This window comes from Oncorhynchus nerka, linkage group LG28 (genome assembly GCF_034236695.1).
Source record: "Oncorhynchus nerka isolate Pitt River linkage group LG28, Oner_Uvic_2.0, whole genome shotgun sequence".
NCBI classification, from domain to species: Eukaryota; Metazoa; Chordata; class Actinopteri; order Salmoniformes; family Salmonidae; genus Oncorhynchus; species Oncorhynchus nerka.
The window spans coordinates 78,347,404-78,635,761 of record NC_088423.1 but is presented as its reverse complement, the minus strand read 5'-3'; the positions used below and the strand labels follow the sequence as shown (position 1 = coordinate 78,635,761).

Sequence of the window (288,358 nt, the reverse complement as noted above, 5' to 3'; positions counted from 1 at the left end):
TGTGATAATGGCTTGACTGACAGGCTGGGCAGACAAAGGTAGTAATCACTGCTAAGGCTTTGTTATTCAACCATTCTGTCTACTCACTGGAGCTAAAGACAAGCCCACACTCCCTTCAAAACAAATCAGAAAACCATAAGCCAGTTTGGTTTAGATGGGAGCATTGATCTGCACTGAAGACAACTGTGTTTGAGGAGAAATGGCAGAGATAAACCATCGGTATTAGTAAATGGCCGTGAACTTTGAGATGGGATTGACTCTTATCAGTGCCACAGTTGATTATGCAGGACCAACAAGGACTCCTCAGCCACATTCATATCATTCAGTCCTGCCTCTCCGGAAACCATCTCCAACTGACATTTGAAAAAAGATTAATATCAACTAAACTTTCTCAGCTTTATTTGCTCAAGAAACATTTCCTCAGATACAATTTTATTACAACAGCGGCAGCAGCAGAGAGAGCTCCCATTAAAGGCATATTGTAGCAATATAGTGCAGCCATATACTGGCTGTTCTCGGAAGCGCTGCCTGCGTTTCCTGAAATGGACTCTTTCTTCCCTCTTGTGAATGTTCTTATTGAGATGACACGCAGCCATAAACTACCAATAACAGCAGCCGACATTAGCGTAGAGAATAGAATCAAAAGCACTATACATTCTACTATGGAGGTAGACATGGAAAGTAAGGAAAAGAACCAAGACACCTGGATTTAGTTTTCTAAGGGCCTCAGAAGTTGAGGTAAACTCACAGAGGGTTCACAAGTCTCACAAGGCCTTGACGTCATTAGCTAGCCTGACTATGCATGGACGTGTCCCAGTTCCATGGTCTTCTGTATTCAACCTCTATATACAACTAAAGCTAGAATACAAGAACGTAGGTGTCAGAATGTACTTTAACCTCAGATTATGTGCAGTATTTTTTTTATTACTGGAAATAAAAGCAGAATCTGAAAAAAATACAGATTCAGTACCTGAATAAACAACTCCAAAATAAACTATATATACAAGAGTATGTGGACACCTCTTCAAATTAGAGGATTAGGCTATTTCAGCCACGCCCGTTGCTGACAGGTGTATAAAATCGAGCACACAGCAATGCAATCTCCATAGACAAACATTGGCAGTAGAATGGCCTTACTGAATAGCTCAGTGACTTTCAACGTGGCACCGTCATAGGATGCCACCTTTCCAACAAGTCAGTTCGTCAAATTTCTGCCCTGCTAGAGCTGCCCCGGTCAACAGTAAGTGTTGTTATTGTGGAAACGTCTAGGAGCAATAACGGCTCAGCTGCGAAGTGGTAGGCCACAAAAGCTCACAGAACGAGAACGCCGAGTGCTGAAGCATGTAATGCGTAAAAATTGTCTGTCCTCGATTGCAACACTACCGAGTTCCAAACTGCCTGTGGATGCAACATGAAATTACTTTTCATGGCCGAGCAGTTGCACACAAGCCTAAGTTCACCATGCACAATGCCAAGCGTCGGCTGGAGTGGTATAAAGCTTGTCGCCATTGGACTCTGGAGCAGTGGATACGCGTTCTCTGGAGTGTTGAATCATGCTTCACCATCTGGCAGTCCGACAGACTAATCTGGGTTTGGCGGATGCCAAGAGAATGCTACCTGCCCCAATGCATAGTGCCAACTGTAAAGTTTGGTGGATGAGGAATAATGGTCTGGGACTGTCTTTCATGGTTTGAGGTTTGCCCCTTAGTTCCAGTGGAGGGAAATCTTAATGCTACAGCATACAATAACATTCTAGACTATTCTGTGCTTCCAACTTTGTGGCAACAGTTTGGGGAAGGCCTTTTCCTATCTCAGCATGACAATGCCCCCGTGCACAAAGCGAGGTCCATACAGAAATGGATTGTTGAGATCGGCGTGGAAGAACTTGTCTGGCCTGCACAGAGCCCTGACCTCAACCCCACTGAACACCTTTGGGATGAATTGGAACTCCGACTGTGAGCCAGGTGTAACCGCCCAACATCAGTCCCCGACCTCACGAATGTTCTTGTGGCTGAATGAAAGCAAGTCCCCGCAGCAATGTTCCGACAACTAGTGGAAAGCCTTCCCAGAAGAGTGGAGGATGTTATAGCAGTAAAGGGGGGACCAACTCCATATTAATGCCCATGATTTTGGAATGAGATGTTTGACGAGCAGTTGTCCACATACTTTTGGTCATGTAGTGTAGGTCTAAATTGTAAAAGTGACCATGTGAAGCAACAATATAAGCTTATTCTGTAGCGTCCATTATATTAGAATATATTTGTGCATTTCATTCAATGCAGGTGTTCAATGTGGATGGAAGACTCCAGGGTTAAAAGAGACATCTAACTGATTAGCCTTTAGAAAGAAATCAAAATAGAGGAAAAAGAGTACTTACATGAACAGAAAGATTAAATCCCCAGCACCCAGCAATCACTGGTTAGTTGATTTTGAACTCATGAAAGTGACCTGAAATGATAAAAAAAAATATATATATATATATAAATGTCTCTTTGTCCATCTTTAAAAAACATGTATATTAATTATTTATCCAAACAGTTAAACAATCCACCCCAGGACATTCAATTCAAAACAACATATTTTATGGATACGTTATTAAAAGAAAATCGGTACGATCAGTAAAATAACTTTATTTGCAAATATCAAAACAAGGAGAGAGAGGGAGATAGGAGGGGGGGGTAAGGAGGAGAAGGTGATGCTGGCCCATGGTCAGAACGTCTACAGCTGAGGTAAAACAGCTTTAGTAATGAAAGAGTTCGGGACCACGTCCTAGACAATGTTTAAAATCCACTTCTCTAATACCTCATCAATCTGTCCTACAGCCAGTAGATTCCACTAATACATGGCTTTCATATAAAGTGGTTGTTTTATTTAATTTTGACTTTCTTTCCTCGAGCGCGGCAGGCTAATGATTTATTTAGCAGCATGCTCTGCTAGTGACGGCATGTCTCTCTCCGAGCCCAGCCGCCAGAGCTCTGTTCTGTTAGAGAAAACACAAACAAACCAAAGCCTCTGCAATATGGACATACCAGTTTTAGCCATTATCTAACCCGGAATTTAACATGAATATTTCTACATCCAGGAAGTGGAAAAATAACACACCAAAACAGGAACCACAACAACATCCAAAGTGAGAGAGATGTGGAGTGATCATTGTGCACAGTCACAGCGCGGGCCTGAAACGGCACAAAGCTCATTGATGTTCATTTCCTCACATTATCTTGTTTTTCACAACAAGCTGCGATCTCATTAACAGCTGATTTATACAATTACCCTGCTTCAGCACCGCCAATTAAACCAGGACAGAGGTTTTTAAGGTCACACTTAATTGATCTGCCAGTAATTTGTGCTACTGTACCTTGGTCTCCTGCGGCTAGGCAGGGAATAAAAGATACCAACAGCAGACCAGAGAAATATACCAACACATTTGCAATTGGTGTCAAAGTACAGAAAAGAGATCTCAGTAAGAGAGGATGGAGGGTTAATAGAATAGGCCAGGGAGAAGCAGTAGTCATGAATGGATCTGAATGTGCAGCCTTGAGACTGAAAGTAACAATAGGAGAGAGAAGGCCCACAGACTGGCCCTGACTGAATGGTAATGTGCTGTCATCTTTATAGCACCTATAAGCTGACAGTCAAACCTCTCAAAGGACCCAGCCGTCCTAGCCAGCAGGCTGCCAGTGTCAACACCACACTGTCTCACCTCTCTGCACTGTACTGTACACACACACACACACACACATACACACACCACACTGTCTCACCTCTCTGCACTGTACTGCACACACACACACATACGGACAGACACGCGCACAGGGTCAGAGATGGAAAAACAGACACACACACACACACACGGACAGGCAGATGGACAAAGAGAGAAACAAACAAAGACAGAAAGACGGACAGACATCTACACACACTCACAATTTTACTTTCCAAACCTACTAAGGGCGCTCTCCACCCAGACTATCATAGCCCACTGTATTAAATACATAACCAGGGTAGTAATTCAATAAACAAGTGTTTCTTTATGAAACGTAAACTGAGTTTACAAAACATTAAGAACATCTTCCTAATATTGAATTGCACATATCCATGTCTCAATTGTCTTAAGGCTTAAAATCCTTCTTTAACCTGTCTCCTCCCCTTCATCTACACTAATTGAAGTGGATTTAATAAGTGACATCAATAAGGGATCATAACTTTCACCTGGATTCCCCTGGTCAGTCTATGTCATGGAAGAGTAGCTGTTCATAATGTTTTGTACACTCAGTGTATAATATCTGACTCATTCCCGTTAATAAATGAGAGCTAATAAATGAGAGCTATTTTACTTGCAGGGGGTAGAAATTAAAAAGCCTTTGAATTTATAATGTGATTAATTGTGGTTAATTGTAAAAAATAGGAAAGTAACAGACAAATAGACAATTTGTAATTAATAAGACAATATGTAATGTCTTATTTAAACTAATAATTTGTCTTGAGAAAAAAACATTATGATTATGATGATAAATAATAAGAAAAAACAGAGTGATATTACAAATAATTAAGCAAATGTTGTAATCCCTCTGTGAGTGTCTCAGACAGAGACTATTGTAGTGGTGTGATCCAGTAGAGCAGCTCTTTTCCTGCTCAGAACACAGCCTACGGGCTGCTGGGGAATTAACACAGAGATGGCAACCCTTCCTTTCACTAATTAAACGATCATGGATTCATTAAAACAGAATCCCAATCAACTCCAAATTCAGTTTAATAGTTTCCCCCAACACTTTTATCACCCAATCATTGTGTCCACAATAACCATAGAGCCTTTGAAATGGTTGATTTTTTTACTCAGCTGTTGCAGAGAGGGTGGTGACAACAAACCGCACTGAAACACAACACACATAAACGGAAACTTCACACACGGAATGAACAGTATATTTTGCCCTAACACACAAACATACAATTTCACACACTTTCACTCACACACACACACACACACACACACACACACACACACACACACACACAGACACACACACACACACACACAGACACACACATACATACAAACACACACATACAAACACACACACACACACACAGACAGGCACACAAGGCACACAAGGCACACAAGGCACACAAGGCACACAAGGCACATAGACAACCACCAGCTGTCTGCACTACTGGAGTACCCGAGACATCGGGGGTGGTGAGCTATCAGCCAAATAGATAATTCTCATTACACCACAGGTGGACAGTCAGTCAGGGGGTTGCCACACATTACAGACAGCCCCGCTTTTAAAGAAAAATCAACATTTATCTATGTCCCACACTAGAGACGCAGAGGGATTGATCTGTCAAACAGAAAGCCCTTTAAACAAGCCCAACAGACAGACTAACAGTTCTCACTTCAAAGGCCCCAGGCCAGAGAGCTCAAGGACACCTGTGGTAATTCTGTCAAAGGGTGGCCTTTCCTTTCCTTTGTCTTTGGACAAACCCCTGGACTATATTACAGTTTTTTCCAACTGCTTACACACAAAATCTTTTCATGTCACACGATTTTTGAAACCTCTCACTCAAAGTGCAAAACTACACACCAAATATCTAAAACCATAAGCTATTTCTCAGCCTTTGACTCAGTTGTCAATTGCATAAAACACTTTTTTCAAAACAATACACACAATTCTCTACCTAAAACACAAAAATCTAACAGGAAGTGACTTGCTTTCCTTTTCCAAACACAACCAATCAAAATGCTACACTTATTCACCAGGTCACACACACACTCCTCACATGTGCAAACACTAATAGAGAGGAAGTGGAAGAAGAGGACGAGGGCAAAGAAGAGAAGGAAGGAGAGCCATCTCTGATGAGATTAGGGCAACACTTGTTGATCGTATGATCAACCACGGTTTGACCATGAGAGGCTGAATCGAGAGTCCAGCCCAACTTGAGTCGATTTACAGTGGCGTCCATAATTCGAACCTTCAGACATGAGAACAGGTATGCAACTATCTAATGACTATTTTAGCATTACAGTAATGTACTGTAAAATACTTATGACTCCATAGTATTGCATAAACATTTGTAACTCTAAGCCATCCATTTACTGCACTGCATTGAATGAATGAGGTTGGTTATCATGCTGTACTACATTTTTTTGAACATTGTTGCTGAACACATACTGTGTTTGAATTCTGTACAGAGTGGAAAGGCAAAGACATCATGGAGGACGAGGACACTTGTTTACAGATGTACAAGAGACTGCAATTATCAATATGGTTTTGGCCAACAATGCAATTAGGATTCTAGAGCATATCTTGAATAATGACATCATATTTAACAACATCAATGCTGTAAGCCTGTCGACCATACAACGCATTCTCCAACGGCACCGAGTGACGATGAAACAACTTTACAAGGTGCCATTTGAGAGATACTTTGACAAAGTCAAGAATATGCGACATGACTTTGTAGAGGTATGTATGCAACACTACTTCCAGTACTTCAGACATACCATATTTACTCATCTGTATATTCTTTTGTCTGTTACAGAGAGTATTGGAGCTGGATGCCCATGTAATTCGCCATGAATTTATTTATGTGGATGAGGTTGGCTTCAACCTCACCAAAACCAGGTGCCGCGGAAGAGATGTAATAGGACAGAGGGCAATTACCAATGTCCCTGGACAGCGTGGGGGTAATATAACTATGTGTGCTGCCATCACTCAAAACGGGGTCCTCCATCACAATGCCACACTGGGTCCGTACAACACCGGCCATATGCTCACTTTTCTGGATGCAATTTACACAATGCTTGTCCCTGATCCAGATCAGGAGCCTGCTAGATTTGTGGTTTTATGGGACAATGTTAGTTTTCACCGGGCTGTTCTGGTCCAAAACTGGTTTGCCACCCATCCACAATTTGTAGTTTTGTACCTACCCCCATATTCACCTTTTCAAAATCCCATAAAGGAATTGTTCTCAAAAGTATATTCTTTAGAATAGGATAAAGAACACAATTGTGTGTGAATGGGGTCCCGGGGGGGCAGTCCAGGAATTGGTAGGGCCGCTTCTCTTCTGCGGCCTGGGTCTGGCCACAATACTTCGTCCACATCACATCACGTTTTCTCTTGCCAAACATGGAGGGAAGTATCTCCTAGCATGGTGTATCCAACCTTGGACAGAGGCAACCTCTATGTCCCCACATGCGCCTCCATTGCCTGGAGAAGCGGCATGCGGGCATCATTGCATTGGTGTTTAGTGTACTTATTACCCCTCTCCGCAGATTACTTTCACTGTAGAACATTGTATTGAAATGTGGATATAAGCCTATGAAAGACCAAAGAGCTTTAGATTTAGAACAACAGTGTTTACATGGTATATCCAAAAATGGACTATTATGAAAGCAGTGTTTACCATTTGATGCAAATGCTTCATTCTGACATGTGTTTATGGCATTTTGAATGCAGTGTTACATTTTGAATGAGATGTGAGGCATTTTGCATTTTGTGTGTGCAGTTTTGGGAATTGTGTGTAGAGTTTTGAAAAAAAGGAGACAGTTTTGAAAATGTGTGTAAGCATTTGGAAACAACTGTAAAGGGACCCTCCACTAAAACCTCACCCCAGCCCTGTGTCCGGAAACTTCTCCAACACCCCAGCCCTGTGTCAGGAAACTTCTCCAACACCACAGCCCTGTGTCAGGAAACTTCTCCAACACCCCAGCCCTGTGTCAGGACCCTCCTCCAACACCACAACCCTGTGTCAGGACACTTCTCCAACACCACAGCCCTGTGTCAGGACCCTCCTCCAACACCACAACCCTGTGTCAGGACACTTCTCCAACACCACAGCCCTGTGTCAGGACACTTCTCCAACACCACAGCCCTGTGTCAGGACACTTCTCCAACACCACAGCCATGTGTCAGGACTCTTCTCCAACACCACAGCCCTGTGTCAGGAAACTTCTCCAACACCACAACCCTGTGTCAGGACACTTCTCCAACACCACAGCCCTGTGTCAGGACACTCCTCCAACACCACAGCCCTGTGTCAGGACTCTTCTCCAACACCATAGCCCTGTGTCAGGACTCTTCTCCAACACCACAGCCCTGTGTCAGGACACTTCTCCAACACCACAGCCCTGTGTCAGGACACTCCTCCAACACCACAGCCCTGTGTCAGGACTCTTCTCCAACACCACAGCCCTGTGTCAGGACCCTCCTCCAACACCACAGCCCTGTGTCAGGACACTCCTCCAACACCACAGCCCTGTGTCAGGACCCTCCTCCAACACCACAGCCCTGTGTCAGGACCCTCCTCCAACACCACAGCCCTGTGTCAGGACCCTGCTCCAACACCACTGCCCTGTGTCAGGACTCTTCTCCAACACCACAGCCCTGTGTCAGGAAACTTCTCCAACACCACAACCCTGTGTCAGGACACTTCTCCAACACCACAACCCTGTGTCAGGACCCTCCAACACCACAGCCCTGTGTCAGGACCCTCCTCCAACACCACAGCCCTGTGTCAGGACCCTCCTCCAACACCACAGCCCTGTGTCAGGACCCTCCTCCAACACCACAGCCCTGTGTCAGGACCCTCCTCCAACACCACAGCCCTGTGTCAGGACCCTCCTCCAACACCAGACTACAGCCCTGTGTCAGGACCCTCCAACACCACAGCCCTGTGTCAGGACCCTCCTCCAACACCACAGCCCTGTGTCAGGACCCTCCTCCAACACCAGACTACAGCCATGTGTCAGGACCCTCCAACACCACAGCCCTGTGTCAGGACCCTCCTCCAACACCACAGCCCTGTGTCAGGACCCTCCTCCAACACCAGACCACAGCCCTGTCTGTGTCAGGGCTAATGAGTGAAAGCAGGCCTCTAGGGCCATAATCCAAAATGCACATGTCTGTCATGTTAAAGAAGGATTTATAGTAAATCTACACACTAATACAAAAACCTCTCTCTCGCTTGGTTACTTTTCATTTATCCGTATGTTACAGACTGAACGTATGCCCTCTGGAGCTACCATTTGGCCTGAAATCCTTCCTTTCATATGTAAGTGAAAGCTGTTCCACAGACATCCCCAAAGAGAGGGGATCCAATCAAATGAACCTTCAGATTCCAGACATGTGTTCATCTACAGGGGGCTCGGCTTGATTACCCCAGCACATAAGGGAGCGTTGACTCTCTCGCTGACCATCATATGCACGTGGCTGAGAATCAATGGTCAACCTTCAGAACAACTATACAGTTGCCATGAGCGTTCAGGTCAGGGTTGGTAGAACATTATTACACAAGTGTCTTTTTTCTCTGTCCAGACAGGACAAACAAAGCAAAGACACACATGAATACACATACGAGACTGCCATTGACATTGTTCAGCTGTGTGCGTGTGTGTTTGTGTGTTTGTATGTGTGTGTGTGTGTGTGTGTGTGTGTGTGTGTGTGTGTGTGTGTGTGTGTGTGTGTGTGTGTGTGTGTGTGTGTACCTGTGTGTGTGTGTACCTGTGTGTGTGTGTGTGTGTGTACCTGTGTGTGTGTGTGTGTGTGTGTGTGTGTGTGTGTGTGTGTGTGTGTGTGTGTAAGTCGCTCTGGATAAGAGCGTCTGCTAAATGACGCTCTGGATAAGAGCGTCTGCTAAATGACTTAAATGTAAATGTAAATGTGTGTGTGTGTGTGTGTGTGTGTGTGTGTGTGTGTGTGTGTGTGTGTGTGTGTGTGTGTGTGTGTGTGTGTGTGTGTGTGTGTGCGCCTGTGTGTGCCTGTGCCTGTGTGTGTGTGTGTGCGCGTGAGTGTATATGCAAACATGTACAGGACAAACCAATCCCCTGCACAACACAGATGTATCCAGATCTGCAACATTTTCTAAATATCCCCAGTGCACTATTCCAGCCCTCACTCCTTCTAGTCCAAACATGCTAAAGTAGGGATTTTGCAGAGGTAGTTATTTTGACAATGGAGGCAATCTTTTTGCCATCAGCGTGTTGGTCCCCACCTGGCTGAGACCTGGTTATCTCTACAGACAGAGAGAGGCAGCAGTGGCCCATCCAGGGCTGGGGACTATGGGAGGGCTGGGTGGGTGGGTGGGGGGGGTAAGGCAATGAGGTGGGCCCATAACAGCAGTACAGGCTAAACAGCAGGGAGCCTTGGGGAAATGGGGGGTGGAGGGAAGAGAAGGGAGGTGAGAATTCTGCTGCAGAAATGTCTATTAGTGGACTCGGCTCAAGCCATTGTCAGATTCAATATCCAAGTCCACAAAATCAACCCACTTTCCCCACATCCCCCACCGCGAATGAGAAAAAGCATAGCTGTAGAATGCAGTGAATGAAAGGCCGTCATTACAAAAAGGGGAGGTCAAAGCCATGTCTGGGCTAATACAATCTGATGCCCAGGTCAGCAGGGAGGTTAGCAGGGCTGCAGTTACCTGGGGGTTGGCAGGCTACAACAGGGGGAGGATAGAGAGAAGAGCAGTTGAGAAGACAGAGCGCTGATGTCCCTATGATAACTTGGTTAACAGAAAGCTATACATTCCCTGTGGCACAGTGCACACTGCACAGGCATGCCAAAGAATATGAGCTCACAAAGACAAGCCTTATTTCCACACAAAAAAATCCACCATATCATTGAGTTATTTGGTGCTGGAAACGGTCCAATCACAGCCAGACACAGCTGCTTCAGCACACTATTACCTGTCACAGCCTCCCCGCTCTCCCCTTCTTTCTCTTCCTGCCTTGCTCTCTCTTTCTCTCGCTCTCTTTCTCCCTCACTCCCTCTTTATTTCAGCCTGTCTCTCTCCATCTGTGTCTCTCTCCATCTCTGTGTATCTCTCTCTTTTGCTCTGTCTCTGTCTTTGTCCCCCATCTCTCTCTTTCTCTCTCCTCTCTGCCTCTCTCTCATGTGAACATGACAGGCACAGATTAAAGATGGAGCTGCACCAGGCCTCCTGTCACAACGATCAAAGTAGACCTGCCTGAAACACTCACCATTGTCAATCACACTCAGGTCAGGAGAGGCTGCGAAAGTGACACCACACAATAATGTCTTTATTGTGCAGGTCTGAAACAGTGACAGGGCTTTTGACTCTGTCTTATTGAGTGTTTCACTATTCCTCTGTGAATAACAGTGGTGCGGTAAAGGGAGAATCAAACCTTCTTCCCTGTGTTTGTGAAGAGAGGCAGACAGCTCTGTGATCAAACCGTTATTTCATGTGCCTGCCGCACCGCAAATACATTACATGTGATTTATTCTGCCTCAAATAACAAGAATAAAAGTACATTTATAGAGGTGGTTGGATAGAGAAATGACCAGCCACTGGAAGGCTTCAATCCAAGGCTTCAATTGTATGCTCTCGTTGGCTGGCCCTCGCTTCATATTCGTCACCAAACCCACTGGCTCCAGGTCATCTATAAGACTTTGCTAGGTAAAGCCCCGCCTTATCTCAGCTCACTGGTCACCATAGCAGCACCGACCCGTAGCACGCGCTCCAGAAGGTATATTTCACTGGTCACCCCCAAAGCCAATTCCTCCTTTGACCACCTTTCCTTCCAGTTCTCTGCTGCCAATGACTGGAACGAACTGCAAAAATCACCTTCATCTCCCTCACTAGCTTTAAGCACCAGCTGTCAAAGCAGCTTACAGATCACTGCACATGTACATAACTCATCTGTAAATAGCCCATCCAACTACTTCATCCCCATACTGTTATTTATTTTGCTCCAGTGTTTTGCTCTATCACTCCAGTGTTTAACTGCTATATTGTAATTATTTGGCCAGGTCGCAGTTGTAAATGACAACTTGTTCTCAACTAGCCTACCTGGTTAAATAAAGGTGAAATAAAAATATCCACCGCAGGAGTTATTCATGTCCCCTGTGTTAGTAACAGCCGGGTGTGCAGCCTGTCAATTCTCTTTGATTCACACTCACATATTCTCCACTCAAAGACAAGAATAGTGTGATCTTAGAGGATAGCTGTCTCTTTAGGTTGTTGATTTGTCTACTATTCTCAGCTTCTGGGATGGATTCCTCCACAGTAGCAGAATGCTTTTCTTTTCTTCCTTCTCTAAGAGAGGATCTCTCTCTCTCCTGCTCTCTCCTCTCTCTCTCTCTCTCTCTCTCTCTCTCTCTCTCTCATTGAGTGGGGGGTTATGAAAACAAGCCTAGTTCTCTCTCAGGTAATGTACTTATTTTCCACAGCCCCATCTTCTAGTTTACTGAGTGGTGGTGTTTCTCCCTCTTATCGCCTGGCCCTCGTGGGGCACTTTAGCCCCACAAATCCTGTTCACCACATACTGGTTTCAGAATCTGTGAAATGAGTGCTGGGGAAGCGTGTCCACAATGTCTGCCTGTGTCGCCACCGGACTCAAATGGGCTTGGTGCTTTTTGTCCAGGGAGATGCATAAATGGAAGTTTTTAACACCTCAAAGAAGGCTGGTCCTTTGTGTGGTCACACTGGAGAGGCCTGTCAGTCTCCTGAGGAAGCAGACACGCTGAGTGCTGCAGGACAAAGGGCCAGAGGCACAGAATCAGCAGGGGCATCACTCGGCTATGGGCACCCGGCAGACACACACACACATACATGCATACACACTCTGTCATCATATCAGAGCCTGTCAAACACATATACACACGGATTCCACAGAAAGAGTCACTCACACAAACATACAGCTTTTGTGAAAGCTAATAAAAACACACATTCAACATACACACAGACAGCTCTCAAAACCATAAAAATGGTACCAAACACATTCAACATACACACAGACAGCTCTCAAAACCATAAAAATGGTACCAAACACATTCAACATACACACAGACAGCTCTCAAAACCATAAAAATGGTACCAAACACATTCAACATACACACAGACAGCTCTCAAAACCATAAAAATGGTACCAAACACATTCAACATACACACAGACAGCTCTCAAAACCATAAAAATGGTACCAAACACATTCAACATACACACAGACAGCTCTCAAAACCATAAAAATGGTACCAAACACATTCAACATACACACAGACAGCTCTCAAAACCATAAAAATGGTACCAAACACATTCAACATACACACAGACAGCTCTCAAAACCATAAAAATGGTACCAAACACATTCAACATACACACAGACAGCTCTCAAAACCATAAAAATGATACCAAACACAGTCAACATACACACAGACAGCTCTCAAAACCATAAAAATGGTACCAAACACATTCAACATACACACAGACAGCTCTCAAAACCATAAAAATGGTACCAAACACATTCAACATACACACAGACAGCTCTCAAAACCATAAAAATGATACCAAACACAGTCAACATACACACAGACAGCTCTCAAAACCATAAAAATGGTACCAAACACATTCACACACAATCACATGGACAGATGACTGACACAGTGTGGTATACGCAGAGATTGTCGCACACAAACATGCAGCATGAAGCAAACGCAGGGAAAAATACATTGACAAAATGTTGTGGTATATACAAAGATATCTAAGAAAACACCTCAATCAGAAAGAATCATTCTACTGTGTATTAGATACAAACAATTTGAAACGCAGTCTTACTACAAACATGCAATCTGACAACGGACCCACTCAATACAAATCAAGAATGAAAACCAGCACCACAAAACAACAACACAGACCTACTTATTTATTTCAACCTTCGGTTTGAAAATAATTTCCTAATTCCCATGTCAATCTCCCTTATTGCAATTCTTTCTTTTTTTGAGAGTACCCAGCAGCCAAAGCTTACAATCAGTCTTTATGCTTTTTAGATGCCTACAATAAGCATTTAAATGCAAATATCTCAGCCGCACAAAGGAGTTGCAACTTCTGTCAGTAGCAACATAATCAACCTGCAATTGTCTCCTGACTGGGAGCGGCATCCTGTGACCAGGACTGAGCTGTGAGCATCTGTATTCAAATGACTTCCCTATTTCAGGCAGCACGGCTCAATGTGGATATTTTACAACAGTAAAGCACTGAAAGTAAATCACATGGTGAATTAAACCAGAAAGGAAACAATTGATCCAGAAAAGATCAGGTGGCCGCAAATGATTCCTGTTGTTTTGTCCCTCTTCAAACAGAAGAACACAGGCACAGTCTGTGTTGCCATTTCAGTCATGCATTTGCAATGTAGTCATAAATGTTTACATCTACAATTCAAGTCCATGCATCCTGATAAATATGTCTAGTGGTGAACCTCTTGACCAAGACTGATACAGAAGAAGCAGGTCACAAAGCTAGTGTAACCGATGTGAGATGGCTAGCCAGTTAGCGGTGGTGCGCGCTAATAGTGTTTTAATCAGTGACGTCACTCGCTCTGTGGCCTTGAAGTAGTTGTTCCCCTTGCTCTGCAAACGATGCTTCGTGGGAGTCAGTTGTCTGTGTGTGCAGAGGGTCCCTGGTTCGAGCCCGGGTCGGGGAGAGGGGACGGACGAAAGCTATACTGTTACACAAGGCTCTGTTGAACAACAGTATTCTCTGATATGTCCATAGAGTGCATTGGGGATGGTACATTGTGTTCTGAGATACCAGAACAATATCTAGATAAAGAATAAACAACGGTACAACAATGAACATGTAAGACTGATATTGCCTTTCACGTAGGTTAGTCTGTAAATCTGATGGTGATTGGTGCATATGCTCTGTGCTGGCTCCACTGACCCCTGTACAGCCATTTGAACAATTAACATTATAACCTCTGATTTTTGTTTTTATTTACTGTCGCAGGGATCATTTGTCTTCTTTGAAACCCGCAATTAATAGTGGCGTTTGCAAATGCACTAGTCCACTTGGGAGTAGGGAAAATGATCGGTTTGAGAATATTTCTGCATTCTTAATCTTCTAAAGAGGGAAATGATTTAAAAGGAGGACACAAATCTCATGTGACATGGCAGGGACTGCATGGGCTCTCTCTCCCCTCTCCCCTCACCCCTCACCCTGTAGCTTTACGTGGCAGCGGTGAGGTGGGGGGGTGGGGGTGGGGGGTTGAGGGTACAGTAGCTAAAAGATCAGGGCTCTAGTTGCTCTCCTCCACTCCCCAGCTCTGCTTCCCCCTCACAGGAAAACAAATGTAGTGTTTCAGTCACTGATCACTAGCCTAATTGAGTTTTACACTCTTTTTCTGGACCAAAAATACCCTTTGAAATGAGGAGGCAGTCAGGCAATAAATAAGTCAAACAAGGTAAGGGGCTCTTGCCAGCATATTTTAGTGCCAAATTCAATTAGTGGGAAAACAGAAGATGCATGGTTGTTCACTTAACTACTGGATGCATTTCCATTCCCATGATGCTGCCATTGTACACAGCCAATCAGATGATCTCTGTCAGGCAGCTACAGTCCTCAGACAGAGGATGGCTGGAAACCTATTGGCCTCCTGGTCATACTGTAATTGAAGTCATTGAGCGATAACACAAGATCACTTGGTTCAGCCAAAGACCATGAGTGTGTGTGTTCACATTATACTCTACTATACACAAATACTTGGATATTGTAATAAACTCTATAATCAAATATGTTGACATTGTTATTATAACATGAATAACCATGTTGTAATACAATCACTATTTCACCCATAACAGGGTGAAAATAATAATTAATAATAATGTCATAGTGTAATTGAAGCTTACTAAACCTTTCAAACTGTACTTTGTCTGTGCAAAGACATATGTACTTTTCCCATTATGTAAGTGGTCCTATAGGGCCATTGTGCATTGATTCACAGCACAAGAAAAGGAAACGGCATGAAGTAACCCTGTAGCCTGGGCAGGGAGCACAGAAGGTGGCCGGACAATGTACAGAACAAGAGAGAAAGAGAGGGAAACACAGCTCTGTACACCCAAACTGGCTACAATGTGGCCTTTGTGACATCGTAATGCTTTTTGCGCGGCAGATTTTGGAAAATAATCCACATTTTCCTAGTCTGCATATCCAGCAATAACATCTTACATCACAGCTCCTACTATATATCCCATGTAGCCGGGGACATTTTACATTTGTGGAGAGTGAAGGGGGGTAAGAAAAACATAGTGAAACAGTTATTATATTCCAATCATGCCCTGGGAGCCCATTACAACATGGCACAGACCATGTTAAAGCTGAGGAGCTGGGCAGCCCAGCTCACTGCGGAGGGAGGGAGGGTGGGCTCCAGGCTCAGGGCTAGGAACCTGCACTATACTGCCAGACTCTCTGTGCTGCCCGCCTGCCAGCCTGTAGAAAACAACTACAGCACACTGGGAGTGAGGGAGGGCTCCAGGCTCAGGGCTAGGAACCTGCACTATACTGCCAGACTCTCTGTGCTGCCCGCCTGCCAGCCTGTAGAAAACAACTACAGCACACTGGGAGTGAGGGAGGGCTCCAGGCTCAGGGCTAGGAACCTGCACTATACTGCCAGACTCTCTGTGCTGCCCGCCTGCCAGCCTGTAGAAAACAACTACAGCACACTGGGAGTGAGGGAGGGCTCCAGGCTCAGGGCTAGGAACCTGCACTATACTGCCAGACTCTCTGTGCTGCCCGCCTGCCAGCCTGTAGAAAACAACTACAGCACACTGGGAGTGAGGGAGGGCTCCAGGCTCAGGGCTAGGAACCTGCACTATACTGCCAGACTCTCTGTGCTGCCTGCCTGCCAGCCTGTAGAAAACAACTACAGCACACTGGGAGTGAGGGAGGGCTCCAGGCTCAGGGCTAGGAACCTGCACTATACTGCCAGACTCTCTGTGCTGCCTGCCTGCCAGCCTGTAGAAAACAACTACAGCACACTGGGAGTGAGGGAGGGCTCCAGGCTCAGGGCTAGGAACCTGCACTATACTGCCAGACTCTCTGTGCTGCCTGCCTGCCAGCCTGTAGAAAACAACTACAGTACACTGGGAGGGAGGGCTCCAGGCTCAGGGCTAGGAACCTGCACTATACTGCCAGACTCTCTGTGCTGCCCGCCTGCCAGCCTGTAGAAAACAACTACAGCACACTGGGAGTGAGGGAGGGCTCCAGGCTCAGGGCTAGGAACCTGCACTATACTGCCAGACTCTCTGTGCTGCCTGCCTGCCAGCCTGTAGAAAACAACTACAGCACACTGGGAGGGAGGGAGGGCTCCAGGCTCAGGGCTAGGAACCTGCACTATACTGCCAGACTCTCTGTGCTGCCCGCCTGCCAGCCTGTAGAAAACAACTACAGCACACTGGGAGTGAGGGAGGGCTCCAGGCTCAGGGCTAGGAACCTGCACTATACTGCCAGACTCTCTGTGCTGCCCGCCTGCCAGCCTGTAGAAAACAACTACAGCACACTGGGAGTGAGGGAGGGCTCCAGGCTCAGGGCTAGGAACCTGCACTATACTGCCAGACTCTCTGTGCTGCCCGCCTGCCAGCCTGTAGAAAACAACTACAGCACACTGGGAGTGAGGGAGGGCTCCAGGCTCAGGGCTAGGAACCTGCACTATACTGCCAGACTCTCTGTGCTGCCTGCCTGCCAGCCTGTAGAAAACAACTACAGCACACTGACAAATGCTGAGATTGATGCTGGTGGGAACCAAGTCTAAGATAGAGGCTCTCCACCAGCACATTTCTGCCCTCGGATTATTGTGGAGATTTTCGTATTTGTTTGGTGATTGTTTTTGTTTCTTTGTTTGTTAGTTAGCAGCTCTGGCTGCTCTGATCGTGTCTAGACTTGACACTTCATGCAGCTTTTCTATTCTGATCATGGAGTTGTGATGATGGAATTCTGAACGTGCCATGCCTCTACACCTACATTTAAATGTGTCTACCGTGTCCGGATTACCATTTCCCACAGTATATTCAAATGCCAGTATGCATTCTGCAAACAGTGGAACAGGCTAAATCTGATAATAACACAACAACAACTTGATGGCAGTAGCCAACTACTGTAGATAACTAGCCAGCTAACCTCTGTAACTAGCCAGAAAGCTAGCTAGCAAAGCTAAAGGGATTGCACACATGTTAGCATAACTCTCCCACACACAAAAAAATGGTTTTTCTAAATAAGACAGCTGGCTAGCATTTATGAAGCCAGAAAACACACACAGGCTAGGAAAGTGTTTCCTCCAACATTTAATGAAAAAAGGTGCCTCCTCGATCCCAAAACAAGTTTTCTGGAGACTTGTTGACAGAGTGCTGATGACGTTGCCCACGTATGCGCTTTCGGTAGCCTGATTGCGTCCAGATTGAGGAGAAATCTGCACAAAAAGGTTTACATACACTCAATTAGTATTTGGTAGCATTGCCTTTAAATTGTTTAACTTGGGTCAAATGTTTTGGGTAGCCTTCACAAGCTTCCCACAATAAGTTGGGTGAATTTTTGCCCATTCCTCCTGACAGAGCTGGTGTAACTGAGTCAGGTTTGTAGGCCTCCTTGCTCGCACACACTTGTTCAGTTCTGTCCAAAAATGTTCAATAGGATTGAGGTCAGGGCTTTGTGATGGCCGCTCCAATACCTTGACTTTGTTGTCCTTAAGCCATTTTGACACATCTTTGGAAGTATGCTTGGGGTCATTGTCCATTTGGAAGACTCATTTGTGACCAAGCTTTAACTCCCTGACTGATGTCTTGAGATGTTGCTTCAATATATCCACATACTTTTCCTTCCTCATGAAGCCATCTATTTTGTGAAGGGCACCAGTCCCTTCTGCAGCAAAGCACCACCACAACATGATGCTGCCACCCCCTTGCTTCAACGTTTGGGATGGTGTTCTTCGGCTTGCAAGCCTTCCCTTTTTTCCTCCAAACATAACGAAGGTCATTATGGCCAATCAGTTCTATTTTTGTGTCATCAGACTAGAGAACATTTCTCCAAAAAGTACAATCTTTGTCCCCATGTGCCGTTGCAAACCGTAGTGTGGCTTTTTTATGGCGGTTTTGGAGCAGTGGCTTCTTCCTTGCTGAGCGGACTTTCAGGTTATGTCGATATAGGACTCGTTTTACTGTAGATATAGATACTTCTGTATCTGTTTCCTCCAGTATCTGGGATTGATTTGCACTTTTCGCACCAAAGTATGTTCATCTCTAGGAGACAGAGCGCTTCTCCTTCCTGAGCGGTATGACAGCTGCGTGGTCCCGTGGTGTTTATACTTGCGTACTATTGTTTGTACAGCTGAACGTGGTACCTTCAGGCGTATGGAAATTGCTCCCAAGGATGAACTAGACCTGTGGAGGTCTACAATTTATTTTTTGAGGTCTTGGCTGATTTCTTTTGATTTTCCCATGATGTCAAGCAAAGAGGCACTGAGTTTGAAAGTAGGCCTTGAAATATATCCACAGGTACATCTCCAATTGACTCAAATTATGTCAATTAGCCTATCAGCAACTTCTAAAGCCATGACATCATTAACTGGAATTTTTCAGTTAATGGCAGTCAACTTAGTGTATGTAAACGTCTGACCCACTGGAATTGTGATAAAGTGAATTATAAGTTAAATAATCTGTCTGTAAACAATTGTTGGAAAAATGACTTGTGTCATGCACAAAGTAGATGTCCTAACTGATTTGCCAAAACTATAGCTAGTTAACAAGACATTTGTGGAGTGGTTGAAAAACAAGTTTTAATGACTCCAACCTAAGTGTATGTAAACTTCTGCCTTCAACTGTAAGTTTCAAGTGTAGTAGAGTGTATGAGGAGCTGCTACCAGGGGCCCTGTGTGAGGAGGCTCTCCTCATGTCCCCAGTGCCTGACACAGACTGGCTCTCCTGATGATAGTAACATGAGGTTAGCATTAACGGTGCTGAAAGCACGACAGGTGGGTCACATGAAAGGTCGCTAATTTTCTTTAGCCGGCCAAACACATGGTTCCCATTACTTTCATCCTAGAAAAACTGACAATGCTCCAAACTAAATATAAGAGGCCTCTGTGACCACTACTGTTCGCCACACACTATTTGTAAAAAAAAAAAAAAAAAACATCTTACATTATATATGAATAGACTTTCCAAGCGGAGCGTGCTTTGAGGAGGAAACAGAGATGTAAATAAATTTAAGTGAACGCCTGGACATGCAAAATTGTGCTTTTCAGTGCGGGGAACATGATTGACGTGATGCAAGAAAAACATTTTTGGGGATATATTTTCTGTGAATGTAAAGTAAACACTGATCCACTAGCAAGACTATACCCAGAGTTCTAATAAGAGCAACACACTCTCATCATACTGTTGATTCCATCTCATCATACTGTTGATTCCATCTCATCATACTGTTGATTCCATCTCATCATACTGTTGATTCCATCTCATCATACTGTTGATTCCATCTCATCATACTGTTGATTCCATCTCATCATACTGTTGATACCATCTCATCATACTGTTGATTCCATCTCATCATACTGTTAATTCCATCTCATCATACTGTTGATTCCATCTCATCATACTGTTGATTCCATCTCATCATACTGTTGATTCCATCTCATCATACTGTTGATTCCATCTCATCAGAGGAAAAAGAAGAATAAACATTAGTTCTCCATATAAAACATATAATACCCCTGACATATAAATTATGTGGACATGACGTGACTTCTGAAAGCTCCCAGTTGGCAAGTATGCACCTAGGGTAGTATCTGTTTAGGCTAACGGAATTCCACATCTGTAACATTCCATATTTATATAAGATTGCTATATTTTTCCTGGGAGCGCATGTGCATGAATGTGTGTGAGTGTGTGCATTTGTGTGCGTTTGTGTGTGTGTGTGTGTGTGTGTGTGTGTGTGTGTGTGTGTGTGTGTGTGTGTGTGTGTGTGTGTGTGTGTGTGTGTTGTTTGCCACAACAATCCCCTCAAGGTGGTTTGAGCAGGCTGTGACCTAACAGTAAAATGTTGGAAATTGGAAAAATGACTTCTCTTTCTTGAATAAATGGGAGATAAGGAGCCGTTAGCAATAAATTCAGAGAAGTGTAAGCTTATTATGAATACCTCTCAGAGCGCAAAAGCATGTACTGTTGAAATCAAAGAGAGTAATAGGCAGGTTAGCCAACCGTCATTTTAAGGATGAAGTCAGTTGTGAAATTGTAAAATGGCAAGGTTTTGCTGTCCATATCGTACCCTCAGAGCACTCCCAGAAATGATTTAGAAATGTTGGTTATCACATGTCTGAAAATGTTTGAAGTTTGCAGGTTGAAAAGAAAAGAGAAACCAATACTAATCTCCACATTGAATAAAACTGCTAATAATAAGGCCATTTATCTCTTTGCTTAAACAGTGCATACTTTGAAGTTCACAAGAATGTGTGATTCTTAGCAAGTTCCCCTAGCAGCTCGGAGCAGACCTGGCTGTGCTGCACATTCCTGACGGTTTCATGTTCAATTGGCTGTGAAAGTCCACTGCATTACTCCTGCATGCCGGGCTGATAGCATACCAAAACAAGCTGCAAACCTACTACATCCTTTCCTTTTTTTGTAATCACAGGGCAACGTACAAGGCCTGTAAGAGCACTAAATCAGCTTTACGGATTCTTCCACATAGGGAAAGCTAGCGCTCCTTTTGCATACTTTACAAGAGAGAGCCAGGCAGTAGGAACCAGGAACCTGGAAGGTTACCGTTACCAGGGCAGCACCATATATCTGTGCATGTATTTTCTGCCCAACAGCTAAAGCTGAAAAGCCCCCAGATGAGATCTGCCGTAAAGATGATATCATAGCATGTGGTTACACAGCAGTCAGTCAGCCAGCCAGGCAGTCAGGTTTCTGCACCAGCCAGCACTCATACCCCCCCCACCCCCCACCCCCCACACACACACACACACACACACAGCCGTTACTGCTCGTCTCCGCTCTGAATATTCATCCATTTTCCATATCGTCCTCAACTATCCTAATCACAGTCACTTCCCCTTTAATCACAGGGCTGTAATTAGGCCCTAATAAACCATTTTGCCGTCCTCTTGGAGCAGCTCTGTGTCACTCACATATCAAACCATGAAATACTATATTAAAGGCTGTCAACCTCAAAGGAAAGCTCCTCGGGCTGCATAGATACAGAGACTGGAGGCACACCCTCTTACACTAATTTAAATTATCGAGAGCTCCAACATGTGACGCTCGCTACGCCATGCCTGAAACCGAGCTAGGCCAGGCCAAAGCGATGACTATTCCAGACTAAGGTTCTTCTGGTTTCTTATGATGTCGGGTAATTGTTTAAACCTGAGTGGATATGGCAGAAGGTCTTTCTCTGCCTGCCAAGAAGAGAAAAAGTGCCCTGTAGCACTTTTCTCCTCTGTTTCGTTTCTCCCTTTCTAATTCAGTCCAACACAGGCTTCAAGGAAAGCCTCAGTGATTCCATGTTCATCTTGGAGAGCCAGCATTGGGGACCATCACTGACCACAAGTTGATCATGATGATGGTTTAATTAGAAGCCTCTCTCTAGGCTGGCCCCAGCCCAAACTCCTCCACCCTGCAGATGGTGACCAATAAATGTAGCTTCACCGAGGAAGAGGAGGAACATCCCTCCCCTGCTTACCATCAGCCCCACCCCTAACCAAGGACATAAAGTGTTCCTCCACTGTGACATTCAACCACAACCCAGGGTCTGGCGTGGTGTGTGTGTGTGTGTCTGTGTGTTCCACCAACGCTATTCACATTCAGGCACAAAACTCTCTCCCCGTCTCTCTCTCTAAACTGGTATAGAGCGACCACTCCTGCTTCCATATGAGAAGGGCTTAATGATAGCAGGTTTGTTCCAGTGTAATAATGGTGTTTATTAGGTGGCCGCAATTCAATTGACCACTACAGACTTGCTTTCACTGTGAGGAGAGATGTAAGTGATTGGTTATTTACTGGGGAAACCCTCCGGTCTCTGGGGTTGAGTAAGTTCAACACGGTCATACTTTCAGTTTGTGTGTCAGTGAAGTCATGTATGTGTTGGTCCTTAACATCAGTAAGCTGGTGGTGGACGTCTGCAGCCCATCCAGTCCAGTGTGGCTAATCCTCAGCCAGGACACCCCGTCCCCTCGTTTCCCCTCCTCGCCTTCCCTTCCCCTTGTGCAACCTTCTCGTCAGCCACCCCTCCAGCAGTCTGGGTTTTCCTCAGAGTGAGTGATTCTGTTTTTACATTGGTAGTTTGGAGTACAAATTGCCTCTTTGAGCATGTCCTAAACAAACTGACTGCTCTGAAAGCAAATGTTTGAACTTTTTTCCCCACTTAAAATACTTTTGTTTCTAAAAGAAAGTATTTTTTCCCTGACTCACTAATGAGAGAATGGATGAGTTTTAATTCAATTTCGATTTGTTTTCCACTTGGGTTGAAGCTAAATGTTCATATTTTCCGACATAGTGTTTATACTGTGCTGTGGTTAATATGTGCTGGCAGAGACAGAGACAGAGACAAAGACAGTGACAGAGACAGAGACAGAGACAGAGCGAGAGACAGAGCGAGAGACAGAGCAAGAGAGAGAGAGAGAGAGAGAGAGAGAACAAGAAGAATATAACAGCTCCTGCCCCTGCTATGCCAAATGACTGGTGAGGCAGTAGGACTTTGTCATGTGGAACACATTTCTAGGATATTTATTTATATACTGTATTGACACAAACTCTCCATTCTAGAGAGGCCCCAAGTAGATAAGCTGTAGCTCTGAGAGAGAAGGACTCAGTAGCCTCAACCAATCACAGCTCCCTATACTGATGAGCAACACGAAAACATGTCTAGCACTCAGCTTTAAACTGTGAGTACTCACTCAAGCAGCCAAATACAGTTTTTATACAGCCTACTGTTGAAGAGGAGGGTTGACCAGCATTGTCCTTCTCAAAACAACTCCAGTTCAATCTGCTCCAGTAGCAGGAGACTCAGTTCAGTCCACTTCCACAGTATCAGAGAGGTCTGGGGCGACACAGAGTACATTACCTTAGACGAACACTAACATCATTATCTGCTGAGTCCTCACAATGAGGAATGTTCAGACAAGCTGCCCTCAGCCTCCTTCTCTCGTCTCCTCACCACTCCACACCACGAGGGCCTCTCTTTCTCTGTCCCTCTCTTCTCTCTCTGCCTCTCTCTCTCTCTTACTCCCTATCCCTCTCTTTCTCTCTGAACATAGGTATGAGTAAATGATATATGATGCAATAACTACATTCTAATTTTACTAAGAGAAGTGGAAAGAGAGAGAGAGCTTGTGGTTGAGTCTGCTGAAGCCATTTTCTCATGACGCACATACACCAAGTCGGTGTAAATAATCATGGAAGAAGGAAACAAAAGACCTGGGTTTGTACCAGGGTAGACATCTTGGTTAACTTCATCAGAAAGTCAGCCACAAGAGCCCCCCCCCCCCCACCCCTCCTTTTGTCACTTTCATTTATTTTTGGCATTATGCATTTGTGTAGGGAATCTTGAATTTGGCTCAATACATCCCAGATTTTCCAAATAATTTTCCAGGTCGTTTTTAGTCACTTTGCCTATTCCATATGTGAGCAACTGATCAGTACTAGACCTTTGCCACTAGGTCCAGTTCTATGGGTCTATGGGTCTATGTAAATGTTAGCATCTATCCATAGAAAAAGAGATACTGTAAAAGACCTGAGAGATTGTACCATCCATTCTCAGTAAGCTTTTTCCAATGTATTATCTAAGAGATGGAGAATGGAGATAATTCATGCGCTGATGTCTCAGATTTCTGGGGCCTTTTTAATATTGCGTAAAAACTATTCTAAAATACTACTTACTAACAGAATTTAGAATGTTCGTACCCATAGACAAATTGTGATTTGTCAAACAATCCTACGAGCGTGATACGCACACCGGGAGGAGATAACCATTGATAAATACCAATTGTTTTCAGCCTCAGTGTTTGTGTACAACCTTGGCTATTTGCATTGCGAAACGCTCCTAATTAACCATTTATGGTCAAAATCATCAAAATGTAAAACCTGTGGGGAATATATAACGCCATACATTAAAAGACAAATTCGCAACCAAAAAAAGCGTCTAAAAAAATACTTTTTCAGAGACCAAAATATTTTATTTGGCTCGCTCAGTTGTGGCTTGACTAGTAAAAATAAAAAACATAGCTACAAAGAGAGGACCATTAGGAAAATTTACTCTCCCAATTTCAAAAATGTTCAACATAAATTTCTCCCATTCTATGCTTGGTAAGCAGTTCCCTTATTCCACCACTATGCACTGTGCCTACGCATGGTCACTATGCACTGTGCATACGCATGGTCATGACGGTTTCTACATTTACACACACTTTCAATCAAAAGTTCCTATTGATAAATCCCACACTTTGTGTGGAAATGATCCTATGCATAGTTTACGCACAAATTTGTGCCTATGCATGATTGATAAATGAGGCCCTAGGACTTTATTTTGTATTTACGTAATTCTTCAGGGACATGTGGAGGGGCAAGCTGTTTAATATGGGCTGATACTCCACACAGTCTTCCCCATCAAACTGCTGTGTGGTGAAGTCAAAGCTCGGGTGTTGCATTGTAAATCAAGGTGCCAAATCATATCTGATCAATTAGTGACCTTGTCTCATTACTCTGCACAGTAAACTTTGTGATCTATCATTTGGTGACAGTTTTGCAATGTATAAAGATGTGGATGGCAGTGGAGGGCCTTAAAAACAAATAGAGCCCCAGTACTGCACAGCATCAGTGGTGCTGAGCGTCATGTGTCAACTAAACTGCTCCCAGCATGCTTTACTCCGGAGCAGAGAGCAGGGAGCAGCGCAGCACAGATTGGCCCGCTTAGTCACAATCGTGGAGCATATTTTACATCTCATATCTGATGGAGCTGGCACATATCAGGCTAGCTGTCAGCCTCCAGGAACTGGCTAATGTCTAACTGCATTTGCAGTGAACAGGGACCTGCGAAAACAGAAGAGTACCGTGCTAACCCCAGCTTCACCCCACCTTAACCCCAGCTTCACTGTGGAATACCCACAGGCAGATGCAAGAAGAAGATCACTTATTTTTCAGACCCAAAGAAGATGAATGATCAAATATGAAATACAACACGTGTGGTTCTCCATATAGCATGGTTACCTTACTGTATATGCTCTAATGTTAAAGGGATACTTTGGGATTTTGGCAATGAGGACCTTTATCTCCTTCCCCAGAGTCAGATTAACTTGCGGACACCCTTTTCTTTTGATGTCTCTGTCCAGTAGTAGTGCAATGACTAGAAGTCTATGGGTGTCAGCTAGCATACTACCTCTAACTTCCTTCATACTGGACACAGAGACATAAAAATGTCAAAATCCTGAAGTATCCCTTTAAGTAGTAAAGGCTCATTTCATTTCAATTTCAGCTCATTACGAACCTATGCATAAAATATTTCAAGAGGAAAGGGAATTTCCTATTTTACATTTCCAAGTAAGACTATTCATGGGGCTTACATCATTCCCAGTACGTTTATCCAGTTGGGTTTTCCTCATTACTAGTGTCACCAATCCTTCTTGTAAATGCTAATATCAATGGACAAAATGTATCCTGAATGTGATACATTGTAATTAGAACAGGGTGACGGGCATACAAAGTTTTCTTCCTGGTACCTCGCTCTCACCCAGAGAGCTGCCCATGTTGGTTTCCAGTTTGATATTTCCATAGTGTCCTTTTGTGCTAACTCCTTGGCAGCGGCCAGCCCAAGGGAAGGCCTGATCCAAACACAATGGGGGATCACAAGGAAAGGGTTGTTCTGAGGCCTTTGTGTTCGAGCAGCATAGAGGCCCACATCGCAGTAATCTCTCTTCCCTCGTTCTCTCACAAGACCCAACCTCAGATCTTCTCCAATTCAGGAAGGACAGAGATCACAATACACTGTCGAACAAACCAACAAGGAACTGTTGACCCCGGCCCCATTTGGAGAAATATGCAACAAGGTCACTAACTAATAACAAGTCATGTAAATCATGGAACGCAAGAGTGGGATTTCATGGCCTTTCCACAATAAAGGTTATGAATAAAAACTGCCAATGAAAACAGTGTATATAGAACATGAAATATCACTGTCAATGTCAACGGTTGACATGACAATAACGTACACTAAATCATGTCTATTCTGAGGGCTAAAATAAAACAGGCAGCCACACCGAGAGGCTAGATAAAGAAAACTAAACTCTCCACAAAAGGAGCGTGGACTGGCATTCACATTTGTACAAAATGATAGGTGTATTGAGAGAAGCATGCAGGAGTCGACCGCTTGCACACTGCCCGGGAAAGATGACAAAACTCGGCTGCTTCAGTGTACTGTGCTAACTGTGAGCCGAGCAAGGGCTCCCAAAACCACTGCATTTGAATTACAGGCAGCACTGTGGGCCTCTTTGATATGGAAATAGAGCCAGCCATCTTCACACATGGATTGTGCAAATCTTCATGTGACTCGTAGAAACAATGAGCTGTACTAATTCCTCCAGCTGACAGTGCTACTGATTACCGTCCCCTACAGAAACAGCCCTGTGTCAAAAACACACAGCCACCAAGGCCCCTCTAATTAATTCTACATATTAATGTATGATTTTTAAAAAGAGAGAATTCAACAGAGGCTGTTGCATTTTGAAGTCCAACTTAATTATGCACAACTATGCTTTGGATTAAAAGAAATTGTCCAATTATTTTGCAGTCCAAACGTGACACATATTCAATGGGTGAGTGAATGAAACAGTTCAAATTGTACCCCTTTCGTGAGTTATGAAATGATATTGTTCATGTGAAGTGATACAATTGCTCAAAATGTACATTGGTTTAGCTTTATTTATACCCGTGTAAAATACCAATGCTCATTTTTAAATCATAATGTTCAAACCCAGTTCCCTACCAAACACTTAACAGCTAATGTGATACTAGAGGTCTGGTTGATTCTATAGGGAAATCTCTCTCCATCTCTCTCTGGTACTGTACCTTGGTCTTCAACATGTAATGTGATACTAGAGGTCTGGTTGATTCTATAGGGAAATCTCTCTCTATCTCTCTCTGGTACTGTACCTTGGTCTTCAACATGTAATGTGATACTAGAGGTCTGGTTGATTCTATAGGGAAATCTCTCTCCATCTCTCTCTGGTACTGTATCTTGGTCTTCAACATGTAATGTGATACTAGAGGTCTGGTTGATTCTATAGGGAAATCTCTCACTATCTCTCTCTGGTACTGTACCTTGGTCTTCAACATGTAATGTGATACTAGAGGTCTGGTTGATTCTATAGGGAAATCTCTCTCCATCTCTCTCTGGTACTGTATCTTGGTCTTCAACATGTAATGTGATACTAGAGGTCTGGTTGATTCTATAGGGAAATCTCTCACTATCTCTCTCTGGTACTGTACCTTGGTCTTCAACATGTAATGTGATACTAGAGGTCTGGTTGATTCTATAGGGAAATCTCTCACTATCTCTCTCTGGTACTGTACCTTGGTCTTCAACATGTAATGTGATACTAGAGGTCTGGTTGATTCTATAGGGAAATCTCTCACTATCTCTCTCTGGTACTGTACCTTGGTCTTCAACATGTAATGTGATACTAGAGGTCTGGTTGATTCTATAGGGAAATCTCTCACTATCTCTCTCTGGTACTGTACCTTGGGCTTCAACATGTAATGTGATACTAGAGGTCTGGTTGATTCTATAGGGAAATCTCTCACTATCTCTCTCTGGTACTGTACCTTGGTCTTCAACATGTAATGTGATACTAGAGGTCTGGTTGATTCTATAGGGAAATCTCTATCTCTCTCTGGTACTGTACCTTGGTCTTCAACATGTAATGGGATACTATAGGTCTGGTTGATTCTATAGGGAAATCTCTCTCCATCTCTCTCTGGTACTGTACCTTGGTCTTCAACATGTAATGTGACACTAGAGGTCTGGTTGATTCTATAGGGAAATCTCTATCTCTCTCTGGTACTGTACCTTGGTCTTCAACATGTAATGTGATACTAGAGGTCTGGTTGATTCTATAGGGAAATCTCTCTCATCTCTCTCTGGTACTGTACCTTGGTCTTCAACATGTAATGTGATACTAGAGGTCTGGTTGATTCTATAGGGAAATCTCTCTCCATCTCTCTCTGGTACTGTACCTTGGTCTTCAACATGTAATGTGATACTAGAGGTCTGGTTGATTCTATAGGGAAATCTCTCTCCATCTCTCTCTGGTACTGTACCTTGGTCTTCAATATGTAATGGGATACTATAGGTCTGGTTGATTCTATAGGGAAATCCCTCTCTATCTCTCTCTGGTACTGTACCTTGGTCTTCAACATGTAATGGGATACAGGTGCTGATGGTTTTCAATTTAAAGAAAAGGATGCACTCAACCTTTTAAATGGAATGTATGTAGTTCATGTAATCTCACAGCAGAAGTCATCTGGACTAGAGGTCGACCGATTAATCGGAATGGCCGATTAAATAGGGCCGATTTCAAGTTTTCATAACAATCGGAAATCGGTACTTTTGGCCGCCGATTTGCCGATTTTTAGGCAAGTCAGTTAAGAACACATTCTTATTTTCAATGACGGCCTAGGAACGGTGGGTTAACTGCCTCGTTCAGGGGCACCTTTTCACCTTGTCAGCTCAGGGGATCCAATCTTGCAACCTTACAGTTAACGAGTCCAACGCAATAACGACCTGCCTCTCTCTCGTTGCACTCCACAAGGGGGCTGCATGTTACGCGAATGCAGTAAGCCAAGGTATGTTGCTAGCTAGCATTAAACTGATCTTATAAAAAACAATCAATCATAATCACTAGTTAACTACACATGGTTGATGATATTACTAGATATTAGCGTGTCCTGCGTTGCATATAATCTGACTGAGCATACAAACGTACAAGTATCTAAGTATCTGACTGAGCGGTGGTAGGCAGAAGCAGGTGCGTAAACATTCATTCAAACAGCACTTTTGTGCGTTTTGCCAGCAGCTCTTTGTTGTGCGTCAAGCATTGCGCTGTTTGTGACTTCAAGCCTATCAACTCCCGAGATGAGGCTGGTGTAACCGAAGTGAAATGGCTAGCTAATTAGCGCGCGCTAATAGTGTTTCAAACGTCACTCGTTCTGAGCCTTCTAGTAGTAGTTCCCCTTGCTCTGCATGGGTAACGCTGCTTCGATGGTGGCTGTTGTCGATGTGTTGCTGGTTCGAGCCCAGGGAGGAGCGAGGAGAGGGACGGAAGCTATACTGTTACACTGGCAATACTAAAGTGCCTATAAGAACAATAGTCAAAGGTTAATGAAATACAAATGGTATAGAGGGAAATAGTCCTATAATAACTACAACCTAAAACTTCTTACCTGGGAATATTGTAGACTCATGTTAAAAGGAAACACCAGCTTTCATATGTTCTCATGTTCTGAGCAAGGAACTGAAACGTAGCTTTCTTACATAGCACATATTGCACTTTTACTTTCTTCTCCAACACTTTGTTTTTGCATTATTTAAACCAAATTGAACATGTTTCATTATTTACTTGAGGCTAAATTGATTTTATTGATGTATTATATTAAGTTAAAATAAGTGTTCATTCAGTATTGTTGTAATTGTCATTATTACAAATAAAAAATATTTTAAAAATCGTCCGATTAATCGGCATCGGCTTTTTTGGTCCTCCAATAATCGGTATCGGCGTTGAAAAATCATAATCGGTCGACCTCTAATCTGGACCCAAGGTTACTAAGAAGAAAACAGTGAAAGCATTTATAAAGAAACAACACATTTAGCTTGGACTGCAGCTAAAACACAAATAACTGCACTGACATGTCCCGATGTGCAGTAGATTCAGAATCCGTATTCTAATCTAAAGCAAGACCGCAATTTGGGAATGTAGTTAAAGCCCAGATAACTATACCGTAGCCTAGCTAATTTCCACTTAAAATTCTGAAAAAAATCTTAAGAATGATGATAACTATGTATGCGGACTTACGCATCTATCTCACCAAGAACATGTGTCTAATCATTAATCTACAGTATCCATCTTCAAGACTTGAAAATAATCTGTGTCTGTACAGTTAGATAGCTAGCCTCTGGATGCCCCATTGTCTGATACTGATGTCTCACTGGAACCATTGATTTCATCAATATTTCAAGACTCACCCATCACCCATGAGTGGCGAGAATGGTTTGTACTGAGAGGCGTACATTTTCTCTGGGAAAAAAACCATTACATTCAGAGATGGAGCCTGGACCCTCTCTAGACTGTCAACGTTGGAAATGAAAAGGTCCTTGAGATGTGTTCACCTCAAGCCAGAAAGGGCATAAAAAGATGTGAGGATTCTTTGAAAGTCATTTTAGGCATGTTTCATTTACATTGCAAGTCTTCACTTCATTTATTAAAACTGCATTCACAGTTTGTATAATGAGAATTAAAATCATTGTACATTAGTAAAGAGCATCTTTTTTTAATTGTGTCATACAAGAAAATCATAATGGTGCCAGATCTAAAGTTGCCACAGCACTTCAATAACACACGTTGAGAACTTGAAGAAGACAAATCCGAGGACTACAAAAGAAAGACTCCTGTAATGAACATGTTGCCATCGGTTTTGATCATTGTTGAAATATTCTGCTGCAAATTAGATAACACTTATAAAGACAGATGTCACAACATGCGCTGCCACATTTATTATCCCCAGAAATCCTCTCCCTTCTGCTGCCACACGCCCTACCTTTACCAGGCCTGCTGTTGTTTACCTGCTTCTCTCATCTTGTTTATCATTAGGCCTCGGCTGCCACTCCAGTCCCCCTCAGACATGGAGAGAAGAGGAGAGGAGAGGGGGACTAGTACCTGAGCCTGCCTCAACTCAACTGCCTCCTGTGCTCTTTCCCTGCCAGCCTGCATCCAAGGAGCAACATCTCTCTCATTATTCATACTGTAACTGCGGCAACTATTACTATCGCACTGACTGATTCAAAATCTCAATTGGAAGAACAAGAAGTTAAAAAAGGAGAGACTTAAGTGAAGATTGCATCTGTCATGGATGACCTGATCCAGTAACCCCCTGACAGACAGACTGTCACAAGCCAAGCACAGCAGTGTCTGGGGTACAACATGAAGGAACAGACGTGCACCGTACACACACACACACACACACACGCAGATTCACTCGTATCATTTTACCTCATTAACCCATAATCATTAGGCCCAACTTAAATATCCAATATAGCTCAACTTATTAAATTCATAAAGTTACTGTAAAGTACTCTACATAATGTAGGCTATTTATAAAGGCAAGTTGTTACATCAAATGTTATTGATCTTGGAAAGGTGTTATTTCTCATGCTATTAGAGCAATAGCAATATGCAAGTCATAATATCATTTTGAGGGCAAAGAATTCAGTTTGGCAAGGGAATTAGCTACGGATAAACCAAGGCCATACAATTAAACCAACAATTCAACTTACTTTACCTCATGGTTCTAGCATGGAGAACTCTGTCTTAAGCATAATCACTAATGAAACCAGATGAAGCCTTTACTGCAAGGGCTAAAATAATCCACAGACAGAACAACAGTACACTTTCAATAAATGTTTCTTATTCTTATTTTCTTATTTCAGTCTTCATTGTCAATTAATATTTCAAACTACTGAAGCACAGAAACATCCCATTCATATCCATTGTGTCCTATAATAGTTGTCTCTGAGGCTATTATGGAGTGGCACTGATGTAGCAGTTAACAGATCAGACTCAGTAAAAGCAACCATTGATGCAAAATGCACATACCAAAACCATACAAGAAAGACATGTGTAAATGTTTTCAAATCATTATAAATATTTTCAAATGACCAAACCCATTAGTCATCAATGTCAAATACTGTGTACACGTACATAGGCCTACATACATTCAACATGCCCACACGCACGCACGCACGCACGCACGCACACACACACACACACACACACACACATACACATACACATACACACACACACACACACACACACACACACACACACATACATACATACATTCAATTAACACACATGGTAGGCTACTGACCCTACACCGCTCTACACCCTGCCTCCTTAGAGAGCAAATCAACATTCAATTAACACACATGGTAGGCTACTGACCCTACACCTGTCTACCCAGCTTCATGAAGCTAATTGCTGTGCATGATATACAAAGCACAAAATAATTGACAAAATATATATATACAACATATTCTTTAAACTAACAATAGCCTGGTATGAAATAAAAAACATCCCCTTCTGCATGTTGTCTTAGTGAGATCTAAAACCACATCATTTCCATAGACTCAATAACTAAAGTCAAGCATTGCATATGCTTTGTGCTCACACATATTTTTCAAAATATGATCACTATTGTGGTCAAGTGTATTATAAACTCACATTGCAGGTCTAGATTGCGCTGTGAATAATGACAATATTTCAGCACTGTCTAATCAAAAGCAATACATTTAACCCTCAGGAAAACAATACATTTCTAAAACGTAAACGTATGTAACAGTATTAGGCTACTAAATAGGACAACATTTGTTCTAATAATAAAAAAATATTGTTATTGTTTTGCTCATCATTCACGGTCGTTTAATGACAGAAAATGGGTTTCCAATTCTTAAATTCGTCTCGCAACATGCAACTCTATTGATCTGGGATTGAATGGGGGATCTATTTAAACAAGAGAGCCACCGTGAAAGAGCGCCGATCACAGGCTGGGAAGTATGCGGTTTCGGTGTGTCAAAATGCACTTCTAAATCTCTGAACTTACTGGCACCATATGCGTCAGGGAGTCGATATCTTTAGGCCGGATCCAGTTCGGAAATGTTTTTCTCTCTCGCAAAACCACAAGTTCCTCTGAAGTCCACGTGCAGATAGTCCTGAAAAATCAAACAGTAGGAAATACATGACATGTTACAATAGGTGAGATTTCAAACCATAAATCTGAATCAAAATGCAAAATGTGCACCAAAATGGTTAATAAAGCATTTAAATCAACTTTCATCATCGTATTAAAAGTGAAACAAATAATCCAACATCCTGGATAATATAGGCCTAATCAATATAACCTTTGATTTCAATAACAGCATTGTGTACTTGACAATCAACGCGCAACACACAGAGCAAGAGGTACATTTAGAATATTATCTGGAGTCAATGCATGTGTACAAAAACGTTGGTAAGTTTCAATTATAAAAATCGATTACATCTACCATATTATTCATATTATATTGTAATGTTCCTTTCATCCGTTTTATTGCAGTGTGGGGCGACTGTATCCTACGTTTCTTTTATAGTATTTAGAGTGCGTAAAAAATAAACAAAGATGGGCAGAAACGGAGAGAAAATTGACCTGGCAATCGCGGAGTAATTTTTTATTTCCCTGATAAAATACCAGTTGATACAGCCGTGCAGTGAACCATCAACAGAACTCCTTTGCTCCTCACTAATTTGATACAGGCAGTGTTAAACTGTCCGTCAGAGGAAAAACTATCTCATATTGAGCAGCCAGACAGTGCCGAGTGTCCCTGTATAGCAATCAGGACAATGTGCTGAATTGGCAGTCTAATTATAAATGTGCCATTTAGACTTCCATTGGGCTCCGGTGCCACCTTACCTTATGAGGGAACTTGCACTCTCAACTAACAACAACTGTTCAAAACAAAATACCATTACGAGACCAACTTCACCCTAACAGAGGAACGAGCCGGAGGATTGTTTTCCACCCATGCAGCCTCTCTCACTTAAGATATGATTTTATTATTAGACACCGGGTTACTCTGACGGTCTGGAAACTATTTGGAAGTAAAATAGGAGAAAGGTGAAGCTGTCTTTAATGAAGGTTTCAGATTCCGCCTACTGAGTGGGCACAGCAATCCAATTGTATTTATGTCAAATGTTAAGAAGAAAAATGAGCATAGGAATATTCCCCGGTAGCAATAGGTCTAGGCTACATTAAGCTATAGAGTCCAGATTTGCAGTGACAGAGATATCCTCTGTAAAATTGTTATCACTGCTTGTGCAGAAGTTAGAAAAAAAGCTTTATCTGAGACTGCGAGTGTCTTATTTTGGGAAACACCTTGTAAATGATGGGCTATCTTCACACAACAGACAAGTTCACACGAACTGTGTTGCATTTGTCCTCCCGCTACCTTGGTATACAATCGTGTTTTTATCAAAATCTCAAGTACCTTCAAAAGCCAGGTGTGACATTAAAATAGCTAAATATCTGATTATAGCCTAATACGCGGTAAAAGTTATTGTTAAAAAAATCAAAAAATGAGGGAAACTATATCCAATCTATAACACTTAGAAACAAATAAAATGTCATTATTTAGAATATTTAGCATACAATTAAACCTGTCCATTCAAGTATCTGCAATGTATCTATAACCAGATTCACACCTGTCCATGAAAGGGAAAGACAATAGTGCAAAAGAGACAAAAATAATTACACCAGATGACTTACGTTAGTCCCTAAAACCGTCCGAGAGCAGCGCTTTGTAGGCTTGTAGGGAAGCCTTGTCCGTGTATATCGTCTCTAAACGGGATAGCCTTTCGAGGAGTAGTTGGATTTAATTGATGGTTTATGCATTATTTTAAGATCGATTTGCCTGACCTCCAGTTAAAGTTAAGGCAGAGTGAATTCCCAACCTCCTACAACATAGGAAACAATTACGAATATAAATGTTTTACACTGAATTATAATTCAGGTCGAACGATGAATATAGATTACTTAGAGTTTTGAAGAAAGACAACTAAATAAACCATATGCTCAAATTCGAAGAAACTTGTAAATCTTGCATCCAGAAAGATCAGGGAGAAAGGAAGGGTATGGAAGGGGACCTAGAGCAATGCGCACGTCATTGTCAATGAATAGTACCGCTCTGTGGACAAAGGTGCAATTGCCTCCCAGTCCCACAGGAGGAAGTTATTGAGCATCCGGATAGCAACACCATAAAAAAACACACATAACTTGATGAGTATTTTTTAAGAGTTGAATTTGTGGATGCGTAACCAACAATGCAATAAAAAAAGGGTTGCGGGTAATTAATACAGTCCACTCCAAACCTACCTAGCTGTATGTTGCTTAAATCAGTAGCCTAACTGCTCATCCAAGTGAAATATAGAGCTGTTGATATCAATACCTCGAGACGCACGATTGAATGTAAACTTATAAGTTACACAAGTCTCCTGTGTCGGTAAATAAAACACGGCATCATTGTTACAGTAGCTATCCAAACCATTCCAGAGAACGCTTGCGCTTGTCTTTTCACGTACTCTGCTTTTGTTATTGCGTTTACCACGAATCTCGCGATTGAGAAGCAATAAATAAGAATGTTATCATATTCCCCTCACAAAAAAAACGAGAGAGAAAACAGTTTTAACACCCCTATTGACATCGAATGAAGCGAACTCGGTTACGTACCAACAAAAACAGGCTAAATAACGCAGTTTACATGAAAACACGATTACAACATGTTAAAACTAAGCACGTTTTTACCTTCAGATCAGTCGAGAAAAGAGAGCTGCAGGTCCTAACGGTATCGTATCCCGAGTCGTGTGTTTCACGCTATATTACGTTAAAACATAACGATTACTATCTGTAGAGAAAAGGAAAGAGAACTAAAGTCTGCTGTGGTTCCCACTGGCTATATGAGGGGATCCCGTTCTTTCTATGAAGTTTAATTGTCAAAACTGCAAGGAGCTTTTGTTGTTATCTATCCTCTTTATCTCCCTCTCTTTCAGAGACAAGAGAAGACGACGCAGAGCTGTCAATCTTGGCAATCAATGTGAGCGGCCATGTCGCAAGTATTCAAAGCATTTCCCGTCGTGCAACATCAGAAAGAGAGTGGCCAGGGCATTGATCTGAGGAAGGCAAAGAGGCAGGACTCCCCCTCCCAGCCCAGACAAGAGATGCGAAAGAGAGAGCGAGAGGGAGAGAGCGAGAGGGAGAGAGAGTTTAGTGAGTGATTAGACAGAGGGAGATTTTGCTCTTGATTTGATTAAATTAAAAAACAATATCCGATTATTACACAGCAGCACAATTGAAAGTCGATACAACATAATTTGCACTTGAACAAACTCCAATAAGAGTTATTGTCCTATTTATCTGTAAAGTGGACTATTTAAGGCATTCTTTTTTGTCTTTTGCCTTACTCTAAATTAATGGAACAATTTTATCAACAGCACATGCCAGAAACGCATTTCAGAGTTGAAGACAGAAAACTACTCCGTTAGGGGTTAGTTATACTCTACCTATAATATAACACTGCTGGCCTTTATAACAGATCAACTGAAGCTTTGATATGAAGTGACGTGTAAAGAACTCGAGTGTCAACCATACCACTTTATGACAAACGATATTTGGCATAGGCGAAAACAGTCATGTAGTAGGAATACATTGATACATTGTAGCCTATAGCCTATATTGTTCATTTAAGCGTTATATAGACGAAGTATAAGTTAATACAGGAAAGCAAAAGGCAATTAATAAAGTATTTCCCCCCAAAACAATGACCCATAATTTCAAATATAAAATGATAATCTCTCTCAAATAGGGAGCCCGCCTGTTTCTATTCGTCTGATCTGTATAAAATAATATCAATAGCTGCAAGGTTTATGGTGTTAGTTATAACTCAATATATCACTTTTATAAAATAAACAAATAATTGACTGCAAGGCATTGATTATCCCATGGTTTCCTATTCATAAGAAAACATCATACACATAACGTTAAGAGATGGATGTGCTATTGTCTTTTCAATACACACAATATATTATAGACTTTGACGTTTTGTTTTGGTTGACATATCCTTCAGTTTATGCAAACAAAAAAAACATGTTATTAATGATTGAAACAACCAGTGCTAGGTCAACTTGTTTCAGAAAAGTATTTAAATCGAGAAGCATAAATGTAAAAAAAAATATTGGTAGCCCACCAGAACACTTACTTATTACTTTACATATTATAGGCTACATTTTCAAATGTAAATTAGGTGCCATTTTATATATCAAAATAATATTTGGGTCACTAGGCCTACCACGCAAATGTTTTCCGCCCCCTTGAACATTCAATATAAAATATTTCGAAGGCTTAAATAGAATGCCTGGCATGTATTATAGGCTAAATTCCATTGAAATTAGAGGAGTAAAATCACTTCTCAAGAGTTCTACCAGTAGCCTGCTATGCATCCTCAAAATCGTAAAAGACAAGAAACAAATGCATAGCCTTCATCAATGGGCTGTATCGACCAAACTCTAGCGGACATAATTAACGACATATAGAACAAACATTTTTCAACAGTAGGCTATATAGCTCGATATTAGATGGACAACTGTTCTGGGGAATACTAGTTCAACACCGTTGTCCGCTGTAAAGGTAGGTAGGCTACAGTGAAGAAAAGTAACGGTCCACCGCGGGGCGATATACAGGCTACAGGTAAGAGGTAAGCACAGGTTGCAGCACACTGAGAGGCACTTGAGTTACGCGCTGTCTTCATCTACACTCAACAGAATCACTATCCTGCACCATCATCAATTCAAATGAATCCCAACAACAATATGACATGAGGAACAATGCGATAGCTTGTTGAAAATGTAAAGGAAAAAGTTTGTAATACACAGCATAGGCGGACAAAACAAACTACGACCAAACCTTTAACACTCGCTTTCAAGAACAGCAGGACAATGGTTTCATTCATTCAATAGGTAAATAAGACAATGTTGTACTTACAATGACAGGGACAGAAGCAGTAGGAAATAATGTTTGTTAACTGAAGAGTCACATAGGGATAAAAAGAGGGGAGGAGAAGACGTGGGAAATAGAGAGAGAGGGAGAGAGAGAGAAAGAGAGAGAGAACACAGCCCCTTCACAAATCTCCTCGCATCTGCTCTGGCTCTTCTCTGTCTTTCATTTTCACATTTTCACATTATTTTGTTCAAGAGAAAATCATATCCATACGTCACATCTTTTTATTATTCATTTGGAGCATTACGTTCAACACATTAAATCTAACGCACTGCAAACTTTCCCTCACAATAAGTGCGCGGTCTCCTTTTGTTCTGAAATATAAATGTATAAGTCAAACCAGTTCATCTTCGCAAATGAAAAAAACTAATGCTCACCAAGCTCCCCAAAACACCTGGAGCAGAATACTCAGGTATTGTTTCATTTGATATATTTTTTATATTGATAAGTTCTACAGGAACAAAGGAATGTAAGTACTAGTAATTATGGAAAACACTTGTTTTATTATAAAATGGTCCAAGGAGACTTTGCGTGGATTTTCTACTGGATCTTAAACGAGAACGAAGAAACGCATTGCTCTTCAATGACGATGCAGGCAAGAGATTCCTCAAATTTGAAAAACAAGGATATTGGTACATTTTGGATTTCCCTCTGAGGTACAAGATTCAAATGTGTTCTTTCAATTAGTTAGAATTTCAGTGTGGTTAATGTTAAAGACAATTTAAACATATCTTAGCTGTGTAACTATTCGTAAAGTCATATTGTACATAGGCCTACACTGTGTTGAAATCAAGAGTCCTATTGTATTTTTGATTATGAAAAATTGACGTGTGCGATGCATATTGCTGAGAGCAATGTGTTTAATCATTAATTCATTAACTAAAGTTCTTACTGACATTTCATGTAACATTTTGTATTTTCGTATTTCATTTATTTAACAGTAGAAAGGTAAGCTCAAAGAGCAGTTAAGCGTACTTGTTAGACGTGACTCATACGCCACCTTTCGGTGACTTTGGGAATTTCCTCTTGTCCTTCTCGTTTATGAAACACAGTAAGTAAACTTAATTTGAAACACAGAGAGGCAAGACATGGTTTGAGGTAGACAAATTAGTTGATGCCGTTTTGAATTCAACTCCAAACTACTAAAACAACGCAATTCAATATACTAAATAAATAATAGTTACAATTTGTCAGCCCAAAAAGCTTACAGTAACACGATGAACATTTACACCATAATCTGGTCTCATTGAATGTGGTTTAACATGTTTTTTTGGTTGACTGTGCTAATTAGTGTTCTAAATGTGGCCAGATATGGCTATGGAGATAACTATAATAATAAGATGCAACTAATTTGATAATTTACAACTCTTGAATACGTCAATTAATTTATAATTGATTAACTGTTGATTACATGGATACATGATTTTTTTCTGTGAAGGAAGTGCAGGAACTGAAGGAAGTGCAGATTATTGGCTCTTGGTCTTCCGGTGCTCATAACCAGGCAACTGCCTGCATAAAGAGAGAGATTGTGTCAGTCCAACTGGTTGGGGTAAGGCAGCAGCATACATCACATTTGCATATCCTGAGCTACTTTGATGCATCTTGAAATGGAAGTCTAGCCTATTAATATTTGAAAAAGAGTGCATGAAAATCAACATTTTTGTTACATTAAATGAACATATGTTCTTCTCCTGTTCTGCATGGTTAATTAGAGAACACTATTCTGTCAGAGGATATGAGGGGGTTGCCGTGTGATTTGTTGGGTTAGCACCAGAGCCATTCAACAATGTTACATACATGTCAGCTTCTTGTCGGAGTTTAGCTTCAGGGCAGAGTTTCGTTTTAAATCATACATGATTACAGGGGCTCCTGAAAAGGTGTGGAAGCCTCCTCCATATGACATCATCCAGGAAACAAATGACTGCAACAGAAGTTGAGAAAAAAGGGTTTCAATTCAGATCAGTGATAGAATAATTTATTCAAATAAATGTGCAAAGACAATGGATATGATTTTCACATACTGTCAGAGTCTAAATGGCATGTCCCTTTGTAGTAAAGCAATAGATGAAAAGGAAACCCGGACCATAAGGTCTAAACTGTAAGCTTTTGAACAATAAACACCGCCTCACTACCTTTGTGAGATCAATAAAATGACAAAGCAAATGATGGTGTGCATTGCACAGGAGCCATAAAGAACAACATAACAAACTGCAACATATTATGTGGCAGGAAACATGAAGGGATCAATTAACTGCTGGTGGTCGGAAAACCAATTCATTATGACGTTTTGTGTTGATGGCAAGACTTTAGAAACATTTTAATTATAGATAATAGCTTCATGGGAGGGACATGTGTGCAACATATTTTATCATAATGCTCTGCACTGAACATAGGCCCTTTTCAAGTTGAGGTCTTGATCCTTTGGGAGCTGTCAACAAGATAGGTTTTTATCTCAATAAAGGAATGGCTAACAGGTTGAAGTTGACAATGGTAAACATGACTGAGGACGTTCATTTTCAAGTGTGCCAAAGTATTCCTTGTAATTCTTGGTCAAAGTTAATTGCAAGTTTAAGGTATTTAAGTATTTGACATCCTGGCTACTGACTGCACTCAACTGTGTTAGTCTTCAGATAATTGTCAAATGATTGTAAAATAAATTATTCTTTAAAATACGCATAAATCTAAAAAAACATTGCTACAACTTGCCATCAGACGGTTTGTAAAAAATATATATTTTTTAAATGTAGGAAACTTCAACAGTGTTAAAAAGAGTTAAATGCACTCACATGGAATGTGTAAATAGGGATTATTTTCCAATAATGATTTATTTAGGTCAACACTTTCCTGCATAAGTTGAGTGTTCACAAGCTTTCCTTTATATACAGTGCTAACAGGCCTACTTTCCATGGTTGAAATGTCTCAAGGTTGAAAATTAAACAATAAGGCCCGAGGGGGTGTGGTATATTGGCCATATACCACAAACCCCCCAGGTGCCTTATTGCTATTATAAACTGGTTTCCAACACAAATAGAACAGTAAACAAGTATTTTTGCCTCATATCCGTGGTATATTGTCTGAGACTGTATACACAGCTGAAATGCTGTTTTTGGCCAATCAGAATCCAGGACCGAAACTACTCGGTTTATAATGTTCAATAATGTTTCATAGGCCTACATACAGTTAGCTCTTTAGGTAATATCATACCTTAGCTATACAGCCAAAATAAGACCATTTGATACATGTATCAATGTTATTTGACTTGGCACATACTAAATAGGGTACTGCTAATTTATTTGACTCCAGATACCAAAAGAGAAAGGTCAGAAAGGTCAAATCAATTCCCATATTTCCAGAGCAGTATGATGACCAGTCTGTAAACTGACATTATTGATGGAGTGCTGGTGGGTGCTGTATTGCTTTCACAAACTGACACGCTAAATGAATCTCCACAATCTGGACATGAACCAGGCATAAAGGCCCTCACTCCCTATCCAGGAACAGGCCTCTCTCTCTGGGCATGAGAGTACACATATACAGGCATAAAGGCCCGACATCCACCATACTTCATTATTAATGAATGCCACGTTATGTAATTAACTCAAACAACATTTGCATACATGCAAATCCTCCTTCTCCCAATTGGACCTGTAAAGTGGGACACTCTGTTCTCATTAGCTGACCCAAATCTCTTACTTGTAACTCCAAATTTCCTCAAAGTTTAGTCAGGATCTAATATTTCCTTTTAGGTTAACAGGGAACGACTAATGAATCATTTTTAAATAAGGGAATCTACATGCTTTGTCTAATTACATAATGATAAGGACATCATATTTCTGTATTGAACTACTTAATTACCAATTCATTACTATCTGCACAAACTTCACTAATGCATATTGCTAGCTCAGGGGTGGGGCTTGAAGAGGGTTGAAAAATGTGTGAGATTCTTACCATGTCAGTAGTGTATCTTCCGTCAGTGATCAGCAGAGTGAAAATGTAGGTTGTTGCCCCTCACATAAAAAGGTTCACTAAAAGCCAAAGGCTTACAATACCTGAACAAACACACAAACACTCCATGACTGAACAATTAACTGCTGCAGATGAAATGGTGGAATGAGATCTCAACTATGGCATGATATGAACAGTTGGAAGCCCTTTACACACAAGCAGTAACCAATACCCAGGTATTCAATTATTAAAACACTAGGAAATGTTCAGTCTTCATGGTGAGGGTGTGTTCTCGTCATCATCTTCATAATGCTTGCTTTGTAGAGGATTAAAAGGGCCTGAAGATGGCACACATCTGCACAACACATACTTGTACCAATAACCAACACTGCAAAACATTTCAGCACGGTGCAGGTTTTTTCTTTTGTGCTTGCAGACAGAGTTGTGCCTTAATTTGAAGTGAAATGTGTTGCTAAGAGGCAGACAAAGTTTGAGCTGCTGCTGGATCAAAGAGGAAGCCCAAGGGCATCTTCTTCATTCATGTACACAAAAAGCCCAATTCATTGTAGGTATTGTAAATGCAAGCCGTTTAAGGAACATGAGAGCAATTCATTGTTTTCTTTAACACAGCATTTTTTAAACATTCATAATCAATCATTTATAGGGTAGAACAACTGTGTTTACATAAACCTGTTATCATATACACTATTTTACAGTGCCTTCAGAAAGTATTCGTACCTCTTGACTTATTTCACATTTTATTTTGTTACAGCCTGAATTCAAAATGGATTAACATTAAAGAAAATCTCACATCTACACACCATACACCATAATGACAATATGAAAACATATTTTTATAAATGTTTGCACATTTATTGAAAATGAAATACAGATATATCTCATTATTCATAAGTATTCACACCCCTGAGTCAATACTTTGTAGAAGTACTCTTTCTGGGTACGTCTCTAAGGGCTTTCCACACATAGATTGTGCAACATTTACCTATTATTCTTTTCAAATTCTTCAAGCTCTGTCAAATTGGTGGTTGATCATTGCTAGAAAAACATTTTCAGGTCTTGCCATAGATTTTCAAGTAGATTTCAGTCAAAACTGTAACTCGGCAACTCAGGAACATTCCCTGTCTTCTTGGTAAGAAACTCCAGTGTAGATGTGTCCTTGTGTTTTAGGTTATTGTCCTGCTGGAAGGTGAATCCATCTCCCAGTGTCTGGTGGAAAGCAGACTGAACCAGGTATTCCACTAGGATTTTGCCTCTGCTTAGCTCCATTCTGTATCTTTGAAGTAACTGTGTGTATTGAAACACCATCCAAAATGTAATTCATAACTTCACCATCCTCAAAGGGATAATCGACATCAATTTTTTCTCTCTCCCATCTACAAATAGGTGCCCTTCTTTGTGAGGCATTGGAAGACCTCCCAGGTCTTTGTAGTTGAATCGGTGTTTGAAATTCACTGCTTGACTGAGGGACCTTACAGATAATTGTATGTGTGGGGCACAGAGATGAGGTGGTCATTAAAAAATCCTGTTAAACACTATTATGGCACACAGAGTGAGTCCATACAACTTATTAGTTGACCTGTTAAGCACATTTGTACTCCTGCAATGATTTAGGCTTGCCATAACAAAGGGGTTGAATACTTATTGACTCAAGACATTTCAGCTTTCCATTTTTGTCTAAAAACATAATTCCACATTGACATTATGGGGTATTGTGTTTAGGCCAGTGACAACAAATCTCAATTTAATCCATTTTAAATTCAGGCTGTAACACAACAAAATGTGGAAAAAGTCTAGGGGTGTTTATACTTTCTGAAGAAAGTGTATATGTCTACCCTGAAAGAAAGGCTGTGCTGAAGTACAAGTACATTGTTTCAACCATCGAATAAGTTGTATTGCAATAAACTGAGCGAGAATGAGACAATGTACATACCAATAAAAATCAGTCTTAAAAAGTTACTGGTCTATTTGATTATTTTGATAGAATGTAGGCATGTACAGTGTGTTGGGAGAGAATATTAAATCAGTTTTAACTGTTCAATAATTGAACACCAGCCCAACCCTTATTAAAGCATGTATATTGATCTTGAGATGATAAAAGAGCATAAAAGACCATTTTAGAATCAAAAGTACCTTTTGTGTTGGATCCCTTGGTTCAGCTCATGTCCAATCAGAGTCCAGTCAGAGTCACTGACTGGGCTTTCACTACTAGACCATCCTCCCTGCACACGTCAGCCTTCTAGTGGTCATGGAATATTGTGAATGACACAAAAAGTCTAGCTTAAATACCCAGGGCCATGCCCTTTATTGAAACATACTATACCTGGGACTGGCAAGGGTTAACATGGGGCATGTTTACCAACAAACAGTTCCACCCTGTTACAATCATGTGGGAAGAGAAACCTTCACTGTTTATCACAGTTGTTTACTCTGGATTTCATATCAAGTTCTCAAATCATTTATAGTTTCAAAATAACAAAAGGTTGTCTCCCCCCCAAGTGCTCAGCTACGGGTTTTTGGAGTCATCTGGGAAAGTCGGGAATTCCTTTTTCTATTCATGTACATTTGAAAACCTCTTCCAAGAGTCAGTGAGGAACATTTTGTAAAGGATTAATGTGTGAGGCCTTGATTACGTTGAACAGAACAAGACAGAATTAGCATAATAGGCCCTATTTCATTCTCTTTGAAGTCCAGAGCATAGCATAACAAATGTATATGAACCAGCAGCCAAACGTCAATAAATGGAAATGCCACAATCCTCAGTGGATGGTCTTGGGTGAATTTCTGCAGGAGGAGGAAAAAAACAGCCCATTTATTGCAAAATAAGCAGAATAGCGGATGTGATGGGTCTTATACCCACCAGGGCTAGCAGGCACTCTGGGGCCCACACTCCCACTCCTCGAGATGGCATGGAGAGAGAGGAGATGTGGCGGCTCCCACTGTGGAGCTCTGGGAGGTGCATCCCCTCTCACAGGTGTTTTCAAAGAGTACCATGATGCAGACAAGGGTATGTAATTACTCTCCAATTAAAGATAAAGATCTCACAAGGGAGGTGAGAGCAGTTTACTGGTCCACCAGACAAGGGAGCCTAGCCTATAAGCAAGATAGCAGAATATGCTATACAAATATGCTGAACTGTAGAATTATGTATAGGACTGACAGAACAATTGCAATTAATTCTAGTCATGACTTTTATATAGCTGACCTTCCATTTACAGAACATGTGAAAAATTAACTTGCAAAAAGCTTAGAATCATAATTCCATCGTCTTTGATTCGTAAGGTCAATGCCATGTTCGTCTCAAGAGGTTTCTTTTACAAAGTAAAAGATCTTTCACTTAAATATATAAATTCTATGCTTCAGATACACCACTGTTATTACTACCCACCTTCCCAGTTTAAAATGTAGACACAGAATAAAAAATACCCTTTAAGAAAGAGAAGCTTTGAACTAAAGAAACATTTCAAGGTTTTTTGTATTGAAAGTTTGCCTCATTTGGTTTGAGCCTGTAAAGTTGGATTCCCTTCTCAGATAATAGAATGAAATGTAACAGGGCAAAGCAATCAATAGGAATGTTCAAAGAGAATCCTTGGAGCTGTGATGAGACTACATTTTGTACTTTTTGGTCAGCATGAAGAGAAAGGTTATCAGAACTGGCACAAGATAAAGGGTTTTGAAGATTCCAACACAGTCAACCATATTATTCAACTGTCATCCACAGAGTAGTACAATTATTAAACTGACGCAATAACATGATTTAAATTCAGTACTGTACAATAGGCTATAAGACCTAAGAGTTTTGGGGGTTTCACATTCTCGGAATACCTCAGTATACCGTTATCATTTTATAACGGTTATTATGACTACTGCATGAGTTTGTTGTCCGAAGACAAAACATTTGATGAGGCAAACGTCATGTTAATATCTTTAATATTTAAAATGTTTATAATTATCATTGTGCAACCTGCCTAAGCCATCCAGAAAATATTATGTTCAATGTTATTCTCCTCCCAATGTTGTAAGCAAAAATAAAATCCATTTGGCAAGCCATTAAGAGACTGGCAGTGCTAGATACAAACACAAATTACATTTCAAGTGATTTGGTGTAAGAATATCATCGGAGTTTTGACAAAAATACAATCAACATGACACATGTTCAGTACCTTATGTTCATATCGACCTTCTAGTTGGTGAATACTCTCATTAACTTAAAAAAAAAAACCTAAATACAAGTTCCCTCCAAATTCAGATCACACTGCAAGACAAAACATTCTCACCTTGAAAATATCTCTTTCAGTTCTTCACTATGATACAGTATAATGCTAAAAGTGCAATAACATGTAAAAAAAACTTTTCTATTATGGGATTAACATCTGTTACACACTTCCAAAGTTAATATGCACAGCAGCTTTCATGGCAGACATACATTTTCTTAAGAAAATAGTTTACTTCATTTTAGCTCCAAAAAATGCATCAGCGAGTAAGTCCTGCTGCGTGCTGCTGAGGGCAGGTTAAATGTTCACTAACACTCATCTACTGTATAACAGTGTAACTGTCAGCACCAAACAAAGTCTTTCTTTCCTCAAGAATCCAGGTTGTATTGTCATCATGGAACAGCACCTCAGTGTCCAGAAAGCGCATTGGCTGAGGGAAAATCAACAAAACACATCGAGTTAGTTTAGGAAGACTGTGAGAAATTCTAGAAAACCAAGCAGAATGGAAGAATGGGAGGAAATGAAGAATACATTCTTAGCTGGGATTCAATCAAACAGTATTAACAGGATTTTAGGCTAGTAAAATAGAAGTATATATATATATATTTAAAAAAAAATCAAATACCATGGTCTTATTGAATACCAAAGTACAGTACTGTACATGGGTAAAGGTTATCAACCTAAACGCATCCCAGCTACAATGAAGATGATGCAGCAGCACTCACCACAACAAAGTGCATCATACAACACACCAGATCTTTAAAAGGGAATATTAGTCTCATAGGAAACCATGAGAAAACAACCTTTTTTGAAAGCAAGAAAGACAAAACCCAAAATACCCAACCATACACCACATATGGAATTAATGAATCATTGTATGGTGAACTGGTAAACATTCTCTGCGCTCTGTCTTTCTGTACAGCATGTCACATAGTAGAATAATTTTGAGTCATTTATTTCCCTCAAACTCAACTCACAACAAACTTGAAGCAACTGAATGAATTGCTACAGAGTACTGTTAAACCAAGCGGTGACAACAACAGTCATACAACAACATCATACTGTGTGTGAGACTGACTCAGTGAACACCGTTTGTTTCTTTTAGAACACAGGGGCTGTATCTTTAGGTATCCTTTGGAAACAAACATAGCTGTCGTTTACTCTATATCCACACATCATAACCTCTGACCCCGACCCTTTCAGCTGAGCAGCATACATGGATGAGGAAGGAAACAGGACAGGGTTGGTGACAGACACCAAAAAGGTGGAAGACACCACATATACACAAAGACATGCACACAGTCCCACACATATTGCAGAGTGCCATGGTTAAGGAAGGGGATCGGGTTAGTAGTCAAGGATAGCCAACAGATGGTGCATGATTGAACAAGTACAGTAGAGAGCCTGAGAGTGCCACAGGCCAAAGTTAACTGGACACACTCACACAGAATCATGATCAGTCCCAATGTGTTTGCACATTAATAATAGTGTCACTTTTATTTTTCTCCCTGTTCTACATGTTTTGGTGAATACTGTTAGCAGTCTACAGATGGTGGGATAATTGGTGTTGTGGAATGCAGCTGTGAACACTTGTTCCACTGTCAAGGTGCTGAAGCAAAAAGGTGTCTCATTTCTTTGTTAATTGCACACAATGCTCACGTAGCTAGTGGCATTTGATGCCCCCTTACCCTGCCCAACACACATTTTAGATAAAGTTACAATAACAATTTACAGACAATTAGCACATTAAGTTTAGCTGGCTGCCTGCAGATGTGTAGGTATGCTGACGGTAATGAGAGGGGTGATCTACTACCTTCCGAATTACAACAGTGCGGTGATCATGCAGACAGAGAGGTGTGAAGCAGCACCCATGTTAGGGAGAATTAGTGAAACCTCAATACCATTAGCATGCTGTTAGTCCTTACTTTGTTTTCTCTGATTAGACAAACGAGAAGTGAAATCCGTTGCTTAGAGGAGGAGGAGGGGGAGGTGCCTGAGAGACAGGAGGAAGAGGAGGAGGAAGTGGAGGAGGAGGTGGAGGCACAGTGGGGATGTTAGGGTGCAGTGGTACTACTGGGAAGTAGATACAGAAGAAGAAGAAGAGGAAGACAGAGAGGAAGAGGAGAACAGGATATTAGTCACATTAGGAGCAGCACTGACAAATCCAAAGGCAGTATTGTGTTCGAGACCACCTAAAGGCAGTATTGTGTTCGAGACCACCTAAAGGCAGTATTGTGTTCGAGACCACCTAAAGGCAGTATTGTGTTCGAGACCACCTAAAGGCAGTATTGTGTACGAGACCACCTAAAGGCAGTATTGTGTTCGAGACCACCTAAAGGCAGTATTGTGTTCGAGACCACCTAAAGGCAGTATTGTGTTCGAGACCACCTAAAGGCAGTATTGTGTTCGAGACCACCTAAAGGCAGTATTGTGTTCGAGACCACCTAAAGGCAGTATTGTGTTCGAGACCACCTAAAGGCAGTATTGTGTTCGAGACCACCTAAAGCGAGACCGATTCAAAACCAAGACTCGGGAGGGGGGAGACCAGAAAAATGTGATTCCAATTCAAGAACATGGTTGTAATTGTGTCAAATCGCAACCATAATTGTCCAGTATTTCTGTGTTGATATTTCAGAAGAACATATGGATGGTGTAGACATTCAGAATGGTGACAATATGCTGCTGAGGAAAACAGAGAGACACTCCACTAAGGATCCCTTACCCAAACAGGTCTGTAATAGATACAAAGACAAAATATTCAGTATTACATCTTCGTCAACAATACTACAACACAGGGACAAGACTGAGACACCCCACATGTGGTCTCCAGACTGGTCTCAAATACTACAACACAGGGACAGGGGCTGGCTGGGGCCACTCCCACCATGCCCAATAACACACAAGACACTAATCTAACTTGAACACTAAACATACCTTATAGTAAAACACCACACAATATAAGATGTCACTTCAATCAATTATCATGTAGCTGCATGTCAATAAAATGCCCATGTTTATTTCTGAATTATACATCATCCTATTGAAAGAAGTTTCTTTCAATGGGATTATGTAGAAGTTTCTTTCAATTCAGGGATTTGCAAAGTGCACCCACACACCTTCCTTTTATACCAAAGAGTTGAAAAAAAAACATTGATTTGTTCTGACAAGATGCCTCGTGTGATGTATTCTGACATTTCTCTATGCTGGAAAGATTGTTTGAATTGTTGACTCTGCTCTTCTGTGCATATTAAGCTCCATCATATCCTGACGCTTGAGTGTAAGTTTGTGTGACAGAGAGAGAGAAGAGAAAGAAGAGTGAGAGAAAGAAAGAGAACGAGAGAGGAGGAGAGAGAGAGACGCAACTCATCTAAAGGGCTGCTACTGATGATGCTACTGGAAGAGTGAACCTGCCTGCTGCAAGGTAAAGATGAAAAGTGATCTGGGTGTCTTTTATGAGGGTTCAGAACCGTGTTCAAAGAGCCAGCTACGGGAGGATGCAGTTGAGAGCCTGAGCACAGTCTTACTGGGTCATTGATCAGCCTCACAAAATATCCTCATCAAGAGAATCCTCCCCGTCTGAAAGATTAGACACGGATCGCAATTATCTCTGTCTTTACTCATAAGGCCCACACTTATAAGAAATAATATTGAGTTATTAGGAGATGAACGGCCTGATAGCCCGGCTTTGCACCTTTCCCCTCCCCTCCTCCATCATCCACAGAGCACTCTTGAAAGCGAGCTACCCTCTGTTTATCCCATCTTCAGCTATCCAGAGGATGTCAATGTGATGCAAGGTAGATTTGACTGATATTGTCAGACACATACTTGAAAGATAATCATTTCTGAAAGTGTTTGACTCTGACATGACGAACATCCACACAAGAGCGTCAGTCTCTTAGAATCTGTGCATGAACCAAAAAGGGGAGGACTAGGTGCTCAATCATAAGTATAGTTATTGGAAATGACACATGATTGGCAGAAGTTCTACCACCAAGTTCAGTTCCGTTCATGTTTGAAGAGTGAAGACTAAAACTAATTGTGGAAGTTTGTAGTGAGAAGATGACCAGTTATTCAGAACATTCATGCATGTCTATCAACACCTTCTACAAAATATAATTTGACATTTGGAAATGTTGGAAACCTTTTATGTATACAAATTCAAAGAAGAGTCACTGAGAGCATCAAACAGTCCTTTTCTTTTATCCCATGCAGTCATGACTTTCTCCCAGCCTCTGATACATTAGTGCTGGTATTACTGCAGACTAGATGCAGAGTGTGTGTTGGTATTACTGCAGACTAGATGCAGAGTGTATGTTGGTATTATTGCAGACTACATGCAGAGTGTGTGTTGGTATTACTACAGACTAGATGCAGAGTGTGTGTTGGTATTACTGCAGACTAGATGCAGAGTGTGTGTTGGTATTATTGCAGACTAGATGCAGAGTGTGTGTTGGTATTACTGCAGACTAGATGCAGAGTGTGTGTTGGTATTACTACAGACTAGATGCAGAGTGTGTGTTGGTATTACTGCAGACTAGATGCAGAGTGTGTGTTGACTAGATGCAGAGTGTGTGTTGGTATTACTGCAGACTAGATGCAGAGTGTGTGTTGGTATTATTGCAGACTAGATGCAGAGTGTGTGTTGGTATTATTGCAGACTACATGCAGAGTGTGTGTTGGTATTATTGCAGACTAGATGCAGAGTGTGTGTTGGTATTATTGCAGACTAGATGCAGAGTGTGTGTTGGTATTATTGCAGACTAGATGCAGAGTGTGTGTTGGTATTATTGCAGACTAGATGCAGAGTGTGTGTTGGTATTATTGCAGACTAGATGCAGAGTGTGTGTTGGTATTATTGCAGACTAGATGCAGAGTGTGTGTTGGTATTATTGCAGACTAGATGCAGAGTGTGTGTTGGTATTATTGCAGACTAGATGCAGAGTGTGTGTTGGTATTACTGCAGACTACATGCAGAGTGTGTGTTGGTATTATTGCAGACTAGATGCAGAGTGTGTGTTGGTATTACTGCAGACTAGATGCAGAGTGTGTGTTGGTATTACTACAGACTACATGCAGAGTGTGTGTTGGTATTACTGCAGACTAGATGCAGAGTGTGTGTTGGTATTACTACAGACTAGATGCAGAGTGTGTGTTGGTATTACTGCAGACTAGATGCAGAGTGTGTGTTGGTATTACTACAGACCTGGTGCAGAGTGTGTGTTGGTATTACTACAGACCTGGTGCAGTGTGTGTGTTGGTATTACTACAGACCTGGTGCAGAGTGTGTGTTGGTATTACTACAGACCTGGTGCAGGTATTACTACAGACCTGGTGCAGAGTGTGTGTTGGTATTACTGCAGACTAGATGCAGAGTGTGTGTTGGTATTACTACAGACTAGATGCAGAGTGTGTGTTGGTATTACTACAGACTAGATGCAGAGTGTGTGTTGGTATTACTGCAGACTAGATGCAGAGTGTGTGTTGGTATTACTACAGACCTTGTGCAGAGTGTGTGTTGGTATTACTACAGACCTGGTGCAGAGTGTGTGTTGGTATTACTGCAGACTAGATGCAGAGTGTGTGTTGTTATTACTGCAGACTAGATGCAGAGTGTGTGTTGGTATTACTGCAGACTAGATGCAGAGTGTGTGTTGGTATTACTGCAGACTAGATGCAGAGTGTGTGTTGTTATTACTGCAGACTAGATGCAGAGTGTGTGTTGGTATTACTGCAGACTAGATGCAGAGTGTGTCTTGGTATTACTACAGACCTGGTGCAGAGTGTGTGTTGGTATTACTGCAGACCTGGTGCAGAGTGTGCGTTGGTATTACTGCAGACCTGGTACAGAGTGTGTGTTGGTATTACTACAGACCTGGTGCAGAGTGTGTGTTGGTATTACTGCAGACTAGATGCAGAGTGTGTGTTGGTATTACTGCAGACCTGGTGCAGAGTGTGTGTTGGTATTACTGCAGACTAGATGCAGAGTGTGTGTTGGTATTACTGCAGACCTGGTGCAGAGTGTGTGTTGGTATTACTACAGACCTGGTGCAGAGTGTGTGTTGGTATTACTGCAGACCTGGTGCAGAGTGTGTGTTGGTATTACTGCAGACTAGATGCAGAGTGTGTGTTGGTATTACTGCAGACCTGGTGCAGAGTGTGTGTTGGTATTACTACAGACTGTGTCCAGAGTGTGTGTTGGTATTACTGCAGACAGTGTGTCCAGTTGTGTGTGTTGGCATTACTGCAGACAGTGTGTCCAGTTGTGTGTGTTGGCATTACTGCAGTGTGTCCAGTTGTGTGTGTTGGTATTACTGCAGACAGTGTGTCCAGTTGTGTGTGTTGGTATTACTGCAGAGAGTGTGTCCAGTTGTGTGTGTTGGTATTACTGCAGAGAGTGTGTCCAGTTGTGTGTGTTGGTATTACTGCAGAGAGTGTGTCCAGTTGTGTGTGTTGGTATTACTGCAGACAGTGTGTCCAGTTGTGTGTGTTGGTATTACTGCAGACAGTGTGTCCAGTTGTGTGTGTTGGTATTACTGCAGAGAGTGTGTCCGGTTGTGTGTGTTGACATTACTGCAGACAGTGTGTCCAGTTGTGTGTTGATATTACTGCAGACAGTGTGTCCAGTTGTGTGTTGGTATTACTGCAGAGAGTGTGTCCAGTTGTGTGTGTTGGTATTACTGCAGACAGTGTGTCCAGTTGTGTGTTGATATTACTGCAGACAGTGTGTCCAGTTGTGTGTGTTGGTATTACTGCAGACAGTGTGTCCAGTTGTGTGTGTTGGTATTACTGCAGAGAGTGTGTCCAGTTGTGTGTGTTGGTATTACTGCAGAGAGTGTGTCCAGTTGTGTGTGTTGGTATTACTGCAGACAGTGTGTCCGGTTGTGTGTGTTGGTATTACTGCAAACAGTGTGTCCGGTTGTGTGTGTTGGTATTACTGCAGACAGTGTGTCCAGTTGTGTGAGTTGGTATTACTGCAGAGAGTGTGTCCAGTTGTGTGTGTTGGTATTACTGCAGAGAGTGTGTCCAGTTGTGTGTGTTGGTATTACTGCAGACATTGTGTCCGGTTGTGTGTGTTGATATTACTGCAGACATTGTGTCCGGTTGTGTGTGTTGGTATTACTGCAGAGAGTGTGTCCAGTTGTGTGTGTTGGTATTACTGCAGAGAGTGTGTCCAGTTGTGTGTGTTGGTATTACTGCAGAGAGTGTGTCCAGTTGTGTGTGTTGACATTACTGCAGACAGTGTGTCCAGTTGTGTGTGTTGGTATTACTGCAGACAGTGTGTCCAGTTGTGTGTGTTGGTATTACTGCAGTGTGTCCGGTTGTGTGTGTTGGTATTACTGCAGAGAGTGTGTCCAGTTGTGTGTGTTGGTATTACTGCAGACAGTGTGTCCAGTTGTGTGTGTTGGTATTACTGCAGACAGTGTGTCCAGTTGTGTGTGTTGACATTACTGCAGACAGTGTGTCCAGTTGTGTGTGTTGGTATTACTGCAGAGAGTGTGTCCAGTTGTGTGTGTTGGTATTACTGCAGAGAGTGTGTCCAGTTGTGTGTGTTGGTATTACTGCAGACAGTGTGTCCAGTTGTGTGTTGGTATTACTGCAGACAGTGTGTGTTGGTATTACTGCAGAGAGTGTGTCCAGTTGTGTGTGTTGGTATTACTGCAGACAGTAGGTCCAGTTGTGTGTGTTGACATTACTGCAGACAGTGTGTCCAGTTGTGTGTGTTGGTATTACTGCAGAGCGTGTGTCCAGTTGTGTGTGTTGGTATTACTGCAGAGAGTGTGTCCAGTTGTGTGTGTTGGTATTACTGCAGACAGTGTGTCCAGTTGTGTGTTGATATTACTGCAGACAGTGTGTCCAGTTGTGTGTGTTGGTATTACTGCAGACATTGTGTCCAGTTGTGTGTGTTGGTATTACTGCAGAGAGTGTGTCCAGTTGTGTGTGTTGGTATTACTGCAGAGAGTGTGTCCAGTTGTGTGTGTTGGTATTACTGCAGAGAGTGTGTCCAGTTGTGTGTGTTGGTATTACTGCAGAGAGTGTGTCCAGTTGTGTGTGTTGGTATTACTGCAGAGAGTGTGTCCAGTTGTGTGTGTTGGTATTACTGCAGAGAGTGTGTCCAGTTGTGTGTGTTGGTATTACTGCAGAGAGTGTGTCCAGTTGTGTGTGTTGGTATTACTGCAGAGAGTGTGTCCAGTTGTGTGTGTTGGTATTACTGCAGAGAGTGTGTCCAGTTGTGTGTGTTGGTATTACTGCAGAGAGTGTGTCCAGTTGTGTGTGTTGGTATTACTGCAGACAGTGTGTCCAGTTGTGTGTGTTGGTATTACTGCAGACAGTGTGTCCAGTTGTGTGTGTTGGTATTACTGCAGTGTGTCCGGTTGTGTGTGTTGGTATTACTGCAGACAGTGTGTCCGGTTGTGTGTGTTGACATTACTGCAGACAGTGTGTCCAGTTGTGTGTTGGTATTACTGCAGAGAGTGTGTCCAGTTGTGTGTGTTGGTATTACTGCAGAGAGTGTGTCCAGTTGTGTGTGTTGGTATTACTGCAGTGTGTCCGGTTGTGTGTGTTGGTATTACTGCAGACAGTGTGTCCAGTTGTGTGTGTTGGTATTACTGCAGACAGTGTGTCCGGTTGTGTGTGTTGGTATTACTGCAGACAGTCTGTCCAGTTGTGTGTGTTGACATTATTGCAGACAGTGTGTCCAGTTGTGTGTGTTGGTATTACTGCAGTGTGTCCAGTTGTGTGTGTTGGTATTACTGCAGAGAGTGTGTCCAGTTGTGTGTGTTGGTATTACTGCAGTGTGTCCGGTTGTGTGTGTTGGTATTACTGCAGACAGTGTATCCAGTTGTGTGTTGGTATTACTGCAGACAGTGTGTCCAGTTGTGTGTTGGTATTACTGCAGACAGTGTGTCCAGTTGTGTGTTGGTATTACTGCAGACAGTGTGTCCAGTTGTGTGTGTTGGTATTACTGCAGACAGTGTGTCCAGTTGTGTGTGTTGGTATTACTGCAGACAGTGTGTCCAGTTGTGTGTGTTGGTATTACTGCAGTGTGTCCAGTTGTGTGTGTTGGTATTACTGCAGAGAGTGTGTCCAGTTGTGTGTGTTGGTATTACTGCAGACATTGTGTCCAGTTGTGTGTGTTGGTATTACTGCAGAGAGTGTGTCCAGTTGTGTGTGTTGGTATTACTGCAGAGAGTGTGTCCAGTTGTGTGTGTTGGTATTACTGCAGACAGTGTGTCCGGTTGTGTGTGTTGGTATTACTGCAGAGAGTGTGTCCAGTTGTGTGTGTTGGTATTACTGCAGAGAGTGTGTCCGGTTGTGTGTGTTGGTATTACTGCAGACAGTGTGTCCGGTTGTGTGTGCTGGTATTACTGCAGACAGTGTGTCCAGTTGTGTGTGTTGGTATTACTGCAGACAGTGTGTCCAGTTGTGTGTGTTGGTATTACTGCAGACAGTGTGTCCAGTTGTGTGTGTTGGTATTACTGCAGACAGTGTGTCCAGTTGTGTGTGTTGGTATTACTGCAGACAGTGTGTCCAGTTGTGTGTGTTGGTATTACTGCAGAGAGTGTGTCCAGTTGTGTGTGTTGGTATTACTGCAGAGAGTGTGTCCAGTTGTGTGTGTTGGTATTACTGCAGACAGTGTGTCCAGTTGTGTGTGTTGGTATTACTGCAGACAGTGTGTCCAGTTGTGTGTGTTGGTATTACTGCAGAGAGTGTGTCCAGTTGTGTGTGTTGGTATTACTGCAGTGTGTCCGGTTGTGTGTGTTGGTATTACTGCAGACAGTGTGTCCAGTTGTGTGTGTTGACATTACTGCAGAGAGTGTGTCCGGTTGTGTGTGTTGACATTACTGCAGACAGTGTGTCCAGTTGTGTGTTGGTATTACTGCAGACAGTGTGTCCAGTTGTGTGTTGGTATTACTGCAGACAGTGTGTCCAGTTGTGTGTGTTGGTATTACTGCAGACAGTGTGTCCAGTTGTGTGTGTTGGTATTACTGCAGACAGTGTGTCCAGTTGTGTGTGTTGGTATTACTGCAGAGAGTGTGTCCAGTTGTGTGTGTTGGTATTACTGCAGAGAGTGTGTCCAGTTGTGTGTGTTGGTATTACTGCAGAGAGTGTGTCCAGTTGTGTGTGTTGGTATTACTGCAGAGAGTGTGTCCAGTTGTGTGTGTTGGTATTACTGCAGAGAGTGTGTCCAGTTGTGTGTGTTGGTATTACTGCAGAGAGTGTGTCCAGTTGTGTGTGTTGGTATTACTGCAGAGAGTGTGTCCAGTTGCGTGTGTTGGTATTACTGCAGAGAGTGTGTCCAGTTGTGTGTGTTGGTATTACTGCAGAGAGTGTGTCCAGTTGTGTGTGTTGGTATTACTGCAGAGAGTGTGTCCAGTTGTGTGTGTTGGTATTACTGCAGAGAGTGTGTCCTGTTGTGTGTGTTGGTATTACTGCAGAGAGTGTGTCCAGTTGTGTGTGTTGGTATTACTGCAGACAGTGTGTCCAGTTGTGTGTTGATATTACTGCAGACAGTGTATCCAGTGTGTGTTGATATTACTGCAGACAGTGTATCCAGTTGTGTGTTGGTATTACTGCAGACAGTGTATCCAGTTGTGTGTTGATATTACTGCAGACAGTGTATCCAGTTGTGTGTTGATATTACTGCAGACAGTGTATCCAGTTGTGTGTGTTGGTATTACTGCAGAGAGTGTGTCCAGTTGTGTGTGTTGGTATTACTGCAGACAGTGTGTCCAGTTGTGTGTGTTGGTATTACTGCAGAGAGTGTGTCCAGTTGTGTGTGTTGGTATTACTGCAGAGAGTGTGTCCGGTTGTGTGTGTTGGTATTACTGCAGACAGTGTGTCCGGTTGTGTGTGTTGGTATTACTGCAGACAGTGTGTCCAGTTGTGTGTGTTGGTATTACTGCAGAGAGTGTGTCCAGTTGTGTGTGTTGGTATTACTGCAGTGTGTCCAGTTGTGTGTGTTGGTATTACTGCAGAGAGTGTGTCCAGTTGTGTGTGTTGGTATTACTGCAGTGTGTCCGGTTGTGTGTGTTGGTATTACTGCAGACAGTGTGTCCAGTTGTGTGTGTTGACATTACTGCAGAGAGTGTGTCCGGTTGTGTGTGTTGACATTACTGCAGACAGTGTGTCCAGTTGTGTGTTGGTATTACTGCAGACAGTGTGTCCAGTTGTGTGTTGGTATTACTGCAGACAGTGTGTCCAGTTGTGTGTGTTGGTATTACTGCAGACAGTGTGTCCAGTTGTGTGTGTTGGTATTACTGCAGACAGTGTGTCCAGTTGTGTGTGTTGGTATTACTGCAGAGAGTGTGTCCAGTTGTGTGTGTTGGTATTACTGCAGAGAGTGTGTCCAGTTGTGTGTGTTGGTATTACTGCAGAGAGTGTGTCCAGTTGTGTGTGTTGGTATTACTGCAGAGAGTGTGTCCAGTTGTGTGTGTTGGTATTACTGCAGAGAGTGTGTCCAGTTGTGTGTGTTGGTATTACTGCAGAGAGTGTGTCCAGTTGCGTGTGTTGGTATTACTGCAGAGAGTGTGTCCAGTTGTGTGTGTTGGTATTACTGCAGAGAGTGTGTCCAGTTGTGTGTGTTGGTATTACTGCAGAGAGTGTGTCCAGTTGTGTGTGTTGGTATTACTGCAGAGAGTGTGTCCAGTTGTGTGTGTTGGTATTACTGCAGAGAGTGTGTCCTGTTGTGTGTGTTGGTATTACTGCAGAGAGTGTGTCCAGTTGTGTGTGTTGGTATTACTGCAGACAGTGTGTCCAGTTGTGTGTTGATATTACTGCAGACAGTGTATCCAGTTGTGTGTTGATATTACTGCAGACAGTGTATCCAGTTGTGTGTTGGTATTACTGCAGACAGTGTATCCAGTTGTGTGTTGATATTACTGCAGACAGTGTATCCAGTTGTGTGTTGATATTACTGCAGACAGTGTATCCAGTTGTGTGTGTTGGTATTACTGCAGAGAGTGTGTCCAGTTGTGTGTGTTGGTATTACTGCAGACAGTGTGTCCAGTTGTGTGTGTTGGTATTACTGCAGAGAGTGTGTCCAGTTGTGTGTGTTGGTATTACTGCAGAGAGTGTGTCCGGTTGTGTGTGTTGGTATTACTGCAGACAGTGTGTCCGGTTGTGTGTGTTGGTATTACTGCAGACAGTGTGTCCAGTTGTGTGTGTTGGTATTACTGCAGAGAGTGTGTCCAGTTGTGTGTGTTGGTATTACTGCAGTGTGTCCAGTTGTGTGTGTTGGTATTACTGCAGAGAGTGTGTCCAGTTGTGTGTGTTGGTATTACTGCAGTGTGTCCGGTTGTGTGTGTTGGTATTACTGCAGACAGTGTGTCCAGTTGTGTGTGTTGACATTACTGCAGACAGTGTGTCCAGTTGTGTGTGTTGACATTACTGCAGACAGTGTGTCCAGTTGTGTGTGTTGGTATTACTGCAGAGAGTGTGTCCGGTTGTGTGTGTTGGTATTACTGCAGAGAGTGTGTCCTGTTGTGTGTGTTGGTATTACTGCAGAGAGTGTGTCCAGTTGTGTGTGTTGGTATTACTGCAGACAGTGTGTCCAGTTGTGTGTTGATATTACTGCAGACAGTGTATCCAGTTGTGTGTTGATATTACTGCAGACAGTGTATCCAGTTGTGTGTTGATATTACTGCAGACAGTGTATCCAGTTGTGTGTTGATATTACTGCAGACAGTGTATCCAGTTGTGTGTTGGTATTACTGCAGACAGTGTATCCAGTTGTGTGTTGATATTACTGCAGACAGTGTATCCAGTTGTGTGTTGATATTACTGCAGACAGTGTATCCAGTTGTGTGTTGATATTACTGCAGACAGTGTATCCAGTTGTGTGTTGGTATTACTGCAGACAGTGTGTCCAGTTGTGTGTTGATATTACTGCAGACAGTGTATCCAGTTGTGTGTTGATATTACTGCAGACAGTGTATCCAGTTGTGTGTGTTGGTATTACTGCAGAGAGTGTGTCCAGTTGTGTGTGTTGGTATTACTGCAGACAGTGTGTCCAGTTGTGTGTGTTGGTATTACTGCAGAGAGTGTGTCCAGTTGTGTGTGTTGGTATTACTGCAGAGAGTGTGTCCGGTTGTGTGTGTTGGTATTACTGCAGACAGTGTGTCCGGTTGTGTGTGTTGGTATTACTGCAGACAGTGTGTCCAGTTGTGTGTGTTGGTATTACTGCAGAGAGTGTGTCCAGTTGTGTGTGTTGGTATTACTGCAGTGTGTCCAGTTGTGTGTGTTGGTATTACTGCAGAGAGTGTGTCCAGTTGTGTGTGTTGGTATTACTGCAGAGAGTGTGTCCAGTTGTGTGTGTTGGTATTACTGCAGAGAGTGTGTCCAGTTGTGTGTGTTGGTATTACTGCAGAGAGTGTGTCCAGTTGTGTGTGTTGGTATTACTGCAGAGAGTGTGTCCTGTTGTGTGTGTTGGTATTACTGCAGAGAGTGTGTCCAGTTGTGTGTGTTGGTATTACTGCAGACAGTGTGTCCAGTTGTGTGTGTTGGTATTACTGCAGAGAGTGTGTCCAGTTGTGTGTGTTGGTATTACTGCAGAGAGTGTGTCCAGTTGTGTGTTGGTATTACTGCAGACAGTGTATCCAGTTGTGTGTTGATATTACTGCAGACAGTGTATCCAGTTGTGTGTTGATATTACTGCAGACAGTGTATCCAGTTGTGTGTGTTGGTATTACTGCAGAGAGTGTGTCCAGTTGTGTGTGTTGGTATTACTGCAGACAGTGTGTCCAGTTTGTGTGTTGGTATTACTGCAGAGAGTGTGTCCAGTTGTGTGTGTTGGTATTACTGCAGAGAGTGTGTCCGGTTGTGTGTGTTGGTATTACTGCAGACAGTGTGTCCGGTTGTGTGTGTTGGTATTACTGCAGACAGTGTGTCCAGTTGTGTGTGTTGGTATTACTGCAGAGAGTGTGTCCAGTTGTGTGTGTTGGTATTACTGCAGTGTGTCCAGTTGTGTGTGTTGGTATTACTGCAGAGAGTGTGTCCAGTTGTGTGTGTTGGTATTACTGCAGACAGTGTGTCCAGTTGTGTGTGTTGGTATTACTGCAGAGAGTGTGTCCAGTTGTGTGTGTTGGTATTACTGCAGAGAGTGTGTCCAGTTGCGTGTGTTGGTATTACTGCAGAGAGTGTGTCCAGTTGCGTGTGTTGGTATTACTGCAGAGAGTGTGTCCAGTTGTGTGTGTTGGTATTACTGCAGAGAGTGTGTCCAGTTGTGTGTGTTGGTATTACTGCAGAGAGTGTGTCCAGTTGTGTGTGTTGGTATTACTGCAGAGAGTGTGTCCAGTTGTGTGTGTTGGTATTACTGCAGAGAGTGTGTCCAGTTGTGTGTGTTGGTATTACTGCAGAGAGTGTGTCCAGTTGTGTGTGTTGGTATTACTGCAGACAGTGTGTCCAGTTGTGTGTTGATATTACTGCAGACAGTGTATCCAGTTGTTGTTGATATTACTGCAGACAGTGTATCCAGTTGTGTGTTGGTATTACTGCAGACAGTGTATCCAGTTGTGTGTTGATATTACTGCAGACAGTGTATCCAGTTGTGTGTTGATATTACTGCAGACAGTGTATCCAGTTGTGTGTGTTGGTATTACTGCAGAGAGTGTGTCCAGTTGTGTGTGTTGGTATTACTGCAGACAGTGTGTCCAGTTGTGTGTGTTGGTATTACTGCAGAGAGTGTGTCCAGTTGTGTGTGTTGGTATTACTGCAGAGAGTGTGTCCGGTTGTGTGTGTTGGTATTACTGCAGACAGTGTGTCCGGTTGTGTGTGTTGGTATTACTGCAGACAGTGTGTCCAGTTGTGTGTGTTGGTATTACTGCAGAGAGTGTGTCCAGTTGTGTGTGTTGGTATTACTGCAGTGTGTCCAGTTGTGTGTGTTGGTATTACTGCAGAGAGTGTGTCCAGTTGTGTGTGTTGGTATTACTGCAGTGTGTCCGGTTGTGTGTGTTGGTATTACTGCAGACAGTGTGTCCAGTTGTGTGTGTTGACATTACTGCAGACAGTGTGTCCAGTTGTGTGTGTTGACATTACTGCAGACAGTGTGTCCAGTTGTGTGTGTTGGTATTACTGCAGAGAGTGTGTCCGGTTGTGTGTGTTGGTATTACTGCAGAGAGTGTGTCCTGTTGTGTGTGTTGGTATTACTGCAGAGAGTGTGTCCAGTTGTGTGTGTTGGTATTACTGCAGACAGTGTGTCCAGTTGTGTGTTGATATTACTGCAGACAGTGTATCCAGTTGTGTGTTGATATTACTGCAGACAGTGTATCCAGTTGTGTGTTGATATTACTGCAGACAGTGTATCCAGTTGTGTGTTGATATTACTGCAGACAGTGTATCCAGTTGTGTGTTGGTATTACTGCAGACAGTGTATCCAGTTGTGTGTTGATATTACTGCAGACAGTGTATCCAGTTGTGTGTTGATATTACTGCAGACAGTGTATCCAGTTGTGTGTTGATATTACTGCAGACAGTGTATCCAGTTGTGTGTTGGTATTACTGCAGACAGTGTGTCCAGTTGTGTGTTGATATTACTGCAGACAGTGTATCCAGTTGTGTGTTGATATTACTGCAGAGAGTTTGTCCAGTTGTGTGTGTTGGTATTACTGCAGACAGTGTGTCCAGTTGTGTGTGTTGGTATTACTGCAGAGAGTGTGTCCGGTTGTGTGTGTTGGTATTACTGCAGACATTGTGTCCAGTTGTGTGTGTTGGTATTACTGCAGAGAGTGTGTCCAGTTGTGTGTGTTGGTATTACTGCAGAGAGTGTGTCCAGTTGTGTGTGTTGGTATTACTGCAGACAGTGTGTCCAGTTGTGTGTGTTGGTATTACTACAGAGAGTGTGTCCAGTTGTGTGTGTTGGTATTACTGCAGAGAGTGTGTCCAGTTGTGTGTGTTGGTATTACTGCAGAGAGTGTGTCCAGTTGTGTGTGTTGGTATTACTGCAGACAGTGTGTCCAGTTGTGTGTGTTGGTATTACTGCAGACAGTGTGTCCAGTTGTGTGTGTTGGTATTACTGCAGAGAGTGTGTCCAGTTGTGTGTGTTGGTATTACTGCAGACAGTGTGTCCGGTTGTGTGTGTTGGTATTACTGCAGACAGTGTGTCCAGTTCTGTGTGTTGGTATTACTGCAGAGAGTGTGTCCAGTTGTGTGTGTTGGTATTACTGCAGTGTGTCCAGTTGTGTGTGTTGGTATTACTGCAGAGAGTGTGTCCAGTTGTGTGTGTTGGTATTACTGCAGTGTGTCCGGTTGTGTGTGTTGGTATTACTGCAGACAGTGTGTCCAGTTGTGTGTGTTGACATTACTGCAGACAGTGTGTCCAGTTGTGTGTGTTGGTATTACTGCAGAGAGTGTGTCCGGTTGTGTGTGTTGGTATTACTGCAGACAGTGTGTCCGGTTGTGTGTGTTGGTATTACTGCAGACAGTGTGTCCAGTTGTGTGTGTTGACATTACTGCAGACAGTGTGTCCAGTTGTGTGTGTTGGTATTACTGCAGAGAGTGTGTCCAGTTGTGTGTGTTGGTATTACTGCAGTGTGTCCGGTTGTGTGTGTTGGTATTACTGCAGACAGTGTGTCCAGTTGTGTGTGTTGACATTATTGCAGACAGTGTGTCCAGTTGTGTGTGTTGGTATTACTGCAGTGTGTCCAGTTGTGTGTGTTGGTATTACTGCAGAGAGTGTGTCCAGTTGTGTGTGTTGGTATTACTGCAGTGTGTCCGGTTGTGTGTGTTGGTATTACTGCAGACAGTGTGTCCAGTTGTGTGTGTTGACATTACTGCAGACAGTGTGTCCAGTTGTGTGTGTTGGTATTACTGCAGAGAGTGTGTCCGGTTGTGTGTGTTGGTATTACTGCAGACAGTGTGTCCGGTTGTGTGTGTTGACATTACTGCAGACAGTGTGTCCAGTTGTGTGTTGGTATTACTGCAGACAGTGTGTCCAGTTGTGTGTGTTGACATTACTGCAGACAGTGTGTCCAGTTGTGTGTTGGTATTACTGCAGTGTGTCCAGTTGTGTGTGTTGGTATTACTGCAGACAGTGTGTCCAGTTGTGTGTGTTGGTATTACTGCAGACAGTGTGTCCAGATGTGTGTGTTGACATTACTGCAGACAGTGTGTCCAGTTGTGTGTGTTGGTATTACTGCAGACAGTGTGTCCAGTTGTGTGTGTTGACATTACTGCAGACAGTGTGTCCAGTTGTGTGTGTTGGTATTACTGCAGAGAGTGTGTCCGGTTGTGTGTGTTGGTATTACTGCAGACAGTGTGTCCGGTTGTGTGTGTTGACATTACTGCAGACAGTGTGTCCAGTTGTGTGTTGGTATTACTGCAGACAGTGTGTCCAGTTGTGTGTGTTGACATTACTGCAGACAGTGTGTCCAGTTGTGTGTTGGTATTACTGCAGTGTGTCCAGTTGTGTGTGTTGGTATTACTGCAGACAGTGTGTAAGGGTTGTGTGTTGGTATTACTGCAGACAGTGTGTCCAGTTGTGTGTGTTGGTATTACTGCAGAGAGTGTGTCCAGTTGTGTGTGTTGGTATTACTGCAGAGAGTGTGTCCAGTTGTGTGTGTTGGTATTACTGCAGAGAGTGTGTCCAGTTGTGTGTGTTGGTATTACTGCAGACAGTGTGTCCAGTTGTGTGTGTTGGTATTACTGCAGACAGTGTGTCCAGTTGTGTGTGTTGGTATTACTGCAGAGAGTGTGTCCAGTTGTGTGTGTTGGTATTACTGCAGACAGTGTGTCCAGTTGTGTGTGTTGGTATTACTGCAGAGAGTGTGTCCAGTTGTGTGTGTTGGTATTACTGCAGAGAGTGTGTCCGGTTGTGTGTGTTGGTATTACTGCAGACAGTGTGTCCAGTTGTGTGTGTTGACATTATTGCAGACAGTGTGTCCAGTTGTGTGTGTTGGTATTACTGCAGAGAGTGTGTCCAGTTGTGTGTGTTGGTATTACTGCAGAGAGTGTGTCCAGTTGTGTGTGTTGGTATTACTGCAGAGAGTGTGTCCAGTTGTGTGTGTTGGTATTACTGCAGTGTGTCCGGTTGTGTGTGTTGGTATTACTGCAGACAGTGTGTCCAGTTGTGTGTGTTGACATTACTGCAGACAGTGTGTCCAGTTGTGTGTGTTGGTATTACTGCAGAGAGTGTGTCCAGTTGTGTGTGTTGGTATTACTGCAGTGTGTCCGGTTGTGTGTGTTGGTATTACTGCAGACAGTGTGTCCAGTTGTGTGTGTTGACATTATTGCAGACAGTGTGTCCAGTTGTGTGTGTTGGTATTACTGCAGTGTGTCCAGTTGTGTGTGTTGGTATTACTGCAGAGAGTGTGTCCAGTTGTGTGTGTTGGTATTACTGCAGTGTGTCCGGTTGTGTGTGTTGGTATTACTGCAGAGAGTGTGTCCAGTTGTGTGTGTTGGTATTACTGCAGAGAGTGTGTCCAGTTGTGTGTGTTGGTATTACTGCAGAGAGTGTGTCCAGTTGTGTGTGTTGGTATTACTGCAGAGAGTGTGTCCGGTTGTGTGTGTTGGTATTACTGCAGACAGTGTGTCCGGTTGTGTGTGTTGGTATTACTGCAGACAGTGTGTCCAGTTGTGTGTTGGTATTACTGCAGACAGTGTGTCCAGTTGTGTGTGTTGACATTATTGCAGACAGTGTGTCCGGTTGTGTGTGTTGACATTACTGCAGACAGTGTGTCCAGTTGTGTGTTGGTATTACTGCAGACAGTGTGTCCAGTTGTGTGTGTTGACATTACTGCAGACAGTGTGTCCAGTTGTGTGTGTTGACATTACTGCAGACAGTGTGTCCAGTTGTGTGTTGGTATTACTGCAGTGTGTCCAGTTGTGTGTGTTGGTATTACTGCAGACAGTGTGTCCAGTTGTGTGTTGGTATTACTGCAGACAATGTGTCCAGTTGTGTGTGTTGGTATTACTGCAGACAGTGTGTCCAGTTGTGTGTGTTGGTATTACTGCAGAGAGTGTGTCCGGTTGTGTGTGTTGGTATTACTGCAGACAGTGTGTCCGGTTGTGTGTGTTGACATTACTGCAGACAGTGTGTCCAGTTGTGTGTTGGTATTACTGCAGACAGTGTGTCCAGTTGTGTGTGTTGGTATTACTGCAGAGAGTGTGTCCAGTTGTGTGTGTTTGTATTACTGCAGACAGTGTGTCCAGTTGTGTGTGTTGGTATTACTGCAGACATTGTGTCCAGTTGTGTGTGTTGGTATTACTGCAGAGAGTGTGTCCAGTTGTGTGTGTTGGTATTCCTGCAGAGAGTGTGTCCAGTTGTGTGTGTTGGTATTACTGCAGAGAGTGTGTCCAGTTGTGTGTGTTGGTATTACTGCAGAGAGTGTGTCCAGTTGTGTGTGTTGGTATTACTGCAGAGAGTGTGTCCAGTTGCGTGTGTTGGTATTACTGCAGAGAGTGTGTCCAGTTGCGTGTGTTGGTATTACTGCGGAGAGTGTGTCCAGTTGCGTGTGTTGGTATTACTGCGGAGAGTGTGTCCAGTTGTGTGTGTTGGTATTACTGCAGAGAGTGTGTCCAGTTGTGTGTGTTGGTATTACTGCAGAGAGTGTGTCCAGTTGTGTGTGTTGGTATTACTGCAGAGAGTGTGTCCAGTTGTGTGTGTTGGTATTACTGCAGAGAGTGTGTCCAGTTGTGTGTGTTGGTATTACTGCAGAGAGTGTGTCCAGTTGTGTGTGTTGGTATTACTGCAGAGAGTGTGTCCAGTTGTGTGTGTTGGTATTACTGCAGAGAGTGTGTCCTGTTGTGTGTGTTGGTATTACTGCAGAGAGTGTGTCCAGTTGTGTGTGTTGGTATTACTGCAGACAGTGTGTCCAGTTGTGTGTTGTGCAGACAGTGTATCCAGTTGTGTGTTGATATTACTGCAGACAGTGTATCCAGTTGTGTGTTGATATTACTGCAGACAGTGTATCCAGTTGTGTGTTGATATTACTGCAGACAGTGTATCCAGTTGTGTGTTGGTATTACTGCAGACAGTGTATCCAGTTGTGTGTTGATATTACTGCAGACAGTGTATCCAGTTGTGTGTTGACATTACTGCAGACAGTGTATCCAGTTGTGTGTGTTGGTATTACTGCAGAGAGTGTGTCCAGTTGTGTGTGTTTGTATTACTGCAGACAGTGTGTCCAGTTGTGTGTGTTGGTATTACTGCAGACATTGTGTCCAGTTGTGTGTGTTGGTATTACTGCAGAGAGTGTGTCCGGTTGTGTGTGTTGGTATTACTGCAGACAGTGTGTCCGGTTGTGTGTGTTGGTATTACTGCAGAGAGTGTGTCCAGTTGTGTGTGTTGGTATTACTGCAGTGAGTGTGTCCAGTTGTGTGTTGGTATTACTGCAGACAGTGTGTCCAGTTGTGTGTGTTGGTATGACTGCAGAGAGTGTGTCCAGTTGCGTGTGTTGGTATTACTGCAGAGAGTGTGTCCAGTTGCGTGTGTTGGTATGACTGCAGAGAGTGTGTCCAGTTGCGTGTGTTGGTATTACTGCAGAGAGTGTGTCCAGTTGCGTGTGTTGGTATTACTGCAGAGAGTGTGTCCAGTTGTGTGTGTTGGTATTACTGCAGAGAGTGTGTCCAGTTGTGTGTGTTTGTATTACTGCAGACAGTGTGTCCAGTTGTGTGTGTTGGTATTACTGCAGACATTGTGTCCAGTTGTGTGTGTTGGTATTACTGCAGAGAGTGTGTCCAGTTGTGTGTGTTGGTATTCCTGCAGAGAGTGTGTCCAGTTGTGTGTGTTGGTATTACTGCAGAGAGTGTGTCCAGTTGTGTGTGTTGGTATTACTGCAGAGAGTGTGTCCAGTTGTGTGTGTTGGTATTACTGCAGAGAGTGTGTCCAGTTGCGTGTGTTGGTATTACTGCAGAGAGTGTGTCCAGTTGCGTGTGTTGGTATTACTGCAGAGAGTGTGTCCAGTTGCGTGTGTTGGTATTACTGCAGAGAGTGTGTCCAGTTGTGTGTGTTGGTATTACTGCAGAGAGTGTGTCCAGTTGTGTGTGTTGGTATTACTGCAGAGAGTGTGTCCAGTTGTGTGTGTTGGTATTACTGCAGAGAGTGTGTCCAGTTGTGTGTGTTGGTATTACTGCAGAGAGTGTGTCCAGTTGTGTGTGTTGGTATTACTGCAGAGAGTGTGTCCAGTTGTGTGTGTTGGTATTACTGCAGAGAGTGTGTCCTGTTGTGTGTGTTGGTATTACTGCAGAGAGTGTGTCCAGTTGTGTGTGTTGGTATTACTGCAGACAGTGTGTCCAGTTGTGTGTTGATATTACTGCAGACAGTGTATCCAGTTGTGTGTTGATATTACTGCAGACAGTGTATCCAGTTGTGTGTTGATATTACTGCAGACAGTGTATCCAGTTGTGTGTTGATATTACTGCAGACAGTGTATCCAGTTGTGTGTTGGTATTACTGCAGACAGTGTATCCAGTTGTGTGTTGATATTACTGCAGACAGTGTATCCAGTTGTGTGTTGACATTACTGCAGACAGTGTGTCCAGTTGTGTGTGTTGGTATTACTGCAGAGAGTGTGTCCAGTTGTGTGTGTTTGTATTACTGCAGACAGTGTGTCCAGTTGTGTGTGTTGGTATTACTGCAGACATTGTGTCCAGTTGTGTGTGTTGGTATTACTGCAGAGAGTGTGTCCGGTTGTGTGTGTTGGTATTACTGCAGACAGTGTGTCCGGTTGTGTGTGTTGGTATTACTGCAGAGAGTGTGTCCAGTTGTGTGTGTTGGTATTACTGCAGTGAGTGTGTCCAGTTGTGTGTTGGTATTACTGCAGACAGTGTGTCCAGTTGTGTGTGTTGGTATTACTGCAGAGAGTGTGTCCAGTTGTGTGTGTTGGTATTACTGCAGACAGTGTGTCCAGTTGTGTGTGTTGGTATGACTGCAGAGAGTGTGTCCAGTTGCGTGTGTTGGTATTACTGCAGAGAGTGTGTCCAGTTGCGTGTGTTGGTATTACTGCAGAGAGTGTGTCCAGTTGCGTGTGTTGGTATTACTGCAGAGAGTGTGTCCAGTTGCGTGTGTTGGTATTACTGCAGAGAGTGTGTCCAGTTGTGTGTGTTGGTATTACTGCAGACAGTGTGTCCAGTTGTGTGTGTTTGTATTACTGCAGACAGTGTGTCCAGTTGTGTGTGTTGGTATTACTGCAGACATTGTGTCCAGTTGTGTGTGTTGGTATTACTGCAGAGAGTGTGTCCAGTTGTGTGTGTTGGTATTCCTGCAGAGAGTGTGTCCAGTTGTGTGTGTTGGTATTACTGCAGAGAGTGTGTCCAGTTGTGTGTGTTGGTATTACTGCAGTGAGTGTGTCCAGTTGTGTGTGTTGGTATTACTGCAGACAGTGTGTCCGGTTGTGTGTGTTGGTATTACTGCAGAGAGTGTGTCCGGTTGTGTGTGTTGGTATTACTGCAGACAGTGTGTCCAGTTGTGTGTGTTGGTATTACTGCAGACAGTGTGTCCAGTTGTGTGTGTTGGTATTACTGCAGACAGTGTGTCCAGTTGTGTGTTGGTATTACTGCAGAGAGTGTGTCCGGTTGGGTGTGTTGGTATTACTGCAGAGAGTGTGTCCGGTTGTGTGTGTTGGTATTACTGCAGTGTGTCCGGTTGTGTGTTGGTATTACTGCAGACAGTGTGTCCAGTTGTGTGTGTTGGTATTACTGCAGACAGTGTGTCCGGTTGTGTGTGTTGACATTACTGCAGACAGTGTGTCCAGTTGTGTGTTGGTATTACTGCAGACAGTGTGTCCGGTTGTGTGTGTTGACATTACTGCAGACAGTGTGTCCAGTTGTGTGTTGGTATTACTGCAGACAGTGTGTCCAGTTGTGTGTGTTGGTATTACTGCAGAGAGTGTGTCCGGTTGTGTGTGTTGACATTACTGCAGACAGTGTGTCCAGTTGTGTGTTGGTATTACTGCAGACAGTGTGTCCAGTTGTGTGTTGGTATTACTGCAGAGAGTGTGTCCAGTTGTGTGTTGGTATTACTGCAGACAGTGTGTCCAGTTGTGTGTGTTGGTATTACTGCAGAGAGTGTGTCCAGTTGTGTGTTGGTATTACTGCAGACAGTGTGTCCAGTTGTGTGTGTTGGTATTACTGCAGAGAGTGTGTCCAGTTGTGTGTGTTGGTATTACTGCAGACAGTGTGTCCAGTTGTGTGTGTTGGTATTACTGCAGACATTGTGTCCAGTTGTGTGTGTTGGTATTACTGCAGAGAGTGTGTCCAGTTGCGTGTGTTGGTATTACTGCAGAGAGTGTGTCCAGTTGCGTGTGTTGGTATTACTGCAGAGAGTGTGTCCAGTTGCGTGTGTTGGTATTACTGCAGAGAGTGTGTCCAGTTGCGTGTGTTGGTATTACTGCAGAGAGTGTGTCCAGTTGCGTGTGTTGGTATTACTGCAGAGAGTGTGTCCAGTTGCGTGTGTTGGTATTACTGCAGAGAGTGTGTCCAGTTGCGTGTGTTGGTATTACTGCAGAGAGTGTGTCCAGTTGTGTGTGTTGGTATTACTGCAGAGAGTGTGTCCAGTTGTGTGTGTTGGTATTACTGCAGAGAGTGTGTCCAGTTGTGTGTGTTGGTATTACTGCAGAGAGTGTGTCCTGTTGTGTGTGTTGGTATTACTGCAGAGAGTGTGTCCAGTTGTGTGTGTTGGTATTACTGCAGACAGTGTGTCCAGTTGTGTGTGTTGGTATTACTGCAGAGAGTGTGTCCAGTTGTGTGTGTTGGTATTACTGCAGACAGTGTGTCCAGTTGTGTGTGTTGGTATTACTGCAGAGAGTGTGTCCAGTTGTGTGTGTTGGTATTACTGCAGAGAGTGTGTCCTGTTGTGTGTGTTGGTATTACCTGCAACCTGCTTGCTCTTGAGGGAGGCCTCTGAGGCCAGGGCGTAAGACATGGTGATGATCCTCTCCTGCTTCAGTAGGGCTGAGTCCAGACCCACCACCTCTGGCTGGTCCACCGCCACAGAGGGCCCCGCCAGGATCTGAACACTAATCACACGGACACACACACACCATTACACAATGAATTGAATGGCCTGTCAAACTGATCTTCCATATTGGCCCGGTGAGTAGTGGTGGTGCTGTAATATACCTGGACTTGGCCAGAATGTTCTTGATGCGCTCCATGTTGCGATGGCGAGCCTCCACCTCCTGAGGGCTGAGAGGTTCCTCAGGCTCTGTGTCTATGTAGCGCTCAGGGATTAACACCTTCTGAGGTTTGGCCAGCTACACACAGAGAAACACACACAGTAGAGGTTTCCTACTAACAGCTATTCAACTCTAGTACCATTACTGTAGGGATTAGGGAATATAACCATTGAAGCTGAAAACAAGTCTATTCAATTGTTTAAACAACATTGTGAAAGTACTAAGTCCTTAATGAAATGTTAAAGTGATCAGCTCTGACTTGGTGAGGTTTGATGGTGGAGGTGGTGAGGGTCAGGCTGTACCTCTCGGCTGAGGTCCAGGTCATAGTCCAGCGTCTCCAGGTCCACCTCCTGGGTAAGTGTGGACGTGGCTGTAGAGCGGAGGGTCAGCCACTCATCTGACTGGGACCGAGGTCTATCACTGTGCTCTGCTGGACACTCCTCACCCTGGACCACGCCCCGCGTCTCCTCCCCCTGCACCGCCCGCTCCAGCAACTGCAGGTCAAACTCCTGCTCTCGCCTCCACTGGAGGAGGAGGGGTAGACAGACATGACAGTTACACACAAACACTACTGCTTCACAGACACAACAGTTACACACCAACACAACCATATTGCTGCTTCACAGACACAACAGCTACACACCAACGCAACCATACTGCTGCTTCACAGACACAACAGTTACACACCTACACAACCATATTGCTGCTTCACAGACACGACAGTTACACACCAACACAACCATATTGCTGCTTCACAGACACAACAGTTACACACCAACACAACCACATTGCTGCTTCACAGACACAACAGTTATACACCAACACAACCATACTGCTGCTTCACAGACACAACAGTTACACACCGAAACAACCATACTGCTGCTTCACAGACACAACAGTTATACACCAACACAACCATACTGCTGCTTCACAGACACAACAGTTACACACCGAAACAACCATACTGCTGCTTCACAAACACAACAGTTACACACCAACGCAACCATACTACTGCTTCACAGACACAACAGTTACACACCAACGCAACCATACTACTGCTTCACAAACACAACAGTTACACACCAACGCAACCATACTACTGCTTCACAGACACAACAGTTACACACCAACGCAACCATACTGCTGCTTCACAGACACAACAGTTACACACCTACACAACCATATTGCTGCTTCACAGACAACAGTTACACACCAACACAACCATACGGCTGCTTCACAGACATAGCAGTTACACACCAACACAACCATACTGCTTGCTTCACAGACACAACAGTTACACACCAACGCAACCATATTGCTGCTTCACAGACACAACAGTTACACACCAACACAACCATACTGCTGCTTCACAGACACAACAGTTACACACCGAAACAACCATACTGCTGCTTCACAGACACAACAGTTATACACCAACACAACCATACTGCTGCTTCACAGACACAACAGTTACACACCGAAACAACCATACTGCTGCTTCACAAACACAACAGTTACACACCAACGCAACCATACTACTGCTTCACAAACACAACAGTTACACACCAACGCAACCATACTGCTGCTTCACAAACACAACAGTTACACACCAACGCAACCATACTACTGCTTCACAAACACAACAGTTACACACCAATGCAACCATACTGCTGCTTCACAGACACAACAGTTACACATCAATACAACCATACTGCTGCTTCACAGACACAACAGTTACACACCAACACAACCATACTGCTGCTTCACAGACAACAGTTACACACCAACACAACCATACTGCTGCTTCACAGACAACAGTTATACACCAACACAACCATACTGCTGCTTCACAGACACAACAGTTACACACCGAAACAACCATACTGCTGCTTCACAAACACAACAGTTACACACCAACGCAACCATACTGCTTCACAAACACAACAGTTACACACCAACGCAACCATACTGCTGCTTCACAGACACAACAGTTACACACCGAAACAACCATACTGATGCTTCACAGACTCAACAGTTACACATCAATACAACCATACTGATGCTTCACAGACTCAACAGTTACACATCAATACAACCATACTGCTGCTTCACAGACTCAACAGTTACACACCAACACAACCATATTGCTGCTTCACAGACACAACAGTTACACATCAATACAACCATACTGATGCTTCACAGACTCAACAGTTACACACCAACGCACCAATACTGCTGCTTCACAGACACAACAGTTACACACCAACACAACCATACTACTGCTTCACAAACACAACAGTTACACACCGAAACAACCATACTGCTGCTTCACAGACACAACAGTTACACACCAACGCAACCATACTGCTGCTTCACAGACACAACAGTTACACACCAACACAACCATACTACTGCTTCCCAGACAACAGTTACACACCAACACAACTATACTGCGGCTTCACAGACACAACAGTGATACACCAAAACAACCACATTATTAGTCCCCTTTCCAACTGTTGACTCAGGATTTGTTGCTACAATTTCATGACAACATCCAGTGTGAGACTCTACAGACATTGATGTGTTCTCCTCTGTAGCAATACTGTATATTGTGCATTTTCCCTTAAAATATATATATATATATTTCTGTGTGTTTTCCATTCAAACATACATACAATGGCATACAATTTGACAAATGCAACACTATTCTCCACAGGCAAAACCACCAGCATGTACAGGACTGTTGATAGGGGTGCAGTACGAGTGCTAAGCTCTCAGACCACAGCAAGCATCACTCTACTTGTGCAGTCAGTGATTAGGGAGAAGATGAGGAGGAGAGAGGGATCCATCTAGCTACATCCATTTACATGTACATATTGGTCCCAGGCATCATTGTGCTTACTAGACGAAAATAAAAATGCCCAGTGCAGTAAATACCACAAATACATATTTAATAGACATGGCAAGCATGCATTATTATGAAAATGTGTGTTTATTTCTTATTTGCAAACCTCTACATTAAATATGTGGAGAAGAGGGAGGGAGTTTAGTGATCCTCCATTTGCAGATTAACAGAGAAATAATATGCTGACTTGAGTTCTGATACGACTGTAAATGATTGGCACAATGGATACATGTACTTTACATTAGGCCTTGCTGTATGTAGAGTCCGTTAACAAGGAGAGATACGTGGTGGTAAGATCCACAAGTCACCACAATCAGAACTACATTCACACTGCTAAAGTCACGCCTTAGAAGCTTTTACTCATGTACAAAGACTAATCGACTAAAAAGCACAGATTTAGACGGATGTTGCATCGTATCAAACTCCAGGCAATTTAAATGTAAATGCTAATGAGTCAATAGATTATCATTAGAAAATGTTTAATCCAGCAGTCTATATCCACACTTGTAATGATTAGAGAGCTCTTTAAAATGGCAGTGAAAATAAATGTTTGTTTTTTTAATCTGCAGGATTATGTATGTTTTGTCTGAGCAGCACAATGAGACCTGGTTAGAGAATGACAGACCGTTCTAGAAGAAGGGTATGTGGTATATTCCATTTTAGCAGTGGGCTGCATTAGTGGAGTGATAGGAACATAGACTGAAACACTGTCATGGAGCCTGAGAATAGGTCAAACTGCAGTTTAGTCAGGGTGGGACAGATTGAGAGAGTAATTAGCTGCTGTGTGTATCTCCAGTATTGAGGTAACATTAGAGAATAGCTGAGATAACACTTGTTGTTTAGCCAGGGGTGGGTGTAGGGAGGAGAGAGGTAATGGCTATGGGCCGTTAATGCATCAGTAGGGATATGATTCAGTGTAGCACAATCAATCACCTACAATCAACCCCCACAAAGCTGATTTACTGGAACGGCATTAATGCATCACTGTTTAGTACTAATAATTCACATAAAGATTCTCACAAGCTAACCAACAAAAAGCACTGACACAGTTAAAGATGGCCGACATATACGAATGCTGTTTCCATATCTCCCAGGGCCTTTAATAGAGTTGAGGAAGTGAGGTTATCATAGCAGAGTCTACTTCATTACCGACAGACTGTAGTCTAATGCATTATGAGAATATCTCTCAATCCTTCCAATCATTTTCTTGCGATGGAGTCAAGGACATTTCAAATCAGGGGCCCCGCCTATTCTGTCCTTTCTGTTATTGCATATTCATAGTCCTTCACTTCCTAGGTGAGAACACCAGGAGTTCCACCTGCATGTCACACCACAGCATCTCTCACCTCTCACCGCTCACACAATCACAGCAGTCAATTCTCACACCCACTCACATCAACGGCACTATGAAAACCCTACGCAACTGAAATGTATTAGTGGTCGCATGCATTGTTACTTCTGCATGCATTGTAGCTGTAGCTCTAATGGTCATTCTTTAGGCCTGTGAGGCGTAGCGCTAACGTACTGAGCCCAGGTCTGCGGAAAGGGGGCGTTGCTGTGATGATGAGGAGGAGGAGGCTCGTGATGAAGAGGCATGGCATTCTCCTTGACTCAGGGTCCTCTTGCGCTGGCGGACCAGAGCTTTCTGGTGCCTCTTCATCCTCTGCAGCTGCTCCTCAGCACTCATCCTCCCCCTGCTCTGCTGCAGCACATCCCCAGAGTACAGACGCTCCAAGGCACTCTTTGGTCTCTCCTGAGAGGAGGGAGGGAGGGCATAAATTAACACAGCTCACCACACCAGCAAGAGAGAGCGGGAGGGAGGGAGCAGGGGAGAGGATTGCAAAGGAGGAGAAGGAGACAGAGAGGGAGAGCAGATTAAACGAAAGACGAGGAATGGGTTAGAGGAGGCTGAAGAGAGAGAGTTTAGGTGCCACCATCATTTTACATTAGATCAAGATGCAAAAAAGTCTGGGAGTTTTTAACAACGAGAGCTTTAGAATGTTGAAGAAATCCCATTAAAGTAGATGATTTTGTGGGGGGGGCACAAAAAGCTTAATAGTTTAAAAGTATACATTTTATCAAAAAGCTGTATACAAGAACACTATTCCAGACCGGTAAGCATGCTTTAAATTTTGAATGGGGTTTCTAGCTAAATCTCGGCCTGCACTCCCTGACACTGAGTTCTCGGTCCATGATGTAACATTAAAAGAGGTTCTCCTGTACTTGTGTACACTTTTTAGCCAGTAAATCTGAAAGCTGCGCTCACAAGTCAAAAGTGGTCCCTGAAAATTGAATACTTCCCCCTAACACAGGGATGTTGGTGAGGTGTAGGATACTTCCCCCTAACACAGGGATGCTGGCGAGGTGTAGGATACTTCCCCCTAACACAGGGATGCTGGCGAGGTGTAGGATACTTCCCCCTAACACAGGGATGCTGATGAGGTGTAGGATACTTCCCCCTAACACAGGGATGCTGGTGAGGTGTGGGATACTTCCCCCTAACACAGGGATGCTGGTGAGGTGTAGGATACTTCCCCCTAACACAGGGACGCTGGCGAGGTGTAGGATACTTCCCCCTAACACAGGGATGCTGATGAGGTGTAGGATACTTCCCCCTAACACAGGGACGCTGGTGAGGTGTGGGATACTTCCCCCTAAAAATTGAGTACTACGTCACATACACTATATATACAAAAGTATGTGGACATCCCTTCAAATGAGTGGAATCTGTTATTTCAGCCACACCCTTTGCTGACAGGTGTATAAAATCGAGCACACCGCCATGCAATCTCCATAGACAAACATTGGCAGTAGAATGGCCTTACTGAAGAGCTCAGTGACTTTCAACATGAGACCGTCATAGGATGCCACCTTTCCAACAAGTCAGTTCGTCAAAGTTCTGACCTGCTAGAGCTGCCCCGGTCAACTGTAAGTGACCTTATTGTGAAATGTAAACATCTAGGAGCAACAGCGTCTCAGCCGTAAAGTGGTAGGCCACACAAGCTCACAGAACGGGACCACCGAATGCTGTCCTCGGTTCCAACACTCACTTTTGAGTTCCAAACTGCCTCTGGAAGCAACATCAGCACAAGAACTGTTTGTCGGGAGCTTCATGAAATCGGTTTCCATGGATGAGCAGCTGCACACAAGCCTAAGATCACCATGTGTAATACCAAGCGTCGGCTGGAGTGGTGTAAAGCTCGCCGCCATTGGACTCTGGAGCAGTGTAAAAACGCGTTTTCTGAAGTTTTTTTTTTTTATTTTTTTTTACCTTTATTTAACTAGGCAAGTCAGTTAAGAACAAATTCTTATTTTCAATGACAGCCTAGGAACAGTGGGTTAACTGCCTGTTCAGGGGCAGAACGACAGATTTGTACCTTGTCAGCTCGGAGGTTTGAACTTGCAACCTTCCGGTTACTAGTCCAACGCTCTAACCACGAGGCTACCCTGCCGCTTCACTATTTGGCAGTCCGACGGACGAATCTGGGTTGCCAGGAGAACACTACCTGCCCGAATGCATAGTTCCAACTGTAAAGTTTGGTGGAGGATAAATAATGGTCTGGGGCTGTTTTTCATGGTTCTGTTTAGGCCCCTTAGTTCCAGTTTAGGGAAATCTTAACGCGACAGCATACAATGACATTCTAGACGATTCTGTGCTTCCAACTTTGAGGAAACAGTTTGGGAAAGGCCCTTTCCTGTTTCAGCATGATCGGTGTGGAAGAACTTGACTGCCCTGCACAGAGCCCTGATCTCAACCCCATCGAACACCGCCCAACATCAGTGGCCGACCTCACTAATGCTCTTGTGGCTAAATGGAAGCAAGTCCACGCAGCAAATGTTCCAACATCTAGTGGAAAGTCTTCCCAGAAGTTTTGTGGCTGTTACAGCAGCAAAGACGGGACGAACTCTATATTAATGCCCATGATTTTGTAATGAGATGTTTGACGAGTGTCCACATACTTTTGGTCATGTAGATATGTGCATGTGGGTAATAATGTAGGTAAAATGTTGCAGCACAGCTTCCAGAATTTGTTTTGCTTTCAAACTCGGGATTTCGTGGCGAATTGAACTAAGACAGTAATTCTGCTGATATTATGCATGTATGATCTACATATTGACACATCTAGCCCAAAGCGGGAGGTTTAAAAATACTTAGTAGTCGCCAAAGTTCCGGAGCTTGTCTTTAACCCAGTCATTCATTAGCATTGCATAGGCTGTCTTGCACCCCCTCAAGTTGTAGATGATAGGTTATTTAAAAGGCGGCTGAAATTCCTGATTTGGCCTCGTTTCAGATTTAGTTCATTAAGAAATGCTAGCGGCCATGACTGAATTCAAATGTGAGTTGATTTCGGGGTGTAGTTTGATGTGGGTGTTTTGTGTGTGTGTGTTCGCAGGTGGGAAGAGTTAGCCAAATTCTTTTGGCTGGTGTGCGACTGTGGCAAAGTTGGTTTGACTTTGGATAGCCCATCTCCCGTCTAGTTAGGTACCGTCAATAAACTACAACGTAAATTAGACAATATTTTTATGTTAGTTTTTAATAGTTGTATATGAATTTCTACAATTTATAGTGTTTTGACATTTTTAAGTCATTGAGCTATTGGAATTTTTACATACTGTCCAATAGCAATCTGCAAAGTCAAACCACATTTACCAAGGGCATTACGATCGGGTCGTGTGCAGCTGCACTCGGAACTGATTATTACTTGTGTGCTGCCAGCTGTGAGCATGTGGACAGACTTTAATAAAACCAACCATTTACGTTGTGACATACTCCGGTGCAAAACTACGTTTTGGGCAAGACTCACTTTATGACCAAAAGTATTCTATTTACACTTTGTAATACATTTTTACAGTAGAATAAATGCTTCTGACTCACATTTAGGCCACATAGGCTTTTTTCTAACTGAAAAGTTGTTTTTTTAGGGGCAGTTGCTCTTTAATGTGACTTGCTCAGAAGTCACACTATAAATAATGACCTAACTTATTTTAGATTTTTTCTTTGGAACACAATGTTTCATGCACCATTCAAACGTACAGGCCGAGATTAAGCTAGAAACCCCATTCAAAATGTAAAACATGCTTACCGGTCTGGAATAGTGTTCTTGTAAAATGTATACTTTTTAAACTATTAAGCTTTTTGTCCTTCCCCCCCAAAAAGTCATCCACTTTAATGGGATTTCTTCGACATTCTAAAGCTCTCATTGTTAAAAACTACCAGACTTCCTACATCCTATTCACTGTAAACAATGTGACTTTCCAAACAATTTAGACAAAAACTTAGAGAAGGAAATCTTAGTCTGTGTCTCTGCTATTTAAATCTGAAACCAGAACAGAAATATATTCGACCAATCAAACGATACATCTGCTTTAGTAAAACCGCATCAACTGCTTTTTCTCTCAATGTTTTGAAACAACTGCTGTTTTGAACACTTTCCCAACCACTTGGACAACAATTTAGAGCGTACGAAATCTTAGTCTACTTCTCTGCTATTCAAATCGGAAATCAGAACAGGAATAGCTTACACCAATCAAGAGCTACAGTTGTTTTAGTAACCGCATCACCTACCTTAATTAAGCTAACTTCACACTGTTGAATTAACTGCCGTGGAACTTTCAGAAATGTCAAATTATAGAAGTAGGGGAACACATTCCATGAATGAGAAACACGATTTAGTGTGACTTACTTCTGCAAGAACACTAAATATTTAACCTAATTCTGACAGTTATTTGTGTTCGTTGCTTCAGCAACACCATACTACTACTACAACAACAAGTCAATAATTATACTGTTACTATACCACTAGCGGCTATTATCCCACTTCTGTAATACAGTATCTACTTATACTACTACACTAGCCTACATTTCTCAACAATAGTAATTTAATCTTCTAAACTTGTTTGATTATTATAACAATACCGTTGGCCAGCTGAAATAATTAAAACATTTTCATGGAAAATGACCAAGTTTTTCCATGTACTCAATGTTTTGTACTAGATGCTGCATCTAATCAAGTCAGCTTGTGTCAGCTCCACAAAAGTAAAAGCCATGACAGGATTTACGAACATTATATTTGTGCTGCCTCTCCACCTTGTCTCTTGACTCTTAGTCAGTCAGAAATAGTTGGAGTCTTACCTTCAGGCCTGAGGCGGCTGAGGCTCCTCTTCGGAGGGTAACATATGAGGAGATGTTGGTGGACTGATTTAGCCTGGATGAGGAGCCAGCCGGCCCTGAGAGAAAGACAGCAAATATGAAAACACGACTCCCAAGTGAGCACAAGAGCCAAAGCATGTTCAGTGGGTACATTACAAAGCACATATTTGCTGCTGGTGTGAACACTACAAAAAAAAACAAGCTGTTTAGCCTTCCAAGCTGTTTGCTTATTCTGAAGAGGAAGACATTCTTCAAAGAAACAAATTTGTCATTCCACTTTACATCAAGGTGCATTACATGTGTTGGACCTAGAGCTACTTACCTCTGCTTGGCAGGGTCTGGTAGCCACCATCATGCCCCAAGGACCCCATCCTCATGTGACCAGACCCTCCCACTCCCAGGAGCTCAGGTTCACTCAGGAAGGTGCGCAGCTCCACCTGACACCCACAGAGACGGAGATCAGTACCACACAGACACACAGGCACACAGACACACGGCTCCATAGCTCTCTCCAAGCACACACCTTGTTGTCTTCGTTGGTGTATTGGCCGATCTCCCTGTCCCGCTTGCGTTCGTCAGACTGCCGTTTGAGGCCTCGTACAGACGTGTGTCTGATGACACTGGTTTCCCTGGGCAGCGGAGGCACGGCGGGGGCGTGGTCCTCAGGACTGTATAGCTGAGGTAGTGGTGGTCGGGGAGGGGCGCCCTCATCTGCCTGCAGAGAGAACAACCAACCAGCATATCCTTTACCATCATATTCAACAACATTTACTATCCGATTGGATAACATTCAACACTATTTCCTCCGAGTGGGAGACACTCACCCATTTTGGCACAGACATGGCGAGGGCTGTGGTGGTGTGCTGGGTGGAGGTGGGGGTTGTGGGGCTGAGGTGGGGGCTGTGCTGCTGGGCCAGTCTCATCTCTCCGAGGGAGGGACTGGCAGACAGAGAAGGCACTGACGACGGCGACACGGAAGGCACAAGTTTTCTCTCTGGAGGCACAAAAACACACACACGTAAAACACCCCCCCAACACACACAACATACACAACATACACATTCAAATTACACAAGAGAACAACACTCCAACCACAAAAGCCAAATACACATACAGACCATAATCAACTCATCCATTTTGTCTCCTGTAACTATATAAGCACATGACAAGTAGCGTCCATTTCTCTCTAGCTCGTCCTGAGCTCCAGTGTGTGTTAGTAGAGGCAAGCGGAGGCAGAGCCACAGCACTCCTCTCACCTGGGTTGGTCACAGAGGAGATGGTGACTTGGTAGTTGGCTTTGCTGGAGCTGAGGCCTGCTATTACGTCTTCAATCCTCCACAACTCCCTCTTGATCTGGGACTTCTCCTTCTGCTCATAGACAAACACACACACAACCATGAACACAAACACTACAAACGTTGTTCCCATCCCTCTGGGAATCTGTACAAGAGAATGTGTTTGCAGTGGTGTGGTTGTGGTGCGATTCTGACCTGAGTGAGACCACTGCGGTTCATCTGGCCCTCCAGAGCTGTCCTCAACCAGTCTACATCTCTCTCCAGGCTGCTGTACTCGTTCCACACATTCTCCATCTCCTGCATGGAGCAAGAGAGACAGAGAAAGACAGAGTAAGAGAGAGGGAGCGAAATAAAGAGAGTAAGAGAGAGGGAGCGAGATAAAGAGAGAGTAAGAGAGAGGGAGCGAAATAAAGAGAGTAAGAGCGAGATAAAAGAGAGAGTAAGAGAGAGGGAGCGAGATAAAGAGAGAGTAAGAGAGAGGGAGGAGATAAAGAGAGAGTAAGAGAGAGGGAGGAGATAAAGAGAGAGTAAGAGAGGGAGCGAGATAAAGAGAGAGTAAGAGAGGGAGCGAGATAAAGAGAGAGTAAGAGAGAGGGAGCGAGATAAAGAGAGAGTAAGAGAGGGAGCGAGATAGAGAGGAAGAGAGGGAGCGAGATAGAGAGTAAGAGAGAGAGCGAGATAAGAGAGTAAGAGAGAGGGAGCGAGATAAGAGAGTAAGAGAGAGGGAGCGAGATAAGAGAGTAAGAGAGAGGGAGCGAGATAAGAGAGTAAGAGAGAGGGAGCGAGATAAAGAGAGAGTAAGAGAGGGAGCGAGATAAAGAGAGAGTAAGAGAGAGGGAGCGAGATAAAGAGAGAGTAAGAGAGGGAGCGAGATAAAGAGAGAGTAAGAGAGGGAGCGAGATAAAGAGAGAGTAAGAGAGAGGGAGCGAGATAAAAGAGAGTAAGAGAGAGGGAGCGAGATAAAGAGAGAGTAAGAGAGAGGGAGCGAGATAAAGAGAGAGTAAGAGAGAGGGAGCGAGATAAAGAGAGAGTAAGAGAGAGGGAGCGAGATAAAGAGAGAGTAAGAGAGGGAGCGAGATAAAGAGAGAGTAAGAGAGAGGGAGCGAGATAAAGAGAGAGAGTAAGAGAGAGGGAGCGAGATAAAGAGAGAGAGTAAGAGAGAGGGAGCGAGATAAAGAGAGAGAGTAAGAGAGAGGGAGCGAGATAAGAGAGTAAGAGAGAGGGAGCGAGATAAAGAGAGAGTAAGAGAGGGAGCGAGATAAAGAGCGAGTAAGAGAGAGGGAGCGAGATAAAGAGAGAGTAAGAGAGGGAGCGAGATAAAGAGAGAGTAAGAGAGGGAGCGAGATAAAGAGAGAGTAAGAGAGGGAGCGAGATAGAGAGTAAGAGAGAGGGAGCGAGATAAAGAGAGAGAGTAAGAGAGAGGGAGCGAGATAAAGAGAGAGGGAGCGAGATAAAGAGAGAGTAAGAGAGAGGGAGTGAGATAAAGAGAGAGTAAGAGAGAGGGAGCGAGATAAAGAGAGAGTAAGAGAGAGGGAGCGAGATAAAGAGAGAGTAAGAGAGGGAGCGAGATAAAGAGAGAGTAAGAGAGGGAGCGAGATAGAGAGTAAGAGAGAGGGAGCGAGATAAAGAGAGAGAGTAAGAGAGAGGGAGCGAGATAAGAGAGTAAGAGAGAGGGAGCGAGATAAAGAGAGAGGGAGCGAGATAAAGAGAGAGTAAGAGAGAAGGAGCGAGATAGAGAGAGTAAGAGAGAGGGAGCGAGATAAAGAGAGAGTAAGAGAAAGGGAGCGAGATAAAGAGAGAGTAAGAGAAAGGGAGCGAGATAAAGAGAGAGTAAGAGAGAGGGAGCGAGATAGAGCGTAAGAGAGTGAGAAAGACAGAGAGGGAGGTTGTGTGGTCAGTCAATGGGGCTGACTGTGGTCAGTCAAACCAGTGAGCCAGGCTGTGTTAGGTCAGACAGAGCAGGCCTTACCGTGAACACCTGAGAGATCTCAGCTCTGATGTGCACCACATCCTCCTGCAGTAGTCTCTGCTGGTAGGATATCTTCTCCTGGTGGGCCGGCTGGTCCCGGTACTGCTCCATCTTCTGGTGGGACACGTCCAGCACAGACTCCAACTTGTCCTGTAGGACAGGACACCACGAGGGCTTGGGGTATTCACCACGAGACCATACGGGGGAGCTAATACACACGTACACATACCCAGGTACACACACGTGCACAAACATGTGCACACACACACAAACAAACACAGAAAACCCAATACCTTGTCTTCCTTGAGCGTGCGTATCGTTGTTTCCAGCTCCTGAAGGATCTTGTCTTGTTCACACAGTCGGCTTAACTTCACCTGCACAGGGAACAGCAGCAGGCAGCACAGAGAACAGAGATTGATAAGGTCTATTAAGAAGACTAGGTCTATGGCTAGAACAGGGACCCTCTGCCCAGGAGCTTCTGGTAAACACTATTCAAACCACAGTGCCCAGCAGAATGAATTGATAGTCTACTGTAGTCTGCTCTGTCTGTAAATATGTCAATAAGATCCATCTCTTTGAAATGCCCTGAGGACCTCTTTTCATCTTCTCTGTGTGAAAAATAAAGAAATAAAGCTTTATACTGTCTGCTTGTGGGGAATGGTAATGCCCATTATAAGCAATCATAATCAAAAATCCATATTTAGAAATTCACTTTTCAAGAGAACAGTGCTTATTGAGACCGGCATATTTGTTTCCCCGCAGAAATGGGTTATATGTTTCTGAAAACAAAATAAGACTGCCTAGTTTACAATCTTTCTCACACACTGAGTGTTTATTCTTGAGTTCTATTTATCATTCTGTTCAATTAATAATTAAGCTGTTTTTTATTTCACAGACGTATATTGTTGTTTTAATTGCATGAAATATTCATTGTTCAAACAAATTCACCAATTCTTATAAATTGTTAAACTGGAACAATGCTAATGATGAAAAGCCAAGACATCCAGCTTATTTACCTCCATTCTGAGCAAACAAAGAATTAAAAAGGCTGGATGACAGAAATCAAACTGAAAAATGTAAGAGCTTTATGTCTAAAATCCCATTTATTGTATTTTTCCTTTTAAATTGAAAGCTGGAAATAAAGTCCCTTGTCGATACTCTCAGGCTTTAACAGTGAAGTTGTCTTGTCCCCACAGTGCTGCATCTTCGCTCTGCTCCGTTCCCTCCCTACACACCCTCTGTTTACCACAACTACACAATACCAACTTCTCAAATCCTCAGTTCACTGTCTCTGTAGTGGGTTATAAGATGTGAAAAACGATAGACGTTGAAGGAGAGAGATGGATACACTGGGTGTTTATCAGACAAGTTTTGGTTAGGGGGGGGTGGGGGCCGGTATACTTACATCAACATCGCTCTCTGCTATCTTAACAGGTCTCGATGGTCTGTCTTTTAGAGTTTCACGGCCTGTAACCTGCAATGCCCCAAAGGCACAAATACAACCTTACTTTTCCCAGCAATAGTTGCAAAAAAAAGTTCAACTACCCTAAATATTAAAACCAACTTCAATAGATAACATTCAACAACAACAACATACAGCAATTATCAAGCAACAGCATGAGACCTTGCTAAGGACATTAGGATGGCAGAAACCACAATGTAGAACAGCTATGCAAAGAATGATTCAACAAAGAAGACGTGGGTAGTAGTGTGCACAAGACAATGCAATACGACTGCTTTAAAAGCTGTGCAAATATTCTATGGTCAAAAACAGCATCTGTGCATTTAAGAGAGAGGCCACAACGGAGAACCACAAAGCTGCTCTTTCCTGGCAGTGTGTCCGTGGGTTTAGTTAACGACCGTGTCCTCTTTATGAACCAAGAGAAAGGGAGGAACTAGCAGGAAATATGGCACCTCCTTCAGATCCTCTCTGTTACAGTGATAAATCAGACGTGGCCAAATACATATCTCAGAGACGTCAGTGAACTGGCCCAGTGAGAATTGATATAAATAGAAGATATAGTTCAGTGTCTTTCACTAAGTGTCTTCAGTGTCTTTCGCTAAGAGATTTGAATTGACTTAATACCCAAACAGAGCTAATGATTTCTGCTGATCCATTTCAAAGAGCATAGAGATGTAGGTGTGTTTACAATTATAACCAAAGCACACGTTATGTATCTGACCTTATAGCTCTGATTCTGTTAAATGATAATCAGTTTTGACGTTTCTCAAAGACCACCCTTGGGTCGTCTCTTTAGTGGTTACAAGACAAACCAAGGAAAAGAAAGGCTTTGAAACAAAGTGCAATCCAGGGTTCAACAGCATGCAATGGGACTCCCTCTCACAGAGAGCAGAGACAGAGTCCACATCAGTCAGTCAGCACACACTGACACAGCATCACCATGATGGACTACAGTACCCAGCAGGCAAAGCTATGCACTACAGTCACAGGTGGGTCTCTCTTCTAACATGGCCATTCATCACAGCAAACACAGGCAGTGATTATACACATACACACAGAGGAGTGCATTATACACATTCTATTAGGAGAAGCAGTGGAATCTCTTTGTATGCACACCATCCTTACATTCCAACTGGACCCAAAACCAGGAGGGGTGTTTTCTAACACATTGTGTACCATAACGATCAACGGGTCAATACTTTTGATCTGTTTTAAAACAGGAAATAGAGAGGTGTTACATCAGAATGTACACATCGATAATAGAACTCCCCACTCCAAGAAACAGAAGGTTAATTAAGGTTTGTGGTGTTATACATACAAATCACTTCAGGAAGATCAGATGCTTTGTACTGTTGTTAATGGAAGAGAATTGCTGATAGCAGAATGTAGAATCATTACAACACACAAGGTCATTCAAGGTCATTCTGATGAAGCTGGCATTAGACTTACACTACCAGTAAAAGGTTTTAGAACACCTACACATTCAAGGGTTTTTTCTTTATTTTTTTACTATTTTCCACATTGTAGAATAATAGTGAAGACATCAAACTAAACGAATAACACATATGGAATCATGTGGTAAACAAATATGTTTGAGATTCTTCAAATAGCCACCCTTTGCCTTGACAGCTTTGCACACTCTTGGCATTCTCTCAACTAGCTTCACCTGGAATGCTTTTCCAACAGTCTTGAACGAGTTCCCACGTATGCTGAGAACTTGTTGGCTGCTTTTCCTTTACTCTGCTGTCTGACTCATCCCAAACATCTCAATTTGGTTGAGGTTGGGTGATTGTGGAGGCCAGGTCATCTGATGCAGCACTCCATCACTCTCCTTCTTAGTAAAATAGCCCGTACACAGCCTGGAGGTGTGTTGTGTCATTGTCCTGTTGAAAAAAAAGTAAGCCCAGATGGGATGGTATATCGCTGCAGAATGCTGTGGTAGCCATGCTGGTTAAATGAGCCTGGAACTCTAAATAAATAACAGACAGTGTCACCAGCAAAGCACCCCCACACCATCACACCTCCTCCATGCTTTACGATGGGGAAATATACATGCGGAGATCATCCGTTCACCCCCACACCATCACACCTCCTCCATGCTTTACGATGGGGAAATATACATGCGGAGATCATCCGTTCACCCCCACACCATCACACCTCCTCCATGCTTTACGATGGGGAAATATACATGCGGAGATCATCCGTTCACCCCACACCATCACACCTCTCCTCCATGCTTTACGATGGGGAAATATACATGCGGAGATCATCCGTTCACCCCCACACCATCACACCTCCTCCATGCTTTACGATGGGGAAATATACATGCGGAGATCATCCGTTCACCCCCACACCATCACACCTCCTCCATGCTTTACGATGGGAAATATACATGCGGAGATCATCCGTTCACCCCCACACCATCACACCTCCTCCATGCTTTACGATGGGGAAATATACATGCGGAGATCATCCGTTCACCCCCACACCATCACACCTCCTCCATGCTTTACGATGGGGAAATATACATGCGGAGATCATCCGTTCACCCCCACACCATCACACCTCCTCCATGCTTTACGATGGGGAAATATACATGCGGAGATCATCCGTTCACCCCCACACCATCACACCTCCTCCATGCTTTACGATGGGGAAATATACATGCGGAGATCATCCGTTCACCCCCACACCATCACACCTCCTCCATGCTTTACGATGGGGAAATATACATGCGGAGATCATCCGTTCACCCCCACACCATCACACCTCCTCCATGCTTTACGATGGGGAAATATACATGCGGAGATCATCCGTTCACCCCCACACCATCACACCTCCTCCATGCTTTACGATGGGGAAATATACATGCGGAGATCATCCGTTCACCCCCACACCATCACACCTCCTCCATGCTTTACGATGGGAAATATACATGCGGAGATCATCCGTTCACCCCCACACCATCACACCTCCTCCATGCTTTACGATGGGGAAATATACATGCGGAGATCATCCGTTCACCCCCACACCATCACACCTCCTCCATGCTTCACGGTGGGAAATATACATGCGGAGATCATCCGTTCACCCACACCGCGTCTCACAAAGACACAGCGGTTGGAACCAAGAATCTAGACTTTGGACTCATCAGACCAAAGGACAAATTTCCACCGGTCTAATGTCCATTGCTCGTGTTTCTTGGCCCAAGCAAGTCTCTTCTTCTTATTGGTTTCTTTGCAGCAATTTGACCATGAAGGCCTGATTCACACAGTCTCTTCTGAACAGTTGATGTTGAGATGTTACTTGAACTCTGTGAAGCATTTATTTGGGCTAGAATTTCTGAGGCTGGTAACTCTAATGAACTTATCCTCTGCAGCAGAGGTAACTCTGGGTCTTCCATTCCTGTGTTGGTCCTCATGAGAGCCAGTTACATCATAGTGCTTGATGGTTTTTGCGACTGCACTTGAAGAAACTATCAAAGTTCTTGAAATTTTCCGTATTGACTAATCTTCAGGTCTTGAAGTAATGATGGACTGTCGTTCAACTTTTTTGGTTACTACATGATTCCATGTGTTATTTCATAGTTCTGATGTGTTCACCATTATTCTACAATGTAGAAAATAGTCAAAATAAAGAAAAACCATTGAATGAGGTGTTCTAAAACTTTTGACCGGTAGTGTATATGAAGCCGCACAGCAGCAAGATATTTTCCGGGTTCGAGTGCATCAAATCCGTGATGTATCATGGGTAAATTGTGACTGACTGACTGATCTACAAATAATATTGTGTAGTTATTTACTGTAGGATACAAGGTGATTTGTAGATCAGTCAGTCTCGGCTCGCCTTTAAAGTCGGCTGCAATGTCGAACGTGCCCATTGTAGGTCTCTTTTAACAGCACTGTCTGATGGGAAGTGAAATATACATGATGCAAAACATAGTTTTTGACATGTAGTACTGTGCTGCTTGAAACTTCAGTTCCCATCAGTGGAGGTATGATATTTTGGCCCCATGTTTTCAGGGTGAATATGTACTATTCCCAATGTGATTTTATCCAATTGCAAGGATAGCTAGCTTTGACACAATATAGAAAATGTTATAATTTATACTGTAGCCAATAATCATATAATTTTATGTCTAAGGTCATATTGCACTCAAGTTGTTTTCTTTGCTGCATTGATAGTAAAGACACACAGATGAATGCAGCATAGCATTATTCTCAGTATACAGAGCATTAGTAACAAAAACAACAGTGGTTAAAACACACAGAAGACAGTTTAAATTCCAACATCAACCTAAACCACACAGCCCTGAGGAACGAGGTCAGAAAGGAGAGGAGAGAGCAGCAGAAGGAGGTGTGTGAATGAGGAAGAGGCTGACACTGTAGACAGTGGAAGGAAGAGCAGGATGCAGGCTACAGAGGAGAGAGGAGGAAGAGAGATAAATCATCATTTACATGATCTTTTCTCTTGGGGCCCACCTTCAGATCTAGATAATCCAGGTCCTTCTTCAGTTGCATGTAAGTATCATCTGCCTGACAGACAATGAGGAGTGGAGAGACAGATCACAAGACGGAAAGCTGCAAAGGATGCTAGGAGGCTATAGTATAGGAAGACTAGTCAGGTGCTGTTACAGCACAACTCTATATCTCTACTTCATTCTCATTGGAGAGATCATATCACCACAGGCAAATGAATATTAGTGAGGCAAAACAGAACAGAAAAATCAGGCAGATTGATTCAGTTATATTATGATAATTTACACCAAACTAGATTTTAGTGTAAGCCTGCTATCTAAATAGTTTAGGGACGCTTACACAAATAGCTTAAGCATTTCATAGGGCCGCCAAATCTCTGGCACGGGTGAATGATGTCTACATGAGGATGAACAGAACATAAGTGTTGATGGAGAGAGACGGTGGTTGTCATTGAGCACCTTTACAGCTTCACTGTGGTTGTGCAGGTCTGAGATCAGAGCAGTGCACTGTGTTTGGACTGGCTCTTCTAGGGCAGGGGTCGGCAACAGGCATATTTTTTATTGGATAGATTTTTTTGGTCAAAAAAGAGACTGTAAAATCACCAGGAATTCAGTTTAATTTAGGAAATCTGTTCCCAAGTATTCCCACAAATAAAATAAAAAGAGACTGTAAAATCACCAGGAATTCAGTTTAATTTAGGAAATCTGTTCTCAAGTATTCCCACAAATAAAATAAAAAGAGACTGTAAAATCACAAGGAATTCAGTTTAATTTAGGAAATCTGTTCCCAAGTTTTCCCACAAATAAAATAAAAAGAGACATGTGATCATGACTCTGTGTAATCAAGGTATTACTTCAAATAGAATAACATTTTCAGTGTACAAATTATTATAATTAAGTTCCAGCCCCCCTGACCCTTCGCTCCAACAAAAATCGTCCCGCGGCTGAATCTAGTTGCCTACCCCTGCTCTAGGGAGACACACTCCTGAGCCAGCCTGTATACCCAGGATCACTTTACACTAATAGGAGTGACCTCTCAGATACACACAGTTCAACACAACCAGGACTTAGAGGGGAAATGTGTAAGAAAAGTCAAAAATACATTTTGTCATTGTAGTTATCCAGGTTTGCAAAGAGCTCAAACAGAAGATAAGGCTACAGTATATGTATGTGAAGACAGGCACGGTGCATAGTCAACAAGCAACATGCTTGATATGAAGCTTGGGAGCAACATGATGTTTGTTTTTAACAAATCAAATGAAACACGTCTCTGTAAGGCTCAACGGAGTGCTACATTATGCCGACAGATGAGTGCGGCCGTCCATTCAAACACAACACAGGCTGGTGTATCTATAGCTGCAGACAGTCCATGCTAACAGGGGAGCACCTAAGCCACTAGTACAATAAGACACGACCAACACACCACACAGTCCAATGAAGGATGGAGCTGGGACCAAAACACTAGCAGAGACACAGACTGCGGGTGATGGGGATTTGTCTGGGGGCTGGGGATCCACGATTCATTGGAGTGGGGCTGCAGAGCAGCAGGGCGGCTGCAGGGGGGAGGATACGAGGGGGCCTGACCTGCAGGCTGGGGCCTAGGAAGCCGTTGTGATGTAGGTGGTGGAGGGCGTCACCATGGACACCAGCCATCTTGGCCTGGTGACTCCTGAGCTGAATGAGCAGCAGGGTCAACTCCTCCGGCTGCAGTAAGGTCAGGCCCAGGCCAGGGAGAGGAAGAGAGGGAGGGACAGAGAGAGAGCACTTCAACACCTGGCCACCAGGGCGGCAGCAGTGAGGGCTCAGCTCTTCAGGCCCCAGAGAGCTGTGGGCCAAGGCATCCTACCACAATACCTGCTCTTCTCTCCCCGCCACCCACACAAGGCCCTTCAGAGCAGAACAGCACTGAATCCACCAGCTGAAAATGGTGCTGCTTTCTGACTGAAATGTATTACATTGAAGTTCCCTTCAGCATTAATCTTTAATAGTCCGAATATAAAGCAGAGAATAGTTTAAACTGGGTGTGTGATGAAGATAAATGAACAAGACAGAAGCTGTACCGTTTTCCCATGCAAGCTTGGTGCGCTGACTGTGTGTGTGATGTAGCCCATGGCTGGCATTGACCGTCTCTCCAGCTGACTAGTCTGTGGGAAAACAAAGACATCAACAAGTTATTAGGCTACATATCCCATTTCACAGATCAAACAGAATGGCAAATCATAAATTAACATTTGCAAGGATGAATATGCCTGCAATGTGGTTCAGATCGTTCCTGGCTTTCTGTCCCCGCTACTGGGCATTCTGATATGTAACACCCCAAACTTAAAGGGAAAGCCTGCAACTTTACAAACTCATTTGTGCACACAGCAGATTTTTCTTCTATCCATGTATTTATTTCCATCCTTCCTCCTCTTATTTGAAATAAAGCCCCCAGTTGAAGTTGCTACAGGGTTTGGAAGGTTTGACATTTTTGCTTAACACACAGAATTCCTTGGCTAGGCCCTTCACGGAACCTTAAAAGGACACAAACAACGAGAGATTGAATTAACTACACATAAATTATCCCCAACCTGCCTTCTTAAAATAACATTTGTTTGCTATCAGCGAGAGAAGCACTGTGAGCCATTCCCTCAGAGATTCCCAAGCTAATCTTTTTTTGCTGTATAATAGGTTTTTAATTTAAATGTAAGATCAGAAGAAAGAGACCGTTGCTGATGGTTGAGATACAGTGGAGATGTTTACAGGGGGCTGAGAGGCCCTGGGCAAATTGAATTAGCTGCTAATAACACACACACACACACACACACACACACACTTGTGTGATATTCCATAGAGGTACATGGAACACAGCCCTGAAATACACACTCAAGCCAAAAAGACATCACCAGTCTAAAAGATGTTGGATCCACCAAAACAAAGTTCATCTGCAGACTAAATGTAGTACCCATAAACCATTGCTTTCTTGGATGGTCTCACACACACACGGTGGCTCATAAAAAATAAAAAATACTTTTCCTCTGAGTGTTTATGATTATTCTGTGAGCGAGCGGAGCGGCAGTGTTCTATTTGAGACACATAATTAGTGACTTTGCGTTATGGGTGAATGATGAGGAAACAGAGGCTGGGACATTCTGTTTACTTGGTGTGAGGACAGTGGGCTTGCGATAAGGGCTGCGTGGAGGCTGGTGTGGTGCAGCCTTGTAAAGACAGCCTCACATGTGGGGGGGGTGTGGCAGCCGGCAGGGAGACAGCACAGGGTGCGGATGGCGCAGGACAGTGCCTTGTAACAGGGGGTCACACACTTGCACACACACGGCCACACAGGCTGGTGTGTGTCTGAGCCCGGAGACTGGGCCGGGCCGGCCTGGGAGATGGGAGGAATGGGCGATGGGGAGGCTCCCAGTCACACACACACCCTACCACCTGTGTAGAGGGCCTGGGTGTGGACTGTGTGAATCCTTCGGAGCTTGTGACCGGCATCAAAGTGAAGATGCCGGGAAGTTACAGCAGGGCTACTTCTCATGCTCATCTTCCCATGGTTGGCCCTTTCTCTAACGGTTAATGTGTCAAAGTTATTATTCCTCTAAGACAGAGATGAATTGGAAATTCACTACAAACAAAATGACCTCAGTAACTGTGAGAATTAAACCCTTTTATGAAAGATGAACGTTCCTTAGCTGTGAAACATTTAGTCTTGTGACCAGCCTCCTTAACCCTTTAAACCCCAGTGAGTCAGAGTCCTACCTTAGAGAGCTGAGAAAACACCCGTCTAGGAGAACTGGAGCCGGTGGGCGACTCCCCAGGTGGCACCTCATCCAGCGGCCTGACCGTCACCCTGTCTGAGGGGGTGTGTGGCCTGTGGGGGGACAGTGGTTTGAAGGTGGGGACAGATGGGGGGACTTCACAGGGGGAAGGGGGCACAGAGATGGAGCGAGGCATCTCCACAGTGACCCTGAAGGAGGAGGTGTCCAGAAAGTCTGGCCCGGTGTAGATGGGCGCCGTGGGGCTGCCGTGGCGGAACTGCTGGCGCTGCTGCCACTCATACAGCTGCCATACCATGCCCTCCTTAGTGGCCATGCGCTCATCGGTGGACATGCGGAAGTGGCTGAGCCGGTCGTGGGCGTATTTGTAGTCGCTGGGCAGGTTGCGGGGCGCCGAAGGGGAGCTCCCGCCTGACGGGAGTCTGGGAGTCTTTGGCAATGTCTGGCAGGCCTCTACTACCACGGCCTTAGGCTGCAGGGGAGGCGTCCGCCGAGGGAGGGGGAGGGCGTACTCAGTAGTAGGTGTGTTGCTAAGGTTAGGAAACAGGGATAGAGCCTTTTACAAACTGTGCAGTCTACTTATTTCACCAGGTACATAAATGAGCATCAATACGGAGTTGTAACTAAAGTGCATTTAAGTAAAGTATCAAAAGCCATTCAGGCATGACCACTTTATTTCAACAAACGTTACAGTGAAAAAGCAGTTCAGAGCTGAGACATTCACAATCGCCACCAGGGGGAGACATTTATAAAAAGTTTGTTATATTACCGTATGTCAATTGAATGGTTGATATTGGGGAATGGGCTGAGGCTATAGTTAGCACAGTAGGCTGCTAAGGGGAGAACGGATCATAATAATGTCCGGAATGGAAAAAAGGGAATGGCTTCAAACACATAGAAACCATGTGTGTGATGTATTTGATACCATTCCACCTACTCTGCTCCCACCATTACAGCGAACCCGTTCTCCATAATTAAGGTGCCACCAACCTCCTGTGATGGTTAGGGTTATCATCGCTGAAGCTAAGGATAAGGTTAATATTATGCTCAGGATAAGAGTAAAGATTAGATGAGTAATGTAGGTCTTCTGACTGACCTCTTGGGATCTCCCTTCTGTACATTGACCCAGTGCTCCACCTGAGCCAGAGCAGTCTTCCTCTGCACCTGCTTCTCTGTGGCTGTCCGTGGGACAAGGCCCCTCTTATACACAACGTTCCCATTCTGCTCAGGGGGCAGCGTGGCGAGGACTTTGTGGGCCTGGCCATTCCTGGGGTGTGAGGGTCCAGGGAGAGTGTCTGGGGAGAGCCTGTCCACCTCTACCTCCGTGGCTGGATGGCTGAGTTTTCTAGGAGCCTCCAACACGTACCTCTCCTCGTCCCCCTGTCTCAGTCGGATCTCCCCCTCCGGAGGCTCCTCTCTCTCGGGCCGCTGGAGGCTCCCTGAACGCGACTGGGAGGGGCTCTTACTGGTGTTGTTGTTAACGTGGTTGGTCTGTGGTACCGCCTGCTGCACTGACATTTCTGGTCTCTCTCTGACTGCCTCTCTGTGAGGGGTGAGAGGCGATAGAGGTCAACAGGATTACTGGACTATAACAGAGGCACTTTACAGTTACCTAGGCTAAAGACATTGGCCAAACCTGGCATTTATATCACACCAACCCCTGGACATTAGAAACAACTGACATGATTAATCAGCTCAGTGTGACATGGTTAGTGACAAGCTAATATACTGAACAAAAATATAAACGCCACATGCAACAATTCAACAATTTTACTGAGTTACAGTTCATATAAGGAAATCAGTCAGTTGAAATGAATGAATGAATTTTCTATGGATTTCACATGACTGTGAAGGGGAGAGGCCATGGGTGGGCCTAGAGGCAGTTTATGGTAGAGAAATTAACATAACATTCTCTGGCAACAGCTCTGGTGGACATTCCTGCAGTCAGCATGCCAATTGCACGCTCCCACAAAACTTGAGACATGTCTCATTGTGTTGAGTGACAAAACTGCACATTTTAGAGTGGCTTCTATTGTCCCCAGCACAAGTTTCACCTGTGTAATGATCATGCTGTTTAATCAGTTTCTTGATATGCCACACCTGTCAGGTGTATGGAGTATCTTGGCAAAACAGAAATTCTCACTAACAGGGATGTAAACAAATTTGTGCACAACATTTGAGAGAAATAACCTTTTTTCCCCACCTGAGTGATACTAGTGAAAGCATTCAAATGACCATTAGTCGCTCTTGCTGCTGGTGAGTCTCTGATCCACCTCTACGCAGACGACACCATTCTGTATACTTCTGGCCCTTCTTTGGACACTATGTTAACAACCCTCCAGACGAGCTTCAATGCCATACAACTCTCCTTCCGTGGTCTCCAACTGCTCTTAAATGCAAGTAAAACTAAATGCATGCTCTTCAACCGATTGCTGCTTGCACCTGTCCGGCCGTCCAGCATCACTACTCTGGACGGTTCTGGCTTAGAATATGTGGACAACTACAAATACATAGGTGTCTGGTTCGACTGTAAACTCTCCTTCCAGACTCACATAAAACATCTCAAATCCAAAGTTAAATCTAGAATTGGCTTCCTATTTCGCAACAAAGCATCCTTCACCCATGCTGCCAAACATCCCCTCGTAAAACTGACCATCTTACCAATCCTCGACTTCGGCAATGTCATTTACAAAATAGCCTCCAACACTTTTTGTCACCAAAGCCCCATATACTACCCACCACTGCGACCTGTACGCTCTCGTTGGCTGGCCCTCGCTTCATACTCGTCGCCAAACCCACTGGCTCCAGGTCATCTACAAGACCCTGCTAGGTAAAGTCCCACCTTATCTCTGCTCGCTGGTCACCATAGCAGCACCCACCCGTAGCACGCGTTCCAGCAGGTATATCTCACTTGTCACCCCCAAAGCCAATTCCTCCTTTGGCCGCCTCTCCTTCCAGTTCTCTGCTGCCATTGACTGGAACGAACTACAAAAATCTCAAACTGGAAACACTTATCTCCCTCACAAATCACTGCACCTGTACATAGCCCATCTATATATAGCCCAAACAACTACCCCTTCCCCTACTGTATTTATTTATTTATTTTGCTCCTTTGCACCCCAGCATTTCTACTTTGCACACTCATCTACTGTCAAATCTACCACTCCAGTGTTTTACTTGCTATATTGTATTTACTTCGCCGCCATGGCCTATTTATTGCCTTTACCTTCCTTATCTCACCTCATTTGCTCACATCGTATATAGACGTATGTTTCTACTGTATTATTGACTGTATGTTTGTTTTACTCCATGTGTAACTCTGTGTTGTTGTATGTGTCGAACTGCGTTGCTTTATCTTGGCCAGGTCGCAGTTGTAATTGACACCTTGTTCTCAACTTGCCTACCTGGTTAAATAAAGGTGAAATAAAAAATAAACATTTAAATTCATTACTGAGTTCCTCCACAGAGGGAAGGAAGACTACAGGGAGGGGTTTTCAATATGTTTTTAACACCCACATATTTTCATGGAGAGGGGAGTGTAACTAAGTGAGGCTCTCTGAATCGGAGGCAGGCTGGGTTCCCCTTGAGAGTCGAAATGACAGCCATTTTGTCTTTAAACAAATAGCTTGGAGAAGCCTCTTCATCCATGACTCTATTTAATAGCTCTAGTGATCATTAATTTGTCCCCACAGATGAATGTATGAGAGACTCTCCCTCTGCAGGGAGTCATTCATCTGAGATATAATTTATCTGATTCCCAGACCAACACGTCTAACAAATCACACATTTTTTAGATTACAAATATTGACAGGGCAGGTCCTCAATGGACAGTTTTTAACTCCGTTTCAAAGGTCAGAGCATATTCAGACATACCAGTCAAAAGTTTGGACACACCTACTCATTCAAGGCTTTTTCTTTATTTGGACTATTTTCTACATTGTAGAATAATGGTGAAGATGTCAAAACTATGAAATAACACATATGGAACCATGAAGTAACCAAAAAAGTGTTAAACAAATCAAATTTGAGATTCTTCAAAGTAGCCACCCGCATTCTCTCAACCAGCTTCATAAGGTAGGCACCTGGAATGCATTTCCATTAACAGGTGTGCCTTCTTAAAGTTAATTTGTGGAATTTATTGCCTTCTTAATACGTTTGAGCTAATCAGTTGTGTTGTGACAAGGTGGGGTGGTATACAGAAGATAGCCCTATTTGGTAAAAGACCAAGTCCATATTATAGCAAGATCAGCTCAAATAAGCAAAGAGAAACGACAGTCCATCATTACTTTAAGACATGAAGGTTAGACAATCTGGAAAATGTCAGAAATTCTGAAATTGCATCCCCAATAAATGCTTCAGAGTTCAAGTAACAGTCACATCTCAACATCAACTGCTCAGAGTAGACTGCGTGAATCAGGCCTTCATGGTCAAATTACTGAAAAGAAACCACTACTAAAAGGACACTAATAAGAAGAATAGATTTGCTTGGTCCAAGAAACACGAGCAATGGACACTAGACCAGTGGAAATCTGTCCTTTGGTCTGATGAGTCCAAATTTTTTATTTTTGGTTCCAACCACCGGGTCTTTGTGAGACGCAGAGTAGGTGAACGGATTATCTCCACATGTGTAGTTCCCACCGTGAAGCATGGAGGAGGTGTGATGGTTTGATGGTGCATTGCTGGTGACACTGTCTGTGATTTATTTAGAATTCGAGGCACACTTAACCAGCATGGCTAACACAGCATTCTGCAGCGATACCCCATCCCATCTGGTTTGAGCTTAGTGGGACTATCATTTGTTTTTCAACAGGACAATGACCCAAAACACACCTACAGGCTGTGTAAGGGCTATTTGACCAAGAAGAAGAGTGATGGAGTGCTGCATCAGATTACCGACCTCAACCCAATTGAGATGGTTTGGGATGAATTGAACCGCAGAGTGAAGGAAAAGCAGCTCAGCATATGTGGGAACTCCTTCAAGACTGTTGGAAAAGCATTTCAGGTGAAGCTGGTTGAGAGAATGCCAAGAGTGTGTAAAGCTGTCATCAAGTCAAAGGGTGGCTACTTAGAAGAATCTGTTTAACACTTTTTTGGTTAACACATGATTCGTTATGGGTTATTTCATAGTTTTGATGTAAAGAACAACCCTTGAATGAGTAGGTGTGTACAAACTTTTGACTGGTACTGTAAACGAGTGTTAGCTAATGTTCTACTGAAATTCCAAGTTCTAGTTTGCTGTCTAATCTGTCTACATGATAATGCTGACATCCTGATAATATTATAATGTAGCACTAGCAGTAGATTCAGACAATTATTTTCAGGAGAAATAGCTTCCCCTGGAGCTGCTAATGAGCACTGAGCAGCGTTGGCCACTAGATGGTACTGTTTCACAAAACATCTGATCCAACCCTCCCTCTCAGCTGTAGCATGCCAGTCCAGATCAGCCACATCATGTATGTGCACTGTACACTTAATTTCTCCTACACCACAAGCTGTGTCATTCATCTCACCAAACCGTAACCCGTTTTAGCCAAACCATAACTTTTTCTCCTTTTAATTGAAACAGCTATTCTTTATTCCCTATATACTGCACTACTTTTGACCAGGGCCCATGAGGATCTAATCAGTAGTGCACTATAAAGGGAATAGGATGCCATTTGGGACGCAGGTGTGTTTGTGCCCTGTGATGGAGTAAAGGGAGGAACCGTGTCTGTACCCTGTGATGGAGTAAAGGGAGGAACCGTGTCTGTGCCCTGTGATGGAGTAGAGGGAGGAACCGTGTCTGTGCCCTGTGATGGAGTAGAGGGAGGAACCGTGTCTGTGCCCTGTGATGGAGGAGGAACCGTGTCTGTGCCCTGTGATGGAGTAGAGGGAGGAACCGTGTCTGTGCCCTGTGATGGAGTAGAGGGAGGAAGGTCTGTGCCCTGTGATGGAGTAGAGGGAGGAACCGTCTGTGCCCTGTGATGTGCCCTGTGTGATGGAGTAGAGGGAGGAACCGTGTCTGTGCCCTGTGATGGAGTAGAGGGAGGAACCGTGTCTGTGCCCTGTGATGGAGTAGAGGGAGGAACCGTGTCTGTGCCCTGTGATGGAGTAGAGGGAGGAACCGTGTCTGTGCCCTGTGATGGAGTAGAGGGAGGAACAGTGTCTGTGCCCTGTGATGGAGTAGAGGGAGGAACCGTGTCTGTGCCCTGTGATGGAGTAGAGGGAGGAACGTGTCTGTGCCCTGTGATGGAGTAGAGGAGGAACCGTGTCTGTGCCCTGTGATGGAGTAGAGGGAGGAACAGTGTCTGTGCCCTGTGATGGAGTAGAGGGAGGAACCGTGTCTGTGCCCTGTGATGGAGTAGAGGGAGGAACAGTGTCTGTGCCCTGTGATGGAGTAGAGGGAGGAACCGTGTCTGTGCCCTGTGATGGAGTAGAGGGAGGACCGTGTCTGTGCCCTGTGATGGAGTAGAGGGAGGAACAGTGTCTGTGCCCTGTGATGGAGTAGAGGGAGGAACCGTGTCTGTGCCCTGTGATGGAGTAGAGGGAGGAACCGTGTCTGTGCCCTGTGATGGAGTAGAGGGAGGAACCGTGTCTGTGCCCTGTGATGGAGTAGAGGGAGGAACAGTGTCTGTGCCCTGTGATGGAGTAGAGGGAGGAACCGTGTCTGTGCCCTGTGATGGAGTAGAGGGAGGAACCGTGTCTGTGCCCTGTGATGGAGTAGAGGGAGGAACCGTGTCTGTGCCCTGTGACGGAGTAGAGGGAGGAACCGTGTCTGTGCGGGGACTATTGGGGACAAGTATAGAGGGGACAACTAGGAATGGCCTGCAGGGTGGAAGGGAGGGACTAACCTCTTGATGCCTTGACTCTGCATGAGAGCAGCCTGGTTCATGGCTCGGATCCAACCATTCATGTCCTCCTGGGTGTCGGCACTGAAGAAGTACGTCCTCATCCCACCGTGCTCTGCCTGCGAGCCAATCACAGAGTTTTTATTGTAAATGTAGGAGCGCATTCCTGTGTGGCTCGCCTGTGGAGAGAGAAGAGAAGAGACACATCAGAACCAAAAAAATTGGAATTTTGAGATGGGAAAGATGGGATGGAGGGGTTGAGGGGTCAAAGGGTAAGTTCTGCAAATTAAGAATCAGAGAGAGCAAGTTAGCATATTAGCTCACAATGGGACTCAAAGCCATCACCAGAACAAAAATAATAACAAAAACAAGAGGCACCATCGTCTCTACACTAAAGCTGTTCATGCAACACGCCACGTATGAAGAAGCATTGGTTTGACAAGTAGTCAGTTTCGTCTGTATATTTGAAGTGTTTCAAAAGTCCTAAATCATTGAAAATTCTATCATTAATACCCTTAGGCACAAACTAATTTCACACAAACTTATAGTAACTCAACATAGCGTACCTAGTTTGCCTAGCTATAGCATTGTTACGAAGCACAACCTTTCACCCATATGCACACGAGAGACATACACAGTAAAAAAAAAACACAGTGAGACAAGCACAACACAAAGAGAAAACTCATAATTAGCCTTACCCTGGTCGTTGGCTGCTACAGGCTAGAGTAGATCCGTCTCTACAGTATAGTGTAATGGACTTGCCCTCCTGTCTGGCACCTACTGTAAATCTGCCCACCCCAACTCTAATCTCCCCATCCGGCCCCGATAGGGAGCCAACGCTGCCACTAACAACCTACTGTCCAATTACAACACAGATTAGCCTTTTCCCAACACAGTTCCACCCCAAACTACTACACTGCCCAGTCCACAACTAAGACCTTTATACAGCTCTCTGCTCTCCAAACCACTCTACTGCCTTTCCCATTACAATACACCCTGTATCATCCAGTACTGCCCAGCATGCTAGTCCATGCATAGTCCCAGACCATCATTCTGCCTGTACCTATTACACAACTCTTCAAAGTAGCACATTCCTGTACTCTGTTACAATATCCTTCCATCTATCCTAATATATAATAACTCTGAGTCTGGGTACAGCCTTACAGCCTCAGAATGCATCCCAAATGGCACCCTATTCCTTACATAGTGCACTGCTTTTCACAAGATTCCCTATAGGCCCTTGTCAAAAGTAGTGCACCATTTGGAATTAGGATGCCATTTGGAATTCACCCCATGTCTACCAGGATCCATCCTCCATTTACAAACAAACAGCAATCCATTGTAAATCACTGAAAACTTCTCTTTAGCGTACAACACGTGCATCCACCATCATGTCGTGTTTCTGTTTAGTATTGTACTGTGATCAGCTGTAGTGATCTTACTTGGCTGTGGGTTTTAACAAAGCCTGTTTTGATTGCAGAGTCGTGTATTATCCAGCAGCATAGTGCCAGCGTGATCCCAACTGAATCCCCCAGAGAAAAGTGCTGAATGGACAGGCCAGAACCAGACCCATGACTAGGGTCCACATCCATACTGTCTACCACACACATCAGCAATGTGGGGATGTTTCGTGTCGGAACAGCTACTTACTTTCCACAGTTCCTCTTTCACAAGTGAGTATAAATGGAGGAACCTCTGCTATTACCCAGCCCTCTCCCCTCTTTAGCATGGAAGACTTGAAGGCTCTATTTTAAGGCTCCCTTGACATAACATTAGGTGGGTCTGGTCTTAAGTTTTCATTGGGTAATAAACCTGGGTGATTTATCTACAGGCTGATCTTAACTTTAAGAACTAGAGAGCCTTTGGGGCGGGGTATCAACAGATAGACAGACATCACACTTTAACTTCCAGGACCTATTCCACTGATAGAAACCATGCCAATGAGTCAAATAAAAACCAATCCAAAACAAATCTACATCCGAAATGTTTATTCATTTTCATTTAACCTTGACTTAACCAGGAAAGCCCATTGAGACCCAGAGTCAAGGGAGACCTGACCAAGAAGGCAGCAACAATCAGTACATTACATAATTAAAATATACAACAATATAATACAATTCAACAACATGATCCAGCCTAAAAAAAGCATTTACACTCCTCTGGAACAGAGTCTCCCATCAAAATGTTTAATTCATTCAGTGGCACTAACATATCTAGATGAGGCATAAATTGTAGACTATTCCATGTAGAGGTCGACCGATTAATCGGAATGGCCGATTAATTAGGGCCGATTTCAAGTTTTCATAACAATCAGAAATCTGTATTTTTGGGCACCGATTTCCAATTATTATTTTTAAAAATAAAAATAATTTTAGACCTTTTATTTAACTAGGCAAGTCAGTTAAGAACACATTCTTATTTTCAATGACTGCCTAGGAACTGTGGGTTAAATGCCTTGTTCAGGGGCAGAACGACAGATTTTCACCTTGTCAGCTCAGGGGTTCCAATCTTTCAACCGCACAGTTAACTAGTCCAATGCTCTAACCATTGCACTCCACGAGTAGCCTGCCTGTTACGCGAATGCAGTAGAAGCCCAGGTAAATTGCTAGCTAGCATTAAACTTATCTTATAAAAAACAATCAATCATAATCACTAGTTATAACTTCCGGATCAACTTCCGGCGCCGACTGAGATGGCTGCCTCGCTTCGCGTTCCTAGGAAACTATGCAGTTTTTTGTTTTTTTACGTGTTATTTCTTACATTAGTACCCCAGGTCATCTTAGGTTTCATTACATACAGTCGAGAAGAACTACTGAATATAAGATCAGCGCCAACTCACCATCAGTACGACCAAGAATATGTTTTCCGCGACGCGGATCCGGTGTTCTGCCTTACAAACAGGACAACGGAATGGATCGCATGCAGCGACCCAAGGAAACGACTCCGAAAAAGAGGGAAACGAGGCGGTGTTCTGGTCAGACTCCAAAAAAGGGCACATCGCGCACCACTCCCCAGCATTCTTCTTGCCAATGTCCAGTCTCTTGACAACAAGGTTGACGAAATCCGAGCAAGGGTAGCATTCCAGAGGGACATCAGAGACTGCAACGTTCTCTGCTTCACAGAAACATGGCTTACTGGGAAGACGCTATCCGACGCGGTGCAGCCAACGGGTTTCTCCACGCATCGCGCCGACAGAAACAAACATCTTTCTGGTAAGAAGAGTGGCGGGGGCGTATGCCTCATGACTAACGAGACATGGTGTGATGAAGGAAACATACAGGAACTCAAATCCTTCTGTTCACCTGATTTAGAATTCCTCACAATCAAATGTAGACCGCATTATCTTCCAAGAGAATTCTCCTCGATTATAATCACAGCCGTATATATCCCCCCCCAAGCAGACACATCGATGGCTCTGAACGAACATTATTTGACTCTTTGCAAACTGGAATCCATATATCCGGAGGCTGCATTCATTGTAGCTGGGGATTTTAACAAGGCTAATCTGAAAACAAGACTCCCTAAATTTTACCAGCATATCGATTGCGCAACCAGGGGTGGTAAAACCTTGGATCATTGTTACTCTAACTTCCGCGACGCATATAAGGCCCTGCCCCGCCCCCCTTTCGGAAAAGCTGACCACGACTCCATTTTGCTGATCCCTGCCTACAGGCAGAAACTAAAACAAGAGGCTCCCACGCTGAGGTCTGTCCAACGCTGGTCAGACCAAGCTGACTCCACACTCCAAGACTGCTTCCATCACGTGGACTGGGACATGTTTCGTATTGCGTCAGATGGAAATATTGACGAATACGCTGATTCGGTGTGCGAGTTCATTAGAACGTGTCGTTCCCATAGCAACGATAAAAACATTCCCAAACCAGAAACCGTGGATTGATGGCAGCATTCGCGTGAAACTGAAAGCGCGAACCACTGCTTTTAATCAGGGCAAGGTGTCTGGTAATATGTCCGAATATAAACAATGCAGCTATTCCCTCCGCAAGGCTATTAAACAAGCTAAGCGTCAGTACAGAGACAAAGTGGAATCTCAATTCAATGGCTCAGACACAAGAGGCATGTGGCAGGGTCTACAGTCAATCACGGACTACAAGAAGAAACCCAGCCCAGTCACGGACCAGGATGTCTTGCTCCCAGGCAGACTAAATAACTTTTTTGCCCGCTTTGAGGACAATACATTGCCACTGACACGGCCTGCAACGAAAACATGCGGTCTCTCCTTCACTGCAGCCGAGGTGAGTAAGACATTTAAACGTGTTAACCCTCGCAAGGCTGCAGGCCCAGACGGCATCCCCAGCCGCGCCCTCAGAGCATGCGCAGACCAGCTGGCCGGTGTGTTTACGGACATATTCAATCAATCCCTATACCAGTCTGCTGTTCCCACATGCTTCAAGAGGGCCACCATTGTTCCTGTTCCCAAGAAAGCTAAGGTAACTGAGCTAAACGACTACCGCCCCGTAGCACTCACTTCCGTCATCATGAAGTGCTTTGAGAGACTAGTCAAGGACCATATCACCTCCACCCTACCTGACACCCTAGACCCACTCCAATTTGCTTACCGCCCAAATAGGTCCACAGACGATGCAATCTCAACCACACTGCACACTGCCCTAACCCACCTGGACAAGAGGAATACCTATGTGAGAATGCTGTTCATCGACTACAGCTCGGCATTCAACACCATAGTACCCTCCAAGCTCGTCATCAAGCTCGAGACCCTGGGTCTCGACCCCGCCCTGTGCAACTGGGTTCTGGACTTCCTGACGGGCCGCCCCAGGTGGTGAGGGTAGGCAACAACATCTCCTCCCCGCTGATCCTCAACACGGGGCCCCACAAGGGTGCGTTCTGAGCCCTCTCCTGTACTCCCTGTTCACCCACGACTGCGTGGCCATGCACGCCTCCAACTCAATCATCAAGTTTGCGGACGACACAACAGTGGTAGGCTTGATTACCAACAACGACGAGACGGCCTACAGGGAGGAGGTGAGGGCCCTCGGAGTGTGGTGTCAGGAAAATAACCTCACACTCAACGTCAACAAAACTAAGGAGATGATTGTGGACTTCAGGAAACAGCAGAGGGAACACCCCCTATCCACATCGATGGATCAGTAGTGGAGAGGGTAGCAAGTTTTAAGTTCCTCGGCATACACATCACAGACAAACTGAATTGGTCCACTCACACTGACAGCGTGCCGTGAAGAAGGCGCAGCAGCGCCTCTTCAACCTCAGGAGGCTGAAGAAATTTGGCTTGTCACCAAAAGCACTCACAAACTTCTACAGATGCACAATCGAGAGCATCCTGGCGGGCTGTATCACCGCCTGGTACGGCAACTGCTCCGCCTCAACCGTAAGGCTCTCCAGAGGGTAGTGAGGTCTGCACAACGCATCACCGGGGCAAACTACCTGCCCTCCAGGACACCTACACCACCCGATGTTACAGGAAGGCCATAAAGATCATCAAGGACATCAACCACCCGAACCACTGCCTGTTCACCCCGCTATCATCCAGAAGGCGAGGTCAGTACAGGTGCATCAAAGCTGGGACCGAGAGACTGAAAAACAGCTTCTATCTCAAGGCCATCAGACTGTTAAACAGCCACCACTAACATTGAGTGGCTGCTGCCAACACACTGTCATTGACACTGACCCAACTCCAGCCACTTTAATAATGGGAAATGATGTAAATATATCACTAGCCACTTTAAACAATGCTACCTTATATAATGTTACTTACCCTACATTATTCATCTCATATGCATATGTATATACTGTACTCTAGATCATCGACTGCATTCTTATGTCACTAGCCACTTTAACTATGCCACTTTGTTTACTTTGTCTACATACTCATCTCATATGTATATACTGTACTCGATACCATCTACTGTATGCTGCTCTGTACCATCACTCATTCATATATCCTTATGTACATATTCCTTATCCCCTTACACTGTGTATAAGACAGTAGTTTTGGAATTGTTAGTTAGATTACTTGTTGGTTATCACTGCATTGTCGGAACTAGAAGCACAAGCATTTCGCTACACTCGCATTAACATCTGCTAACCATGTGTATGTGACAAATAAAATTTGATTTGATTTGATTTTTACATGGCACATATCACTTTCTTCTCCAACACTTTGTTTTTGCATTATTTAAACCAAATTGAACAGGTTTCATTATTTATTTGAGGCTAAATTGATTTTATTGATGTTTTATATTAAGTTAAAATAAGTGTTCATTCATTATTGTTGTAATTGTCATTATTACAAATTTTAAATTAAAAAAAAAAAAAAAAAAAAATTAAAATCTGCCGATTAATTGGTATCGGCTTTTTTGGTCCTCCAATAATCGGCATCGGCGTTGAAAAATCATAATCGGTCAACCTCTAATTCCATGCCTCTGGTACACAGGACGAGAAGGCAGTCTTGCCTAATACTGCAAAACAAATACATTACAAACCATAATAATCAATGAGCCGGTTCCATGGCACTAAATGATATCATTACATTTACATTTAAGTCATTTAGCAGACGCTCTTATCCAGAGCGACTTACAAATTGGTGCATTCACCTTATGACATCCAGGCCTGGTTGTACAATACAAACAGAAACATTGAAATACAGCCTGCTATAGCTAGATGTGGCTAGATAGACTGAATGTTTGTTGAATGTGATGAGGCCAACAGAAAGAAAAGCAGTGAAACTGGAGAAGAGTGTGGAAAAGGGATGGATGGGAGGAGGATGAGAGGAGGATGAGAGGAGGATGGCTCAGCCCAGTGTGAGACCCAGCTATCCCACGGTTCACATGGTGATGACAGTGTCCTGATGACTGATATGGAGGAGGCGGGCCCAAATACCACTGCTACAGGGTCTAAACCCTCACAACAACCAATGTGTATCAGGCTTTGACTGATGGGTGGTTCCATATGAACTTTATGTCGTCCAACAGATTTGACACACAGTTACATCAAGAACCAAGATTGGCTTCAAAGGCAAACGTTCAGTAAAGTTAGCCAACCTGAATATTTGGAGAAGCACTGGCATTGTCCATCCATCCGTAATTGATGCAGAAAAATCATAATCTAATTGTGCATTCTTATTGGTTTGGTAAATGAAAAGTAGACTATGAGCAGGGAAGAAGCAGCTAGGTGACGGTCCTCAGAGGGATGAAGGAAAATAAAAACACGTATTCATGCAAGAGGGGCCCGCCAGCGTGTTTCAGGATGGCAGTCCGGGGGGAGCGGCGCTCGGGCCACCAGTCACAACAGGAGGCCATTCAACCAATAGGAACACACGAGAGATAAGCACAGTGAGAAGAGCAAACAGAACGGGAGGGTAAAGGTCATTGTCTTGCTGCAGAAAACAGAAGTGTCTCTCTGCTGTTCTCGGCTGGCTAGTCATCAACTCAAAGAGAGTGAATTATACTGAATAAAAATATAAACACAACATGCAACAATTCCAAAGATTTTACTGAGTTATAGTTCATATAAGGAAATCAGTCAATTGAAAATCATTAGGCCCTAATCTATGGATTTCACATGACTGGGAATACAGATATGCATCTGTTGGTCACAGATACCTTAAAAAATAAAGTTGGAGCGTGGATCAGAAACCCAGTCAGTATCTGGTGTGACACCATTTGGCACATGCAACGCGACACATCTCCTTCGCATAGTGTTGATCAGGCTGTTGATTGTGGCCTGTGGAATGTTGTCCCACCCCTCTTAAATGGCTGTGCGAAGTTGGATCATGCTTTCATACACATTGATCCAGAGCATCCCAAACATGCTCAATGGGTGAAATATTTGGTGAGTATGCAGGCCACGGAATAACTGGGATATTTTCAGCTTCCAGGAATTGTGCACAGATCCTTGAGACATGTGGCTGTGCATTATCATGCTGAAACATGAGGTGATGGCAGCGGATGAATGGCACGACAATGGGCCTCAGGAACTCGTCACGATACCTCTGTGCATTCACATTGCCATCAATAAAATGCAATTGTGTTCATTATCCATAGATTATGCCTGCCCATACCATAAACCCACCATGGGGCACTCCGTTCACAACGTTGGCATCAGCAAACCGCTCGCCCACATGACGCCATACACATGGTCTGCGGTTGTGAAGCCGGTTGGACGTAGTGCCAAATTCTCTAAAACGACATTGGAGGCGACTTATTGTAGAGAAATAAACATGACATTCTCTGACATTCCTGCAGTCAGCATGCAAATTGCACGTTCCCTCATAATTTGAAACTGCACATTATACAGTGCCTTTTATTGTCCCCAGCACAAGGTGCACCTGTGTAATGATCAAGCGGTTGAATCAGTTTATTGATATGCCACAGCTGTCAGGTGGATATATTATCTTCGCAAAGGAGAAATGCTCACTAACAGGGATGTAAACAAATTTGTGAGAAATAAACTTTTTGTGCATATGAACATTTTCGGGATCTTTTATTTCAGCTCATGAAACGTGGGCCCAACACTTTACATGTTGCGTTTATAATTTTGTTCAGTGTAGATTAACATTGATGCTGTTGCTAGAACCAGCAGAAGCAGCAAACAGACTAAAATACAGACCCACACTAGCAAACACAACACTACAGCAATAAACCACAACACCACACTCTGGAGAGGGAAAATGACTGAAGAGAACATAGTTGGCCATAGGCTGCTATAGAACTGGAGGTAAGGCTAGGATGGGAAACTCTGGTCTTTAGTGCCTCATGCATTGTTTATAGGTAATTAACTGGTTGTCTGCATGAACTCTAATGACTTCCCAACTGCATTCTCACAAAACATTGAGATACCACAGATCTCTCAAATCACAACAACAAACAGCAGTTGACAAACAACAAGACAACAACAACAGACTGGAATTATCCTTCATCTAAAAGGCAGTTGAAGTCTTCTGTTGAGACAGTTAACAGTTAACTGAACAGCTTGGGTCCTGTCTAATGAAAGATCCTGGTCTGGAATATGTGATTACCCAGAGCGAGAGAGAGAGGTGAGAGGAACAGAGACCTCTTAAATACATGTACTGGATAATTAGCAGAACAGTATTGAGAGCAGGAACCTCTCACCTAACCATGAAATACATTCCCTCCCCGGGCAGAGAGAGAGAGAGAGAGACAGAGAGAGACAGAGAGAGAGAGAGAGACAGAGAGACAGAGAGAGAGACAGAGAGACAGAGAGAGAGAGAGAAAGGCAGGGAAAGAGAGAGAGAGAGACAGAGAGAGAGAGCGAGAGAGAGAAAGGCAGGGAAAAAGAGAGAGAGAGAGAGAGAGAGAGAGAGAGAGAGAGAGAAAGGCAGGGAAAGAGAGAGAGAGAGAGAGAGAGAGAGAAAGGCAGGGAAAAGAGAGAGAGAGAGAGAGAAAGGCAGGGAAAGAGAGAGAGAGAGAGAGAGAAAGGCAGGGAAAAGAGAGAGAGAGAGAAAGGCAGGGAAAGAGAGAGAGAGAGAAAGGCAGGGAAAGAGAGAGAGAGAGAGAAAGGCAGGGAAAGAGAGAGAGAGAGAAAGGCAGGGAAAGAGAGAGAGAGAGAGAGAGAGAGTGAGAGAGAGAAAGGCAGGGAAAGAGAGAGAGAGAGAGAGAGAGAGTGAGAGAGAGAAAGGCAGGGAAAGAGAGAAAGGCAGGGAAAGAGAGAGAGAGAGAGGCAGGGAAAGAGAGAGAGAGAGAGGCAGGGAAAGAGAGAGAGAGAGAGAGAGAGAAAGGCAGGGAAAGAGAGAGAGAGAGAGAGAGAGAGAGAGAAAGGCAGGGAAAGAGAGAGAGAGAAAGGCAGGGAAAGAGAGAGAGAGAGAGAGAGAGAGAGAGAGAGAAAGGCAGGGAAAGAGAGAGAGAGAGAGGCAGGGAAAAAGAGAAAGGCAGGGAAAAAGAGAAAGGCAGGGAAAAAGAGAAAGGCAGGGAAAGAGAGAGAGAGAGAGAGAGAGAGAGAGAGAGAGAGAGAAAGGCAGGGAAAGAGAGAGAGAGAGAGAGAGAGAGAGAGAAAGGCAGGGAAAGAGAGAGAGAGAAAGGCAGGGAGAGAGAGAGAGAGAAAGGCAGGGAGAGAGAGAGAGAGAGAAAGGCAGGGAGAGAGAGAGAGAGAGAGAGAGAGAGAAAGGCAGGAGAGAGAGAGAGAGAGAGAGAAAGGCAGGGAGAGAGAGAGAGAGAGAGAGAGAGAGAGAGAGAGAAAGGCAGGGAGAGAGAGAGAGAGAGAGAGAAAGGCAGGGAGAGAGAGAGAGAGAGAGAGAGAAAGGCAGGGAGAGAGAGAGAGAGAGAGAAAGGCAGGGAGAGAGAGAGAGAGAGAGAGAGAAAGGCAGGGAGAGAGAAAGGCAGGGAGAGAGAGAGAGAGAGAGAGAGAAAGGCAGGGAGAGAGAGAGAGAGAGAGAAAGGCAGGGAGAGAGAGAGAGAGAGAAAGGCAGGGAGAGAGAGAGAGAGAGAGAAAGGCAGGGAGAGAGAGAGAGAGAAAGGCAGGGAGAGAAAGGCAGGGAGAGAGAGAGAGAAAGAGAGAGAGAGAGGCGGACGGAGAGAAAGGCAGGGAGAGAGAGAAAGAGGCAGGGAGAGAGAGAGAGAGAGGCGGACGGAGAGAAAGGCAGGGAGAGAGAGAAAGACGGATGGAGAGAAAGGCAGGGAGAGAGAGAGAGAGAGGCAGATGGAGAGAGAGGCAGATGGAGAGAAAGGCAGGGAGAGAGAGAGAGGCGGATGGAGAGAAAGGCAGGGAGAGAGGGAGAGAGAGAGAGAGGCGGACGGAGAGAAAGGCAGGGAGAGAGGGAGAGAGAGAGAGAGGCGGACGGAGAGAAAGACAGGGAGAGAGGGAGAGAGAGAGAGAGGCGGACGGAGAGAAAGGCAGGGAGAGAGAGAGAAGACGCTAGAAAATAGCTTCAATGTAGAATTAATTCCCCCCCCAGCAACAATCGTCATACAAATTCCATTGTATGTAATGTGAGCTGCAGGAGTAATACCCAGGCCTGCACCACAAACACACACACACATACAGTACACACACCCAGGAGGAACAAAAAGCCAAGCACAAAGGATACATTATGAAAGGACTGTAATTGAATGGGAACATTCCCCCTGAATTGTTCTTCATAAAGGGTCCTCTGCTCTCACTGAGAAAGATATGGAGACGGATATTGTAAACACTCTGACCCAGCAGAGAGACCCATTCTTACTGTCTACTCTGTCTGTCACACACACTGACTGAAATGTGAAGAAATAGTCTCTTGCCCCCCACTACCCCACCCCACGCCACGCTGATAAATGCAGAAAACCACCAATCAAAATAAACCGTGTTATTTTTTGGTAAGCCTATTTGATTCTGAGTTGAGACATATACAGTTTGTAAACTACTTCTAAGACTCCTACAACAGTTGTTGTAAACTCACTTCACTCGAGCTAAAGAGGGTGGCTCGCTCGGCTGGTGCTGGTTCTGGCCCGCGCAGATCAAATACACTGCTGGAACGCCAATTAAGTGTTTACAAGGAGAGGGGATTGGAGGAGTGTGGAGAGGAGTGTGGAGAGGAGAAGTGTGGAGAGGAGTGTGGAGAGGAAAGGGGATGGGAGGAGTGTGGAGAGGAGGAGTGTGGAGAGGAGTGTGGAGAGGAGGAGTGTGGAGAGGAAAGGGGATGGGAGGAGTGTGGAGAGGAAAGGGGATGGGAGGAGTGTGGAGAGGAAAGGGGATGGGAGGAGTGTGGAGAGGAGGAGTGTGGAGAGGAAAGGGGATGGGAGGAGTGTGGAGAGGAGGAGTGTGGAGAGGAGAGGGGATGGGAGGAGTGTGGAGAGGAGGAGTGTGGAGAGGAGCAGTGTGGAGAGGAAAGGGGATGGGAGGAGTGTGGAGAGGAGGAGTGTGGAGAGGAAAGGGGATGGGAGGAGTGTGGAGAGGAAAGGGGATGGGAGGAGTGTGGAGAGGAGGAGTGTGGAGAGGAGAGGGGATGGGAGGAGTGTGGAGAGGAGGAGTGTGGAGAGGAGTGTGGAGAGGAGGAGTGTGGAGAGGAGGAGTGTGGAGAGGAGAGGGGATGGGAGGAGTGTGGAGAGGAGGAGTGTGGAGAGGAGAGGGATGGGAGGAGTGTGGAGAGGAGGAGTGTGGAGAGGAGAGGGGATGGGAGGAGTGTGGAGAGGAGAGGGGATGGGAGGAGTGTGGAGAAGAGAGGGGATTGGAGGAGTGTGGAGAGGAGAGGGGATTGGAGGGGTGTGGAGAGGAGAGGGGATTGGAGGGTGTGGAGAGGAGAGGGGATTGGAGGAGTGTGGAGAGGAGGAGTGTGGAGAGGAGAGGGGATGGGAGGAGTGTGGAGAGGAGGAGTGTGGAGAGGAGAGGGGATTGGAGGAGTGTGGAGAGGAGATGGGAGGAGTGTGGAGAGGAGATGGGAGGAGTGTGGAGAGGAGATGGGAGGAGTGTGGAGAAGAGAGGGGATGGGAGGAGTGTGGAGAAGAGAGGGGATGGGAGGAGTGTGGAGAAGAGAGGGGATGTGATGGGAGGAGTGTGGAGAGGAGAGGGGATGGGAGGAGTGTGGAGAGGAGGAGTGTGGAGAGGAGGAGTGTGGGGAGGAAAGGGGATGGGAGGAGTGTGGAGAGGAGGAGTGTGGAGAGGAGAGGGGATGGGAGGAGTGTGGAGAGGAGGAGTGTGGAGAGGAGATGGGATTGGAGGAGTGTGGAGAAGAGAGGGGATGGGAGGAGTGTGGAGAGGAGAGGGGATTGGAGGAGTGTGGAGAGGAGAGGGGATTGGAGGAGTGTGGAGAGGAGAGGGGATTGGAGGAGTGTGGAGAGGAGAGGGGATTGGATGAGTGTGGAGAGGAGGAGTGTAGAGAGGAGGAGTGTGGGGAGGAAAGGGGATGGGAGGAGCGTGGAGAGGAGGAGTGTGGAGAGGAGAGGGGATGGGAGGAGTGTGGAGAGGAGAGGGGATGGGAGGAGTGTGGAGAGGAAAGGGGATGGGAGGAGTGTGGAGAAGAGGGATTGGAGGAGTGTGGAGAGGAGAGGGGATTGGAGGAGTGTGGAGAGGAGTGTGGAGAGGAGAGGGGATGGGAGGAGTGTGGAGAGGAGGAGTGTGGAGAGGAGAGGGGATTGGAGGAGTGTGGAGAGGAGAGGGGATGGGAGGAGTGTGGAGAGAGAGAGGGGTGGGAGGAGTGTGGAGAGGAGAGGGGATGGGAGGAGTGTGGAGAGGAGTAGTGTGGAGAGGAGAGGGGATTGGAGGAGTGTGGAGAGGAGTGGGTCTTGGAGGAGTGTGGAGAGGAGCGGGGCTTGGAGGAGTGTGGAGAGGAGCGGGGCTTGGAGGAGTGTGGAGAGGAGCGGGTCTTGGAGGAGTGTGGAGAGGAGCGGGGCTTGGAGGAGTGTGGAGAGGAGCGGGGCTTGGAGGAGTGTGGAGAGGAGAGGGTCTTGGAGGAGTGTGGAGTGGAGAGGGTCTTGGAGGAGTGTGGAGAGGAGAGGGTCTTGGAGGAGTGTGGAGAGGAGAGGGTCTTGGAGGAGTGTGGAGAGGAGAGGGGCTTGGAGGAGTGTGGAGAGGGTATGGAGGTGAGGGGCTGGGAGGGGTTTGGAGGGTGTGGAGGAGAGGGGCTTGGAGGAGTGTGGAGAGGAGAGGGGCTTGGAGAGGAGAGGGGCTTGGAGGAGTGTGGAGAGGAGCGGGGCTTGAGGAGTGTGGAGAGGAGCGGGGCTTGGAGGAGTGTGGAGAGGAGGAGTGTGGAGAGGAGAGGGGATGGGAGGAGTGTGGAGAGGAGGAGTGTGGAGAGGAGTGTGGAGAGGAGGAGTGTGGAGAGGAGGAGTGTGGAGAGGAGAGGGGATGGGAGGAGTGTGGAGAGGAGGAGTGTGGAGAGGAGAGGGGATGGGAGGAGTGTGGAGAGGAGGAGTGTGGAGAGGAGAGGGGATGGGAGGAGTGTGGAGAAGAGAGGGGATTGGAGGAGTGTGGAGAGGAGAGGGGATTGGAGGGGTGTGGAGAGGAGAGGGGATTGGAGGGGTGTGGAGAGGAGAGGGGATTGGAGGAGTGTGGAGAGGAGGAGTGTGGAGAGGAGAGGGGATGGGAGGAGTGTGGAGAGGAGGAGTGTGGAGAGGAGAGGGGATTGGAGGAGTGTGGAGAGGAGATGGGAGGAGTGTGGAGAGGAGATGGGATGGGAGGAGTGTGGAGAGGAGGAGTGTGGAGAGGAGGAGTGTGGGGAGGAGAGGGGATGGGAGGAGTGTGGAGAGGAGGAGTGTGGAGAGGAGGAGTGTGGGGAGGAAAGGGGATGGGAGGAGTGTGGAGAGGAGGAGTGTGGAGAGGAGGAGTGTGGAGAGGAGGAGTGTGGAGAGGAGATGGGATTGGAGGAGTGTGGAGAAGAGAGGGGATGGGAGGAGTGTGGAGAGGAGAGGGGATTGGAGGAGTGTGGAGAGGAGAGGGGATTGGAGGAGTGTGGAGAGGAGAGGGGATTGGATGAGTGTGGAGAGGAGGAGTGTAGAGAGGAGGAGTGTGGGGAGGAAAGGGGATGGGAGGAGCGTGGAGAGGAGGAGTGTGGAGAGGAGAGGGGATGGGAGGAGTGTGGAGAGGAGAGGGGATGGGAGGAGTGTGGAGAGGAAAGGGGATGGGAGGAGTGTGGAGAAGAGGGGATTGGAGGAGTGTGGAGAGGAGGGGATTGGAGGAGTGTGGAGAGGAGTGTGGAGAGGAGAGGGATGGGAGGAGTGTGGAGAGGAGGAGTGGAGAGGAGAGGGGATTGGAGGAGTGTGGAGAGGAGAGGGGATGGGAGGAGTGGAGAGGAGAGGGGGTGGGAGGAGTGTGGAGAGGGAGAGGGATGGGAGGAGTGTGGAGAGGAGTAGTGTGGAGAGGAGAGGGGATTGGAGGAGTGTGGAGAGGAGTGGGTCTTGGAGGAGTGTGGAGAGGAGCGGGGGCTTGGAGGAGTGTGGAGAGGAGCGGGGCTTGGAGGAGTGTGGAGAGGAGCGGGTCTTGGAGGAGTGTGGAGAGGAGCGGGGCTTGGAGGAGTGTGGAGAGGAGCGGGGCTTGGAGGAGTGTGGAGAGGAGAGGGTCTTGGAGGAGTGTGGAGTGGAGAGGGTCTTGGAGGAGTGTGGAGAGGAGAGGGTCTTGGAGGAGTGTGGAGAGGAGAGGGTCTTGGAGGAGTGTGGAGAGGAGAGGGGCTTGGAGGAGTGTGGAGAGGGTATGGAGGTGAGGGGCTGGGAGGGGTTTGGAGGGTGTGGAGGAGAGGGGCTTGGAGGAGTGTGGAGAGGAGAGGGGCTTGGAGAGGAGAGGGGCTTGGAGGAGTGTGGAGAGGAGCGGGGCTTGGAGGAGTGTGGAGAGGAGAGGGGATGGGAGGAGTGTGGAGAGGAGTAGTGTGGAGAGGAGAGGGGATTGGAGGAGTGTGGAGAGGAGTGGGTCTTGGAGGAGTGTGGAGAGGAGCGGGGCTTGGAGGAGTGTGGAGAGGAGCGGAGGCTTGGAGGAGTGTGGAGAGGAGCGGGTCTTGGAGGAGTGTGGAGAGGAGCGGGGCTTGGAGGAGTGTGGAGAGGAGCGGGGCTTGGAGGAGTGTGGAGAGGAGAGGGTCTTGGAGGAGTGTGGAGTGGAGAGGGTCTTGGAGGAGTGTGGGAGGAGAGGGTCTTGGAGGAGTGTGGAGAGGAGAGGGTCTTGGAGGAGTGTGGAGAGGAGAGGGGCTTGGAGGAGTGTGGAGAGGGTATGGAGGTGAGGGGCTGGGAGGGGTTTGGAGGGTGTGGAGGAGAGGGGCTTGGAGGAGTGTGGAGAGGAGAGGGGCTTGGAGAGGAGAGGGGCTTGGAGGAGTGTGGAGAGGAGCGGGGCTTGGAGGAGTGTGGAGAGGAGCGGGGCTTGGAGGAGTGTGGAGAGGAGCGGGGCTTGGAGGAGTGTGGAGGGGGTATGGAGGTGAGGGGCTGGGAGGGGTTTGGAGGGTGTGGAGGAGAGGGTCTTGGAGGAGTGTGGAGAGGAGAGGGGCTTGGAGGAGTGTGGAGAGGAGCGGGGCTTGGAGGAGTGTGGAGAGGAGCGGGGCTTGGAGGAGTGTGGAGAGGAGAGGGGCTTGGAGGAGTGTGGAGGGGGTATGGAGGTGAGGGGCTGGGAGGGGTTTGGAGGGTGTGGAGGAGAGGGTCTTGGAGGAGTGTGGAGAGGAGAGGGGCTTGGAGGAGTGTGGAGAGGAGAGGGGCTTGGAGGAGTGTGGAGAGGAGCGGGTCTTGGAGGAGTGTGGAGAGGAGAGGGGCTTGGAGGAGTGTGGAGAGGGTATGGAGGTGAGGGGCTGGGAGGGGTTTGGAGGAGAGGGGCTTGGAGGAGTGTGGGAGAGGAGAGGGGCTTGGAGGAGTGTGGAGAGGAGAGGGGCTTGGAGGAGTGTGGAGAGGAGCGGGGCTTGGAGGAGTGTGGAGAGGAGCGGGGCTTGGAGGAGTGTGGAGAGGAGCGGGGCTTGGAGGAGTGTGGAGAGGAGCGGGCTTGGAGGAGTGTGGAGAGGAGAGGGTCTTGGAGGAGTGTGGAGAGGAGAGGGTCTTGGAGGAGTGTGGAGAGGAGAGGGGCTTGGAGGAGTGTGGAGAGGAGAGGGGCTTGGAGGAGTGTGGAGAGGGTATGGAGGTGAGGGGCTGGGAGGGGTTTGGAGGGTGTGGAGGAGAGGGGCTTGGAGGAGTGTGGAGAGGAGAGGGTCTTGGAGGAGTGTGGAGAGGAGAGGGTCTTGGAGGAGTGTGGAGAGGAGAGGGGCTTGGAGGAGTGTGGAGAGGAGAGGGGCTTGGAGGAGTGTGGAGAGGGTATGGAGGTGAGGGGCAGGGAGGGGTTTGGAGGGTGTGGAGGAGAGGGTCTTGGAGGAGTGTGGAGAGGAGAGGGTCTTGGAGGAGTGTGGAGAGGAGAGGGGCTTGGAGGAGTGTGGAGAGGAGCGGGGCTTGGAGGAGTGTGGAGAGGAGCGGGGCTTGGAGGAGTGTGGAGAGGAGCGGGGCTTGGAGGAGTGTGGAGGGGGTATGGAGGTGAGGGGCTGGGAGGGGTTTGGAGGGTGTGGAGGAGAGGGTCTTGGAGGAGTGTGGAGAGGAGAGGGGCTTGGAGGAGTGTGGAGAGGAGCGGGTCTTGGAGGAGTGTGGAGAGGGTATGGAGGTGAGGGGCTGGGAGGGGTTTGGAGGGTGTGGAGGAGAGGGGCTTGGAGGAGTGTGGAGAGGAGAGGGGCTTGGAGGAGTGTGGAGAGGGTATGGAGGTGAGGGGCTGGGAGGGGTTTGGAGGTGTGGAGGAGAAGGGCTTGGAGGAGTGTGGAGACGAAGGGCTTGGAGGAGTGTGGAGACGAGAGGGGCTTGGAGGAGTGTGGAGACGAGAGGGGCTTGGAGGAGCTTGTGGAGAGGAGAGGGGCTTGGAGGAGTGTGGAGAGGAGAGGGGCTTTGAGGAGTGTGGAGAGGAGAGGGGCTTGGAGGAGTGTGGAGAGGAGAGGGGCTTGGAGGAATGTTGAAAGGGGCTTGGAGGAGTGTGGAGAGGAGAGGGTCTTGGAGGAGTGTGGAGAGGAGAGGGTCCCGGAGGAGTGTGGAGAGGAGAGGGTCTTGGAGGAGTGTGGAGAGGAGAGGGTCTTGGAGGAGTGTGGAGAGGGTATGGAGGTGAGTGGCTGGGAGGGGCTTGGAGGAGTGTGGAGAGGAGAGGGGCTTGGAGGAGTGTGGAAAGGAGAGGGGCTTGGAGGAGTGTGGAGAGGAGAGGGGCTTGGAGGAGTGTGGAGAGGAGCGGGGCTTGGAGGAGTGTGGAAAGGGGCTTGGAGGAATGTTGAGAGGGGCATGGAGGAGTGTGGAGAGGAGCGGGGCTTGGAGGAGTGTGGAGAGGAGCGGGGCTTGGGGGAGTGTGGAAAGGGGCTTGGGGGAGTGTGGAAAGGGGCTTGGAGGAATGTTGAGAGGGTCTTGGAGGAATGTTGAGAGGGTCTTGGAGGAGTGTGGAGAGGAGATGCGCTTGGAGGAGTGTGGAGAGGAGAGGGGCATGCAGGAGTGTGGAGAGGAGAGGGTCTTGGAGGAGTGTGGAGAGGGTATGGAGGTGAGGGGCTGGGAGGGGTTTGGAGGGTGGAGGAGAGGGGCTTGGAGGAGTGTGGAGAGGAGAGGGGCTTGGAGGAGTGTGGAGAGGAGCGGGGCTTGGAGGAGTGTGGAGAGGAGAGGGTCTTGGAGGAGTGTGGAGAGGAGAGGGGCTTGGAGGAGTGTGGAGAGGAGCGGGGCTTGGAGGAGTGTGGAGAGGAGAGGGTCTTGGAGGAGTGTGGAGAGGAGAGGGGCTTGGAGGAGTGTGGAGAGGAGCGGGGCTTGGAGGAGTGTGGAGAGGAGAGGGTCTTGGAGGAGTGTGGAGTGGAGAGGGTCTTGGAGGAGTGTGGAGAGGAGAGGGTCTTGGAGGAGTGTGGAGAGGAGAGGGTCTTGGAGGAGTGTGGAGAGGGTATGGAGGTGAGGGGCTAGGAGGGGCTTGGAGGAGTGTGGAGAGGAGAGGGGCTTGGAGGAGTGTGGAGAGGAGCGGGGCTTGGAGGAGTGTTGAGAGGGGCATGGAGGAGTGTGGAGAGGAGCGGGGCTTGGAGGAGTGTGGAGAGGAGCGGGGCTTGGAGGAGTGTGGAGAGGAGCGGGGCTTGGAGGAGTGTGGAGAGGAGCGGGGCTTGGAGGAGTGTGGAGAGGAGCGGGGCTTGGAGGAGTGTGGAGAGGAGCGGGGCTTGGGGGAGTGTGGAGAGGAGCGGGGCTTGGAGGAGTGTGGAGATGAGTGGGGCTTGGAGCAGTGTGGAAAGGGGCTTGGGGGAGTGTGGAAAGGGGCTTGGGGGAGTGTGGAAAGGGGCTTGGGGGAGTGTGGAAAGGGGCTTGGGGGAGTGTTGAGAGGGGCCTGGAGGACTGTGGAAAGGGTCTTGGAGGAATGTTGAGAGGAGATGGGCTTGGAGGAGTGTGGAGAGGAGAGGGGCTTGGAGGACTGTTGAGAGGGTCTTGGAGGAGTGCGGAGAGGAGAGGGTCTTGGAGGAGTGCGAGAGGAGAGGGGCTTGGAGGACTGCGAGAGGAGAGGGGCTTGGAGGACTGCGGAGAGGAGAGGGGCTTGGAGGACTGGAGAGAGAGGGGCTTGAGGACTGCGAGAGGAGAGGGGCTTGGAGGACTGCGAGAGGAGAGGGGCGTGGAGGATTGCGGAGAGGAGAGGGGCTTGGAGGAGTGCGGAGAGGAGAGGGGCTTGGAGGACTGCGGAGAGGAGAGGGGCTTGGAGGACTGCGGAGAGGAGAGGGGCTTGGAGGACTGCGGAGAGGAGAGGGGCTTGGAGGACTGCGGAGAGGAGAGGGGCTTGGAGGACTGCGGAGAGGAGATGGGCTTGGAGGACTGCGGAGAGGAGATGGGCTTGGAGGACTGCGGAGATGAGATGGGCTTGGAGGACTGCGGAGAGGAGATGGGCTTGGAGGACTGCGGAGAGGAGATGGGCTTGGAGGACTGCGGAGAGGAGATGGGCTTTGAGGACTGCGGAGGACTGAGAGGAGATGGGCTTGGAGGACTGCGGAGAGGAGATGGGCTTTGAGGACTGCGGAGGACTGAGAGGAGATGGGCTTGGAGGACTGCGGAGGACTGAGAGGAGATGGGCTTGGAGGACTGCGGAGGACTGAGAGGAGATGGGCTTGGAGGACTGCAGAAAGGGGCTTGGAGGACTGTGGAAAGGGGCTTGGAGGACTGTGGGAAGGGGCTTGGAGGACTGTGGAAAGGGGTTCAGAGTGCTGCTATCCTAAAGCTCTATTGGTGATGACAGGGGCCTGCTGACTGACGGACAGGGGCCAGAGAGCAGAGCAGCACAGTAACACCACTACCAAACAGACCTTTAAAGGGACACCAATGCACCAATTTGTAAGTCGCTCTGGATAAGACCGTCTGCTAAATGACTTAAATGTAATGTAATGTAAATGGGACAGATACTGTACCTCAGACCAGGATAAGATACCTACAGGGGCTGATACTCCCTGAATAACTCCACATTATTGAGACCTACAGGCCTCAAGGGTTTGGTGCATGCGTGTTATGAAATAGCAGATGAGAGGTACAGGTAAGTATGAAGTCACATTTCCCACTTAGTGTTCTTGTTAATTAAATGGGTTTGCACTGAAAACTCACAGGTCAAAGCGACATAGCACGCCAGGCAGGGCCAAAGCAGACATTAGGAAGAGCCAGTCTTGGTCCAGATTGTATAGGTTTTATGATGAATCTCTGTGCTTTTAAAGAAAGGATCCAGACTGATGTTGTAAGAATGGAGTGTTATAACAGCCCACCAGTCTGACACTACTCAGAGGGAGCACTGCCTACTTTGTCTGGCTTGCCCACACAGGCCCCTGGCTGTGTGACTGTCTAACTCTGTAACCAAGGTGAAGCAACTTTATCTAATGGCTGTTAGTTAGCATTTCCTTCACAGTTGAAAACCTCCTTCATATATCCAGTCTGTTTCTCAATTCATGCAGCTTGGTTGGACTGTGAGGTAGCTGGTAACAGTATGTTCCACTCGGTGACGAGCTAGTTCCCACCCTTGCCCTCTAGTCTTACCTTGAAGGCATACTTGCGGCTGATGTGGTCATCAGGCTCCACAGGGGCGATGACATAACTGGGCAGGGGGATGCTCCCCAAAACCATCTCCTCTCTGCTGTCTAGAGGACACACACACACACACACACACACACACACACACACACACACACACACACACACACACACACACACACAGGTGATCATTATCACACAATACACAACAGCCCACCACACACCTCACTGCTGGCCCACTGCCTTGACTACTTTAATTATTATACCAGTTTATAAATAGCATAACATAACTGCTTCATCAATGCACCATTATGTTCCTGCATGGTGATTCGTGACTGTGGGAAATGTAATTGGAGAGACATAAGGATGATTCAAGGAGCCGCTGTGCTGTGGTGGCAGGCAGCAGGACTGGAGGCTTATCTCTAGCTCAGTGTGATGAATGGCGGAGAGGTGAAAGAAAGAGGGAAATAGAGACAGAAGAGGAGAGAGAATAGCCTGTGGCAGAACAGAACCTTGTCTAATTGCAGTCATGTCTCTGTGATTGGAAGGTTTAGCTCCACTCAGAGGCAGACGACTTGGAATTAAGAGGACTGGCTCGGATTTCATAACCAAATCAATTCACCCTGCGACTATTTTAATTAGTCTCAATTAAACCCTGGCCCGGCGTGCCTGTGTGACTCACCTTTGTAATAAAACAAGCAGTAGTCAGACAACACAAACCACTTCCTCTTCCACAGTCTCATTCCAGAGCTGTCCTGGAGGAGGAAACACAACAAGGAATGTAAGATCACCTTCTAATGCACATTCTAATTAAAAACCATAGCTGGGGAATATACGCTAAAGTACCCATTTACAGGGAGAGGGAAAGCACAAGACAATCCATACATTTCATTAGTACAGGCAGTAATTGTGTTCCCCCTGAACAGAACAGGGTTCATGTCCTGCCGTGATAGGAGCTCCAGTAGGTCTAACTAATTCTCTCTCATCAGAATCCTGTTATCAATGATTCATTAGTGTTCTGCAACCATCAATCCATTGTCTGTCTGTCTAAACACTCCTTATGAGTCGATGACGTGTCACCATGTCAAGGTCTTAAATCTCAGCCCCTCTGGCCTGCCTCAGGGGTGTTACACCTCCGTGCCAGCCTCGCCAGGGGGCATCACCCAGGAGACAATCACCCTGGGTGTCCTCTTATACCTCACCCCTAAAGAGACATCTCTCTCATGCTCCCTCCGTCCTCTAGGTAAATGGAGATCCATAGAAGGGGTTCATAATGAGAAATGATGACTGTCGTTCCCTGTTTACTCAGCCAGAGTCCACCAGGTCACAGTCATTAATACTGTAGTACATTCTCATAGACCTGGACTCTCATCATTACTTAGCCTGAATTATGCATTAAGTGGAAGGCCACTGTAAATGACATGACATAATATGACAGAGATGTAATATCGACGTGAGATGTATGTGTGCTCCCGTTAGAGTGGGAGGACAGTTTACCATCAGACCCCAACACACTGCCCTTAGCTATAGCTACCATTGAGTTATACTCTTAGCCATAACTATGGAGATTCCTCTGAACCATACAGTAGCTACAGTGACTGAGGTGGGGTGATGTGGAGGGCTCACCTGTTTGTAGAGCCATCCCCTGACAACCACAGGGATATTGGGGTTCCTCTTGATGGCTTGGTCCCTCTTGCCGAAGCTGTGTACTTTGCCACTACTCCTAGAGCCCTGCGGCTGGAAAAACAAACACGTTGGTTATGAACGGGGTTTCCTTTATATACTGGTTTACAAACAACATCTGCTATTAGCTGCCCAGGGAGCTCAGTGGTAAGGAGCTGTGTGAAAGAAATGTGGTATTACAGACACAACCAGTAGGAACAGGAGCTGGATAAACAGGAGCATGTATCAAGACAATATGACCATTCAGCCCCATGTTTATAGAGATCATTAGGTGTTACTGTATGACCATTCAGTCCCATGTTTATAGAGATCATTATGTGTTACTGTATGACCATTCAGTCCCATGTTTATAGAGATGACCATTCAGGTGTTTACATTAGGTATGACCATTCACCATTCCCCATGTTTATAGAGATCATTAGGTGTTACTGTATGACCATTCAGTCCCATGTTTATAGAGATCATTAGGTGTTACTGTATGACCATTCAGTCCCATGTTTATAGAGATCATTAGGTGTTACTGTATGACCATTCAGTCCCATGTTTATAGAGATCATTAGGTGTTACTGTATGACCATTCAGTCCCATGTTTATAGAGATCATTAGGTGTTACTGTATGACCATTCAGTCCCATGTTTATAGAGATCATTAGGTGTTACTGTATGACCATTCAGTCCCATGTTTATAGAGATCATTAGGTGTTACTGTATGACCATTCAGTCCCATGTTTATAGAGATCATTAGGTGTTACTGTATGACCATTCAGTCCCATGTTTATAGAGATCATTAGGTGTTTTATCATTAGGTGTTGACCATTCAGTCCCATGTTTATAGAGATCATTAGGTGTTACTGTATGACCATTCAGTCCCATGTTTATAGAGATCATTAGGTGTTACTGTATGACCATTCAGCCCCATGTTTATAGAGATCATTAGGTGTTACTGTATGACCATTCAGTCCCATGTTTATAGAGATCATTAGGTGTTACTGTATGACCATTCAGTCCCATGTTTATAGAGATCATTAGGTGTTACTGTATGACCATTCAGTCCCATGTTTATAGAGATCATTAGGTGTTACTGTATGACCATTCAGCCCCATGTTTATAGAGATCATTAGGTGTTACTGTATGACCATTCAGCCCCATGTTTATAGAGATCATTAGGTGTTACTGTATGACCATTCAGTCCCATGTTTATAGAGATCATTAGGTGTTACTGTATGACCATTCAGCCCCATGTTTATAGAGATCATTAGGTGTTACTGTATGACCATTCAGTCCCATGTTTATAGAGATCATTAGGTGTTACTGTATGACCATTCAGTCCCATGTTTATAGAGATCATTAGGTGTTACTGTATGACCATTCAGTCCCATGTTTATAGAGATCATTAGGTGTTACTGTATGACCATTCAGTCCCATGTTTATAGAGATCATTAGGTGTTACTGTATGACCATTCAGTCCCATGTTTATAGAGATCATTAGGTGTTACTGTATGACCATTCAGTCCCATGTTTATAGAGATCATTAGGTGTTACTGTATGACCATTCAGTCCCATGTTTATAGAGATCATTAGGTGTTACTGTATGACCATTCAGTCCCATGTTTATAGAGATCATTAGGTGTTACTGTATGACCATTCAGCCCCATGTTTATAGAGATCATTAGGTGTTACTGTATGACCATTCAGCCCCATGTTTATAGAGATCATTAGGTGTTACTGTATGACCATTCAGCCCCATGTTTATAGAGATCATTAGGTGTTACTGTATGTTTGATGATTAGATTATGAAAAACATTTTGATTTTGAGACTGGGGCCCACAAATGTTTGAAGTTAATCATTTTAGTTATTAACTTTCTCCTTTGTGTTTCTCTCGGTTGCTCATTTGATTTAGCTTTAACCTTCTAATTTCAGCACCTCATATGACCAGCAAGCTGTCACGTTCGTCGTAATGATGAACGTGATAAGAATACATTCTGCTTTAATTAACGAAGAACACTTAAACTAACAAAACGAACGTGAAGCTATGATAAACCGAGTGCTGACATGCAACTACACAGACAATAACCCACAAAACCAAAATGGTAAATGGCAACCTAAATAGGTTCCCCAATCAGAGACAACGATAAACAGCTGTCTATGATTGGGAACCAATTCAGGCCACCATAGACCTACATATACCTAGACATAATAACACCCCATAGATATACAAAAACACCTAGACAATACAAAAACTAAACCAATCACCCTTGTCACACCTTGACCTAACCAAAATAATAAAGAAAACAAAGATAACTAAGGTCAGGGTGTGACACAAGCACACTTCACCCAAATGGGAATAGAGTATTATAATCATACATTAAGATTTGATGAGGCACAGTAGCATTCTTCCAAGGCCCACTGGTTTTCTCCTCCTCTGAATCTCACAGATGATTTCAGATGAATGTTCAACTGAGCCAAATCCGATTGCACCCTAGCAACAGTTGAGTTAGGTATCCAGTGCAGGGGATCATTATATGCCATTTCCTCCTCCACAGCTGGCAAAAACATGCACTAATTACTGAAACTACTGTACGGCCAGCCAAACATGCAGAGCATTAGGAAATATACACAGCGTTTGTCAGGAGAACCATCAAGAGAACAGCCTTATTTAAGTTTAGCAGATATTAGAAAGCATTGTGTAGTCACATATTCACTGTACTGTGATTGGAAACTCAACGTTCCCCTTATTGTATACATAGATAGTGAATTTTAAAGCAAATCTATACTCTACTTACCATTGAGAATGAGCAAGTGGTCATCGATAATGCCCTGTCTGCCACTCTGCTTGAAATGACTGGCACCTCTGACAGCAGACAACACGTTGACATGAGGTCTGATGAGGTGCTGCTTCTAACACAGGTACAACAATCTTAGGAGAGCTACTTTCACAACCGTAGAGGCACTGTTCTATAGGAATACTTACAGGCCTACTGCAGTGCTTAGAGTCCCAGTCAAGTCAGTGCATGTGTTTGGGTGCTGTGTGTAGCTGAAGTGTGTTGTGTTACTATGATTGTGTTGATAGGTTGACTGGGGATTGATTGGTTTCAGACAGCTCATATGATGCTGACACAATGCTGTCTCACTCACAGGCCTGAAGCATTACTGAGACAGCCAGGAGGTCATTTTACAGCTAGCCAGGCAGGCTGCCTCAACACTCACTAACGTCAACACCCGTCAGTCAGACTGGAGAGGCGATAGTGAGTTGGCAGGTAGCCCTGTCATGCCACCCAGCATGGCCACCCCTCTCAGCCTGGGAGAGCTGGGCCACGGGGGAAGAAGGGAGAGGAGGCTGGCAGGCTTTTTCTGGAAGCTGGAGACAGTCAGGTAGGTGTATGTGGCCTGGGAAGGGTCAAGGAAGAACCACTAAATCACTTTACAGATGGGCAGCTGGGTGTCATGTGAGTAGTGAACTGCCAATGTCCTGAAGATAGACCACAGCCATGTCAGTGGCAGAGCAGAGGAGACCACAGGGTCTGGAAGACAGCCTCACTGCCCTCATCTGCCCTCTGTGGAAGTATGATCCTTATAAGAAGGGGACATGGGCATTCTATGGAGTGTCACTTCCCCACCTCTGCCTTCAAAACATCCAATAGCAGCCGTTTCATCTTCTAATACTGTTCCTTTACTAAACCATTTGAGTAAAGCCTTTTATATGCACATAGTGAATCCATGGCCAACCACTGTGGAGGTTTAATTGAGTTTCACTGGGCTTGAAGAAAATCACTAACCTATTACAGTCTACAGCCATTAATCAAAATGAGAGTGTTCTAGAGGAGATTATACCAATTCTCCAGCATGATAATTAACAGTCTCCCAGTACCCTTAGAAACAATATCAATTCAAACGCTTTACACTGCAATCACTGGACCTAATTGCTGAAACACTGGTGTGGGATAGATCCAAATAAATGAAACACACCGAGTAAACAACACATGCTCATAAAAGAGAGATGTTTTCTCACCTTTGACCCTGAGGTGGCGTCCACTGTTGATGAGGTCACAGACTTGGAAGTCTGGCTGACCATGCTGGGGGGCCTCTGACTGACCGGTGGCCGTGGCTTGGACATGCCCCGGGACTCTGTCCTGCAGGGGAGGCAGCACAGACGGAAATCAATGACAGACATGAGCGGTCATGCTAGTATCTCACCACCACCACCATTCCTCTGTAGTGGATCTGCATTAAAGGGAGCTAGGGTTAACTTAAGGGATGGGTTCTCAGAGAGGAAACGACAACTTCCTGCCACACGACCTGTCACAGCCAATGCAATTACAGCTATGTTAACAGGCAGGACTTTTTTGTAGCAGCCACTCAAGTAACATTTTGTCTGCCACTGTCCCTGGGGCTGGCATGTCTCGTTTCATAAGAGGACATGTTATATGACAAATAACTTTTACACCTCCAACACAAAGACCCAGAGCAGAGATACCAGAGCTACCGCAGACGAGCTTACCCATGATCAAATATCCACTCTCTCTTTATCTATCTTTCTCTCTCTCGCTCCCTCTCTCACATACACAAACCCCTAAACACACACGCATGCACACACACGCATGCACACACACACACACACGAGGTGTCCTGACATCCAGACAAAAACTTCATCATATTTACATCCATTAGATAACTCACTCACTCAACAGAGACTACCCATGCTTTCCAAATTACACCTCACGTTTCCTCATGACATCATCACATTGTTACAGTCAGGAACTGTTTTTGTAAGAAATACAATCCATTCCAGTTCACTGGCATAACATGAAAATCAACCAGCTTCTCTTATCTACAGATGTAGTATCTTAATTTGAGCTCTCTTTTGTTGATGATCATTTTCCTTCCGAGCAGGAAATGCAAACGTATAGCGTATTCAAGGTTTAAAAAGGCTTCTAAAGTTTGTAATTCCACTTTAAAATGTCAGACTTGATTTGCCCTAACAAAAAATGCACCAACCTCTACAAAATATAAATTATAATCCACATAATAATTCACATTTCCTGTTGCTGCAGGATTATTTTCCTGCTGAAGAAAACTGGCTCAAATTTAACCAGGCTCTCCCAATATCTGGCCTCAAGTACCGCTACTCATAGAGCATTCCATTACAGTTTAAGGGCACCAAGGTGGTTGCTCCCTTAGGATAAAGCAGGAATCTGAGGCAGTCATGGAATGCACAGGTCACACTGTTACACAGATTGTAGTGAGCGTAAATGGCAAACCGCCTGGAAACTTCAGCAGGAAGAGGGATTATGGGAAATCTGTTCCAAGAAGGCCATAGGGGCTTTCTCTTTGTAATAAGGTTTATTAGAACAGAGGAAATGTATCAATTAATGTGCCATTCTATAATTAATAAACGTCCCCTTCGATAAAAACATTAGAGGGGCTGGGTAAACAAATAATGACATTAATTACAAATGAAATACTGAGGCGTAACACAGCTCCTCCCATCTCCTGATGTCAGATTCAGACAAGTTACTGTATAGGTTCACTGCTCCTGAAGTCAATATAACCCAATTACCAGCTGCAGAATCTCCAGAGCCTTGTTCAATAGTACTTTAATAATCAATGAACTGACAAAATGCTCTCTGACATTGGGGGCTGATGAGTGATCAAGTCAAGAACAAATGGGTCTGCTTGTGTTTACAAGTGGTTGTGAGAGTGTACCATTCATCACAGAGGTAGCTATGCTTAATCACAGAGGTAGCTATGCCTAATCAGAGTGTATCATTCATCACAGAGGTAGCTATGCCTAATCAGAGTTTATCATTCATCACAGAGGTAGCTATGCCTAATCAGAGTGTATCATTCATCACAGAGGTAGCTATGCCTAATCAGAGTTTATCATTCATCACAGAGGTGGCTATGCCTAATCAGAGTGTATCATTCATCACAGAGGTAGCTATGCCTAATCAGAGTGTATCATTCATCACAGAGGTGGCTATGCCTAATCAGAGTGTATCATTCATCACAGAGGTAGCTATGCCTAATCAGAGTGTATCATTCATCACAGAGGTGGCTATGCCTAATCAGAGTTTATCATTCATCACAGAGGTAGCTATGCCTAATCAGAGTGTATCATTCATCACAGAGGTGGCTATGCCTAATCAGAGTGTATCATTCATCACAGAGGTAGCTATGCCTAATCAGAGTGTATCATTCATCACAGAGGTGGCTATGCCTAATCAGAGTGTATCATTCATCACAGAGGTAGCTATGCCTAATCAGAGTGTATCATTCATCACAGAGGTAGCTATGCCTAATCAGAGTGTACCATTCATCACAGAGGTAGCTATGCCTAATCAGAGTGTATCATTCATCACAGAGGTAGCTATGCCTAATCAGAGTGTATCATTCATCACATTTAACATTTACATTTAAGTCATTTAGCAGACGCTCTTATCCAGAGCGACTTACAAATTGGTGCGTTCACCTTAAGACATCCAGTGGAACAGCCACTTTACAATAGAGCATCTAAATCTTTTAAGGGGGGGGGTGAGAAGGATTACTTTATCCTATCCTAGGTATTCCTGAAAGAGGTGGGGTTTCAGGTGTCTCCGGAAGGTGGTGATTGACTCCGCTGTCCTGGCGTCGTGAGGGAGTTTGTTCCACCATTGGGGGGCCAGAGCAGCGAACAGTTTTGACTGGGCTGCGCGGGAACTGTACTTCCTCAGTGGTAGGGAGGCGAGCAGGCCAGAGGTGGATGAACGCAGTGCCCTTGTTTGGGTGTAGGGCCTGATCAGAGCCTGGAGGTACTGAGGTGCCGTTCCCCTCACAGCTCCGTAGGCAAGCACCATGGTCTTGTAGCGGATGCGAGCTTCAACTGGAAGCCAGTGGAGAGAGCGGAGGAGCGGGGTGACGTGAGAGAACTTGGGAAGGTTGAACACCAGACGGGCAGGCGTTCTGGATGAGTTGTAGGGGTTTAATGGCACAGGCAGGGAGCCCAGCCAACAGCGAGTTGCAGTAATCCAGACGGGAGATGACAAGTGCCTGGATTAGGACCTGCGCCGCTTCCTGTGTGAGGCAGGGTCGTACTCTGCGGATGTTGTAGAGCATGAACCTACAGGAACGGGCCACCGCCTTGATGTTAGTTGAGAACGACAGGGTGTTGTCCAGGATCACGCCAAGGTTCTTAGCGCTCTGGGAGGAGGACACAATGGAGTTGTCAACCGTGATGGCGAGATCATGGAACGGGCAGTCCTTCCCCGGGAGGAAGAGCAGCTCCGTCTTGCCGAGGTTCAGCTTGAGGTGGTGGTCCGTCATCCACACTGATATGTCTGCCAGACATGCAGAGATGCGATTCGCCACCTGGTCATCAGAAGGGGGAAAGGAGAAGATTAATTGTGTGTCGTCTGCATAGCAATGATAGGAGAGACCATGTGAGGTTATGACAGAGCCAAGTGACTTGGTGTATAGCGAGAATAGGAGAGGGCCTAGAACAGAGCCCTGGGGGACGCGAGTGGTGAGAGCGCATGGTGAGGAGACAGATTCTCGCCACGCCACCTGGTAGGAGCGACCTGTCAGGTAGGACGCAATCAAGCGTGGGCCGCGCCGGGAGATGCCCAACTCGGAGAGGGTGGAGAGGAGGATCTGATGGTTCACAGTATCGAAGGCAGCCGATAGGTCTAGAAGGATGAGAGCAGAGGAGAGAGAGTTAGCTTTAGCAGTGCGGAGCGCCTCCGTGATACAGAGAAGAGCAGTCTCAGTTGAATGACTAGTCTTGAAACCTGACTGATTTGGATCAAGAAGGTCATTCTGAGAGAGATAGCGGGGGAGCTGGCCAAGGACGGCACGTTCAAGAGTTTTGAGAGGAAAGAAAGAAGGGATACTGGTCTGTAGTTGTTGACATCGGAGGGATCGAGTGTAGGTTTTTTCAGAAGGGGTGCAACTCTCGCTCTCTTGAAGACGGAAGGGACGTAGCCAGCGGTCAGGGATGAGTTGATGAGAGAGGTGAGGTAAGGGAGAAGGTCTCCGGAAATGGTCTGGAGAAGAGAGGAGGGGATAGGGTCAAGCGGGCAGGTTGTTGGGCGGCCGGCCGTCACAAGACGCGAGATTTCATCTGGAGAGAGAGGGGAGAAAGAGGTCAGAGCACAGGGTAGGGCAGTGTGAGCAGAACCAGCGGTGTCGTTTGACTTAGCAAACGAGGATCGGATGTCGTCGACTTTCTTTTCAAAATGGTTGACGAAGTCATCTGCAGAGAGGGAGGAGGGGGGGAGGGGAAGGAGGATTCAGGAGGGAGGAGAAGGTGGCAAAGAGCTTCCTAGGGTTAGAGGCAGATGCTTGGAATTTAGAGTGGTAGAATGTGGCTTTAGCAGCAGAGACAGAAGAGGAAAATGTAGAGAGGAGGGAGTGAAAGGATGCCAGGTCCGCAGGGAGGCGAGTTTTCCTCCATTTCGGCTCGGCTGCCCGGAGCCCTGTTCTGTGAGCTCGCAATGAGTCGTCGAGCCACGGAGCGGGAGGGGAGGACCGAGCCGGCCTGGAGGATAGGGGACATAGAGAGTCAAAGGATGCAGAAAGGGAGGAGAGGAGGGTTGAGGAGGCAGAATCAGGAGATAGGTTGGAGAAGGTTTGAGCAGAGGGGAGAGATGATAGGATGGAAGAGGAGAGAGTAGCGGGGGAGAGAGAGCGAAGGTTGGGACGGCGCGATACCATCCGAGTAGGGGCAGTGTGGGAAGTGTTGGATGAGAGCGAGAGGGAAAAGGATACAAGGTAGTGGTCGGAGACTTGGAGGGGAGTTGCAGTGAGGTTAGTGGAAGAACAGCATCTAGTAAAGATGAGGTCGAGCGTATTGCCTGCCTTGTGAGTAGGGGGGGAAGGTGAGAGGGTGAGGTCAAAAGAGGAGAGGAGTGGAAAGAAGGAGGCAGAGAGGAATGAGTCAAAGGTAGACGTGGGGAGATTAAAGTCGCCCAGAACTGTGAGAGGTGAGCCGTCCTCAGGAAAGGAGCTTATCAAGGCATCAAGCTCATTGATGAACTCTCCGAGGGAACCTGGAGGGCGATAAATGATAAGGATGTTAAGCTTGAAAGGGCTGGTAACTGTGACAGCATGGAATTCAAAGGAGGCGATAGACAGATGGGTAAGGGAGAAAGAGAGAATGACCACTTGGGAGAGATGAGGATCCCGGTGCCACCACCCCGCTGACCAGAAGCTCTCGGGGTGTGCGAGAACACGTGGGCGGACGAAGAGAGAGCAGTAGGAGTAGCAGTGTTATCTGTGGTGATCCATGTTTCCGTCAGTGCCAAGAAGTCGAGGGACTGGAGGGGGGCATAGGCTGAGATGAACTCTGCCTTGTTGGCCGCAGATCGGCAGTTCCAGAGGCTACCGGAGACCTGGAACTCTACGTGGGTCGTGCGCGCTGGGACCACCAGATTAGGGTGGCCGCGGCCACGCGGTGTGGAGCGTTTGTATGGTCTGTGCAGAGAGGAGAGAACAGGGATAGACAGACACATAGTTGACAGGCTACAGAAGAGGCTACGCTAATGCAAAGGAGATTGGAATGACAAGTGGACTACACGTCTCGAATGTTCAGAAAGTTAAGCTTACGTAGCAAGAATCCTATTGACTAAAATAATTAAAATGATACAGTACTGCTGAAGTAGGCTAGCTGGCAGTGGCTGCGTTGTTGACTTTGTAGGCTAGCTGGCAGTGGCTGCGTTGTTGGCACTACACTAATCAAGTCGTTCCGTTGAGTGTGATAGTTTCAACAGTGCTGCTATTCGGGGGCTAGCTGGCTAGCTAGCAGTGTTGATTACGTAACGTTGCGTTAAAAGAACGACAATAGCTGGCTAGCTAACCTAGAAAATCGCTCTAGACTACACAATTATCTTTGATACAAAGACGGCTATGTAGCTAGCTAAGTAGCTAGCTACGATCAAACAAATCAAACCGTTGTACTGTAATGAAATGAAATGAAAATGTGATACTACCTGTGGAGCGAATGCGACCGGGTTGTTGAGTGAGGAAGTTCTATTCGGTAGACGTTGGTAGCTGGTTGGTAGCTGATGATACACTATGCCTAATCAGAGTGTATCATTCATCACAGAGGTAGCTATGCCTAATCAGAGTGTACCATTCATCACAGAGGTAGCTATGCCTAATCAGAGTGTATCATTCATCACAGAGGTGGCTATGCCTAATCAGAGTGTATCATTCATCACAGAGGTGGCTATGCCTAATCAGAGTGTATCATTCATCACAGAGGTAGCTATGCCTAATCAGAGTGTATCATTCATCACAAGAGGTGGCTATGCCTAATCAGAGTGTATCATTCATCACAGAGGTGGCTATGCCTAATCAGAGTGTACCATTCATCACAGAGGTGGCTATGCCTAATCAGAGTGTATCATTCATCACAGAGGTAGCTATGCCTAATCAGAGTGTACCATTCATCACAGAGGTGGCTATGCCTAATCAGAGTGTATCATTCATCACAGAGGTAGCTATGCCTAATCAGAGTGTATCATTCATCACAGAGGTAGCTATGCCTAATCAGAGTGTATCATTCATCACAGAGGTAGCTATGCCTAATCAGAGTGTATCATTCATCAGAGGTAGCTATGCCTAATCCGAGTGTACCATTCATCACAGAGGTGGCTATGCCTAATCAGAGTGTATCATTCATCACAGAGGTAGCTATGCCTAATCAGAGTGTATCATTCATCACAGAGGTAGCTATGCCTAATCAGAGTGTACCATTCATCACAGAGGTGGCTATGCCTAATCAGAGTGTATCATTCATCACAGAGGTAGCTATGCCTAATCAGAGTGTACCATTCATCACAGAGGTGGCTATGCCTAATCAGAGTGTATCATTCATCACAGAGGTAGCTATGCCTAATCAGAGTGTATCATTCATCACAGAGGTAGCTATGCCTAATCAGAGTGTATCATTCATCACAGAGGTGGCTATGCCTAATCAGAGTGTATCATTCATCACAGAGGTAGCTATGCCTAATCAGAGTGTATCATTCATCACAGAGGTAGCTATGCCTAATCAGAGTGTACCATTCATCACAGAGGTGGCTATGCCTAATCAGAGTGTATCATTCATCACAGAGGTAGCTATGCCTAATCAGAGTGTACCATTCATCACAGAGGTGGCTATGCCTAATCAGAGTGTATCATTCATCACAGAGGTAGCTATGCCTAATCAGAGTGTATCATTCATCACAGAGGTAGCTATGCCTAATCAGAGTGTATCATTCATCACAGAGGTGGCTATGCCTAATCAGAGTGTATCATTCATCACAGAGGTAGCTATGCCTAATCAGAGTGTATCATTCATCACAGAGGTAGCTATGCCTAATCAGAGTGTATCATTCATCACAGAGGTGGCTATGCCTAATCAGAGTGTATCATTCATCACAGAGGTAGCTATGCCTAATCAGAGTGTATCATTCATCACAGAGGTAGCTATGCCTAATCAGAGTGTATCATTCATCACAGAGGTAGCTATGCCTAATCAGAGTGTATCATTCATCACAGAGGTAGCTATGCCTAATCAGAGTGTATCATTCATCACAGAGGTAGCTATGCCTAATCCGAGTGTACCATTCATCACAGAGGTAGCTATGCCTAATCCGAGTGTACCATTCATCACAGAGGTAGCTATGCCTAATCCGAGTGTATCATTCATCACAGAGGTAGCTATGCCTAATTAGAGTGTACCATTCATCACAGAGGTGGCTATGCCTAATCAGAGTGTACCATTCATCACAGAGGTGGCTATGCCTAATCAGAGTGTACCATTCATCACAGAGGTGGCTATGCCTAATCAGAGTGTATCATTCATCACAGAGGTAGCTATGCCTAATCAGAGTGTACCATTCATCACAGAGGTGGCTATGCCTAATCAGAGTGTATCATTCATCACAGAGGTAGCTATGCCTAATCAGAGTGTATCATTCATCACAGAGGTAGCTATGCCTAATCAGAGTGTATCATTCATCACAGAGGTAGCTATGCCTAATCAGAGTGTATCATTCATCAGAGGTAGCTATGCCTAATCCGAGTGTACCATTCATCACAGAGGTAGCTATGCCTAATCAGAGTGTACCATTCATCACAGAGGTAGCTATGCCTAATCAGAGTGTACCATTCATCACAGAGGTGGCTATGCCTAATCAGAGTGTATCATTCATCACAGAGGTAGCTATGCCTAATCAGAGTGTATCATTCATCACAGAGGTAGATATGCCTAATCAGAGTGTATCATTCATCACAGAGGTGGCTATGCCTAATCAGAGTGTATCATTCATCACAGAGGTAGCTATGCCTAATCAGAGTGTATCATTCATCACAGAGGTAGCTATGCCTAATCAGAGTGTATCATTCATCACAGAGGTAGCTATGCCTAATCAGAGTGTATCATTCATCACAGAGGTAGCTATGCCTAATCAGAGTGTATCATTCATCACAGAGGTAGCTATGCCTAATCCGAGTGTACCATTCATCACAAAGGTAGCTATGCCTAATCAGAGTGTATCATTCATCACAGAGGTAGCTATGACTAATCAGAGTGTATCATTCATCACAGAGGTAGCTATGCCTAATCAGAGTGTACCATTCATCACAGAGGTAGCTATGCCTAATCAGAGTGTATCATTCATCACAGAGGTAGCTATGCCTAATCAGAGTGTATCATTCATCACAGAGGTGGCTATGCCTAATCACAGAGGTAGCTATGCCTAATCAGAGTGTATCATTCATCACAGAGGTAGCTATGCCTAATCAGAGTGTATCATTCATCACAGAGGTAGCTATGCCTAATCAGAGTGCATCATTCATCACAGAGGTAGCTATGCCTAATCAGAGTGTATCATTCATCACAGAGGTAGCTATGCCTAATCAGAGTGTATCATTCATCACAGAGGTAGCTATGCCAAATCAGAGTGTATCATTCATCACAGAGGTGGCTATGCCTAATCACAGAGGTAGCTATGCCTAATCAGAGTGTATCATTCATCACAGAGGTAGCTATGCCTAATCAGAGTGTACCATTCATCACAGAGGTGGCTATGCCTAATCAGAGTGTATCATTCATCACAGAGGTAGCTATGCCTAATCAGAGTGTATCATTCATCACAGAGGTAGCTATGCCTAATCAGAGTGTATCATTCATCACAGAGGTAGCTATGCCTAATCAGAGTGTATCATTCATCAGAGGTAGCTATGCCTAATCCGAGTGTACCATTCATCACAGAGGTAGCTATGCCTAATCAGAGTGTATCATTCATCACAGAGGTAGCTATGCCTAATCAGAGTGTATCATTCATCACAGAGGTAGCTATGCCTAATCAGAGTGTACCATTCATCACAGAGGTGGCTATGCCTAATCAGAGTGTATCATTCATCACAGAGGTAGCTATGCCTAATCAGAGTGTACCATTCATCACAGAGGTGGCTATGCCTAATCAGAGTGTATCATTCATCACAGAGGTAGCTATGCCTAATCAGAGTGTATCATTCATCACAGAGGTAGCTATGCCTAATCAGAGTGTATCATTCATCACAGAGGTGGCTATGCCTAATCAGAGTGTATCATTCATCACAGAGGTGGCTATGCCTAATCAGAGTGTATCATTCATCACAGAGGTAGCTATGCCTAATCAGAGTGTATCATTCATCACAGAGGTGGCTATGCCTAATCAGAGTGTATCATTCATCACAGAGGTAGCTATGCCTAATCAGAGTGTATCATTCATCACAGAGGTAGCTATGCCTAATCAGAGTGTATCATTCATCACAGAGGTGGCTATGCCTAATCAGAGTGTATCATTCATCACAGAGGTAGCTATGCCTAATCAGAGTGTATCATTCATCACAGAGGTAGATATGCCTAATCAGAGTGTATCATTCATCACAGAGGTGGCTATGCCTAATCAGAGTGTATCATTCATCACAGAGGTAGCTATGCCTAATCAGAGTGTATCATTCATCACAGAGGTAGCTATGCCTAATCAGAGTGTATCATTCATCACAGAGGTAGCTATGCCTAATCAGAGTGTATCATTCATCACAGAGGTAGCTATGCCTAATCAGAGTGTATCATTCATCACAGAGGTAGCTATGCCTAATCCGAGTGTACCATTCATCACAAAGGTAGCTATGCCTAATCAGAGTGTATCATTCATCACAGAGGTAGCTATGACTAATCAGAGTGTATCATTCATCACAGAGGTAGCTATGCCTAATCAGAGTGTACCAGAGTGTATCATTCATCACAGAGGTAGCTATGCCTAATCAGAGTGTATCATTCATCACAGAGGTAGCTATGCCTAATCAGAGTGTATCATTCATCACAGAGGTGGCTATGCCTAATCACAGAGGTAGTATGCCTAATCAGTGTATCATCACAGAGGTAGCTATGCCTAATCAGAGTGTATCATTCATCACAGAGGTAGCTATGCCTAATCAGAGTGTATCATTCATCACAGAGGTAGCTATGCCTAATCAGAGTGTATCATTCATCACAGAGGTAGCTATGCCGAATCAGAGTGTATCATTCATCACAGAGGTAGCTATGCCAAATCAGAGTGTATCATTCATCACAGAGGTGGCTATGCCTAATCACAGAGGTAGCTATGCCTAATCAGAGTGTATCATTCATCACAGAGGTAGCTATGCCTAATCAGAGTGTATCATTCATCACAGAGGTAGCTATGCCTAATCAGAGTGTATCATTCATCACAGAGGTAGCTATGCCTAATCAGAGTGTATCATTCATCACAGAGGTAGCAATGCTAATAGTGCATCATTCATAATCAGAGTGTATCATTCATCACAGAGGTAGCTATGCCTAATCAGAGTGTATCATTCATCACAGAGGTAGCTATGCCTAATCAGAGTGTATCATTCATCACAGAGGTGGCTATGCCTAATCAGAGTGTATCATTCATCACAGAGGTAGCTATGCCTAATCAGAGTGTATCATTCATCACAGAGGTGGCTATGCCTAATCACAGAGGTAGCTATGCCTAATCAGAGTGTATCATTCATCACAGAGGTAGCTATGCCTAATCAGAGTGTATCATTCATCACAGAGGTAGCTATGCCTAATCAGAGTGTATCATTCATCACAGAGGTAGCAATGCCTAATCAGAGTGCATCATTCATCACAGAGGTAGCTATGCCTAATCAGAGTGTATCATTCATCACAGAGGTGGCTATGCCTAATCAGAGTGTATCATTCATCACAGAGGTAGCTATGCCTAATCAGAGTGTATCATTCATCACAGAGGTAGCTATGCCTAATCAAAGTGTATCATTCATCACAGAGGTAGCTATGCCTAATCAGAGTGTATCATTCATCACAGAGGTAGCTATGCCTAATCAGAGTGTATCATTCATCACTAATCAGAGTGTAATCCATTCATCACAGAGGTAGCTATGCCTAATCAGAGTGTATCATTCATCACAGAGGTAGCTATGCCTAATCAGAGTGTATCATTCATCACAGAGGTAGCTATGCCTAATCAGAGTGTATCATTCATCACAGAGGTAGCTATGCCTAATCAGAGTGTATCATTCATCACAGAGGTAGCTATGCCTAATCAGAGTGTATCATTCATCACAGAGGTAGCTATGCCTAATCAGAGTGTATCATTCATCACAGAGGTAGCAATGCCTAATCAGAGTGCATCATTCATCACAGAGGTAGCTATGCCTAATCAGAGTGTATCATTCATCACAGAGGTGGCTATGCCTAATCAGAGTGTATCATTCATCACAGAGGTAGCTATGCCTAATCAGAGTGTATCATTCATCACAGAGGTAGCTATGCCTAATCAAAGTGTATCATTCATCACAGAGGTAGCTATGCCTAATCAGAGTGTATCATTCATCACAGAGGTAGCTATGCCTAATCAGAGTGTATCATTCATCACAGAGGTAGCTATGCCTAATCAGAGTGTACCATTCATCACAGAGGTAGCTATGCCTAATCAGAGTGCATCATTCATCACAGAGGTAGCTATGCCTAATCAGAGTGTATCATTCATCACAGAGGTAGCTATGCCTAATCAAAGTGTATCATTCATCACAGAGGTAGCTATGCCTAATCAGAGTGTATCATTCATCACAGAGGTAGCTATGCCTAATCAGAGTGTACCATTCATCACAGAGGTAGCTATGACTAATCAGAGTGTATCATTCATCACAGAGGTAGCTATGCCTAATCAGAGTGTACCATTCATCACAGAGGTGGCTATGCCTAATCAGAGTGTATCATTCATCACAGAGGTAGCTATGCCTAATCAATTTACTGCCAGTTTATATGGACGTGCTGCTCACACAACATTCTTGATAAGGTCATCCTCAGCTATTTACGGTAGGTTCATGAGCAATAAGTCTGTGTGAGGATGGTACAATGTCTGCAGCCCGTTGAGACAGACATGTTAGTAGCTCCACTAGGAGGCCCTTCTTTACGTAGGTTTAAGGATAAAATGGTGTATTACATCTCTATCAGGCACTTTCATTTGTTAGGTTATTTGTGGTTCTTTCCTGTTCATAGCAGATAGTGTAAAGAGGATGCTGAGTTCAGGACAAGAGGTGGCTGTGGGATCAGAGTTGCTTAGGGCTGAAATCGAAGATGTCTTACTGACAGACCAGCCTGTCTGTTAATTACACTATGCAGAGGATATGCCTGAAACTCAAACCCTCAAACTGACATGCACAGGGCTAGGAATTAACTTTGACATTTTCAAATTACATGTATTACCTATGATTAATTGACTGAGTCATTTCAGTACTAGCTAAGGGCACAGTTTTATTGAAATGACCCGTACCATAGTTTTTCTATAATAGTGACGGTCATAGAATGATGTTAGGAGCCTGTCAGAGACTTTAAAGCCTTAGGGAGCAAGCTGAGGTCCATCTGTGCTGCTCAACCTTTTAATAAAAACTCTCCATTGACCATGTGTCCCTGCCATCTCAGTGGTGTGTTTGTGTGTGTAGGAGGGAAGCTTCACTCAGAGGTTCACTCCTCTGTGGCACTCAGACAGCCATGAAAGTGCCGCCTACACAGAGCCGTCCATTCTGGGCATCACTCACAGAACTCACTGCTCTCTGGAAACGAAGGCAGGGGCTGGGCTGTCTAGAGAAAGCCGGTGGCTGTAGGTTCACTTCAAAGCAAGTACTCAAGAAGATTTAACTAAACTGAATAAGCCTAATGTCCTCATTGCTATATAGTACAGATATTAGATTTCTGAAAAGTATCTCCTCAATGTAAGTGTGTGCTCTTCCTCAGTGTGTGCTCTTCCTCTTCCTCAGTGTGTGCTCTTCCTCAGTGTACGTGTGTGCTCTTCCTCAGTGTACGTGTGTGCTCTTCCTCAGTGTGTGCGCTTCCTCAGTGTACGTGTGTGCTCTTCCTCAGTGTGTGCGCTTCCTCAGTGTACGTGTGTGCTCTTCCTCAGTGTACGTGTGTGCTCTTCCTCAGTGTGTGCGCTTCCTCAGTGTACGTGTGTGCTCTTCCTCAGTGTACGTGTGTGCTCTTCCTCAGTGTACGTGTGTGCTCTTCCTCAGTGTGTGCGCTTCCTCAGTGTACGTGTGTGCTCTTCCTCAGTGTGTGCTCTTCCTCAGTGTACGTGTGTGCTCTTCCTCAGTGTGTGCTCTTCCTCAGTGTACGTGTGTGCTCTTCCTCAGTGTGTGCTCTTCCTCAGTGTACGTGTGTGCTCTTCCTCAGTGTACGTGTGTGCTCTTCCTCAGTGTACGTGTGTGCTCTTCCTCAGTGTACGTGTGTGCTCTTCCTCAGTGTACGTGTGTGCTCTTCCTCAGTGTGTGTGCTTCCTCAGTGTGTACTCTTCCTCAGTGTGTACTCTTCCTCAGTGTGTACTCTTCCTCAGTGTGTACTCTTCCTCAGTGTGTGCTTACACTAGGAAACCGTGCTTGACCGCCCACTCCACCACTACTGACATGGGACCCCTGCATTGTTCTGCCTGAACATGAAAGATGTTGTAGCTAGTGTTTTTTCCTGTTGGCCGTGCTGTGTTCCTGTGCAGCTTTGAAAGAGGAGAGGTATTGGGATGTGTCTACGGCCAGGGCAGGCTGGTGCAGGACATAAACAACACAGAGGCACAGCCAAAGGCGAGGGACTGACTATAGAACTAAAAAACTTTGTTCCAACTCTCTGGATCCCATCCAACATTTTTACAGCACATTTCCCTCTGCACCAAGGGGACCCTCGCCTGTTTCATTTGCAGCTTTCATGCTGTCTACCTCTGCTGTCTTTTGAAGCGTTCCCTGGGAAATCTGCTGTGTGATGTGGCAGAGTAAAGGAGCAATATTTCACATCAGAGAGAAAGGCCTGGAGCCAAATAGGTTACCTACCACCTGAGAGGAACGGCCTCAGCAGCAGCCTACTCCCAGCAAACACTGCAAGCTGCAGCCCAGTCTTAGCCCAGCCTCAGCAACAGTTCTGCTACAGAGCAGGAATACAGCAGTGCAGGATCAGACCAAACCCAGATCTCTCCTCTGTGATACAGCACAAAGGAAACGCACTGTAGGCAGTCATTCTATTCTTCTATCTCAATCAGTTCATTTTGATACATTTGATAGTGCCACCCACCTTGTGCTCTGGCATCTTTCATTATATGACAACAAGTAGTTTTTAGCTGACTAATCATGTTCATAACATTCTGCATAACTAATACACCTACAGTCAGCTTGCAAGTCTAACTGGCCCGGGTAATAACTCTGCTTTAGGCGGAACATGACAAATTATTCTAGTCAGAGGAGGTCTCCCCGTTTTCTGCTGTGTGTTTTTCTCTCTCCTGGAGAGTAAATGATTCAATATCCCGCTCTCACTGTACAGTACAGTATAGAGTGTGTTGCTGTTCCCTGGAGTCAGGCTGTGTTTGGAGGACAATACTGTATGAAGAGCTTGAAGACGCACTCAGGTCAAATAATCACCTCATCCTGACCCAGGGGTGTTTAACATTCTGATCAATATACTATATCTGTTCAGGCTTTAACATTCTGATCAATATGTTTTATCGGTTCAGGCTTTAACATTCTGATCAATATGTTTTATCTGTTCAGGCTTTAACATTCTGATCAATATGCCGTATCTGTTCAGGCTTTAACATTCTGATCAATATGTTTTATCTGTTCAGGCTTTAACATTCTGATCAATATGCCGTATCTGTTCAGGCTTTAACATTCTGATCAATATACTGTATCTGTTCAGGCTTTAACATTCTGATCAATATGTTTTATCTGTTCAGGCTTTAACATTCTGATCAATATACCGTATCTGTTCAGGCTTTAACATTCTGATCAATATGTTTTATCTGTTCAGGCTTTAACATTCTGATCAATATGCCGTATCTGTTCAGGCTTTAACATTCTGATCAATATGTTTTATCTGTTCAGGCTTTAACATTCTGATCAATATGTTTTATCTGTTCAGGCTTTAACATTCTGATCAATATACCGTATCTGTTCAGGCTTTAACATTCTGATCAATATGTTTTATCTGTTCAGGCTTTAACATTCTGATCAATATGCCATATCTGTTCAGGCTTTAACATTCTGATCAATATGTTTTATCTGTTCAGGCTTTAACGTTCTGATCAATATACTGTATCTGTTCAGGCTTTAACATTCTGATCAATATGTTTTATCTGTTCAGGCTTTAACATTCTGATCAATATGTTTTATCTGTTCAGGCTTTAACATTCTGATCAATATACCGTATCTGTTCAGGCTTTAACATTCTGATCAATATGTTTTATCTGTTCAGACTTTAACATTCTGATCAATATGTTTTATCTGTTCAGGCTTTAACATTCTGATCAATATACTGTATCTGTTCCGCACAAGGTCCGCTCACCTCTAGTCCAGTCCAATAGGGTTTCACCTCTAGTCCAGTCCAATAGGGTTTCACCTCTAGTCCAGTCCAATAGGGTTTCACCTCTAGTCCGGTCCAATAGGGTTTCACCTCTAGTCCAGTCCAATAGGGTTTCACCTCTAGTCCAGTCCAATAGGGTTTCACCTCTAGTCCAATAGGATTTCACCTCGAGTCTAGTCCAATAGGATTTCACCTCGAGTCTAGTCCAATAGGATTTCACCTCGAGTCTAGTCCAATAGGATTTCACCTCGAGTCTATTAGGATTTCACCTCGAGTCTATTGGGATTTCACCTAGAGTCTATTAGGATTTCACCCCGATTTCACCTCTAGTCTAGTCCAATAGTCTAGTCCAATGCCTAATGATTTATTCCATCCCATCACAGCTGGGTAGAAGGCATAAAAGTGTTTACATTCCAAACCAACACATCAGATAAGGAGCTATCTGAGTTTGGCATGCAGTTAGTCAATGTTTACTGCGAAAGGCAACAACATCTCAAGAAAGTGTCTATCACTGAGAGGAAAATCGTGTATATTGTTCCTTGAACTTTAAGCACAAGTGTCTAAGTGAGATTCACTGAGGAGCAATCAAATGAATATTTTCATCCTTCAAGCACAAGTGTATGCAACACAACTCACAGGAGAGAGATACAGGTTGTTCAGTCCCCAGAGAATGCACCAGAATGTATCTAGCCTTATGTAACAGGCGTCAAATACAACAGTTGTAGACTTTATTGTGATGCTTACTTAAGAGTTATTTTCCAACCATGCAGTTAAAAAGTTAGAGAAAAAAGAAATAGTAACACAATAAAATAATAATAACGAGGATAGACACACACACACACACACACACACACAGTCATAGCCAAAAGTTGAGAATTATACAAATGTTAATTTCCAAAGTTTGCTGCTTCAGTGTCTCTAGATATTTTTGTCAGATGTTACTATGGAACACTGAAGTATAATTACAAGCATTTCATAAGTGTCAAAGGCTTTTACTGACAATTGCATGATGTTGATGCAAAGAGTCAATATTTGCAGTGTCAACCCTTCTTTTTCAAGACCTCTGCAATCCGCCCTGGCATACTGTCAATTAACTTCTGGGCACATTCTTGACTGATGGCAGCCCATTCTTGCATAATCAATGCTTGGAGTTTGTCAGAATTTGTGGGGTTTTGTTTGTCCATCCGCCTCTTGAGGATTGACCACAAGTTCTCAATGGTATTAAGGTCTGGTGAGTTTTGTTCCCCGAGCCACTTAGTTATCACTTTTGCCTTTTGACAAGGTGCTCCATCATGCTGGAAAAGACATTGTTCATCACCAAACTGTTCCTGGATGGTTGGGAAAAGTTGCTCTCGGAGGATGTGTTGGTACCATTCTTTATTCATGGCTGTGTTCTTAGGCAAAATTGTGAGTGAGCCCACTCATTTGGCTGAGAAGCAACCCCACACATGAATGGTCTCAGGATGCATTACTGTTGGCATGACACAGGACTGATGGTAGCGCTCTCCTTGTCTTGTCCGGACAAGCTTTTTCCGGATGCCCCAAACAATCGGAAAGGGGATTAATCAGCATTCCAATCCCTGTACCTTTTGCAGAATATCAGTCTGTCCTGGAGAGAAGTGGGTTCTTTGCTGCCCTTCTTGACACCAGGACTCCAAAAGTCTTCACCTCACTGTGCGTGCAGATGCACTCACACCTGCCTGCTTCTTACGAAGCCACTCCTTTGTTGCCCGGGCGGTGTTTGGGATCATTGTCATGCTGAAAGACCCAGCCACGTTTCATCTTCAATGCCCTTGCTGATGGAAGGAGGTTTTCACTCAAAATCTCACGATACATTGCCGCATTCATTCTTTCCTTTACACCGATCAGTCGTCCTGGTCCCTTTGTAGAAAAACAGCCCCAAAGCATGATGTTTCGACCCCCATGGTGTTCTTTGGATGCAACTCAGCATTCTTTGTCCTCCAAACACGACGAGTTGAGTTTTTACCAAAAAAGTTATATTTTGGTTTCATCTGACCATATGACATTCTCCCAATCTTCTTCTGGATCATCCAAATGCTCTCTAGCAAACTTCAGACAGGCCTGGACATGTACTGGCTTAAACAGGGGGAAACGTCTGCCACTGCAGGATTTGAATCCCTGGCGGCGTAGTGTGTTTTTTGTTGTTGTATTTTTTTGAATTTGACCCCTTTTTCTCCCCAATTTCATGGTATCCAATTGTTTTAGTAGCTACTATCTTGTCTCATCGCTACAACTCCCATACGGGCTCGGGAGAGACGAAGGTTGAAAGTCATGCGTCCTCCGATACACAACCCAACCAAGCCGCACTGCTTCTTAACACAGCGTGCATCCAACCCGGAAGCCAGCCGCAACCAATGTGTCGGAGGAAACACCGTGCACCTGGCAACCTTGGTTAGCGCGCACTGCGCCCGGCCCACCACAGGAGTCGCTGGTGCGCGATGAGACAAGGACATCCCTACCGACCAAACCCTCCCTAACCTGGACGACGCTAGGCCAATTGTGCGTCGCCCCACGGACCTCCCGGTCGCGGCCGGTTACGACAGAGCCTGGGCGCGAACCCAGAGTCTCTGATGGCACAGCTGGCGCTGCAGTACAGCGCACTTAACCACTGCGCCACCCGGGAGGCCATGGCGTAGTGTGTTACTGATGGTAGGCTTTGTTACTTTGGTCCCAGCTCTCTGCAGGTTATTCACTAGGTCCCCCCGTGTGGTTCTGGGATTTTTGCTCACCGTTCTTGTGATCATTTTGACCCCACGGGGTGAGATCTTGCGTGGAGCCCCAGATCGAGGGAGATTATCAGTGGTCTTGTATGTCTTCCATTTCCTAATAATTGCTCCCACAGTTGATTTCTTCAAACCAAGCTGCTTACCTATTGCAGATTCAGTCTTCCCAGCCTGGTGCAGGTCTACAATTTTGTTTCTGGTGTCCTTTGACAGCTCTTTGGTCTTGGCCATAGTGGAGTTTGGAGTGTGACTGTTTGAGGTTGTGGACAGGTGTCTTTTATACTGATAACAAGTTCAAACAGGTGCCATTAATACAGGTAACGAGTGGAGGGCAGAGGAGCCTCTTAAAGAAGAAGTTACAGGTCTGTGAGAGCCAGAAGAGAGCCAGAAATCTTGCTTGTTTGTAGGTGACCAAATACTTATTTTCCACCATCATTTGCAAATAAATTAATAAAAAATCCTACAATGTGATTTTCAGTGTACACACACACACATATATATATTTTAGGGCTGTTCCCGACTAAAATAAATCTCGGGCAACCAAGTCATCTGTTCTTTCGACCAATCGATTGGTGGAAATTTTAAAATATGTATTTTTCCATTTATAGACACACGCTATGTTTGAATAAAATTGACTATACGTAGGCTACTGAGCTTATCTGATGCTTTAAGCACTGCGATTAAAAATTAATTTCTAAAGAGGGAGCCAGAGATCAATATAGCTTAACCAGAAGAAAAAAAGAAATTCTCGACCAAACGCTCCTGAAGTTGCCGGTAATAGGCCACACCACCGGTCGGCAATCTTTTCCATTTGGAGTGCCAAGTTATCTGTACCATTTCTACTGACCTGCGGATTTTCAAATGCACATTTTCGTGGAACAGTTTCATTTCATTTAGAAAAAAAGTCTTCATACTGTATCTCAAAATCAATGTCACATGCTCCTGTGTCGCTCAGTTGGTAAAGCATGGCGATTGCAATGCCAGGGTTGTGGGTTCAATTCCCACGGGGGACCAGTATTAAAAAAAAGTATGAAAATGTATGCTCTGGATAAGAGTGTCTACTAAAATATAAATTCAAAATTCTCTGAAAATGATAGAAATCTAAAAAGGTAACTTCTATTGTCATTGACAATATGTAAAAATAGCCAACAAACAAAAACGATGCAGCCCCAGGTAGAAAATATCCTGATCAAAATCATTTTCCTAGAAATCACATTGGCTGTCTGCAAGGAACTTGAAACATTGTATCAACTATCAACTAGGTCCAGTCCCAAGCTGGTGCTTGCCACATTGTATAAAATATTCTGGGGCATTTAAGAGTTTCCTGCGCCAGTGAGCTCCGGCATGACATTTTTCCCCCTTTCATGCTGTTGTTATTGAAAAGGAGAGAGCTGGAAATATTTTTCAAATAGGCTACGTTGAGTAACTATTATCGTTCGCAATGGATGTAAAAACAGACTTTCTTTCCTTGCTGTTTGAGGCGAAGAAAGAACTACTTTCAGAGGCTCCACAGTGATGGTGAGTTAAGGCAATCAGAAATAGCATCAGCTCGCCAAACGGGCACATTTATAGGTCTACATTTGTGTGCAGGTCAGGTAGCCTAGGCATACTTCTATGCGTAATCAGGTGCATGTCCTTACTCAAGATTGACAGGAGCGCTTCGAATAAAAGACAATGAATAAATTAACAACTTGTAAATGGAATGAAATAAAATAAACTTTATTCTCACAAGAAAAAGGTTGTGTGCTCCGCAAACAACGTGTCCACTCCTAAAATGACAACAGTAAGACTGTAATAATAATACTGTATATTGAATCCATTAACAGAAATTGACATAATCAAACAAACATTGTAGAATAGAAATGATGGGAAGGTAAATGTACTACTGGTGATATTGGTGTGCCATCCCCGCAGCCTCCGCAATGGATTTGTCCACTCAGATAGGCGTGAATTAGACAGGTGTCTCGTGTGCCATAAATTATTTGCATATATTTTCCACAGCTCAACTAAAAAAACATCTTGAGCTGCTAACAAACAGCCTATCGACCAAACAATCGACCAGTCGACTAAATGGGGTTAGCCTTAATATACAGTACCAGTCAAAAATGTGTACACACCTAGTCAGTCCAGAGCTTTTCTTTATTTGCACTATTTTTATTTGTAGAATAATAGTGAAGACATCAAAATGATGAAATAACACATATGGAATCATGTAGTAAACAAAAAAGTATGAAACAAATGAAAATATATTTTATATTTGAGATTCTTCAAAGTAGCCACACTTTGCCTTGATGACAGCTTTGCACACTTTTGGTATTCTCTCAACCAGCTTCACCTCCTTCTATTCTACAATGTAGAAAATAGTAAAAGATAAAGAAAAGCCCTGGAATGAGTAGGTGTGTCCAAACCTTTGACTGGTACACAGACACACACACACACACACACACACACACACAACTCAAAAAAATAAAGGGAACACAACACAATGTAACTCTAAGTCAATCACACTTCTGTGAAATCAAACTGTCCACTTAGGAAGCAACACTGATTGACAATACATTTCACATGCTGTTGTGCAAATGGAATAGACAACAGGTGGAAATTATACACAATTAGCAAGACCCCCCAATAAAGTAGTGGTTCTGCAGGTGGGGACCACAGACCACTTCTCAGTTCCTATGCTTCCTGGCTGATGTTTGGGTCACTTTTGAATGCTGGCGGTGCTTTCACTCTAGTGGTAGCATGAGACGGAGTCTACAACCCACACAAGTGGCTCAGGTAGTGCAGCTCATTGTTACGTTCCCCAGTTTATGTGTTGTAGTTTGTGTATTTGCATGTGTTTATTTCAGGAAATGGCTTCCTGAAATCCCTCAAGCAGCTGATTGGTCGACTCCAGGGCTAATTGGAGAGCTGACCCCGCCCCCTCGTCAAGACGCAGCTGTCTCCAATTACCCATTCCCTCTGAAGCTATATAAAAGCCAGTGTTCTGTTCAGGAGTGAGAGATTTGCTGGGAGGTCATTGCAGAGATTTTGCTAGAGATTTTGCTAGAGATTTTGCTAGAGGTTGATTTTGCTGGGAGTTCATTGCTGAGAGTTGGTATGTTTTGTGAGTTTGTTGCTCAGATAGAGCTTATTTGATGTCCTTTGTTTCTTAGTTTGTTTGTGAAATTGTTTTAATATTCTGTTTCATTTGTTCCCAGGGGGAAGGGGAAGGCACCTAGGGAGTGCTTAGGCAAGAGGCCCGCGGGCATACATATACCCGTAGCATATTCGCTGTCTAGGCACACTAGGTAAGACCTGGGCGGACCACCCCCTGTATTTTGGTTAGGGCACCAGGTGGTGCTAAATTAGGTAAGTAGTGGGTAGGCAGGTAAGATAGGAGACTTTGAGATTTACTTTCTTTGCTTTGGTTCCGTCCAGCCCCTTTTCCCCATATTACCGTGTAAAGGAATAAAGTCCTTGTAAACGGTACCACATTCTGCCTGTTGTCATTCTTACTTGCACCTACAGTCCATACCTTTTTCACTTCACGGAGAGTTTAGTTGTAGCAGGGTGTTGCGTTCACTCTTCATAGAGGCGTGCGTAACATAATGGGGGCTCATCCGGGATTTTTCCATTAAACCCACCGGACCCTGCTGCTCTGAGCTCTCTCTGGTTAGTGATTGAGGTGTGATGGTAGGTTGTGAGTTTGGATGACTTGTTTAGTTAGTGTGTTCAGTAGACTGCATTGTATAAGATGGCTGCATCAGCCATCTCCAAGTTTTTTGACGCGCCCTCTATTGATTGTTTGGTGAGGTTTCGTAAAGTAGACCTTATAGCTATAGCTGACCATTATGGATTTGTATTCCCTGAGAAAGCCCTAAAGGCTGAGCTTTTGGTGCTAGTCAGGGAGGGTTTAATGAGAGAACGGATTCTCTCACTGCAAGGAGAGGAGACGGGTAGACTTTCTGATGCCAAGTCAGAGGACAGGGCAGAGGAAGGGGTTCCTCGTACCCCCTTTACATTTCCCCGATTCGATCCTTTATCTTCTGCTTCGGGTCGTTCAGATGGGACTGCTAGGCTGAAGGTGAGGCTGGCTCGGTTAGAAATGGAGCAAAAAGATAAAGAGAGACAGATGAATTTTGAACTTGAAATTAGGAAAATAGAAGCTGACAAGGAGGTGAGGATCCGACAACTGGAACTAAACGCTGCCTCCAGTGCGACTCCACAAGCAGCTCATCATCAAGCCCACTTCAATGTGAGTAAAAACATAGCTTTAGTCCCTCCATTCCGAGAGTCGGAAGTTGATTCCTATTTCTCTGCGTTTGAGCGTGTGGCCGCTGCGCTGCATTGGCCACTCAAGGTTTGGCCGCTCCTGTTACAATGTAAATAGTCTGGGAAAGCCCAGGAAGTAGTAGCTGCTCTCTCCCTGGAAGACAGTTTACACTACGATATGGTTAAAACTACAGTGTTGCGGGCTTATGAGTTGGTGCCTGAAGCTTATAGACAGCGCTTCAGGAACCACAAAAAAACATCTCACTGTACATTTGTTGAATTTGCAAGGGACAAAGAGTCTCTGTTTAGTCACTGGTGTTCAGCCAGCAAAGCTAACACCTTTGCTGATATTCGGGAGTTGGTGCTGTTGGAGGACTTTAAAAGTAACCTCCCAGATAGAATTGTAGTTCATTTAAATGAACAGAAAGTGGTGACATTGGCCCAAGCAGCAGTGTTGGCAGATGAGTACGCTTTGACACACAAGACTGTCTTTGGTGCACCTCGTTTTGAAGGCCGGACGATTACGTCATCAGTTCCTCGTTCAGGTCGCTTTTCCTCTGACAACCCTAAGCCTTTTCATGAAATCCGTGAATGTTTTTACTGTCACCAAAAGGGTCACGTGATTGCGGACTGCCCAGTTTTGAAAAATAAACCGAAACCGTCCCTGTCACCGTCCCCAAAAATGAAAAGTTTGGGTTTAGTCAAGTCTTTGGCTCGTCCCTTGGATCAAGTTATTGATTCAGCATTTGAGAAACCGGATCCTGTCTATGCTCCGTTTATCTCTGCCGGTTGTGTTTCCTTAACAGGAGAACAAGCTGATCAAAAGCCTATCCAAATCCTACGAGACACCGGGGCGGCGCAGTCAGTAATCGTTACTGATGCTTTTACCCTGGTCTCCTGAAACGTATTGTGGCTCGCATGTCATATTACAGGGGATAGAGACAAAAACCGTACCTGTACCATTACACTGGGTCCACTTAGTGTCAGACTTGGTATCAGGACGTTTCCGTGTTGGTGTAGTGTCTACACTGCCAGTAAAAGGAGTCACATTGCTACTAGGGAATGATATTGCTGGTGGTAATGTCACTCCTGTGTTAGAGGTAGTAGACAATCCAGAAATCAGAACTACAGATGAGAAATTGGTTCAAGCATTTCCACATGTTTTTCCTGCTTGTGTGTTAACGAGGGCACAATCTCGCAAGCTAGGAGATGTGGTGGATTTGGCTAGTTCCATTTTTGAGAATGTTGAGGTAGAAGACAATGCCCTGAGTATGCCTTCTGCAATGCCGACAGTTTTTACCCCCGTAAAAACTAAGGCAGGGGAAAACGAAATTGTGCCCCAGTTACATGACATTCTTTTGTCTGTCACCCCCGAGAAGGTGATTGAATGTCAAAAAGAAGACACCAGTCTTCGCAAGTGTTTTGCTTCTGTAATTTCCATTGAGGAAGCTAAAACTAGAGAGACCGCCTACTTTATGCAAGCAGGAGTTTTGATGCGGAAATGGGCATCTCATGACACCATTAATGACTGGAGTGAAGTGTGTCAAGTGGTTGTTCCTACACCGTTCCGACAGCAGGTGCTGTCACTCGCCCATGACCAGGCGTGGTCTGGACACTTGGGGATCACAAAGACTTATAACCGGGTCCTTCGTCATTTCTTCTGGCCAGGTTTGAAGTCTGATGTGGTCCAATTTTGTAAAACATGTCACATATGTCAACTCACTGGGAAAGTGAATCAAACAGTTCCACGAGCGCCACTCTGCCCGATTCCTGTGGTGGGGGAACCGTTTGAAAGAGTGATAATTGATTGTGTAGGTCCATTGCCGAAAACCAGGTCAGGTAACCAGTTCCTACTAACAATAATGTGCAGTGCTACTCGATACCCAGAGGCTATTCCTCTCCGTACTATAACGGCTAAGACTGTGGTGAAGGCACTAGTGATGTTCTTCTCTAGGTTTGGACTCCCTACAGTAATCCAAACTGATCAGGGATCCAACTTCATGTCTAAACTGTTTTCAAATGTGTTAAAGACATTGTGTATTTCCCATCAGGTCTCCAGTCCGTATCATCCAGAGAGTCAAGGGGCTCTAGAACGCTGGCATCAGACGCTGAAGGCAATGCTACGCAAGTATTGTATGGATACCAGTACTGATTGGGATGAGGGGGTGCCCTTTGTCCTATTTGCTATAAGGGAAACGATACAAGAGTCCTTAGGGTTCAGCCCTGCTGACCTTGTGTTTGGACACACCCCACGGGGTCCGCTGAAAGTTTTGAAGGAGCATATCTTATCTCCTACACCCAGTAGCTCCCCTAAAAATGTGTTGGATTATGTCAGTAAGATGCGGGAGAGACTGCACGCCGCATGTGCGTTAGCCCAAAAGTCTCTCTCCTCGTCTCAAAAACGCATGAAGTTGCATTATGACAAAAAGGCTGTTGGCCGTTCATTTGCTCCAGGGGATCAAGTTTTAGTTTTGTTGCCAATCCCTGGCTCATCTCTGTCAGCACGTTTTTCTGGACCATAATCCATTGGTGTTCTTGAAACAAATGTACAACCAGAACCGCCGGCTTATGCGGTGGGCTCTGATTGTACAAGGATATAATGTACAGATAGCTTATATGAAGGGCTCTGCGAATGTGGTTGCTGACGCTCTATCACTGGTTTACTAACTGGGGATGCGTTGGCTTTTGTTATTGCAAAACTAGGTTTGCAATTTTTGTGGTGGGCGTGTTACGTTCCCCAGTTTATGTGTTGTAGTTTGTGTATTTGCATGTGTTTATTTCAGGAAATGGCTTCCTGAAATCCCTCAAGCAGCTGATTGGTCGACTCCAGGGCTAATTGGAGAGCTGACCCCGCCCCCTCGTCAAGACGCAGCTGTCTCCAATTACCCATTCCCTCTGAAGCTATATAAAAGCCAGTGTTCTGTTCAGGAGTGAGAGATTTGCTGGGAGGTCATTGCAGAGATTTTGCTAGAGAGATTTGCTGGGAGGTCATTACAGATATTTTGCTAGAGAGATTTTCTGGGAGGTCATTGCAGAGATTTTGCTAGAGGTTGATTTTGCTGGGAGTTCATTGCTGAGAGTTGGTATGTTTTGTGAGTTTGTTGCTCAGATAGAGCTTATTTGATGTCCTTTGTTTCTTAGTTTGTTTGTGAAATTGTTTAATATTCTGTTTCATTTGTTCCCAGGGGGGAAGGGGAAGGCACCTAGGGAGTGCTTAGGCAAGAGGCCCGCGGGCATACATATACCCGTAGCATATTCGCTGTCTAGGCACACTAGGTAAGACCTGGGCGGACCACCCCCTGTATTTTGGTTAGGGCACCAGGTGGTGCTAAATTAGGTAAGTAGTGGGTAGGCAGGTAAGATAGGAGACTTTGAGATTTACTTTCTTTGCTTTGGTTCCGTCCAGCCCCCTTTCCCCATATTACCGTGTAAAGGAATAAAGTCCTTGTAAACGGTACCACATTCTGCCTGTTGTCATTCTTACTTGCACCTACAGTCCATACCTTTTTCACTTCACGGAGAGTTTAGTTATAGCAGGGTGTTGCGTTCCCTCTTCATAGAGGCGTGCGTAACACTCATCCAGGATGGCACATCAATGCGAGCTGTGGCAAGAAGGTTTGCGGTGTCTGTCAGCGTAGTGTCCAGAGCATGGAGGCGCTACCAGGAGACAGGCCAGTACATCAGGAGACGTAGGAGGGCAACAACCCAGCAGCAGGACCGCTACCTCCGCCTTTGTGCAAGGAGGAGCAGGAGGAGCACTGATGCTATGGACTGGCCCGCCCATTCCCCAGGCCTGATTCCAATTGAGCACATCTGGGACATCATGTCTCGCTCCATCCACCAACGCCACGTTGCACCACAGACTGTCCAGGAGTTGGCAGATGCTTTAGTCCAGGTCTGGGAGGAGATCCCTCAGGAGACCATCCGCCACCTCATCAGGAGCATGCCCAGGCATTGTAGGGAGGTCATACAGGCACGTGGAGGCCACACACACTACTGAGCCTCATTTTGACTTGTTTTAAGGACATTACATCAAAGTTGGATCAGCCTGTAGTGTGGTTTTCCACTTCAATTTTGAGTGTGACTCCAAATCCAGACCTCCATGGGTTGATAAATTTGATTTCCATTGATAATTTGTCAGAGTATTTAATAAGAATATTTCATTAATTCAGATCTAGGATGTGTTATTTTAGTGTTCCCTTTATTTTTTTGAGAAGTGTATGTGTATATATATATATAATGACCCTGTCAGCACTGAGTGTGCCTGCCTGTCCATCCTGTACCCATCCTGTACCCATCCTACACCCCAGAGGGAATACAGGAGAGGGAACCTACTTCGCCATCCATATCTGGGTCTCAGCATGGGTGACATCCACACCCTGGCTGCTACAGCAACCAACTGCAACAATCTGCCCTGGCTGTCTGTTTTGGCTATGCAGGCCAGAGCGAAGGCATCATCACTGCATAACACACACGCTTCCCCCTGGGTGCATCAATACCCCAGCTGTTACGATGCTCTATTTCCACAACTAAAGTATGACTGGGAGGAAGGGATAGAGAGAAGTAAAACAAGTTGGCCGTAGTATAAATAGCAGCCAGCAGAGTGTCAAGGGGCTTCATAAGTCCTGCTACTTTAGCTTATTCTACCTCTGCACACCACAGGCATTCAATACACTTTAAAAGAGGAAAAGAGGAATTCCAAGAGGGTGATATTTCTCCTAACAGACTGGCTGTAAGATAGAAACGCTATAGCCTACCATACACCCCCTACTCGCTGGCTTTGGTAGAGTGGTAGAGTCCATCAGCATACAGTGGGGGCAGGGATATACCACTGACCAGATGGCATGGGGTGAGAGGTCAAGGGTGTGCCACTTGGGTGGCAGTGAACTCTGTGGGATAATAACCTCCCCCAGTGTTTTTCTGTGACGTGTGTGTGTGTGTGTGTGTGTGTGTAACTCAGGCCGCACACACAGTCTCTAATGAGGGGTATCAATCAGGCCATGCCAAGAGCATTGGGCCGCCTGTCTCCTACTTGATGGGCCTCCGTGACATTTCCACAATGCTCCAAGCATTTTCAAATCTATGATCTCTGTCATAGCTACATGAGTTCACTGTACTGGGAAGAAGTCTACAGTATGGTTGACTAGGAGTGGAGGGTTATGATGATGACAGCATTTTATGGACTGGTGATAATGTGAAATGTATCAACAGTAAACTATGACAAAGGACAGAGGACATTAATCATGCTATTTAAATACATTTGATTCGTCACATATTCTTGTGGGAAGAGCATGAGTATAATGCTATTCTAAGCATGGCTGGTCTACTGAGCTTTGATCTGGTATTAGATAGTAAAATAATAATTCAGTTACTGTGGCCCCTACAGTGCAGGGAATATGCACTTTAACTTTTAAACCCCCTGATGGTGTACAAATCCCTGGCTCAACAGTACCATGTGAGGGATACAGGAGGGTTGGGGTGGAGAAGTGAGGAATCCCAATGAGCTTCATGTCACTCCTGCAAATTACATTTCAAAACACTGTGACAGTGGAGATCAGGTTACACTGATCTCTGCTACATCTGCTACACTAACACATCGAGCCATGAATCCTAAAGCCAACATAACAGCACCGTAATTATGTTGTTGACACCTGTCATACACATTTATGACAGAAAGATAAAGGACTCAACTGTGGTCCTGCTATTGTTCTAATGCGTCATAATGACAGTTTAGTAACATCAGGGCAATTTATCATGAATAGTTAACATGAAAGTCATGGTACAGATGTAGGATATTAATTTGGCCTATACTGTCACAACAAAATCATCCCACAGCAACAGGATTTGAATGTTTAGTCCATAATGTTTCTTTATCAGCTATTAGCTGGCCAAAAGTTACATAAAAAGTGCAATAGTGTTAATATAACATTGTGTTAGTGTGGGTTTTCAGTGAATTTATGTACAGTGGGGCAAAAAGTATTTAGTCAGCACCAATTGTGCAAGTTCTCCCACTTAAAAAGATGAGAGGCCTGTAATTTTCATCATAGGTACACTTCTACGATGACAGACAAAATGAGAGAGAAAAAATTCAGAAAATCACATTGTAGGATTTTTTATTAATTTATTTGCAAATGATGGTGGAAAATAAGAATTTGGTCACCTACAAACAAGCAAGATTTCTGGCTCTCACAGACCTGTAACTTCTTCTTTAAGAGGCTCCTCTGTCCTCCACTCATTACCTGTATTAATGGCACCTGTTTGAACTTGTTATCAGTATAAAAGACACCTGTCCACAACCTCAAACAGTCACACTCCAAACTCCACTATGGCCAAGACCAAAGAGCTGTCAAAGGACACCAGAAACAAAATTGTAGACCTGCACCAGGCTGGGAAGACTGAATCTGCAATAGGTAAGCAGCTTGGTTTGAAGAAATCAACTGTGGGAGCAATTAGGAAATGGAAGACATACAAGACCACTGATAATCTCCCTCGATCTGGGGCTCCACGCAAGATCTCACCCCGTTGGGTCAAAATGATCACAAGAACGGTGAGCAAAAATCCCAGAACCACACGGGGGGACCTAGTGAATAACCTGCAGAGAGCTGGGACCAAAGTAACAAAGCCTACCATCAGTAACACACTACGCCGCCAGGGACTCAAATCCTGCAGTGCCAGACGTGTCCCCCTGCTTAAGCCAGTACATGTCCAGGCCCGTCTGAAGTTTGCTAGAGAGCATTTGGATGATCCAGAAGAAGATTGGGAGAATGTCATATGGTCAGATGAAACCAAAATATAACTTTTTGGTAAAAACTCAACTCGTCGTGTTTGGAGGACAAAGAATGCTGAGTTGCATCCCAAGAACAACATACCTACTGTGAAGCATGGGGGTGGAAACATCATGCTTTGGGGCTGTTTTTCTGCAAAGGGACCAGGACGACTGATCCGTGTAGAGGAAAGAATGAATGGGGCCATGTATCGTGAGATTTTGAGTGAAAACCTCCTTCCATCAGCAAGGGCATTGAAGATGAAACGTGGCTGGGTCTTTCAGCATGACAATGATCCCAAACACACCACCCGGGCAACGAAGGAGTGACTTTGTAAGAAGAATTTCAAGGTCCTGGAGTGGCCTAGCCAGTCTCCAGATCTCAACCCCATAGAAAATCTTTGGAGGGAGTTGACAGTCCGTGTTGCCCAGCAACAGCCCCAAAACATCACTGCTCTCGAGGAGATCTGCATGGAGGAATGGGCCAAAATACCAGCAACAGTGTGTGAAAACCTTGTGAAGACTTACAGAAAACGTTTGACCTCTGTCATTGCCAACAAAGGGTATATACCAAAGTATTGAGAAACTTTTGTAGGTGACCAAATACTTATGTTCCACCATAATTTGCAAATAAATTCATTAAAAGTCCTACAATGTGATTTTCTGGATTTGTTTCTCATTTTGTCTGTCATAGTTGAAGTGTACCTATGATGAAAATTACAGGCCTCTCTCATCTTTTTAAGTGGAAGAACTTGCACAATTGGTGGCTGACTAAATACTTTTTTGCCCCACTGTATATCGCGAAGCTCATCTGCATTTCACAGCAATAAAACAGGACAATTCTCAGCAACAAAAGAGTGATCATATTAAGATCCTTCCCCTGTATGTCAGGAATGTCATTGCCACGAGAATTTCTATGCCAATGTTCTAACCATTTTATATCTCTGTCTAATTCTTGAAGGTTGTAAATCTCCAGTTCAAAGAAAGACAGTCTCAGCCTGCAATAGATCCATTTCTTTATTCAGAGAGCGCTCTGCCCCCCTAGTGCAGAGCAAGTCTTTTTATACACACACACACACACAAGTTTCTTATCATAGGCTACTCCCTGCTTAGGCAGGCAGTATTTTTTCCCACTACCCCCATACATAGTTCTCGTTTCACAGTTGCTCCCTGCTTGCATAGCTACAAAATAATACAATGCCCTAGTTCTAATTCTAACCAAGCGACACACATCAGATTATATTCTTATGATTCTAACACATTTCACACAGTTATACAGTTTCAGGGTGGAATACTTTAGTCATTATCTTAAACATACAAATTCTTCTATCAGTCATGCCATGTCATCTCCCATGTTTTAGAGGCACTTACAAGCAAGCTCTACAACTTAAAGATAAGTCCCAGTACGTCTAGGTCAAACCAAGTCTGTGCATGTGTCGCTAACACTAGGTCCCATGCTATTCAACCTCATCACACCACCTGGGGCTCCACCATGGCCGTACCACTCACACAATCAACTTCAGGACTGCAGCTATAACCTGCAGAAAATACTCTATATATTGCTCTCTGATTAAAAAAACTCTGTGGTAATAACAAGTGTGATGTTTCAGACAGATGAATGGCTTCAGGCTTGCCATGGCCACAGTCAAAGACATAATGTGAACCATAGTTGACTCATTACCAATTAAGATGATACCTTAAAAATACACACAAACAATTGGACTGGGAGTGCAAGCAGTTATGAATTCCATTTCCAGCATTCCTCAGGCAGTCAGTTTCTGTTCCTCCTCATCTCATCCCAGCAGACAATCTCACACTCTAATCTGAGCTAAATTACACCCTATTCTCATCTCCTCCCAGCATGACGTTGGACCAACCAGACGTTACACTGAAGCCCACATTATAACCTTCCTCGAGTAAAAAATAGTAGAGGTGCACTCACTTGTCGTGGAGCATATATTCAGTGTTTTCTGGAGATATCTGTCCAGTCACAGGGTGTCGGAACGACGTTCTCTTCTGGTTATGGCTGAGAGAGTCAGAGAGAGAGAACAGGGGGGAGAGAGGGAAGGAGTGAAAACAACAGCGAAGGAGAAAATACAATTAGTATTCCGTCATGAATCATATTTCTGCTTGATCGTTCCACTATTTTGTGCACTGATGTATTGGTCACTGGCTGCTTGTTGGGCATTCTACACCAAGTTTCTAGACTTCCAATGACTTTCACAGCAAAGTGTAGAATGTGTGGTAGTGCTGAAGACTGGCCAAGGCAGGGGCTCATATTATTTCACACAATGTGTAAGTCTCAGCACTCTCTCCTACCAGCTCGCCAGGCTTTATTGATTTCAATTACATGGGGTCATTCATCGCTTTAACTAGGGCATTAAAGCATCCCTGTATCGTTGGATAAAAGAAGAGATGGACAGGGGGCAGCGCTGGTGGTGGAAAGAATGAAAAATAACACAATGATGTGATTTGCTCTAAACCGTCTTCATCCATTATTTACTTTTACACACTTTGGATGGCAGTTTCGTAGCAGCTGTGCCCATCGGACAGGAAGAGAGAGTCATTTTATGAACAGATCTCTGCTTCATTCAACATTAGCTTTAGAAGCAGTGGAGCAGACAGGATTCCATACGTTTCCACTTCGGGTTATCCAGGTGCAGAACATGCACAGGTAGAAACGTCGTTAATCACTACGAAACGTCGTTAATCACTACGACTGACCTGGTCGTTAATCACTACGAGGACTTCTGACCCAGACTGACCCGGTCGTTAATCACTACGAGGACTTCTGACCCAGACTGACCTGGTCGTTAATCACTACGAGGACTTCTGACCCAGACTGACCCGGTCGTTAATCACTACGAGGACTTCTGACCCAGACTGACCTGGTCGTTAATCACTACGAGGACTTCTGACCCAGACTGACCTGGTCGTTAATCACTACGAGGACTTCTGACCCAGACTGACCTGGTCGTTAATCACTACGAGGACTTCTGACCCAGACTGACCTGGTCGTTAATCATTATGAGGACTTCTGACCCAGACTGATCTGGTCGTTAATCACTGAGGACATCTGATCCAGACTGACCTGGTTGTTAATCACGCCAAGGACTTCTGACCCAGACTGACCTGATCGTTAATCACTCTGAGGACTTCTGGGTCAGACTGTGTGAGTGTGAATGCTGTATGTGAGTGTAGTGTTTCTCACTGTGCTACTGTATAGTATAATCTCCAAGTGCGAGTCAGAGCCTCCCAGAGGCGGTCAGGTGAGCTGTGTTAGCTAGCCTATCGGTGTCCTCCAGATAGACCATCATAACACACCCTAGGCTTCTAGTTCTCACACTTCACTGTCACATTCAACAGCCAAAAATAAATACTATGCCAATCTAGTCACTTTGGAAACAGTCATCACAATAAGAATGACAACACTGTGGTGCACTGACCATCCAATCAGTCTAGCAGAAATAAGTAAAAGTCGCATATGTCATTCAATCCAGATGACTGCTGATGTCTTAATTGAATTATGAGATGAAATCAGCCTTTACCTCTAATTAAATATTTAATGCTTCCTTACACTTGAATTCCGTGTAAAATCAGAGCATGTTGGAGTTGAATAGGCTGTTACATGAAGACATGTTTGCTCTCTCTCGCAAAGTTACGTTATTGTGATGCTTTTGGGGGAGGGGAAATATCAAAGTACTGTGACTTTTTCACCCTACTGTAATTCTTTATGTAAACACTGGCAATGATGCAAATTGCCAAGATTTGAGGTAATAGACAACAGCTGACTGTACTCTCTGCTCTCTTCCAACCCATTCTCAATAACAACATTGTGAATGGGTTGGAAGAGAGCAGAGTACAGTCAGCTAACAACATCCTCATACAATCTAGAATCACATTAGAATATGCATTCCATAAATGTAGTTTATATATATATAAACAGTTGTGTATGTATGTATACACATACATACATACACAACTGTAGTGATTCATTGTATATCTATGGAAAAACATCTGTTAATTAACCTCGACTCAATAGAGCAGAAATATCAGCGAGCGGTCTGTCAGAGATGAATGTCCTGTGTTGCGTGTTCCTCTATCTCATCATGGTGTCCAGCACCACATCCCTCTCTGGGCTCTTTACTCAAGCGTGGCCACTGAGAAGACAGGCCCATTTGTCTGAGGGGCCACTGGACAGATATGAAGTGCTAAGGTCCTCCAGAGCAGAGCTGAGCCATCCCTCTTCGGCTAGTGTAGACTGGACAAGACTGAAAGGCAGCCTGCTCTGGACTGGACTGTACCAGCCTGAGAGGCAGCCTGCTCTGGACTGGACATGCCTGAGAGGCAGCCTGCGCTGGACTGGACATGCCTGAGAGGCAGCATGCTCTGGACTGTACCAGCCTGAGAGGCAGCATGCTCTGGACTGTACCAGCCTGAGAGGCAGCATGCTCTGGACTGGACCAGCATGAGAGGCAGCATGCTCTGGACTGGACCAGCCTGAGAGGCAGCATGCTCTGGACTGGACCAGCCTGAGAGGCAGCATGCTCTGGACTGGACCAGCCTGAGAGGCAGCATGCTCTGGACTGGACCAGCCTGAGAGGCAGTCAGCAGCAGCAGCATCACACTTGATCAATAGGCATCCTAATGTTTACAGTGTGCATGGTAATACCGTGAGTAAACAGACTGGTGTCAGCAGCATATAGCAAATGCCTCCTGAAGGACAACTACAGCCTTTACCAGCTGACACATAGTGTTATACCAACCCTGTTAGTATTACTGCGGTGTCATGCAGCAAAGTAAAGGAAATAAATCTGGATGTTTAGAGAGATTTATGGGTTGACATTTTTCAAAAGGTTCGCAGGAAGCTGTGGTTGAGCAGAGACATTTCTGCACGCACACAAACGCACTCAAAGCAACACGCACAAAAGCACAAGAACAACACACACAAACAAACACAGCACAGCTCTCTACTCTGTTTGGTCCTGGCCTGTGTTCCAGTAACAGCATGTAGTGTGTTGAACTACACCAGGCCCATGCAGTAGTACCCTACCCTCCACTGTTAATTAGGAACCTGCATTCTTTGGACCGTTTGTTTCAGCCACATTACTTCTGAACTACTTGTCATGGAATTCACTGCATTCCTACTTAGTGAACAAACAGTTCAGGCAGCACAGTGGCCCTGTTTGTTTTGCCACATAGTGTAGTACTCAGGGAACTGGTTGCAGACACACTTCAGTAAAACGCATGAGCTGACGCACACCCCAAAAAATTTGTAGACGTGCTTACTAATGAAGAGTAAACTGTTTTATTACATTATATACATATAAAGTGGGTGAAACAGTATGTAAACATTATTAAAGTGACCAGTGTTATGTCTCCATGTATACTGAACAACAATATAAACGCAACAATTTTAAAGATTTTGCTGAGTTACAGTCCATAAGGAAATTAAATCAATTGAAATACATTCATTAAGCCCTAATCTATGGATTTCAAATGACTGGGCAGGGGCACAGCCATGGGTGGGCCTGGGAGGGCATGGGCCCACCCACGTGGGAGCCAGGCCGACCCACTGGGGAGCCAGGCCCAGCCAATCAGAATAATTTCTTCCCCACAAAAGGGCTTTATTACAGACAGAAATACTCCTTCTCTGTTCTGTCTCTCGGTCCCAGCTTTGATGCACCTGTACTATCGCCGCCTTCTAGATGGTAGTGGGGTGAACAGGCCGTGGCTCGGGTGGCTGAGGTCCTTGATGATCTTCTTGGCCTTCCTGTGACACCGGGTCCTGTAGATGTCCTGGAGGGCAGGCAGTGTGCCACCACTGATGCTTTGGGCTGAGCGCACCACCCTCTGGAGAGCCCTGGGGTTGCGGACGGTGCAATTACCATACCAGGTGGTGAATCCGATGCAACAGGATGCTTGCAATGGTGCATCAGTAGAAGTTTGTGAGGGTCTTAGGAGCCAAGTTGAATTTCTTCAGCCTCCAGAGGTGCTATAGCGCTGTCTTCACCACACTGTCTGTGTGAAGGGACCATTTCAGGTTGTCAGTGATGTGCACGCCTAGGAACTTGAAGCTTTTGACCCTCTCCACTGCGGCCCTGTCGATGTAGATGGGGGTGTGCTCTCGCTGCTCTCTCCTGTAGTCCACAATAAGCTCCTTCGTTTTGTTGACATTGAGGGAAAGATTATTTTCCTGGCACCAGTCTGCTAGGGCTCTAAACTCCTTCCTGTTGGCTGTCTCATCATCATTGGTAATCAGGCCTACCACTGTTGCGTTGTCAGAGTTATTGTTGCCTACCTTCACAATTTGTGGTCGGCCCACCAGGAAGTCCAGGACCCAGTTGCACAGGGAGGGGTTCAGACCCAGGGCCCAGAGCTTAGAGGGCACGAATGGTGTTGAAAGCTGAGCTGTAGTCAATGAACAGTATTCTTACATAGATATGTCTCTTGTCCAGGTGGGATAGGGTAGCGTGTAGTGCAATTGCGATTGTGTCGTCCGTTTATCTGTTGGGTCGATCTGCGAATTGAATTGGTCTAGGGTGTCGGGTAAGGTGGAGGTGATATGTTCCTTAACTAGCCTCTCAAAGTTCTTCATGATGAGTGAATGCTACGGGGCGATAGTAATTGAATTTAGTTACCTTCATTTTCTTGGGTACAGGAACAATGGGGGACATTTTCAAGCAAGTTGGGACAACACGCTTAAATGTCTTGCTCACGTCGGGCACAAAGAACAAGAGCACACAGTCCTTATGAGTGTCGGGGGCCCGCTTTGGCGGCTCTGTGTTTGGCTCCTCAAAGTGAGCGAAGAAAATGTTTAGCTCGTCCGGGTGCGAGGCACCGTGTCCATGTTGTGGCTGGCTTTCCCTTTATAATCCATGCCTGTCTCGAGTCCATGCCACATGCATCTTGTGTCTGAGTTGTTCAATTGTGACTCCAATTTGTCCCTGTACTGTCATTTTGCCTCTTTGATTGCCTTTACGGAGGTCATGCATAACAGGACAGGAAAATTGTCCAATTCGCACACTTTTATCAAGAGAACATCCCTGGTCATCTCTACTGCCTCTGATCTGGCAGACTCACTAAACACAAATGCTTAATTTGTAAATGATGTCTGATTGTTGGAGTGTGTCCTTGACTATCCGTAAATTTTAAAAAAAAACAAGACAATTGTGCCGTTTGGAGGCCTAAAAGAAGTCATTTGAAATTATTTATACTTTTACTATATTATTGCAATTACATTTACTTTTGATATATTTAAACCCCAAATACTTTTAGACTTTTACTCAAGTAGTATTTTACTGGGTGACTTTCACTTTTACTTGAGTAACTTTCTATTAAGGTATCTAAACTTTTACTCAAGTATGACAATTGGGTAGTTTTTACACAACTGCCAGTCACCTTAAAATGGTTAAATGCAGTGGTTTGCACTCTATCCACAGTTTCTGGTTTGGATAAGTTGTAATCGGCACATTGGGAACAGAATCCTCTATGCACTTCCTGATGAGCCCAGTCACTGAGTCAGTGTATACGTCAATACTACTTTCAGAGGCGACCCGGAACATTTCCCAGTCCACGCGATCAAAACATTCTTGAAGCATAGATTCCAATTGGTCAGAACAACATTGAACAGGGCCTGAACGTTAGCGAGTAATATACTAGGAAGCGGTGGATGGTATACATGCCACCTGAGTCTGACTAGGGCCCCACTCCATCTACCTCTTAACTGGCGTCGGCGTTTTGGTGCAGCACCCGGGATGAATAGAGCTGCATGGAACATTTCCATCGTACGGCCAGTGCTACTCTGAAAATAGGCTGACCACTTCATACACAAACCTTTTATAACAAGGTTTATCACAAGAAATGGAGCTGAAATGGTCATCCCAATACCCTTCCAAATCATTTTCATAGACAGAACAGCTAAACTCCATTGAGATCAAAACTAAACCCTTGTACAGAATTCCATTGACCTCTAGGATTGACAGGAAATGGTCAGACATTATAAAAACACGATGTCTTCCATTATCAGGGTCACACAGAGACAAACTGAGCCCCGCCCCACACACACACACACACCCTCCACACACTGAGAATCACCCCCGCTCCCCCCAACACACACACACCACACAATGACCTCCTACACACTGACAGACCCCACCTGCTGCGAGGAGCAGGCTAGGTCACGTGCTCATTAGCCAGTAGGCTGTGATGTGATTACATGTCTCCGTGTGCTTCCTCCTCCATAACTCTTTCTCCCCATGCAGCAGCCTCATGGCTCAGGCCTTATCAGCCTGGGTACCACTCAGAGTTAAGACCTTCCCTAACATCCTCACTGTAACCTGTGGTTAAATCACAGGTTACATATCAACATTATTGTGCATTTTTACACCGGATTTATGACCACCATGTCTTTATGAAGATGATTATACTGTCAATATCATAGTACAATAATATCACACTGTTGAAATGAGGTATAAACCAGGGATATTTTAAGAAATAGGCTAAAGGTCATGTTGACAATGTGGAACTATACAAAAACATTGAAAATGTCTAGGTGTCTCAGCTGTCTTTACAAGACTGATGTTGCAATATTATAAGAAATGCTAAACATTCAGCTCACAGGAAATATTTATATTCAACAGCATGTCAGTCGCATGTCAGTTGGAACCAAAACATTTAAGTGTAGTTTATGTTTCCATGTGGTCCTGATAGGGAGCAGCTAGTGTGGCTGACAGGTCTAATAGCAGGTCTACCAGAGCTATGATTGCACGAAGGTCTAGCTTCCATGTAAAACATTTCAAGCGCAGCTACAGTCTGTTTAGACACTGCTTAAAAGGGAGTATTTTCCACAGAGCAGATTAAATTCAAAAAGTAATTTTCTCAGAAAAGCATTTGAAATGTTCTATTTCATGTTGAACAAGAAATGTGAAATATATGGCAATGAAGTTCAGTTGATTGGACATACTCTGCAACACAGTAAAACACACTATACAGAGCCTCTTCCCCATCACACCTCTTCCCCCTCCAGAGACTGAAAAGATTTGGCATGGGCCCTCAGATCCTCAAAAAGTTCTGCAGCTGCACCCTTGAGAGAATCTTGACTGGCTGCATCACCGCTTGGTATGGCAAATGCTTTCAGTCGGCATCCGACCGCAAGGCGTTACAGAGGGTAGTGCGTACGGCCCGGTACATCACTGGGGTCAATCTCCCTGCCATCCAAGACCTCTATACGAGGCGGTGTCAGAGGAAGCCCTAAAAATTGTCAGACTCCAGCCACACACTGTTCTCTCTGCTACCGCACGGCAAACGGTACCAGAGCGCTAAGTCTGGGACCTGAACAGCTTCTACCCAAAGCCACAAGACTGTTAAATAGTTCACCAAATAGCTACCCAGACTATGTGCATTGACCCTTTTTGCACTAACTCTGGCTCTATGCACACACACACACACAGTACGCTGCTGCTACTGTCTATCTATCCTGTTGCCTAGTCACTTTACCTCTACCTATATGTACCTATCTACCTCACTTACCTCGTACCCCGACTCAGTACTGGCACCCCATGTATATAGCCACGCTATCATTGCTCATTCTGTCTTTATTCCTCATGTTACACATTTGTATTTCTATTATTATTATTTTAGATGTTGCATTGTATTCTGCATTGTTGAGAGGGGCCTGTAAGTAATCTTTTCACTGTCTAAATCTGTTGTTTATGAAGGATGTGACAATAGAATTTGATTTGATTTGCGAGCGAGCTGAATAGAGCATAACCCCAGGCTTTAATTTCAGTCCAGAGCTTTTTCTCTCCTCAACACATTTTACTTTAGAGTATTTTGTCAGCTGAGGAATTCATTCCTCACAAAGCACAGACTGAGACACAGTTACACTCAGGGTTGACATAGCTCCAATCTCCCTTGCCCCCCACTCCTGCTGCGCTGAACAAATGTACAACTTTGGAGTCCAAGGTTCAGCCCGGCATGGCACGCCATACCAAATTTCACAGCAAAACAACAGGCTCAGGCTAATCCCTTCTCCAATAGAGGGGCTAAACCCATGCTGGCAGCAGCGTGGCACAGAGGGGCATGGCCCAGGGGGCTTTTCACCTCACACACCAGCTAACAGAATGCTGCCATGCTGCACATACACCAGATCCTCTGTAAAATACCAGGAACACACTATTCTCTTACAACTCCACAGTCCACTCTCTTGCTCACCTCACACTACTTTGCTTGCCACACATTCTCTCTCTCCTCAACCAAAAGTGAAACGTGTTTAATAACACATTTCCTTGTGTAACATCCGATGAGATGTCTGTTCTTTTATCTTCTACTGGATCTGTCCTATTATTCTCTCTCTTTTGTTCTCTCTGCACAAAGTGAAGGAGCAGAGCAGTCTCACCTGGCGTGTCCCAGTGGATGATCTCCTAGTTAGACTGGCTGGTGGTGGTGAACCTCATGGTGGTGGCAAGGGGGGAAACGGTCACGCGCTCTCTCTCTGCTCAGGAGGAACACCTCAGAACGTTTATCACATCCTCCTTCTTCCTCTCTCCTAACAGCTCTCTGTCTCTCTCCCGCCACTCTCTCTCTCTCTTGCTCTTTCACTCCCCCTCCCTCAAACTCTCCCTTCTCTCTCTCTCTCTCTCTCTCTGAGCGCTCTAATGAACTCCAGCCCTGTGTTGGAGAGAGAGGGGATGTCCAGCAGCCACAGAGATCAGAAGAGGAAGTACTGTACCTCTCTGTCCCATCCGCTCTACGGACCAACAAACACTGGGTTTTTACCTGCCCTGCTTTTCTGTCCTGGCAAGTCCTCAGTATTCACACCTTCTAACATGTAAACAACCTCAGTTTCTCACAGTTAGGTCAGATTCACACTTTTGTTACTATTAATCACTTCATCCTGACCCACATATTTGGCACTTTTATTGTCAGCAGAGAACCTTGTCTTTTCTCTGAGTGGCAGCCTTGGAGCTAGGGGTAGGGGAAGGTGGGAGGGGACATTGACATGGAGTTCTCCCAACATTGAAACCTCATCTTCCTCAGTGGTTGATTTTCACATGCAATAGTCAATCAGTTGCTCCACACTCCATATCACACATTGTGACAGGAGGCAGAGGAATCTAACAGAAACCACTGTCTGAGGTAAGACACTTTAATAAGTTTGTCTGCTTCTCACACATACTTTCGGAAGGTATAGTACCTATTTTATAACCCCTGCTGTGGGCCAGCAGATTGGCTGAAGACAATAGTGTGCTGTGACCTCATGGGGATGGTGTAGGAAGTGAAACTGATCCAGAGGTATGCAGGCCAGGCCAGGCCCGGAGAGCAGGTGCTATTGACACTGCCCCATGGTCAATATTGTAAATGATAAACAAGGATGGTTCATGTGCCAAAAGGAAAAGCTTGAGAACTAGAAATAAACTGCTAGCAGCTAGCCCTTTCTTTATTCAAATAGTTGATCTTCTTGAAAGGGAAAGTTTGCTGGTATACGATGCAATTGATTTTATAACACATTTATTGCAGAACTTAGTATTCCTTAGCTAATTCAAAAGAGACAAACATTTTTTTTTAAATGTTTTATTTATTTTACCTTTATTTAACTAGGCAAGTTAGTTAAAGAACAAATTCAATGACAGCCTAGGAACAGTGGGTTAACTGCCTGTTCAGGGGCAGAACGACAGATTTGTACCTTGTCAGCTCGGGGATTTGAACTTGCAACCTTACGGTTACTAGTCCAACGCTCTAACCACTAGGCTACCCTGCCGCCCACATTAGGTTGATCATTAGGTTAAGGTGTAGACTAATTAATCTCAGATAGGTCTAGTCAGTGAGAGATTCAGCAGAGGAATGTTGAATCTGAATCTATTGTGATGTAACTAATGTGGTACGCCTTTCAGAACTATGAAGGTCAGGACACCAAGTACCACTGACTGTGACTGATTTCTCATCTGTGTCTGCGTTTCTACTAATCAACAATGAGCACCATGGCCTGTAGCATTCATTTGACGCAGGGGGTTAATGACTTTTATTGGAAATCTAATCCAGTTATCTGCAACAAACACCAGATTCATATTGGCAGCTGTGTGGCACAATAAATTAGGCTTGTTTTTCAACTACATAAAAACGAGTGGATCTAATATAAGACTAAATGATGAGACAGTTAGCATGGAGAGTCATAGAGCCCTTTCACCACAATCATTTCCAGTGATGTAAAAGGCCATTACCAATGTGAAGGTACAGAGTAAGACAACAGAGTCAGGGACATCCAGAATCTAATAAGTCCAGTCAGGCCTAGCAGAGTGAATTATTTTAAATTCTTGGTGACAGTAGGCAGTATTTTCATGTCCAGATTAAATGCATGCCCAAATTCAACTGCCTGCTACTCATCCCCAGAAGATAAAATATGCATAGTATTAGTAGATTTGGGTAGAAAACACTCTGAAGTTTCTAAAACTGTTTGAATCATGTCTGTGAGTATAACAAAACTTATTTAGCAAGCGAAACCCCGAGGACAAACCATTCAGATTTTTATTTTTTTGAGGTCACTCTCTTTTCAATGAGTTTTGAGATATTTTGTAGTCACGTTGCACAAGTTGGAACCGGTGTTTTTCTGGATAAAACGCACCAAATAAATGGACATTTTGGAAATTAATTAATCAAACAAAAGGACCATTTGTGATGTTTATGGGACATATTGGAGTGCCAACAAAAGAAGCTCGTCAAAGGTAAGGCATGAATTATATTTTTATTTCTGCGTTTTGTGTCGCGCCTACAGGGTTGAAATATGCTTCTCTCTCTTTGTTTACTGGGGTGCTGTCCTCAGATAATAGCAACTTTTGCTTTCGCTGAAAAGCCTTTTTGAAATCTGACATGTTGGCTGGATTCACCACAAGTGTAGCTTTAATTTGCTATTGTGCATGTGTGATTTAACGAAAGTTTGATTTTTATAGTAATTTATTTGAACTTGGCGCTCTGCATTTTCCCTGGCTTTTGGCCAGGTGGGACGCTAGCGTCCCACATATCCCAGAGAAGTTAACGGTGGTTATTATCCCAGCAAAATGAATTAAGACCATCAAGAAGATAATCATTCTGCATGAGGATTTATACATGTCCATTTGCCTTTATCAGTTCCCTCAACTAAGCACTACAGCCATGCCAGCTTCAATACAAACCATTTTGGGGGAAATTATCCATACAGAGCTACGAAAAGCATTTGGAGCATTGAAAAGCTACTAGTTATATCCTGCCTGTTTGGCCCTGTCCGGGGGTGTCATCGGATGGGGCCACAGTGTCTCCTGACCCCTCCTGTCTCAGCGTCCAGTATTTATGCTGCAGTAGTTTATGTGTCGGGGGCTAGGGTCAGTCGGTTATACAGTGGGGCAAAAAAAGTATTTCGTCAGCCACCAATTGTGCATGTTCTCCCACTTAAAAAGATGAGAGAGGCCTGTAATTTTCATCATAGGTACACTTCAACTATGACAGACAAAATAAGAAGAAAAAAGATCCAGAAAATCACATTGTAGGATTTTTAATGAATTTATTTGCAAATTATGGTGGAAAATAAGTATTTGTGATTTTCTGGATTTTTTTTCTCTCATTTTGGTCTGTCATAGTTGAAGTGTACCTATGATGAAAATTACAGGCCTCTCATCTTTTTAAGTGTGAGAATTTGCAAAATTGGTGGCTGAGTAAATACTTTTTTGCCCCACCGTATCTGGAGTACATCTCCTGTCTTATCCGGTGTCCTGTGATTTCTCCTGAGGTGCTGACTTGTTGTACCCTCGACAACTACTGTGATTATTATTATTTGACCATGCTGGTCATTTATGAACATTTGGACATCTTGGCCATGTTCTGTTATAATCTCCACCCGGCACAGCCAGAAGAGGACTGGCCACCCCTCATAGCCTGGTTCCTCTCTAGGTTTCTTCCTAGGTTCTGGCCTTTCTAGGGAGTTTTTCCTAGCCACCGTGCTTCTACACCTGCATTGCTTGCTGTTTGGGGTTTTAGGCTGGGTTTCTGTACAGCACTTTGAGGTATCAGCTGATGTAAGAAGGGCTATATAAATAAATTTGATTTGATTTCGTCATTCAATGAGAAAAATGGGGAAACCTGCTGGGTACCGCCTGGCTACCCAGCCCTGAGCCCTCCCATCTCATCGCTGACTGGCAAGCCTTACTTCAGTGAAGAAGACAGTCCTCTTCTCTGTACTTTAAACATTCTCTCCAATCTCCTTTAGCAGAGTAACTGTCTGTCTGACAGACTGAGGTTACCTCATTAGGCTGCACTTATGGCCGGACTGAAACATATCTCAACCACCCAGCCAGGGGCTTTTTTTACAGGTGGATCAACTCTGCCTAGCTTGCTCCTGTGGAAACAATCGGACCCTCTTCTCTCCTCACCCAGGCCCACACCACAGATGGTCAGCTCTAAAGCCCTGAGACACTGCTGGGCACTGCGCACAGAGTGGCCCTGGCAGGTCCCAACATGCTCCATGGGAAGTAAACACAAGGCTGAACCTTGGCACTGAGTCACCCTGGCAGGGGGGAGACGCTTGAGGACACAGAGACTGAGCAGCATATAACAGCCAAGGCATGATGCTTCTTCTGACACGACACATTAAAATGAGGTGTTGTACCACACATCTCCAGCCACAAGGTCGCGCTGCTCCAAAGCAGAGGCTAGCCAACAGCTAATTAGAGAGGCCTGAAAGGAGAGGGGACCTGGGACTATAATGAGGGGTTTAGCTGGACAAGAGGGCCACTCTCTCACACACTTTGTTCTCCAGGCTTAGAAGACATTCTGAAAATGAATCACTCCTCTGATAGAGAATGTGGATGCTGTTCCTAACATGAGACTGTAGTGTCAGCCCACTGGGCACACACTGACTGGTTGAATCAACGTTGTAACCACGTCATTCCAATGAAAGATCTGTGCCAGTGGGAGGGGAGACATGCAATGCCAGACACAGACCAAAAACTGGGCCAAATTGCATATAAACAAAATGAGATGCTTGGTGTTCAGCCATCTAATCCAACTAAAGTGTCCTGGTGTCCATGTAGGCCTTTAACAGAATGGCCATCTCAGCAGCTCTCTTCTCATAACTCTCCTCGGTTGCTCCTTTTTATGGCCAGGCGTTAATAGCTTGTATAGTAGATCCGTTGCTCTTGGTTACGGTGCGATAAACACTCATCAACACTCTCACTCCTGTTTGTCATTTTTCCAGGCAGTGCCAACAACAGTCTAAAACAGTAAGAGGCCTGGGGGAGAGGAGGAAGAGAGAGTGTTAGCACTTCCATTTTTTTCTTTTACCTTTATTTAACTAGGCAAGTTATTTTCAATGACGGCCTATGAACAGTGGGTTAACTGCCTGTTCAGGGGCAGAAGGACAGATTTGTACCTTGTCAGCTCAGGGGTTTGAACTTGCAACCTTCCAGTTACTAGTCCAACACTCTAACCACTAGGCTACCCTGCCGCCCCATTACTCGGCAGGGCACAAAATTAGCCGACTGATAAATATTTAAAGGATTATTTGATGCGATTCATCAAAGAAATTGCTGTTTTATGCCCCCCCCCCCATCCATCACAATTGGATGGCAACACCCATCCGTAGCACGCGCTCCAGCAGGTGTATCTCATTGATCATCCCTAAAGCCAACACCTCATTCGGCCACCTTTCGTTCCAGTACTCTGCTGCCTGTGACTGGAACGAATTGCAAAAATCGCTGAAGTTGGAGACTTTTATCTCCCTCACCAACTTCAAACATCAGCTATCTGAGCAGCTAACCGATCGCTGCAGCTGTACATAGTCTATTGGTAAATAGCCCACCCATTTTCACCTACCTCATCCCCATACTGTTTTATTTATTTACTTTTCTGCTCTTTTGCACACCAATATCTCTACCTGTACATGACCATCTGATCATTTATCACTCCAGTGTTAATCTGCAAAATTGTAATTATTCGCCTACCTCATGCCTTTTGAACACATTGTATATAGACTGCCCCCCCTTTTTTCCTACTGTGTTATTGACTTGTTAATTGTTTACTCCACTGTGTAACTTCTGTGTTGTCTGTTTCACACTACCTGGTTAAATAAAGGTGTTTTATCTTGGCCAGGTTCTCAACTAGCCTACCTGTAAATGAGAACTAGCCTACCTGGTTTGTTCTCAACTAGCCTACCTGTGTTTAAGCCTACCTGGTTAAATAAAGGTGTTCTCAACTAGCCTACCTGGTTAAATAAAGGTGTTCTCAACTAGCCTACCTGGTTAAATAAAGGTGTTCTCAACTAGCCTACCTGGTTAAATAAAGGTGAAAAATAAAAATAAATAAAAAATATAAAAAATAAATGGCTTTCAAAGGCACTTACCTTGGGATCAATAGAGACAGAGATTTGCTGTGGCAAAATAAAAGGTTGGGAGTTAACTGGAACAAGGGGGGTGAGGATCAGAGGGAGAATCAATGAGGAGTCCTGCAGCTTCAGGGGAAATATTTAATACCCATAGATCCAGCCTCTGCATGCCGTATCCCAATCACTCGCACTACCTGACTGCAATCAGGGGTCACCTTCCTGTGAACTGCAAACACAAACAGTGTGCTGCTAGGAGAGGAGGGGGACACTAACTATCCTCCCCTCCTGTTTTTCACTGCTCTTGATCTCCATCAATAGACTACAACACACTTGATGTCACCTCCTTGTTCAGATGAATCACTTGCTATTTCAACAACAACTTCTTCCAATGACAGTATGTACAGTAAATGATTGTGTCACTGACTAGCAACGATAGTCTATAGCGCCTGCTGAAAGGAATGACTAGACAATGTAAATGTAGGACCAGGCCCATAGACACTGGTGACAAGCAGGCCCCTCCATCACTTACCGCAGGATCAGAGGAGTTGAGTCTGCTGGAGTGCCATGACCCTTGCACTAGCTTGGCACAAGTACCCTTCAGCTGCCTGGAAAACACAACTTGACACTTCCAGCACAACACACAATGTTCTGTCCTGTTGCCCATTTCCCCCTTTGTCCGCCTGAACTCACCCACACTTTTATCCACCATCCATTTCAACTGGGTGCATTTAGTAAAGCAGTCACGCTCAAGGACAACATCAGCAAAAGTATAACACACCTCTGAATACGTCAGATCCAACACATGGTTTGTTAACATCCTCTAATGAGCTTTGCCTCAATATTTATTGGAAAACTGTCTTTGGAACCCTGGGACAGAAGCACACTTCAGTACTCATCTGGAGGAAATGTCTAGATGACAAGCCTGACAGTGCTGTGTTCTCCTTGCACGTGGAATACAATGACACACAAAAACACTTCTCTCTTTTACCAGAGAGAGAGAGAGAGAGGGAGAGAAAGAGTGAAAAGAACTCATGAATGTTAAAGATGAACATCTTGAGTCAGAAACTGATTGAAAATGTGTATCATGTTTCTTACACAGATAATAACATCTTTGAATAAGAGCCACACTTGAATTGAAATGTTGGCTTTCAGTATTCTGAGTATATTGCTCTGCTCCATCAGTAACACAGGAGTTCAGCTAACTAATTCTATGAAGGCAAATCTAAATGAAAACAGCCCCCCTCCCTTATCTGGCTGACCCCATACCCAAAGATCGATCCCGCTGCTCAGTACAGGGCCAGGTTTTCAGAGATGTCCTGCCTCCCCCCGCATCCCCCTAGGCTCAGCAGCTCTGATGAGCCAGATAATTCAATTCAAGGGGCATTATTGGCATGGGAAACATATGTTAACATTGCCAAAGCAAGTGAAGATAATAAACAAACAGTAAACACTACACTCACAGAAGTCCCAAAATAATAAAGACATCTCAAATGTAAATTCGTTTGCTTTCGCCGTAAAGCATTTTTGAAATCTGACACATTGGCTGGATTCACAACAAGTGTAGCTTTAATTTGGTATATTGAATGTGTGATTTCATGAAAGTTAAATTTTTATAGTAATTTATTTGAATTTGTCGCTCTGCATTTTCACTGGATGTTGGCCAGTTGGGACGCTACCGTCCCACATATCCCAGAGAGGTTAACAAACTATAGCTTTGGCAAGTCGGTTAGGACATCTACTTTATGCATGACAAGTAATTTTTCCAACAATTGTTTACAGACAGATTATTTCACTGTATCACAATTCCAGTGGGTCAGAAGTTTACATACACTAAGTTGACTTTGCCTTTTAAACTGCTTCGAAATTTCCAGAAAATGATTTCATGGCTTTAGAAGCTTCTGATAAGCTAATTGACATAATTTGAGTCAATTGGAGGTGTACCTGTGGATGTATTTCAAGGCCTACCTTCAAACTCAGTGCCTCTTTGCTTGACATCATGGGAAAATCAATCAGGCAAGACCCCAGAAATAAAATTGTCGACCTCTACAAGTCTGGTTCATCCTTGGGAGCAATATCCAAATGCCTGAAGGTACCATGTTCACCTGTACAAACAATAGTACGCAAGTATAAACACCATGGGACCACACAGCCGTCATACCGCTCAGGAAGGAGACGCGTTCTGTCTCCTAGAGATGAACGTACTTTAGTGCGAAAAGTGCAAATCAATCCCAGAAAAGCAGCAAAGGACCTTGTGAAGACGCTGGAGAAAACAGGTACAAAAGTATCTATATCCACAGTACAATGAGACCTATATCGACATAACCTGAAAGGTCGCTCAACAAGGAAGAAGCCACTGCTCCAAAACCGCCATAAAAAAGCCAGACTACGGTTTGCAACTGCACATGGGGACAAAGATCATACTTTTTGGAGAAATGTCGTCTGGTCTGATGAAACAAAAATAGAACTGTTTGGCAATAATTACCATCGTTATGGTTTGAGGAAAAAGGGGGAGGCTTGCAAGCCGAAGAACACCAACCCAACCGTGAAGCACGGGGGTGGCAGCATCATGTTGTGGGGTGCTTTACTGCAGGAGGGACTGGTGCACTTCACACAAATAGATGGCTTCATGAGGGAGGAAAATTATGTGGATATATTGAAGCAACATCTCAAGACATCAGTCAGGAAAGTAAACCTTGGTCGCAAATGGGTCTCCCAAATGGACAATGACCCCAAGCATACTTCCAAAGTTGTGGCAAAATGGCTTAAGGACAACAAAGTCAAGGTATTGGAGTGGCCATCATAAATCCCTGACCACAATCCTATTGAAAATTTGTGGGCAGAACTGTAAAAGCGTGTGCGAGCAAGGAGGCCTACAAACCTGACTCAGTTACACCAGCTCTGTCAGGAGGAACATACAGTTGAAGTCGGAAGTTTACATACACCTTAGCCAAATACATTTAATCATAGTTCAAATTCCTTGTCTTAGGTCAGTTAGGATCACCCCTTTATTTTAAGAATGTGAAATGTCAGAATAATAGTACTGTGATTTATTTCATCTTTTATTTCTTTCATCACATTCTCAGTGGGTCAGAAGTTCACATACACTCAATTTGTATTTGGTAGCATTGCCTTTAAATTGTTTAACTTGGGTCAAACATTTCAGGTAGCCTTCCACAAGCTTCCCACAATAAATTGGGTGAATTTTCGCCCATTCCTCCTGAAAAGAGCTGGTGTAACTGGGTCAGGTTTGTAGGCGCATGTGACTAATGACATTTGATTTGCTCTGATTAGAAGCACAAGCATTTCACTAAACCCGCAATAACATCTGCAAATCACGTGTATGTGACCAATAAAATGTGATAGCCTATAGGCCAATGCAGCAGTAGGCCTATACCGCAACTTCAATCGCCAACTAATTAAAATACACAGGCCTAAAGCTGACAAATAAAAACAGTAGAAAAAATCCTGATGAAAATTCAGGTTATTTCAATCGCATTCATCTATCTACTCCAACTGTCTGCCTCCCCATCTGTCTGTCTTGACTTGAGATATCGCTAGTGAAGTGCAATATTGTATCAAATCAATTAACTTGTTAAGGACGTGGTACCGAAGTGGGGACCACAATCAGCGGAAATGCTCAAGAGCGCCACCCATAGAGGTTGATAAACCTCAAACATTCATTAAAATTGACATACAATATACTGAATTAAAGCTACACTCGTTGTGAATCTATCCACCAAGTCAGATTTGTAAAATGCTTTTCGGGGAAAGCATGAGAAGCTATTATCTGATACCATGCACCCTCAAAATACTGCAACGTCACCTAACACGAAAGATTTTGCGTTACCCTTAGCAAACCAAAACGCTGAAATAAAATATAAAACATTCATTACCTTTGACGAGCTTCTTTCTTGGCACTCCTAGATGTCCCATAAACATCATTTAGGGTCTTTTTTCGATTAAATCATTCCATATATAGCCTAGATATCGATCTAAGAATACTGTGCGAGTAAAGAAAAAATTAGCATTTCATAACGTAACGTCATTTTTTAAAATTCAAAAAGTCGACGATAAACTTTCACAAAACACTTTGAAATACTTTTGTAATGCAACTTTAGGTATTAGTACACGTTAATAAGCGATAAAATTGATCAGGAGACGATGTTAAATCTTTAGCTTGTCCGTGTAGAAAAACATGTCTGACGAGAGGTCGACCAAAAATCCAGGCGGAGCCAGCAGGGAAGAGGTTCCCTTGTTTGGGTTAGACCATTTGCGAATCAAATGACATGACTCTAGACACCCTGTGGAAGCTGTAGGCAATGTAAACTCGGCTCTATTTAATTCGGTTCACTTTGAACAATTGCCTGTAGTCGCGGAAGGATATATTTTTCAATTTTCAGTGAACAGATTTCCATGCACTTTTCGATGGAACGCCCGTTCTGCTAATGCCACAGACGTGATTTAAACAGTTTTGGAAACGTCTGAGTGTTTTCTATCCACACATACTAATCATATGCATATACTATATTCCTGGCATGAATAGCAGGGCGTTGAAATGTTGCGCGATTTTTAACAAAAAGCTGCGAAAATTCGCAACATCTTAACTGGATCCGGCACTAGCGAACTTGCAAAAGTGTATCAACTAGCCTTTTCCGGACTCGGAGTTTCCAGACAGCTGATGTTACACTGGATAAATGGGATCATCAGATCATGATATTTTTAAACTGGATATATGGGATCATCAGATCATATTTTTACATTGGATAATCGGATCATCAGATCATTATATTTTGTTTTCACACTGAGGCTTGGTGATGATTGAGACCGGGAGTGTTGGAGTTTAGTTTCTAATATCGTGAGGAACTAACATCATTTGCAATGAATGCTAAAAAAGCAGACTTCATTGACTTATTGCGCGAGGTGAAGAAAAATGTACTGTGAAGCTCAGCTTTTTAGTGATGGACATGGTGAGTTAAGACCATTAGAAAATCAGACATTCTCAAATGGACACTTTCCTACATTTGCGAGCAGCAGGCCAGGTAGGCCTACATCTATGCGTGCTCATGCAATGTTATCAGGACAGAGAAACCAGACACCCACTCATCGCTCACATGGAGCACGCCAAACAAAAAACAATGAAAAAACGTGTTTCTCACCATTGTAGCAGGTTGTGAACTCTGCAAAAAATGTTTCCACTCAGAATGAGAATGATAAATTACTGTAATTAATACATTAATTAACAGAAATTAATAGTACATTTACTAGGGCTACTGGTGACGTAAATGGGGAATTACTAGGGCTACTGGTGACGTAAATGGGGAATTACTAGGGCTACTGGTGACGTAAATGGGGAATTACTAGGGCTACTGGTGACGTAAATGGGGAATTACTAGGGCTACTGGTGACGTAAATGGGGAATTACTAGGGCTACTGGTGACGTAATGGGGAATTACTAGGGCTACTGGTGACGTAATGGGGAATTACTAGGGCTACTGGTGACGTAATGGGGAATTACTAGAGCTACTGGTGACGTAATGGGGAATTACTAGAGCTACTGGTGACGTAATGGGGAATTACTAGGGCTACTGGTGACGTAATGGGGAATTACTAGGGCTACTGGTGACGTAATGGGGAATTGATCAAAATAAACAATTAAAGGGCGACATTCATTTAAAATAAAAGAAATGTACGCTCATCACGCTGCGCTTTGGTCCAGTCATTTCCAGGAAGACGCCCGTGACAGAACTACCCACCACAAACGGACCAAGCGGCGTGGCCGGGAGGAGCTGCGCTTTCTGGTGGAATGGACATGGGAGGAGATATTGGAAGGAAAGGGACCCTGGGATCAGGCTGGTGAATATCGCCGTCCTAAGGAGGAGCTAGAACCAGCAAAGGCGGAACGGCGGTGAAGGTCCCCGCACCAGAGGCAAAAACATTTGAGGGGGCACACGGGGAGAGTGGCAGTCAGGCTATAGACCTGAGCCAACTCCCCGTGCTTACCGTAAGGAGCGTGGTACTGGTCAGTCACTGTGTTATGCGGTAAAGCGCACAGTGTCTCCAGTGCCCTCTCATAGCCCGGTGCGCTATATGCCAGCTCTCCGCAAGTGCCACGCTAGAGTGGGCATCCAGCCAGGGCAGATTGTGGCAGCTCAGCGAGCTTGGTCTCCGGTGCGCCGTTTCGGCCCAGGGTATCCTGCGCCGGCTCTGCGCACTGTGTCTCCGGTGCGCGGTGACTGCTCAGTGCGTCCTATGCCTGCGCTCCGCCAGTGCCGGGCTACGGTGGGCATTCAGCCAAGAGGAGCGGTGCAAGTGTTTTGCACCAGATCTCCAGTGCTCCCCCACAGCCCGGTTCAACCTGTGCCTGCGCTCTGGGAGGTGCCGGGCTAAAGTGTGCATTCAGCCTGGAAGAGTGGTGCCAGGGATAAGCACCAGATCTCCAGTGCTCACCCACAACCCGGTTCATCCTGTGTCTCCTCCAAGGACCAGGCCTCCAGTAGGTCTCCCCAGCCTGGTGAGTCCTGTGCCTGCTCCACGGGCCAGTCCAGGGCCTCCAGCGACGGTCCCCAGTCCGGGGCCCGCAACGGGGGTCCCCAGTCCAGGGCCCGCAACAAGGGTCCCCAGTCCAGGTCCCCGCAACAAGGGTTCCCAGTCCAGGTCCCCGCACCAGAGGTGCCATCAAAGTGGGGGGAGCCAGAGGCGGAGGGGGGTCTACGTCCCCACCCCATTCTCCCCCGCTTCTCCAGAACTTCACTCCCACTATCCTTGGTAGCCATGGCGATGTGTGTGTTTAAATGGGATTATCCAATTGTGAAACATAAATAAAAATGAATCTGCCAATTAAATTATTGTATTGTTTTTTATGTTTGTGTGTGACGAAGACGATTAGTGATTTAGGCAGTAGCGTAACCTAGCCTGTTAACGTTAGCTAGCTACTACTACTAGTGGATACACATTTCGCTAAAAGTAAGCTATAGAGATTTGAGCAATTTTCTAACATGTCTAAAAGACAAACTGGAAGCGAATATTATTATCAGGAAGCAAATATTTTTTTAACTGAATGAGAAAAGAGGCAAAATCTCAAAACAAAGAAATTCGCTGCTGAAATGTATCAGCGTACGGCCATGTCCATCAGCCGGTGTGGAGAATGACAAGCCTTCAAGGACAACGAACCCCCGTTCGCTGATTCTAAACTCAGCAAAAAAAGAAACGTCCCCTTTTCAGGACCATGTCTTTCAAAGATAATTAGTATAAATCCAAATAACTTCACAGATCTTCATTTTAAAGGGTTTAAACACTGTTTCCCATGCTTGTTCAATGAAACAATAAACAATTCATGAACATGCACCTGTGAAACGGTTGTTAAGACACAGACGGTATGCAATTAAGGTCACAGTTATGAAAACTTAGGACACTAAAGAGGCCTTTCTACTGACTCTGAAAAACACCAAAAGAAAGATGCCCAGGGTCCCTGCTCATCTGCATAAACGTGCCTTAGGCATGCTGCAGGGAGGCTTGAGGACTGCAGATGTGGTCAGGGCAATAAATTGCAATGTCCGTACTATGAGACGCCTAAGACAGCGCTACAGGGAGACAGGACGGACAGCTGATAGTCTTCGCAGTGGCAGACCTAATATAACAACACCTGTACATCTAAACATCACACCTGCGGGACAGGTACAGGATGGCAACAACAACTGCCCGAGTTACACCAGGTACACACAATCCCTCCATCAGTGGTCAGAATGTACGCAATAGGCTGAGAGAGGCTGGACTGAGGGCTTGTAGGCCTGTTGTAAGGCAGGTCCTCACCAGACATCACCGGCAACAACGTCGCCTATGGGCACAAACCCACAGTCGCTGGACCAGACAGGACTGGCAAAAAGTGCTTTTCACTGACGAGTCGCAGTTGTCTCACCAGGGTTGATGGTCGGATTCGCATTTTTCATAGAAGGAATGAGAGTTACACCCGAGGCCTGTACTCTGGAGCGGGATCGATTTGGAGGTGGAGGTTCAGTCAGGGTCTGGGGCGGTGTGTCAGAGGATCATCAGACTGAGCTTGTTGTCATTGCAGGCAATCTCAACGCTGTGCGTTACAGGGAAGACATCCTCCTCCCTCATGTGGTACCCCTCCTGCAGGCTCATGCTGACATGACCCTCCAGCATGACAATGCCACCAGCCATACTGCTCGTTCAGTTTGTGATTTTCTGCAAGACAGGAATGTCAGTGTTCTGCCATGGTCAGCGAAGAGCCCGGATCTCAATCCCATTGAGCACGTCTGGGACCTGTTGGATCGGAGGGTGAGGGCTAAAGCCATTCCCCCCAGAAATGTCTGGGACCGTGCAGGTGCCTTGGTGGAAGAGTGGGTTAACATCTCTCAGCAAGAACTGGCAAATCTGGTGCAGTACATGAGGAGATGCACTGTACTTAATGCAGTTGGTGGCCACACCAGATACTGACTGTTACTTTTGATTTTGTCCCCCCCTTTGTTCAGGGACACATTATTCCATTTCTGTTAGTCACATGTCTGTGGAACTTGTTCAGTTTATGTCTCAGTTGTTGAATTTTGTTATGTTCATACAAATATTTACACATGTTAAGTTTGCTGAAAATAAACACAATGACAGTGAGAGGATGTTTCTTTTTTTGCTGAGTTTAGCAGCAAACAGGGAAAACTGGAGGAGTCCGAGCCATGCACTTCCACCGATGACAGCTCTCTGGCTAGAAAAGGACAGATGGTTGCACCAGGCCTAGCCACACCTCCAAATAATTCCAGTGAAGACCCTAATATCTTGGACCCGGACTCAGATTTGTCGCTCCCCGTCCCCGATGACAGTGGTGTTGCTGCTAAATCACAGACAAAAAAAACATAAAAGATCCCGGTGAGGCCAAAATATATGAATTGATCTTTACAGGATATGTTCGTGCAGGCTGGGCCACATCAAGATAAGGAGGGGAATTTCCCAAGAGATGAGCGACAATGAAAGTTTTCGGTGACCCACTACAATAGGAGCATGGCGAACAAAGAAAGTGGAGAGACCATTGCTTGTCTATTCCTATATAAAAAAGATGCAGCCTACTGTTTTGCTGCAAACCTTTTTCACAGGAGTGCAAATCAGGGATGAAACCAGGGACTGGAAGAATCTCTGCCATCTCCTCACCTCACACGAGAGGTCGCATGACCACCTTGATAGTTTCCAGAGGTGGAAGGAGCTGGAGATCAGGATGGTCTCCAAGCTAACTATCGATGCACAAGCCAAACAGGCTATTGACGGAGACATTCTCCGCTCATTGCTCTGATATGCGTAATGGCCACCCAGAACATTGCGTTACGTTAGACCACCGACAGGCTGAACGAGCCAAATAATGGGAACTTTCTGAAGTTTGTGGAAATGCTGGGTATCTTTGATGGTGTCACACCCTGACCATAGTTTGCTTTGTAGGTTTCTAAGTTTTGTTTGGTCAGGGTGTGATCTGAGTGGGCATTCTATGTTGAATGTCTAGTTTGTCTGTTTCTGTGTTTGGGCCTGATATGGTTCTCAATCAGAGGCAGGTGTTAGTCATGGTCTCTGATTGGGAACCATATTTAGGTAGCCTGTTTTGTGGGTGGTTGTTTCCTGTCTTTGTGTTTGTTGCACCAGATAGGGCTGTTTCGGTTTTGCCACATTTATTGTTTTGTATTATGTTCATGTTGACGGATCATCACCTCAAGCTGAACCTCGGCAAGACGGAGCTGCTCTTCCTCCCGGGGAAGGACTGCCCGTTCCATGATCTCGCCATCACGGTTGACAACTCCATTGTGTCCTCGTCCCAGAGCGCTAAGAACCTTGGCGTGATCCTGGACAACACCCTGTCGTTCTCAAATAACATCAAGGCGGTGGCCCGTTCCTGTAGGTTCATGCTCTACAACATCCGCAGAGTACGACCCTGCCTCACACAGGAAGCGGCGCAGGTCCTAATCCAGGCACTTGTCATCTCCCGTCTGGATTACTGCAACTCGCTGTTGGCTGGGCTCCCTGCCTGTGCCATTAAACCCCTACAACTCATCCAGAACGCCGCAGCCCGTCTGGTGTTCAACCTTCCCAAGTTCTCTCACGTCACCCCGCTCCTCCGCTCTCTCCACTGGCTTCCAGTTGAAGCTCGCATCCGCTACAAGACCATGGTAATTGCCTACGGAGCTGTGAGGGGAACGGCACCTCAGTACCTCCAGGCTCTGATCAGGCCCTACACCCAAACAAGGGCACTGCGTTCATCCACCTCTGGCCTGCTCGCCTCCCTACCACTGAGGAAGTACAGTTCCCGCTCATCCCAGTCAAAACTGTTCGCTGCTCTGGCCCCCCAATGGTGGAACAAACTCCCTCACGACGCCAGGACAGCGGAGTCAATCACCACCTTCCGGAGACACCTGAAACCCCACCTCTTTAAGGAATACCTAGGATAGGATAAAGTAATCCTTCTCACCCCCCCCCCCTTAAAAGACCTAGATGCACTATTGTAAAGTGGCTGTTCCACTGGATGTCATAAGGTGAAAGCACCAATTTGTAAGTCGCTCTGGATTAGAGCGTCTGCTAAATGACTTAAATGTAAATGTAAATGTTTAAAAATATGAACTATAACCACGCTGCATTTTGGTCCACCTCTCCTTCCCAGGAGGAAAGCCATTACAGAACCACCCACAAAAACAGGACCAAGCAGCATGGTAACGGGCAACAGCAACAGCGGCGCAAAGAGGAATGGACATTGGATGATGTATTGGACGGCAAGGGTTGCTACACATGGGAGGAGATCCTGGCGGGAAAGGATCGCCTTCCATGGGAACAGGTGGAGGCAGCTAGGAGAGCAGAGGCAGCCGGAGAGAGGAGCTGGCGATATGAGGGAACACGGCTGGCAAGGAAGTCCGAGGCACACAGGAAGTATGGCGAAGCCAGGTAGGAGACCTGAGCCAACTTCCTGTGCTTACCGGAGGGCGAGAGAGACCGGGCAGGCACCTTGTTATGCGGTGGAGCGCACGGTGTCCCCAGTGCGGGTGCATAGCCCGGTGCGGTACATACCAGCTCCTCGTATCAGCCTGGCTAGAGTGGGCATCGCAGGGCGACCGGGAGCATTCAACCAGGTAAGGTTGGGCAGGCTCGGTGCTCAGGAGAAGTGATTAGCCTAGGGGTTCACATACTTTTCCCAACCTACACTGTGAATGTTTAAATTATGTATTCAAGAAAAATACAATACATTTGTGTGTCATTAGTTTAAGCACACTATGTTGGTCTATTGTTGTGACTTAGATGAAGACCAGATTGAATGACCAATCTATGCAGAAATCCAGGTCATTCCAAAGGGTTCACAATCTTTTTCTTGCCACTGTATTTCTTCCTATTGCGGTGGTAAGCCTACCTGTTTGACAGACACAATTATGGTATTCATAGATGTTGGTATAGCCAAATACTCCAATACTGTCACATGCACTGATTAAATACCTCCGTGTCTGGGAAGGGCTTGGTGTGGTTGGTTAAAACCAGAGCTCCAATTGAGTGAGGGTATCACATACCCTTTGTTAAAGAAAATATCTATTGTTTGCTTTATATTTTGAAAGAAATACATGAAACGTATCCAGATTATATCAAGTGTTCTATAACAACGCTTAACTCTGATGCCTTATGGTAGAAACCAGCTCTAAAATGCCCGCGAAAGACCAAGATGCATATGGAGATAGATTGATTCCTCTCTATGACAATCTGAAGCTGAGCTGCAGCCTATAATATTCAAGGAGATTTTTTTTTTTTATTACTTTGCTTTTCTGTCCTTGCTTTTCTCTTTCTGAAAAGAGAAGATGTTTGTTTAAACCCAGGCAGCTTTTAGGGAAACACTTCTTGCTGGGTTATACAACAGACGAGTAGCCAGCAGTTGAAGCTTACATTATTCTGCTCTGTCTGGATGGAAAGGTACATTTTGAAAGTGCCATGCTTAGATTCATAAGGATGTCTAAGATGATTATTATTTGCAAACAAGACACTCTGGTTTGACATTCAGAAATATGGTAAGAACACTCATTTCCCTGTCCATTATTCCCTGAAACATCAATGTTTTTGGGGGGGTGGCAGAATGTCCAGGGCCGGCCCTGTGGAGAACTGAGTGTATGGGCGGAGAGAGACGCACCATATATTCAACCAAAACACCATCCCCTTCTTCTTGTCTCAACGTTTTAAATTATACTTAAGACACATTATCTTCATACATATGAGGCCCTTTTCACTGACAGCCGCAACTCAATAATCAGCTAGGCCTATTACTACGCGCTCTGCCCAAATTGTGGGCTTCCCAAATAGGCATAGACCTATGCACCTTGAAACAATACACAGCTATGTTTTTAAAGAAGCTAATAATCCTCTGTGGCTAAGTCATGCTGAAATATTTCAAATGATTTTATTTAGACAGGAGAAATTATATAATTTTGGCAAAACATCAATTTACATTAGAGCACATACTGTATGTCAAACTCATTGCACAGAGGGCCGAGTGTCTGTGGGTTTTCGCTCCTCCCTTGTACTTGACTGATGAATTAAGGTCACTAATTAGTAAAGAACTCCACCTGGTTGTCTAGGTCTTAATTGAAAGGAAAAACCCAGACACTAGGCCCTCCATGGAATGAGATTGACACCCCTGCTTTAGAGGAAGCCGGCATCTGAACAGTTCACTGTGCACCCGCCAACTTTCCTATCCACTTCCCAAGTGGCTGAAACCAGAGATCTGTATAATGACGAGGTGCTCATGTCTCTGCCCTGACAATGGGAGTCATTGTCCCAAAGGTGGGAAGTCAGGCGATTAGCTTAGGTATGTATATTATTCCTATAGAAATGCATTGGACTTATTCTGGAAAGATTTTGGTGAGATTGAGCCTTTTCTCTCTGATGAAACTTCAGTATGTCACCGGAGAAAGTAACCAAAGTGAAGCAAAACAGCGCCCCTCTGTCTAACTACATGTAACCCATCTATATGATGCTGTCTGGACAGAAATAGTATGACATGTTCTTTTGGTCCAGACAGCATCAGATACATGGTCTACACATACTGAGACAGAGGGGTGCAGAGGGGCGCCGTCTCGGTCAAATAAATGATCAATATTTTAATATTTTATTTGGACGGGCAAGGAGGTATGGAAGGGCGGGCCAGGCCCACTAGACTCAGAGAGGCTCAGAGCAGGCAGACAGGGGGAAGGTCAGTCCAGGGCCCAGCATTCAATTCTCATGCTCAGATGAACCTCTCCATCTTGATTGCAGACTATAATTGGGAGATGTGACATGATGCCTTGATCTTGTCCAGCCAGCCAATCAGAAGGGCTCCAGCCAGGGCTTCATTTGGTAGAGTAATGAGGTGACTCCTAGGGCCTGTAACATGACTGCCTGAGACGGCCACAGGCACCTCGTCCCCGACCAATCCCCACCAGACCACACTGATTATATTGTCATACTGTATCTACGAGAGATATAAACATGAATAATGATCACACTCAGCAAAATGAAGAAATGTCATCTGTGGTGGGATGGTGGAAAATACTACAGAATATGTGATGACAGATGAGTAACAGAGAGAGAGAGCCCTTGGTTTCCTCATACACTGAGGTCCTGGATTCATTCATCCTTATCTCAATCTGATATCAGCACAAAAATACATTACAGGCAAACAGATCATCTAAAAGCCTTTTTGTCTGGACTGCTATCAGCACAAAACTCTGGTCTGCCCAGACCCAGGTCTGTTAGGGAGGGTCCCATGGTTGTCAGGCTCTGGGCTGGCTGAGGGCTCCCTGTCTCCCTGCCTGGCCTCACTTTAAAATGTCAGACTTGACTTGGACTAACAACCCCTACAAACAAAATCCATTAATTATAACCAAATCTTATCACGTACAACTTTAGCATTTTAGCTAAAGTAGGGTGGTTGGTCGGGGTGTATAACGCGAATGTCTAGCGACCCAAAAGGTTGAGTTTGAATCTCATTAGTATTGTAGCCAATTAGCAACTTTCAACTACTTACTACTTTTTAGCTACTTAGCAACTACTTAGCATGTTAGCTAACCCTTCCCCGAGATGTCTGTGTATTGTTAGACATGACCTTACTGTTGGAGCTACAAACACAAGTATTTCGCTACACCCGCAATAATATCTGCTAAATATGTGTATGCAAACAATAATATCTGATTTGATTCATATTTCCTGTTGCTGCATAATTATTTTACTTCTGTAGCAATTTGACTCAAATTAAGATCCTACATCTGTAGGGGAGTTTCGGCGAGTCAAGGCGATGGTAGTTTAGGGGAGGAGAGGGAAGAGTAAGGTAGTTTAGGGGAGGAGAGGGAAGAGTAAGGTAGTTTAGGGGAGGGGAGGGAAGAGTAAGGTAGTTTAGGGGAGGGGAGGGAAGAGTAAGGTAGTTTAGGGGAGGGGAGGGAAGAGTAAGGTAGTTTAGGGAGGGGAGGGAAGAGTAAGGTAGTTTAGGGAGGGGGGGGGAGGGGAGGGAAGAGTAAGGTAGTTTAGGGGAGGGGAGGGAGAAGTAAGGTAGTTTAGGGAGGGGAGTAAGGTAGTTTAGGGGAGGGGAGGGAAGAGTAAGGTAGTTTAGGGGAGGGGAGGGAAGAGTAAGGTAGTTTAGGGAGGAGAGGGAAGAGTAAGGTAGTTTAGGGAGGAGAGGGAAGAGTAAGGTAGTTTAGGGGAGGAGAGGGAAGAGTAAGGTAGTTTATGGGAGGAGAGGGAAGAGTAAGGTAGTTTAGGGAGAGAGGGAAGAGTAAGGTAGTTTAGGGGAGGGGAGTAGAGGGAAAAGTAGGGGAGTAAAGGGGAGGGGGCTGCTAGAGTCAGGCGAGTGCAGTCATCCGCAGCCAGACAAGATGAAGCTGTCAAGAGGCCTTAAAGACTACACTGAAATACCAACTACAGACCAAATACATACTGGATACTAAGAAAAGTGCTCGCTGATAGAAATTGTGAGTAAACGCGGACATCTCCTAGAAGCTATAGCAGTTAGACTACCTCTTTGGCACCATTTCAGCAGCTCCAGATTTAGCAGATTCTGAAAAGAGAGTTTGAAAACGGACACACAGTTGAAGTTTACAAACACTTAAGTTGGAGTCAATAAAACTTGTTTTTCAACTACTCCACACATTTCTTGTTAACAAACTATACTTTTGGCAAGTCGGTTAGGACATCTACTTTGTGCATGACACAAGTAATTGTTTACAGACAGATTATTTCACTGTATCACAATTCCAGTGGGTCAGAAGTTTACATACACTAAGTTGACTGTGCCTTTAAACTGCTTGGAAAACTCCAGAAAATGTCATGGCTTTAGAAGCTTCTGATAGGTTAATTGAAATCATTTGAGTCAATTGGAGGTGTACCTGTGGATGTATTTCAAGGCCTACCTTCAAACTCAGTGCCTCTTTGCTTGACATCATGGGAAAAGCAAAAGAAAATCAGCCAAGACCTCAGAAAAAGTTTGTAGACCTCCACAAGTCTGGTTCATTCTTGGGAGCAATATCCAAATGCCTGAAGGTACCACGTTCATCTTTACAAACAATAGTATGCAGGTATAAACACCATGGGACCACGCAGCCGTCATACCACTCAGGAAGGGAGACGGCGATCGAAAAGTGTCTAGAACAACAGCAAAGGACCGAAGATGGAGAAAACGTACAAACATTTCTATCCACAGTAAAATGAGTCCTATAATCGATATAACCTGAAAGTGCAAATCAAGCCTAGAACAACATGGGGACAAAGGACCTTGTGAAGATGCTGGATGAAACAAAAATAAACTGTTTGGCCATAATGGTTACAAACATTTCTATGGCAGCATCATGTTGTGGGGGTGCATTGTAAAATGAGTGCACTTAACCTTCATAATCGATATATTATAACCTCAGGAAGTTAAAGCTTGGCCAAATGGGTCTTCCAAATGGACAATGACTCCAAGCATACTTCCAAAGCCAAAATTGACTCTCAAAAACCACCTGATCAATCCTATAGACAATTTGTGGGCAGAACTGAAAAACTGCAACAGTTTGTTACAACTGCAACTTATTGTGAGAAGGGGACAAAGAAACGTTTGACCCAAATTAAACAATTTAAAGGCAATGCTACCAAATACTAATTGAGTGTATGTAAACTTTTAACTCACTGGGTATGTGATGAAAGAAATAAAAGCTGAAATAAATCATTCTCTGCTATTATTCTGACATTTCACATTCTTAAAATAAAGTGGTGATCCTAACTGACCTAAAACAGGGAATTTTTACTAGGACTAAATGTCAGGAATTGTGAAAAACTGAGTTTAAATGTATTAGGCTAAGGTGTATGTAAACTTCCAACTTCAACTGTAGCTATGCCAAGATAAGGCATTCTACAAATGTTCACATTTTTTACATTTAATTTATGTAATACAGGTGGTGCCTTATCTCAGAGCTTACTCGCCCCCAGGCAAAGAATGTTAGAATACAAACGGCTCCACATCCCACCCAAAGATCCCGACAGTTCCTACCAGATAGGAAGAAGAAATAATGTGCACACAGGGTTATGGATGATAAAGGCATAATCAGCCGTTTGGAACATGAGCAGAATCTCACTGAGGTGGCTGGGGTCCTGGTGAAGTGAAGAATACAAGAGAGCGGATGAAGTATTTTACCCCATGTCCGAGACCTGGCTAGTGTCCCAAACCACTTCTCACCAAGTTTACACTTCCTGCCTGATCTGGAAGTCGCTGTCCACCACAGACACAGGATCAAAGGACAACAGTGTCATGGCTGGAACAAGGACACAGACAGGACAGGATGATCATATAGGAAGACATACTGTACATTGAATGACATTCCTCTAAGGTCACAAACATCCTGTACTACTCTGTACTCAGCAACACCACCTGGCCTCATCCATCTCATCCTTCGACAACAGGAATGCTGGGAGATCTTGGGTCATCTCTCTATACAGGCCAATGTGCTGAAGTGATGTAGTAGTGATTTAATCAGATCATTTTAAGCTAACGAGACTGTGGTTGTATTCATGATGTCCCGGTAATAAGGGTTAAGTCAACCTAATAAATCAAATAAAAAGCTCATTAAGCTGTAGATTAATTCAATAACCTTTCTCAGCCAGAAGGTTACAGCAAAATTACAAAATGAAATAAAATAACCTTGATGAATTCACTAAAAAAGTTATTTGAAGTTTCACTGACAGATGACAAATGTTCTGGACTGAGATGAGGGCTATGTCCTCGTTTGTCAAAATAAACATCTCTATTATTTGCTTTTATCTCCCAGATCTTTCTGAAATCAAGCCATGCTCAATTAATTTAGGTTTGTAATTAAATTGTCTTGTTAAAAGAAAACTCTGGACTCATGCTTGGAGGTAATAACAATAAATCAACTGTGGATCAGGGAGAACGCAACACAATTCAATTGGCTCCTTTTAGGGGGGTGGCTGGAATAAAACTCTGAGTCCTGAGAACAATCCATGGCTCTTCTGAAATTTGGAGCTCTGTGTGGAGCGAATGGCCAGTGGCTAAAGGAACTAGCAATCCTATTTACACAACTCACTACTCCCCCCATCTCCACTCTCCCTTTCACTCACTGCTCTGCTCACTGCTGTTCTCATGTGAAGGCTATTGGTCATCTGTGTTTACTGCAGTACAGGATTATTACACACACACACACTTCTGCTGTTACAAGCACTCAGAGCAGTTTTGTGCTCATCTCATCAGATTAAATATGTTTCCCTCCACTTGTGAGATGAGCACCGAAGCAAAGTCAGCCGTATGTGGAGCTGGTGACTGGAGAGGGGAGGAGTGGTGGGCATGGAGGAGGAACTCACTCACGCATTCATCATTGAAATTCCTACACCAAAAACACTGGCAGGGCTGTCACAACATGAGCAGATTTACAGCAGGTACCATGCATCGTTAATGGGGACAGCGCTCCACTGTCCTGTCTCACAGCCCAGTAGTACAGTATAGAACAGCACAGGGAGAATGTGTCTGTCTCCATGAGGCCAGGTGAGAAATACCCACCGTGCTTCAGGGGCTGGGAGGACAGGCTGGTTCTGCTCCCCATGCCTGAGAGACCCCAGGCTCCTAACAGAGCAGAACAGAGCAGAGCAGAACCACAATCAGAGGTGACAGATTTGTGACAGTCAGAGGTGACAGTCAAAAGAACAAAAAAAGTCACCTCCCCCTGCTGAGAGAACATGACAAAAGGCCTGGAATGTCTGAACGTCTGAAGAAGAGCTGGAACAGAAGTGAAAAATGCTGTTCTACATTGAGAAGTCAGCGTTGACTTTTGATCAAACATGCAGTCTGATGTCCCACAGGAGACTGACAGAACGAGGGCATTAGAAGCAGACAAGGGGAATCGGTTGATCTGAGTAACGTTCAACAGAACAGCTTAAATCTGGGAAACTACCAGCACTTTGTTCTGTTGTTTCTCAACCCAGCAGTCAGCGACAATCCATAAACCGACACACAGCCGCATGCGCTGACCTTCACATTATCCAAATGTGTCTATCAATCTTATGACAAGTAGAACCCATAATTGCATCAAAACAAATGACTCCTACCTGCAGGCTTTCAGCATTCCCATACAGGAACAGTTATCAGTTTCCATACTGACGTTGAGCTTGATTGATTGATTGATTTCGGTTCTCACCAGTGCCTTTTAAATAATTATTCTCTCCAGGGGTCTTCAGGACCAAATGAATGGTCTTTCAATGACTTGACTGTTATTCCTCTGTGTCAATGTACTCGTCTGCAATCTGCCTCAAAAGGACAGGAGGGTGACTGGCAAAACCAAAACACACACACACACACACGCACTAAATTGCATATGTTCACATCTAGACAATCTGATCCTCTTAATCCTCTGACATCAAAAATAAATCAAACATCAGATGAACACTAATCATTACGGCTAAACGTGGGTGACGTCAAACGTGTATGTAACCTCTCTGCTGGACTCCAACAGTGTGTGAACAAAATGTTTGTTTACAAAAAGAAAAAAATAATGAAAGTGGAAGTCACATAACACAATTTGTTGAGCAAGATGAACTAAAAATAGTTTGTGTGGAAGCTGCTTCTTTTCAGCTTCTGTGGTTGGTCAATAAAAGTCTTCAGAGACTTATGGAAGCGGTAGCTGTGTAAATTGAAAATAATCGTTGTCCTCCACAGCCATGCACAATCCAATTCCACTGGCCACAGCACTGCAGCCTGCAGCACAGGAGCCAGACGGGAGAGGGGAGTCTGCTCTGGTCTAGGTCTGTTGGAATCTCACCAGTGAAAAGCACTGCAGCCTGCAGCACAGGAGCCAGACGGGAGAGGGGAGTCTGCTCTGGTCTAGGTCTGTTGGAATCTCACCAGTGAAAAGCACTGCAGCCTGCGGGAGAGGGGAGTCTGCTCTGGCAGGTCTGTTGGAATCTCACCAGTGAAAAGCACTGCAGCCCAGCACAGGAGCCAGACGGGAGAGGGGAGTCTGCTCTGGTCTAGGTCTGTTGGAATCTCACCAGTGAAAAGCACTGCAGCCTGCAGCACAGGAGCCAGCGGGAGAGGGAGTCTGCTCTGGTCTAGGTCTGTTGGAATCTCACCAGTGAAAAGCACTGCAGCCTGCAGCACAGGAGCCAGACGGGGGAGAGGGGAGTCTGCTCTGGTCTAGGTCTGTTGGAATCTCACCAGTGGAGGAGGGGAGTCTGCTCTGGTCTAGGTCTGTTGGAATCTCACCAGTGAAAAGCACTGCAGCCTGCAGCACAGGAGCCAGACGGGAGAGGGGAGTCTGCTCTGGTCTAGGTCTGTTGGAATCTCACCAGTGAAAAGCACTGCAGCCTGCAGCACAGGAGCCAGACGGGAGAGGGGAGTCTGCTCTGGTCTAGGTCTGTTGGAATCTCACCAGTGAAAAGCACTGCAGCCTGCAGCACAGGAGCCAGACGGGAGAGGGAGTCTGCTCTGGTCTAGGTCTGTTGGAATCTCACCAGTGAAAAGCACTGCAGCCTGCAGCACAGGAGCCAGACACAGGGAGACGGGGGAGTCTGCTCTGGTCTAGGTCTGTTGGAATCTCACCAGTGAAAAGCACTGCAGCCTGCAGCACAGGAGCCAGACGGGAGAGGGAGTCTGCTCTGGTCTAGTCTGTTGGAATCTCACCAGTGAAAAGCACTGCAGCCTGCAGCACAGGAGCCAGACGGGAGAGGGAGTCTGCTCTGGTCTAGGTCTGTTGGAATCTCACCAGTGAAAAGCACTGCAGCCTGCAGCACAGGAGCCAGACGGGAGAGGGAGTCTGCTCTGGTCTAGGTCTGTTGGAATCTCACCAGTGAAAAGCACTGCAGCCTGCAGCACAGGAGCCAGACGGGAGAGGGAGTCTGCTCTGGTCTAGGTCTGTTGGAATCTCACCAGTGAAAAGCACTGCAGCCTGCAGCACAGGAGCCAGACGGGAGAGGGGAGTCTGCTCTGGTCTAGGTCTGTTGGAATCTCACCAGTGAAAAGCACTGCAGCCTGCAGCACAGGAGCCAGACGGGAGAGGGGAGTCTGCTCTGGTCTAGGTCTGTTGGAATCTCACCAGTGAAAAGCACTGCAGCCTGCAGCACAGGAGCCAGACGGGAGAGGGGAGTCTGCTCTGGTCTAGGTCTGTTGGAATCTCACCAGTGAAAAGCAATCACAATAGATAAAAACAGAAAGCTACAGCTACATCAAGCATACAGACTTCATCACATCACTGGGGTTATTTGCCTCTGTCACAGAGCGAATAGAGACACTCTACTCAGCTTGGCTGGGTACGGCTAGAGCAGGTCTATGATGTCTCACTGACAACACCAGTCATTCAGAGTCTCCTGTCATGGAGAGAGTGAGATGTAAAGGCAGGAGGTGCGTTGTTTAATGAGGGCACACACACAGCCCTGCATGGGAGGAGTGGAGAGGGCTGTGCTTGGCAGCCCCTCCTGTCGTTTTGTTGTTCTCCCTCCGTGGGCTGAGCCTGGGCCTGGGGGAGACAGTGATGAAGAGCACTGCACCTCTGAAACGGAGCTCCACACACCATCACACACATCCATCATGTCAAGAAGGGGTGGCACCGCCCGCCCAAGGTGTCATTGTCATTTCTCCACGTCGGTTAGAAAACGTTTCCTCTCGGCTCCGCTGAGTAGAAACTATCAAGGGCATAATGATCTTGTCACCGCATCTCCAAGCCGGGCCTACGGCGAGAGGGTTTGAAATATCAAAAGTGACGCGAGGATCACTTTAACAGGCTAACTCTATCCACCTATACCTCAGGCTCATACAGTGGAAGGATACCAGACAAGAGGATCACTTTAACAGGCCAACTCTATCCACCTATACCTCAGGCTCATACAGTGGAAGGATACCAGACAAGAGGATCACTTTAACAGGCCAACTCTATCCACCTATACCTCAGGCTCATACAGTGGAAGGATACCAGACAAGAGGATCACTTTAACAGGCTAACTCTATCCACCTATACCTCAGGCTCATACAGTGGAAGGATACCAGACAAGAGGATCACTTTAACAGGCTAACTCTATCCACCTATACCTCAGGCTCATACAGTGGAAGGATACCAGACAAGAGGATCACTTTAACAGGCTAACTCTATCCACCTATACCTCAGGCTCATACAGTGGAAGGATACCAGACAAGAGGATCACTTTAACAGGCCAACTCTATCCACCTATACCTCAGGCTCATACAGTGGAAGGATACCAGACAAGAGGATCACTTTAACAGGCCAACTCTATCCACCTATACCTCAGGCTCATACAGTGGAAGGATACCAGACGCGAGGATCACTTTAACAGGCTAACTCTATCCACCTATACCTCAGGCTCATACAGTGGAAGGATACCAGACAAGAGGATCACTTTAACAGGCCAACTCTATCCACCTATACCTCAGGCTCATACAGTGGAAGGATACCAGACAAGAGGATCACTTTAACAGGCCAACTCTATCCACCTATACCTCAGGCTCATAAGGTGGAAGGATACCAGACAAGAGGATCATGGTTTTATTCTATTGAGGGACTTGGAGTAGGGAATTCGGTTATCTGTATCTGAGCTAATCCCTCTCATTCCAATAGCATTTCATGGCTGCCATGTAAACAGACAGTGATCCTGTCCCAGGGCTGGTGGTGGGGACATAAAGAGGGATCATGTGACAATCGGATTCAGCTCCCCTCATGCTGTGGAACATGTCCAATCCCCTTACAGTACCACACACACACACAGCTTTTATCCTCACACACACACAGACGCACGCACGCACGCACACACACGCATTCATCTACAATCCATTTATGATAGTGTCAAATCTATTAGGGATCTAGGTAGTAATTATAGCATGGTAATCATTGCAGAATGTATTGACACACATTAAATAAATCTGTTTTCACCCTATAATACATCAGCCCAACATATGCTAACATTGCACTGTGCACAGGACAGGTGGAAATGTTGCTTACATTTACATTTACATTTAAGTCATTTAGCAGACGCTCTTATCCAGAGCGACTTACAAATTGGTGCATTCACCTTATGACATCCAGTGGAGCAGCCACTTTACAATAGTGCATCTAAATCTTTTAAGGGGGGTGAGAAGGATTACTTTATCCTATCCTAGGTATTCCTTAAAGAGGTGGGGTTTCAGGTGTCTCCGGAAGGTGGTGATTGACTCCGCTGTCCTGGCGTCGTGAGGGAGTTTGTTCCACCATTGGGGGGCCAGAGCAGCGAACAGTTTTGACTGGGCTGCGCGGGAACTGTACTTCCTCAGTGGTAGGGAGGCGAGCAGGCCAGAGGTGGATGAACGCAGTGCCCTTGTTTGGGTGTAGGGCCTGATCAGAGCCTGGAGGTACTGAGGTGCCGTTCCCCTCACAGCTCCGTAGGCAAGCACCATGGTCTTGTAGCGGATGCGAGCTTCAACTGGAAGCCAGTGGAGAGAGCGGAGGAGCGGGGTGACGTGAGAGAACTTGGGAAGGTTGAACACCAGACGGGCTGCGGCGTTCTGGATGAGTTGTAGGGGTTTAATGGCACAGGCAGGGAGCCCAGCCAACAGCGAGTTGCAGTAATCCAGACGGGAGATGACAAGTGCCTGGATTAGGACCTGCGCCGCTTCCTGTGTGAGGCAGGGTCGTACTCTGCGGATGTTGTAGAGCATGAACCTACAGGAACGGGCCACCGCCTTGATGTTAGTTGAGAACGACAGGGTGTTGTCCAGGATCACGCCAAGGTTCTTAGCGCTCTGGGAGGAGGACACAGTGGAGTTGTCAACCGTGATGGCTTGTTCACAGCGCAGAGATAAGAGATGTCATGTGTGGTGTATCAGAATAAGATATGAACGATACGCTGTTAGATAACCTACAGATGTGTTCATGGTTGCTATGCTGCCATGAGGTCGCCTAGAGAGAGAATATTGTACATATTTTGTCATTTTTGTTTGTTTTTGTTGCATTTCTGGGATTTGACTGCTCTGGGGGTTGATCACTTACGTCTCGTGGTCTTGACGCTCAGAGTTGCAGAATTGGGATGAAAAGTCTATATTTTCTACTGTTTGGCTATCTTCTAGTTTGGATTCAAATAATGAATCCCCAGCTTTATAGTTTCATCTGTAGGGAAGAATTACAACAAGCACTGCATTCTGTGTCTAGCGATGGCAGAAGAGGGTGATTTTTGTGTGCTTTTCAGCAGCCATGGCATCACCCAGGTGGGTGCTACATGTTCAGCAACAGAGGACCAGAACCTACAGAGGAGCAGGCCCTTTGGAGGAACTGACTGTCAGAGAAGATGTGGTGCTCTGATGAAGAGCTCCAGGCCTGTTTGGCAGACTGTATTTGTTTCTCTCTGGCTGTACCATCGATGCCCCCCTGCTGAAGCTACACTGCCTTTCCAATCCAAACTGCCTCAACTCCCAGTCTTTCATCCCAGGCCAAATAGAGATTCAATCTCTACCATCTCATTTTAAATGTCTTGTTTGCTTCGCTTTATATGCACATTGAGATGATTTTCTGTAATGAAAAGCGCTACACAAGTTAAATAACTGATTATTAGTATTACCTTCATTCCATATTCACCATGAAGTTTCATTAGATATACCATGCATTATGCATTACGTGGTCCTGTGAGTCTCAGTTGGGAGAGCATGCCGCTTGCAACGCCAGGGTTGTCGGTTCCATTCCCACAGGGGACCAGTACGAAGAAAATATCATGTTTACACTCACTACTGTACGTCGCTCTGGAAGGAAGTCCTTTATGAAGCATGCTGAGGCAGAAACACACACACACTGGGAGAGAAACTTGACTAGTCTGCGGTAATTGTGCCACAGAGGAACGATTCCCTGAGGAAGTTTGATGGGTATGGGCCTGTGACCGAGGCAGAGGTCTTCTTCACACAACTCTGATGTAATGTTTACTGCAGCAGAGAGGGTTGTTTTTACCTCCACGTTGGCTTGGCTGTGTGTATAACATCCCCTAGAATGAAAACATACACAGATTTTTATGACTGCAAGAGGAGCAATTTCTCCTCATCTTACTCCCACTATCTATCTCCTTCTCTCCGCCGCTCTCTAAATCTCCTACTTTCTCCTTCTATTTCTCCACCCCCCCCCCCCCCCCCCCCTCCCCCGGTGGCTGTGCAGACCGAGTCAGCGCTTTAGGGTGTGATCACCTAGTCTACTGGGAGGGACCTCCCGGCTCATTGGGATCTCTCCTGCAGTTCTCATTACACTGTCCCCAGGCTACAGACTAACAGAGCAGAGCCACAGAGCCACTCAGCCCCAGCTCCCACAGGGCCTTGCTCTAATACACACAGTTAACACAACACAGCGCTCCATTACTGCTACTGAACCACACCGCTCAGTGGCACTGACACACAGGGCCCACCACCATAGTGACACAAACAGACAGGTCCCACAGCAGCATCAGGGGCTAATAGACTGATAGCCATTCTTACCACTGGAGAAAAGCCTAACTTTACTGTAATCCTGTACACAGTATTAAATATGGTAGAATAGGATAAACAGTATAGATTTATGACTAAACATCTGCTTCTGACACACGTGTTTTTTATTTTATTTTACCTTTATTTTACTAGGCAAGTCAGTTAAGAACAAATTCTTATTTTCAATGACGGCCTAGGAACAGTGGGTTAACTGCCTGTTCAGGGGCAGAATGACAGATGTGTACCTTGTCAGCTCGGGGATTTGAACTTGCAACCTTCCGGTTACTAGTCCAACGCTCTAACCGCTAGGCTACCCTGCCGCCCCAAACAACGATCAAAGCACTGTAGAACGTACCACGAATGTATCAAAGACCTGTCGGTCTCTCTCAATCTGTTCCTTAAGCATTATGCCAAGCATTCACATCCTGTGTGGGTACAAATTGGTTCAGTACATATCCTTAGATCTTCTCCAGCTGTGTCTTTACCATATCCACCAAGGTCATCCTTTTACAAAGCGGTTGTATTAGAACCATAGCTCATCCAAATCAATCTTCAATAGGTGTGACAGAGAAAATGTAATCAGTCCCTTAGAGATTATCATGTGATGCTTTTATAAATTTGATACTAGCAAAACGACAAAGTCACTCAGGGTACTGTACACAAGCCATTCCTACAAATGATCCAACAAGTAAGGGGTGAACAAAGTGAACAAATACATTCTGAGAAGTTATACTGATAGAGAGTTATTGAATCCGGGGGCCATTTTCAGTCCTCTCTTGTAGGGGGGTGGAGACTTAAGAGGCTTTGGAAGTCAGGGATCAGGAGTACCCAGCCATCTGCCCCATGTAGCCTGAAGTCCAGCTGGACAGTCTTGAGGAAACAGTGAGCTGCCAGATACTGGGAAAACCAACCCTTCCCTGGTATTTCTCAGCAGCACAGGGTTGATCTAAATCTCCTTCTGTGGGAGTTGAAAGGTCATGCTCTTAATATTACAGGGAATCCACTCCCATTTCAAAGAACTCAACCTTCTGGTAGATATCACCAAGGTTATTATTAGAAATCCTTAACTCTTTATGGAAATGTAAGGAATTTCTATATCGCGTGTATACAGACCAAAAATATGAACATAACATGTTGGGCCCATTGTTTCATGAGCTGAAATAAAAGATCCCAGAAATGTTCCATACACACAAAACGTTTATTCCTTTCAAATGTTACATCCCTGTTAATGAGTATTTCTCATTTGCCAAGATAATCCAGGTGTGGCACATCAAGCATGGTCATTACACCAGTGCACTTTGTGCTGGGGACAATAAAAGGCCACTCTAAAAATGTGCCGTTTTGTCACACAACGCCACAGATGTCTCAGGTTTTGAGGGAGCATACAATTGGCATGCTGACTGCAGGAATGTCCACCAGAGCTCTTACCAGCAAATGTTATGTTCAGTTCTCTACCATAGGGTCGGTTATTTGGTCGATAGGCTGTTGGTCGACCTAGATTTCTTTAGCCGAGCAGTATAAATATTGTTATTCATGTTGCACAAGACATCTGTTTCGCGCCTGTCTCAGTGGACTAGTCCATTGGGGAGGCCACAGGGACAGCACAGACAGTCACTCTAAGACGTGAAACTGACATTGTATATGGTTATATTCTGCAAAAGTAATAGTGCAACACTAAGAAATCTAATATTATTTTATAACAGCAGCAGCAGAGATGAGGAAACAGCCCTTGCCTTAAGACCTATTCGGACAGGATTAGTTATACTGGGGGTGGTGGTGTAATGTAATTATGTGCACAAGCACAAAACAAAATATCTGTAACATTGTCGAATGCATCAGTAGAAAATATTATACCAATTGCTTGCTGTTAGTAGATTGCAAAGCAGCATACAACTGACCTAAATGTTTGAAAATGATAAATTCACTTTTGCATCCATAGCCTTAAAACCTGTTATGGATGATGCGAATTTTCGCAGCTTTTTGTTAAAAATCGCGCAACATTTCAAAGTCCTGCTTCTCATGCCAGGAATATAGTATATGCATATGATAAGTATGTGTGTATAGAAAACACTCTGAAGTCTAAAACTGGTTAAATCGTGTCTGTGGCTATAACAGAACGTGTTTAGGAGTAAAAATCCCTGGGAAAATTGTTCAACAAAAACACAAAAAAAAAAAATCATCCGCCAGTCAATGTATTGTTTATGGCGAGAGAAAATAGATGAGGATCCGATTCGAATCCCTACAGCTTCCACACGATGTCGCCAGTACTGGCATTTCATGGCTGCTTTATCCTTGGTTAGATGACGTATAGGCACTTCCTGTCTTGGGGCGCACCGCAGGATGTTATGAAAGTGAAAACATGGATGATGATTTCAAGACTTGCTGCTATCGAATACAGATCGCCCCGTGATCAATTTGATAGATTATTAACGTTTATTAATACCTAAAGTTGGTTTAGAAAAGTAGTTTGAAGTGATTTGTAAAAGTTTATAGGCAACTTTTGTAATTTTAAAAAGTGACGTTGCGTCTTGTAAAGGGGAATTTTCCTGGATCAGACTGGCCTTCATAAAATGACATTTTGGCTATACAATGACGGATTTAAATCGGGAAAAAGACCCAATTGTGATGTTTATGGGATATATAGGAGTGCCAACAAAGAAGCTCGTCAAAGGTAATGAATGTTTTATATTTTATTTCTGCGTTTTGTGTAGCGCCGGCTACCGCAAAATCTTTTGTTTAGGTGTCGTTCTGGTATTTTGGGGGGTGCATGCTATCAGATAATAGCTTCTCATGCTTTCGCCGAAAAGCATTTTACAAATCTGACTTGGTGGCTAGATTCACAACGAGTGTAGCTTTAATTCAGTACCTTGCATGTGTGTTTTAATGAAAGTTTGAGTTTTATCGAAAACTATAGGTGGCGCTCTGAAATTTCCGCTGATTGATGTTCCTGCACAGGAACTATATTCCGCATCATCCCTAAGAGTTAAATTGCATCTCAAGTGCATCTCAAGTGCACTGTTTAGCTCACATCTGAAGGCTGTAGGGCATTTAGGACGTGTACTGCGGCTCGCTAAAATATCCTAATGATTATAATCACATTTTCTCAATTCAAATAATATGGCGACACTATACCAAAGATGGTTTTGTATAGTTTAGAAACTTGAGAACCAAGCTCAAGTTATCAGTGTAGCCCTGTTATTGCCTGGACTTCACCCGTAGAAAAAAAACTCCAGGCTTCAGTCATAACTGTCAATTTATTGGGCAATTTGGAAAAAATGTATCCCGTCAAAATCGTCCTCTGGAATAACAGACATTTTGTGGTAATAATTACATAAGTCCTATGCAAATAGGGTTTAGCATAATCGTTTAAGAAAATTGAGGAGAAGGCCTCCTGAGTGGCACAGAGCCCTAAGGCACTGCAAAACAGTGTTTGAGGCGCCACTACAGACCGGGGTTCAATCCCAGGCTGTGTCACAGCCGGCCATGACCTGGAGACCCACGAGGCGGCGCACAATTGGCCCAGCGCCATCGTGGCGGGCCGGGTGCCTGTAAGTGGACTCAGTTGTGTTTCAGTGGATGCATGGCTCTCGACCTTTGCCTCTCCCGAGTCTGTATGGGAGTTGCAGCGCTGGGACAAGACTAACTACCAATTGGATATCATGACGAAAAAGGGATAAAAACAACCATTTTGAGGAGGGAGCAAACCCCAACCTATAATAAATAGCCCCACTTAAATGTGCCTGGCTTTATAAATCATGCATACATACAATGCCTTTGGAATGTATTCAGACCCCTTGACTTTATCCACATTATGCTAACTTTACAGGCCCACACCTGTCTATACAAGGTCCCACAGTTGACAGTGCATGTCAGAGCCAAAACCAAGCCATGAGGTCAAAGGAATTGTCCATAGACCTCAGAGACAGGATTGTGTCAAGGCAAAGATCTGGGGAAGGGTACCAAAACAATTCTGCAGCATAGAAAATCCAAGAACAGTGGCCTTCATCATTCTTAAATGGAAAAAGACTTTTCCTAGAGCTGACCGCCCGGCCAAACTGAGCAATCCGGGGAGAAGGGCCTTGGTCATGGAGGGGACCAAGAACAGGATGGTCACTCTGACAAAGCTCCTCAGTGGAGATGGGAGAACCTTCCAGAAGGACAACCATCTCTGCAGCACTCTACCAAATCTGGCCTTTACAGTAGAATGGCCAGACTGAAGCCACTCCTCAGTAAAAGGCACATGACAACCCACTTGGAGTTTGCCAAAAGGCACCTAAAAATTCAGACCATGAGAAACAAGACTTTCTGGTCTGATGAAACCAAGATTGAACTCTTTGGCCGGAATGCCAAGCATCACGTCTGGAGGAAACCTGGCACCACCCCTACGGTGAAGCATGGTGGTGGCAGCATCATGCTGTGGGGATGTTTTTCAGCAGCAGGTACTGGGAGACTAGTCAGGATCAAGGGAAAGATGAACTGAGCAAAGTACAGAGAGATCCTTGATGAAAACCTACTCTAGAGTCCTCAGGACCTCAGACTGGGACCTCAAGACACCTTTCAACAGGACAACAACAAGCACAGGAGTGGCTTCGGGACAAGTCTCTGAATGTCCTTGAGAGGCCCAGCCAGAGCCAGGACTTGAAGCCGATTGAACATCTCTGGAGAGATCTGAAAATAGCTGTGCACCAACTCTCCCCATCCAACCTGACAGAGCTTGAGAGGATCTTTCAATATATAGGCTACTGTATCAATCAATCAATCATTCATTCGTTCATGCCATCACACAGCATACGAGACGTTCATGCTTTGAAATGCAAGCAAACATTTTAGATGTAATTAAATAACAAAGGGAGCTTTGAATCATTAGCCTAAAAAATAAATAAACCGCAATTCACAAATGCACGCAACTGTTTTTAGTCTGCAGTAATAAAGGCTTTATTTTAATTTTTTTCTCGTAAGAACAGATTCTGGTAGACTTATTTATTTAGTGTTATTTACACTGTTCCAAATGGGCCGAACAAAATTGTATATTGTAATCTAGAGGTGAAAGAAACGCACGCCTATTTAGTCGAGGTACTGGCTAGCGGAGTGGAACACTTGAAAAATGAAAGGAGAGCCGCACACTAGGAGCTCAGATGCAATAATTTAATAACCTAACATCCAACGTTTTGACAGACAAGCTGTCTTCATCAGGGTATAAATAGTGTAATCTAACAGCAACTGTTTGGCACAAATAATACTCATGCAACCTTTACTCCTATACCTTCCCTTTTCTTGATCTCCAGTAGTTTCCAAGTCTTCCACAGATCTGACTTCCTCTTTCCCTCCTGAGCAACCAGTAAACATTCACCCAATTTGAGTTTCTTTTTCACGTCCTCCACATCCATTTTGCTGTCGACATTACTGTGTTCGGAGTTTGTTATAACCAATTTATTGATGTGATTATGATAGGCTATAGGTCAGGCCCTATTGGCCACTTGCATGCGATGCTTACATGTTTCATGTAAAGAGAGCAAGGGTTGAGGGAATAGGGAATGTTTTTCCTGAACAAATTAGGGATTTCAGTAACAGAACTTTCCAGAAAGAAAGTCAATGGCTGAAATTATGTTGCAGCTTCAACATGGACAGCACAAAACACTTGCTGTGCTATGGTGCCTTTTCGCTGCAGTACAGCGGAGAGAGAGACAACGTGCGTCAGTCACACAGGCACTCAGTCATTTTGTTTTAACACAATGTGACCATTGGGCTCTTTCTTGAGTCATTTGTGGGTCTTAATTATTTAAATCAAACAGTGTGCTTAAAGCATCAGACAAGCTCAGTGCATACAGTATGTAGCTGGTTTTATTCAAACACATAGGGTGTGTCTGTCTATATATGGAAAATAAGTTCAAACACTTTGGCCATTCAATTGGTCGAAAGAACGGGGACAGCCCTACTCCACCATAACCGCCTCCAACGTCTTTTAGAGATTTTGGCAGTACGTCCAACCGGCCTCACAACCGCAGACCACATGAAAGCACACCAGCCCAGGACCTCCACATCCGGCTTTATCATTGTCTGATTCCAGCCACCCGGACAGCTGATGAAACTGTGGGTTTGCTCAACCGAAGAATTTCTGCACAAACTGTCAGAAACCGTCTCAGGGAAGCTCATCTGTATGTTCGTCGTCCTCACCAGGGTCTTGACCTGACTGCAGTTGCGTAACCGACTTCAATGGGTAAATGCTCACCTTCGATAGCCACTGGCAAGCTGGAGAAGTTTCCCGGGTTCAACTGTACCATGCAGTTGGCAGACAGTGTGTATGGTGTTGTGGGGGTGAGCGGTTTGCTGATGTCAACGTTGTCAGAGTGCCCCATGGTGGCAATGGGGTTATGGTATGGACAGGCATAAATATGGACAACGAACACAATTCAATTTTATCGATGACAATTTGAATGCACAGAAATACCGTGACGAGATCCTGAGGCCCATTGTTGTCCCGTTCCTCCGCCGCCATCACCTCATGTTTCAGCATGATAATGCACAGACCCATGTTGCAAGGACCTGTACACAAAAATGTCCCAATTTTTCCATGGCCTGCATACTCAACATACATGTCACCCATTGAGCATGTTTGGGATGCTCTGGATTGACATGTATGGCAGCGTATATTCCAGTTCCTGCCAATATCCAGCCACTTTGCGCAGCCGTTGAAGAGGATTGAGACAACATTCCACAGTCCACGATCAACCGCCTGATCAACACTATGTGAAGGAGATGTGTCGCGCTGCATGAGGCAAATAGTGGTCACACCAGATACGGACTAATCCACGCCTCTACCTTGTTTTTTAAGGTATCTGTGACCAACAGATGCATATCTGTATTCCCAGTCATGTGAAATCCATGGATTAGGGCCTAATAAATGTATTTCAATTGACTGATTTCCTGATATGAACTGTAACTCATTAAATCTTTGAAATCGGTTGAAACCTGTGAGTAACAACAGGCTCTATTGAATATATTGTCCTGGCCTGCTTCACTGTTATTTCTCAATTGTTTCATAGTCAACCGAGTAGAGGGCGCTAGCCAAACCCTCCAGCTAAGAAAGACACGACCTCCATACGTTCAGAGCATACAGATGAAGAGTGTTGCGCCATGTCGCCCTGTGGCCAAGTGTCAGACTGGCTGAGTTGTGCTGATCTGATTTTGGCTGGGCTAAGATATGTTGGACTGAGCTAGGCTCCTTTGAGCTAGTTTCTGCCAGATTGGATTGGGCCGAGCCGAGCCAAGCTAGGCTGGGATGAACTGGTTTGGTCTGACTTCCACTCCCAGTCCCCTGCATCCAATGGGTCACAATATGTGGTCTGGAGCTGTCACACACTTCTTATGAGCAGGGGCACTTTGTGGCTGAGAGCTCAGCAGGGAGGTGACAGGGGAGCAGGGAGGAATGATAAATAGATCAAACAACCTTACTGCTGTGCTTGAGACTGAGACTCTGATAGAATGATAACAAGCAGGAAGTCATAGACCCCTATGAAAGGGAAAGGTAATGACAGAGTACAATCATGCCATGAGCTAAACGCTATCAATACTCATTGATATACAGTGGGGCAAAAAAGTTGTCAGCCACCAATTGTGCAAGTTCTCCCACTTAAAAAGATGAGGCCTGTAATTTTCATCATAGGTACACTTCAACTATGACAGACAAAATGAAAAGGAAAAAAATCCAGAAAATCCCATTGTAGGATTTGTAATGAATTTGCAAATGATGGTGGAAAATAAGTATTTAGTCAATAACAAAAGTTTCTCAATACTTTGTTATATACCCTTTGTTGGCAATGACAGAGCTCAAACGTTTTCTGTAAGTCTTCACAAGGTATTCACACACTGTTGCTGGTATTGTGGCTCATTCTCCTCTAGAGCAGTGATGTTTTGGGGCTGTTGCTGGACAGCAGACTTTCAACTCTCTCCAAAGATTTTCTATGGGGTCGAGATCTGGAGACTGGCTAGGCCACTCCAGGACCTTGAAATGCTTCTTACGAAGCCACTCCTTCGTTGCCCGGGCGGTGTGTTTGGGATCATTGTCATGCTGAAAGACCCAGCCACGTTTCATCTTCAATGCCCTTGCTGATGGAAGGAGGTTTTCACTCAATCTCACGATACATGGCCCCATTCATTCTTTCCTTTACACGGATCAGTCGTCCTGGTCCCTTTGCAGAAAAACAGCCCCAAAGCATGATGTTTCCACCCCCATGCTTCACAGTAGGTATGGTGTTCTTTGGATGCAACTCAGCATTCTTTGTCCTCCAAACACGACGAGTTGAGTTTTTACCAAAAAGTTATATTTTGGTTTCATCTGACCATATGACATTCTCCCAATCTTCTTCTGGATCATCCAAATGCTCTCTAGCAAACTTCAGACGGGCCTGGACATGTACTGGCTTAAGCAGGGGGACACGTCTGGCACTGCAGGATTTGAGTCCCTGGCGGCGTAGTGTGTTACTGATGGTAGGCTTTGTTACTTTGGTCCCAGCTCTCTGCAGGTCATTCAATAGGTCCCCCCGTGTGGTTCTAGGATTTTTGCTCATCGTTCTTGTGATCATTTTGACCCAACGGGGTGAGATCTTGCGTGGAGTCCCAGATCGAGGGAGATTATCAGTGGTCTTGTATGTCTTCCATTTCCTAATAATTGCTCCCACAATTGATTTCTTCAAACCAAGCTGCTTACCTATTGCAGATTCAGTCTTCCCAGCCTGGTGCAGGTCTACAATTTTGTTTCTGGTGTCCTTTGACAGCTCTTTGGTCTTGGCCATAGTGGAGTTTGGAGTGTGACTGTTTGAGGTTGTGGACAGGTGTCTTTTATACTGATAACAAGTTCAAACAGGTGCCATTAATACAGGTAACGAGTGGAGGACAGAGGAGCCGCTTAAAGAAGAAGTTACAGGTCTGTGAGAGCCAGAAATCTTGCTTGTTTGTAGGTGACAAAATACTCATTTTCCACCATCATTTGCAAATAAATTCATTAAAAATCCTACAATGTGATTTTCTGGATTTGTTTCTTCTCATTTTGTCTGTCATAGTTGAAGTGTACCTATGATGAAAATTACAGGCCTCTCATCGTTTTAAGTGGGAGAACTTGCACAATTGGTGGCTGACTAAATAACTTTTTGCCCCACTGTAAATATCAATGTAAACCACAACGATTCAATCTGTGTTTAAGTATGTTCACACCAGGGAGGTAGAGAAAACAGTATTACTTCCTCAATCAATGAAGTATGGAGAAAACCATTTCAACATATAGTGAAATAAATAGCCCATCACTGAATTGAGCAACTGAGATATGGGACAGATGTATAAATTGTCGAGCTGGGTCCTGAGAGCGGTGTGAGGAGTGACCCCACAAACAACACATTCCAAACAGGGGTGTCTCACTGTCTGCCTGACCACAATAACAAGGAGTAGGCTAGTCAGTGTCTCTGGACAACATGACTGAGCTTTCCAACAACCATCTGTGTGTCCTCAACACACACAACTACACTGACCACACAGAAACAAGTGAACATGAAACAGTTCAACAACACAGTAGTCAATATTAATGACAACATGCACTAAAGCACCATAATGGTTTATTTGGCTTCCCTTTCCGTTTTCCTTAGGGCAAGAGATGGCATTGCAGAGCTAAAAGGCCTGGTTAAATGCAGCTTTCCTCTGTACACCAGCCCGAGACATCGTAGGACATCGTAGGTAGGCAATAGCCAGATGTCTGTTCAAAAAGCTCCGCACTAACACATGATAAACAAGACAAAACTTCCCTGCCAGGGATCATACACTGACGCTTTACCGTAGGCAAAGCAGTGAGTCTGCAGCAGCTGTTAGCAACCTCTAGCACATCAAACTGAGCGTAGCCAGGTAGCCATAAAGAAGGTACATCTGTGCTAGTTCTGCTATAGGAGTCCTCCACGAGGGGACATCAGCCATACAGACCTGCTAGGAGTCCCATGGTAGAAGGGCTTCCTGGTCCTGGGTTGAGGGGTGTGTGAGGAAGAGGAGCAGCCCAGCTCCCTCCACATGTTAGCTGCAGGACAAGACAGGTCTCTGCTCTGTGTTGTACTCCACTCAGCTGTGATGCTGCCCACTGTTGACGTTGTCTCGGGAACGCATTTAAACACTGCTTCCCGCTTCTTCTCCTGGGCTGTCCCACTCAGACGGAGACACGGGGGGTGGGGCTACTGCAGCACACCCACATCTGACGTGATGAGGCCCTCCCCAAAACAGCCACAGCTCTGGGGTGGGATGACCGAGGGGCCCAGTCAACCCCAGAGCAGCAACACAGCAGGACTAAGGAGGACCAGAGGGAGACCAGAGTGTGGAGCCTCGGCCATGTAGCAGTAGGAGTAGCAGCCTGAGATTGCCAGAGCTCCCCTCCCTCTCTTCTGCTACGTGCATTCCACAGTGGAGCAGTGACGTCAGAGCCCTTTCCTTTCCTGTGTTGGGCTGGATGCCCCCTCTCTCTCCTCCATTCCCCCTGCAATCATGCAGAAACCACTGTCACACTGGCAGCATGTGCAGGGGAAGGAATAGAGAGAGAGAGAGAGAGAGAGAGAGAGAGAGAGAGAGAGAGAGAGAGAGAGAGGGAGGCAGTAGGGAAAGATGTGGAAATGGGAAAAGTGAGGGAGGGAGAGTGAGAGCGAGTGTGAGAGCGAGAGGGAAAGAGAGAGCGTCTGTGCCCTGAGAAATAGCAGCGGAGCGTTGGCAATGCTCCAGCAGCCTAAGAGACTGATTACTAGCCCTGCTGAAAACGCCTCCTATCAGCTAATGAAGAGAGGGGGGGCACAGGTTAAGGATGACTCCGGCACCAGGAAAAAGATGCTCCAGCAGCCTAAGAGACTGATTACTAGCCCTGCTGAAAACGCCTCCTATCAGCTAATGAAGAGGGGGGGGGCACAGGATGACTCCGGCACCAGGAAAAAGATGCTCCAGAGGAGAACTCATTTCCCCAGCACCATCCTTATCCCTCATTCATCCCTTCTACCTCAGCCCCCTTCTCATCCCTGATCCCTGGTCTGTTCCACATCTACTGTAGCACCACCCTCATCCCCCCCCAGCCTCATCCACTGCTGCCCTTCTCATCCATCCACACAGACAGATTCTGTATCCCAGTCTCGTAGCATCTACCTCCCATGAGTCACTGGTACTCACATTCTAAACAAGGGACTCTTTAGCATTGTAGATTTTACACCTGTCTGGCAGATTCTCCAGTCCGCACCAATTATGTCATTTGGAATAATGCAAAATACCGCATTCGGAATAGCGGGACAAGAAAGCAAGAAAGGCAGTGACAGCAAAAGCAAGCCAGCACGAAGGTATGAGTTGCTATGGTGATTTCAGTAAACAAACAGTGAAAATTAACATCCGGTAGAAAACAACGCAGACGGCAAAACTTTAAATATTTGAACTCTGGCAGCAACTAACGGCATTCACCGCCAGCCTTGATGGCATTTACAGTCATGCTCTCATTGAAAACAATGATATCCGGTTTCCCATCTACCTTGTACCATCTAAAATGCAGCATTAGCCTGACCATGCTCTGCTTCCCAGGAAGCACAAATACACAGAAACCAGAGAATAAAATAGAATTGCCAGGGACGTCACGATACCATATTATCATGATACTTAGGTGCCGATGCAATATGTATTGCGATTTTCACGATTGTATATGTATTGCGATTCGATACTGCGATTGTATTGCGATTTGATGTTCCAAACATATTGCTCACTATACACTCAGTGGCCAGTTGATTAGGTACACCACCCCGTTCATGAAAATGGTTCCCTCCTACAGACAGGAACAGAGGGTGAACCTGCTCTGAAATGCAGGGCATTTCATAATGAGTGCCTCAATCAATAGAGAATAGAGCATCTACTTCAGCCCCCGGCCCACCTTTCCCCTCTGCTTCTACTTAGCATACTCACCCTGGCTTCCTTAAATGGCTTCTTAAACCTCCTACACACATATTACCACACATTCCTTATCCAGGGAGTGCCGATAGCTCACACTTCCTGGTAGACACAGACACACTTCTTCAACCACTTCTGTTGAAGACTTTCCACCCTGATACTCTCTGATATCAGGCGAGCCTCCTGGAAGGTGAGCTTCAAATCAATTCAACAGTGTGGGGTTGGGCTAAATGACTTAAATGTAAATGTAAATGTAAGTAAGCCACAAATCTATGAACGCTATCTATTATTTATTTCCATATCAAATACTCTACTCAGCATCTTGAGAGCGATGTTGGGATAATATCAAACAGGAACAAGCACCATGTATGGGTATTGATAGTGATACCACTGTCTGGGGACAAAACCACAGCATTACATACAGAAAAACACCATCAACAAAACCATGGCCACATCCACACATATGACTACTACTGGCCGGCTTTGCTAGGCCACATAGTACATAGGTTATTAATTAACTCAGAGTAAGATAGAGAACCACAACATCACAGTTGATTGAACCTCGCTGCTGTTAGTGAGTATAAGTTAGGTATATGCACAGGCTGAGCTCATCCTACATGAATACAGAGCTTTTCATACAGTATAAGGTTGCAAAGGTTCCTCTTTCACATAGCTATAAATAATATCTTACCTTTGCCTTTCACACCAGCCACAAGCTATGAATTCCTCCTGTTGGTCTGTGTTCGGTTGGCTAGTCTTTCCCGCCACAATCCTCAGTATGTCACAGCATTGCATTAGTTCAGAATGTGAAGAGCAGTATTGTAACCAACTGACTAGGTATCCCCCTTTCCCTTTCCTTCCCTAACTCTGAAGGAAACTCTGTTTTCCTCTGTCCTTTGCTATCCTTTCAGCACTCCTTCTTTCCCAGGGTGTGACCAGCGAGCCTGCAGTGTCTGCAGTGAGCAGCCTGCAGCCCCACAGACAGAGACAGGGTTGGCCTGCTTGGTTCAGGAATGTGCCTGGATGAATCTGGACTCCCAGCACCTCACACTCCAACTAGGCCAAAAATATCCTGGACTGTCCTGGGAGGGTTCTGTCCTCAGAGTCCACCGATGGAGAAAACAATAATCACAGAGCAGGATGTAACACACACAGAGCTCTGTTCCTTCCCAGTGAGTTCCCCTGTACCTGCGTTGAGTGTGGAGGCAGAGGGCTTGGTGAGAGGGTGACTGGGGAGAACGCAGAGTGCAGCATCAGACAGGGGTATTTGTGCTGTTTCAGCCACTCGCTGATCTGCCCCCACTGTCACCCTGGGCAACCCCGTCAGCACCTATGCCGCGCCTCCTCTCTGGGACACAACTATAGAGAGACGATAAAGAGAAAATTTCCCACCACTCAGTGGAGAGAAAAAGGATGAGAAAGGGTACCGTCTAGCCCACCAGGTAAAGCAGTCTGTTCGTCTCGGCTCTAAAGAGCCTTAGTCTCTCAGGTTACAGCAGCCATGCAGTCATCTTCGCAGACAGACAGTGTCTCGTCAAATCAGCTGTAAGTGATGACCTTGCTCTCAGGATGCAACCGGAACCTTCCGGTCTGGGGCCCGTCTCTTCTTCAAGACAGGAGCGAGACAGACAGACAAGACTAGATGAGACTAGTAGGTTTGGTTAAGCTCTTAGGGCACACTGGTTAAATAGGACAGACCCCTTAGGGTTGAACCAGTATCCCCTGTAATCTGGGTAAGAGACAGATCACCGTTGACTGCTGTTGAATTCTGTCAATAAGCCTTTCCACAGTAACAAGGCCCCAGCATCTCCAACCAATGCCCATATCAAACCCAATTACACATTGAGGTTGAAATGAAAGCCCCTCTATTGGGTGACTGGTGCCATGTGTCCTGTTAGCCAGAGTTATGACACCATTACAGAGAGAAAGGAGCAGAGACAGGACATAGTAGGGATGAGGCTAGATATAACCTCTTAAATGAAAAGCTATTTAATTAGGCCATGACGTTGTCCTGGGGCGTGTTCAGTGAGGGAACGAAAACTACCCCAAAATTAGCCATTTACTTTTGTGTATGGAATGGTGACTAGACATATCACCTTGATAAAATGTGAGAAAAGAGCAGCGAACAGGAATACGTTATGAAATGAACATGTTCCAATACTGATCTATGTAAATGACAGTTCATCTGTGAAGGCTGGTTGCCAGGGACGACTGACAGTTGTGATGTGGTGTGAGAGGTGAGGTGAAAGTCAAGAGTGGTTGAAGATTCAACAGCAATACCTAGTGGTTGATCTGAGAATAACCATAGTTCAACCTATCTGACCATGTTCCACATTACACATGCATGAACCCACACGCACACACCACAGGCACACACCACAGGCACACACCACAGGCACACACCACAGGCACACACACACTCCAGTGGCCAGAGGATGATTCATACAGACAGAAATGACTTTACTCTCCCTCTACAGATATTTCACCAGTCTTTAATGTCCTGAGGCACTGCCATGCCCAAAGCCCTGGGCTATTTGTCCTCTGATCACTCATGCCTCAGTGAATTAAGGAGCCACAGAGTTATAACTGGGGGCCACGGTCAGGCAGCTAAAGACAACTAACCACTGCCCAGCCATAATTAGACACATAAATAGTAGAAATCAATAGAGCCATTACTGTGTGACGTGCCACAACAGCCTGGGACGGGACGGCCCCAATGTGTTACTATAGTCAGCCATGTGTGTCTACCATCTCTACTCAGTGTTATTCATCTCCCTCTACACTTCTCACAACAGCCTGGGACGGGACGGCCCCCAATGTGTTACTTTAGTCAGCCATGTGTGTCTACCGTCTCTACTCAGTGTCATTCATCTCCCTCTGCACTTCTCACAACAGCCTGGGACGGGACGGCCCCCAATGTGTTACTATAGTCAGCCATGTGTGTCTACCATCTCTACTCAGTGTCATTCATCTCCCTCTACACTTCTCACAACAGCCTGGGACGGGACGGCCCCCAATGTGTTACTATAGTCAGCCATGTGTGTCTACCGTCTCTACTCAGTGTCATTCATCTCCCTCTGCACTTCTCACAACAGCCTGGGACGGGACGGCCCCCAATGTGTTACTTTAGTCAGCCATGTGTGTCTACCGTCTCTACTCAGTGTTATTCATCTCCCTCTGCACTTCTCACAACAGCCTGGGACGGGACGGCCCCCAATGTGTTACTATAGTCAGCCATGTGTGTCTACCATCTCTACTCAGTGTCATTCATCTCCCTCTACACTTCTCACAACAGCCTGGGACGGGACGGCCCCCAATGTGTTACTATAGTCAGCCATGTGTGTCTACCGTCTCTACTCAGTGTCATTCATCTCCCTCTGCACTTCTCACAACAGCCTGGGACGGGACGGCCCCCAATGTGTTACTATAGTCAGCCATGTGTGTCTACCGTCTCTACTCAGTGTCATTCATCTCCCTCTACACTTCTCACAACAGCCACAGGGTTACTGTATGGACACTCCTGTCACAAACTCATATGGCATCTGTAAAAAATAATAGCTGTAGAAACCACATAATACTTTTTAAAACTGGTCTATTTCTCTCTGCTCAAGCTACAGGGTAATATAATATACAGTAGACCTAATGCAGCTAGCACAAAGCACGGCCAACCCACTTTACAGTGGATAGGGGGAGAATCCACTCGAACATGAACAATTAGTTTTGCATCTTTGCACAATGGACCAAATGAAATTGCATCAGGCCGAGTCCTCACACTCCCATGTGGTCGATGTGTTCAATAACTACTGCAGTAAATGAAATTGCTCCAGATCTGCTTTCAGTGGCGTACAGCAGATTGAGCTTTCCATTTGAGGTTTTCACACTCAATAATCTGTTAATGTGAACAGCAATATTCAATCACAAAATCTACAGTCACTAACTGGTACAGACCATGATCCTATAAACTCTATGATTTCACGTTTACTGGAGGCGATCCATACCCTGTGAGATCCAAAAACCAGCTAGGACTGAACCTCTCAAGCCCTGTCAAGAGGCAAAGCACCAGCTAGGACTGAACCTCTCAAGCCCTGTCAGAGGCAAAGCACCAGCTAGGACTGAACCTCTCAAGCCCTGTCAGAGGCAAAGCACCAGCTAGGACTGAACCTCTCAAGCCCTGTCAGAGGCAAAGCACCAGCTAGGACTGAACCTCTCAAGCCCTGTCAGAGGCAAAGCACCAGCTAGGACTGAACCTCTCAAGCCCTGTCAGAGCCAAAGCACCAGCTAGGACTGAACCTCTCAAGCCCTGTCAAGAGGCAAAGCACCAGCTAGGACTGAACCTCTCAAGCCCTGTCAGAGGCAAAGCACCAGCTAGGACTGAACCTCTCAAGCCCTGTCAGAGGCAAAGCACCAGCTAGGACTGAACCTCTCAAGCCCTGTCAGAGCCAAAGCACCAGCTAGGACTGAACCTCTCAAGCCCTGTCAAGAGGCAAAGCACCAGCTAGGACTGAACCTCTCAAGCCCTGTCAGAGCCAAAGCACCAGCTAGGACTGAACCTCTCAAGCCCTGTCAGAGCCAAAGCACCAGCTAGGACTGAACCTCTCAAGCCCTGTCAGAGGCAAAGCACCAGGCCTTATGGGCCTGGAGGATCATTTGAGGGATATTTTCAGGTTGGATGACGTCCCCAGTGTGATGACACACATACAGAAGGTCTATAGCATCAGACACAGTGATTTACACTACAAACTGAGAAACACACTCCTACACTTGACAGAGAATTTGAGGAATCCCAAACTTGCCCAGTAATAAATGCAATATAGAATAATTATTTCCATAGTGTGACAAATGTCTAGGACTTAACTACTAAGACTAAGACAAATTCATGGAAAATGCTGCCCATGTCTTTCACGGTTATCAAATCAAGCCATTAAAAGGACAAGAACAGACACAAAAGGAAAAGAATAGACACCACAGAACAGAGACAATACAACACACAAATGTCGGAACATTTTGCAAATTAAACTTAAATCCATGAAGCATGCAGAAGGGATGTTCAGTGTTCCACGGAGCTCGCCAGAATTTCCATTTATAAAACAGAGGAGCTTAGAAGCCCATCAGGAGATTCCAGTCAATCCCACACTTCCAAACCAACCACTGGGAATTCTGCATGGGGGCTCAATGACAACACTATATTGCTTACACTGACTTTCTCTTGTTAATAAGCATTTGCTCATTCCTCACTCTGTGCCAATCAAAACTTTTCCTGTCTGAGAAATGAGGGAAACCTGCAGCATATTTCTGCAGTGTCTCCACTCCCAGTGTCTGACAGAATGCGGCAGGCAGGCGGGCGGGCAGGCAGGCAGGCGGGCGAGGAGCTGCTGTCATGGGAATTTAAAGCAGTAGGAACAGACCAAGTGTTTCCCTCCAGAGGGGCATTGGAAACAACTCTGAGGTGCACAGGATCCTCCCTCTGCCTCATGAAGAGAGAGACAAATGACAAGAGACAAACCACAAGCAATCCACAACTCACAAACTATTATCCACCTCAACTGTTTTTCCCTCAGCCAACTTCCTTCCCAAGAGATACTGCACATGCAAATACAATAAGTATACCAAACATGAGGAACACCTTCCTAATATTGAATTCCCTCAATTCGACAGGGCATGGACTCTCACCAGGATTCACCTGGTCAGTCTATGTCATGGAAAGAACAGATGTTCTTAATGTGTTGTATATGCAGTGTATGTCAATGCTTTATCTTTCAGCCTACAATGAAAGTGTATACATTTTCAAGGTGTTATCTATCGTAATATATTTTGCCGAACAAATCTTCTGAGGCATTACCTTGCACCTTTTTCTTCTATAGTTTCCTCCCGGTCTTCTTCTATAGTTTCCTCCCGGTCTTCTTCTATAGTTTCCTCCCGGTCTTCTTCTATAGTTTCCTCCCGGTCTTCTTCTATAGTTTCCTCCCTGTCTTTTTCTTCTTCTATGGTCTCCTCCCTGTCTTTTTCTTCTTCTATGGTCTCCTCCCTGTCTTTTTCTTCTTCTATGGTCTCCTCCCTGTGTTGTCCGGCAGCCTCCAGTTCCAGCAGTACCTGTTCATGTTCAGCCAGGCATTTAGCCTCCTGACCAAGAGGTATGCAGCTGCAGCAGGTTCCCATCCTGGACCCACTAGCCTCTCCTCTGCTGCCCTGCTGCTGGCCACCCTGCTCTGTCTCTGACCGTCTGGCCCATCCTCTATAATGTAGCTCACCACAGGAAGAAGATTGTCTCATCTCTGCCCTGACAACTGTTAATGTATTCATTGCAGTCTCCAGAGTTAAACATATCAAATGTCAGTTTGGTGAGTGATGGAATGCCTGTTTCCCAGCTCTGCAGTACATAGCCACCCACTGTATCAGCCTCTCAATCCACTCTTTGTCTTACTCCTTTTCATTCAGTGCAGTGTTATACCCCCAACCCTGGCTGTGTCCTTAAACTGCCATCGCCCTAATCAGTCACTACGAACATGTTGACATGACAGCTGTGTTCCTAACGCCTTGGCCTTGAGTGGCTGTTCAAACCATTACACAGGTTAGGACAAGATGAATGTGGAAACTGGAGACCTGGATGGGCATTTAGACATGACACCAGTGTATTTGTGACTAATGACAAAACAGCCTTACAGTAGGAGTAACCAAAACATCTATGGCTACTTAAAAAGTGCTTTATAAAACCTATTTATTATTTACTAGTATTAACGTTAACCTGTTAATAATCTGCCCTTGAACAAGACACTTAACCCTGATTGCTCCATTTGTACATGCAGTGAAACAGGACAAATATAAGCCCCTATTTGATGTCATTTCTTTTAGAATGGATCCTGGCATCTTCAATAACTCCCGACAGACTACGTGCTCAGGGGCAGTGTTAAGCTAACACATTGTTTCCTCTCCCACTTCCACATGATAAATGATTCATTCTGCAGCAGGTAGAGTATTCTCAGAGAGGAGAGCCCCTGTACCTCTACTGCAGCTCCACTGGAAACCGCTTCTGTCAAAACAGGAAATCATTCAAAAGTCTTGTCACGGCAAAGGGCCCTGCCACAGCCTCTGCCTACTGCCTCCAAAACTTCAGAATAATCACTACACCCTCGTTCTCCAAACATCAGGGAGGGAGAGAGCCGGGGTGAGAGGGCCAGAACACAGGAGGCCCAGACTATCCTGCCTCTCCTCTCGGGAACATCACACGCACGTCGCTAGAGCTGTCAGTTCAGCCCACACACGGACTGTCAAAGTGCTTCTGAGTTTAACAGAATTACATGAAAGTTGACCAGCTACGCAAGAGACGTATTTGTTTTGATTATGATTTAGCTGAGTGATGAAATACTGTATCACCTAACAAATCCAAGTATGTATTTGGGGATGGAAAAGTGACTGCCTGGTAATGCTGCTGATGCCATGGTGGTGAGTGGCATGCAGGTGAATGGAGGTTGACACACAATGCAGAAGAGCCCAGTCATTCACTGATTACAGCCTTCAGCATGGCAAGGAGCGATTCCAGAGTGTTTGGAGAGCTTGACATACACACTGGGGGGAGCTAGACAAAGAGAGGAGACAAAACCCTCTCAGAATCACTAATGTCAGGTGAAGGTCACAGCATGGTCTTAACAAACAGCTGAGAGAGGAGTAGAACAAGGACTGTTATTTACACACTGGATCAGACAGACAGCACATCTCACCAACATGCTGAAGTGTGAGAGACAGGGGGTGAGGATTCTTTATAGCATCATAGCCAATGCATACAGAGATGTTTGTGTACTTGGAAACAAATGGAAAAGACAGCATTAAGCCACCCTGCAATCTGACCGCTCATAGATGCCCTGGGCTGAATGAAACAGCCACAGGGTTGAGCAGTGGGAACTGTGGAATTCCACTTCTCAGCATGAAACCTCGAAACACCACTACTGGTATGTAAGAGTGGGAAGCAGTATAGTTTCAGACTAGCCAGAGAAAGGACTATGAAAACTGTAGATTATTGGCCCAAATCCCAGGGGGGCATAACTGCTTCATATAACCTGGAATAAAATACCTTCACAGAAAGAGGATGTTTACTCTGTGGTCAATCTTTCTGTATATGAGAGAAGATGAACAGCTCTTTGAAATGAGTTTTCAACTTTATATTAGTTTCAATGGGATAACAGCAGTTAAACCCACCACCAGTCTACTGCATTGAGAGCAGCTTGGCTGCGACTGATACAGGTACAGGGAGGTCTGTCTGATTGGTATTCAGTGGCATGATTCTTATCACTCCCCCGTCATCTCTCCATCTGCAACTTGACACAGAAATATCGGAATTTCAATCAATTCCATAGTCCTTGGAGCAAACATGACATTAATGGACAAATTCCACACCATCTTACTACCTACAGTACATCCACCTGAGGGAATCAGGACTTAGTTCTGGGTGGTCAATTGAACTGTTATGATGAAGCCATAATGATTGAAGTAATGAAAGTGCATTCTGTGTCTGTGGTGAATATAGGCTTTCCTAGAAAGCACACCACACCTGCCAACACTGAGTCATAAGAAAGACAGAAATGACAGCCGTCAACACGTTGCTGTAAGAAGAAAATAGAAGTGTGTTTCCTTAGATTTACCTTCCAGAAAGACTCAACACGACTCTTTCTTCCTGTGGCACCAGGATGAAAGGAACAGTTGGGGATACACTTTAAAAGGAAGTTGTTTTTTTACACTCTATTAAAAACTGATCCACTAGGGTCAAGCAGCCCCAGTGAAAGGAGAAGTACAAAGGACAGCTAAAGTTCTTCCACGCTCTGTGGCAGTTTGAAAGTCAGCACTGAATTGCAAAGGTATTTTTGGCAGTTTCAAAAGCACTCAAGAGTTGAATACAGGTACTGGTGTAACCGTCAAAAACTGTTGAATTTGCTACACTTGACTAGGTTTGCTGAGCAGATTAACCTTGTCATCTGCATTGACGGAGATGATCATTACCATTCAGACACATGTTCCTTCAGAACAAGGGGATCTTGGTATGCTGAGGCCAAAGGTCAACTAAAGCATTGTGACGTTAGTTTGTAGCCTTCCTTCACTTGGAGACTTGGATCTCTGCACCGGTGAAGCGTGGATTTGCTGTATGCAGAAAGAGAATGCTTTATTAGTGGAGCCTAGAGATAAACACCTGTAGGGAAACTGATCTGCCTTTAATCTCCATTTAAAGTGTTTTGCTTCACTTCACGGCTAATTAACTCATTCTTCCCAGAGTGCCGTTATACCACAGAACAGACTATACCAATTAGAAGACTGGAGGGAGGTGGCAAATAAACAGAGATCTGAGATAAATAATAAAAGATTGATGGAACCATCATTTCTTATTAGGTAGAAAAGTGGAGGGATATAAAAGAGTCTGTGTGGGTCTATATGGATATCGTACACTTCCCCCTGTCAGTCCCACAGGTTTGCAAACCCCAAACAACAATAGCAACATTGTCCCAACAGGACACCATTGTACCTCAATTGGATCATTTCTCCCCTGGGGGAGCTATAGAGCTGCACTTTTCCCAAAGCATCGACTGCTCCAGCTATATGTTTTCTGGGGGGAAAACTGGGAAAACCACTTCAAAAGGCTCTAGTGTAGCTACTTAAAACAAAGTGAAAGAACATTCATATCTTCAGAGTTGATTTTATCAAAATAAATACCTCCCTCTGTCTGAGTAGAAAGAATTCTAAAGAAATGCAAGTCAGGAATATAGTGCCAGATTAAAGTAACAGCCAAAGAGCCCTGGTCCACTCTGAGACAGGAGAGGTTATCTAACTAACCCACCATGTTAGAGAGCACTAGGCAGACCTCCATTCCTCCACTGACCTACATGTAAATTAATGTGAGTTTTACTACGACCGCACTGCCCGTCTCAACAATCCCTTCTTTGTACTCTAGCTCCGCTGGTTTCCACCAGCAACCTGCTACACAACCAGCAGACCGTTGTCACGGCAGCGCCATGTGGACTTGGATTCCGCTCAGCCTGTCACAGCATGCTCCATGGACAGCAGGGGGGAGGAGGGAAGGGGGGGACCCCAAAAGCCTATACAGACAGCTCCATCCAATGATTATGGGAGACTTCAACCTAAAGTGCTACTGTTTGGATGAAACCTCAACCACATCTATGTCAGTCATGGAGTAAATATGACTGGTTTAAAAATAGTTTCTCTTTTAGACAGGGGCTATCAGTCATATAAAGCTTGACTTCACAGTTGACTGTCATATTTCTGAGAGACTGGAGGTTTGATGAATTAACCAGCCCATGCCTCCACTCATGGTGCTTAATTTGCTGAGTGCGAGGGTGACCGGGCAGGCAGGTGGGTTATGCATTCAACGACTCGCCCATAATTACCTTAAAGACACATGGCGCCGTCCAAGATGGCAGTAAATCAAATTAAACTCCACTGTGAAGTATTGAAGAGACCACCATTAGGTGAAAATAACAGAAGCCACATCAGCAGAAATGAATGATTCCCCAATGAGGGATAATAAAGAGGCCAAGCACATCACAAGGACAAACTCAACATCTCTCATTGGCTGTTCCAAGACATGAACACATATTCATATTAAATGGTTAAAGACATTTGAAAAGTCCTTGGTTGCACATGTAGTTACTTGGAAACTACAGTTCCGGACCTGGTGTAATTACATGCAACTACACTGCAGTAACTAACTGATTTGATTAACCTTAGGTAAAGTAGCAGTAGAGTGGAACAAAGAAGACAAGAGTGTGTCAAGTTTGAATTGTGTTGAAACCACAGCGATACTTTATGTGAATTCTAATGTGAGAAGAGGGTTGTAGGACAGTCGTGACTTGGCCTGTCCCTGTCGTCTGCTGTTACCGAACCCACCAATGTTAAAACAGCACAATGACAAAGACACAATGTCCAGCTAGTGCCAGAGAAGACGACCAAAACAGGATCCTTGCTTCCATCAAGTCATTCATTTCAGCAACAAATAACCAATTGATTTTACAGCCAGGCTGACATTTGGGCCATCATCGATCTCCGGGTTGGCCTGTTGTTCTCTTTTCTCAGCGGCCAGAGAGACGGGCACAATGACTCCCTTCATGCAGCACACAATCAAAGTGTCAGCTATAACACATTTCTGCAATCATTTTCTTTGCCCTTTTAAAAACTCACATGTCTGAATGTCAGCTTCCTGCCTCAGTCATTTCTATAGTGTTTACATAAGGTGCGTTGAATTGTCTGTGTTACGAGTCCTCCATCTCAGAGCAACACATTTCCAATGCAACATAGGGAGCAAGACAGCGGCACAGACTATCTATGATATGATCTTGCACTGGGCTGTTTAGTTGGCAGGTGGGAGGACATGGATATCAGTGCCTTACATACAGGTGCTGTGCTGAATGAGTTATACTCCCCAAGTCTGTCTGAGACTACGGAGGAACACACCAGACTTGAATGGGCATCCACCCATCCACACCAGTGTTGCTAAGCACTAGAAAGCATCTGTCTGCAACCACAAAACACTTTCATTAGTTATCAATGAGTTATTAATTTGTTATTACAACTGCTTTGAGTCAGGAGATATTAACACAATAGTGTTATACTGAGGCTCATGTTTGTGCTGTGTGCCGCTTGGAACAGACTGTTTGCTCCCAATAATTTCCTACATTCAAAAAACTATTCACACAAACAAGAATACAACCATAGCAGTACAAAGCACTTTATGGCAGGCTCTCTGATTGGGGCAAGTAGGGCAAACTAAAATAGGCATGACTGTGGACAGAGTTGCCAGTGTTTTCCAAAAGTACATAGAGTAGCCAGACAAATAGAAAAAGTAGCCAGCCAGACGCTCAACATTTTTTGCCAAAAGAGCTCTATTTTTGTGGCCTGGGTGATGAAATGGAGGAAGTGACAGATATAGCAGAGGCAATCAATGAAATGATGCAGTCCAGGTGAGTCCGATGAAGCGCTGGTGCGCGTAACGATGGTTACAGATGTGCGTAATGATGAGCAGCCTGACGGCCTCGACCACCAGAGAGGCGGAGCAGGTGCAGACGTGACAGTCTAGGGCCTAGTTGATCACAACTATTTTCTAAGTAAAGAGAACATTAAACCTTTTAAACATTTAACCTGTCTCTTGAGATTGAAGTCTTAGTTACAGTTTTACTGCAATATATGCCAAAATAATGTTCTTCAAATTATATATTTTATTAAAATAAAAATAGAGTAAATCAATTTTAAAAGGTTGTTTGTCCAGGTTTTATTTTTTTTATTAAAATTAATTAATTGGAGTTCGAAATTCACAACAATGTTTAAACCACATCAGGAGACCACTTTTGAGGATTTTAGGGTGTAATTACCCTTTAATTAAAGTGTGCACCTAGCAAGAGGTTGTTGTTTAGCTGTGTTTGTAGCAAAAGTGATGAGTTTGCAAAACAAATACCGATCGGATCGATAAAAATAATTATGATATCATTCTGCCAGGTAAGAATATGCTACTTTGCAGTTAACATTTAATGGTTTTTGGAAAGCCTTTCCATCTACCAGAAGACTGTTTTCATTAACATCATCGCTAATGGCTAGACTCACGCAACATACACACACAGGGGTAAGCATGGCACACCGGTATTTGGAGAGTTTCTCTCATTTTGCAGATCTTCTCAAGATCTGTCAAGTTGTATGGGGAGCGTCGCTGTACAGCTATTTTCAGGTCTCTCCAGAAATGTTTGATCGGGTTCAAGTCCGGGCTCTGGCTGGCCCACTCAAGGACATTCAGAGATTTGTTTTCCGAAGCCACTCTTGCATTGTCTTGGCTGTGTGCTTGGGGTCGTTGTCCTGTTGGAAGGTGAACCGTCGCCCCAGTCTGTGTTCCTGAACACTCAGGAGCAGAATTTCATCAAGGATCTCGCTATACTTTGCTCTGTTCATCTTTGCCTTGATCCTGACTTGTCTCCCAGTCCCTGCCGCTGAAAAACAGACCCACAGCATGACACTATCACCACCATACTTCACCATAGGGATGGTGCCAGGTTTCCTCCAGATGTGAAGTTGGTCAGAGTCCTTAAGGTGCCTTTTGGCAAGCGGGCTGTCATTTGCCTTTTACTGAAGAGTGGCTTCCGTCTGGCCGCTCTACCATAAAGGCCTGATTGGTGGAGTGCTGCAGAGATGGTTGTCCTTCTGAAAGGTTCTCCCATCACCAAAGGGGAACTCTGGAACTCTGTCAGAGTGACCATCGGGTTCTTGGTCACCTCCCTGACCAAGGCCCTTCTCCCCCGATTGCTCAGTTTGGCCTGGCGGCCAGCTCTAGGAAGAGTCTTTGGGATTCCAAACTCCTTCCATTTAAGAATGATGGAGGCCACTGTGTTCTTGGGGACCTTCAATGCTGCAGACAATTTTTCAAACCCTTCCCCAGATCTGTGCCTCGACACAATCCTGTCTTGGAGCTCTACGGACAATTCCTTCGACCTCATGGCTTGGTTTTTGCTCTGAGAACTGTGGGACTATATATAGACAGGTGTGTGCCTTTCCAAATCAAGTCCAATCAATTGAATTTACCACAGGTGGACTCCAATCAAGTTGTAGAAACATCTCAAGGATGATCAATGGAAAAAGGATGCACCTGAGCTAAATTTTGAGTCTCATGGCAAAGGGTCTAAATAATAGGTATTTAGTAAATAAGGTATGTTTTTTTTGTTTTTATACATTTGCAAACATTTCTAAAAACTTGTTCTTTATTTGTCTTTATGGGGTATTGTGTGTAGATTGAGGCTATAACGTAACAAAATGTGGAAAAGGAAAAGGGGTCTGAATACTTGCAAATTCACAAGCATCATTCCTCTCTGTAAGAAATTTGACCGCAACCAGAGATCTGTATATGAGGAGATGCTCATGTCTCCACCCTAACAATGGGAGTAGTTGTCCCAAAGGCGGGAAGACAGGCGACAAGCTTAGGACCAAAATAAGCCCACAGACATGCATTGGGCTTGTTTTGGACAGATTTTGGTGACAGGGAAACCTCTCCCTTCGCCTCTTCCTCTCTGCTACGTTTCCCCATTATTGCTTGCTTTCTGACTGACAGGCACCGATCCCATCAATAGATCGCTAGAAGATGCATATCGTTCATTCTAGCAGGAGAGGGCTCGATGGACTAGCGAATTGAAACTGTTAAATGAAAAGTAGCCTTGTTAAAATGAAGTGGAAAATGTAGGCGGCTGAAAATGAGACTAACTGGCTAATAAGCTGACAGCCGGTGCTAATGGAAAACACTGATTCAAAGACAGTACAGTATGAAGGCTAAAACTGCTTCTCCAATAGAAATTGCTAGCTAAGCTCATGCGTAGAAAAACGTCATCGGGTCTAACAGTCATTTTGCGCCAAACTCTGCATGTGCAGGAAGTCAAATCAAAGCCACTCCTTCGATATAAAGTCGTTTTTGACAAAAAAGAAAATGTGTCAATTTGTCTAACTACTGACGACATTGGCTCGAATCTAGGTTGTGCTGCTAGATTTGGAGAAAATTAACAACGAAGGAAGCATTTTTCCCTTCTCAAACCCCGGCCTGGTCCATTTGGTCTGTTTCACAAGAGTTCCCGGAAGTCCCGCAATGTTGCGCCTCTGGGTTTAATAACTCTGTGAATGAGTTGCTACCCACCAGAAACCACCAATGGTGGGAGGAGTCCTCCTTCCATTGGTTCACAATGAGGGACCACTGCTCATGCATTCTCTATGTCTACACTTGCTTTACAGTATCAATCAATCAGATGTATTTTTACATCAGCAGATGTCACAAAGTGCTATACAGAAACCCAGTCTAAAACCCCAAACAACAAGCAATGCAGATGTAGAAGCACGTGGCTAGGAAAAGTAGACTTGTCAGTTGTCATTGTTAACTTAATCAGTTTGTTTTCAGAGTGGTCTGTTATCTGCTCTGTGTGTTTCTCCCTTTTCCAGGGACCCATCTGCTACACACTGGCAGCCAGAGCCTACAGAATTGATTCCCATCAACAATCATGATGTGAAACACTGCAGAAGGAAATAGCCAGCTAGATAATGCAAATGGCTCTCTACTGAGTGTCTGGGTAAACAAATAAAATACTCTCTCTACAGTGAGTGGTTTAATGTTACTTATACAAATATAGCACAGCCTGTTAGTAGCCAAGAGAAAGGTAAAGACTGACAGAATGCTCTGGTAGATATGGTGGATTGGTTTTTGGGAGCCATAATCATTTTCTGTATAGAGAAAGTGTGACTTTGGGGATCCTGTTCTCGCTGCCTCAAGACTGCAATCATGCTATACATCTCTGTCACCATTAGGTCACAGACACACAAGCCCCTCTCCTGCCCCTTCCTCAGCCACACACACACACACACACACAGCTAATGGAGAGAGTAGAGGTATTGCGTATTGGAGGGTGTGAGCTGAATTTCAATAGATTTCTTTCAGTCCTGCTTGGCATTGCCCTTTATTTTCTAAATGATGTGGGCAGAAAGCAAGAGTTAATTGGCATGAGAACTTCAACAGAGCATCAATATAGCCTGTCAACCTATTGTGATGTCTGTAATCAAATCACAATATATTGTGATGCAAAACTGAACCATACATGTTCAAACACTCCATGCAGGCGTATCTGTGGGACAGATGGGAAATTACATCACATCAGTGTGTGTGTGTGTGTGTGTGTGTCGTAAAGCAGCATTATGTGTGTGTTCAGTCCTCTAAATAGTAAGAAAGTAAATTAAAAGTAGGATATTATCTAGCTACAGATCCTGAAGATAAGCAAACATGACCTTACTCCAAACAATATAGGATTAGGTTACGTTGGTCAAACGCAAACATTTTTTTCATTCATCTCACCTTTGGAGATTGCTGTCAAAATAACAGGAAATGCATTTCAAGGTGCTAGGCCTGGGTCATTTCTGTCTGAAACCTAAAGTAAGCATAGGCAACTGATGCATAGGTTAGGCTAAAAGTGTAAAGACAGCAGTCTATGATTTTACAAAACTATAGATAAATGACTTAATAAATCATAATAAAATGGTCCTGAAAAATACAATTAGTGGTTGGCAATCAGTGGAGGCTCCTCAGAGAAAAAAGGGGAGGACATAAAAATAAAAATGGTAAAACATTTAAAAAGTTATCCTAAATATAATCATGTCACCAAATAATTGATTAAAACACACTATTTTGCAAAGAAGGTCTCCAGTAGAACCATGCTGTAGCCGGAGGACAGCTAGCTTCCGTCCTCCTCTGGATACATTGACTTCAATACAAAACCTAGGCTCATGGTTCTCACCCCCTTCCATAGAAATTATGACAACTCCGAAAGACGTCCTCCAACCTATCAGAGCTCTTGCAGCATGATCTGACATGTTGTCCACCCAATCAAAGGATTAGATCATTAATCTAGTACCGAAAGCATAGGCTACAGCTAGCTAGTACTGCAGTGTATAAAATGTGGTGAGTAGTTGACTCAGAGAGATAAAGACAGTAGTTGAACAGTTTTGAACAAAATAACGTATTACAAAATGAAAGAGAAGCAAGAGAGAAATAGAGAGGAGATTGTCATTTTAATATTTTTTCAGTTTCACTTAAAGTTACTGAGCTAGCTAGTTTAGCCTACTGGAACACCCTGCTCAAACAGAGGGATGCTATGTTAGCTATCTGGCTATGACTATCCAACACATGGAACTCTTCCAAGTCAAGGTAAGCTTTTGGTTTTACTAATTTAATTCCAGCGGGGCTCGCCGGTGTAACTGCTTACTGACTGTACACTAACGTTACTGTATTATTGAAGTGGGTTTACTAACGTGTCAGTTCAATTAGCTATGCTGACTATGACGTTACTTGAGCTAATATGTGACAACGATGTTGCTGTGTGTAGAGGTTTGGCTTGATGTGCTGTGCATTGAAGTCCAGAAGCAAAGGGAAGAGGTGAGAGGAGAGTGCATAGATGCTAGAATGATTACAATGTGCCTGCTATGTAAGTGAACTGTATTAACGCATGGTCAGGGGTGTGTGTATTCATTCCACCTATTCTGTTGAAAAAAAACTCTTAAAACGGAAGCAAACTGAACAAAACAGGGATAAACATACCTGAATTTGTCCAACAGAAACTCTAGTTTGTAACTGTTGGACTAATGATTACACCCTATATCAGCAAGCAAGAGTGTGCAAGGCTGTATTGAATGTCAGTCTGTCACCTCATTTGTCTCTTGACCTGTGTGCAATTCATAGGCTAAGTTGTAGCAACCTCATGATGAGTATAGGGAACATTTTAGGATCATGTAGTAGCCTAAGCCTATTGCTGTTACATTGAACTGGGTGAATGGAATATGAATGACAGTCATCCAATTTGCTGTAATAAAATAAGGCCAAGATCATGGAGAAAAAAAACTCTTAAACGGCAATGACATTGCAAGATAGTGTATCATATAAAGCCTGAATTGCCTAACATAGCAGAAATCCCTGAGTAAACATTTGCATGAAGTTGTAGGCTATGCTATGCTATGCTATACAGCATGTGTTATCGTTCAGCCTGTAGCCTAATAGTGGTCTCATAAAGGGCTCGTCAGGAGCAATAGGCTCTCTCTGAATTTCTGTGACATTCAGAAAACCTAATCAACAAACCAATGCGTTCTGTCCTAGTGCAACATTGTATCCATGAACACCTGGGGTATTTTTATGTGTAACCGTGAGAAAGAAAGTGATGGTTTGCATTGCAACGTCATCATTGCTCAACCCGCTGCAATTGATGCATTTAAAAGACTGCATGCCTTCAAGCGTGCTACCGACACAACAATACTCCTACAGCTATGAGCTATTTGAGCTCGAATCGGACGTTATTGGAGTCACGCACATCCCATACATTAACAACATAAAGCTGCACTCACTCAATGAAGTAGCTGGCCCCCTCGTCCGAGAATCCTTCTTCCCATCCCAGTGGTAAATCTAAAACATGAATAAAATGGGCTGCGTGAATCTATACATATCTAGAAGCGGTAGGCTAAAGCACAATGTGTACAGCAGTCATGAAATGTCGTATTATTAATTCCTGCGCGTACCTGATCGTATCATGTGTCCAGAGTTGACAGGTTCACTCGTACGAGGATGGAGCCAAGTAGTGCTGTGAGTTTTATCACTGAAAGAAAGACACCTGTTACTGGACGAGGAGAACGAGAATAACTGCACAATTAACCCGTTTCATCAGTAAAACGTAAAGTTAAATCATCACAGTGCTCACCTGATGAAGAAGACCCTGCCATCTCGATAAACTCCATAGGACCAGTGGTCAGGTAGAGTGTCCCGCCCGAGCGGTGCCGCCATGATCCCGGCTTCTTGTTCAAGTTTATTTCATGCTCTAATCCCCTCCGCAGAGTTTTCAGACCAATGATCACCGCTAGGGCTGTATACTTTTAAAGGGGAAGACCAAACTTGTAAAAAGTCCTAAAGCCAGCGCGTCTTTGTGCCACTTTTAGCCGACGAAAAGGGGGGTAGACATACCAAAGCGTGCGTGGTTGGCTGTGGTTGAATCAAATGCGGTGCGTAAAACATGGTTCTCCAATTCAGTTCAATCAAGCGCAGTATTGTTATGCATCACAAGGGTGCAGCTACAGTAATTACACATAAGGAATGCGTTGGAAAGATTTCAGCATTAACACCCTGTTATTTGAGAAGATTAACATTCCTAAACAATAGTCCATCACACGTAAATTCCAAAACTCAACTGAACGATTTTTCCTGCAGTAATGACGTCACCCACAGTAGCCTAAACTACAAATTATATAGCATTTCCTGATGAATCTAAGATAGCCTTTAAGCCTATGGCCTGTGGAACATACAGGTAGCTGGCAAAATAAAGACAACACCAACATATAGTGTTTAAATAGGGCGTTGGTCCACCACGAGCCGCCAGTACGGCTCCAATGCGCCTTAGCATAGATGTGTTTGGATCTCTATTGGAGGGATGCGATGTTCCATTATTTATTGTTTTGTTGATGGTGGGGGATGCTCAGGTTCATAATCACCCATACAGTATTCACACCAATCGATTTTTTTCCACAATTTGTTACGTTGCAGCCTTATTCTAAAATTGATTAAATTATTTTTTCCACTCATAAATCTACACATAATATTCCATAATGACAAAGCATTATGCTCCATTGTTAAGAATTACAAACATAAATATCTTATTTACATAAGTGTTCATACCATTTGCTATGATTCTCGAAATTGAGCTCAGATGCATCCTGTTTCCATTGACCATCCTTGAGATGTTTCTACAACTTGATTGGAATCCACTGGTACAAAATGCAATTGATTGGACATAATTTGGAAAGCAACACACCTGTCTATATAAGGTCCCACAGTAGACAGTGCATGTCAGAGCAAAAACCAAGCCATGAGGTCAAAAGGAATTGTCCGTAGAGCTCCGAGACAGATCTGGGGAAGGGTAACAAAAAATGTCTGCAGCATTGAAGGTCCCCAAGTACACAATGGCCTCCATCATTCTTAAATGGAAGAAGTTTGGAACCACCAATACTCTTCCTAGAGCTGGCTGCCCTGTGGAGGTGGGAGAACCTTCCAGAAGGACAACCGTCTTTGCAGCACTCCACCAATCAGGCCTTTATGGTAGAGTGGTCAGACGGAAGCCACTCCTCAGTAAAAGGTACATGACAACCCACTTGGAGTTTGCCAAAAGGCACCTTATGACCATGAAGAACAAGATTCTCTGGCCTGATGAAACCAAGATTGAACTATTTTGCCTGAATGCCAAGCTTCACGTCTGGAGGAAACCTGGCACCATCGCTACGGTGAAGCATGATGGTGGCGGCATCATGCTGTGGGTATGTTTTTCAGCGGCAGGGACTGGGAGACTAGTCAGGATTGAGGGAAGGATGAACAGAGCAAAGTGCAGAGAGATGCTTGATGAAAACCTTCTCCAGAGCGCTCAGGACCTCCGACTGGGATGAAGTGTCACCTTCCAACATGACAACAACCCTAAGTACACAGACAAGGCAGCAGTGGCTTTGGGACAAGTCTCTGAATGTACTTGAGTGGGCCAGCCAGAGCCCGGACTTGAACCTGATCGAACATTTCTGGAGATAGCTGAAAATTGCTGTGCAGCAAAGCTCCCAATCCAACCTGACAGAGCTTGAGAGGATCTGCAGAAAAAAATGGGAGAAACTCCCCAAATACAGGTGTGCCAAACTTGTAGCGTCCTACCCAAGAAGACTCAAGGCTGTAATTGCTGCCAAAGGTGCTTCAACAAAGTACTGAGTAAAAGGTCTGAATACTTTTCTAAACTTTTACTTTTCTAAAGTCACAGAGATCTCTTCTTCCAACCATGGGTAGCCAAAATAATGGCCAACATTTTTATACATGACCCTAAGCATGAAGGGATGTTAGTTGCTTAATTTACTCAGAAACCACATATATGTGTGGAAGTAATGCTTTTAATATACTTTGTATCCCTCATTTAGTCAAGAGTTTCCTTTATTTTGGCAGTTACCTGTAAGGTTATGGAACATTTGTGCCACTTTCACGTGGTAGTCGGAAATTAATTTCTGACTTGCTAATTGGTTGTAGTATAGACTTGCCGCCAGGGGTGTCATGCACCCCAAAAATCTGAGGCACAAAATAGGTGAAGAAGTCTTGGGGGTGGTCTAGGGGGGGGGCATTTTTCAAACACCTGAAACAGCATTTTCCTGCAATTTAGAGCCATAATCATTATACTTAAATCTGTCATGTATATTTTTCTGCATATCTATGCATACTTCTTGAGCTGTCTGTATCATCCTGACTTGTGACAAAAAAGAAAATTTAAGAAACCTGCTAATTTGCATCTCTGCTAAAATCTGTGTAAAAGATTGAAAGGAATGTGTCTTATTCAGTACATTTTTATTGCTTGCTTTTCTAAAGTCTAGAAACCTTGCCAGCAGACTTGCCAGCAGACATGCCAGCTAAGATATTTAGACAATCTCTAACTTGATAGCCTGAAATGGCTTCTTGGTAGCTAGTTACAGGGTTGGGAGATTGGGAACCTATCTGGGCTAGTTAAAGCCAACTTCATAAAATTGCTAGGTGGCTACTACAAAGAAACAACAGGACAAATCTGATGGGTATGATGCTTCTGCGTACCGCTTTCAACCAGTTAGCAAGTAGTACGTTTCCTAGTTACAACCAGCACGTGAACGCGGCATATGTACATATAAATTGGCCATAAATGCAGCTAGGGCATTATAACTTATACAAAGTTTGCGTTGTTAATTTATAACACTGGACACTGTCACGTTCGTCGGATGAATTAGACCAAGGTGCAGCGTGGTAGGCGAACATCTTACTTTATTAAAAATGAACACCGAAAAAACAAAATACAAAACAAATGTAAAATTCTGCAGGCTACACAGCACCTATACAAAATCAAGATCCCACAAACTAAAGGGGGAAAAAAGGCTGCCTAAGTATGATCCCCAATCACAGACAACGATAGACTCTGATTTGGAACCATACCAGGCCAAACAAAGAAATAGGAAAACTAGAATGCCCACCCAAATCACACCCCGACTTAACCAAATAGAGAAATAAAAAGGCTCTCTAAGGTCAGGGTGTGACAGGCACATGATAAGATTGTGCTTCCTTCTAGTGTGGTGCAAAATACATAGCACAAACTATTCAACATGGTCTGCAAAATGAGTCTCTCTATCTAACAGATTAAATGTACAGATGTAGGATCTTAATTTGAGCCAGTTTTCTACATACAGCAGGAAATGTGAATTATGTGGATTATAATTTCTGGACATTTTTGTAGAGGTTCATACATTTTTCATTAGGACAAATCAAGTCTGAAATATCAAAGTGGAAATGACTAACTTTAGAAGCATTTTAAACTCAAATCGTGTGAATTCGGAATGAGTGGGACATCATATAAACTGGGACAGCTTAATCCTGATGTGTTTATTTATTGGTCTGACAAGAGAAAATCAAAACTATTGTTACTATGCCTTTGCAGTGAAATAGGGTTGCAAAGGGTTGGAAACTTTCCGGTAAATTTCTGGAAATTTTCCTTGGGAAGTTAAGCCCTGGAATTTGGGGAATTTTCTTAAATTCATCAAATAAGTTAGCTTATAACAGTGAACCTTTTTTTGTGGGATTCACATGGCAATTCTAGGTCTTTGGTTAAACTATCCCCAATTCAATGTAATTGCAACTCTCTGCATGCACAGTGCATTCTTCCATCACATGTACAGTTGATTCTCAAGATCTTGCACATCAATGAGATGCTATTGAGCCCACACTACTACACTGTCTGAGCCAAGGACTACATGCTTTCTGGTCAATTTTGATTACAGTACTGGATGGGGTGAAAATATTTTATACGACATATATTATTTTTTGTTAACTAGTAAATAGTAGCCTACAGCAAAAGTGTGTTTAAATCATGTCTAACTTGTTAACAATTTCTGCTAGTTCGTTTTTGCTACCATGTGGGTTTTAGCTTGCTTGAGCCTGCTAACTGAAGAGTGTTAATTCACCTGTTTCCATACATGTTTCATTTAAAAACATTTATCTTACAAAGGAGTTGTTTAATCTAACTCCTTAACTATTTATCTGTACATGGAATTGTATTTTTTTTAAACTAATTTCTTTCTAATCTTTACAAGAAAATGCCACGGGCACTATCTGATGTGTGGAGATATTTCACTGCAGCTAATGTAGAAGGAAAAGCTGTGTACATTTGTCTATGCTGTGCCTAATCATATGTGAAGAATGCAACAAAGATGCAGAATCATCTGGCCAAGTGCATAAAGTTCCCTCAGCGCTCACAACAAGCAACCTCTGACAAAAGTCCCTCTACTTCTATTCAAGGTGAAAACGATGAATCAGACACCTTATCGATAGCAACAGCTCATGGTCCTCCTGGAATAATATGTTTTTTTGACTCAATTTAGGAACGTAGTCAGAGAAATGCTGATGAATGTCTTCCTCGAGCTGTGTATGCAACTGGTTCACCTCTGATGCTTACAAGCAATGTGTATTGGAAGAGATTTCTGAATGTTCTTCGCCCAGCATACACCCTTCCAACCAGACATCCTTTATCTACTAATTTGCTGGATGCAGAGTTCAACAGAGTTCAAGTGAAGGTCAAGCAAATCATAGGGAAAGCAGACTGTATTGCAATCATCAATGATGGGTGGTTGAATGTTCGTGGGCAAGGAATAATTAACTACATCATCCCCACTCCTCAACCAGTGTTCTACAAGAGCACAGACACACCAGTCTCTACATTGCAGATGAGCTGAAGACAGTCATCAATGACCTTGGACCACAGAAGGTATTTGCACTGGTGACAGACAATGCAATCACATTACACCCATTGGCTGTGCTGCTCATGCATTGAATCTGCTCCTCAAGGATACATTCTACAAGAGAGCCAAGGAAATGGTTAGGTATGTGAAGGGTCTTCAAGTTATAGCAGCAATCTACCTCACCAAGCAAAGTGAGAAGAATAAGAGAACCACATTGAAGCTGCCCAGCAACACCCGTTGGGGTGGTGTTGTCATCATGTTTGACAGTCTCTTTGTGGGGAAGTCTCTCCATGAAATGGTCATATCATAGTCTGCTGAAATGGATAGCCCCATCAAGAGGATGCTCCTGGATGATGTATTTTGGGAGAGAGTGGTAAGCAGCCTGAAACTCCTGAAACCTATAGCAGTAGCCATTGCACGGATTGAGGGAGACAGTGCCATCCGGTCTGATGTTCAGACTCTGCTTGCAGATGTAAGAGAAGAAATCCGTACTGCCCTGCTCACTTCACTGTTGATCCAAGCAGAGGAAACTGCAGTTCTGAAATGCATCAAAAAGCGTGAAGACTTCTGCCTGAAGCCCATACACGCCACAGCGTACATGTTGGACCCCAAGTATGCTGGCAAGAGCATCCTGTCTGGTGCAGAGATCAACAAGTTCTATGGTGTCATCACTACTGTGGCTCGCCACCTTGGCCTGGTTGAGGGCACGTTTCTTGGCAGTCTGGCGAAGTACACTTCCAAGCAAGGGCTTTGGGATGGAGAGGCAATATGGCAGACGTGCCAACATGTCACATCAGCCACCTGGTGGAAGGGACTTTGTGGATCTGAGGCTCTTTCCCCTGTTGCCTCCATCATCCTCCAAATCCCACCAACATCAGCCGCGTCGGAGCGCAACTGGTCCTTGTTTGGGAACACACACACCAAAGAATGCAACAGGCTGACCAATACAAAGGTTTAAAAATTGATGGCCATCCCGGCAAATGTGTGGCTTTTTGAGCCTGACAACGAGCCATTCTCAACAAGGTTGGAAAGTGACAGTGAAGATGATGCCTCAGAGTCTGATGTTCAAGAGCTAGACATTGAGGAGGTCCAGGGAGAAGACATGGAAGCCTGAGAGGAAGACAACCAAAGCTTTAGTTTCAAAACTATAATTTTAGATGTATGTTGAAAACGTTTTTGGAAGATGCGATGGATCATTCAATATTCCCTTTCTTTTGTTGTTCAGTGAAATCATCCCATGTGAAGAGTTAAATCATTTAATTAAAGTTTGATTCATAACTAAATGGTTTGTTTTATTTGTATTGGAAGGATTTAATCATTTACAATTGTCTACTTATGATAAGGTAAAAGGTTTATGTCTCCATATGGTATGGTAAATATATCCGCTGCAAAAAAAACATCTACATTTAAATGGTATTAATATTAATTCCCGTTAATTCCCATGGAAAGTTTTCACCTCTGAATATTCCCCAAAATGTGCAAGCCTATAGAGAAATCACATGATCAGAATCACATCACTTAATTGTGGGGTGAGCTTCAAACGGGAAGCTCACCCCACGACACACACAGTAAGATCAGTGACAATTATTTTTCTCCGCTAATTTTTTTAATTGAATTAAAATTGCAATAATTTTGACTCATCAGCACCCTCAGCACTCTTCCTTCCCATGGCTATGGCAACATCTTGAGGATTTCAGAAATGTATCATGTGTTGGACTAATATTTTGGATAGATGTTGAAAGAGGTTACAGAAAGATTCTCAACAACAAAAGAGTGATCAAATTACGTCTACATCGGTTTAGACTATGTAAATCTGTATTTCTTTAACGGTAAATATTGCCTGAAGCTGCACTGTCAAAATTGGATACGGACAGAAATTTCCTAAAATATGCATCTGTCTGTGCTGTAATGGGACTATTATCCCATGCCTTACATTGTCCTTACAGTCCTCCCACCCCAGGTCCAGCAGCTATCAGGTTTCTCTGAGTGAGAGACTTCCCAGTAACAAAAATACACTGACATGGCAGGACCTCTCTCAAGAGCAGGGCAAGTTCACATAAAAAGAAGCAACTGCTCAGGAGGCCATTGTTGTCATCAGAGAAAGGCTATAAATAGCCAGCTTTATTGTGTGGTATGGCTGACAATATGTTAAATGGCAGTAAGTGAATTAATGATGCATCTACAATCCGACTCAATCTGTGTGCGTGTGTGTATGTGACAATGTGTGTGATAGTGTGTGTGGCATGTACACACAAAGCTGGTTTAGCTGTGGATCTGTTAGCTTCACGTCTCTCTCACTGCAGCTGCAGGCCTTAAGGACAGAGAGCCTTCCCAACCATGACACATTACAATAATGCTTACACTGCATCAAACGGACCTGCCCAATTTCCTGATGCTGCCCATAAATTCGACTTGGGGTGTGAGGCAAAGCTCAAAGTCACAGTACAGAGTAGAGCAGGCTACATCTCCATAAGTAAAGAGGAAGAGAGCTGTATCACTGGACATCAAAAAAGGAAGACAACATATAATGTCTGGCCTCTTTCCAATGTATTTATGACAACCTTTATTTTTACTATAGCCATTTGAATTCACGTATTCCTCATGATTCAAAATGAGTGGATTACATCTCAATATATATGGGGTGGCAGGTAGCCTAGTGGTTAGAGCGTTGGACAAGTAACTGAAAGGTTGCTAGATTGAATTCCTGAGCTGACAAGGTAAAAATCTGTTGTTCTGCCCTGAACAAGGCAGTTAACCCACTGTTCCTAGGCTGTCATTGTAAATAAGAATGAGTTTTTCACTGACTTGCTTTAGTTAAATCAAAAATAGTACTGCCATCAGGCTTTCTTTTCTTTTTTTTTACCAATGCAGTGTTTTATCTAAAAATGTTCTTACTGAACACCGTCTCCTGGTCCAATACATTTTTAAAAGGACTAAAAGAAGAGAAATAACTCTCCATATCCTCGTGGGCTTCCTGTTAGGTAAAGGTTATCAATCTCCTTCCTTCCTGGACTAAAACAACCCAGAGTACACTCCCAGGGAGCAGAAAGCATCAAACACCCCACTGCAATATAAATATTTGATACTGAATCCCTATGGAGGAGGCTTTGCTGGCCAGTCCCCCATTGGTTTGATGTACTGTTCCTCTGGAATGATGGTGTGAAATCAAACACGCTTCTTCTCCAAATCCTATTGACTACAGGTATTATACATCAAATGAGCTCTTTTTGAAAACCTGCCTTGATGATCACTGCTTTGCGTGATGTATTGTTGTCTCTACCTTCTTTCCTTTGTGCTGTTGTCTGTGCCCGATAATGTTTGTGCCATGATTTGTGCTGCTACCATGTTGTTGTCATGTTGTGTTGCTACCATGCTATGTTGTTGTCTTAGGTCTCTCTTTATGTAGTGTTGTGGTGTCTCTCTTGTCGTGATGTGTGTTTTGTCCTATATTTTTATTTTTAATCCCAGCCCCTGTCCCCGCAGGAGGCCTTTTGCCAGGCCGTTATTGCCTAGTTAAATACATTTTTAAACAAATTTCAAATTAAAACAAACTAAGCCAAAAGTTGAAGAAAATTATGGAGGCTGGCATATTGAGGTCGTGTTTCCGTAGTGGTGGTGTCCTGTCTTCATTGTTGATAACTTTTGTAAATGTCAATGGAACACAAAGAATAACTTATTGTTGCTGATGAGTGACAGGAACTCTGAGGGGTGACGTTATACCGTGTTCACATGCTAGTCGAAACTAGGAAACTCTGAAATGTCCATTGAATGTGGCACGTGTATAACTACAACCAGTTAGCAAGTTGGATATTTCTGCGTTTCCTACTTCCCTCTAGCACATAAACGCTGCATTAGGCATTCAAAGCAAGGCTGCTGAGGGAGAGGGCCAGCGATGAGAGGTTGACAGCTCTCCGATCCCATGGGACCACAGTTATAGAGTCCTTGGACAACTCTCCTGACAATCTGCCTTTCTCATTCCACTGAATCCCTCTGCAGCAACTCAGTCCTGTAGACACACCACGAACTCTGAATAACTGTATCTGCAAGTAGCAGTCTGAGGAGGAAAAAACATGAGCATTTTAACTGGGATCAGTCGCTGTACTGCACTAAGTCGTCTACACTGGGGTGGTGTGCATTCACCGAAAGCATTTCAGACAGAGAAAAACTCCAAACCATGAACCCTGGGGCAGAGGGGGACATAAGACTGCAATCCCCAGTCAACCTTTCTCCACTATTCTCTCTCTCCCTCTAACACACACGGGAGTGATGCACAGTCCTGCACAGCTCTGCAGTATAGGCGCTGCTGCTGATTCCTGCCTCTCCACTGCCAGAGGCTCACAATGCAGCAAGGTGACTCAATGTTATCGTCCTCTCCTAGGAGGCAGCAGCTCCAGCTGAATCAGTGCTAGCTGAAGGGGCTCTGCAGCAAGTGCAATAAAGATCTTACAGGCAATCTGATATATCACACCAAGATGGCATTTCACTCCTCAGGCACTAAAACCATGCACCTGTCTAACACAGATACTGATACACCAAGATATAATGATACAAAATCAATACGTGTGACACCTTAATTACCTGTTATTCTTTTAGCAGAATTAAGCTAGCCTCGGTAATGCATGATAAATCTCCAGAAAAAAAAGATCACAGAACAGCTCACCCCTTAGTAATGCTTCTATTTATAGGCTCCTGCTTTCAAGGAACTTTAGGGACCATATTGGGAATATGATCTTGAGTTTTCTTTCATGACTGACAGCCAAAATGTACAGATATCTAAACCAGAGGCTATCAAATATTTACAATGATTAATGACAAATTAAAGATGAATTATTATAGCCATTTGAATACACGTATTCCTCATGATTCAGAATGAGTGGATTTACATCTCAATATACACTGCAAAAAAATAAAGGGAACACTAAAATAACACATCCTAGATCTGAATGAATGAAATATTCTTATTAAATACTTTTTCTTTACATAGTTGAATGTGCTGACAACAAAATCACACACAAATTATCAATGGAAATCAAATGTATCAACCCATGGAGGTCTGGATTTGGAAAACCACACTACAGGCTGATCCAACTTTGATGTAATGTCCTTAAAACAAGTCCAAATGAGGCTCAGTAGTGTGTGTGGCCTCCACATGCCTGTATGACCTCCCTACAACGCCTGGGCATGCTCCTGATGAGGTGGCGGATGGTCTCCTGAGGGATCTCCTCCCAGACCTGGGCTAAAGCATCCGCCAACTCCTGGACAGTCTGTGGTGCAACGTGGCGTTGGTGGATGGAGCGAGACATAATGTCCCAGATGTGCTCAATTGGATTCAGATCTGGGGAACGGGCGGTCCATAGCATCAATGCCTTCCTCTTGCAGGAACTGCTGACACACTCCAGCCACATGAGGTCTAGCATTGTCTTGCATTAGGAGGAACCCAGGGCCAACCGCACCAGCATATGGTCTCACAAGGGGTCTGAGGATCTCATCTCGGTACCTAATGGCAGTCAGGCTACCTCTGGCGAGCACATGGAGGGCTGTGCGGCCCCCCAAAGAAATGCCACCCCACACCATGACTGACCCACCGCCAAACCGGTCATGCTGGAGGATGTTGCAGGCAACAGAACGTTCTCCGCGGCGTCTCCAGACTGTCACTGTCACATGTGCTCAGTGTGAACCTGCTTTCATCTGTGAAGAGCACAGGGTGCCAGTGGCGAATTTGCCAATCTTGGTGTTCTCTGGCAAATGCCAAACGTCCTGCACGGTGTTAGGCTGTAAGCACATCCCCCACCTGTGGACGTCATTTTGCAGGGCTCTGGCAGTGCTCCTCCTACTCCTCCTTGCACAAAGGCGGAGGTAGCGGTCCTGCTGTTGCCCTCCTCCACGTCTCCTGATGTACTGGCCTGTCTCCTGGTAGCGCTCCATGCTCTGGACACTACGCTGACAGACACAGCAAACCTTCTTGCCACAGCTCGCATTGATGTTCCATCCTGGATGAGCTGCACTACTTGAGCCACTTGTGTGGGTTGTAGACTCCGTCTCATGCTACCACTAGAATGAAAGCACCGCCAGCATTCAAAAGTGACCAAAACATCAGCCAGGAAGCATAGGAACTGAGAAGTGGTCTGTGGTCACCACCTGCAGAACCACTCCTTTATTGGGGGTGTCTTGCTAATTTGCACCTGTTGTCTATTCTATTTGCACAACAGCATGTGAAATTTATTGTCAATCAGTGTTGCTTCCTAAGTGGACAGTTTGATTTCACAGAAGTGTGATTGACTTGGAGTTACATTGTGTTGTTTAAGTGTTCCCTTTATTTTTTGGAGCAGTGTATATGGGGTGGCAGGTAGCCTAGTCGTTAGAGCGTTGGACTAGTAACCGAAAGGTTGCTAGATCGAATTCCTGAGCTGACAAGGTAAAAATCTGTCGTTCTGCCTTGGACAAGGCAGTTAACCCACTTTCCTGTCATTGTAAATAAGAATGTTTTTCACCGACTTGCCTACTTAAATAAATGGTAAATAAAAATTAGTACTGCCATCAGGCTTTTGAAGTCACATAAGCAGACTAGTCTAATCATATGAATAATACTTCAGGGGGTGATGACTCATAACATTTAATAAAAGTTGGTGTTGAAGTGAATCATCTTCTGGCAGGTGTATGGTTCCATCTGGATGAAGAGAAAGTACAGCTTCCAGGTCCTGCACTCAGTCTCCCCAGGTGGGCCAAGTGAGCAGGACTGCTGCGTGAGAGGTTAGGCTCCATTAATCAGACTCCTGCTTCCTAGCAGTCTTAAGGATTGTGGGCTTGAGACAGCTGGCGATGAAGAGTAGTCTTTGTGGCCAGTGGTGCATCAGCAACTTTTACTTAATATCAGCACCATTATCCCATGATAAATGTACCAGTTGCATGTGCAAAGACATGCTTGCTGAACTCAACCACTTCACAAACATGTACTATCAAAAGGAGTAAATTCAGGCATTTAGCCTTTAAAGGCATACCTTTGGTTCAGTGTAATTAGTTAAATGCTGCCCTCTTGTGGTAAAATTGTACATTGACTGAACACTTCAATACAGTAGCACTTCATCAATACATTAATTTAGCCTCTAAATTCTACGCTTAAGTGTTGATATAATTCAAATTACTTTGAAATAATAAGGAAAGGTTTATTCAATTAAAACAATACAATTAGTTACCCATTTATGCAATAAGGCATTTTACTTTCTCTGGGGATTTTTCCAACCACACAAAAATATAATTGCAACAAATTTAAAAGATATTACAGAGGATGCTCATATGTAATATATCAATTGAAATAAATTCATTAGGCCCTAATCTATGAATTTCACATGCCCAGGTTGAGGCATGGCCATGGGACCACCCACTTGGGAGCCAAATCTAGCCAATCAGAATGAGTTTCTACCCACAAGGGTTTTAGTACAGAAATACTCATCAGCACCCGCCCCAGACAATACCACATGTTATGCAGCCAGATGTCAAATCCCTGGGCTTGTGTGCTTACATGTGGCCTGAGGTTGTACTGCAGAACCATGGTAGAGAAATTAACATGAAATTCTCACAACAGCTCTATTTAACATTCCTGCAGTAAGCATGCCAGTTGTACACTCCCTCAAGTTGAGACATCTGTAGCATTGTACTGACCAAACTGCACATTTATTGGGTCCTTCTGTCCCCAGCATAAGGTGCACCAGTGTAATCATGTTTAATCAGCTTCTTGATAGGTCACATCTTTCAGGTGGATGGATTGTCTTGCAAATGAGAAATGATAACTGGGATGTAAAAAAAAAAGTGATCGCACAAAATTGAGAAATAAGCATTTTGTGCCTATTGAACATTTCTGAGATCTATTTCAGCTCATGAATCAAGAAACAAACACTTTGAGGTTTATATTTTTCACTATAAGTACCAGCACCACCCTTTATAGAACTTCACCTCAAACAAAAACGCAGACAAGATCCTTCCAAATGGATCTTTATTTGTGAAAATAACTTATGCCACCAGAGCAGAAGCAGTAGAGGATTCGCTGTGGATCAAGAGGGAAAAGGGATTAGTAATGTAAAGTTCTGTAATCAACTAAAAAGTTGAGCATCAATTTTAACAACAGAAGCAGTCGTATGGTTGATGATCAACCAGTGGACATTTGTTAGTATATATTCTCAGCCTGCACGAGACAGCTAATTATCCAGATTAGGTAATGCCTATGGCAATTGGTAAGAATTAACTAGAATCACTGAGTGGCAGGGAGATGTATGAAGGGGACTGGCAGGTTGGCACAGAACAGCCACTCTGCTAATTTACCTCCAAGGTTTATCTAGCACATAAGAAATATCTCAGCTCTTAGAAGGAAGAACAAGACAATGAAGTGTGCCATTTAGTGAACAAACTAAAAATATTAATATAGTAGGTACTATGCCTTCATGCTGGCTTGCTCTCCCAAAAGTCAATAAAGCAGTGGAGAGGTACTACGTACTACTTCCAGTTGGGAGCAAGAACTCTCTTGGTCTTGTAGTAACGGGCCAATCTGTGGATTCTGCTTTCAGTGAGAATCAGACGGAACTTGGCATCCTTGTCCTGAAATTAAAAAAAGAAGCTATAGTTAAAACAGCCCTTCGACATAGTCAAAAATCTCAATCGGTCAATGGCAAATGCAGGTATTACAATTTTCAGTTAACTTGTGCACTACATGGTTTGCCTCCCCAGTCATGGCCCAGGGGCTCTGGGAAGACGTAGGAATATGCAGGACGCCGTCCCCACCAGCCCAAAGGCTGGGAACAGGCTTGCTGTACAATGTTGTGGAACGGGACTGTACATCATGGCACTGTACAGTGCTACGCTCCCATAACCCACTTGGACAGTGCCATGCAAGAGCAACCTTACCGGATGTCCACATTGATCAATCAATCAATACATTTTTACAGCAAGGCACAAAAACATTCAGTTTTGGTTGAGATGCTGGTGGTTTAACTTATTAATGTATAGGGGGCAGCATTTTTACTTTTGGATAAATAGCGTGCCCAATTTCAACTTACGTGCTACTCATGCCAGGAATATAAGATATGCATATTATTATTAGATTTGGATAGAAAACTCTGAAGTTTCTAAAACTGTTTGAATCATGTCTGAGTATAACAGAACTTATGTAGCAGGCAAAACCCTGAGGACTAACCGTTCAGATTATTTTTTTTGTCTCTGTCTGTTCACTGAGTACTCATTGGCAAATTATATTTCTTAGGAACCTGTTATCAGTTCCTACTGCTTCCACTGGATGTCACCAGTCTTTGGAATTTGGTTGAGGTTATTAATTTGTGCAATGAAGTAGGGCCAACTAGGAACTGGGTAACACTGTTGAGTGCGCAAGACGTGAAAAGTAGCATGGTTTGTTGTCTTCCTGTATTGAACACAGATAGACCCATCTACAATTTGATCAATTATTAACGTTTAAAAATACCTAGTTGTATTACAAATACCTAGTTGTATTACAAAAGTAGTTGAAATATTTTGGCAAAGTTTAGGCAACTTTTGAAATATTTTGTATTGACGTTGCGTTTTTTTCTGGATCAAACGTGTCAAATAAATGGACATTTGGATATATATGGCGGAATTAATCGAACAAAAGGACCAATTGTGATGTTTATGGGACATAAACATGCGTTTTGGTAGCGCCTGCAGGGTTGAAATATGCTACCCTCTTTGTTTACTATTGGGCTATCATCAGATAATAGCTTCTTATGCTTTCGCCGAAAAGCCTTTTTAAAATCTGACATGTTGGCTGGATTCACAACGAGTGTAGTTTTAATTGAGTAGCTTACATGTGTGATTTAATGATTTTTTTTGCCCGAGTGGGACGCAACTGTCCCCTAAGAAGTTAACAGAAGTCTCTTCCCTCCCTGGAAGTTAACTGGAGACAAACATCTAGAGGCCGTTACCTTTCTGTTCCTCTCAAGATGTTTCCTTATAGCAACAGCCTTCTTGATGAGGTGGTACAGATCCTCAGGCAGGTCAGGGGCCAGGCCCTTGGACTTGAGGATCCTCAGGATCTTGTTTCCAGTGACGAAGCGCACCTGGGCAACACCATGAGAGTCCCTAAGGATCACACCTGGAGAGAGAACAGTAGTATCAGCCTTTTCTAACTTACGTCTCCTGGTAGCTTCCCCTCTGTGGTTTGTACTTTGTGTAGGGGTCAGCCAAACTCGAAATGATTTGGTTGTAGAAAAATACAGAATACTTTCCATTTTTGTTCTAAACAGATGGAGGGGAAAAGAATGTGACTAACAATATGCATAGGACTAAGACTGGGTAAATAATCTGGAATGATAATGTTGAACCTTGAATTCACTTTCAATGGCACAGCAGCTTCAGGGAAAGGCGACAAGGTACATGTTGATTTTAGCACACCTGACAAAATCATACCATTCATTTGATATGGCCTTTGGGTTAGGGTGCATAAGTCATTGTCTTCTCAGTTCATAATGTGGAAATCTTATGGAAAGCGCTGGACAGCATACAAATTAACATGGTACTTACCAATCTGAGACGGAGAAAGACCCTTCTTGGCGAGCTTGAAGATCTGCTCTTTGACGTCATCAGATGTAACCTTCAGCCACTGTAGAACAACATTTCAGAGGTTGAGAGACTGATGATGTCCCCTTTGTCCACTGAGCCTTCTTTTCACAGGAGTGATCATTTGTAGTTTAAGTTTGGTATTTAGCTAAGACTCTGCAATATGACATGTGCAATCCAGTGAAAGTTGTATCAATGATGATATAATGGCAAACCATGTAGCCACATTACTAGGTTGACCAGATTCATTAACATATCTTACAAACAGATAGCAAGATGCCAGTTGACCATCTAAAAGTTTAATGACCAACTACATACTTACGGTGGGCACACTACGCCTGTAGGGAAGTGCAGACTGGGACAGGCCCTTGCTGAAACAGAAGGAAAGTAGCTCTAAGTCAGTAGCTATTTAAATCATGACAAATAGCCACGCCTGGACTTGATAGTGCATTTCAACTAGCTAGCTAGTCATTTAGCTAGTGTAGTACTGTGTAACTAGCTACACTATGTACACACAAAAGTATGTGGACATCCCCTTCAAATTAGTGGATTTGGCCTTTTTATAAAGCACCCCTCCATTGGACATAAGCAGTAGAAACGCATTCTCTCGAGTGATGACTCACTCTTCACAACCTGGCAGTCTGATGGACAAATGTGGGTTTGGCAGATGCCTGGAGACTGCTACCTGTCCAAATGCATTGTGCCGGAGGAGGAAGAGGAATAATGGTCTCTGGTTATAGCTAGGCCCTTTATTTCCCTTCACTGGAACTCTTAATGCTACAGCATTGTGGCTGTATCACAACTGGCCGTGATTGGGAGTCCCATAGGGCAGCGCACAATTGGCCCAGCGTCTGGGTTTGGCCGGTGTAGGCCACCATTGTAAACAACAATTTGTTCTAAACTGACTAGCCAAGTTTAAAAAAGGGGTAAATAAATTACAAAAATGTAAAACAGTTTGTGAAGGCCCTTCACTGTTACAGCATGACAAAGCTGCCTTGCACAAAGCGAGGTCCATACAGAAATGGTTTGTTGAGGTGTGTAGAAGAAATTGACTGGCTTGCCTGCACAGAGACCTGACCGCAACTCCATCCAACACCTTTGGGATGAATTGGAACGCCGACTGCGAGCCAGGACTAATAGTCCAACATCAGTCCCCGACCTCACTAATGCTCTTGTGGCTGAATGAAAGCAAGTCACCGCAGCAATGTTCCGACATTTAGTGGAAAGCCTTCCCAGAAAAGTATGCTGTTATAGCAAAGAGGGGGACCAACTTCATATTAATGACCATGATTTTGTTATGAGATGTTCAACGACCAAGTGTCCACATACTTTGTCATGTAGTGTACCTACCTAGCATTAGGTAGAAGCTATGACGAACTAGCCAACACTACGCTAACATTAGCACTGGAATGGGCAAATAATGTTCTGGTTTAGACCAATTCATGGAAGACTTAAGTACAAACTTGATCGATGGGATGCATTGTTACTGTTGCAATGTGCGCGCATATGCGACTAAAAACCTATATAATTATTTTAATGACTAAGCAGTTGGCTTTCATGGCAGGAGTGTGTGCGCGGCCATCATGTCACTGTGTTGGTTGCGGCATAACGCTAGTTGTTAACTAGCTATAAATCATTATAGTGGACGTTTAAACAAATGTGTCCAAAAAAAATATGTTGGAGTTGACGAGGTAATGTAAAAAGGTCCAGCTACTGATAACAAAAACCAATATTCTTATTATTTCCGAATGAAACACATGCTTACCCAGGAGCGTGCATGCGACCCATGATGGCGTTCTAAGCGAAAAGAAAGAGGGAGAAAATGTGCGGCTTTTCGGAAGTAAAACTTTGAATCGGAAGTGACGTGTCCTGAAGAAAGATTATTTATTGTATGCATGATCTTTTTACAGTCTATCTATGGTAGGACTCATTTAAATTGTGTTTCATATCGACCACGGCATGGATGACTTTTTTGTTATGAAACGTAAAATAGCATCAGATGGTTTAAATCAGGGCTGCCCAACCCTCTTCCTGGAGATCTACCATCTTGTGGGTTTTCAGTCCTACCCTAAAACACACCTTATTATTTTAATTACCTGTTCAAGAAGACCTTATCTAGCTGAATCAGATACGCTACATTTGGGTTGGAGGAAAACCTACAAGACTATAGATCTCCAGGAAGACGGTTGGGCAGCCCTGGTTTAGATCCTTTTTATCATTGCCAAGCCTATCAGCTGACCTTTTTAACATGCATCTTCTCTCTGGGGAGGTTCCTATTGCGTGGAAGGCAGCCACGGTGCATCCTTTATTTAAAGGGGAGATCAATCTGATCCTCTCTGTTATAGGCCAATTTTATTTTGCCCTGTTTATCAAAAGTTTTGGAAAAACTTGAAATAATCAACTGACTGACTTTCTTGATGTCTATAGTATTCTCTCTGGTATGCAATCTGGTTTCTCTCAGGTTATGGATGTGTCACTGCAACCTTAATAAAGGTCCAAAATTATGTCACCATTGCCCTTGATTCTAAGCAATGTTGTGCTGCGATTTTTATTGACTTGGCCAAATCCTTTGATACAGTAGACCATTCCATTCTTGTGGGCCGGCTAAGTATGATTGGTGTCTCTAATTAGACTTTGGCCTGGTTTGCTAACTACCAATCTTAAATAGTGCAGTGTATAAAGTCAGAACATTTGCTGTATCAGCCACTGCCTGTCACCAAGGGAGTACCCCAAAGGCTCAATCCTAGGCCTCACGCTCTTCTCAATTTACATCCACAACATAGCTCAGGCAGTAGGAAGCATTCTAATCCATTTATATGCAGATGATACAGTATTATACTCAGCTGGCCCCTCTCCGGATGTTGTGTTAAACACTCTACGACAACACTTTTTAGTGTCTAACAAGCTTTCTCTGCCCTGAACCTTATTCTGAACACCTCTAAAAACTAAGGTCATGTGGTTTGGTAAGAAGAATGCCCCTCTCTCCACTTGTGTGATTACTACCTCTGAGGGTTTAGAGCTTGAACCACCTCATATAAGTACTTGGGAGTATGGCTAGACGGTACACTGTCCTTCTCTCAGCACATATCAAAGCTGCAGGCTAAATCTAGACTTGGTTTCCTCAGTCATAATCGCTCCTCTTTCACCACAGCTGCCAAACTAACCCTGATTCAGAAGACCATCCAACCCATGCTAGCTTATGGAGATGTAATTTATAGATCGGCAGGTAAGGGCCCTCTCGAGCGGCTAGATGTTCTTTACCATTCGGCCATCGGATTTGCCAACAATGTTCCTTATAGGACACATTACTGCACTCTATACTCTTCTGTAAACTGGCAAGACCCTCTGATTGATGCTTATTTATAAAACCCTCTTAGGCCTCACTCCTCCCATCTGAGATACCTACTACAGCCATCATCCTCCACATACAACACCCATTCTGCCAGTCACATTCTGTTAAAGGTCCCCAAAGCACACACATTCCTGGGTCACACCTCTTTTCAGTTCACTGCAGCTAGCGACTGGAACAAGCTGCAAAAAACACTCAAACTGGACGGTTTTATCACCATCTCTTCATTCAAAGACTCAATCTCAACTCTTACTGACAGTTGTGGCTGGTTCACATGATGTATTGTTATCTCTATCGTATTGCCTTTGTGCTGTTGTCTGTGCCCAATAATGTTTGTACCACGTTTTGTGCTGCAACCATGTTGTGTTGCTATCATGCTGTGTTGTCATGTGTTGCTGCCATACTATATCGTTGTCTTAGGTCTCTCTTTATGTAGTGTTGTGGTGTCTCTCTTGTCATGATGGGTTTTGTCCTATATTTTTAATCCCAGCCCCCGTCCCTGCAGTAGGCCTTTTGCCTTTTGGTAGGCCATCATTGTAAATAAGAATTTGTTCTTATGTAGCCTGGCGAAAGTAAACCCAGCACAGAACACAAACTAATTAGGGGTTGTTTGTTCTGTCGAAGCTTAAATTTAAAATAGGATAATGTAGAAGGGATATCACTGCAAGGTGAAGTCACCATAAAGTAAAGTTCAGTCCATACCACAATCAAGTGAAATAAATGTTAGTAAAGTGCATAAAAACAATGAGTACAATAAGCACACAGTGAAATGCATAAACGGTAGTGGCTCTGCTTTTAGCACACTGTCCATATGATACCCTAACCTCACATGGAACAGTAGATCCTCAACTCACCCATACAGTAGCTTCAAATAATGTTATCATCAACCACAACATGGTTCTGAGAGCACTGGTATTCAGCTAGCAAGAAGCTAACCTTGGACCCACAATGGATTTCAACAGCTCTCCAGTATAATTGCTTGCTCTCACTCTTACACACTGCGCATGAGCAATCACATTACGCTTTCACACTATTTATGGATCTCTTAAAGGGACAGTGCAATCTAGTGAATATAAATTAATACAGCTATGAGCTTTTACCACCTGGCTCCACTTAACTGACTTGCCTAGTTAAATTAAGGTTAAATTAAGTTAAATAAAAATTGTGTGTGAGTGTGTGTTTATTTTTTCTTCTGTGGTTGTTAATGTGACATGTTTGGTTTTCAAGTAAACTACCCCAGCGGTAGTCCCTATAAAATTAAGACTATTGTAATAGTTAGTAAAGCTTGTAATCTGTTTTTTGCTACTTTCCATATCATTGAACCAGTTATAGTCTGACACTTGACCATGGACTGAATATCTGACCTAATCTTCTGACTAATTTGGAGCATAATGTAAGGAAAACCCTAAACGTATCATACATGTGAAATAGACACAGATGCTGACATGTAAAATATTTCGATTTTATTAAAATGTTCTGTTTTAGGACATCAATCATTTCCTGAGCATTTTAAAGAAATCCCAGTAGGGAAAATAGCATTTTCAGAATCCTCCGGTAAAGGGAACAGAAAACACACAATTTACAAGAGAGAATTAAGACAAATTTTAACCTTTGTGACTTTGATTGTGCAGAGTGACCATTTTACCTGCTCATGCTCTTCCACCTTAGTCTTTTTTGTAGTAACAGCCTTCTTCTTCCCCAGGCAACAAAGACAGCTCAGTCTTCTACAGAAGGAGGCCTTCTTCTTGGAGGAGTCTTTACTAGCCACTTTTTTCACCTCAGCCATTATTTCCATGGGAGTCTCCTCATGCATGGCCTGGCAGATCAGGTGGACCACCTTAGTCTCCTCTTCCTCATGGATACTGGTCAGGGTCTGTTCAGAGCACATTGACCTCAGCGACAGGGAAGACATTGCCCGATTCTTCGATCTCTTCCTTGGCACGGTGGGAGAGGGATACTTCTCCAGCGGAGGCATTCCTTCTTGTCAGATCAGTTCCTCACAGCGTGGGTAGATTGCAAAAGGCCATGACTTATCCACATACTGTGAGGACAAATGGCTAGTAATGCTTCTCTCATTAGAGTCATGTTCCTTGGAGCCCCAAGCGGCTCTAGGAAGAGGTGGCATTGGTGAATGCAAGGATGTCACGGATGGAAGGAGTTGGGAAACAGAAGTCAGTGGCATTCCCAAGGAGGTTCTGGATGCCATGATCTGGCTCATGGAGATCCCAGTGAGTTTGCTGACCTCCTGAACCACTCAAGACATTTCCTCTATAGGAGGGACCATTGATGAACGAGATGGACTTTGATCCATGACAGTTTATTCACCTAGGTGAAAATGGCTGCCGGCTGTTGTCATCAACAGAAGCTTATTTTTTATAAATATAGATTGATCGATCCAATGATCACTCAAGCAAAAAACGTTATTATTGCTCCAAATCCCGCTTGCTCTGAAAATAATTGCAACAAAAGAAATATCACAACATTCACTAATCTAAATTTCACTATAATACAACGCTGGTAATCATTGAATTTGGCAATCTTTCCAATTTGCCATGATGGTGGCACTATGTGGACAGAGCTTGAACCCCAGCTGCTTGCAGCTATATATTAATTTGAAGTTGACTGATGGCTAATTTTGATCCACAACATCTGCCCTCATAATGATGAAGATGATGTCATAAACCTAGAAATAGAAGGATTCTAATACTAATGACTTATTCTAATTCTGTAATTTGTGCGAGGCGAGTTAGCCGGAGCCCCTGGTGGGGCTATGGTTGGGCTGAGGGCTCCGGCTCGAAATGGGCAACAGCCATCAACCATTATTATGGGAAGCTCCATGGTTGGATTGGTGGAAGTCTGAAATACCCGTACACTTTATTTTACTGGAGCTAAGGTATTGGAGTTATTAGAAGTCATGCCCACCATCAAGAAACAGATTCCTGCTCTGAAAACAGTTGTGTTGTATATTGGGTCTACAAGACCATGGTGCTTGCCTACGGAGCTGTGAGGGGAACGGCACCTCAGTACCTCCAGGCTCTGATCAGGCCCTACACCCAAACAAGGGCACTGCGTTCATCCACCTCTGGCCTGCTCGCCTCCCTACCACTGAGGAAGTACAGTTCCCGCTCAGCCCAGTCAAAACTGTTCGCTGCTCTGGCCCCCCAATGGTGGAACAAACTCCCTCACGACGCCAGGACAGCGGAGTCAATCACCACCTTCCGGAGACACCTGAAACCCCACCTCTTTAAGGAATACCTAGGATAGGATAAAGTAATCCCTCTCACCCCCTTAAAAGATTTAGATGCACTACTGTTCCACTGGATGTCATAAGGTGAATGCACCAATTTGTAAGTCGCTCTGGATAAGAGCGTCTGCTAAATGACTTAAATGTAATGTAAATGTAATGATATTATACGTGTGAAATCTGTAAAGTTAAAAGACAATTTCTTAAAGCTCTTGGAGAATGCTCATTAATTAGCAGAACATATAATTGTCTCTGGCCCAATTCCATCTCCTTATCGTTGCAGGACTGAGTGTTTTAGCCATCTTTGGTCTCTCCACCAGTGGTTAATGCGTCTGACCAAGGACTTGCGCATGTCCTTCGTCGACAATTTTGACTCCTTCTGGAATAAGCCTGGCTACTTTGTGGAAGATGGAATTCACCTAGGTGAAAATGGCTCCCGGCTGTTGTCATCAAACATTGGGAAGGGTCTTGGTCAACTAAATTGATGTGAGGACAATATTAGCATTACATGTAAGTCAGATTTTACCATCTCCTCTTTGGTCACTGTGAGAGTTCCACATGTTGCATCTGATAGTGGTGACATGCTTAACGGTGCTAAGCAGAGAAATGGAATTGCTATTTCATTTTTAATTTAACTTTTTTTTTTACCCCCTTTTTCTCCCCAATTTCGTGGTATCCAATTGTTAGTAGCTATTATCTTGTCTCATCGCTACAACTTCCTGTACGGGCTCGGGAGAGACGAAGGTTGAAAGTCATGCGTCCTCCGATACACAACCCAACCAAGCCGCACTGCTTCTTAACACAGCGCGCATCCAACCTGGAAGCCAGTCGCACCAATGTGTCGGAGGAAACACCGTGCACCTGGCAACCTTGGTTAGCGTGCACTTCGCCCGGCCCGCCACAGGAGTCGCTGGTGTGTGATGAGACAAGGATATCCCTACCGGCCAAACCCTCCCTAATCCGGGCGACGCTATGCCAATTGTGCGTCGCCCCACGGACCTCCCGGTCGCGGCCTGTTACAACAGAACCTGGGCGCGAAACCAGGGTCTCTGGTGGCACAGCTGGCGCTGCAGTACAGTGCCACCCGGGAGGCCCGGAATTGCTATTTCTACTTTGTTTTCTTTTCCTGATAGGTATAATCCAATCTTTGAGTCTCCTGTTGTTCTGAAATCTCAAAATAATCCGACTTGTATTGAAACTCCATGTGATTTTAAATGCAGAAAAGGTTTAACATTTTTACATCTTAACAATCGTAGTGTATTACCTAAAATGGATCATGTCAAGATCTGGTTCTCTCAGGCAGACCCTGATATTTTTATTTGTTCTGAAACCTGGTTAACTGATAAAACCCTGGACTCTGAGGTTGATATGGATGGTTACAATGTGTTTATGACTGATAGGAAGGGCAACGGTGGTGCTGTTGCTATTTTACACAAATCATCTTATTTCTGTGTCTCTGTTAAGGTATCTTTACTTTTTACTCAAGTAGGACAATTGAGTACTTTTTCCACCACTGATTGCACGCTCCTCCAAAACTTGAGACATCTGTGGCATTGTGTTGTGTGACAAAACTGCACTTTTTAGAGTGGCCCTTTATTGTCCCAAGCACAATGAGAATGCTATTTAATCAGCTTATTGACATGGCACACCAGTCAGGTAGATATATATCTTGGAGGAAGAAGAAATACTCACTAACAGGGATATAAAAAATATTTTTTAAATGGCTCTGGGCTATTTAATTAATAAACTATCATCATTATGACCATATCATTTTTTTATTTTTTATTTTACGTTTATTTAAACAAGGAGTCACAATGAGATTAAACATTTATTTTACAAGAGAGCCCTGTATACATTACAACATAAACAGAATAATAATGAGCTTGGTTTTACTTGTACTTAACACTAATTTAAGATCTGTAAGTGATTTTTGAATTGAATCAAAGTCATGCTGAAGTTCATGAATGGCCTGCAGCACCGAGGTGGCAAAGGAATACAAAACTGTGTCATCTGCATAGAGATGAATGTTACAAGTATTAACAGTGTTTCCTATGTCATTAATATACAACGTGAACGACAATGGACCCAAAATCAAACCCTGAGGAACATATTTTTAAATCTCAAGAAATTCAGATTTAACCCCATCTGTTAAGAAGGCCTGAGTTCTGTCGCTAAGATAATTCTGAAACCATAAACAGGCTGTATATCCCAGGCCTATTTTTGATAACTTCTTCAGCAAAACAGAATGATCAACAGTGTCGATAAACAAGGCAGCACAGCTTTTTTTAGCATCCAAGGCATTGACAAGATCATTAATAGAAATCGACTCAATTAAAGGTGAAAGTCACCCAGTAAAATACTCCTTGAGTAAAAGTCTAAAAATATTTGGTTTTAAATAGAATCATAAAACGAGATGTTAAAAACTGTCCATTGTGCCAATAGATGGAATGCACTCACATGAGATTTGCCGTGATGTTGACAGAGTGGCATGGGAGGTTTATTTCTTAGACTGGGTTAAGATGTTAATTTTGGGACACATCCTCAGTAGTGTGCCTTCGAATCAGTGGGTGTTTTGGCCTTTAATCACTTAACACTCATCAAGGGTGGCCAGCTAAAGGGTGATCAAGCCTTAGCTTGTGTCCCATGCCCAATTAAGATGTCCCACTGGACTATGCAAGGCAGGGGCGTCCTCTTCCCTGAGCCAGCCCTACAGCTGACCGCATACCTCATATGCCCTCCTCAAGTTGGAGGGATCTGAATTGGGTTCTCATGTGGGGGTGGGGGGTCATGAAGTTATAGCCCAGCAAGGGTCCTTCCGTTTGATCCAGATCCACTGGCTGCCTCTTTCAGCTGCTTGAGAAACTGCTCTGACGGTCTGCTGCAGAGCCTGTCCATGGATTCCAAGTTCTTTCAGCAACCTAATGGTGGAAGAAGCTACGAATCCTCTGCATCCCACTTCAACTGGCCAGACTTTTGCATTCCAGCCACGCTGAGTTGCGTCTGCTGCCAACTCTGTGTAACGCAGTTTCTTACGCTCGTAGGCCTCTTCAACAGAGTTTTCCCACGGGACTGTGAGCTCTATGATGTACACAGCCTTTCATGAAGGGGACCAGAGTACCATGTCTAGCCTAAGAAGCAATCTCAGGTGGAAAAATGAGTTGCTGGCCAATATCGACAAGCATTTTCCAGTCCCGGGCCATGGCTAGGTGTCCAGTTTCTGGCTTCGTAGGAGGATGCTTGGGCCTTTTCTGTCCCTCCCGGATGAATGTTGTTGTTTTGACGGGATTGCTTGTTTTTGGAGGTAATGAATTGGTTGCACTCCTCTTGGTCTCAAGTGCTGCAGCCAGGCTCATGAGGACCTGATTGTGCCTCCAGGTGTAGCGGCCTTGTAAGAGGCTGGTCTTGCAACCTGTCATTATATGCCTGAGAGTCGCTGGAGCTGGGCAGAGGGAGTAGGTCGAGTCCTCGCCATACCATTGATGTAGGTTTTTTGGTGATGGAAGCACATCATAAACAGCTCTTATGATGTAGTTGATGTTGCTTGCCTCCATTTGCCAAAGCTCACTCCAGTTGATCTTTCTCCTCTCCAGGCCTTCCCACCGCGTCCATTGCCCTTGTTTAGCAAGAGAGACAGCCTTTGCACTTCTTGCAGTCTCCTCCTGTCTGCGCACCTCCTCGACCACCAGCTTCCTGCGTTCAGATGTTGTTGCCTTATGGAACGTTGGTTTGCTTGCTGCCAGGCCAAAGCCTCCTCTTCCATGTTGGATATTCCCCACAATGTCTTGGTGTCTCAGGGCTGATGTTGCTTGTTGCACAGCCTTGGATGATGTCCATTTCCGTCCAGTTTGTAGGGGAGGTGCAGCCTTGCTAATGGTCTGGTCTTTGGAGTCCTTCAATGTCATCTGAAGTCTTACTTTAGAGCACTTGTACTCCTCCGTTAGACTTGTAAGAGGTAGTTCAAGGACCCCTTTGCCATAGAGGCCGATGTTACTCAGGCATCGTGGAACACCCAGCCATTTCTTCACGTATGAGGTAATGGTTCGCTCCATCTTCTCCACTGTTGTTATTGGGACCTCATAGACGGTGAGTAGCCACATTACCCGGGGGAGAAGTCCAAACTGTAGGCACCAAAGCTTGAGCTTCCCAGGCAGTAGGGTCTTATTGATGTTCTCAAGACCGTCGGTGATGTCCTGCCTTACTTGCTGCACTTGATCTTTATCCCGGGGGCTTTCGTTGTACCATCTACCCGGGCTCTTGACGGGTTGCTCAGACACAGTTGGTATCGGGTCATCTCCAATGCAGAACCTCACATCTTTAAGCTGTCCCTTGACTATGGAGATGCTTCGAGATTTGCTTGGCTTGATTTTCATCCGAGCCCACTTGATGTTATCCTGCAGTTTTGCAAGTAGCCGCCTGGTGCATGCTGCAGTGGTGGTCAGTGTAGTCATGTCATCCATGTATGCTCGGATAGGTGGGAGACGGAGCCCTTCCTTAGTTCTCTCACCGCCGACGACCCATCTCGATGCCCTGATGATGACTTCCATGGCCATAGTGAAGGCCAGAGGTGAAATTGTACAGCCTGCTTTTATGCCTACTTCCAAGTGCTGCCATGTTGTTGTGAAGTCAGGTGTTGTGAAACACAATTGCAGGTCTTGGAAATAGGCCTTTACCAGTGTAGTGATGGGTTCTGGTACGTGGAAAATGTTGAAGGATTCCCAGAGGAGTTCATGGGGAACTGAGCCAAAGGCATTGGCCAGGTCGAGGAAGATGACATAGAGGTCTCTCTTGTCCTTCTTAGCTGTTTGGATCTGGTGCCAAATCATACTAGTATGTTCCAGGCAACCAGAGAAACCAGGAATGCCTGCTTTCTGTACAGATGTATCAATGTACTTGTACCTTTCCAGATAAGTGGACAGCCTCTGTGCTATTATACTGAAAAAGATCTTCCCTTCGACGTTGAGAAGGGAGATTGGTCGGAATTGACTGATGTCTGTCGCATCCTACTATTTCGGGATTAGCACACCACCAGCCCTTCGCCATGCCTTTGGTATTATTTCCTTCTGCCACACTATCCTCATGAGCCTCCAAAGAAAGCGTAGAACATCCGGGGCGTTCTTGTAGAGCTTGTATGGTACTCCATTAGGCCCAGGAGCCGAGGCCGCTCTTGCTCTTCGGACAACGTTCTCTACTTCCCTCCATTTTGGAGGGTCGGTGTCCAGATTGAATTCTGGTGGTTGAATAGGTGGGATGTCATGTGGGATGATTATCTGCTCATGCCTTTTCATGTCCTGGTGGACCTTTTCCAGAAGTTTTTCCAGTTCTGGCTTTGGAGTTTTTAGGATTCCTCACTTTTCCTTTGCGAAGAGGTCTTTGACAAACTTAAAGTTTTTTTTATAGAACCGTGTTCTTGAGTGTTCCTTAAAAGGTGAAAGTCACCCAGTAAAATACTTCCTGAGTAAAAGTCTACAAGTATTTGGTTTTAAATATACTTAAGTATCAAAAGTAAATGGAATTGCTAAAATGTTCCATAAACCATTTAAAATTCCTTATATTAAGCAAACCAGGCGGCACAATTGTTTTGTTTTTACGGATAGCCAGGGGCACACTACAACACTCAGACATAATTTACAAACAAAGCATTTGTGAGTCAGCCAGATCAGAGGCAGTAGGGATGACCAGGGATGTTCTCTTGATAAGTGTGTGAATTGGACCATTTTCCTGTCAAAATGTAACGAGTACTTTTGGGTGTCAGGGAAAATGTATGGAGTAAAAAGTACATTATTTTCTTTAGGAATGTAGTGAAGTAAAAGTAAAAGTTGTCAAAAATATAAATAGTAAAGAAAAGTACAGATACCCCAAAAAACTTCTTAAGCAGTACTTTAAAGTATTTTTACTGAAGTACTTTACACCACTGCGTGCAATTGGCATGCTGACTGCAGGAATGTCCACCAGAGCTGTTGCCAGTGAATTGAATGTTAATTTCTTTACCATAAGCCGCCTCCAATGTCGTTTGAGAGAATTTGGCAGTACGTCCAACCAGCCTCACAGCCGCAGACCACGTGTAACCACCCCAGCCCAGGACCTCCATATCTGGCTTCTTCACCTGCAGAACAGTCTGAGACCAGCCAACCGGACAGCTGATGAAACTGAGGAGTATTTATGTTTATAATAAAGCAGTTTTGCGGGGAAAAACTCATTCTGATTGTCTGGGCCTGAATCCCCCATAGGTGGGCCTGGCTCCCAAGTGGCTGGGCCTATTCCCTCCCATGCCCACACATGACTGCGCCCCTGCCCAGTCATGTGAAATCCATAGATTAGGGCCTAATTTATTTATTTCAATTGACTCATTTCCTTATATGAACTGTAACTCAGTAAAATCCTTGAAATTGTTGCATGTTCATATTTTTGTTCAGTATATTTAGAAAATCACATACATGTCTTGCTGGCATAGCCAATATTTCTAGCTCAATAATGTTCACTCAAACAACAACCCTGCAGAAAGCTGCTCATCAATTTTCTCAATAGTCCAAGCAATCACATTAAACCAACTCAAAAAAGTATGCTTTATCCTTCACCATATTGTAAATAAAGAATGTTTAATTTAACTAGCTATGTAAGAATGACAAAGTCAAAAATGAAGCTATGAAATGACCTGGGATCTGATCTCCCTACCTAAATGTCTTCACATACCATATCCACCGCTGAGGGGAGGACGGCTCATAATAATGTCTGGAACGGAGCAAATTGAATGGTATCAAACACATGGAAATCCAATTATTCTGCTCAAGCCATTACCACGTACCCGTCCTCCCCATAAAGGTGCCACCAACCTCATGTACTGTCTTTGATATCATGGCAAGAAAGCTACACTGATCCAGGATCAGCGAAAATCCACCTCCAAATTATAAACGCCACGTACGATTCAGTGCAACCAACCTTGATAGCATAGTATATCCTCAATAATTTGACTGACAGTGTGTGTGGCCTAATAGAATAACTATGCGCGCCTTCAGAAAGTAGGAAGGGAAATTTTTATCCAATGGCAACTACCCAATTTAGCTGGCATGCCATGTTGTCAATGTAGGATTTCATTCACTTGCTATCTGACACTGTAAACAAACGCCTGCTGGCATCAAGGAGGGAACGAGGATAAATGATCAGCTCGGGAGGAGACTAGTTAGCTAGCTAAAGTAGCTTGACAGGGTTTCCACTAGATAGCACAGCCACAAAATCAAAATTGGCTATATCGTAAAGATTAATGAAAACATCATTTGTGTTAATGTAAGGTTAGGCGTACGGTTAGCCCTGTGGTTAAAGTTAGGTTTGAAATCTCATTTTAAGAAGAGACATTTTAGAAATAGGCGGGGTTTACGACTTTGTGACTGTAGTAACGACCGTTTGACGGATTCCGATCAAAAAGTAAGTCCCGCTGTGACATGAATTGTTTTGAAGCTATTGTTATTTCGTTAATGAGACAGGTAACCAGACTCCAATAAGACATACCGAAACTTCTCGATGTGGTCAACACAAGACCCCGCATCACTGTTATTTAGCTAAGTAGCTAGCTTGGGGTGGAAATGAAAACCTCATAATTAGCTTCAAGCTAACTGTCATTAGATTAGCTTGCCATCTACCAGCTAACTGTTAGCTAGCCAACCAGCATCATCACTACTAGCTAGCCAGCCAGCATCATCACTACTAGTTACGCTATTGTATTGGCCTGCAGTGAGTCTGCCTGTAAAGTGTAACGTTAGCTAGACGACTAGCTATTGAACCGCTGACGATTTAAATTGTAGAACGCAAGTTAGTTAGATGACACGTATCACGTCCTAGCTAACATGTTATTAATAGCGTAGCTAGTTAGCTGCTAGCAGGTAGCTAGTTAGCTATCGATGGCAGACACGTCGGCAGTGGACAGGAAACATATGGGGTTGGGGCCATGGAGATAGCTAGAGCAGATGACCTGGTGGGGAGTGTGGTGAAACAGAATTAATTTTGAGTCAGAGCCTATACAAGACAAAGTCATGTTACGATATATCAGTTATCCTGTTAGAACTTTTGTGCAGAATCCACTGAACTGTTTTAGGTTCAGCGTTTATGGTCATGTTGCAGCAGTGTGTAGGAGGGAGATTCCAAGATGTGGGAAGTGTGCAGGAGGGCATGGGTCAGAGGACTGTGTAGTTTCGGTGGATAAAGTTGTCAACTGCTGGGGACCGGAAGTGTCCGGTGCGAAAGAGGCGGGTTGAAGTGGTCAGTGTAGTGCTGGATGGTTGAGGGATTCTGAGAGGGTCTCAGTGAGTAGTAGATTTGCGCCACAGAAGGATAGGGCAAGGAGTGAGTTATGCTTTAGTAAGGTTGGCTTCTTAGCGTTCACAGCAATGGTTATCAACTGTACTGCAGAAATGGAATGTAAATCACAGAAAATAGATTTTGTTGTGGCAGCTGCAGAGAAGTATTTGGGTTTAGGAGATTTGACTTCAGAAGAGTTACAGGGTGTGTTGAGGGGCAGTGTCCCATCCTCCCAGGTTTTTGGCATGGTGCAGGAACAGATAGGGTCTAAAGTAGTGGAATCGGGTAGTGGGTTTTTAATGAGTGTAGGTGGCAGCTGCAGAGATTTTACTGCAAAATAGTTAATGGGGTGGTGAAATAGCAGTGGTGATTTTAGCATCTAAATCTTGGTGGGGCAAACTCCCCCAACATTTTTGGGATGTATGCCAGCAAAGCCACTACAACCACACTAAATAATACATTAATTGCACTATAACGGTGACAAACAGTGCCCACTAACTATTAGGGCCTACATAAAGCTGTCCCAACAGCAGAGTTTCTTTTCAGCACCATGGAGTGAATCCTTACCACACCTGGCTATCAGCGGAGCCTTGTTTGGCAGTGAAACAGTTCATTCAGCCTCATTTACTGCCTTTAAAAAAAACATAGCTGATATAGCTGACTTGCTTACACAAATGTGGTTTCTACTGACAATTGAGATGTACAAACAATGGCATAAGGGAACCGAAGAGCGGATAAGAGGCAATCCGTAATTTCGATTAAGACATTAATTAGCGAGCTAGGACGGACAAAGTCAATATAACTATTTGTTCAGCACTTTTTAAAAATGTACAGCGACCAAATTCAGAATATGGGCTGTTCTTACCGTATTCTCCCTGTACACCAAGTCAGAACCGTAGGATAAGTCAAATGGGCATATAAGCAGTACAATATTTGATGATTGCATTTCTCTAAAACAGGCAATACGCTACATGTGCACCACCAAGTCAGAACAGTAGTCTAAGTTATGAGGGGGAAAGGGACCAAATTATTAGTGCGAGGCACATGGGCTACTAACAGCTTACACTTAGTATTACTTTCTTAGCTACAGTATAAATACGGTGTATTCGGAAATTATTCAGACCCCTTCACCTTTTCCACACTTTGTTACATTATAGCCTTATTCTAAAATTGATTAAATCGTCCCCCCCCCCTCAATCGACACACAATACCCCATAATGACGAAGCAAAAACAGGCTTTTGCATATTATTGAAAATAAAAAGCTGAAATATCACATTTACATAAGTCATCTTACCCTTTACTCAGTACTTTGTTGAAGCATCTTTGGATGCGATTACAGCCTCAAGTCTTCTTGGGTATGACGCTTCAAGCTTGGCACACCTATATTTGGGGAGTTCCTCCAATTATTTTCCGCAGATCCTCTCAAGCTCTGTCAGGTTGGATGGAGAGCATTGCTGCACAGCTATTTTCAGGTCTCTCCAGAGATGTTCGATCAGGTTCAGTTCCGGGCTCTGGCTGGGCCACTCAAGGACATTCAGAGACTTGTCTCCAAGCCACTCTTGCCTTGTCTTGGCTTTGTTTTGATACAGGTGCATGATAATGGTCCATTCTAAATCAAAACAAATTTCACACATATATATTATTTAGTATATGTAAAGACAATATTATATCAAGGATAGTCTGCTGGGTGACAATATTAGCCTATCACTTGTGAATTATATAATATTACTTGTGAATGATGCCCAGCATAGGAAACAATGCCTTTTTTTGCAACTTTTTCGAAACATAGTTGCACACCTTATGTAGCCTAGCCCATAGGCCTATGTGTTTTGATAAGGTTTGTATTTCAACTAAAGTGTCCCAAAAAATTCTTAAAATTAAAAACAATCTGCTTTACAAGGGGTGTAGAGCCTAACTGTCATACATAAGCAGCACGTGAGTTTCAAGTTTGGGGAGGATAATGTTCACCATAAAAATGCACCTTTATATTAAAAGCACTACATGCATAATTGCATTTGCGGTCACTTTTGATAATGGTGTTTTCTGTAAATGGAACATTCGCGTTTATAGCCTGTGCACATTTCTGCGCTGCAAATAGCCTCATAGTTTATCACCATTTTTAAGCTAAATGTTCTGATCTGTTGAGTCAGCCACAATGCGTAAAAATGCTTTTTTTTATGCTAGTGGTTGTATTAATTTGGGATCTATCGCATCCCACAACTGTCCCAGACTATGTTTGGAATTTTTTATTTCTTGTACAGAGTAGAATAGGTCGACTTTTGTACTATGGGGGATAGTAGATTGACATAGGCTAGTACTTTTGCTTTCTTTAAGCCTACTCATCTTGTTGGCTGACGAAAAGTAAATGTGGGCAATTCTTCCAATATCTTCAATATGCACCTCGGAATTGGATAAGCACGCATGCCATTGCATCCCCGATGTGTCTGTCTTCACTTGTAGCCTGTGAGAAAGTCCCGATCACATAATGGAGAGCCATGTGAGTGAGAGGAGATTCGGAGCGCACAACGTAGTAGGACACAACGGCCACATGCCGCAAAGGGGATGCCGCCGTAACATTCTAGGTATTATCAAGTACTTGTCAAATTGTGAATGAGTGACTGATGTAGTCTGTAAAGCCTGTGCAAAAAAACAAAGCAGAGATCATGCCTTTCAAGCGACTTCATTCAAATCATCATTAGTCGCATCATGTATTAAAAATCAAAACATATAGCCCAACGTTTGTAGAACAACTAAAATTACATTAATAACTCAATTAAGCATATAGGAGTAGCTATTTCTTTGTTAACCGCTCAACACAGAATAGCCGCATGTGCGCATTCAGCTTTGTTCAATTGTATTCTTCATACTATAAAATAATGCCATGGAGTTGTAAGCAAATCTTGTCTGCTAAATAAACTAGTAAGCAGACCGGAACTGTCTTTTTCCCAAGAACATACTCCAGGTGGCAGTATGCCCCCTTTCAGTTTGTTTACCAACTCATAGAAGTAGTAGTAGAAGAAAATGGACTACTTCAAAATGGACAAGCCCGTGTGTTCAGAGGACACAATGGGATAGATACAAAGAATAGTCCTCTATCTTTCTCTATGGTTGGGGCACAGCCACTTAATTTGGGGCAGAGACGGGTGTTTTCTATCATCTCTGGTTGAAGTGTTGCTTGTCATGTGTTGTTGTGTCTAAGTGCGTCTTGTGTCTCCAGATGTCTTGGAGCCAGGTATTCCACACCAGCTGCCTTGTGCTTCTGGTACATCTGCTCTGCCTGGAGGCAGTGCCCATCAGTCTGGACAAGACCAAGGTGAACCAGCCAGAGGACAAAGCCTCAGAGCCACCACCAAGTGTGGTAAGAGTTGGTGAAGGATTACATACCAAGCAAGCAAGGTGGAGAAACATGGCAGGCAGAGCAGCCCTAACAGCCATGAAAAAAGCAGTCATTTGTGCTACCAGTACAAGCTCAGACCAGTTATACCAGCTATATTCTCTAAAATAATTTATTGAATTGTAACGTATACAGACTGAACTGAAGGTCTACGGAATGATGCATGAGCTAGTATGCATGTTATGCATACTACTACAACTTACTACTTTATTTCATGTAACAGGACACTGGACTCCACTATGACCGTTATCTCAGGGAAGTCATTGATTTTCTGGAAAAAGACCAGCATTTCAGAGAGAAGCTCCATAACACAGATATGGAGGACATCAAGGTATTCTAACTGTGTCCTGCTCATTCTTGTCATTCTTACTCTGTCCTTGAGTCATTAGTCATGAACAATGCAAAACAGCAGCAGTATGATAATCATTACATCACGTTTCCTACAGATGGGGAAGCTGGCCAAAGAGCTGGACTTTGTCAGCCACCATGTAAGGACACAACTGGATGAGCTAAAAAGGCAGGAGGTTAGCCGGCTACGGACACTGATCAAAGCCAAGCAAGACATCGAAGGAGGGAACGGTATGCTGCCCAGTGAAAATACCATTAATATGCCTTAAGTGCTATACTGTTACCATCTAGAAACACTAGGGCGTGTGGGCAAGTGACTAAGAAGTACATTTTTGAGGGAAAGGACTCAAAAAGGAGGATGTGATTAGTGTAGTGTCGGTGTTGAGTCACCTACTTACTTGTGAAACATGCTTCTGAAAATCTCTGTTTCGAATCACAATAGTGATAGCAGAGTATTACAGACAACAGTAACATCTCACTTAAACCACTAATTGGTAGGATTACAGGCTAGTATAGATGCACACAGGGTGAGTTTTGACCAACGCACCCTGCCGCACTGGATAACTATTACAGTTCTAATGTCAGGTCATCAAATTTCGTATTGTGTTATGACTGTTAAACCTCACTCACAGATATGGCAGTAGACCACCAAGCTCTGCTGAAACAGTTTGAGTACCTGAACCACATGAATCCTCACACCTTTGAAGTGGAGGATCTGGACAGACTCATCAAATCAGTAAGTATAATGTAGAATGCATGGTACGTACATACAGTAGCTTACTAAAGTATCTGTAGTCCTCTTCTCTTCAAGACATTTTAACTCTCATCCTTCATTTGACCACAAGGCCACAAACGATCTGGAGAACTATGACAAGGAGCGCCATGAGGAGTTCAAGAAGTACGAGATGACGAAAGACCATGAGCGAAGGGAACACCTCAAGACTCTAGACGATGAAGGGAGGAAGAAGGAGGAAGAACATTACGAGGAGATGAAGAAGAAACATGCAGACCATCCCAAAGTCAACCATCCAGTAAGTCCAACTGCACTTGGATGCTATGTTATCTGTGTGTTTCAGAGCTCAATCTGTTTGTGCTCACATATGGTCTAGCCAGTCTCTAGACCATGGATGGGCAAGTTTGATGGGGGTTGGTGGGGGCCACAAAAAATCTGAACTCATCATGAGGGGCCACAGTGGCTCGAGGGTCTGTATCTAAAAATGTTTACCTGACATAAGAGAAAAATTGCTGATTCACAACCACATTTCAAAATGGGATCTTGTGTATTCTACAATTCTAACTCCCAGCAGTAAGTTGAGACTCCGAATGAGTTCCTAAACAACTGACTGTAGAAAACATTGACACCTGCTCTTTCCATGACATACACTGACCAGGTGAAAGCTATGATCCCTTATTGATGTTACCTGTTAAATCCACTTCAGTGTAGATGAAGGGGAGGAGACGGGTTAAATAATGATTTTTAAGCCTTGAGACAATTGAGACATGGATTGTGTATGTGTGCCATTCAGAAGGTGAATGGGCAAGAAAAAAGATTTCAGTGCCTTTTGAACGAGGTATGGTAGTAGATGCCAGGCGCACCGGTTTGAGTGTGTCAAGAACTGCAACGCTGCTGGGTTTTTCACGCTCAAAAGTTTCCTGTGTGTATCAAAAATGGTCCACCATCCAAAGGACATCCAGCCAACTTGACACAAGTGTGGGAAGCATTGGAGTCAACATGGGCCAGCATCCCTGTGGAAAGCTGTCGACACCTTGTAGTCCATGCCCTGACAAATTGAGGCTGTTCTAAGGGCAAAAGGGGGTGGGACTCCATATTAGGAAGGTGTTCCTAATATTTTGTACACTCAGTATGCTTATACTGTATATATATATTTTTTGGGGGAAATTGATCTGCGGGCCTACAAAAGGGGGACGCCAGTTGCCCATTTCTGCTCTACACCTTCCCCATACTTAATGATTTAGCTCAAGTGAGAGATTTATTTCTAACAGGGCACTAACATTTTTTGCTGTGCAGGGCAGCCAGAATCAGTTCAAAGAGGTGTGGGAGGAAGCAGATGGTCTTGACCCTGAAGATTTTGACCCCAAGACCTTTTTCAAGCTGCATGGTAAGTCCTCATCAATAGACATCACAGGCGGGGGTCAGGGACATCCATCTCAGAGTTCCTCAACATTTCTCGCTTTTTGAATTGTCAGATTCCAATGGAGATGGCTTCTTCGATGAGCAGGAATTGGAGGCATTGTTTACGAAGGAGGTAAAGATTTGTCCTATTTTTTTAATGTCTCACCTGAAATGATAATGAAACGTGTGCATGTATAGATAACGGTATATTCTGTGGACTCAGCTGGAGAAGATCTATGATCCTACCAATGAAGAGGACGATATGGTGGAGATGGAGGAGGAGCGCCTGCGTATGAGAGAGCACGTCATGAACGAGGTATACTGTTGTCCCGGTTGTGAACCTTGCATACTATATTCCCATGGATTGCTATCACTGAAAGTTAGCGAATGGTTTCGTTGATATAATGAAATAAATAGTTCACATGGTGATTGATCTCTCACTGTTTACAGGTGGACACCAACAAAGACCGACTGGTCTCCTTAGAAGAGTTCCTGATTGCCACAAAGAAAAAGGAATTCCTGGAACCAGATAGTTGGGAGGTGTGGTAGCCATATCTATTTAACTCTCATTCATACTGGCCTACTTTTTATACTTCAACATTATAACTCATTATTATGAAACGGCAAGAGTAACAAAAACCATACCATATCTCTAAACACTCCTACATTCAACCACACTGTAATTATGTTGCTTTTCAAATCAATAAGGAGAGGTAGAAGGGTATGAACTGACACGTCCTCCTTTGTTAGACCTTAGAGCAGAACCAGGCCTACACAGATGAGGAGATGAGGGAGTTTGAGGAGCACCTGGCCCAGCAGGAAGAGGACCTCAAACAGAAAGCATCAGACCTCCAGAAACAGAGGGATGAGTTGGAGAGGCAACAGGAACAGCTCAACTCACAGAAAGTAGAGCTTCAGCAGGTACAGAGTGGGCAGTGGTAGAACAGACACAACCAATAGGTTCTCTATTACTGTAATGCACTTCTTTTGTGTGGTATTGTTATTTTTGACATGAGCTGACATACTTTCCTACAACCATTAATCTGCTTATCTCTGTTTGTCTGTGGTGTTTCAGGCAGTAGAACACATGGAACGGTTGAAAACACAGAAAGTTGAGCCCCCTCCAGAGGTTCATGGTAAGTGATAGTTTACCCCAATTCCATTTTCTCTTTACTGGTGTGCCGTGTATTTTTCCGAATGTAGTGGTGACTATGGAAAATGGATCTCAAAAATTCAGCGATGGGACAAGACTGTAATTACCCATTGGATATCACAAAAAAGGGATAAAAATATATATATATTTTTCAAAGATGTAAAAACTGTATTCAAAACTACTCTCTTTTTCAGTAGAAGGGAATGCTATCCCAGAGCCACAAGGAGAGTACCATCCTTTTCCCCTGGGCCACCAAGATATGTCCCAAAACCACCCGGGTATGAAGCAAGACAACCACCTCCAGAACCAAATACCCCACAACACCCAGGATTTGTCCCAACCACGACTCCAAGATCTGCCCCCAGGCCATCAGGCAGTGCCATAGGGCCAACATTACTTACCATAAGGCCCCCATCAGAACCAGACCACTCAACCCCAGCTGCCAGATAAAACTCTATAGACAACACCTCTGGCTCCATGGCCCCCCACCCACAGACCTTTACAGTACTTATATACCTCCAGTCCAGTGTGCAGAGGTCCCTCCATATGGGCATGTGTACCCCGTTATCCTGAAAGAGTTAACTGAAAACTGTTCACACTGCTATGCTTTATCTTGGCCAGGTCGCAGTTGCAAATGAGAACTTGTTCTCAACTAGCCTACCTGGTTAAATAAAGGTGAGAAGAAAAAAAACAGCTGGAGAACACAGGTGTTTACAGTATCTCTGCCCACTTGTGGATTTCAATTTGAGCCTCCAAGGCCTAGAAATGTTTTATACATTTGCGGTCTGGGAATTTGTGTTATAGAGTGCATATGCGGTATGTGATGTATGGATTGGTCATAATTGATCATTACTTAAAATGCAGAGCTTTGGTGGAATGGTTTTGGTAGTGTCAATGTCTATATATTTTGGAACATTGTTTTTAATTAGTGCTGTGTGATGTCATGACAATTAGGCCTAATAATTGTCAGGTCACTTCACCTGAATAATGATAATGTTGTGAAATGTACGGATTCCTGAAAAGGCTCCATTTCAAAAGGCACTGAAAATGGCATTGGGAGCATTATGAACAGTAAAGACAACTGTCTCATGGAACAGAATATAATATAAAATACTTTCTTTTTTGTATGGGTTCATTCCTGTGTATTACATGGCATTAGCTTGGCCACCACTTTATTTCAATTCCACAAGTCTGATAATAGCAATGTATGCTAATGTTGGCTATTATGGGCACTAATCATTGGAATCCTGAGTGGATTGCAGTCTTATTTTGTGGTACTTATACTATAGCCAGCTCTTTGGATTATCTTAATTGATGTGCAAATGTAAATCAGTTGATGATCTGGTTATTTCTGTAGAGATTATAGCTAATCATGTCTTGTTTTCAAGTTTGTGCTTGAATGAGGCTACTGTTCCTAATGACCTGTAGGTGTGTCTTGGCCAAGGCCAGTACATGTATTGATACTGAACAGCCCGTTACCAGGCAATGATGTCTACCTTTTGTACTCAGCCCATCACCCCCAGAGTCTGTCTTTTAATGAGCCTTTTTGTTTTACTTTTACCAAATTCTGCTGGCTAGGGCAAATGCTCTTATCTTGCACCCTACAGAGGTGTGCCTAATTTGTACAAAATATTAGTTTAATTTTCAGATGACCAATTGCACAAGAAAATATCAATATTGCTGTAGACAATATAGTGATTTTCTTTATAGCTAGTGTTCATGATTCAGAGTGAAACTCTTACATGTGAAGTTGACATCAGTTCCAACCAATGATGTTTTTGGACAGAGCAGATATGAAGTGACAAATGCAAATTTACAGAACAGTGCATTTATTCAGTGCATCACTATCAGCTACCATATGGCCAGAGCAAAATGTACACACAAGAAATCTTCATTTTGGGTAAGTCATTCAGTCAGACCTACAACCTGCTTAGACTACACATTTGTGCAGACTTTACTCCCAAACATGCCATGGCAATACAATGTACAGTATAAACAGTCTTCACATTGAGACAAAACATTTCCTTGTGTGGTATGACCGCAGTCAACATATTGTTTGGTCTTTCGTGTCATGCTTCCAAAGCCTGTCACTAGCCCCAGCCACTTTTTGTAAATGATTGCCTACTAAGCAAAGATCCAAATAAACAGTCCAACAGCAAAGGCACACACGTTCCAGGTTGATCAGTTTAAGGCTATGCAATAGCATGATTGTAGGAGAGCTAAGGGTGGGACATATGGCTTCAGACCCAGGCTTCACCAAATCAACCTAGAGGTTGATATGGAGAGGAATAGTCAGATCAGGGGAAGGATGGTCCAGGAGTGTAGAGGTGATGTTTAAGGTTGCCCTAGGTGGAGAGAAGAGTTGTTGGTATCCAAGACTAATTGGCTTGATGTCCTACCATTTGGGTCACCATCCCTCGGCTGGGCTTGAACAGTCCCCCCCGGCCTGTAACCGCCAAGCAGACAGAAAATCAGTCAGCTGAGGCCAGCCTGTCACCCTTATTCTGGGTTGAGTCTGGGAATGGAGCACAATTAAAAAACCTCATCCACATTCTATTAATTACTAGTGTGCACCTGCCAAGGAAGAGAGACCAACTCAAATAGGGAGACAAAAATTGACTGTTACAAGCAAACTAATACACCCATTACAAAATGGAATACTGAAAACAAGTTAAAGGTAATAGCTGCCTTCATGTCAATTCAGTTATATACACAGTGGCATTCCCTGTAAATCTAAATAAGAGCTTTGAAAGCTTTTATCCAGGTCATACAGAATAGTATGTATTTCGCCATATGGAACCAAAGGGGGGGGTACATCTGTTGCCCTAGGATTTACACCACAGGCTTACTTTGAAACTCAGTGACATGTTTCATGAATGTTTAAGCATGTTAATAGCACACAATATATGTATGCCCCTATGACAAAATACAGAAGGCAGGGCACAGCAGGTGAGGGAGACGGAAGCAGAGTGAAGTCCTTTTCAGCAAAGCATAACCAAAATCCTCTAACCCACTCTTAATGTCAGCAGAGGCAGATAAGGCGGTGGTGGCACCACAGAGCAGCAGGGATCAGGGACCAACAAAAAGAAACAAGCAGCAGACAGCAGGTTATACAACACATCTTTATTGAAACAGTCTCCCAAGGAGTAACATCGGCTTACAAAGAGATGGTGAGAGACAGAAAAAACAAACAAGTAATGCTATGAGAACCAAAAGCAGAGGGGAAAAGTGGTTGACGGGGCTGGGCAGTGACAGAAAATATAAAAGATTCTCATGGATTGGACTGACAGTTGCAGGGTTTTTTTGCATTTATTTTGTACAAAAAATAAATTAATGAAATCTTTCAAGTTTACAGGAATATCTATTTGTTGTTTCGAACACAGACTTGCTGATAAATCTAAATGCTGTGGATTTCAGTTTTACATGTTAAAACAAAAGTATCTTAGACATACCAAAGCAGGCCAGGAGAAACGTAAAGATAGATGAGAACCAAAACAAAAAAGATTTATAAAGTGAGCTGGGGCAAACACATTCATATCTGAATGTTCAATGTGGTGGAAGTTGACAAGCGCTTTAGGATCGCATTGCTTGAGCATTACCTCGAGAGCAACCCCGAGGTCCCTGGACTGCTCCCCGCTTGTAGCCTGGCTGATATCCCTCCTGTAGAAACAGGTCATTCAGAAAGACTTATACAGCACCTTCATGACAGCATCTGGGACAACAACTCACATAATCCCTTTTATTGGAACTGATGCAACCCTAACGCAAGGGTCAAGTGTCTTCTAGTCACTAGGACCTAATGGTTGGCTGTGTCCTTCCTTACCCGCTGGTAGGTGCTGTTGGGGTAGTCCCGGGACGCCGTGCTGAACTGGGCCTGTTGCCCATAACCATTGTTTGGAGTGTTCGAGAAGGGAGGGCGATAGCCATCATATCCTCCTGAGGAAGACAACCATTTATCCTGTTAACACCACAATAAAAATCACTCCTGTATCAAAGTAGGTCCCTTACAGTAAATTAGCTGGATCTCATACCTCTGAAGCCGTTAGAGGATCCTCGGTATCCATTGATCATGCCCCGTGGGTTCCTAGGGCCTCCGCGAGACACGCCCCCCCTGCTGTTATAGAAGGACTGGCCTTGCCGCCCAATGCCTGGCCCCTGGGACGACTGCACCTGGTGGCCCGCTGCCACTGACATCACTTGATCTTGGGTGTGGAAGCCTCCTACAGCTGAGAACAGCATAAGAGTCATTAACAACATCATGCCCTTAGACCAAGTCTTCAGACCCAAGGTCTACTGGTCCTCAGACTCCACGCCCCAACAGCCACCCCAGTCCCTCTCTCACCGGACTGTAGAGTGTCCTGCTGGATGTCAGGCTCCTCCACGGAGTGCTCCGCCTGGCTGCTGAAGCCCTGGCCGTAGCCGCTGGGGAACTGGTTCTGCTTCAGACTGTCTGCTTCGTTAGTGGGGGGCACGGGGGCGTTCAGGTTGAACACCTTAGGGACACAATACAACCAGAGAAAAGCTTTCATTTAGAAGTGTCAGATACCCACACAAGACTCGCAGACAACAGCAAATCACCACTAACAGACTCTAGTCTGATTATTGAGCATACTGTACATACTGTCCAAGGTTTGCCAAATAAAGTTAATCAGCTTAGAGTTGATTATAAATCTTTATGTAGACATGGGGGCAGACAAGAGCATTCTGTTCTGCTCTGACAGAGAGAGAGAGAGAGAGAGGGGGGGGGGGGGGGGGTATGGGATGAAGCTTGGTTTTGAGAAATGTAGGCCAACACTGGAATTATACTTATTAATTCAGTTGATGTCCCAATCAGTTCTCATTATCCTTGCAAAGTAAATCTGGTATTACTGTTGTGTGCCAGTGTGTACCACTTCTATTTTTCCGGTCCTAAAACTTGTGGCACCATCAACGTGTGGGAAGTGATTAGAGTTAAGTGGGTTATATGACGGTTTTGTTCAAGTGAAGCGATGTCAGTTATAAGTCCTCCATTAACAAAGCCTACCGCTTGCATGGACTGGAATGGTGCTGCGTTGACATTGATGCCGCCGCTGTGGGGGGTGGAGACGGGCGGGAAGGCAGAGGGCAAGGAGGACGGGGCGGGGGACTGCTCAGACGACAGGGACATCGAGGCCTGGTTTAGGGGCGGGGCGGGGAGACAGACGTCACATACTTCAATGGTTTTCACAGACACTTCAGGACAGGCAGGTAGGATGAGTGTTAACCATCTCTCACTCTGCCCAATAACAGCCAAGCATAGAGAAGCTCCACCACCCACCCAGTCAGGGGGGTAGAGGAGGGTGGAGTAGAGGGCACCTTGGGGAGGGAGGGTATACCTGGATGTGGTCGGTGCCGTCTGTCTGTGGCCGGGGCTCTGCTGTGTGGGAGGGCTGGTAGAGGGGAGCTGTGGAGGAGTAGCCATCAGATGTGGAGGAGACCATGGGGACCTGGGGAGGATAAAGGAAGGTTCACATAGTACCCTTGCCCTTTCAATAAGTCTGCTCCGGTATCGAGTCTTGGGGATCACTATCAGAATTGTGTTCAAGTATCATTATTGCTACTTACGTGTGTAGATTCAGGAACTGAGCTTGATTGAGAAAGTCTTGATTCTGAATGAACTGTACACAAGACAAATATAAAATTGTTTGTTGGTCAAACTGCTTAGAGCAACTAAAAATGGACAAAACTCTAGAGTATATAAGCAGTACTACTCACCGGCCAGTTTATTAGGTACACCACCCCATTCCCGAAAACGAATCACTCCTACAGACAATGAGTCACGTGGTCATGGCTTGGTATATAAAGCAGACAAATAGACATCCAGGTAGTGTTCGATTGAACTTTTTAATTGGCAAAATAAGTGACCTAAGAGTCTGAGCGTGGTTTGATCGTCGATGCTAGGCGCGCCGGACCCAGTATCTCAGAAATTGCCGACCTCCTGGTCTTTCACACACGACAGTCTAGGGTTTACCGAGAATGGTTCAACAAAAAAAACATCCAGTCAGTCAGCAGTCCTGTGTGCAAAAACAGCTCATTGATGAGAGGTCAAAGGAGGACGGCAAGAATAATGCAAGCTAACAGGCGGAACACAAACAGACAAATAACGTTGCAGTATAATAGTGGTGTGCAGAACGGCATCTCGGAATGAACTCATCAGTCCTTGTCGCGGATGGGCTATTGCAGCAGACGACCACTCCTATCAGCTAAAAACAAGAAGAAGCGGGTCCAGTGGGTACACGATCACACTGAACAATTAAGGAGTGGAAATACATTGCCTGGTCAGATTAATCCCGGTTCTTGTTGCATCATACTGATGGCAGCGTCAAGATTTGGCTAACAGTTCAATTCGGAAGTTTACATACACTTAGGTTGGAGTCATTAAAACTCATTTTTCAACCACTCCAAAGTTTTTGTTAGCAAACTATAGTTTTGGCAAGTTGGTTAGGACATCTACTTTGTGCATGACAAGTCATTTTTCCAACAATTGTTTACAGACAGATTATTTCACAATTCCAGTGGGTCAGAAGTTTACATACACTAAGTTGACTGTGCCTTTAAACAGCTTCATCATGGCTTTAGAAGCTTCTAATAGGCTAGTTGACATTATTTGAGTCAATTGGAGGTGTACCTGTGGATGTATTTCAAGGCCTACCTTCAAACTCAGTGCCTCTTTGCTTGACATCATGGGAAAATCAAAAGAAACCAGCCAAGACCAAAGAAAATAATTGTAGACCTCCACAAGTCTGGTTCATACTTGGGAGAAATGTCCAAATGCCCGAAGGTACCATGATAATCTGTACAAACAAAAAGTATAACACCATGGGACCACGCAGCGGTCATACCGCTCAGGAAGGAGTCCTAGAGATGAACGTACTGTGGTGCGAAAAGTGCAAATCAATCCCAGAACAGCAAAGGAACAGTGTGAAGATGCTGGAGAAAACCACCATAAAAAAGCCAGACTACAGTTTACAACTGCACATGGGGACAAAGATTGTACTTTTTGGAGAAATGTCCCCGAGTCTGATGAAACAAAAATAGAACTGTTCGGCAATAATGACCATCGTTATGTTTGGAGGAAAAGTGTTTGCAAGCTAAAGAACACCATCCAAACCATGAAGCATGGGGGTGGCAGCATCATGTTGTGGGGGTGCTTTGCTACAAGAGGGACTGGCGCACTTCACAAAATAGATGGCGTCACGAGGGAGGAAAATTATGTGGATACATTGAAGCAACATCCCAAGACATCTGTCAGAAAGTTAAAGATTGGTCCCAAATGAGTCTTCCAAATGGACAATGACCCCCCAAATGAGTCTTCCAAATGGACAATGACCCCCCAAATGAGTCTTCCAAATGGACAATGACCCCCCAAATGAGTCTTCCAAATGGACAATGACCCCCAAGCATAGTGGCTTAAGGACAACAAAGTCAAGGTATTAGAGTGGCCACCACAAAGCCCTGACCTCAATCCCATAGAACATTTGTGGGCAGACCTGAAAAGGTGTGTGCGAGCAAGGAGGCCTACAAACCTGACTCAGTTTCACCAGCTCTGTCAGGAGGTATGGGACAAAATTTACATTTACATTAAAATCCACCCAACTTATTGTGGGAAGCTTGTGGAAGGCTACCCGAAACATTTGACCCAAGTTAAACAATTTAAAGGCAATGCTACCAAATGAGTGTTTGTAAACTTCTGACCCACTGGGAACGTGATGAAAGAAACAAAAGCCAAAATAAATCATTCTCTCTACTATTATTCTGACATTTCACATTCTTAAAACAAAGTGGTGATCCTAACTGACCTAAGACAGGGAATTTCTACTAGGATTAAATGTCAAGAATTGTGAAAACTGAGTTTAAATGTATTTGGCTAAGGTGTATGTAAAGTTCTGACTTCAACTGTATGTAGCATGAGTCCATGGACCTGGTGTGGAGACTTTTCCTGGCACACGTTAGGTCCCTTGATACCAATGGAGCAACGGTGTCTCCGACACCTTGTAGAATCCACGCCCAAAATCATTTCAGGCTGTTCTAGAAGCAAGGGAGATCCGACCCGGTACTAGATGGGTGTACCTAATAAATCGTTGGTGAGTGTAAAAGGGAACATCTCTAGGAGGACTACAGCCTCTGAGTGGTGGTGTTGGTTAGAGGAGAGTTAAAACAGAACGTGATGTACTAACACTGACCCATGTGCTGCAGGACCACGCTCTGTGCAGACTTCATGGGCTGGGCCAACACGATGGCTGGGTCCAGGGCATGGCCATCAAACTCCAACATGGAGTCCTGTGGGAGGAAGCACATGGGTCAGCATGAACAAGAGACCAAACAGGATCCGATAAGGCAGGACCATATGGGGGCAGTTGAAAGGATCGTCACCTGCATGAAGTTATAGGTCCCCTGCAACTGGGCCATGAGGTCCTGTACGACCTGCTTCCGGACCACGGGGTCAGGCGTGTGGGAGACTGGGTTCACAGTGTGGGGCTCGGGGGTCATCTGGGGAGGAGACTGGTGCTGGAGGGCATTGACCACCTAAAGACACAGGGACAGATTTAAACCCAGCTGATGACACCATTGGGCCATGGCGTTACTTGTTGAACCCTAAAAGATTCTGTTTGTGACTGTGTAATATGACAAATGATATGAGAGGTCTAGACATGCAGCATACCTGGACCTCTGCTGTCCACTCCTCTACTTGGTCATTGCCAGTGCTGCTGTATGTGGTTTCTGGAATGAACTGTCTGTTTACAAACTACACAAAAACATAAGATCACATGATTAGATTCCAATAGGCAAGGGAAATCAGAGAATTCTGAACTTTACAGCAGTTAAGAGTCAAGGTAGAGATTGAACTCACCTCTGTGGCTTCTACTTCAATGGCCTCTGTGTATTCTTGCGTAAATGTTCGCTCTGTAAAAGGAATACACTCCGATTAATATCCACTCATCCAGGTCCACACATCAAAATCTAACCCAGAAGTAAAATCTCACTTAATTTATTCAGCTGCGTGATTAACGTCCGTCTTAATACGTATTAGAAATTCAGCGTCACAGCAATATAAAGTCTCCACCCTCACAAAAGGAAACGCTCAGCCAAAGCACTCAAGGCGAAGCAGTTTAAGCATGGCCTTCGCCCAATCCTGATACGTCCAAATAGCCAGTGACAAAAAAAAAAAAAAAACAACCAATCCTGCTCGAATCTCATGCATCCCATTCAGTCAAGAAGATTCTCAGTCTACACACTTATTTTTCCCACAGGAAATTATGGCTATGGCGGTTACCTGGTTCTGCGGGCTGCTCCCTGCTCCCAGATGACTCATGCACCACAGACTGCTGCTGCTCCTCCTCTTCTTCTTGCTCCTCTTCTTCACACGTGCCGTTCTGATGCGTTTGTGCTCTGTCAAAATAGCCACTCAGCAGCACCTTGTCCAGGGTCTCCTTCAGTGCCTTGTCTATAGGAAAGGGGCATATCATATTCAGAACGTATGAGAAATGTCTTGATAATGCATAAATATACCACAGTTTAGTGGTCCCAATCGGTAACAGAAACTTTTGTGAGTTAGTTAATAGGCCGGGTCTATGCTTGGCATAGTCACAGCTGTGACCCATTCCACAGCACTAGGCCTAGCCAAGATCCACTGCTCGAAGCACTTTAATAACCCTCAAGTATTTATAATCCACAATGCCATATGATCCACCGCAAAGTTGTCTCTGGAATATGGGTGGTGGATGCTCACTACTGGCACTACCCCTCAAAACCCACTGGCCTGAAACCAGTTCACCCCAACCACAGAAAAGAGCTTCCCTTTATACATGTTCTGCTAACATGGCCTGCATGTCCAGCATGCCCTTTGTGCTTCAAGGGGTTGGATGGGCTTTAGTCATAACACTGCTCCCAGCTCAGCAAACTTTCCTTTCAAGCTCCTTTTTATTCAAAATCTAAGATAAGCCCCAAGATACTCATTATGCAGATGGGGGTGTGGGTAACTAATAAAATGAGAGCTACTTCAAAAAGTGTTAGAAACATACATGTGGTTCCTGCCACAGCCTGGTCTCTGCCCTCTAGCAGTTCCCATAGGTGTAGGGAGGCCTCATCATACTGGTCAGTCAACCTGAAGAACAGGGAAGGACATTTACAACATGCCTACCATCATATTACGTCACTCCTCCATCAAAAACAAAGAGAAAACAAAGGGTTTGTACCGGACGTCATGGTCCCGTTCAGGGCCCACCAGCTTGTAGAAATTGTCCAGTGCGGTGAGGTCAGCATCGGTGAGCAGGGGGGAGCCTGCAGCGGGCTGTTTCAGGTCCTGCCTCGTCTGCTCATCCCCCAGCCGGTCAAGCAGGAACTGCAGCTCCAGAACAGTCTTCAGACGCCTCTGCTCCGTCTCCTCCCGCTGTAGCTGCTCCCTCCGGGCAGACTTCTTCACTGCCTTCTGGATCTGCAAGGAAATGGGGAAGGAGTTGTCACTGCACTATGGCCACAGTGACTGAGAAACAGCACCTAATAAATACAGTGAGTGTGGTCATAGTGACCAGAATGAAACCTCGAGACGGAACTCACCTCTTGCCCCAAAGACAGGAAGCTCTTCTGCAACTCCCTTGCAAAATCCAGGTTGTTGGTTACTTCCTGGAACTTGGTCAAGGCATCCTACAGACGAGACAAGAGGGAATGAACATGAAATATTTTGTTAGCTGTGTCATAGATCAAAACAACAAACACCACAGTATAAAAACAATAGAAAGCTGAAGAATGAAATATTATAGTAAATATGCAACAGGTTAAACAATCAAGTTCAAAATTGAAGTTCCCCGAGCTAACATCAACCCAAACCAGTGTCTTGTACGTACCAGCTGATCCTGGTTCAACCGTTCTCCTTTATTCTTCTTGGCCTGGTAGTCATCCAGCTTGCCCTATAGAAATATGGCACATTTAATAAGGGTTACGAGACGGTCTGCTGAGATTCTTTCAGCAGAAATATACCAACTGAGGTTACCCAGGAATATACCATCTATCAAGTGCTGTGATTCTAAAGCAAAATAAAGGTCATAGGTTAATGATTGATTACACCAACTAAATTTGTCTGTAGCAATAATAATATTGGTTACCAACTTTGAGACAAAGTCAATACAGGGTCATAAGGCAGACAATCTTTTCAGACAAGACATCCAGAATTGCTCCTCAGTTGGTCTCAAGCAACGACTAAGCATGAAACAACCTATGTTTTTTGGGAGGTTTCCAAAAGCATGCTTAGATGAAAAAAAGGAAACATTGTTACCTTTTTCTTTTCCATGTTGCGGACCTTCTTGTCTATCACCTGCAGGACCTGCTTCATGGCCTCAGACTGGGTTCCAGAACCCAACTCTGGGCTAGAGGACTGAACAGCATTGTTGCCAACTGTTGCTGAAGGCATCTGACAGAAAATTATTTGTAGTAGTCATTATTAGTGAAGGCCACAAAACACTGAGGCTTTAATTGAATACAATAAAGGTTAAAATAAGTTGATGAATAAAACAGTTTGCCAATGGTGCTGTAAACAAAGGCCTGAACAATGGCATTATATTGTTGACCACCAGTGGTCAGACAGACATTTTAATATAACTGTTAAAAAAATAAGCCCTGGGTACTACTTATTAATGTAAAAAAACTGAAATACCTATGAATGAATTTGGATATTATGTCGGTTTGCTTAATGATTTCTGTCAACCGCTAACGTTCGCTAACTCTCAAGACAAGTAACGTTAGCGTTACAATTCAATTCAATAGATAGTACCTTGCTAATTAACGTTAGTATTTCCAGATTTGTTCCCATTAGCCAGCTAAGAAACTAAAGCCGACGAGGCACATTAGGGAAAAATGGGATAAATTGCCAGTCCTTTGTGAGTCGAGGGACTGTCAGCCGAGCATTGTCCATTGAACCGCATAAACGTTACCTGCCAAACTAACGTTAGCGAGCTACGCTACTCATCAACAAATAAACAACGTTAATTCCGACAAAACAATTATTTATGCAGCAACCTACACATCGTCACAAGTAAAACATTTATGCTATTTGAAAACAGGTGGTCATCAAATTAGGCTTAAACTTGAATCCCATCCCAGAACAACCCCCACCCGGCTACAGGGCTAGCTTGGCTACATTTAGCTAGTTTCCTTTTCTCCTCGCATTGTTACCGAGACCGGCGTTAGCTAGCTGGCAAAGCGAACCACTTAGATGCGAGATAGAAATCGATTGTTGACTAGCTAGTTAGTTAATTAGTTAACTAACGCGATTCGAAAATATATGATTAACTACATGTATATGAACGACAGCCATCACACTAGTTTGTTGAAATGTACCTTGCTAATGTGGTCACTGAACTTGGATTCCGTTTAATCAATTGGATGACAGGACAATACTAGATAGAAACGACTTTAGTCAGAGGCTAGCCTAGCTCGCTAACTTAGCTAGCAAAATTATTTCTGAATTTGACGCTCACAACATCCACTTACCTTAAGGCTATCTGTCTTTGTTCGTCGTCTGACGTTGTAGTTTTGGCTCTATATATTTCGTGTAGCTTTTATGTTACTTTGTATCGACAATGGTGTTCCGCCTCCCCGGGCTCACCGAGAACTATACTGCTGGCAGATGCTAACGAAACACGAGATCAGGGTCGGGTGGCTGCAAGGCCCCGTTGGTAGTCCTATAATTGCCTGAGTTCATCTTGGTAGACTGACAGATTTAACTAGAATGTATCCTCAACATTGCAATTTAATTGCAGATACATTTATGGAAGTTGTATTTGACCGATTTAGGTACGGATTTTTATATGCAAGACAAGTTGTCAATTTGTATTGAATCCCACATTTATTGCAAGCCATTTACTGAATCCCAAGTTTATTTAAACCATTCTTCTCTGCATTGACAAGTACAATAGATTATCCTTTGCAAATCTATCGAATGATTATGTCGAAATAATATCCGTTTCTAAACCCAGAGGCGCAAAATCGCGAGACTCCCGGGAACACTTGCCAAACAGACCAGGCCAGGCAGTGTTTGAAATGTCAATGAATGAGAGAAGTGTAAAAATCTTCCTTTAGTTGTTAATTTTCTCGAAATCTAGAAGGCACAACCTAACCAATGTCGTAAGTAGTTGCACATGTTTTTACTCCAACCTCGTGAAAGTGACATACTGACACATTTTCATTTTTGTCAAAAACAACTTTATATTGGAGGGCCTGCACATGCGCAATGTAGTGCGATACGACAGACCCTATACGTATTTATATGCATTAGTTTAGCTAACCGACGTCGCCATGACTTCGCCTACAAATGTGATCGGGGATTTCTATTGGAGAAGCAGTGTTAGCCTATTTTCATTCTCTACTTGTGTTTGCTGATATAGTTCACTAATAGTCTACATATATTTTATTAACAACAGGTGCCTGTTAATCATTAAGTGATCATGTGTAATAGGCCTAAATCGAATCAAATTGTATTTGTCACATGCTTCAAATACAGCAGGTAAACTTACCCGTGAAGTGCTTGCTTATGAGTCCTTCTCAATGATGCAGTTAAAAATAAAATACAAATGGTGTCACGAGGAATAACTACTCAACAATGGAGCTAGAGTGCATTCGGAAATTATTCACAACACTTTTTTTTCTTCCACATTTTGTTACATGACAGCCTGATTCTAAAATGTATGAAATTGTCTGCCCCCCCTCCATCTACAAACACTACCTGATAATGACAAAGCAAACATATATATACATATACATTTTTGCACATTTCTTAAAAATATATATTTTTTAATATTGTATTTACATAAGCATTCAGGCCCTTTACTCAGTATTTTTCTGAAGCACCTTTGGCAGCCTCGAGTCTTATTTGGTATGACACTACTTGGCAGAGGTGTGGAGTCAGACTCGACTTTTTATTTTATTTATTTTACCTTTATTTAACTAGGCAAGTCAGTTAAGAAAAAACCCTTATTTTCAATGACGGCCTAGGAACAGTGGGTTAACTGCCTGTTCAGGGGCAGAACGACAAATTTGTACCTTGTCAGCTCGAGGATTCCACTAGGCTACCCTGCCGCCCCGTCATTGACATCAATGACTTGTGATTTGACTTAATACCCTCCCCAAGCCCAAATATGAAAAATTATGCTATTAAAAAAAGTGTGCACCGCATCAACTCTTCATTTAACTGATTACAGTTTGAATCGGACAACAGCCAATCAAATTGTGCATGGCGGTGCAGAGGAACGTCGGCGGGTGAATTCAGATTGAGCCCTTGGAAAGATGATACATACAAGTATTATTTTCGGATATAAAGACACCGCTGTATCAACAGACAACGGATTGCAATTTGCGAAACGTGCGGGAAGAAAACGGAGGTGCAACAATTTCCAACTTTGTTCGACATTTTAAGTTGCACAAATAACGGTAAGTCATGGCTAATATAGCCGACAGCTATATATTTTATTACTTTACTAGTGTATCATGTAAGCTAGTGTAAAGTTAAGTCAATGAGCCTCCACACAGTCATTCAGTGCGGGAACGTGATCACTGCACCCAAGATTGAGCTACATCTGGCTAGGCAGTTGGTAACCTAAATCCTGCCTGACGTTCCTAAACCAAGGTTGGGCGATTGTGTACAAGCCTACATCGCCCGATTGCGCCCCATAGCGATAGTCGATCACTATTGGGGGGGTGGGGGTGTCTTTCTCATGGCTACCCATGTATTTCCATGGAAATAAAGTTTATTTGGAAAGTAATTAATATATAGATATGTTTAAAAGCATTCACGATTTGCGTACATGTAATATACTAACTATTACTCTTGTTAAAAATATGAAATGGTATTACATTTGGTGAAGAGCTGTCACACTCTGACCTTTAGATATCTGTTTTCTATATATTTTGGTTAGGTCAGGGTGTGACGGGGATGGGTACTAGTGTTGTATGTCTAGGGTTTTGTATGTCTAGGGTTGTTGTAGGTCTAGGGGTTTTTGTATTTCTATGTTGGCCTGATATGGTTCCCAATCAGAGACAGCTGTTTATCTGTCTCTGATTGGGGATCATATTTAGGCAGCCCTGTTTCCTGCTTTCTGGTGTGGGGTCTTGTCTACAGGTAGGCTAGTTGAGAACAAGTTCTCATTTACAACTGCGACCTGGCCAAGATAAAGCAAAGCAGTTCGACACATACAACAGTTACACATGGAACAAACAAAAATACAGTAGAAAGTCTATATACAGTGTGTGCAGATGAGGTAAGATAAGGGAGGTAAGGCAATAAATAGGCCATGGTGGCGATGTAATTACAATATACCAATAAAACAGTGGAGGGATGTGCAGGAGATGAATGTGCTACGATCGTGATCTTGTCACGTTCGTTATAAGGATCGGACCAATGCGAGTCTGAATAGAGTTCCACATATTTTTAATGAACTGAAACTCACTGAAAAAAAACAACAACAACCAACCGTGACGCTACTAGTGTGCACACAGGCACCTAACTGGTTAAATAAAGGTGAAAAAAGAGCACATTATGACTTGTTTAGGACTCGAAACTCAAAGATAAAGACTTGAGACTTGACTGGATACTTGACGGTCTTGACTGGAGACTTGACTCGTACTTGCCTGTCTTGACTTGGGACTTGAGTGTGAAGACTTGAGACTTACTTGTGACTTGTAAAACAATGACTTGGTCCCACCTCTGCTACTTGGCACACCTGTATTTCAGAGTTTTTCCCAGTCTTCTCTGCAGATCCTCTCAAGCTCCGTCAGGTTGGATAGCGAGCGTCACTGCACAGCTATTTTCAGGTCTCTCCAGAGATGTTCGAGCAGGTTGAATGGACCTAACAGGTACAACTCCAAATCAGTAAACACGGGCACCCTCATAGATGTCATCCTAACTAATTCGCCCTCCAAATACACCTCTGCTGTTTTCAATCAATATCTCAGCAATCACTGCCTCATTGACTGCATCCGTAATGGGTCTGCGACCAAACGACCACCCCTCATCACTGTCAAACGCTCCCTAAAACACTTCTGCGAGCAGGCCTTTCTAATCGACCTGACCGGGGTATCCTGGAATGACATTGACCTCATCCCGTCAGTAGATGATGCCTGGCTATTCTTTAAAAAAGTGCCTTCCTCACCATCTTAAATAAGCATGCCCCACTAAAAAAATGTAGAACTAGGAATAGATATAGTCCTTGGTTCACTCCAGACCTGTCTGCCCTTGACCAGCACAAAAACATCCTGTGGAGTTCTGCATTAGCATCGAATAGCCCCCGTGATATGCAATTTTTCAGGAAGTTAGGAACAAATATACACAGGCAGTTAGAAAAGCTAAGGCTAGCTTTTTCAAACAGAAATTTGCATCCTGTAGTACTAACTCAAAAAAGTTCTGGGACACTGTAAAGTCCATGGAGAATAAGAGCACCTCCTCCCAGCTGCCCACTGCTCTGAGGCTAGGAAACACTGTTACCACCGATAAATCGACTATAATTGAGAATTTCAATAAGCATTTTTCTACGGCTGGCCATGCTTTCCACCTGGCTACCCCTACCCCGTTCAACTGCCCGGCACCCTCCACAGCAACCCACCAACGCCCCACCATTTCTCCTTCACCCAAATCCAGATACAGTGGGGAGAACAAGTATTTGATACACTTCCGATTTTGCAGGTTTTCCTACTTACAAAGCATGTAGAGGTCTGTCATTTTTTTAATCATAGGTACACTTCAACTGTGAGAGACTGAATCTAAAACAAAAATCCAGAAAATCACATTGTATGATTTTTAAGTAATTAATTAGCATTTTATTGCATGACATAAGTATTTGATCACCTACCATCCAGTAAGAATTCTTGCTCTCACAGATGTTAGTTTTTCTTTAAAAATCCCTCCTGTTCTCCACTCATTACCTGTATTAACTGCACCTGTTTGAACTCGTTACCTGTATAAAAGACACCTGTCCACACACTCAATCAAACAGACTACAACCTCTCCACAATGGCCAAGACCAGAGAGCTGTGTAAGGACATCAGGGATAAAATTGTAGACCTGCACAAGGCTGGGATTGGCTACAGGACAATAGGCAAGCAGCTTGGTGAGAAGGCAACAACTGTTGGCGCAATTATTAGAAAATGGAAGAAGTTCAAGATGACGGTCAATCACCCTTGGTCTGGGGCTCCATGCAAGATATCACCTCGTGGGGCATCAATGATCATGAGGAAAGTGAGGGATCAGCCCAGAACTACACTGCAGGACCCGGTCAATGACCTAAAGAGAGCTGGGACCACAGTCTCAAAGAAAACCATTAGTAACACACTACGCCGTCATGGATTAAAATCCTGCAGCGCACGCAAGGTCTCCCTGCTCAAGACAGCGCATGTCCAGGCCCGTCTGAAGTTTGCCAATGACCATCTGGATAATCCAGAGGAGAAATGGGAGAAGGTCATGTGGTCTGATGAGACAAAAATAGAGCTTTTTGGTCTAAACTCCATTCGCCATGTTTGGAGGAAGAAGAAGGATGAGTACAACCCCACGAACACCATCCCAACCGTGAAGCATGGAGGTGGAAACATCATTCTTTGGGGATGCTTTTCTGCAAAGGGGACAGGACGACTGCACCGTATTGAGGGGAGGATGGATGGGGCCATGTATCGCAAGCTCTTGGCCAACAACCTCCTTCCCTCAGTAAGAGCATTGAAGATGGGTCGTGGCTGGGTCTTCCAGCATGACAACGACCCGAAACACACAGCCAGGGCACCTAAGGAGTGGCTCTGTAAGAAGCATCTCAAGGTCCTGGAGTGGCCTAGCCAGTCTCCAGACCTGAACCCAATAGAAAATCTTTGGAGGGAGCTGAAAGTCCGTATTCCCCAGCGACAGGCCCGAAACCTGAATGATCTGGAGAAGGTCTGTATGGAGGAGTGGGCCAAAATCCCTGCTGCAGTGTGTGCAAACCTGGTCAAGAACTACAGGAAATGTACCATCTCTGTAATTGCAAACAAAGGTTTCTGTACCAAATATTAAGTTCTGCTTTTCTGATGTATCAAACGCTTATGCCATGCAATAAAATACAAATTAATTACTTAAATCATACAATGTGATTTTCTGGATTTTTTTTTAGATTCCATCTCTCACAGTTGAAGTGTACCTATGATAACAATTACAGACATCTACATGCTTTGTCGGTAGGAAAACCTGCAGAATCGGCAGTGTGTCAAACACTTGTTCTCCCCATTGTAGCTGATGTTCTGAAAGAGCTGCATAATCTGGACCCCTACAAATCAGCTGGGCTAGACAATCTGGACCCTCTCTTTCTAAAATTACTAGCCTGTTCAACCTCCCTTTCGGACCGTCTGAGATTCCAAAAGATTGGAAAGCTGCCGCGGTCATCCCCCTCTTCAAAGGGGGTGGCACTCTAGACCCAAACTGCTACAGACCTATATCTATCCTACCCTGCCTTTCTAAGGTCTTCGAAAACCAAGTTAACAGATTACCGACCAGTTCGAATCACACCGTACCTTCTCCGCTATGAATTCTGGTTTCAGAGCTGTTCATGGGTGCACCTCAGCCACGCTTAAGGTCCTAAACGACATTGTAGCCATTGATAAGAGACATTACTGTGCAGCCGTATTCATCGACCTGGCCAAGGCTTTCGACTCTGTCAATCGCCACATTCTTATTGGCAGCCTTGGTTTCTCAAATGATTGCCTCGCCTGGTTTACCAACTACTTCTCTGATAGAGCAGTGTGTCAAATCGGTGGGCCTGTTGTCCGGACCTCTGGCAGTCTCTATGGGTGTACATCAATGATGTTGCTCTTGCTTCTGGTGATCCACCTCCACGCAGACAACACCATTCTGCATACTTCTGGCCCCTCTTTGGACACTGTGTTAACTAACCTCCAGACGAGCTTCAATGCCATACAACTATCCTTCCGTGGCCTCCAACTGCTCTTAAACGCAGGTAAAACTAAATGCATGCTATTCAATCGATCACTGCCCGCACCTGCTCGCCCGTCCAGCATCATTACTCTGGACAGCTCTGACTTAGAATACATGGGTGTCTGGTTAGGCTGTAAACTCTCCTTCCAGACTCACATTAAGCATCTCCAATCCAAAATTAAATCTAGAAGCGACTTCCTATATCGCAACAAAGCATCCTTCACTCATGCTGCCAAACATACCCTCGTAAAACTGACCATCCTACCAATCCTCAACTTCGGTGATGTCATCTATAAAATAGCCTCCAACACTCTACTCAACAAACTGGATGCAGTCCATCACAGTGCCATCCGTTTTGTCACCAAAGCCCCATACACTACCCACCATTGCGACCTGTATGCTCTCGTTGGCTGGCCCTCGCTTCATACTCGGCGCCAAACCCACTGGCTCCAGGTCATCTACAAGTCTCTGCTAGGTAAAGCCCTGCCTTATCTCAGGTCACTGGTCACCATAGCAGCACCCACTCGTAGCACACGCTCCAGCAGGTATATCTCACTGGTCACCCCCCTAAGCCAATTCCTCCTTTGGTCATATTTCCTTCCAGTTCTCTGCTGCCAATGACTGGAACGAACTGCAAACATTTCTGATGCTGGAGACCCATATCACCTCCTAGCTTTAAGCACCAGCTGTCAGAGCAGCTCACAGATCACTGCACCTGTACATAGCCCAACTATAAACAGCCCATCTATTGTCAGAGTTGTGTGTATAGGTGGCAGGGAAGTCAGGCGCAGGAGAATCAAACTTAGTGGAATGGAGTTGTTTAATGACTTTCAACAAAACATCTCCAAAACTATGAATAATATAAAACAAAGTTGGTACGAGGACCCGTCACGCACCAATACAAACACGAAATCTGAACAACAAACAATCTCTGACAAAGACATGAGGGGAAACAGAGGGTTAAATACATAACAGGTAATGAATGGGATTGAAACCAGGTGTGTAGGAAGACAAGACAAAACCAATGGAAAATGGATCAATGATGGCTAGCAGACTGGTGACATTAGCTGCCGAACACCGCCCAAACAAGGAGAGGCATCGACTTTGGGAGAAGTCGTGACAGAACCCCCCCCCGACGCGCGGCTCCAGCAGCGCATCGGCACCGGCCTCGTGGACGACCCGGAAGGTGAGGCGCAGGGCGCTCCGGATGGAGATGGTGGAATTCTTGCAGCAGGGAAGGATCTAATACGTCCTCGACCTGAACCCAGCATCTCTCCTCGGGACCGTATCCCTCCCAGTCCACGAGGTACTGAAGGCCCTTTGTCCGACGTCTCAAATCCAAGATGGATCGAACAGAGTACGCCGGGACCCCCGCGATGTCCAGTGGGGGCGGAGGAACATCCCGCACTTCAGCCTTCTGGAGCGGGCCAGACACCACCGGCCTGAGGAGAGACACATGGAACGAGGGGTTAATACGGTAATTGGTGGATAGCTGTAACCTATAACATACCTCGTTCACTCTCCTCAGGACTTTAAACGGCCCCACAAACCACGGACCCAGCTTCAGGTAGGGCAGGCGGAGGGGCAGGTTTCGGGTCGAGAGCCAGACCCTGTCCCCTGGTCCGAGCAACGGGGCCTCACAGCGGTGACAGTCTGTGCCAACTTTCTGGCTTAGTACAGCGCGCTGAAGGTGGACGTGGGCGGCCTCCCAGGTTTCCTCCGCGTGCTGTAGCCAATTGTCCACTGCAGGAGCCAAGGTCTGACTCTCATGCCAAGGAGCCAGAACCCGGCTGATGCCCTAATACACATTGAAAGGGAGAAAGGTTAGTTGAGGAGTGGCGGAGCAAGTTCTGTGCCATCACTGCCCAGGGCATGAACTTTGCCCACTTCCCTGGCCGGTCCTGGCAATAAGACCGCAGAAACCTACCTACAGCCTGGTTAACTCTCTCTACCTGCCCATTACTCTCAGGGTGAAAACCTGAGGTGAGGCTGACCGAGACCCCCAGACGTTCCACGAACGCCTTCCAGATCCTTGACGTGAACTGGGAACCCCGATCAGACACGATATCCTCAGGCACCCCATAGTGCCGGAAGACGTGTGTAAACAGGGCCTCCCCAGTTTAGTTTGTAAGGCCGTAGGGAGACCGGGCAAAGGGAGGAGACGACAGGACTTAGAAAAATGATCCACAACGACCAGGATCGTGGTGTTACCCTGTAAAGGTGGAAGATCGGTTAGGAAATCCACCGACAGTAGCTCATAGTTTAGGGATCCCCATTGTTTCTGTGGATGTGCCTTTTCCCGTTCACGCCTTAGATAGTCAACCATTAGGGTCAGGGTTTATCAGGGAGGCCACCGCTCCTTTGAGTATGGTGATGCAGGGGGGTCACAGGGAAAAGATTAGTCTTTTTCTTATTGATTCTCTTGCATATTCTGGGGTGCTGGACCTACCCTGGTTAGCTTGTCATAACCCCACTGTTTCTTGGCCACAGAAGGCTCTCATGGGGTCGTCGCGAGAGTGCTCAGGTAGGTGTTTAGGTGTTTCCGTTGGTGCTACTACGGTGGAAAGTCCACACCAGGTCTCCACCGTGCGCATCCCCCCAGAATATGCCGATTTGGCTCTCGCTTTCTGTAAAAACAAGGCGACTCAATTACCACCCCATCGACGGGGGGATTGTGCGATAAATATCCTGGTAGAAGCTGCACTTCCCAGGAGACACGTGTATCCCCTGTCGCAAGCGGAGACGGTGGCTATGGAGATATAAGTCTCAGAATCTCTGCGTCAGGGGTACATTCGGCCCTCCTTTTCACCCGTCTCCTCGAGTTTCTTTTTTGTGAAGGATGGAGGTTTGTGCCCGTGCATTGATTATCGAGGTCTCAATAAAATCAGTGAGGTACAGTTACTCGCTACCTCTTATCGCTACGGCGATTGAGTCAATGCATGGGGCGCGCTTCTTCACTAAACTGGATCTCAGGAGTGCGTACAACCTGGTGCGTATCCGGAAGGGAGACGAATGGAAGATGGCATTTAGTACCACCTCAGGGCATTATGAGTACCTCGTCATGCCGTATGGGTTGATGAATGCTCCATCAGTCTTCCAATCTTTTGTAGACAAGATTTTCAGAGACCTGCACGGGCAGGGTGTTTATTGGGGTTGTGGTGTATATTGAGGACATTCTGATATACTCCACTACATGCGCCGAGCATGTGTCCCTGGTGCGCAGAGTGCTTGGTCGCTTGTTGGAGCATGATCTATATGTCAAGGCTGAGAAATGCTTGTTCTTCCAACAGTCCGTCTCCTTCCTAGGGCATCGGATTTTCATGTCATGAGTGGAGATTGAGAGCGACCGCATTGCAGCCGTGAGTAATTGGTCGACTCCCACCACGGTAAAGGAGGTGCAGCGATTCTTAGGGTTTGCCAACTACTAATGGAGGTTTATCCGGGGTTGTGGTCAGGTTGCTGCTCCCATTACCTCACTGCTAAAGGGGGGCCCGGTGCGCTTGCAGTGGTCAGCTGAGGCGAACAGGACTTTTAGGCACCTGAAGGCTCTGTTTACCTCGGTTCCTGTGTTGGCTCATCCGGATCCCTCTTTGCCGTTCATCGTGGAGGTGGACGCATCCGAAGCTGGGATAGGAGCAGTGCTCTCGCAGCGCTCGGGTGCGCCACTGAAGCTCCGCCCCTGTGCCTTCTTTTCGAAGAAGCTCAGCCCGGCGGAGCTAAACTATGATGTGGGGGACCGGGAGCTGTTGGCTGTCGTCAAGGCTTTGAAGGCGTGGAGACATTTGCTTGAGGGGGCTAAACACCCTTTTCTCATCTGGACTGACCATCACAATCTGCAGTACATCCAGGAAGAGAGGAGACTGAATCCTCGCCAGGCAAGGTGGGCCATGTTTTTCACCCGTTTTGTGTTTACCCTCTCTTACAGACCAGGCTCCCAGAACGTTAAGACAGACTCACTGTCCCGGCTGTATGACACAGAGGAGCGGTCCATGGATCCCATTCCCATACTCCCAGCCTCTTGTTTGGTGGCGCCGGTAGTGTGGGAGCTGGACGTGGACATTGAGCGGGCGTCACGTGCAGAGCCCTCTCCCCCTCAGTGTCCAGCTGTCTGCGATCGACTGATCTATTGAGCCCACACGTCACCCTCCTCTGGTCATCCTGGGATAGGTCGGACGGTGCACTGTCTTGATGGGAGGTACTGGTGGCCCACTTTCGCTTAGGATGTGAGGGTTTATGTGTCCTCCTGCTCTGTGTGCGCCCAGTGCAAGGCTCCTATACACCTGCCCAGAGAGAGGTAAGTTACAACCCTTACCCGTTCCACAACGGCTGTGGCTAGAACACTGGTGACGTCGACCACCGAGCACCGCCTGAACAAGGAGAGGCATCGACTTTGGCAGAAGTCGTGACATCTATCTACCTCATCCCCATACTGTATTTATTTATTTGTCTTGCTCCTTTTCACCCCAGTATCTCTACTTGCACATTCATCTTCTGCACATCTACCATTCCAGTGCTTAATTGCTATATTGTAATTACTTTGCCACCATGGCCTATTTATTGCCTTAACTTACCTCAATTGCACTCACTGTATATAGACTTTTTGTTTTCTTTTGTTCTACTGTATTATTGACTGTATGTTTTGTTTATTCCATGTGCAACACTGTGTTGTTGTATGTGTCGAATTGGTATGCTTTATCTTGGCCATGTTGCAGTTGCAAATGAGAACTTGTTCTCAACTAGCCTACCTTGTTAAATAAAGATAAAATAAATAAATAGGTTCAAGTCCTGGCTTTGGCTGGGCCATTCAAGGACATTCAGAGACTTTTCCTGAAGCCACTCCTGCATGGTCTTGGCTGTGTTCTTATGGTCGTTGTACTGTTAGAAGGGGATCCTCTGTGCT

The 288,358-nt window shown here is 44.5% G+C and overlaps 5 protein-coding genes and 3 non-coding genes across 20 annotated transcripts in view; 1 reads left to right on the top strand and 7 right to left on the bottom strand.

The window, feature by feature from the left end:
* LOC115119519 (transcription factor SOX-6-like) overlaps positions 1-36,703 on the bottom strand; it is a 165,918-nt gene extending 129,215 nt beyond the window's left edge. Inside the window, exons 1-3 of the mRNA XM_065012573.1 lie at positions 36,376-36,703; positions 33,643-33,751; positions 2,378-2,448 (exon numbers count right to left, since the gene is read on the bottom strand). The gene's annotated coding sequence lies outside the window, so the exon portion shown is untranslated. The remainder of the gene's footprint in view (positions 1-2,377; positions 2,449-33,642; positions 33,752-36,375) is intronic.
* Positions 36,704-46,498: 9,795 nt separating this feature from the next.
* LOC115122284 (pleckstrin homology domain-containing family A member 7-like) lies at positions 46,499-227,097 on the bottom strand. 9 transcript variants are annotated; one of them, XM_065013139.1, is made up of 28 exons: positions 226,952-227,097; positions 226,773-226,849; positions 226,602-226,659; positions 157,424-157,507; positions 125,848-125,968; positions 121,782-121,892; positions 120,838-120,910; positions 120,162-120,262; positions 99,757-99,932; positions 94,023-94,469; positions 92,910-93,456; positions 91,226-91,309; positions 89,146-89,223; positions 85,814-85,894; positions 84,632-84,700; positions 83,520-83,600; positions 83,227-83,376; positions 81,453-81,554; positions 81,219-81,330; positions 80,787-80,956; positions 80,486-80,677; positions 80,285-80,399; positions 79,945-80,039; positions 75,337-75,564; positions 71,209-71,430; positions 70,851-70,984; positions 70,602-70,747; positions 46,499-47,229 (listed from the first exon to the last, which is right to left on the bottom strand). In XM_065013139.1, exons 1-28 carry the CDS (start codon positions 227,032-227,034, stop codon positions 47,207-47,209), a joined length of 3,960 nt encoding a protein of 1,319 aa, XP_064869211.1. In that variant the 5' UTR covers positions 227,035-227,097; the 3' UTR covers positions 46,499-47,206. The 9 variants fall into 9 exon arrangements, with proteins under 9 accessions (XP_064869211.1, XP_064869212.1, XP_064869213.1 ...); XM_065013140.1 differs by having other exon boundaries at positions 89,170-89,223; XM_065013141.1 differs by lacking the exon at positions 85,814-85,894.
* A 12,892-nt stretch (positions 227,098-239,989) lies between these two features.
* On the bottom strand, positions 239,990-244,438 carry LOC115113723 (small ribosomal subunit protein uS15-like). Its single transcript, XM_029641668.2, has 6 exons — positions 244,360-244,438; positions 242,917-242,965; positions 242,559-242,637; positions 241,961-242,130; positions 240,505-240,605; positions 239,990-240,057 (listed from the first exon to the last, which is right to left on the bottom strand). The coding sequence occupies exons 1-6, from the start codon at positions 244,380-244,382 to the stop codon at positions 240,024-240,026; spliced, it is 456 nt and encodes a 151-aa protein (XP_029497528.1). The 5' UTR covers positions 244,383-244,438; the 3' UTR covers positions 239,990-240,023.
* On the bottom strand, positions 240,278-240,404 carry LOC115113885 (small nucleolar RNA SNORA19). Its single transcript, XR_003861150.2, has one exon. It is a non-coding gene; the product is annotated as a small nucleolar RNA SNORA19 (small nucleolar RNA).
* LOC115113889 (small nucleolar RNA SNORA73 family) lies at positions 240,705-240,927 on the bottom strand. The gene has a single exon (XR_003861154.2). It is a non-coding gene; the product is annotated as a small nucleolar RNA SNORA73 family (small nucleolar RNA).
* LOC115113883 (small nucleolar RNA SNORA68) lies at positions 242,349-242,480 on the bottom strand. The gene has a single exon (XR_003861148.1). It is a non-coding gene; the product is annotated as a small nucleolar RNA SNORA68 (small nucleolar RNA).
* An 11,840-nt stretch (positions 244,439-256,278) lies between the features above and the next one.
* LOC115113722 (nucleobindin-2-like) lies at positions 256,279-265,633 on the top strand. Of its 2 annotated transcripts, none has more exons than XM_029641667.2 (13): positions 256,279-256,606; positions 260,695-260,835; positions 261,095-261,202; positions 261,318-261,450; positions 261,852-261,955; positions 262,065-262,250; positions 263,249-263,339; positions 263,428-263,486; positions 263,577-263,669; positions 263,804-263,893; positions 264,104-264,274; positions 264,429-264,489; positions 264,704-265,633. In XM_029641667.2, the coding sequence occupies exons 2-13, from the start codon at positions 260,695-260,697 to the stop codon at positions 264,889-264,891; spliced, it is 1,425 nt and encodes a 474-aa protein (XP_029497527.1). In that variant the 5' UTR covers positions 256,279-256,606; the 3' UTR covers positions 264,892-265,633. The 2 variants fall into 2 exon arrangements, with proteins under 2 accessions (XP_029497527.1, XP_029497526.1); XM_029641666.2 differs by having other exon boundaries at positions 256,280-256,606; positions 264,701-265,633.
* A 685-nt stretch (positions 265,634-266,318) lies between these two features.
* On the bottom strand, positions 266,319-277,262 carry LOC115113721 (caprin-1-like). 4 transcript variants are annotated; one of them, XM_029641662.2, is made up of 20 exons: positions 277,011-277,244; positions 275,797-275,931; positions 275,369-275,431; positions 275,082-275,168; positions 274,721-274,959; positions 274,547-274,629; positions 273,799-273,969; positions 273,376-273,428; positions 273,187-273,270; positions 272,898-273,050; positions 272,708-272,804; positions 270,240-270,287; positions 270,090-270,142; positions 269,861-269,971; positions 269,530-269,658; positions 268,849-268,999; positions 268,538-268,732; positions 268,330-268,442; positions 268,106-268,166; positions 266,319-266,952 (listed from the first exon to the last, which is right to left on the bottom strand). In XM_029641662.2, exons 2-20 carry the CDS (start codon positions 275,929-275,931, stop codon positions 266,885-266,887), a joined length of 2,094 nt encoding a protein of 697 aa, XP_029497522.1. In that variant the 5' UTR covers positions 277,011-277,244; the 3' UTR covers positions 266,319-266,884. The 4 variants fall into 4 exon arrangements, with proteins under 4 accessions (XP_029497522.1, XP_029497525.1, XP_029497523.1 ...); XM_029641665.2 differs by lacking the exon at positions 269,530-269,658 and having other exon boundaries at positions 277,011-277,262; XM_029641663.2 differs by lacking the exon at positions 270,240-270,287 and having other exon boundaries at positions 272,702-272,804; positions 277,011-277,243.
* Between the last annotated feature and the right edge of the window lie 11,096 nt (positions 277,263-288,358).

Coding starts and splice junctions, on each gene's coding strand:
- LOC115122284 (XM_065013139.1), bottom strand. CDS start 227,034: ATGGCGGCACCGCTCGGGCGGGACACTCTACCTGACCACTGGTCCTAT. Junction 120,911..121,781: donor GGGGATGGCTCTACAAACAG/GTGAGCCCTCCA, acceptor TTCCTCCTCCAG/GACAGCTCTGGAATGAGACT. Junction 80,040..80,284: donor CCAGACCCTGCCAAGCAGAG/GTAAGTAGCTCT, acceptor TCTTTCTCTCAG/GGCCGGCTGGCTCCTCATCC.
- LOC115113723 (XM_029641668.2), bottom strand. CDS start 244,382: ATGGGTCGCATGCACGCTCCTGG. Junction 242,638..242,916: donor ACAGGCGTAGTGTGCCCACC/GTAAGTATGTAG, acceptor GTTGTTCTACAG/TGGCTGAAGGTTACATCTGA. Junction 240,606..241,960: donor ATCTTGAGAGGAACAGAAAG/GTAACGGCCTCT, acceptor TTTTAATTTCAG/GACAAGGATGCCAAGTTCCG.
- LOC115113722 (XM_029641666.2), top strand. CDS start 260,695: ATGTCTTGGAGCCAGGTATTCCACACCAGCTGCCTTGTGCTTCTGGTA. Junction 260,836..261,094: donor CAGAGCCACCACCAAGTGTG/GTAAGAGTTGGT, acceptor TTCATGTAACAG/GACACTGGACTCCACTATGA. Junction 261,451..261,851: donor AGACATCGAAGGAGGGAACG/GTATGCTGCCCA, acceptor CCTCACTCACAG/ATATGGCAGTAGACCACCAA.
- LOC115113721 (XM_029641662.2), bottom strand. CDS start 275,931: ATGCCTTCAGCAACAGTTGGCAACAATGCTGTTCAGTCCTCTAGCCCA. Junction 273,429..273,798: donor GGAGCAGCCCGCAGAACCAG/GTAACCGCCATA, acceptor TTCCTTTTACAG/AGCGAACATTTACGCAAGAA. Junction 266,953..268,105: donor ACCTCGGGGTTGCTCTCGAG/GTAATGCTCAAG, acceptor TGGCGGTTACAG/GCCGGGGGGGACTGTTCAAG.